We start from the raw sequence: 288,358 nt of genomic DNA on the forward strand, positions 1-288,358 counted from the left end.
ACATGCTTTAATAAAAGTTAATAGTAGTTGATAGGAGTTAATAGTATAGGAGTTGATAGAAGTTAATAGTATAGGAGTTAATAGTATAGGAGTTGATAGAAGTTAATAGTATAGGAGTTGGTAGGACTTAATAGTATAGGAGTTAATAGTATAGGAGTTGATAGTATAGGAGTTGATAGTATAGGAGTTGATAGTATAGGAGGTAATAGTATAGGAGTTAATAGTATAGGAGTTAATAGTATAGGAGTTGATAGTATAGGAGTTAATAGTATAGGAGTTAATAGTATAGGAGTTCATAGGAGTTAATAGTATAGGAGTTGATAGTATAGGAGTTATGAGTTAATAGTATAGGAGGTAATAGTATAGTAGTTGATAGGAGTTGATAGTATAGGAGTTATGAGTTAATAGTATAGGAGTTAATAGTATAGGAGTTGATAGGAGTTGATAGTATAGGAGTTGATAGTATAGGAGTTGATAGTATAGGAGTTGATAGGAGTTAGTTGAAAGTAGTTGATAGGAGTTAATAGTATAGTAATTCATTATAGAGTAGTTGATAGGATTTAATAGTATAGTAGTTGATAGGAGTTAATAGTATAGGAGTTGATAGGAATGAATAGTATAGGAGTTAATAGTATAGTAGTTGATAGGAGTTGATAGTATAGGAGTTGATAGTATAGGAGTTAATAGGAGTTAATAGTATTGTAGTTAATTATATAGTAGTTGATAGGAGTTAGTGGTATAGGAGTTAATAGGAGTTAGAGTTGAAAGTAGTTGATAGGAGTTGATAGTATAGTAGTTAAAAGGAGTTAATAATATTGTAGTTAATTATATAGGAGTTGATAGGAGTTAGTGGTATAGGAGTTAATAGTATAGGAGTTGATAGCTGTTTTATTCAGATATCCTGCAGATGAAAGCAAGAGGGTTTAATCTTTCCTCTTCCTTTACGACCCCTTCTTTATTTCATTCAGGTCACAGTAATTATGTGTGTATACCTGACACTGTAAATGTCCATCGTTTGTTTACATAGTAAACAGAAAGACTAACAAGCTAAATTAACACATCTCCAGGCCCGGGGTTCATTGGCAACATATCTACTTCCTCACCCCACCCTCATGTGCTTATACAACCTGTCCTCTCCCTCTCGCTGTGAGCACCACCTGTCATACACACACACACACACACACACACACACCCTCCTTCCAGTATCCCTCTCTTTCTCTCCAAGCCGGTAGTCTGCGCTTCAGTCTTTCACTAGCCGGCTGATGTGTATACTGATGGGCTTCTGCCTGTGTTGTCATCCATCCTGTGTTTTCGGCCTGTGCTGATGAAGGAGAGGAGACCTGGGACAGTATGTGTCAAGCCCCGTGGGTCCTGGTCCAAAGTAGTGCACTATATATGGAATAGGGTGCGATTTGGGACACAAATGAAATGACAGTGCCACCAAGAAGGCAGAGAAAACAATGGGAGCCAACTCTTCTCAGCGTGGGAAAGGGCACTGTTAGTAGGTAGACTGCTCTTCCCATTGGAGCCTAATGTTGAGCTGGTTTGCTGTGAAACAACATGATCTGTACACGGTTTGTACCGTGACCTCAGTCATTGTGTTGAATGGGTTCAAACCAGTAAAGGGATCTGAGAGAAAGAACGAGAGAATATAGAGAGAGAGAACGAGAGAGATGGGTAGAGTGAAACATGCTGTTGAGGTGATAGACATGACTCTCAGATGGAGGGAGAGACACGGAGGGAACGTGGGAGGGTGAGACAGATGGGGGATGGATTTGAGGGTGAGAAAGATGGGGGATGGATTTGAGGGTGAGACATTAAAGGAGGAGTGATTTCATGAGCAGGGAGATAGTTGGAGGGCTGAGAGAGAGAGAGAACTAGAACGAGGGTGCACTCTTAGAAAAAAGGGTTATTCGGCTGTACCCATAGGAGAACCCTTTTTGGTTCCAGGTAGAATCCTTTTTGGTTCCATGTAGAACCCTCTGTGGAAAGGGTTCTACAGCCCAAAAGGGTTCTATCTGGAGCCAAAAGTGGTCTACACAGTAACAAAAATGGTTCTACAACAAGTTCTGCTATGGGGACAGCCGAAGAACCCTTTTAGGTTCTAAACAGCACCTTTTTTTTACTAAGAGTTTAGTGGAGGAGGTCAGGGACCAGAAGGTGGGACTGGTTGAGGATGAGTGATACTGTTAATAAAGGGATGGAACAGAGGGAGAGAGAGAGATGGGTGGAGGTAACGGAGGGATAGAGAGAGAGGGGTGGAGGTAACAGAGGGATAGAGAGAGAGGGGTGGAGGTAACAGAGGGATAGAGAGAGAGGGGTGGAGGTAACGGAGGGATAGAGAGAGGGGTGGAGGTAACGGAGGGATAGAGAGAGAGGGGTGGAGGTAACGGAGGGACAGAGAGAGAGGGGTGGAGGTAACGGAGGGACAGAGAGAGATGGGTGGAGGTAACAGAGGGATAGAGAGGGGTGGAGGTAACAGAGGGATGGAGAGAGAGGGGTGGAGGTAACGGAGGGATAGAGAGAGAGGGGTGGAGGTAACAGAGGGATAGAGAGAGAGGGGTGGAGGTAACAGAGGCATAGAGAGAGAGGGGTGGAGGTAACGGAGGGACAGAGAGAGATGGGTGGAGGTAACAGAGGGATAGAGAGAGAGGGGTGGAGGTAACAGAGGGATAGAGAGAGAGGGGTGGAGGTAACGGAGGGACAGAGAGAGATGGGTGGAGGTAACAGAGGGATAGAGAGAGATGGGTGGAGGTAACGGAGGGATAGAGAGAGAGGGGTGGAGGTAACAGAGGGATAGAGAGAGATGGGGGGAGGTAAGAGGGATAGAGAGAGATGGGGGGAGGTAACGGAGGGATAGAGAGAGATGGGTGGAGGTAACAGAGGGATAGAGAGAGAGGGGTGGAGGTAACGGAGGGAGAGAGATAGAGGGGTGGAGGTAACAGAAGGATAGAGAGAGAGGGGTGGAGGTAACGGAGGGACAGAGAGAGTTGGGTGGAGGTAACAGAGGGATGGAGAGAGGGGTGGAGGTAACGGAGGGACAGAGAGAGGGGTGGAGGTAACAGAGGGATAGAGAGAGAGGGGTGGAGGTAACGGAGGGATAGAGAGAGATGGGGGGAGGTAACAGAGGGATAGAGTTAGAGGGAGGGATTGAACAGAGGGATAGAGAGAGATGGGGGGAGGTAACAGAGGGATAGAGAGAGATGGGGGGAGGTAACAGAGGGATAGAGAGAGATGGGGGGAGGTAACAGAGGGATAGAGTTAGAGGGAGGGATTGAACAGAGGGATAGAGAGAGATGGGGGGAGGTAACAGAGGGATAGAGAGAGATGGGATGGAGGTAACAGAGGGATAGAGAGAGATGGGGGGAGGTAACAGAGGGATGGAGTTAGAGGGAGGGATTGAACAGAGGGATAGAGAGAGATGGGGGGAGGTAACAGAGGGATAGAGAGAGATGGGTGGAGGTAACGGAGATAAGAGGAGAGTGAGTCAGGGATAATGGTGAGGGTAAAGGGGAGGGGACAGGGGCCGGCTCCGTTACTTAAATCAATAGTATGTAGAAGGGACGGGCCGGCCGGCTCCGTTACTTAAATCAATAGTATGTAGCAGGGACGGACTGGGACCAGAAATTGGCTTGGGCATTTCTACCACACTGGCCCATTGTTTTCCCCAAGGCCCGTACATCGGCCAAAGTTTTTCCTCGAGGCCCGTTATATTAGCCAAATCAATTGCGCTAAACCATCAATTTGGACAGGCACACTTGGCTAAAGATAGACTAGCCTATCTGAGTTTTGCCCAAACTGCCCCTTTGGACAGTCCGTTTCTGACTATGAGTACTGAACACATCCCCTCTGGACCTGTAGGAGATGATGCTCTTTGTCTGTCTACCCTGAGGGACTATCAGCTCTCTGCTGACTGGACAGACAGGATAGTCCCTCAGGGTAGAGATATCCTCTCCTCCTGTCTGTCCAGTCAGCAGAGAGCTGATTGTTCCTCAGGGTAGAGATATCAGCTCTCTGCTGACTGGACAGATGGGAGGAGAGGATACTTACCATTCAGTAGGCCTACACAGACACATACACTTCAATATATGATGATCTTACCAAGATTCAAATAAAATCAAATGTTTTTTGTCATATGCGCCGAATATGTAGAAATACCTTACTGTGAAATTCTTACTTACAAGCCCTTAACCAACAATGCAGTTTTAATAAAATATAGTTAAGAAAATATTTATTAAATAAACTAAAGTAAAAAATAAATAAAATAAATAAATGAGGCTATATACAGGGGGTACCGGTACCGAGTCAGTGTGCAGGGGTACAGGTTAGTCGAGGTAATTTGTACATGTTGGTAGGGGTAAAGTGACTATGTATAGATGATAAACAGCGAGTAGCAGCAGTGTAAAAACAAAGGGGAGGGGGTCAATGCAAATAGTCCGGGAGGCCATTTGATTAATTGTTAAGCAGTCTTATGGCTTGGGGTTGGAAGCTGTTAAGGAGCCTTTTGGCAGTGGTGTAAATTACTTAGGTAAAATACTTTAAAGTACTACATACGTCGTTTATTGGGGTATCTGTACTTTACTATTTATATTTTTGACAACTATTATTTGACTACATTCCTATTTTTTCTTTTTACTCCATACATTTTCCATGACAATGTAAGGGCTGTCGTCATGGAGAGAAGAAGACCAAGGTGCAGCGGAGTTAGTGTTCATGATTTAATTCAAAAAGAACACTGGAACACTACAAAACAAGAAAACACCGACAGCTCAACAGTACTGACAGCATAACACACTGAACAGAAACAATAACCCACAACCACAAGGAAAAACACACACTACTATATAGGACTCCCAATCAAAGGCAACTCAACACACCTGCCTTCAATTGGGATCCAACAACCAACTCACACGTAGCAAAACTCTGCCACGTCCTGACCAAAACTAATACAATTGCTCCCTCTGCTGGTCAGGACGTGACAGTACCCCCCCTAAAGGTGCAGACCCCGGAATGCACCTTAAAAAATAAAACACAAAAAATCCCCAATACCCCAACAAAACCAATAAACAATACCCCCTAAACAATAAGGGAGGGAAAGGAGGGAAGGAAGGGAGGGTGGCTGCCGTCGACGACGGCACTATGCTACACCCTCCCTCCCCAACCCACCTATCCTGGAGGTGGCTCAGGTGCGGGACGTGAACCTCGCTCCACCTTCGGCGTCGCCCACTTCGGTGGCGCCAATAGCTGCGCCAGCCAGACGGGCCACTCGGGTTGGGCCGGAGGGCAGGCGGGCCACTCGGGCTGGGCCGGAGGGCAGGCGGGCCGCCCTGGCAGATCCGGGCGGCTCTGGCGACTCCTGACTGGCGGGCGGCTCTGGCGACTCCTGACTGGCGGGCGGCTCTGGCGATTCCTGACTGGCGGGCGGCTCTGGCGACTCTTGACTGGCGAGGCTGGGCTGACGCACTAGACGCCTGATGCGTGGGGCTGGTACAGGACGTGCCAGCCTGGAGACACGCACCTTAGGGCTAGTGCAGGGAGCGGGAACAGGCCGAGTCAGACTGGGCTGACGCACCTCAGGGCTAGTGTGGGGAGCTGGCCTGGGGCTCCATCCTCGCCCCGCCAAACAGCCCCTGTGCCCCCCCCCAAAAAAAATAATCTTGGGGCTGCCTCTCGGGCTTCCTTCCCAGCCGTATTCCCTCATACCGTCGCCGTTGGTCCTTCTCTCCTGCTGCCTCCACTCTTTTGAGTGCCACTACCTGTTCCCATGGGAGGCGATCCCTTCCGACCTGGATCTCCTCCCAAGTGTAGGATCCCTTGCCGTCCAGGATGTCCTCCCATGTCCAGTCCATCACGCTGTTCTCCTGTGGCTCCTTCCTCCTTCGCTGCTTGGTCCTTTTGTGGTGGGTAATTCTGTAAGGGCTGTCGTCATGGAGAGAAGAAGACCAAGGTGCAGCAGAGTTAGTGTTCATGATTTAATTCAAAAAGAACACTGGAACACTACAAAACAATAAAACACCGACAGCTCAACAGTACTGACAGCATAACACACTGAACAGAAACAATTACCCACAACCACAAGGAAAAACACACACTACTATATAGGACTCCCAATCAAAGGCAACTCAATACACCTGCCTTCAATTGGGAGTCCAACAACCAACTCACACGTAACAAAAATCTCTGCCACGTCCTGACCAAAACTAATACAATTGCTCCCTCTGCTGGTCAGGACGTGACAGACAACCAAAAGTACTCGTTTAGAATGCTTAGCAGGACAGGAAAATGGTCCACACACACTTATCAAGAGAACATCCCTGGTCTCCCTACTGCCTCTGATCTGAACTCACTAAACACAAATGCTTTATTTTTAAATTATGTCTGAGTGTTGGAGTGTGCCCCTGGCTATCCGTAAATTTAAAAAACAAGAAAATTGTGCAGTCTGGTTTGCTTAATATAAGCAATGTGAAATTATTTATAATTTTACTTTTGATACTTAAGTATATTTTAGCAATTACATTTACTTTGATACGTATATAAAACCATTTTTATTTTTTTACTTTTGCTCAAGTAGGATTTTACTGGGTGACTTTCACTTGAGTTATTTTCTATTAAGGCATCTTTACTTTTACTCAAGTATGACAACTGGGTATTTTTCCATCACTGCCTTTTGACCTAGACTTGGCGGTCCGGTACCCCTTGCAATGCGGTAGCAGAGAGAAAAGTCTATGACTTGGGTGACTGGAGTCTTTGACCATTTTTTGGGCCTTCCTCTGACACCGCCTAGTGTCAGTCGTGGATAGCAGGAAGCTTTGCCCCAGTGATGTACTCAGCTGTACCAAATTGCCAAATTGAGTCAAAAGCTTTTTTGAAGTCAACAAAGCATGAGAAGACTTTGTTTTGATTTGTTTGTTTGTGAATTAGGGTGTGCAGGGTGAATATGTGGTCTGTTGTACGGTAATTTGGTACAAAGCCAATTTTGAAATTTGCTCAGTACATTGTTTTTACTGAGTAAATGTACAAGTCTGCTATTAATGATAACTCCGAGGATTTTCCCAAGGTTGCTATTGACGCATATCCCATGGTAGTTATTGGGTTCAATTGTCACGTCCTGGCCAGTATAGGGTTAATTAGTATTGTAGTTTGGTCAGGACGTGACAGAGGGTATTTGTTTTATGTGGTTCGGGGTGGTGTGTTTTTGTTAAAGGGCATTTGGTTTAAGTATTCCGGGGTTTTTGGGTACTGTTTGGTGTTCTGGTATTCTATGTCTCGTCTAGTATGTCTGTTTCTATGTCTGGTTAATTGGGGTTGGGACTCTCAGTTGAAGGCAGGTGTTGTCTATCTGCCTTTGATTGAGAGTCCCATATATGAGGGTGTGTTTGTGTTTGATGTTGTGGGTGATTGTTCTGTGTTGAGCTTTGCTTGGCCAGACTGTTTTTGTTGATCGTTCGTTGCTTTGTTATTGTTGTATGTTCATTTTTGGAAGTAATTAAAAATCAAGATGAGCATACACGTACCTGCTGCGTATTGGTCCTCCTTCACCGACGACAACCGTGACAGAATCACCCACCACCAAAGGACCAAGCAGCAGAGGAAGGAGCAGACGGCGTTCGAGCTGGACTGGCGGGAGAAGTGGACTTGGGAAGAAATTCTGGACGGGGCCGGACCTTGGCATCAGGCTGGGGATTATCAGCGCCCGCAGTGGGAAATTGAGGCAGCCAAGGCGGAGAGGCGATGGTACGAGGCCAGAGACGCGCTGAGGGAGAAGCACGAGAGGCACCCCCAATAATTTTTTTGGGGGGGGCACACGGGTAGTTTGGCTAGGCGAAGGAAGAGCCGGAAGCCAGCTACCCGTGGTTATATGGAGGAGCGTATGAGGTGGGGAGCGCCATGTTTTGCTGAGAAGCGCGCTATCTCACCCATACGCACGCACAGTCCGGTGCGAGTTATTACAGCCCCTCGCAGGTGCCGTGCTAGAGCGGGCATCCAGCCTGGTAGGAGGATGCCTGCGCAGCGCATCTGGTCGCCGGTACGCCTCCGAGGACCAGGCTACCCAACTCCCGCTCTACGCACGGCTACCATCAGGCCCCTGCACAGCCCAGTCTGCCCTGTACGAGCACCCCGCTCGTACAGGGCTACTAGTTCCATCCAGCCAAGGCGGGTTGTGCAGGAGGTAAGATCTAGACCGGCTGTGCGCCTCCATAGCCCTGGGTTTCCAGCTCCTGTCTCTCGTGCGGACCCGGAAGTGCGTTCACCCAGTCCGACTTGTCCTGTTCCCGCTCCCCGCACTAAACTGCAAGTGCGTAAACCCAGCCTCGCCAGTCAACAGTCGTCGGAGCTGCCCGCCAGTCAACAGTCGTCGGAGCTGCCCGCCAGTCAACAGTCGTCGGAGCTGCCCGCCAGTCAACAGTCGTCGGAGCTGCCCGCCAGTCAACAGTCGTCGGAGCTGCCCGCCAGTCAACAGTCGTCGGAGCTGCCCGCCAGTCAACAGTCGTCGGAGCTGCCCGCCAGTCAACAGTCGTCGGAGCTGCCCGCCAGTCAACAGTCGTCGGAGCTGCCCGCCAGTCAACAGTCGTCGGAGCTGCCCGCCAGTCAACAGTCGCCGGAGTGGTCAGACTGCGCTGAACTGCCGGAGTGGTCAGACTGCGCTGAACTGCCGGAGTGGCCAGACTGCGCTGAACTGCCGGAGTGGCCAGACTGCGCTGAACTGCCGGAGTGGCCAGACTGCGCTGAACTGCCGGAGTGGCCAGACTGCGCTGAACTGCCGGAGTGGCCAGACTGCCCTGAACGTCCCGAGTGGCCAGACTGCCCTGAACGTCCCGAGTGGCCAGACTGCCCAGACTGTCCCGAGTGGCCAGACTGCCCAGACTGTCCCGAGTGGCCAGACTGCCCAGACTGTCCCGAGTGGCCAGACTGCCCAGACTGTCCCGAGTTGCCAGACTGCCCAGACTGTCCCGAGTTGCCAGACTGTCCCGAGTTGCCAGACTGCCCAGACTGTCCCGAGCTGCCAGACTGCCCAGACTGTCCCGAGCTGCCAGACTGCCCAGACTGTCCCGAGCTGCCAGACTGCCCAGACTGTCCCGAGCTGCCAGACTGCCCAGACAGCCTGGAACGGCCTGAGCCGGAGCCACCTCCAGAAATAGGTGGGTTGGGGAGGGGGGGTGTAGCACAGTGCCGTCGTTGACGGCAGCCACCCTCCCTTCCCTCCCTTTAGAAAAGGGGAATTTTTCTTTTGGTGTTGCTTGGGGTTATTTTTTGTTAAGGTGCTTCTGGGGTAGCACCTTTAAGGGGGGGGTACTGTCACGTCCTGGCCAGTATAGGGTTAATTAGTATTGTAGTTTGGTCAGGACGTGACAGAGGGTATTTGTTTTATGTGGTTCGGGGTGGTGTGTTTTTGTTAAAGGGCATTTGGTTTAAGTATTCCGGGGTTTTTGGGTACTGTTTGGTGTTCTGGTATTCTATGTCTAGTCTAGTATGTCTGTTTCTATGTCTGGTTAATTGGGGTTGGGACTCTCAGTTGAAGGCAGGTGTTGTCTATCTGCCTTTAATTGAGAGTCCCATATATGAGCGTGTGTTTGTGTTTGATGTTGTGGGTGATTGTTCTGTGTTGAGCTTTGCTTGGCCAGACTGTTTTTGTTGATCGTTCGTTTCTTTGTTATTGTTGTATGTTCATTTTTGGAAGTAATTAAAAATCAAGATGAGCATACACGTACCTGCTGCGTATTGGTCCTCCTTCACCGACGACAACCGTGACATCAATTTTCTCTCCACTTTTGTGGACTGGGGTTATCAGTTCTTGGTTACAAATTTGGGGGAAGATGCCAGAGCTGAGGATGATGTTAAAGTATAGCCAATTGTAGTCTGTATATTTGTGGTCTGTATATTTTATCATTTCATGTAGGATACCATCAACGCTACAGGCCTTTTTGGGTTGGAGGGTTTGTATTTTGTCCTGTAGTTCATTCAATGTAATTGGAGAATACAGTGTATTCTGGTAGTCTTTAATAGCTGATTCTAAGATTTGTTATAGAGACAAAAAGATTGGAGAAGTGGTTTATCCAGACATCTCCGTTTTGGATAGATAACTCTTCGTGTTGTTGTTTGTTTAGTGTTTTCCAATTTTCCCAGAAGTGGTTAGATTCTATCGAGTTTTCAATTACATAGAGCTGATTTCTGACGTGCTGTTCCTTCTTTTTCCGTAGCGTATTTCTATATTGTTTTAGTGATTCACCATAGTGAAGGCGTAGACTCAGGTTTTCTATGTTTTGTTTTTGGTTGGATAGGTTTCTCAATTTCTTTCTTAGGTTTTTGCATTCTTCATCAAACCATTTGTCATTGTTGTTCATTTTCTTAGGTTGTCTGCTTGAAATGTTTAGATTTGATTGGGAAGCTGAAAGGTCAAATATACTGTTTAGGTTTTCTACTGACAAGTTTACACCTTTACTATTATGTGACATGTATTGTCCAGGAAATTGTCTAAAAGGGATTGAATTTGTTGTCATCTAATTGTTTTTTGGTAGGTTTCTACACTACTTTCCTTCCATCTATAGCATTTCTTAATACTTTGCAGTTCCTTTGGTTTTGATTCTTCATGATTGTGTATTGCTCTGTTCAGGTAGACTGTGATTTTGCTGTGATCTGATAGAGGTGTTAGTGGGCTGATTGAACGCTCTGAGAGACTCAGGATGGAGGTCAGTGATAAAGTAGTCTACAGTACTACTGCCAAGAGATGAGCTATAGGTGTACCTACCATAGGAGTCTCCTCAAAGCCTACCATTGACTATCTGCAGACCCAGCGTGTGACCGAGCTGCAGGAGTTGTGACCTGTTTTAGTTGATTGTTTTGTCATAGTTGTGTCTAGGAGGGCGTATTTTGGAGGGAATACTGTCATCATTCAAGTATGGGGATTTTACTTGGGGGATATAGGTAGCACACATGAAGACATTTCTCTGTTGAGATAATTTCCTCGCTTTCTCGTCTCTCCATCCCCCATCTTTCTCTTTCTCTCTCCACCCACTCTCTTCACACTGAAACCCCCCTTGGGATGTGATGTATTTATCTGTCCCTGCTCATGTTGCCAGTGTGTTGGTGTTCTTAATGTATGGACATGTCGCTATGTAATAACTGCATGAATTAGTATGCTACTGTCTTATACAATAACGATTATGTATTACCTAACCTACATACTGTAAATCAGACACAGAACTATGGATGTGGATAAGGTTGGCCCTATCAATAATCTGACTGGAGAGCTGCACTATAGAATGACAATCTGACTGAATTCTACATTAGAATCAGAGTGAATTCTACATTCTACATTCGAATCTGAGTGGATTCTACATTATAATCTGAGTGAATTCCACGTTCTACGTTAGAATCTGAGTGGATTCTACATTAGAATCTGAGTGCATTCTACATTCTACATTAGAATGTGAGTGAATTCTACATTAGAATCTGAGTGGATTCTACAATCTACATTAGAATTTGAGTGAATTCTACATTAGAATCTGAGGGAATTCTAACTAGATTTCTAAGTTCTATATTCCCCACAGTCTGGCAGAGCAGCATGTGGACAATCATTCCCAACGTCCCTGTTCTCCTGTATGTATGGATCTGACATGATCCTCAATGTGTACCGAGGCAGCCGGTGTGTGTGTGTGTGTGCATGTGTGTGTGCTTTCCAAGTGTCCCTGTGGTCATTCCCACTGGGATTGGATGCCCCTAACGCTTGAGGAGAGCAATCTTAGTGTAACAGATTCACACCTAAATAAAGGGGTAATTAGTTCAGCTGCTAGCAGGATATTGTTGACATGGTGATTACCTGCTGTGCAGTAGTAGTACCTCTCTGTTACTGTGTATCACCCCAGGGTATAGATGTGCCGGGATTTCACAAGCAATATACTGTATATTTGACCATTGGCCGCATGGACAATCGTATAGCTGTATAGATTGCATTTAGGTTAAGTGTATTATCTGATTGACACATTTGTTTGAAATGTAAATTATATTATGCTAGCGTCAGTAGCCATTACTGACAACAACCTATAATCATGATTGTAACACAAGTGCTAATTAATATTCCACCATTTTTCAGTTGCAGACAGCTCTTTTGTTTCTAGGTTAGGATTGGTTCACCCGCCACATGACGCTGCAGTCTAACTGGGTGGAGGTTTATACACTACAGCCCTCCAGTCTAACAGGATGGAGGTTTATACACTACGGCCCTCCAGTCTAACAGGGTGGAGGTTTATACACTACGGACCTCCAGTCTAACAGGATGGAGGTTTATACACTACGGCCCTCCAGTCTAACTGGATGGAGGTTTATACACTACAGCCCTCCAGTCTAACAGGATGGAGGTTTATACATTACAGCCCTCCAGTCTAACAGGGTGGAGGTTTATACACTACAGCCCTCCAGTCTAGTGAATTAAGAATAAAGAAACTGCTCTATAGCATGCAGAGCCTCTCTGAATACACAGCGACACTCAATACTTCAGGAAGCAATTAGACTGCGTTTAGACAGCCAGACCAATTCTGATCTTATTTTTCTCCATCAATTGGTCTTTTGGCCAATCAGATCAGCTCAGAAAAAGGATCTAATGTGAAAAGATCTGATGGGATTGGTCAAAAGACCAATTAGTTGGGAAAAGATCAGAATTGGGTTGGCTGTCTGAATGTAGCCTTAGTCTCATACCAAACCAATGGCAGCAGCAGACTCTCTTCCTGTAATCAATGGGCCTCTGCTTTCTCCATTACCCTCCTAATGAACCAGATCCTGCATGTACTGGGTCATGTGTTGTATAGTATATCACTTAGCATAGCCCTATGGGATGCTATGGTCTCATTAAGACAAAAGTAACTCTCACATGTACTGATCTGTTTGCAGTCTCTCAGCCAAGGTTTAAATAATCCATTCTAATGCATACATGACATGCTCTGTCATGGTCAGATAGTATTGTTGTAAAAGAGAATGTGTTCTCAATGACTTAGCTTATTTAAATAAAGGAAACTTAAAGGTTAATTGGCCCCAGCTAGCGGATATTACTGTAAATTCCGGACTATAAGCCGCAACTTTTTTCCCAGGCTGTGAACCTCGCGGCTTAAACAATGACGCGGCTAATATATGGATTTTTCCCGCTTTCAATTAAAAATAAATAAAAATAAAAACACATTCTGTGACGTGCTCAGTTTTTTGGCGGCATGAATCTTTCATTAGACCAATGAAATTGCCGAACGGGTTAAGGTGAAACAACTTTTTTGTTTACTGTTTAAATTAAATCGAGCGCTCTCAAACTTCCCATCATTCTGATTACGGTAGTCATTTTGTCACCCTCATCGTGGCAAAGACACGGAGAAATGCATATGATGCAGCTTTCAAGTTGAAGGCGATTGATCTGGCTGTTGGAAAAGGAAATAGAGCTGCTGCACGGGAGCTTGGTCTTAATGAGTCGATGATAAGATGTTGGAAACAGCAGCGTGAGGAATTGACTCAGTGCAAAAAGACAACTAAAGCTTACTGCTAATTTTTTATTTTTTGTTACAAGCCGTGTTTCGTTAAAGCCCATTTATTTTTGTTACAAGCCGTGTTTCGTTAAAGCCTGTGTAAAGTTCATTTGTTTCAATGTACCGGTAGGCACCTGCGGCTTATAGACATGTGCGGCTTATTTATGTTCAAAATAATATATTTTTTTTAATTCAGTGGGTGCGGCTCATATTCAGGTGCGCTTAATAGTCCGGAAATTACGGTAAGTAGGTTTCTATTGGCTCGTCACATGTCTATTATAAGGCATGTTACATGTCTATTAGAGACAACATAAATGTGACATAGCAGCTTAATATTTATTGTACATTCACTGCTTGGTTAAACCCTTAGAACAATAGGGCTCGTGGACAAAAGTAGTGCACTATGTAGGGAATAGGGTGGCACTTGGTACAGAGCCCTGGACTGTGTCAGTGATCTATGCTTTAGTATGTGTTCAACAATACACTGTGGAATCATCAGGGAGAAACGCCTTGCCTCCAGTACCTAATACTGCTTGTAAATCATGACAATCCACCATTGACTTAGGTGTCCGTGATCAATAAATAACTGTTTTGTTGGAACATCAGAGTCATCAATGGAACATATACAGCAATCAATAGAATATGCTTTTCCCGATCCGGACAGAGTAATGAGAACCAGGCTTGAGTAGATATGAGGCATTTCATTTTGGATAAGGTATTCGGTTCAGGCCGTCTAAATCTTTCATCTAGCTCTACTACATGCATGGATTAGTCCACTGTAATACATGTATCTCTGACTCAACCATGCAGAATCAGTATTCTGAACACTGGCCTGGTTCTAAACAACTATGATATCCAATGAGGTTTATATGGCAGATAGAGGAGAATAGTGTAATTAGAATTTACGTTTGACACTTTTCTCAAAGCTCTCTTGTAATTGGTGGAACTCATCCCCCAACCAATAGCATCCACCTCCACCGCACATACAGATGAGACAATGACTGAGTCCATCAGGATATATGAGCTAAATTGAAAACTTAATTCAGATCAGATGGCTAACCTGTGTGTACCTCTGAGTGAAGGTCGTTCAGATCAGATGGCTAACCTGTGTGTACCTCTGAGTGAAAGTCGTTCAGATCAGATGGCTAACCTGTGTGTACCTCTGAGTGAAGGTCAGAGAACATAGCTACTGTATTAGTAATCAGTGGGTCACCCAGGATCACTAGGTAAACAGACAGATGTGTTTGTTTATGTAGATAGGACAGCAGCAAACACTGAAACAGACTATTTATCACTGCCATGTCACGTTGTTTCTCTCTGTTGTAGAAACACCCTGACACACTCCCTACGACTCTCACTCGGCTAAAATCACACTCTTACCCACTCAGACCGCCACTGAAATGCATACAGTACTTGTGTGTACACACACACACACACACACACACACACACACACACCTGCTCGTCACACTCCGGTACCCTCGTCCCTTGTCCTCCTTCCCAAGCTACCGTTTCCTCGCTCCCTTTCTCTCCTAGATAAACCTGCTCTATCCAGTGGTGACTGACTCATATCTTTCTCTCCTAGATAACCCTGAGTCCGCTCTATCCAGTGGTGACTGACTCACAGCACAGATACGGAGCCTAAATCAACACATCTCACAACACACTGGTTGCCACATATAAAGGTCATGGCTAGATAGAACACAGCTTATGTCAAATTCACATCAAAAGTAGATTTTTTTTTTTCTTCGTATTTGAGCTATTCCTAACCTCAACCCTTTTCCTAATATTAACCTAATACTCCTAACCTGTTACGTTAATACTCCTAACCTGTTACGTTAATACTCCTAACCTGTTACGTTAATTATCCAAACCTGCTATGAAAAGTCCATTCTGACACAAGCTGAAAACTATCTAGTCAAAACCCTGAGAACCATCTGATCTAAATGACTCAAAAACTGGACGGTCAGAAAAAGAACATGAACAGATAGATAAAGTAAGATCATAAAAGATTGAGAGAAAAAGAGAGAGAGAGAGAGAGAGATCCACAGATAGAGAGGGAGAGAGAGGGGGGGAGAGAGAGAGAGATCCACAGATAGAGAGGGGGAGAGAGAGGGGGGAGAGAGAGAGATCCACAGATAGAGAGGGAGAGAGGGGGGGGAGAGAGAGAGATCCACAGATAGAGAGAGAGAGAGAGAGATCCACAGATAGAGAGGGAGAGAGAGGGGGGGAGAGAGAGAGATCCACAGATAGAGAGGGGGAGAGAGAGGGGGGAGAGAGAGAGATCCACAGATAGAGAGGGGGGAGAGAGAGAGGGGAGAGAGAGAGAGCACAGTGGAGGTCATGATCAGATGAGCTCCTGCATTTTTCAGCATTTTCTTAAAAAAAGATAGATTTAGAGTTAGATAAACTTGTATTTTTTTGTCAGGAACATATACGGGATGCTACCCTCTACAACAGAACCTTCACTCCAAATCAAAACTCAAAACCTACAACCTGATTTTGGATGGAATTACAGAATCACCTGGAAGGTTAACAACTACCAAAGATTATTATTCCAACGCTATACAGCAAATTCTCTGGAAAACAACAGAAACCTGAAAACACCGTCCAACCTGGAACTGAGTGAGTAATGTTTAGTCTGAAGCTATATTTTATTTCCAAAAGCCAAGAAGGAAAAATGAATTACTTTATAAGGACTGAATGCTAAATTAAGGCTGCCAAGCTTGATACAACTTCAATTAGCACTGACGTGTCAAGTGAGAGGTGTCAAAGCCCTTGAGCCCAACAATGGCAGGAGAGTTGAACAGTCTACTCCAACCAAATGGAGAGGCCTTAGAAGCTGCCTCCTGCTGTTCAGAGGTCATTAAAATACACTACCCTGTGTATGTAAAGAATGACAAGGCAAGAAAAGATCACAAAATGAAGCTCCTTATGGAAAATCAAGATACACTTTTTGCTGACTATTATTAAAATGGGAACATCAGCAACCTCATCTTCCACACAAACCATCCCCTGGCACAGTGCTATATTAACCAGACCATCCCCTGGCACAGTGCTATATTAACCAGACCATCCCCTGGCATGGCACAGTGCTATATTAACCAGACCATCCCCTGGCATGGCACAGTGCTATATTAACCAGACCATCCCCTGGCATGGCACAGTGCTATATTAACCAGACCATCCCCTGGCATGGCACAGTGCTATATTAACCAGACCATCCCCTGGCACAGTGCTATATTAACCACACCATCCCCTGGCATGGCACAGTGCTATATTAACCAGACCATCCCCTGGCATGGCACAGTGCTATATTAACCAGACCATCCCCTGGTACAGTGCTATATTAACCAGACCATCCCCTGGCACAGTGCTGTATTAACCAGACCATCCCCTGGTATGGCACAGTGCTATATTAACCAGACCATCCCCTGGCACAGTGCTATATTAACCAGACCATCCCCTGGCACAGTGCTATATTAACCAGACCATCCCCTGGCACAGTGCTATATTAACCAGACCATCCCCTGGCATGGCACAGTGCTATATTAACCAGACCATCCCCTGGCATGGCACAGTGCTATATTAACCAGACCATCCCCTGGCACAGTGCTATATTAACCACACCATCCCCTGGCATGGCACAGTGCTATATTAACCAGACCATCCCCTGGCATGGCACAGTGCTATATTAACCAGACCATCCCCTGGTACAGTGCTATATTAACCAGACCATCCCCTGGCACAGTGCTGTATTAACCAGACCATCCCCTGGTATGGCACAGTGCTATATTAACCAGACCATCCCCTGGCACAGTGCTATATTAACCAGACCATCCCCTGGCACAGTGCTATATTAACCAGACCATCCCCTGGTACAGTGCTATATTAACCAGACCATCCCCTGGCACAGTGCTGTATTAACCAGACCATCCCCTGGTATGGCACAGTGCTATATTAACCAGACCATCCCCTGGCACAGTGCTATATTAACCAGACCATCCCCTGGCACAGTGCTATATTAACCAGACCATCCCCTGGCATGGTACAGTGCTATATTAACCAGACCATCCCCTGGCACAGTGCTATATTAACCAGACCATCCCCTGGCATGACACAGTGCTATATTAACCAGACCATCCCCTGGCATGACACAGTGCTATATTAACCAGACCATCCCCTGGCATGACACAGTGCTATATTAACCAGACCATCCCCTGGCATGGCACAGTGCTATATTAACCAGACCATCCCCTGGCATGGCACAGTGCTATATTAACCAGACCATCCCCTGGCATGGCACAGTGCTATATTAACCACACCATCCCCTGGCACAGTGCTATATTAACCAGACCATCCCCTGGCACAGTGCTATATTAACCAGACCCTCCCCTGGCACAGTGCTATATTAACCAGACCATCCCCTGGCATGGCACAGTGCTATATTAACCAGACCATCCCCTGGCATGGTACAGTGCTATATTAACCAGACCATCCCCTGGCACAGTGCTATATTAACCAGACCATCCCCTGGCACAGTCCTATATTAACCAGACCATCCCCTGGCACAGTGCTATATTAACCACACCATCCCCTGGCATGGCACAGTGCTATATTAACCAGACCATCCCCTGGCATGGCACAGTGCTATATTAACCAGACCATCCCCTGGCACAGTGCTATATTAACCAGACCATCCCCTGGCATGGCACAGTGCTATATTAACCAGACCATCCCCTGGCATGGCACAGTGCTATATTAACCAGACCATCCCCTGGCATGGCACAGTGCTATATTAACCAGACCATCCCCTGGCACAGTGCTATATTAACCAGACCATCCCCTGGCATGGCACAGTGCTATATTAACCAGACCATCCCCTGGCATGGCACAGTGCTATATTAACCAGACCATCCCCTGGCATGGCACAGTGCTATATTAACCAGACCATCCCCTGGCATGGCACAGTGCTATATTAACCAGACCATCCCCTGGCATGGCACAGTGCTATATTAACCAGACCATCCCCTGGCATGGGACAGTGCTATATTAACCAGACCATCCCCTGGCACAGTGCTATATTAACCAGACCATCCCCTGGCACAGTGCTATATTAACCAGACCATCTCCTGGCACAGTGCTATATTAACCAGACCATCTCCTGGCACAGTGCTATATTAACCAGACCATCCCCTGGCATGGCACAGTGCTATATTAACCAGACCATCCCCTGGCATGTCACAGTGCTATATTAACCAGACCATCCCCTGGCATGGCACAGTGCTATATTAACCAGACCATCCCCTGGCATGGCACAGTGCTATATTAACCAGACCATCCCCTGGCACAGTGCTATATTAACCAGACCATCCCCTGGCACAGTGCTATATTAACCAGACCATCCCCTGGCATGGCACAGTGCTATATTAACCAGACCATCCCCTGGCATGACACAGTGCTATATTAACCAGACCATCCCCTGGCATGGCACAGTGCTATATTAACCAGACCATCCCCTGGCATGGCACAGTGCTATATTAACCAGACCATCCCCTGGCATGGCACAGTGCTATATTAACCAGACCATCCCCTGGCATGGGACAGTGCTATATTAACCAGACCATCCCCTGGCACAGTGCTATATTAACCAGACCATCCCCTGGCATGGCACAGTGCTATATTAACCAGACCATCCCCTGGCATGGCACAGTGCTATATTAACCAGACCATCCCCTGGCATGGCACAGTGCTATATTAACCAGACCATCCCCTGGCATGGCACAGTGCTATATTAACCAGACCATCCCCTGGCATGGCACAGTGCTATATTAACCAGACCATCCCCTGGCATGGCACAGTGCTATATTAACCAGACCATCCCCTGGCATGGCACAGTGCTATATTAACCAGACCATCCCCTGGCATGGCACAGTGCTATATTAACCAGACCATCTCCTGGCATGGCACAGTGCTATATTAACCAGACCATCCCCTGGCATGGCACAGTGCTATATTAACCAGACCGTCCCCTGGCATGGCACAGTGCTATATTAACCAGACCATCCCCTGGCATGGCACAGTGCTATATTAACCAGACCATCCCCTGGCATGGCACAGTGCTATATTAACCAGACCATCCCCTGGCATGGCACAGTGCTATATTAACCAGACCATCCCCTGGCATGGCACAGTGCTATATTAACCAGACCATCCCCTGGCATGGCACAGTGCTATATTAACCAGACCATCCCCTGGCACAGTGCTATATTAACCAGACCATCCCCTGGCATGGCACAGTGCTATATTAACCAGACCATCCCCTGGCATGGCACAGTGCTATATTAACCAGACCATCCCCTGGCATGGCACAGTGCTATATTAACCAGACCATCCCCTGGCATGGCACAGTGCTATATTAACCAGACCATCCCCTGGCATGGCACAGTGCTATATTAACCAGACCATCCCCTGGCATGGCACAGTGCTATATTAACCAGACCATCCCTGGCATGGCACAGTGCTATATTAACCAGACCATCCCCTGGCATGGCACAGTGCTATATTAACCAGACCATCCCCTGGCATGGCACAGTGCTATATTAACCAGACCATCCCTGGCATGGCACAGTGCTATATTAACCAGACCATCCCCTGGCATGGCACAGTGCTATATTAACACACTACCCCTTTGTTAAGAGAGGGGGTGTTAACGAGGGGTGGAAACTCAGGATACTTGACAATGAGGACTCTGAGTCAGCTAATATAAATCTCTCTAAGTCTGGAACAGTAATGGTACAGGGCAACCCCAAACAGTTTCAGATGGACTTTCACCTAATCAAAGATTTAGCCCAGCAGGAGAGGCTCTCGCTTGAGAAAGATACCCAGTTGGAGGTAAGGCAGGTGGAGCTGGAACAGCAGGTGATTACACTCCAGTCAGAACAGACCCAGACAACAGTCGAGCACAACAACACCCCCTTAACCAGACCCGGAGAGCTACATATCTGCACTCTGGACTGTGGGGAGACAACTTCAACAATATAAAAAGCAGGAGCAAAACAGAGCACTAGAGGAGAGGATCAGACTGCTGGAGGAGAGGGTGAGGGGGATGGAGGAGAGGATCAGACTGCTGGAGGAGAGGGTGAGGGGGATGGAGGAGAGGATCAGACTGCTGGAGGAGAGGGTGATGGGGATGGAGGAGAGGATCAGACTGCTGGAGGAGAGGGTGAGGGGGATGGAGGAGAGGATCAGACTGCTGGAGGAGAGGTTACTCTGAGACATGGATAGAAGGATTCCACCGGGTTCAGGTTGAAAAGGGGCGCTCAGTATAGACCCAGTTGGGCTGGTGGAGGCGCTAGAAGAACTCCCCGTCTCTCCCAGCGGTCCATATTCTGGACAACGCGATCCATGGCGGCGCACAGATGATGAAGCTTCTTCGTATGCTCCTGGACGCGCTCCTCCGCCTACATGTCCGGGGTATCTTCTCCTGCTGACTTCATCATTTTGGTCGGAGATTCTGTCATTGCCGTGTGTGTAGGTGGCAGGGAAGTCAGGCGCAGGAGAAACCAACATGTTGTAACTGGAGTAGTTTAATAAAGATAAAGCAAACTCCAAAAACCAACGTACATTAAAAGAAAATAACATGGGTAACATAACCCCGTCGCGCAGCAATACAAACACACGAGCACATAACCACAAACAATCTCTGACAAGGACATGAGGGGGAACAAAGGGTTAAATACACAACATGTAATGAATGGGATTGGAACCAGGTGTGAAGGAAGACAAGACAAGACCAATGGAAAATGGATCAATGATGGCTAGAAGACCAGTGACGTCGACCGCCGAGCACCACCCGAACAAGGAGGGGCAATAGTATTCATTTATTCATTTATTGAGTTAATGATTGAATAATAGAAGGGAACATTTAACATTTGTAAGTGTGTTTCAAAGTAGGTTAGAGAAATATTGACGGTTAGGATGGAACATGTCTGTGTGGGTTTGTAGGAAACAAGGTGATCTATTTCTCTGAAGAAATAGGCGAGACGAGCTCCGAGAACAGAAGTAAGCCAGGCGCTGTGAAATCACATAGGTTTCCTGTTGTGAGCTAGACTTGTCAGCTGCAGACATGAAGATAGAGGTACCTGGTTAGACAGAAGGAGCTATCAAAGTAGAACATTGTGACAGAGTTAGAGGAGAGGAGGGGCATTCATAAAGTGTATGGTATAACCAAATGTGAGGTATAAAAGGATATGTGCATTGTATGATTTTCAGAGCTCTCTGAATAAAGAACTGATCCATTGCAGGCTGAGACTTTGTCTGTTTCTTTGAACTGGAGATTTACAACCTTCAGGATACAGACAGAGTTTGAGTAGTAGTTGAGTTCAACCATTGAGATATCAAATTCTCGTGACAATGTGTCAACAGCAACCTTGGGAAAACCTCTGTATTATCATTAACAGCAGACAAATACATTTCCTCAGTGAAAACAATGTACTGAGCAAATGTCAAATTGGCTTTTTACCAAATAACAGACCATATATTCACCCTGCACACCCTAATTGACAAACAAACAAACCAAAACAAAGGCAAAGTCTTCTCATGCTTTGTTGATTTCAAAAAAGCCTTCGACTCAATTTGGCATGAGGGTCTGCTATACAAATTGATGGAAAGTGGTGTTGAGGGAAAAAACATACGACATTATAAAATCCATGTACACAAATCCATGTACACAAACAACAAGTGTGCAGTTAAAATAGGCAAAAAACACACATTTCTTGGGGTGGGGTGAGACAGGGATGCAGCTTATGCTGCAGACCTGGGCCCTGATAGTAAATCTCAGTAAGCCTAAAATAATGGTGTTCCAAAAAAAGGTCCAGTCGCCAGGACCACAAGTACAAATTCCAGCTAGACATTGTTGCCCTGGAGCACACAAAAACTATACATACCTTGGCTTAAACATCAGCGCCACAGGTAACTTCCACAAAGCTGTGAATGATCTGAGAGACAAGGCAAGAAGGGCATTCTATGCCATCAAAAGGAACATAAAATTCAACATACCAATTAGGATCTGGCTAAAAATACTTGAATCCGTTATAGAACCCATTGCCCTTTATGTTTGTGAGGTCTAGGGTCCGCTCACCAACCAAGAATTCACAAAATGGGACAAACACCAAATTGAGACTCTGCATGCAGAATTCTGCAAAAATATTCTCTGTGTACAACGTAGAACACCTAATAATGCATGCCGAGCAGGATTAGGTAGATACCCGCTAATGATCAACATCCAGAAAAGAGACGTTAAATTCTACAACAACGTAAAAGGAAGCGATTCCTAAACATTCCATAACAAAGCCATCACCTACAGAGAGATAAACCTGGAGAAGAGTCCCCTAAGCAAGCTGGTCCTGGGGCTCTGTTCACAAACACACCCCACAGAGCCCTAGGACATCAACACAATTAGACCCAACAAAATCATAAGAAAACAAAAAGATAATTACTTGATACATTGGAAAGAATTATCTACCTCACTTGCTTTGGCAATGTTAACATATTTCTCATGCCAATAAAGCCCCTTGAATTGAATGAGAGCGAGAGAGCGAGAGAGAGCGAGCGAGAGAGAGACATCCACAGATAGCGAGAGAGCGAGAGAGAGAGAGAGAGATCCACAGATAGCGAGAGAGCGAGAGAGAGAGAGAGAGAGAGATCCACAGATAGAGAAAGAGAGAGAGAGAGAGATCCACAGATAGAGAAAAAGAGAGAGAGAGAGAGAGAGAGAGAGATCCACAGATAGAGAAAAAGAGAAAAAGAGAGCAAGAGAGAGCGAGAGAGAGCGAGAGAGATTAATTAATTGCTGGGTGTAGGGTACATTTATGTTCCCGCTGTGAGTGTGATGCAGTGAGCCTCTCTGAAATGGATGAGTAGACTCATCAGACAGACACAGGGGTTCACCATATTAGGGCACAGTAGAACAGGTGGTATGTAAGTTGTTTATTCATATTGGTTATTGGCATGGACGCTCACTCTCGCTATATAAAGGTCTGTCTCAACCTAGATAGATATAGGGCTGCCTCAACCTAGCTAGATAAAGGGTTGTGTCTCATTATTGTTTATAGCGTTTCCTTTCCTGGTCTCCTGTTAGTGTCCTCCCTTTTAGCGTTTCCTTTCCTCTAAGCTCTTAGTGTCTCCCATGCCCCATCCCCAGACTAGAATAAAGAAATAAAATAAACTAGCTCTCTACAATTAAAGCCTGATTGATCCGATGGAAACACAGCACAACATCAACATTACAAGTCCGTTACACACACTAACGCACAACATAGTCAAGAGAGAGAGAGAGAGAGAGAGAGAGAGAGAGAGAGAGAGAGAGAGAGAGAGAGAGAGAAGAAAGAGAGAGGAGAAAGAGAAAGAGAGAAAGAAAGAAAGAAAAAAGAGAACGAGAGGGAGGGTGGGAGAGTAGCCTATCCATCTCTCCATCACTTCACTCTTTAACTAACTCTCCAGCATTATGCCACAGAGACCTAGTTCTCTTCATGGAGACCTATAACACCTTGCTAGAGGACGACAGTATCACAGAGCCAGTCCCCAGTGGGTGGTCAACATGATGTGACGCAATATGAGCAAGGACAGTTTTGAAAACCAGGTTCAGTTAACATTTCCACACAGATGTAGTAGTATTGTCATTGCTGACACTCCAGCCTACAGGTCACAGGTACTCACAGGAACTCAAGTAGCTTCAAATCCTATTTTATTGTGAGCTGTGTGTATTATTTAGTAACTGTTACAACTTGTAAACAACACTACTAGTCGGACCATCGAAGCTGTCATCTCCCATTCCTCTTTTCGCCTGGTTATCGGTAACCACTAACAACGGACTAAAACTCACTCTATTGCCGCGTTTAGAAAAACTCGGAAATCTCTGACTTCCAACATCAGTGCGTTCACGACAACTGGGAACTCTGGAAAAAAAACGAGCTCCTACTGGGAAAAATAATTTTTGAACAGTCATCCAACTTGGAATTCCAAGTCGGGAACTCTGGCCTCTTTCTAGAGCTCAGACTTTCCAACCCGAAGATCACTGATGTCATGATTTGACCTCGTTTTGTCCAGAGTTCCCAGGTGTCCTATACTGCGTTCAAGTGCTAGTCAGAACTAGGAAACTCTGACATTTCTGACTTGCTAACTGGTTGTACACGTGCTGCGTTCAACCAGTTAGCAACCAGTTAGCAAGTCGAACATTTCTGAGTTTCCTAGTTCCGACTAGAACGTGAATGCGGCAATAAAAGCACCACATGAGCCTCTCCTTCAATAAAGGTCTTGTGATGTCATAGGACGTGTCACGTCCTGCCCAGCAGAGGGAGCAATTGTATTAGTTTTGGTCAGGACGTGGCAGAGATTTTTGTGTTACGTGTGAGTTGGTTGTTGGACTCCCAATTGAAGGCAGGTGTGTTGAGTTGCCTTTGATTGGGAGTCCTATATAGTAGTGTGTGTTTTTCCTTGTGGTTGTGGGTAATTGTTTCTGTTCAGTGTGTTATGCTGTCAGTACTGTTTAGGTGTCGGTTATTTATTGTTTTGTAAGTGTATAGTGTTCCGTTTGCATTAAAAATGACGAACACAAACTCCGCTGCATGTTGGTCCACTTCTCTCCATGACGACAGCCCTTACAGAATTACCCACCACAAAAGGACCAAGCAGCGGAGAAGAGGACAGAGGGAATTCAAGGAGGACTATTGGAAGCAGCGCGCTCGGGAGGTATTGGAGGTATTGGAGGAAAGGATTGACTGGACATGGGAGCAATTGCGGGTCCACTGTGACAACCTGCCGGGGAGGCAGGTAGAGCCCGAAAGGCAGCCCCAATAATTTTTTTGGGGGGGGCACAAGGGCTGTTTGGCGGGGCGAGAGTGGAGCCCCAGGCCAGCTCCCCGTACCCTTGTAGGGCAAAGACAGACTGGACAGGTCCCGTGCTTTGGGGTTGGGGCTGTGGTGAGGCCTGGGATTTTCAGGCCGGTAGGCACAGTACCAGTGCCCCGCATGTGCCAGGGCGAAGTGAGCATCGAGCCTGAAGGGGTGATGCCAACCCCGCACTCAAGACCGCCAGTGCGCCTCTACGGTCCGGTGTTTCCCGCTATACGCACTAGCATGGAGGTGCGTGTTTCCAGGCTGGCACGTCCAGTACCAGCTCCACGCATCAGGCGTATAGTGCGTCAGCCCAGCCTCGCCAGTCAGGAGCTGCCAGAGCTGCCCGCCAGTCAAGAGCCGCCACAGCTGCCCGCCAGTCAAGAGCCGCCAGAGCTGCCCGCCAGTCAAGAGTCGCCAGAGCTGCCCGCCGCCAGTCAAGAGTCGCCAGAGCCCGCCGCCAGTCAAGAGTCGCCAGAGCCGTCCGCCAGTCAAGAGTCGCCAGAGCCGCCCGCCAGTCAAGAGTCGCCAGAGCCGCCCGCCAGTCAGGAGTCGCCAGAGCCGCCCGCTAGTCAGGAGCTGCCAGAGCGGTCCGTCTGCCCGGAGATGCCAGAGCGGCCCGTCTTCCCGGAGATGCCAGAGCGGCCCGACTGCCCGGAGCTGCCAGAGCGGCCCGACTGCCCGGAGCTGCCAGAGCGGCCCGACTGCCCGGAGCTGCCAGAGCGGCCCGTCTGCCCGGAGCTGCCAGAGCGGCCCGCCTGCCCTGAGCTGCCAGAGTGGCCCGCCTGTCCTCCGGCCCAGCCCGAGTGGCCCGCCTGTCCTCCGGCCCAGCCCGAGTGGCCCGCCTGTCCTCCGGCCCAGCCCGAGTGGCCCGCCTGTCCTCCGGCCCAGCCAGAGTGGTCCGTCTGCCAGGGTCAGCCAGAGTGGCCCGCCTGCCCGGCACAGCTATCGGCGCCACCGAAGTGGGCGACGAAGGTGGAGCGAGGTTCACGTCCCGCACCTAAGCCACCTCCAGGATAGGTGGGTTGAGGAGGGAGGGTGTAGCACAGTGCCGTCGTTGACGGCAGCCACCCTCCCTTATTGTTTAGGGGGTATTGTTTATTGGTTTTGTTGGGGTATTGGGGATTTTTTGTGTTTTCTTTTTTAAGGTGCATTCCGGGGTCTGCACCTTTAAGGGGGGGGGGGGGGGGGGGGGGTACTGTCATGTCCTGACCAGCAGAGGGAGCAATTGTATTAGTTTTGGTCAGGACGTGGCAGAGATTTTTGTGTTACGTGTGAGTTGGTTGTTGGACTCCCAATTGAAGGCAAGTGTGTTGAGTTGCCTTTGATTGGGAGTCCTATATAGTAGTGTGTGTTTTTCCTTGTGGTTGTGGGTAATTGTTTCTGTTCAGTGTGTTATGCTGTCAGTACTGTTTAGGTGTCGGTTATTTATTGTTTTGTAAGTGTATAGTGTTCCGTTTGCATTAAAAATGACAAACACAAACTCCGCTGCATGTTGGTCCACTTCTCTCCATGACGACAGCCCTTACAGGACGTGGCCATCTTGGATGAGGGTGGAAGGGTTATAGAATCCAGCTTTTGCCAAATTAATGTCAGATTTGACTTTTCGTAGCAGGTTAGGAGAATTTAAGCAGCAGGTTAGGAGAATTAATGTAGTAAGTTAGGAGAATTATGTTAAGGTTATTTGGGTGCAGGAATGTCACATTCGTATTTACATTTTATGTTAATTATCATTGAAGTTGGTGGTTACTAAGCCTTATGAATTTACTGTGTTAAATGAGGCCCCACCTCCTGGTTACACTAGTGACCATATCCCACGCGCATCCCGCAAAGGCGGAGGTGTTGCTAACATTCACAATAGCAAATTTCAATTTCCCCAGCCCCAAAACAATCGACTGCGTTTTCGTATTTTGAGCTTCTAGTCATGAAATCTATGCAGCCTACTCAATCACTTTTTATAGCTACTGTTTACAGGCATCCTGGGCCATATGCAGCATTCCTCGCTGAGTTCCCTGAAATCCTATCAGACTTTGTAGTGATGGCAGATAATATTCGAATTTTTGGTGACTTTAATGTTCACATGGAAAAGTCCACAGACCTACACCAAAAGGCTTTCAAAGCCATCATCGACTCAGTGGGTTTTGTCCAACATGTCTACGGACCTACTCACTGCCCCAGTCATACTCAGGACCTAGTTTTGTCCCGTGGAATAAATGTTGTGGATCTTAATGTTTTTCCTCATAATCCTGGAATATCAGACCACCATTTTATTACATTTGCAATCACAACAAATAATTTGCTCAGATCCCAACCAAGGATCATCAAAAGTCGTGCTATAAATTCTCGGACAACCCAAAGATTCCTAGATGCCCTTCCAGACTCCCTCCACATACCCAAGGATGTCAGAGTACAAAAATCAGTTAACCACCTAACTGAGGAACTAAATTTAACCTTGCGTAATACCCTAGATGCAGTCGCACGCCTAAAAACAAAAATCATTTGTCATAAGAAACTCGCTCCCTGGTATACAGAAAATACCTGAGCTCTGAAGCAAGCTTCCAGAAAATTGGAACAGAAATGACGCTACACCAAACTGGAAGTCTTCCGACTAGCTTGGAAAGACAGTACCGTGCAGTATCGAAGAGCCCTCACTGCTGCTCAATCATCCTATTTTTCCAACTTAATTGAGGAAAATAAGAACAATCCAAATGTATTTTTGATACTGTCACAAAGTTAACTAAAAAGCAGCATTCCCCAAGAGAGGATGGCTTTCACTTCAGCAGTGATGAATTCATGAATTTCTTTGACGAAAAGATCATGATCATTAGAAAGCAAATTACGGAATCCTCTTTGAATCTGCGTATTCCTCCAAAGCTCAGTTGTCCTGAGTCTGCACAACACTGCCAGGACCTAGGATCAAGGGAGACACTCAAGTTTTTTAATACTATATCTCTTGACACATTGATGAAAATAATCATGACCTCTAAACCGTCAAGCTGCATACTGGACCCTATTCCAACCAAACTACTGAAAGAGCTGCTTCCTGTGCTTGGCCTCCTATGTTGAACATAAATGGCTCTCTATCCACCGGATGTGTACCAAACTCACTTAGTGGCAGTAATAAAGCCTCTTGAAAAAGCCAAACCTTGACCCAGAAAATATATTTTTTTAAACTATCGGCCTACATCGAATCTCTCATTCCTCTCAAAATGTTTTGAAAAAGCTGTTGCTCAGCAATTCACTGCCTTCCTAAAGACAATAAATGTATACGAAATGCTTCAGTCTGGTTTTAGACCCCATCATAGCACTGAGACGGCACTTGTGGAGGTGGTAAATTACCTTTTAATGGCGTCAGACCAAGGCTCTGCATCTGTCCTCGTGCTCCTAGACCTTAGTGCTACTTTTGGTACCATCGATCACCACATTCTTTTGGAGAGATTGGAATGCCAAATTGGTCTACACGGACAAGTTCTGGTCTGGTTTAGATCTTATCTGTCGGAAAGATATCAGTTTGTTTCTGTTGATGGTTTGTCCTCTGATAAATCAACTGTAACTTTCGGTGTTCCTTAAGGCTCTGTTTTAGGACCACTATTTTCCCTATATATTTTACCTCTTGGTGATGTCATATGGAAACTTAATGTTAACTTTCACTGCTATGCGGATGACACACAGGTGTACATTTCGATGAAACATGGTGAAGCCCCAAAATTGCCCTCCCTGGAAGCCTGTGTTTCAGGCATAAGGAAGTGGATGGCGGCAAATGTTCTACTTTTAAACTTGGACAAAATAGAGATGCAAGTTCTAGGTCCCAAGAAACAAAGAGATCTTCTGTTGAATCTGACAATTAATCTTGATGGTTGTGCAGTCGTCTCAAATAAAACTGTGAAGGACCTCGGCGTTACTCTGGACCCTGATCTCTCTTTTGATGAACATTTCAAGACTGTTTCAAGGACAACTTTTTTCCATCTACATAACATTGCAAAAATAATCAACGTTCTGTCCAAAAATGATGCAGAAAAATGTATAAATTTTTGGTCACTTCTAGGTTAGACTATTGCAATGCTCTACTTTCCAGCTACCCGGACAAAGCACTAAATAAACTTCAGTTAGTGCTAAACACGGCTGCTAGAATCTTGACTAGAACCAAAAAATGTGATCATATTACTCCAGTGCTAGCCTCTCTACACTGGCTTCCTGTTAAGGCTAGGGCTGATATCAAGGTTTTACTGAATTCGGAAGTTTACATACCCGTTAGCCAAATACATTTAAACTCAGTTTTTCACAATTCCTGATATTCAATCCTAGTAAACATTCCCCGTCTTGGGTCAGTTAGGATCACCACTTTATTTTAAGAATGTGAAATGTCAGAATAATAGTAGAGAGAATGATTTATTTCAGCTTTTATTTCTTTCATCACATTCCCAGTGGGTCAGAAGTTTACATACACTCAATTAGTATTTGGTAGCATTGCCTTTAAATTGTTTAACTTGGGTCAAACAACAGCAGCCCTCCACAAGCTTCCCAAAATAAGTAGGGTAAATTTTGTCCCATTCCTCCTGACAGAGCTGGTGTAACTGAGTCATGATTGTAGGCCTCCTTGCTCGCACACACTTTTTCAGTGCTGCCCACAAATTTTCTATAGGATCGAGGTCAGGGCTTTGTGATGGCCACTCCAATACCTTGACTTTGTTGTCTTTAAGCCATTTTGCCACAACTTCGGAAGTACGCTTGGGGTCATTGTCCATTTGGAAGACCCATTTGCGACCAAGCTTTAAACTTCCTGACTGATGTCTTCAGATGTTGCTTCAATATATTCACATAATTATCCTTCTCATGATGCTATCTATTTTGTGATGTGCACCAGTCCCTCCTACAGCAAGGCACCCCCACAACATGATGCTGCCACCCCCGTGCTTCACGGTTGGGATGGTGTTCTTCGGCTTGCAAGCCTCCCCCTTTTTCCACCAAACATTAAGATGGTCATTATGGCCAAACAGTACTATTTTTGTTTCATCAGACCAGAGGATATTTCTCCACAAAGTACAATCTTTGTCCCCATGTGCAGTTGCAAACCGTAGTCTGGCTTATTTATGGTGGTTTTGGAGCAGTGGCTTCTTCCTTGCTGAGCGGCCTTTCAGGTTATGTTGATATAGGACTCGTTTTACTGTTGATATAGCTACTTTTGTACCTGTTTCCTCCAGCATCTTCACAAGGTCCTTTGCCATTGTTCTGGGATTGATTTGCACTTTTCGCACCAAAGTACGTTCATCTCTATGAGACAGAACATGTCTCCTTCCTGAGTGGTATGATGGCTGCGTGGTCCCATGGTGTTTACACTTGCGTGCTATTGTTTGTACAGATGAACGTGGTACCTTCAGGCGTTTGGAAATTGATCCAAAGGATGAACCAGACTTGTGGAGGTCTACAATTGTTTTGTGAGGTCTTGGCTGATTTCTTTTGATTTTCCCAGGATGTCAAGCAAAGAGGCACTGAGTTAGAAGGTAGGCCTGAAATACATCCACAGGTACACCTCCAATTGACTCAAATTATGTCAATTAGCCTATCAGAAGCGTCTAAAGCCATGACATCATTTTCTGGAATTTTCCAAGCTGTTTAAAGGCACAGTCAACTTAGTGTATGTAAACTTCTGACCCATTGGAATTGTGATACAGTGAATTATAAAAGTGAAATAATGTGTCTGTAAACAATTGTTGGAAAAATTACTTGTGTCATGCAGAAAGTAGATGTCCTTACTGACTTGCCGCAACTATAGTTTGTTAACAAGAAATTTGTGGAGTGGTTGAAAAACGAGTTTTAATGACTCCAACCTAAGTGTATGTAAACTTCTGACTCCAACTGTATCTTTCTGATTTGATCCTGCCGTACATACCTACACGTATGCCATGGTCACAAGACACAGGACTCCTTACTGTCCATACAATTTCTAAGCAAACAGCTGGAGGCAGGGCTTTCTCCTATAGAGCTCCATTTTTATGGAATGGTCTGCCTACGCGTGAGAGACGCAGACTCGGTCTCGACCTTTAATTCTTTATTGAAGACTCATCTCTTCAGTAGGTCCTATGATTGAGTGTAGTCTGGCCCAGGAGTGTGAAGGTGAACAGAAAGGCTCTGGAGCAACGAACCGCCCTTGCTATCCCTGCCTGGCCGGTTCCCCTCTCTCCACTGGGATTCTCTGCCTCTAACCCTATTACAGGGGCCGAGTCACTGGCTTACTGGTGTTCTTCCATTCCGTCCCTAGGAGGGGTGCATCACTTGAGTGGGTTGAGTCACTGACGTGATCTTCCTGTCCTGGTTGGTGCCCACCCTTGGGGTCGTGCCGTGGGGGAGATCTTCGTGGGCTATACTCGGCCTTGTCTCAGTATAGTAAGTTTGTGGTTGAAGCTATCCCTCTAGTGGTGTGGGGGCTGTGCTTGGCAAAGTGGGTGGGGTTATATCCTGCCTGTTTGGCCCTGTCCGAGGGTATCGTCGGATGGGGCCACAGTGTCTCCTGACCCCTCCTGTCTCAGCCTCCAGTATTTATGCTGCAGTAGTTTGTGTGTCGGGGGGCTAGGGTCAGTCTGTTATATCTGGAGTATTTCTCCTGTCTTATCCAGTGTCCTGTGTGAATGTAAGTATGCTCTCTCTCTACCTGGCCTGATGACTCCTTGCTGTCCCCAGTCCACCTGGTCGTGCTGCTGCTCCAGTTTCAACTGTTCTGCCTGCGGCTATGGAACCCTAACCTGTTCACCGGACGTGCTACCTTGTCCCAGACCTGCTGTTTTTAACTCTCTAGAGACAGCAGGAGCGGTAGAGATACTCTCAATGATCGGCTATGAAAAGCCAAATTACATTTACTCCTGAGGTGCTGACCTGTTGCACCCTCTACAACCACTGTGATTATTATTAATTATTATTATTATTATTATTATTATTATTATTATTATTATTATTATTATTATTAGACCCTGCTGGTCATCTAACATTTGAACATCTTGGCTATGTTCTGTTATAATCTCCACCCGGCACAGCCAGAAGAGGACTGGCCACCCCTTGTAGCCTGGTTCCTCAATAGGTTTCTTCCTATGTTCTAGACAGTTTTTCACGTCACGCACCCAACATCCCTCAGCCAATCACCCAATGGAAATTAATGACATATGGTGCGTTCAAGATAACTTGGAATTCTGAAAAATATAGGGTCAAGTCATGACTTCAGGGATATTCAGGTCAGAAAGACGGAGCTCTAGAAAGAGACCCAAAATCGTTAGTTGGAATTCCGAGTTGTATGACCATTCAAAACGAGTTCTCAGTCAGGTATAGTCCCCCTCCCCCGAGTTCCCAGTTGTCTTGAACGTGCAGAAGTCAGAATTCTGAGATTTCCGAGTTCCCAGTTGTTCTGAACGTGGCATTTGCCTCCGGGTATTCGACGGAAATACATTGCGTCTAAAATTGGATCCTTGGGACGTCCCAACTCTAACGCCACCCCATTGAAGGTGACATTTAAAATGGAACAGGTAAGGGTTAAGGTTATGTAAGGGTTGTGGTTAGGCTTATGTAGGGGTTAAGGTTAGAGTTAGGATTTAGGGTAGTGACGTCCCAAGGATCCCATATAGCATTAACAGGTGGGGCGTGGCTGTGAGATTCCTCAGAGGGCAGTCCGTTTGAAGCGAGGCAACAGTAGGAACTGAAAGCTGATATTTTCCAGTCCTGAACCGACGACGGTCCTCTAAAAACAACTTCAGGTAGGTTGCTGCACGATTTAATTCAGTTTAGATAAATACTATGAAATTCAATTAATTAAAATAAGTGTTTATGTCTGACGACCGAGCCGAGTTTCGGATGAAAATATTAAACAATGTAGTTGTAAATATAGGTGTGTAAAGTCTAAATCACTTTCAATGCAGTATTCTGTAGTTTGGTCAACATTAACATCACTTTTACGTCGGTATCAATTCACGTTATATTGTTTTTAAGACAAGAGTAAATATTTAGCTTCGGGAAACGTCCCGTTTTAACTCAGTGGTAAAGCCGCTTACCGACCTTGTTACCTGTTCTAATGAGCGCGCGTTACGTGGAGTCGATTTCAGAACCCTGGACAGCGCTCCACCGCTCATTCCACAAACATCCTCACAAAACAACACACACACGTTGAGAGATTTTAAAGTTTGTTTGTAGAAACGCTGTAAAAGAGTTCAACCGTGTAATTTGTTTTTGTAAAAAAAAAACTCCGTGGTTTGTATTAAGAGGTCAGCATTGAAAGAGTAAGAGAGATGTTCTCCAATTGTGACATTCGCAAGCTAGACTTCATCGTTTGTCACAGAAATGGGTCATTCAGTAGCCTAGACAAGGGAAGATGGTGCGATATTGCCATTGACCTATTTTTGGTAATCATTTAGTTTCAAATGTTAGGTTATATGGAGCGAAAGGTTAAGACAGTTTTGTTTGAGACACGTGGCTGTGTTATGTCAAGTATTTCTCAAGCCAAAGCGACTATGGCGATGTAACATGCTATTCGTGCCCACCTACGGCCACTGCCAAAAGCTCATTCGCGTCGCTGGATGTGAACATGTGTCTCTTTCTTCTGTTCAAAGAGGTGTAGCTTAAACCACACATTAAAGTAGTCACAGTTCCGTCAGCCAACACAGGGATACGACGTGATTATGATATAGCCTAGCTAATACACTATGTGTAGGCAGAGTTCCCGGTGGGAGAGGAGCTGTGGGGGGGTTGCCAGATTCGCTGCCAAGGGGATATCCCTCCTTCACACTTCTTAATAGCTTACATTGAGCCCCAAGGCCCAGTGCATTAACCCTGGGAGTTCTGGGTATTTAGATCTGTATAAATGTGTCAGGGGAGACAACCTGCTCAATCTGAGGTAGAGGTATCCACATTGAGGTAGAATACAATATAATATTTCCTTTATTGGTCAATTTGCATGGATATGCTTTATTTATTGCTGTCATAGTACCCAACCTGACACACTGCCGAGCAACGCCCCTGGAGCAAAGTGCCGTGCTCAAGGGTACAATGGCGGTAGGCAGTATATGGGATAAATAGGTAGGCAGATCAAAATGTATTTGTTTCTGTATCAGTGACTGTGTGGTCTACAATTGGCCTGTATAGTGCTGCTTTAATACGCAGGATTCTGTGTTATTCTCCAGGGTTTTGACCCATGAAGAGGAATCCTGCACTCTTTGACCCAGTCAGACACACAATTGGGGAAGGAAAGCTGCTCAAAGAGAGCTTCAGAGACTCACCCAGGTCACTTATATTCAATGGGCTAAATTAGGATAATGATATTGAAGCACTTGACTATCTTTGCTCTATAGATCTAGTTTATTTGGGAAGCAGGGTCTGGCAGACTAACTGACGTTTAGACTGGTCCCTCATGTCTTCCTGGGGTACCGTGTGTAGGCAGAACTTCAGTAGCCTGACATCCAAATTGATTTCCCAGTTGATTCGCTTCAATGATGAGTGTCTAGAACTTCACAAACTCATCCTGATCTCTCCCGTTCACTGTTCTAACTCGGGATAATGAGACAGGACCACTAGATTATCTCTGCTCTAGTTTTAATGGAAGCAGGGAACATCTGACAGACATATTCCTGAGATGCTGTGTAGTCTACATGGCAGTATGTAGAAGTTGTTCTGTTGAATGGTGTTTGCAACGCCAGCATGGTGTGTGCAACGCCAGGGTTGTGGGTTCGATTCCCACGGGGGGCCAGTACAAAAATGCATGAAATGAAATGTATGCATTCACTACTGTAAGTCACTCTGGATAAGAGCGACTGCTAAATGACTAAAATGTAAATGTAAAATGTTCACATGAGTGTGTATTTACACGTGGAGTGTTGGTTATGTTCCTTGTTGTCCCTGGCTTTGATAAGGGTTAGGGAGCCTGGGTTTGGCCAAGCAGGGTGACAACAGAACAGAACATTAGGTGGCTGAGTTGGGCTATAAGGATCACTCACTAACACACAGAATGGAGGGGTTTTCCAAAGTGGTAGCCTATAGGCTGGCTCCGTGTAAAATATGACCTTATGAATAGATCTAGGATCAGCTTATTGTCCCCAAATACTAACTTTAACCATTGGTTGTCTTCCAACAACATGTGGGAGGAAACCGCACAGTAGCCGCTCTAACTGCAATGTGAATAATTTATATTCAGTAGCCTATATCCCCGATAGGACTATAACCCCCTCCTCCCCTAACCATGAATAGTCTATATTCAGTAGTCTATATCCCCTTCTCCCCTAACCATGAATAGTCTATAACCCTTCTCCCCTAACCATGAATAGTCTATATTCAGTAGTCTATAACCCTCCTCCCCTAACCATGAATAGTCTATAACCCTTCTCCCCTAACCATGAATAGTCTATATTCAGTAGTCTATAACCCCTTCTCCCCTAACCATGAATAGTCTATATTCAGTAGTCTATAACCCTCCTCCCCTAACCATGAATAGTCTATAACCCTTCTCCCCTAACCATGAATAGTCTATATTCAGTAGTCTATAACCCCTTCTCCCCTAACCATGAATAGTCTATATTCAGTAGTCTATAACCCTTCTCCCCTAAACATGAATAGTCTATAACCCCTTCTCCCCTAACCATGAATAGTCTATATTCAGTAGTCTATATCCCTGATAGGACTATACACCCGTCTTCCCCAATCTGCATTGAATGCGCTCATAAATGCACAGCTACTCAGACTGTTTCAGAGATCTCAAGTTATGATGCTGTATGCATTTCAACACATACCTCGTGCATTTCAACACATACCTCGTGCATTTCATCACATACCTCGTGCATTTCATCACATACCTCGTGCATTTCATCACATACCTCGTGCATTTCACTACATACCTCGTGCATTTCACCACATACCTCGTGCATTTCATCACATACCTCGTGCATTTCAACACATACCTCGTGCATTTCAACACATACCTCGTGCATTTCATCACATACCTCGTGCATTTCACCACATACCTCGTGCATTTCACCACATACCTCGTGCATTTCACCACATACCTCGTGAATTTCATTACATACCTCGTGAATTTCACCACATACCTCGTGCATTTCACCACATACCTCGTGATTTACATACCTCGTGAATTCCCTCACATTCCTCCGTGCATTTCATCACATACCTCGTGCATTTCATTACATACCTCGTGCATTTCATCACATACCTCGTGCTTTTCAACACATACCTCGTGCATTTCAACACATACCTCGTGCATTTCATCACATACCTCGTGCATTTCATCACATACCTCGTGAATTTCACCACATACCTCGTGCATTTCACCACATACCTCGTGCATTTCACCACATACCTCGTGCATTTCATCACATACCTCGTGCATTTCATCACATACCTCGTGCATTTCACCACATACCTCGTGGATTTCACCACATACCTCGTGAATTACATACCTTGTGAATTCCCTCACATTCCTCCGTGCATTTCATCACATACCTCGTGCATTTCATCACATACCTCGTGGATTTCACCACATACCTCGTGCATTTCACCACATACCTCGTGATTTACATACCTCGTGAATTCCCTCACATTCCTCCCTGCATTTCATCACATACCTCGTGCATTTCATCACATACCTCGTGCATTTCATCACATACCTCGTGCATTTCATCACATACCTCGTGCATTTCATCACATACCTCGTGAATTTCATCACATACCTCGTGGATTTCATCACATACCTCGTGCATTTCATCACATACCTCGTGCATTTCATCACATACCTCGCAGTCAAACAACCAATAATATTGCGCGCCTCTGGTTCTTTTCCTGGGTTTGGTCCGGACCTCGTTCTCACCTGCAGCGAACTGCACCATGGGACAAATTGAAACCGCTGTGCGTTGTTTAGTGTGCGCATCTGATTATGAATAATGTTCACACCAGTCTAGACGAACCGAACTACGGGGAGAAATGCACCAGAGTTCGGGGGGGGGGGGACAAACCCTCTAAACCAATTTGGTGTGAAAGCCCCCTTAATCAGGCCTGTGGGGGGTGTAGTTCAGGGGGAAGAGTCATCCATGAATTACTGTTCACGGCAGAAGAGAGATGTTGTTGACTTCCACCTGCATGACAACTGATGACTAACAGTATATCAGAGTCAGGAGAATTATATCTGTTCTACTGTACTGATCATGTCTTCATAACTCTCAAACTCAACTCTGGACCTGGAAGCCAGTTTCTCTGCTTTTTTAAATTGTTCCCCTCTAATCAGGGACTGACTTAGACCAGGGACACCAGATGGATGCCATAAATTATCAATTAGAACAGAAAAGCAGCAGTAGTCCCGACTTCGTAGGGTAAGATTTGAAAACCCCTGCATAGGCTATTGGGCTGTGGGCAGGTAGCTTAGCGGGTTAGAGCATTGGCCCAGTAACCAAAAGGTCAGTGGTTCAAATACCTGAGCCGACAAGGATAAAAATCTGTCAACGTACCCTTGAGTAAGGCACTTAACCCTAATTTGCTCCATGGGTGCCGTACTACTATAGCTCACCCTGTAAAACAACACATTTCACTGAACCTATCCAATGTATGTGGCAATAAAACATGTTAATTTTTTTAATTCAGTAAGAAATAAGTCAAAATAAATTCACATCCAAATTGCTTTGTGCAGACCAGTATGAAAAACACAGTATGTTCATCATCAGAATCTATATTTTTTTACATATGATTTTTCCATTTAGAAAATACAGGAACAGGAAGAACTTTCAGAATCTTGGGTCCTGCCAGTCATCATATTAAGAGTCATCATTCCCAATACTGGTCTATAAGGTATCATCTAACTATGTTGATGCGAAGTTAGTTCACTTCAATACAGTGTTTGCATTATGATGAATGTCCTGAAGCAGTTATTACACTTCTATGCCACTGTATACGTAGTGGTTATTTTCCTCCGGCTTCTGTTCCCCGCCACAGATCGTTTCTCAAACCTCTTGGAATCTGATCTGGGACTGCCTAATTGATCTGAATGAGAGTGCATATTTGCAGTAACCTGAACCCCCCCCCCCCCCCCCATCTCAAAGCAAGGGCAAGCTGGGCGTGGTGATACTGTCATCCATCAGAACTGTGGAGCCTGTCAGACTAACATAGACACAACTGCCCCAGACCAGACAGTGTTGTTAATGAATCCAACATCTGTGTGGGTGGGAGTTAGAGTTAAGGCGTCAGCATGCTAGCGAAACTCAGCTAAGTGTACTCGCATACACCCTTAAGATCTTCACTTGAAAAATGAGAAAAAAGCGGCGAATAGTACTGTTTGTCCATTTTGAGACGCCGTAGCCAGTATACACTTCCTCAAAATAATCAGAATGAATCTAACATAACTCAATAAATCTGTCATTAATTTTGATGTTTTTGCTAAGGAGATCTTAGTCCCGCAATTTTACATCTAACATGTTTTTTTTAATGAAAAACGAGTTGTCTCTCGTTGAATGACAACAAAGACTTTATTGAAGAAACCCTACTGTTGACCAATTATCGCCGAAGGTAGCGTAGACGTCGGCTCCGAACTTCGGCTTGCCTCCAGAAAAAATTTTGTGTGCCTGAACAGCTGAAAAAACCAAAACATCACAAAATGCCATCATCATAGATGCACAAACTCTTCCGAATTGTTTCGGCTGGGACGCTTTCAGACGCCTTTACAGTAGAGCAGAGGCACATCTGGGCACAGGAGTGCAGCCCTGTCACTTTGAAGTCACCACAGAGCAAGGTATGTTTACAGCTCTGTGGAGGATGTGTATGTGTCACATGGAATGACGCTGGAGAGACGAAGCAGGTACGGGGAGTCAAACATTTAATAAGGAACGGACATGACACGAGACAGGAACAGCGTCAGCAAATGAGTAACACACAAAAAACAATGAATGCAGCAGCAGGGAACAGAGCTGGGGAACAGACAAATATAGGTGAGGAAATAAACAGGTGATGAATGAGTCCAGGTGAGTACAATATCGCAGATGTGTGTGACGAGGGAAGGAAGGTGTGCATAATAGATGGCAGGAGTGCGTGATGCAGGGCAGCCTGGCGCCCTCAAGCACCAGGGGGGGAGCGGGATCAGACGTGACAGTACCCACCCTCTAGGGGCGACACCCGCCGTCCCACCTGGGCGAACCGGCCGAAGACATGGGCGCTGGGCAAGCCGGTTGGGGCATGAAAGCCCAACGAACCGGCAGGAGCATGGGAGTCTGGCGAGCTGGCTGAGGCATGGAAGCCTGACAATCCGGCTGAGGCAAGACGCCTGTCGATCCTGCTGCAGAGAGGGAGCCCGAAGATCCGGTGGAGTGTGACGTGAATTGGAAACCCGCCGAACCAGCCAGGGCATGGAAACCCGAAAGGCTGGCTTAGGCACCCCCAGTTCCATCGGCGGGCAGAATCCACCCCGACGTTACTAACAAAACTCCTGGACCGGCTGGGCGAACAACAACTGACGATCCGGCTGAGGCCCGACGTGGGATTGGCGCCATCCGAGCCAACCCGGGAAAGGAAACCTCTCGAGCCAGCCAGGGCGTGGAAGCCCGACGGGCTGGCTAGGCACCCCCGGTTCCATCGGTGGCGACCCAGAGCCGATGTCACCACTAACCGGAACGCCAGTACTCCCCGATGCTTCGTATGTTGGCTGCTGCATTCTGTCACATGGAATGACGCTGGAGAGACGAAGCAGGTACGAGGAGTCAAACATATAATAAGGAATGGACATGGAACGAGACAGGAACAGCATCAGCAAATGAGTAACACAAACAAAAAACAATTAATGCGGCAGCAGGGAACAGAGCAAGGGAACTGACAAATATAGGGGAGGAAATAAACAGGTGATGACTGAGTCCAGGTGAGTCCAATATCGCTGATGCGCGTGATGAGGGAAGGCAGGTGTGTGTAATAGATAGCAGGAGTGCGTGATGCAGGGCAGCCTGGCGATCCCTAAAGCACCCGGGGGGGGGGGGGGCAGACGTGACAGTATGTTTACAGCTCTGTGGAGGATGTGTATGTTTACAGCTCTGTGGAAGATGTGTACAGTGGCAAGAAAAAGTATGTGAACCCTTTGGAATTACCTGGATTTCTGCATAAATCAAATTTGATCTGATCTTCATCTAAGTCACAACAATAGACAAACACAGTGTTCTTAAACTAATAACACAAATTATTGTATTTTTCTTGTCTATATTGAATACATATTTAAACATTCACAGTGTAGGTTGGAAAAAGTATGTGAACCCGTAGGCTAATGACTTCTCCAAAAGCTAATTGGAGTCAGGAGCCAGCTAACCTGGAGTCCAATCAATGAGACAAGATTGGAGATGTTGGTTAGAGCTGAGCTGCCCTATAAAAAATAAAAATAAAAACTCACAAAATTTGAGTTTGCTAATCTCAAGAAGCATTGCCTGATGTGAACCATGCCTCAAACAAAAGAGATCTCAGAAGACCTAAGATTAAGAATTGTTGACTTGCATAAAGCTGGAAAGGGTTACAAAAGTATCTCTAAAAGTCTTGATGCTCAGTCTACAGTAAGACAAATTGTCTATAAATGGAGAAAGTTCAGCACTGTTGCTATTCTCCCTAGGAGTGGCTGAGTGGTCATCTCCCAAGATGACTGCAAGAGCACAGCGCAGAATGCTCAATGAGGTTAAGACGAATACTAGAGTGTCAGCTAAAGACTCAGAAATCTCTGGAACATGGTAACATCTCTGTTGACGAGTCTACAATACGTAAAACACTAAACAAGAATGGTGTTCATGGGAGGACACCACGGAAGAAGCCACTGCTGTCCAAAAAAAAACAACATTGCTGCACATCTGAAGTTTGCAAAAGAGCATCTGGATGTTCCACGGCGCTACTGGCAAAATATTCTGTGGACAAATGAAACTACAGTTGAGTTGTTTGGAAAGATCACACAGCACTATGTGTGGAGAAAACCTCATCCCAACTGTAAAGTATGGTGGAGGGAGCATCATGGTTTGCTGCCTCAGGGCCTGGACAGCTCCCTATCATCAACGGAAAATGAATTCCAAAGTTTATCAAGACATTTTGCAGGAGAATGTTAGGCTATCTGTCCGCTAATTGAAGCTCAACAGAAGTTGGTTGATGCAACAGGACAACAACCCAAAACAGAGGTAAATCCACAGAATGGCTTCAACAGAAGAAAATACACCTTCTGGAGTGGCCCAGTCAGAGTCTTGACCTCAACTCAATTGAGATGCTGTGGCATAACCTCAAGAGAGCAGTTCACACCAGACATCCCAAAAACAGTTTTGTAAAGAGGAATGGTCCAAACTTCCTCCTGACCGTTGCGTAGGTCTGATCTGCAACTACAGAAAACGTTTGGTTGAGGTTTTTGCTGCCAAAGGAGGGTCAACCAGTTATTAAATCCAAGGGTTCACATACTTTTCCCACCCTGCACTGTGACTGTTTACACGGTGTGTTCAATAAAGACATGAAAACGTATAATTGTTTGTGTTTTATTAGTTTAAGCAGACTGTTTGTCTATTGTTGTGACCTAGAAGATAAGATCACATTTTATGACCCATTTATGCAGAATTCCAGGTATTTCCAAATGGTTCACATACTTTTTCTTGCCACTGTATGTTTACAGCTCTGTGGAGGATGGCTATGAACAGCATAGAGCTCTGTGGAGGATGGGTATGAACAGCATAGAGCTCTGTGGAGGATGGGTATGAACAGCATAGAGCTCTGTGGAGGATGGGTATGAACAGCATAGAGCTCTGTGGAGGATAGGTATGAACAGCATAGAGCTCTGTGGAGGATGGGTATTTATTTATTTCACCTTTATATAACCAGGTAGGCTAGTTGAGAACAAGTTCTCATTTACAACAAGATCATTTTAGAAAGAGAGGGTCCAGATTGTCTAGCCCGGCTGATTTGTAGGGGTCCAGATTTTGCAGCTCTTTCAGAACATCAGCTATCTGGATTTGGGTGAAGGAGAAATGGGGAGGCTTGGGCGAGTTGCTGTGGGGGGTGCAGGGCTGTTGACCGGGGTAGGGGTAGCCAGGTGGAAAGCATGGCCAGCCATAGAAGAATGCTTATTTAAATTCTCAATTATAGTGGATTTATCGGTGGTGACAGTGTTGCCTAGCCTCAGTGCAGTGGGCAGCTGGGAGGAGGTGCTCTTATTCTCCATGGACTTTACAGTGTCCCAGAACTTTTTGGAGTTTGTGCTTCAGGATGCACATTTCTGTTTGTTTGAAAAAGCTAGCCATAGCTTTCCTAACTGCCTGTGTATATTGGTTCCTAACTTCCCTGAAAAGTTGCATATCACGGGGGCTGTTCGATGCTAATGCAGTACGCCACATGATGTTTTTGTGCTGGTCAAAGGCAGTCAGGTCTGGAGAGAACCAAGGGATATATCGGTATGAACAGTATGAGCAGAATAATGGCTAATGGCTTGTGTCAGGTTGTATAGATACATCTGGGAGGGAGATGAAAGAGCGTGCGTCTCTGAGGGCAGACGTGCATGTGCGCACGCATGTGTTTGCGTGTCTACGGACTATGTGAGTGTATGCATGAGCACTTTTCTGCGTGTGTGTGTGTGTGTGTGTGTGTACGTACAGTACTTCGAGAGGGGGAAGAAAAGGAAAGTAAGGGAGGAGGGAGTTAAGAGAGAGACAAAGAGAGAGAGAGAGAAAGTGAAAGAGGGACTGTGTGTTATGCAAGTGTATGAGATGGGTGCTCTGCCTGGTAATGGTGAGGAGGAGTGGGTGTTGGTGGAGGGAGGGTGGGGGTGGGTAGGTGCTCTGCTTGGTAACGGTGAGGAGGAGTGGGTGTTGGTGGAGGGAGGGTGGGGGTGGGTGGGTGCTCTGCCTGGTAATGGTGAGGAGGAGTGGGTGTTGGTGGAGGGAGGGTGGGGGTGGGTGCTCTGCTTGGTAACGGTGAGGAGGAGTGGGAGTGGAGGGAGGGAGAGGAAGGGGGAGGGGCTGTGAACAGGCCTACTCCACTAGATTAATACTGTAGGTTTTATCCTCTCCGAATGGGACGCTCTGGCTTTAGTCCCATAATCCCCTCTGGGAAAGATGATTGCTTCGAATCTCCTGAATACTGCATTGCCATCACAGGCCTTACCACTACCCACATGCATGTACACACACAAAATCGCATGCGCACACACTAACAGTTGTATAAAGAGGAAAGTGGCGTCATCGTGGTTAACATGTTTGAAGGCTGATTATATTCAGAAATTGCCTCTGTGTCAGTTACTAATACAGACCCTAGCTGAAAGACAGTTTTCTGTAGCACTAGCAGTGGGTTACAGTACGTTAGCGCTAGCAGTGGGTTACAGTACGTTAGCGCTAGCAGTGGGTTACAGTGTGTTAGCGCTAGCAGTGGGTTACAGTGTGCTAGCGCTAGCAGTGGGTTGCAGTGTGCTAGCACTAGCAGTGGGTTACAGTGTGCTAGCAGTGGGTTACAGTGCGTTAGCACTAGCAGTGGGTTACAGTACGTTAGCGCTAGCAGTGGGTTACAGTGCGTTAGCACTAGCAGTGGGTTACAGTGCGTTAGCACTAGCAGTGGGTTACAGTGCGTTAGCACTAGCAGTGGGTTACAGTGTGTTAGCACTAGCAGTGGGTTACAGTGTGTTAGCACTAGCAGTGGGTTACAGTGTGTTAGCGCTAGCAGTGGGTTACAGTGTGCTAGCACTAGCAGTGGGTTACAGTACGTTAGCACTAGCAGTGGGTTACAGTACGTTAGCACTAGCAGTGGGTTACAGTACGTTAGCGCTAGCAGTGGGTTACAGTGTGCTAGCACTAGCAGTGGGTTACAGTACGTTAGCACTAGCAGTGGGTTACAGTACGTTAGCACTAGCAGTGGGTTACAGTACGTTAGCACTAGCAGTGGGTTACAGTACGTTAGCACTAGCAGTGGGTTACAGTACGTTAGCACTAGCAGTGGGTTACAGTGTGCTAGCACTAGCAGTGGGTTACAGTACGTTAGCGCTAGCAGTGGGTTACAGTGTGCTAGCACTAGCAGTGGGTTACAGTGTGCTAGCGCTAGCAGTGGGTTACAGTGTGTTAGCACTAGCAGTGGGTTACAGTACGTTAGCGCTAGCAGTGGGTTACAGTACGTTAGCGCTCGCAGTGGGTTACAGTGCGTTAGCGCTAGCAGTGGGTTACAGTACATTAGCATTAGCAGTGGGTTACAGTACGTTAGCACTAGCAGTCGGTTACAGTACGTTAGCATTAGCAGTGGGTTACAGTACGTTAGCACTAGCAGTGGGTTACAGTACGTTAGCACTAGCAGTGGGTTGCAGTGTGCTAGCATTAGCAGTGGGTTGCAGTGTGCTGGCGCTAGCAGTGGGTTGCAGTGTGCTGCAGTGTGCTGGCGCTAGCAGTGGGTTGCAGTGTGCTGGCGCTAGCAGTGGGTTGCAGTGTGCTGCAGTGTGCTGGCGCTAGCAGTGGGTTGCAGTGTGCTGGCGCTAGCAGTGGGTTGCAGTGTGCTGGCGCTAGCAGTGGGTTGCAGTGGGTTGCAGTGTGCTGGCGCTAGCAGTGGGTTGCAGTAGGTTGCTGTGTGCTGGCGCTAGCAGTGGGTTGCAGTGTGTTGGCGCTAGCAGTGGGTTGCAGTGTGCTGGCGCTAGCAGTGGGTTGCAGTGTGCTGGCGCTAGCAGTGGGTTGCTGTGTGCTGGCGCTAGCAGTGGGTTGCTGTGTGCTGGCGCTAGCAGTGGGTTGCAGTGTGCTGGCGCTAGCAGTGGGTTGCTGTGTGCTGGCGCTAGCAGTGGGTTGCAGTGTGCTGGCGCTAGCAGTGGGTTACAGTGTGTTGGCGCTAGCAGTGGGTTGCTGTGTGCTGGCGCTAGCAGTGGGTTGCAGTGTGCTGGCGCTAGCAGTGGGTTACAGTGTGTTGGCGCTAGCAGTGGGTTATAGTGTGTTGTGAGTTGTGTTGTATTTTGTTTCACGTGTCTACAGATGCTCTAACTGTCAGGGTTACAGGTAAAATGGAGATGCACAAACAGACTGTGTAACATGACAAAGTCATTATCATGCACATTCTCAGCTATACATGGTAATGAACACACACACTGTTATGAAGAGGGTTAAACTAAGGCCTTATACCTTTGAAAAGGGTTAATCAATTGTGTTATGATAAACTGTAAGGTCTCTTCTTCAGGAGACCTCTGTATGTGTTAAAAACTGTTTTGACCTTCAGACACTATCAGAAGGCGTCTACGTTCAGACTCCTCCTGTCTGGATCCCACCGTTATCTGGTTTTCTGAGAACACAAGGCTGCCACAGACCTGATGAAACCAGCCAGCTGTCAGAAGATGCTTAGACTCGTTCACCTTGTTATGACCCTATACTTGTGATGAAAAGTCAAGTTTCGGTCAAACCCACTTCTGAGCTTTTAATTGCTGTTAAGATGGTTAATGCTGTCAGTGGGGAGGTTAGATTGATTAAAATGTTGTTGCTAGGGAAAGTTACGTAAGGAGGATTGGGAGAGGCTATATGAGTTACAGGATGTCTTAGACATTTTGTAGCACTTGGGGAGAACTATCATATACTGTTATACAGTACTCTGTACCAACTTCTGCCTATAATTGTATTACTAAAAGGAGTATTTTAATACTTAAACAAAGAGTCTGTGTTTCCTTTCCATTACTAATGTATGTTTGATAATTATATAGACCTGATCATTTGTTAAAGAAATTGACCGACAGTTGCATGGTAATGATCCAAATCTACTGACTGTTGCCAGGAATCAATTACTCACCATTAAAGAGATTCTCCAGTATTTTTGTGTACTTTTTAGCCAGTAGTTCTGAAAGTAGCGCTCACGAGCCAAAAGAGGTCCCCCAAAAATAGCATACTACGCATTGGCTAGAACTCAAATGTGCCTTTTGTTTAGTAAATCAGGTGTTAACTGAGGTGAAAAGGAGACTGGAGTGCCACTTTAAGTAGTCCAGGCTTCAGCCTTTTCACCAGCAACGGATCAATCCACAGCCAAAATCACAGCCAATCCACCCTATTCAATATGCATCGCGGAAGTTCAGCTTTACTGCATGATTGAAATTTAAAGGTAGTGTTCCATCGTTAGCAGAGACAGCATTCACGGTAAATGCTGCACATGTCGGCTCAATCAGAAATTACCTTTAAATTGATATCACTTTACAGACTGAATAGATTCCCTAATGAGTTTACCATCACACCTCACCACGTCAGCCTTCTTAGATTTATAAACATGTTTAATCAATCAATCACTAAAAGTCTCTAACCTCTCCACGTGAGAGAGAGAGAGAGAGAGAGAGAGAGAGAGAGAGAGAGAGAGAGAGAGAGAGAGAGAGGTATATTATCTGGAAGCTGTCAGCACCTATTTTACGCTCTTAGAGCCTGGAATGGATTTCTGTGCTCCATCTTTGTCAGATTGCTTCAAATATTTAGCAGTGGGGCCGGCTGGTTCAGAGAGGGGTACGGCTGGAGCGGGTAGGGGTAGGGGTAGGGGTACGGCTGGAGCGGGTAGGGGTAGGGGTACGGCTGGAGCGGGTAGGGGTAGGGGTAGGGGTACGGCTGGAGCGGGTAGGGGTAGGGGTAGGGGTAGGGGTAGGGGTACGGCTGGAGCGGGTAGGGGTAGGGGTAGGGGTACGGCTGGAGCGGGTAGGGCTGGGAAGCAATGTGTTCGTGTTCTCGCTCTCATCTTAAGTGTCTGGAGGCCCAGAAACAGAGTAACAAGGCTTGGTGTGTTGGAACATGTGTGTGTGTTGGAACATGTTTTGTGTGTGTGTATGCTGGAACGTGTTTTGTGTGTGTGTGTGTTGGGAATTGTTTTGTGTGTGTTGGAATGTGTTTTGTGTGTGTGTGTTGGAAATTGTTTTGTGTGTGTTGGAACGTGTTTTGTGTGTGTTGGAACGTGTTTTGTGTGTGTTGGAACGTGTTTTGTGTGTGTGTATTGGAATGTGTTTTGTGTTGGAACGTGTCTTTTGTGTGTGTGTGTTTGTTGGAACATGTTTTGTGTGTGTGTATGCTGGAACGTGTTTGTATGTGTTGGAATGTGTTTTGTGTGTGTGTGTTGGAACGTGTTTTGTGTGTGTGTGTGTTGGAAATTGTTTTGTGTGTGTTTGAATGTGTTTTGTGTGTGTTGGAACGTGTTTTTTTTGTGTGTGTGTGTTGGAGTGTGTGTGTGTGTGTGTGTGTGTTGGAATGTGTTTTGTGTGTGTGTTGGAGTGTGTGTGTGTGTTGGAATGTGTTTTGTGTGTGTGTGTGTTGGAACGTGTTTTGTGTTGGAACATGTTTTGTGTGTGTGTGTGTTTGTTGGAACGTGTTTTGTGTGTATGTTGGAACGTGTTTTGTGTGTGTGTGTGTGTATGTTGGAACGTGTTTTGTGTGTGTGTGTGTGTATGTTGGAACATGTTTGGTGTGTGTGTGTGTATGTTGGAACGTGTTTTGTGTGTGTGTGTGTGTTTCTTGGAACGTGTTTTGTGTGTGTGTGTGTTTCTTGGAACGTGTTTTGTGTGTGTTGGAGTGTGTGTGTGTATGCTGGAACGTGTTTTGTGTGTGTTGGAGTGTGTGTGTGTGTGTGTGTTGGAACGTGTTTTGTGTGTGTGTGTGTGTGTGTGTGTTGGAACGTGTATGTGTGTGTGTGTTGGAATGTGTTTTGTGTGTGTGTGTATTGGAACGTGCTTTTGTGTGTGTGTGTGTTGGAACGTGTTTTGTGTGTGTGTGTGTTGGAACGTGTTTTGTGTGTGTTGGAACGTGTTTTGTGTGTGTGTGTGTGTGTGTTGGAACATGTTTTAGGTGTGTTGGAATGTGTTTTGTGTGTGTGTGTGTTGGAACGTGTGTGTGCGTTGGAATGTGTTTTGCGTGTGTGTGTGTATTGGAACGTGTTTTGTGTGTGTGTGTGTGTGTGTGTTGGAACGTGTTGTGTGTGTGTGTGTGTTGGAATGTGTTTTGTGTGTGTGTGTGTATTGGAACGTCTTTTGTTTGTGTATTGGAATGTGTTGGAACGTGTGTGTGTGTGTGTGTGTTGGAAAGTGTTTTGTTTGTGTATTGGAATGCGTTTTGTGTGTGTGTGTGTGTGTGTGTTGGAACGTGTTGTGTGTGTGTGTGTGTGTGTGTTGGAACATGTTTTGTGTGTGTGTATGTGTGTGTTGGAACGTGTTGTGTGTGTGTTGGAATGTGTTTTGTGTGTGTGTGTGTGTTGGAACGTGTTTTGTGTGTGTGTATGCTGGAACGTGTTTTGTGTGTGTGTGTGTGTTCGAACGTGTTTTGTGTGTGTGTGTGTTGGAACATGTATGTGTGTGTGTGTTGGAATGTGTGTGTGTGTATTGGAACGTGATTTTGTGTGTGTGTGCGCGTTGGAATGTGTTTTGCGTGTTTGTGTGTTGGAACGTGTGTGTGTGTGTGTGTGTGTGTGTGTGTGTGTGTGTATGTGTTGGAACATGTTTTGTGTGTGTTGGAACGTGTTTTGTGTGTGTGTGTTGGAATGTGTTGGAACGTGTGTGTGTGTGTGTGTGTGTGTGTGTGTGTGTGTGTGTGTGTGTGTGTGTGTGTGTGTGTGTGTGTTGGAACATGTTTTGTGTGTGTTGGAACGTGTTTTGTGTGCGTTGGAATGTGTTTTGCGTGTGTGTGTGTTGGAATGTGTTGGAACGTGTGTGTGTGTGTTGGAACGTGTGTGTGTGTGTGTACCATCAACAGCACTAGGGCTGCTGAATCAAGTGCACCTACCATCAACAGCACTAGGGCTGCTGAGTCAAGTGCACCTACCATCAACAGCACTAGGGCTGCTGAGTCAAGTGCCCCGACCATCAACAGCACTAGGGCTGCTGAATCAAGTGCCCCGACCACCAAAAGCACTAGGGCTGCTGAATCAAGTGCCCCGATGTTATGAGAATTTTGTTCCCAATGTTCATAAACTGAACTTCAATTAAACTACTCAGTCTGCACCCCAGAGTTTGTAAGGTTCTGGTTAAATGACACAGACGGAGGCCCAGCCTACAATAGTCAACCAAGTTTATTCACGAGAGCTCTGAATATCATACAATGTACACAGCCTTTTATACCTAACATTTGGTCATATCATATGTCATACCCCTTACAGATGCCCCCTCCTCTTCTTTAACACTGTCAATGCTTATTTACAAGTCTTCTCCATCACATACATTGCTTATCATATCCTGCCCCATGTTACATAATCTACTGTAAGCCTAAAGGTTTCTCCCCTCCCTGGGTGGGGAGACCTTCTTCCTGTTATTAGTTTCACAGTGGTCACAAGTTGTCTGTTAACAGTTCCCCTTTTTCCTTGAATGTCTTGCTTACATTGCTAAATCCTTAAGCTTAAACTTTTCCTACACACACACATTAGTACCTTCATCTTATAATCACTCGGTTATACATTTTCAGGGTGAAATCATTTAGTCAAACCTTTAATCATAAAATGTTCATTACACCCGACCACCAACAGCACTAGGGCTGCTGAATCAAGTGCTCCTACCATCAACAGCACTAGGGCTGCTGAATCAAGTGCACCTACCACCAACAGCACTAGGGCTGCTGAATCAAGTGCACCTACCATCAACAGCACTAGGGCTGCTGAATCAAGTGCACCTACCATCAACAGCACTAGGGCTGCTGAATCAAGTGCACCTACCATCAACAGCACTAGGGCTGCTGAATCAAGTGCACCTACCATCAACAGCACTAGGGCTGCTGAATCAAGTGCTCCTACCATCAACAGCACTAGGGCTGCTGAATCAAGTGCACCTACCATCAACAGCACTAGGGCTGCTGAATCAAGTGCTCCTACCATCAAATGCACTAGGGCTGCTGAATCAAGTGCACCTACCACCCACAGTGTATATATAGGCAACCAAGGCTTTATCATAATTTTTTAAACAGAAATGTTTGGAGATCGACCAGTCAATCGCAATCGACCGGTTTGTGACCACTGCTATAGGCTGTCTCATTGTCGTCAGTGATCAGGCATACCACTGTCGTGTCGTCAGCAAACTAGATGATGGTGTCTGAGTCGTGCGTTGCTAAGCACACACCCTTGAGGGTCCCCCCGTGTGGCGGAGGTGATGTTGCCTATCCTCACCACCTGGGGTCGGCCCGTCAAAGTCCAGGATCCAGTTGCAAGGGGAAGTATTCAGTCCCAGGGTCCTGAGTTAGTGATGAGTTATGACTATGAGCTACAGTACGTGTGTGTTTGTGTGTGTACAGTGTGTGGTCCTTGTCTCCGTTGCTCCGGTGCAGACCATATGGGAGTCTCCCTGACTTCATAGGATCAGGGCTTTGGTGGAGTTAAGCCGGAAGGCATGCTATGTGCTGGAGGAAGATCCTCTGGGTGTGTGTGTGTGTGGATAGAGAGCAGATGGCCCTGACCCTGGAGCAGCATATCTATAGACTGTAACGCTGTAGGAAACAGGAAAATCCCTTCAGTTCCACCCATAGACAATCACCAGGCCTAAACCATTCCTCTGCGACTACCAGATTATAGAGCGCCATAGCTACAGATCCACTGGGTCTAAATACAAAGTGCTTAATGCATAACCAAAAGGGAATTTATTTTCTCCATTATCGTCTTTCACCAGGTCACATTAACAGTAAAAATAACATTCTCATATAATGTTATCTCTGGAGTTTTGTTATTGGTTTCGTATTCATAAAGGGACAATCTGTGATTGCTACATCAATTTTAAAAAGTTGAAATTAATAATATACACTGAGCGTACAAAACATTTAACAGGTGACTTCAATAAGGGATCATAGCTTTCACCTGGATTCACCTGGTCAGTCTATGTCATGGAAAGAGCAGGTGTTCTTAATGTTTTATCCACTCAGTTTATTTCTATTGATTGTTAAAGAATATAAGTTACAGATGCCTCATGAGCTTAGTTCAGCTGTCACACCCCCTCAGTACCCAAAATATAAGCTTTAAAGCCTCATAACATGGTTAGAACTTCAATGTTGATATCATGGATTGTCAGTCCTTGTATCCATAGCTCTGTCTATGAATTGAGAATGGTTACATTTCTCCAGCTCTATCCCTCCGCTGTTTACCAGAACAGTGGTGGGGTGTCCACTTTGTTATTGTTGGAATTGCAGAATGCCCCTTTAAACACATTGTCAGGTATGTTGGACCAGCAACCATGGGAAGAGTTGTAGTGGAGAGGAGAGCGGCTGATTGATGAGAATTATATATAGTTGATGTCAGAAGTTTACATCCAGTTAGGATCACCACTTTATTTGAAGTGAGAGAGAATTATTTATTTTAGCTTTTATTTCTTTCATCATATTCCCAGCGAGTCAGAAGTTTACATACAGTTAGGATCACCACTTTATTTTAAGAATGTGAAATGTCAGAATAATAGTAGAGAATGCTTTATTTCTTTCATCACATTCTCAGCGGGTCAGAAGTTTACATACATCGGGTAGCCTTCCACAAGCTTCCCACAATAAGTTGGATGAATTTTGGCCCATTCCTCCTGACAGAGCTGGTGTAACTGAGTTAGGTTTGTAGACCTTGCTTGCACACGCCTTTTCAGTTCTGCCCACACATTTTCTATAGGATTGAGGTCAGGGCTTTGTGATGGCCACTCCAATGCATTGACTTTGTTGTCCTTAAGCCATTTTGCCACAACTTTGGAAGTATGCTTGGGGTCATTGTCCATTTGGAAGACCCGTTTGCGACCAAGCTTTAACTTCCTGACTGATGTCTTGAGATGTTGCTTCAATATATCCATGTAATTTTCCTACCTCATGATGCCATCTATTTTGTGAAGTGCACCAGTCCCTCCTGCAGCAAAGCACCCTCACAACATGATGCTGCCACCCCTGTGCTTCACGGTTGGGATGGTGTTCTTCGGCTTGCAAGCCTCCCTCTTTTTCCTCCAAACATAACGATGGTCATTATGACCATTATGGCCATTTTTGTTTCATCAGACCAGAGGACATTTCTCCAAAAAGTACGATCTTTGTTCCCATGTTTGGTGCGAAAAGTGCAAATCAATCCCAGAACAACAGCAAAGGACCTCGACATAACCTGAAAGGCCGCTCAGCAAGGAAGAAGCCACTGCTCCAAAACCGCCATAAAATAGCCGGACTACGGTTGCAAACCGGTTGCAAACATTCATCTCTAGGAGACAGAACGCGTCTCCTTCCTGAGCGGTATGATGGCTGCATGGTCCCATGGTGTTTATACTTGCGTACTATTGTTTGTACAGATGAACATGGTACCTTCAGGCATTTGGAAATTGCTCCCAAGGATGACCCAGACTTGTGGAGGTCTACAATTTTTTTGTCTGAGGTCTTGGCTGATTTCTTTTGATTTTCCCTTGATGTCAAGCAAAGAGGCACTGAGTTTGAAGTTAGGCCTTGAAATACATCCACATGTACACCTCCAATTGACTCAAATTATGTCAATTAGCCTATCAGAAGCTTCTAAAGCCATGACATAATTTTCTGGAATTTTCCAAGCTGTTTAAAAGCACAGTCAACTTAGTGTATATAAACTTCTGACCCACTGGTATTGTGATACAGTGAATTATAAGTGAAATAATCTGTCTGTAAACAATTGTTGGAAAGATTACTTGTGTCATGCACAAAGTAGATGTCCTAACCGAGTGGTTGAAAAACGAGTTTTAATGAGTGCAACCTAAGTGTATGTAAACTTCCGACTTTAACTGTATACATATATTTTACAGAGGTCATTTATAGATAGCTAGTCTTTAGTAACCTTGTTATGTAAACATCCTAGGTTTATCTGTGTATGCAGCCTCACACACACACACACACACACACACACACACACACACACACACACACACACACAGATAGAGATGGAAGCTCCTGCATTAATAATGTTGCCCTGGTAACAACCTGTGAATAATGGAGCATGTCTTTGATGTGAAGGAGACAGATGTGACATGGTAAAATGGCAGCAGCGCCCTCCCCCAGCCCCCCCCCCCCCCCCCACACACACACACACACTCCTTCCCCCCCCCCTCTCCGTGTCCTTGACACAGTTATTTAATGTGGTCGTGTTTAATTATCAAATATGGAGCCTGTGCAACCTTGATCTCCTGAAAGCTGGGGTAGAGGGCAACGTCTGGGCACTGGGCTGCTCCGTGGCTCATAATGAAATATGAGCCACGTAAACGCTCAAGGCTGTTACTTTATTTTAGGCTACTGGCAGTCAGCTGCATGAGAAACAGGTTAGCGTACCATTGTGCGGTTGCATGTACTGTAGGTTATATAGGCTTTGAATGATTAACACAATGGAACTTTCTAGCTTCAAAATGAAACGCCTGTGTTGGAGATACATGAATAAGATGAAGAAGAAAGCGGACAGACACACACACAAGATCTTCATATCTACTGCACATCTCTATGAGATGTGGTTTAGCCCCAGCACTCCATTGTTACCTGAGCTACAGCAGTCTAGTGACCTGGTTTCCCTCAGAACCACACGGACTGTGGTGTGACGGGCTCAGCTCGGAAACGTCTCCTATTTCCTGGGGAAATGTTGTTTATCTGAGCTGAACATGGAGTCTGATTGATTGCAGTGAACAGAGACGGTTCATCACTGGCAGCTGACAGTGTGTTTCCAGCCTGCTGTTTGACACTAGGACAGCATCTCATTGTTACCAGCCTGCTGTTTGACACTAGGACAGCATCTCATTGTTTCCAGCCTGCTGTTTGACTCTAGGACAGCATCTCATTGTTACCAGCCTGCTGTTTGACACTAGGACAGCATCTCATTGTTACCAGCCTGCTGTTTGACAATAGGACAGCATCTCATTGTTACCAGCCTGCTGTTTGTCAGAAGGACAGCATCTCATCGTTACCAGCCTGCTGTTTGACACTTGGACAGCATCTCATTGTTACCAGCCTGCTGTTTGTCAGAAGGACAGCATCTCATTGTTACCAGCCTGCTGTTTGACACTAGGACAGCATCTCATTGTTACCAGCCTACTGTTTGACTCTAGGACAGCATCTCATTGTTTCCAGCCTGCTGTTGACACTAGGACAGCATCTCATTGTTACCAGCCTGCTGTTTGACACTTGGACAGCATCTCATTGTTACCAGCCTGCTGTTTGACACTTGGACAGCATCTCATTGTTACCAGCCTGCTGTTTGTCAGAAGGACAGCATCTCATTGTTACCAGCCTGCTGTTTGACACTAGGACAGCATGTCATTGTTACCAGCCTGCTGTTTGTCAGAAGGACAGCATCTCATTGTTACCAGCCTGCTGTTTGACACTAGGACAGCATCTCATTGTTACCAGCCTGCTGTTTGACTCTATGACAGCATCTCATTGTTACCAGCCTGCTGTTTGACTCTAAGACAGCATCTCATTGTTACCAGCCTGCTGTTTGTCAGAAGGACAGCATCTCATTGTTACCAGCCTGCTGTTTGACAATAGGACAGCATCTCATTGTTACCAGTCTGCTGTTTGACAATAGGACAGCATCTCATTGTTACCAGCCTGCTGTTTGACTCTAGGACAGCATCTCATTGTTACCAGCCTGCTGTTTGACACTAGGACAGCATCTCATTGTTACCAGCCTGCTGTTTGTCAGAAGGACAGCATCTCATTGTTACCAGCCTGCTGTTTGTCAGAAGGACAGCATCTCATTGTTACCAGCCTGCTGTTTGACACTAGGACAGCATCTCATTGTTACCAGCCTGCTGTTTGACACTATGACAGCATCTCATTGTTACCAGCCTGCTGTTTGACACTAGGACAGCATCTCATTGTTACCAGCCTGCTGTTTGACAATAGGACAGCATCTCATTGTTACCAGCCTGCTGTTTGACACTAGGACAGCATCTCATTGTTACCAGCCTGCTGTTTGACAATAGGACAGCATCTCATTGTTACCAGCCTGCTGTTTGACTCTAGGACAGCATATCATTGTTACCAGCCTGCTGTTTGTCAGAAGGACAGCATCTCATTGTTACCAGCCTGCTGTTTGACACCAGGACAGCATCTCATTATTACCAGCCTGCTGTTTGACACTAGGACAGCATCTCATTGTTACCAGCCTGCTGTTTGTCAGAAGGACAGCATCTCATCGTTACCAGCCTGCTGTTTGACACTTGGACAGCATCTCATTGTTACCAGCCTGCTGTTTGTCAGAAGGACAGCATCTCATTGTTACCAGCCTGCTGTTTGACACTAGGACAGCATCTCATTGTTACCAGCCTACTGTTTGACTCTAGGACAGCATCTCATTGTTTCCAGCCTGCTGTTGACACTAGGACAGCATCTCATTGTTACCAGCCTGCTGTTTGACACTTGGACAGCATCTCATTGTTACCAGCCTGCTGTTTGACACTTGGACAGCATCTCATTGTTACCAGCCTGCTGTTTGTCAGAAGGACAGCATCTCATTGTTACCAGCCTGCTGTTTGACAATAGGACAGCATCTCATTGTTACCAGCCTGCTGTTTGACTCTAGGACAGCATATCATTGTTACCAGCCTGCTGTTTGTCAGAAGGACAGCATCTCATTGTTACCAGCCTGCTGTTTGACACTTGGACAGCATCTCATTGTTACCAACCTGCTGTTTGACAGTAGGACAGCATCTCATTGTTACCAGCCTGCTGTTTGACAATAGGACAGCATCTCATTGTTACCAGCCTGCTGTTTGACAATAGGACAGCATCTCATTGTTACCAGCCTGCTGGATGACAGTAGGACAGCATCTCATTGTTATATACTGCTATATACCTGATGGTTCATTAGTGTAGGATTCCAATGAGTCCATCCTCCTATAGCTCCGCCCTCTGCTATATATACCTGATGGTTCATTACCATATGCAATAGTAAGTCACTGTGCAGATGATATGATCTATAAAACATCTCATCTTCCACACAACAGGGCATGAATAGATCCATTTGATTTAGAAATCAGTGCTAAAGGTCTGTGCTATGTTAAATCAATCAATCAAATTTATTTTATGAAGCCCTTTTTACATCAGCAGTTGTCACAAAGTGCTTTACAGACAGCCAGCCTAAAACCCCGAACAGCAAGCAAAACAGAGGTAGCTCAGCGTTGAGCTGTTTCTAATAGAGCTCAGTGTTGAGCTGTTTCTAACTGAGCTCAGTGTTGATCTGTTTCTAATAGAGCTCAGTGTGGAACTGTTTCTAATAGAGCTCAGTGTTGAGCTGTTTCTAACTGAGCTCAGTGTTGATCTGTTTCTAATAGAGCTCAGTGTTGATCTGTTTCTAACTGAGCTCAGTGTTGATCTGTTTCTAATAGAGCTCAGTGTTGATCTGTTTCTAATAGAGCTCAGTGTTGAGCTGTTTCTAATAGAGCTCAGTGTTGAGCTGTTTCTAACTGAGCTCAGTGTTGATCTGTTTCTAATAGAGCTCAGTGTTGATCTGTTTCTAATAGAGCTCAGTGTTGATCTGTTTCTAATAGAGCTCAGTGTTAAGCTGTTTATAATAGAGCTCAGTGTTGAGCTGTTTCTAATAGAGCTCAGCGTTGAGCTGTTTCTAATAGAGCTCAGTGTTGAGCTGTTTCTAATAGAGCTCAGTGTTGAGCTGTTTCTAATAGAGCTCAACATTGATCTGTTTCTAATAGAGCTCAGTGTTGAGCTGTTTCTAATAGAGCTCAGTGTTGAGCTGTTTCTAATAGAGCTCAGTGTTGAGCTGTTTCTAATAGAGTTCAGTGTTGAGCTGTTTCTAACTGAGCTGTGTTGATCTGTTTCTAATAGAGCTCAGTGTTGAGCTGTTTCTAATAGAGCTCAGTGTTGAGCTGTTTCTAATAGAGCTCAGTGTTGAGCGCTATAAGTTGATTAAAAGCATTATTATCGTATCTCCTAGCCTCTCTTCATCACATGATTACATATGCCCTCTCTTATGACCGAAAATAACTTCTGGACATCAGATCTGTGATTACTCACCACAGACTGTCAGAATCCTTTTTGTCCTTTAATGAGTCCAATGTGAATGACATACTGCTTTCCCAGGAACAGGCCCAGATCCCCATCGTTTGCGTGAAGAGGAGGCGGAGAAAAAGGGGCCAGAGGGCTGCCTTCTGAGAATTCGTAGGCAATCTAATAAACTTACACTGCCTTCCATTCTGCTAGCATACATGCAATCTTTGGAAAATAATAATCGATGACCTACGCAGAAGATTACACTACCAATGGGACATTCAAAACTGTAATATCTTATGCTTCACGGAGACGTGGCTGAACGACTCATACAGCTGGCTGGTTATACACTGTATCGGCAAGATAGAACAGCGGCGTCTGGTAAGACAAGGGGCGGCGGACTATGTATTTTTGTGAACAGCAGCTGGTGCACGATATCTAAGGAAGTCTTGAGGTTTTGCTCGCCTGAGGTAGAGTATCTCATAAGATGTAGACCGCACTATCTACCTAGAGAGTTTTTCATCTGTATTTTTTGTAGCTGTCTACATACCACCACAGACTGATGCTGGCACTAAGACCGCACTCAATGAGCTGTATTCCGCCGTTAACAAACAGGAAAAAGCTCACCCAGAGGCGGCGCTCCTAGTGGCCGTGGACTTTAATGCAGGGAAACTTAAATCCGTCTTTCCAAATTTCTATCAACATGTTAAATGTGCAACCAGAGGGGAAAAAAAACTCTGGACCACCTTTACTCCACACACAGAGACGCATACAAAACTCTCCCTTGCCCTCCATTTGGCAAATCTGACCATAATTCTATCCTCCTGATTCCTGCTTACAAGCAAAAATTAAAGCAGGAAGCACCAGTAACTCGATCAATAAAAAAAGTGGTCAGATGAAGCAGATGCTAAGCTACAGGACTGTTTTGCTAGCACAAACTGGAATATGTTCCAGGATTCCTCTGATGGCATTGAGGAGTACACCACATCTGTCATTGGCTTCATCAATAAGTGCATCAACGACGTCGTCCCCACAGTGACTGTACGTACATACCCCAACCAGAAGCCATGGATTACAGGCAACATCCGCACTGAGCTAAAGGCTAGAGCTGCCGCTTTCAAAGAGCGGGACTCTAACCTGGAAGCTTATAGGAAATCCCGCTATGCCCTCTGACGAACCATCAAAGATGCAAAATGTCAATACAGGACTAAGATCGAATCATACTACACCGGCTTTGACGCTCGTCAGATGTGGCATGGCTTACAAACCATTACAGACTACAAAGGGAAGCACAGCCGCGAGCTGCCCATTGACATGAGCCTACCAGACAAGCTCAAGAAAACGTACATTGCAGAAATCGTAACTCATCACTGCTGTAAATGGTTTATGGAATTGAGAATGGAATTTTCCATTCCTGGGTTTAAACAGGATTTTTGTCAATGTTGTTGTTGCTTAAAATAGCTACCAGTTGGATCCCTGGTTTATGGGGAGAATGGTACTGTGTTAATCATGTCAGAAGATGACAAGGCTAATCCCCTCCCTCGATGGGCCGCCACTGCCCCGCCCTCCCTTATTCTGCCTCGGTGGGCCAACACTGCCCGTCCCTCCCTCATCCTGCCTCGATGGGTTGCCACTGGCCCTGCCTCCCTCCCTCATCCTGCCTCGGTGGGCCAACACTGCCCCTCCCTCCCTCATCCTGCCTCGATGGGCTGCCACTGGCCCTGCCTCCCTCCCTCATCCTGCCTCGATGGGCCGCCACTGCCCCTCCCTCCCTCATCCTGCCGCCACTTTTATTCGCTACAGTCTGTCATCTAAATGTGCTTTATTGGAATGGCTCTTGCAGATAGGGTTTGTGACTAGCGTGAAATAACAGAGATAGCGAGAGAGATGCAGTAAATAACATGGAGGAGGAGAAAGAAAACAGTGGTGCGTAAATCCTCTTTACCCTGGTGTTTTTAATCTCTCCCTCGGCTCAGTTCTGGCTGAGGCCTTACGAATGTCGTCAATCAAACAGAGTGACAGCAGCGTGTCTAGTGGAGGGGGATGGGGAGGCGGGACTTAGCAACAGATAGAGCCCTAGTAGCCTAGAGCCACTCAATCTCAATTAATCTTTCCACAATCTTCTTCTCAACAGTATTGGAGGAGAAGGTCCAAGGTCCCTCCTCTCTTACCTCTCCTGTTGAGAGGAAGGACGAGGAGAGAGGATCGAGGAAAGATTAATTGAGACTGAGCTCTATCGATTCTGAATTGAGAAAGACCTTGTACTAAAACACATGACTGCTGCCCCGAGAAGTTCTGTTTTTGAAGTTTTCCCTGCATGGAGCAGGTTTAGACCTTACCAGGTTTGTGTTGGGTAAAAGACAGGAAGTGTGTGTGAGAGAGTAGGATTGATCGTCTGTCTGTCTGTCTGTCTGTCTGTCTGTCTGTCTGTCTGTCTGTCTGTCTGTCTGTCTGTCTGTCTGTCTGTCTGGGTACTGTACCCCATGCTAAAGGTCAACGCTAAATGCCACAAAAGGCAGAGCATTTTAGTTGATAACAGAAAACGGCCATGGTCTGTTCGCCAACAGCCTGGGATCACTGGAGACCAACTGATAGACTGTTCACCAACAGCCTGGGATCACTGGAGGCAAACTGACAGACTGTTCACCAACAGCCTGGGATCACTGGAGACAAACTGATAGACTGTTCACCAACAGCCTGGGATCACTGGAGACAAACTGATAGACTGTTCACCAACAGCCTGGGATCACTGGAGACAAACTGATAGACTGTTCACCAACAGCCTGGGATCACTGGAGACAAACTGATAGACTGTTCACCAACAGCCTGGGATCTGTTGTGTGTTGCTACAGTATGCAGTCTCCTTTGGTAGTGAATCCAGTCCATTTCAGACTATTGATTGAAAAAGTCAATTATGATGTTGTTATATAGTAATGCTGGACACTATTCAACACCTAGAGGCCTGTCAGCTGTCTCTATCCAGCTGTGATAACAACCTTTCGCCTGGGAAGGGGGTGAATGTGAGAGTCGTGGACATGAAAGAAGTGAGGAGGAGGAGGAGGTGATAGAATGGATAAATGTAATAGAGGGAGGGGTAATCAACTGGAGAGAAATTACTGATGACAGGAGGAAAAAGCAGGAGGGAAAATCAGACTACTGAAAACAAACAATGAGGAGAAGACAATATTCCTCACAGTGAAATGAAAATAAATACAAAAAGAGAAAGAGAGAGAGAAAGGGAGAGCAAGAGGGAGAGAGAGAGAGGGGAATACAACAACAAAAGAGAGAAAGGAGGGAGGCTTTTAAGAGTCTGACTATCCTGTACTGTGGGCCGCTGTTCCTTTCAGAGCCGATACTCAATTATTAAAGACCTACTGACGACTGGGGAGAGAGAGGGAAGGAAAGAGCGAGTGAATGGGAGAGAAAGAGAGAGGGAGTTGGGAAAACCTTATCTGACATTAAAACATAGGATCACACCAATGTGCACACACTGGTTCAATCAACCTTGTTTCCACATCCTTTCAAGGAAATTACGTTGAACCAACGTGGAATAGACGTTGAATTGACGTCTGTGCGCATTGGGATCTGAGCCTGCCTCACCCTCACCTGAAAATAACTGTAATTTGTTGATTTGGACATAAAGAACATGAGTTTCCATGTCTATGAAACATTGAGTCTCTTGCCGACTGACTCGCAGTGTACAGAAATAGAAACGTTATCGTTGACATCAAGCTCAAGCTGGTTCTTACTGTATTCCGCCATTGTGTATTTGACAGCAATCACACGATATGGTTTCCCATCTGTCCCGACAACAAAGCATCTCAGAACATAAAATGGCCGAGGCTTTTGTCGAGTTTAGATGAAAACCTTTGAGAGAGGCTTTCTAAATGCATGACATTATGACAACTGACTTAGAATGATTGAGAGTGCAGTATTGTTTTAATGTACATGTTATGTTGATGGAATAAATAACAGATTGAAGTGAACTTAAAGAAATGTGTGAGTAACGCCCTGACCTTAGAGCCTTTTTTATTGTCTATTTTGTTAGGTCAGGATGTGACTTGGGTGGGCATATCTAGGTTTCTATTTCTTTGTTGCCCTAGTATGGTTCCCAATCAGAGGCAGCTGTTTATCGTTGTCTCTGATTGGGGATCATACTTAGGCAGCCCTTTTTCCTCACCTGTGATTGTGGGATCTTGTTTGTGTGTAGTGGCTTTCTGCACTGCATGTAGCTTCACGCTCGTTTTTGCATTTTGATGTTTTTTCCGGTGTCATTTTTATTAAAAGTAAAATGTACGCCTACCACGCTGCACCTTGGTCCAGTTCTTCAGACGATCGTAACAGTGTGTTACATAACAAATCTGCCAACTCCTTTCAGTTTAGTCTCTCTCTCTCCTTCTCCCTCCCTACCCCTCTCCCTCACTACCTCTCTCTTGCTCTACCCCTCTCCCTCCCTACCCCTCTCCATTATTTAACTTATAATTCACTGTATCACAATTCCAGTGGGTCAGAAGTTTACATACACTAAGCTGACTGTGTCTTTAAGCAGCTTGGAAAATTCCAGAAAATTATGTCATGGCTTTAGAAGCTTCTGATAGGCTAATTGACATAATTTGAGTCAATTGGAGGTGTACCTGTGGATGTATTTCAAGGCCTACCTTCAAACGCAGTGCCTCTTTGCTTGACATCATGGGAAAATCGAAAGAAATCAGCCAAGACCTCAGACAAAACATTGTAGACCTCCACATGTCTGGTTCATCCTTGGGAGCAATTTCCAAACGCCATCTGTGCAAACAATAGTATGCAAGTATAAACACCATGGGACCACGCAGCCGTCATACCGCTCAGGAAGGAGACGCGTTCTGTCTCCTAAAGATGAACATCATTTGGTGCAAAAAGTGCAAATCAATCCCAGAACAACAGCAAAGGACCTTGTGAAGATGCTGGAGGAAACAGGTACAAAAGCATCTATATTAACAGTAAAACGAGTCCGATATCGACATAACCTCAAAGGCCGCTCAGCAAGGAAGAAGCCACTGCTCCAAAACCGCCATAAAAAAGCCAAACTCCTGTTTGCAACTGCACATGGGGACAAAGATCATACTTTTTGGAGAAATGTCCTCTGGTCTGATGAAACAAAAATAGAACTGGCCATAATGACCATCGTTATGCTTGGAGTAAAAAGAGGGAGGCTTGCAAGCCGAAGAACACCATCCCAACCATGAAGCACGGGGGTGGCAGCATCATGTTGTGGGGTTGCTTTGCTGTAGCAGGGATTGGTGCACTTCCCAAAATAGATGGCATTGTGAGGAAGGAAAATTATGTGGATATATTGAAGCAACATCTCAAGACATCAGTCAGGAAGTTAAAGCTTGGTCGCAAATTGGTCTTCCAAATGGACAATGACCCCAAACGTACTTCTAAAGTTGTAGCAAAATGGCTTAAAGACAACAAAGTCAAGGTATTGGAGAGGCCATCACAAAGCCCTGACCTCAATCCTATAAAAAAATGTGTGGGCAGAACTGAAAAGCATGTGTGAGCAAGGAGGCCTGCAAACCTGACTCAGTTACAGCAGCTCTGTCAGGAGGAATGGGCCAAAATTCACCCAACTTATTGTGGGAAGCTTGTGGAAGGCTACCTGAAACTTTTGACCCAAGTTAAACAATTTAAAGGCAATGCTACCAAATACTAATTGTGTATGTAAACTTTTGACCCACTGGGAATGTGATGAAAGAAATGAAAGCTGAAATAATTCATTCTCTCTACTATTATTCTGACATTTCACATTCTTAAAATAAAGTCGTGATCCTAACTGACCTAAGACAGGGCATTTTTACTAGTATTAAATGTCAGGAATTGTGAAAATCTGAGTTTAAATGTATTTGGCTAAGGTGTATGTAAACTTCCGACTTCAACTGTATTTATAAAGCCCTTTAACATCCACAGATGTCATGAAGTGCTGTACAGGAACCCAGCCTAAAACCCCAAACAGCAAGTAATGCAGATGTAGAAGCACAGTGGCAAGGAAAAACTCCCTAGAAAGGCAGAAACCTCGGAAGAAACCTAGAGAGGAACCAGGCTCGAAGGGGTGGCCAGTTCTATGAGAGTACATGGCCATGAAGGCCAGATTGTTCTTCAAGATGTTCAGAAGGAGATAAGACAGGGGGAAGGACTCTAACCTTGAGGGATTTTGTCTGCTGTGTCTGTATGTCTGTCTAATCATGACAATGCTTCAGTGAAGGTGGTTGCCAGCTCGTTTGACTCAAAACTAGGAGAATTCTGAGAACTCTGAGAACTATGAGAACTCTGAGCCATCCACAATGCTATGTAGACTAGATTCATTATCAAAGAATTGTCCTGTTCTAACATATCTGAAATGCATACCGTATACAGCTTGACTTGTTGTGGATCGCTCGTATCCCTACTAAGCAGCGACTCCAAAGGGATAACAAATATTCGGTTCATCGCCATAACGTACTAATGTGATACTTTATGATACTAAGGGTTCTCTCTCTCTCTCTCTCTCTCTCCTCAGTCTTTGCAGTAGCAGCCAGTCTTCTCGTGGTTTGGAGGCCGACGCCCATCTCACTACCCAGAAGCCATGGCAGATGAAGCGGACATGCGCAATGAGCTGGAAAACCTGCAAGCGAAGGCAGATCAGATAGCAGATGAGGTAAACACACACACAACCCTCACACAAACCTCTGTCACACATCTCACATACCCCTCACACAAACCACACACACCTCACACACACCTCACACACACCTCACACACCCCTCACACACATCTCTCACACAACCCTCACACACCTCACACACAAACCTCACACGTGAGTGACAGCTCACAGTAGACGTCATCATTTCATTCACACAAATGAGATCTACATCAGGGCTCATATCTGAAACGCGTCTTAGAGTAAGAGTGCTGATCTAGGAACAGTATTGTATTTTAGATCAAAATGAATACGATTATATGGACAGGGGGGCACCTGATCCTAGATCAGAATTTCTACTCTGATATGCTTTTTGGAACACCTGAGACAGAAGCAGGCCACTAGACATCTGTTCTGTATCAGAGCTCTATCAACTAGACATCTGTTCCGTATCAGAGCTCTATCAACTAGACATCTGTTCTGATTCAGAGCTCTATCAACTAGACATCTGTTCCACATCAGAGCTCTATCAACTAGACATCTGTTCCATATCAGAGCTCTATCAACTAGACATCTGTTCCACATCAGAGCTCTATCAACTAGACATCTGTTCTGTATCAGAGCTCTATCAACTAGACATCTGTTCCACATCAGAGCTCTATCAACTAGACATCTGTTCCACATCAGAGCTCTATCAACTAGACATCTGTTCTGTATCAGAGCTCTATCAACTAGACATCTGTTCCACATCAGAGCTCTATCAACTAGACATCTGTTCCATATCAGAGCTCTATCAACTAGACATCTGTTCTGTATCAGAGCTCTATCAACTAGACATCTGTTCTGTATCAGAGCTCTATCAACTAGACATCTGTTCTGTATCAGAGCTCTATCAACTAGACATCTGTTCTGTATCAGAGCTCTATCAACTAGACATCTGTTCTGTATCAGAGCTCTATCAACTAGACATCTGTTCCACATCAGAGCTCTATCAACTAGACATCTGTTCCACATCAGAGCTCTATCAACTAGACATCTGTTCTGTATCAGAGCTCTATCAACTAGACATCTGTTCTGTATCAGAGCTCTATCAACTAGACATCTGTTCTGTATTAGAGCTCTATCAACTAGACATCTGTTCCACATCAGAGCTCTATCAACTAGACATCTGTTCTGTATCAGAGCTCTATCAACTAGACATCTGTTCCACATCAGAGCTCTATCAACTAGACATCTGTTCTGTATCAGAGCTCTATCAACTAGACATCTGTTCTGTATCAGAGCTCTATCAACTAGACATCTGTTCCGTATCAGAGCTCTATCAATTAGACATCTGTTCCGTATCAGAGCTCTATCAACTAGACATCTGTTCTGTATCAGAGCTCTATCAACTAGACATCTGTTCCACATCAGAGCTCTATCAACTAGACATCTGTTCTGTATGAGAGCTCTATCAACTAGACATCTGTTCCGTATCAGAGCTCTATCAACTAGACATCTGTTCTGTATCAGAGCTCTATCAACTAGACATCTGTTCTGTATCAGAGCTCTATCAACTAGACATCTGTTCTGTATCAGAGCTCTATCAACTAGACATCTGTTCCACATCAGAGTTCTATCAACTAGACATCTGTTCCGTATCAGAGCTCTATCAACTAGACATCTGCTCCATATCAGAGCTCTATCAACTAGACATCTGTTCTGTATCAGAGCTCTATCAACTAGACATCTGTTCCACATCAGAGCTCTATCAACTAGACATCTGTTCCACATCAGAGCTCTATCAACTAGACATCTGTTCTGTATCAGAGCTCTATCAACTAGACATCTGTTCTGTATCAGAGCTCTATCAACTAGACATCTGTTCTGTATCAGAGCTCTATCAACTAGACATCTGTTCCGTATCAGAGCTCTATCAACTAGACATCTGTTCCACATCAGAGCTCTATCAACTAGACATCTGTTCCACATCAGAGCTCTATCAACTAGACATCTGTTCTGTATCAGAGCTCTATCAACTAGACATCTGTTCTGTATCAGAGCTCTATCAACTAGACATCTGTTCTGTATCAGAGCTCTATCAACTAGGCATCTGTTCCACATCAGAGCTCTATCAACTAGACATCTGTTCTGTATCAGAGCTCTATCAACTAGACATCTGTTCTGTATCAGAGCTCTATCAACTAGACATCTGTTCCGTATCAGAGCTCTATCAACTAGACATCTGTTCCACATCAGAGCTCTATCAACTAGACATCTGTTCTGTATCAGAGCTCTATCAACTAGACATCTGTTTTGTATCAGAGCTCTATCAACTAGACATCTGTTCTGTATTAGAGCTCTATCAACTAGACATCTGTTCCACATCAGAGCTCTATCAACTAGACATCTGTTTTGTATCAGAGCTCTATCAACTAGACATCTGTTCTGTATTAGAGCTCTATCAACTAGACATCTGTTCCACATCAGAGCTCTATCAACTAGACATCTGTTCTGTATCAGAGCTCTATCAACTAGACATCTGTTCCACATCAGAGCTCTATCAACTAGACATCTGTTCTGTATCAGAGCTCTATCAACTAGACATCTGTTCTGTATCAGAGCTCTATCAACTAGACATCTGTTCCACATCAGAGCTCTATCAACTAGACATCTGTTCTGTATCAGAGCTCTATCAACTAGACATCTGTTCCGTATCAGAGCTCTATCAATTAGACATCTGTTCCACATCAGAGCTCTATCAACTAGACATCTGTTCTGTATCAGAGCTCTATCAACTAGACATCTGTTCCACATCAGAGCTCTATCAACTAGACATCTGTTCCACATCAGAGCTCTATCAACTAGACATCTGTTCTGTATGAGAGCTCTATCAACTAGACATCTGTTCCGTATCAGAGCTCTATCAACTAGACATCTGTTCTGTATCAGAGCTCTATCAACTAGACATCTGTTCTGTATCAGAGCTCTATCAACTAGACATCTGTTCTGTATCAGAGCTCTATCAACTAGACATCTGTTCCACATCAGAGCTCTATCAACTAGACATTTGTTCCACATCAGAGCTCTATCAACTAGACATCTGTTCTGTATCAGAGCTCTATCAACTAGACATCTGTTCTGTATCAGAGCTCTATCAACTAGACATCTGTTCTGTATTAGAGCTCTATCAACTAGACATCTGTTCTGTATCAGAGCTCTATCAACTAGACATCTGTTCCGTATCAGAGCTCTATCAACTAGACATCTGTTCCGTATCAGAGCTCTATCAACTGTTTTGTCCCATTTTAGCTACACTGTAATTCGTACCTAACGGGAGACAGCCTATCTGGGGCTTTGCAAGTCATGAATTAGATTAATATTTGAGTGCTGTTTGACTATAAATAGGCTGTATTGCTCTAAACTAAGCTGAGTCAACCAGACCCTGCTGTGTTTACACAGCTTGGTCACTCAATATGTCAATCAGCTTTGGACTTATATTGAGCACTGTGTTTTGGTTTCCAAGGATAGAAAGAGATCAAATCTGTGTATGTAAATCACAATAGGACAATTTTTTTTATAAAGCTCATTGATGCTGATCCATATTTATTTAACTGTATCTATTGAACACTGTCTAACAGTATACCCATTTGGCTTCCATGGAGAGAAAGAGATCTCATCTTTATATAGATTATGATAGGACCTTTGTTGATTCTTTGAGGTAGAGCCAGTACTAGGACTGCCTGCCAGGGGTCAATAATAACAGACAACCAGCCATGGACTGATTTGTCAGCCAAATCCCACTTTGTGTCAAGAGCACTTGAGTATTTGGGCCTGCTAGTGGGGGGGGGGGGGGGGGGGGAGGGGGGGATGGGGGGGAGTCTTTCCAAAATGGCTGTCGGTCTGCTCTGGGTTGGTAGTCAAAAAGATGACAACATTTGATATAATCACAGATCAACAAAGATGCATCTCCTGTCTCGTGACCTATCATGTGTCTTTGAGAAAAGTGTAATATGATGCATTATTATAATTACCCCGTCTGTCGCCCCGCAGGGTGAACGTGTGGCATCTGAGGTCGGTAACAGAAGGCATTGTCTAATATCTCACCCTTACTTCACAACGGTCGCATGTAGCCCACTGTCCTTGGGTTCATTTGATCACAGATTGACAATGCGTTAGAAATCTCACATTAACAATCCCCCATTAATAATCTCACATTAATAATCCCTGGCTCAGTTGTCTTGCTATCCACGTCACTGTTATTCTCTCACTATTCTCCTCTGTCATCGAGCCCTGCTTTTCAACTAGCGTTAGTCAGCCATAAACTATATTTGCCATAAACTAAATATCATGGTTATGTGTCCTACTGTGTCTATGTCCCTGTGGTTTTGCTGTGGGTGTTTTGTGTGGGTGAGGTTTTAGACAGTGTTAACTGTACATCTCTCTGGCCTGTCCTTTTCTAAGGAGTGGGGCGCAGCCTTAATTCAGATCGGCAGAATAATAGACTAGCTCAAATGGACCTATTAAACATTCATGAAGAGATAATGTAATCCAGCCAGGCTCTGGAGAGAGAGGGAGACAGGAGAAGGGGAGAGATTAGAGATGTGGAGGGAGGGAGAGTGGAGGGAGAGTGGAGGGAGAGTGGAGGGAGGGAGGGAGGGAGAGTGGAGGGAGGGAGGGAGAGAGGGAGGGAGGGAGAGTGGAGGGAGGGAGGGAGGGTGGGAGGGAGACATTTAGAAGGAAATATAGGTATGTAAAAGCAGATTGTTGGAAAAGGAGGGAGGGAAGAGTGAGGAGAACAGGTGATACATTCAGTGGGAATGTGAAAACTTGGTAGCTCACTGTATCCATGTTAATGGCACACCCTCCTATAGACCGGGAGCTCCAAATATTGGCACAGTGACTCAATTGTTGTTGTTTTGGCTCTGTACACCAGCGTTGTAATTTCTAAACAGTTCACCCGATATGGATGAAAATACCCTCAAATTAAAGCTGACAGTCTGACCTTTAACCTCGTAGTCATTGTATCATTTCAAATCCAAAGTGCTGGAATACAGAGCTGAAATACTAACCCAGTCAATACAGGAGGGTATCCGATTATTATTTACTTTTTGTATTATGTAATGATTATTTCGTTTATGAAATGGATTCAATAGAGTTGATACCAGCACTGGTTACAGGTGTATTCATTACCAGGTGTGTTTATTACCAGGTGTGTTCAATTCCAGGTGTGTTCATCACCAGGTGTGTGGTACAGTACAGTAGTAGAGAAGAGATTCATCTGACAACTCTCTAATATGGGTGTTTTCTTTCCACAGTCACTGGAGAGCACTCGGCGCATGCTGGCCATGGTGGAGGAGGTAAGGTCAACTTAACATTACACACACCACACACCACACATACACACCACACACCACACATACACACCACACACTACACACCACACACCACACATACACACCACACACCACACATACACACCACACACTACACACCACACACCACACATACACACCACACACCACACATACACACCACACACCACACATACACACCACACACCACACATACACACCACACACTACACACCACACACCACACATACACACCACACACCACACATACACACCACACACTACACACCACACACCACACACTACACACCACACACCACACATACACACCACACACCACACATACACACCGCACCCCACACATACACACAGCACACATACACCCACCACACACCACACATACACCCACCACACACCACACATACACACAGCACACATACACACACCACACACCACACTACACACCACACATACACACAGCACAGATACACACACCACACACCACATACACACACCACACACCACACACCACATACACACACCACACACCACACCACACACCACATACACACACCACACACCACAGCACACCACACCACACAGCACACACCACACCACACCACACAGCACACACCACACCACACACCACACCACACATACACACCACACATACACACCACACTACACACCACACACAGCACACCGCACACCACACATACACACCACACTACACACCACACACCACACAGCACACAGCACACAGCACACCACACATACACACACCACACACCACACAGCACACAGCACACATACACACACCACACACCACACAGCACACAGCACACCACACATACACACACCACACACCACACACCACACACCACAGCACACACAACACCACACACCACAGCACACACCACACATACACACACACACCACAGCACACCACACCACACACCATACACCACACAGCACACCATACACCACACAGCACACCATACACCACACACCATACAGCACACAGCACACACCACACATACACACACCACACAGCATACCACAGCACACACCACACACCACACCACACACCACACACCACACAGTTTTCTTATTCAAATTGAGAGACAGATCTAATTTCCTGATAGGATGTAAGCGGCTGTACTTCCTTTAAGGTGAATGGAGAGTTTGGTCCGGGTTTGATTACATTAATGTTTCTGTAAAATAGCACATCTCCTTACATCATAGAGCGTGAATCTGCCCAGTCGAGGGACTAGCATCACTCCAACTTGCCGGAAGACAAATGGCTGAGTAGTGATTTTTAAATGTACTGTCAATCTGTGGCTATATCTGTTTCCTGAGTGCTTTAAACGGTATAGACAGACAGAGGATGAAGGGCCAATATCCCAGCATGTATTATGCATGAGTAGCTCTCAATGTGACTCCCCAGATGGTCTCATCCAGGGGATATAGGCACATACATCACCCTGGCTGTCTGTAAAGTAGAGCTGGACACAGTCTCTCCATGGTCCATATAATCCTAGGCCTGGGGCGGCGTAGCCTAGTGGTTAGAGCGTTGGACTAGTAATCGAAATGGTAGCAAGTTCGAATCCCAGAGCTGAAAAGGTACAAATCTGTCGTTCTGAACAAGGCAGTTAACCCACTGTTCCTAGGCCGTCATTGAAATTAAGAATTTGTTCTTAACTGACTTGCCTAGTTAAAGAAATATGGTAATGCTCCACCAGCTAAAGCCCTGAAGGGGTTTATCGAAGGACTATGGTAATGCTCCACCAGCTAAAGCCCTGAAGGGGTTTATCGAAGGACTATGGTAATGCTCCACCAGCTAAAGCCCTGAAGGGGTTTATCGAAGGACTATGGTAATGCTCCACCAGCTAAAGCCCTGAAGGGGTTTATCGAAGGACTATGGTAATGCTCCACCAGCTAAAGCCCTGAAGGGGTTTATCGAAGGACTATGGTAATGCTCCACCAGCTAAAGCCCTGAAGGGGTTTATCGAAGGACTATGGTAATGCTCCACCAGCTAAAGCCCTGAAGGGGTTTATCGAAGGACTATGGTAATGCTCCACCAGCTAAAGCCCTGAAGGGGTTTATCGAAGGACTATGGTAATGCTCCACCAGCTAAAGCCCTGAAGGGGTTTATCGAAGGACTATGGTAACGCTCCACCAGCTAAAGCCCTGAAGGGGTTTATCGAAGGACTATGGTAATGCTCCACCAGCTAAAGCCCTGAAGGGGTTTATCGAAGGACTATGGTAATGCTCCACCAGCTAAAGCCCTGAAGGGGTTTATCGAAGGACTATGGTAACGCTCCACCAGCTAAAGCCCTGAAGGGGTTTATCGAAGGACTATGGTAATGCTCCACCAGCTAAAGCCCTGAAGGGGTTTATCGAAGGACTATGGTAATGCTCCACCAGCTAAAGCCCTGAAGGGGTAGGGTTTATCAAAGGACTATGTGCATAAGTAGTATGTCATGTATGCATAGTCACTTTAACCATATGTACATACTACCTCAATCAGCCTGACTAACCGGTGTCTGTATATAGCCTCTCTACTGTATATAGCCTCTCTACTGTATATAACCTCTCTACTGTATATAGCCTCTCTACTGTATATAACCTCTCTACTGTATATAGCCTCTCTACTGTATATAGCCTCTCTACTGTATACAGCCTCTCTACTGTATACAGCCTCTCTACTGTATATAACCTCTCTACTGTATACAGCCTCTCTACTGTATATAGCCTCTCTACTGTATACAGCCTGTCTTTTTACTGTTGTTTTATTTCTTTACTTCTTTACTTTACTTACCTTTATTGCAATATTGGTTAGAGCCTGTAAGTTAGCATTTCACTGTAAGGTTGTATTCGGCGCACATGATAAATAAACAAGTGATTTGATTACAAATCCTAGAATAGTGTGTTCTTTGTTCCAATATTGTTGTTCATTCACACATTGAAGATTGACATCAAAACATCACTTTTATAATTGTAACTCTTTGACGGCTATGAGGCTGGGTTGTGGAGATAAATAACATATTACTTTAGCTACCGAGGCAATGAGAAACCCATCCCACCCACCCAGGTTAATACTCTATCAACCATCCTCTGTAGCACAGGAACACTAACAGGGTGAGAGTTGAACAAGTGCTCTCCCACTGACAGGGTGAGAGTTGAACAAGTGCTCTCCCACTGACAGGGTGAGAGTTGAACAAGTGCTCTCCCACTAACAGGGTGAGAGTTGAACAAGTGCTCTCCCACTAACAGGGTGAGAGTATAACAAGTGCTCTCTCACTAACAGGGTGAGAGTTGAACAAGTGCTCTCTCACTAACAGGGTGAGAGTTGAACAAGTGCTCTCCCACTAACAGGGTGAGAGTATAACAAGTGCTCTCCCACTAACAGGGTGAGAGTATAACAAGTGCTCTCCCACTAACAGGGTGAGAGTTGAACAAGTGCTCTCCCACTAACAGGGTGAGAGTTGAACAAGTGCTCTCCCTGTGTTGTGTGGGCTTTGAAATCTTCAACACTAGGCTAATATAATCAGGCAAGAGTATCGGTGCAGGGAGAGTATCTGTTCAGCGCTGCTCAAATCAAATCAAACTGTATTTGTCACATAGACCTTACCGTATGTAGACCTTACCGTGAAATTGTTACTTACAAGCCCTTAACCAATAGTGCAGTTCAAGAAGAGTTAAGAATTTACCAAATAGACTAAAGTAAAACAAAAAATAAAGAATAAAAAGTAACACAATAAGAATAACAATAATGAGGCTATATACAGGGGTCACCGGTACCGAGTCAGTGTGCAGGGGTACAGGTTAGTCGAGGTAATTTGTACATGTAGGTAGGGGTGAAGTGACTATGCATAGATAATAAACAGTGAGTAGCAGCAGTGTACAAAAAGGGAGGGAGATCCATGTAAATTGACCGGTGGCCATTTTATTAATTGTTCAGCAGTTTTATGACTTGGGGGGTAGAAGCTTTTGAGGAGCCTTTTGGTCCTAGACTTAAGCGCTCTCTTTGACTGATGGAGTGATGTTACGCTTTATAGAGGTTGTGAATGTGGTTAGTGTTGGGTTATCTATCTGTCTGATGTAATGTTGTCAGCTCTGCCTCTGGCCTATAGTCTAGCTTTACACAGCCCCAATAAACTGAGTTACCCTCTGAGCCGCCCTGTTATGCAGCATTATAACACTCTAGTCTAGCTTTACTCAGCCCCAATAAACTGAGTTACCCTCTGAGCCGCCCTGTTATGCAGCATTATAACACTCTAGTCTAGCTTTACTCAGCCCCAATAAACTGAGTTACCCTCTGAGCCGCCCTGTTATGCAGCATTATAACACTCTAGTCTAGCTTTACTCAGCCCCAATAAACTGAGTTACCCTCTGAGCCGCCCTGTTATGCAGCATTATAACACTCTAGTCTAGCTTTACTCAGCCCCAATAAACTGAGTTACCCTCTGAGCCGCCCTGTTATGCAGCATTATAACACTCTAGTCTAGCTTTACACAGCCCCAATAAACTGAGTTACCCTCTGAGCCGCCCTGTTATGCAGCATTATAACACTCTAGTCTAGCTTTACTCAGCCCCAATAAACTGAGTTACCCTCTGAGCCGCCCTGTTATGCAGCATTATAACACTCTAGTCTAGCTTTACTCAGCCCCAATAAACTGAGTTACCCTCTGAGCCGCCCTGTTATGCAGCATTATAACACTCTAGTCTAGCTTTACTCAGCCCCAATAAACTGAGTTACCCTCTGAGCCGCCCTGCTATGCAGCATTATAACACTCTAGTCTAGCTTTACTCAGCCCCAATAAACTGAGTTACCCTCTGAGCCGCCCTGTTATGCAGCATTATAACACTCTAGTCTAGCTTTACTCAGCCCCAATAAACTGAGTTACCCTCTGAGCCGCCCTGTTATGCAGCATTATAACACTCTAGTCTAGCTTTACTCAGCCCCAATAAACTGAGTTACCCTCTGAGCCGCCCTGTTATGCAGCATTATAACACTCTAGTCTAGCTTTACTCAGCCCCAATAAACTGAGTTACCCTCAGTTATAAATAACTCTAATAATGTTGTCATTGACTGAGATGACATAGATTTGCGTTTTATTCATTTATCAAAGAGCTTTATCTGTAGCTACAGTATATACATCACTTGACACGTGATGATCCTGGTGGGACCACCTGTTTAACATTCAGTGAAGCATCAGGCATAAATTCCAGATTAATATTTCAATCCAAAGATTTGAACATGTCATGCCTGCTCCTGCTCCCCCTCTCTGGCACTCCAGGGCGCCAGGCGGCCCGTCATTACACACACCTGTCACCATCGTTACGTGCATCAGCGCTTCATGGAACTCACCTGGACTCTATTACCTTATTGATTGCCTCCCCTATATCTGCCACTTCCTCAGTTTTTTTCCCCGTGTCTGCATTAATGTCGTTTTGTTTGTCCCCAGTCCAGACGCTGTCCTTGTTTCGTTTCATGTCCGTTATTAATAAGCAAGTACTCCCTGTACTTGCTTCTCGTCTCCCAGTGTCTGTCCTCACAGAACAAACCAGTGACGGAGGGGTTAAATCTATCAGTCTATCCCCCATATAAGCTTTGAGCCATTCAAGATAAGGAGAGACAGACAGTATTATAAAGTCTGTTATTTCAGGACTCTGTGGAAGTGGTGGAGGGAGACAGACAGTATTATAAAGTCTGTTATTTCAGGACTCTGTGGAAGTGGTGGAGGGAGACAGACAGTATTATAAAGTCTGTTATTTCAGGACTCTGTGGAAGTGGTGGAGGGAGACAGACAGTATTATAAAGTCTGTTATATCAGGACTCTGTGGAAGTGGTGGAGGGAGACAGACAGTATAATAAAGTCTGTTATATCAGGACTCTGTGGAAGTGGTGGAGGGAGAGAGCATGAGGAAAAGAATCAATGCTGCTGGTTGGTGGCTGTCTCCAGAGAGACGGGATCTGATGGACATCTGTAAACCCCTAATTTCTCACAGACAGACAGACAGACAGACAGACAGACAGACAGACAGACAGACAGACAGACAGACAGACAGACAGACAGACAGACAGACAGACAGACAGACAGACATTGAAGAAGATAGTCCAGATTGTAGAATTTTGAAAAACTTGGCCCAGATTTGAGTGTGTAAACAAGGTGACACTGACAAAAGCTGAAAACTTTGCACCCGGTGCAAACCATAGACAACATATCTATGGTGAAAACACTTCTGAAATCTGGCCTGCCCTTACTGAATGGTTGGTGGGACAGTAGCAGCTTCAATGCCTGTCTAACACACAGTAATACTGTCTCCATGTAATTGGGTCGTTGTGTAAAATTGATCCATAAATAATACATGTTGGAAAGAAGCATCTGGTGCTATCAAGTCTATTTCCATGTCTCATAGGCCTACTTCCTCCTCATTTCTCATATTATCCCTCTTATTATCCAAGATGGCATAGCAGTCAGACGTCTTTTGTCCTCGTCTTGACGTGTCCCGAGTATATATATATTTACATCTTTTCTTCGCATATCTTTTTATATATTTTCTTCTAAAAACACAACTTCAAAACACTCTCCTGCAACCAGCCTCACCAAGTAAAAAATAAAATATCATTTACCTCAAATCTGAAATCCACGCTAGCCAGAAGTTAGCCAGTTCACTAGCTAACGTTGGAGTTCAGCTAACCACGGTTGGCGGTCATCAGCTATCCCTTAGCTCAAAAAGCTATCGCCAGTTTTGTACAACGCGACTCAGACCAGAACATACCGGACCTATTTTGATCACTTGGCTAAGCATGCCTCTCCTTAATGTCAATATGCCTTGTCCATTGCTGTTCTGGTTAGTGTTTATTGGCTTATTTCACTGTAGAGCCTCTAGCCCTGCTCATCATACCTTATCCAACCTCTCAGTTCCACCACCCACACATGCGATGACATCACCTGGTTTCAATGATGTTTCTAGAGACAATACCTGCTCCTTTTACTCTCTGTTCCGGACGTCCTAGACGACCAATTCTCATAGCTTTTAGCCGTACGCTTATCCTACTCCTCCTCTGTTCCTCTGGCAATGTAGAGGTGAATCCAGGCCCTGCAGTGCCTAGCTCCACTCCTATTCCCCAGGTGCTCTCTTTTGATGACTTCTGTAACCGTAATAGCCTTGGTTTCATGCATGTTAGCGTTAGAAGCCTCCTCCCTAAGTTTGTTTTATTCACTGCTTTAGCACACTCTGCCAACCCGGATGTCCTAGCCGTGTCTGAATCCTGGCTTAGGAAGACCACCAAAAACTCTGAAATCTCCATCCCTAACTACAACATTTTCAGACAAGATAGAACGGCCAAAGGGGGCGGTGTTGAAATCTACTGTAGAGATAGCCTGCAGAGTTCTGTCCTACTATCCAGGTCTGTACCCAAACAATTTGAACTTCTACTTTTAAAAATCCACCTCTCTAAAAACAAGTCTCTCACAGTTGCTGCCTGCTATAGACCACCCTCTGCCCCCAGCTGTGCTCTGGACACCATATGTGAACTGATTGCCCCCCATCTATCTTCAGAGCTCGTGCTGCTAGGTGACCTAAACTGGGACATGGTTAACACCCCAGCCATCCTACAATCTAAGCTTGATGCCCTCAATCTCACACAAATTATCAATGAACCTACCAGGTACCACCCCAAAGCCGTAAACACGGGCACCCTCATAGATATCATCCTAACCAACTTGCCCTCTAAATACACCTCTGCTGTTTTCAACCAAGATCTCAGCGATCATTGCCTCTTTGCCTGCATCCGTAATGGGTCAGCGGTCACACAACCTCCACTCATCACTGTCAAACACTCCCTGAAACACTTCAGCGAGCAGGCCTTTCTAATCGACCTGGCCCGGGTATCCTGGAAGGATATTGACCTCATTACTTCAGTAGAGGATGCCTGGTTATTTTTTTTAAATGCCTTCCTCACCATCTTAAATAAGCATGCCCCATTCAAGAAATGTAGAACCAGGAACAGATATAGCCCTTGGTTCTCTCCAGACCTGACTGCCCTTAACCAACACAAAAACATCCTGTGGCGTTCTGCATTAGCATCGAACAGCCCCCGTGATATGCAACTTTTCAGGAAGTTAGAAACCAATATACACAGGCAGTTAGAAAAGCCAAGGCTAGCTTTTTCAAGCAGAAATTTGCTTCCTGCAACACAAACTCAAAAAAGTTCTGGGACACTGTAAAGTCCATGGAGAATAAGAGCACCTCCTCCCAGCTGCCCACTGCACTGAGGATAGGAAACTCTGTCACCACCGATAAATCCACTATAATTGAGAATTTCAATAAGCATTTCTCTACGGCTGGCCATGCTTTTCACCTGGCTACCCCTACCCCGGTCAACAGCACTGCACCCCCCACAGCAACTCGCCCAAGCCTTCCCCATTTCTCCTTCTCCCAAATCCAGTCAGTTGATGTTCTGAAAGAGCTGCAAAATCTGAACCCCTACAAATCAGCTGGGCTAGACAATCTGGACCCTTTCTTTCTAAAATGATCTGCCGAAATTGTTGCAACCCCTATTACTAGCCTGTTCAACCTCTCTTTCGTGTCGTCTGAGATTCCCAAAGATTGGAAAGCAGCTTCGGTCATCCCCCTCTTCAAAGGGGGGGACACTCTTGACCCAAACTGCTACAGACCTATATCTATCCTACCCTGCCTTTCTAAAGTCAACGAAAGCAAAGTCAACAAACAGATTACGGACCATTTCGAATCCCACCGCACCTTCTCCGCTATGCAATCTGGTTTCAGAGCTGGTCATGGGTGCACCTCAGCCATTATTGACTGTATGTTTGTTTTACTCCATGTGTAACTCTGTGTTGTTGTATGTTGTCGAACTGCTTTGCTTTATCTTGGCCAGGTCGCAATTGTAAATGAGAACTTGTTCTCAACTTGCCTACCTGGTTAAATAAAGGACTTGTTCTCAACTAGTCTACCTGGTTAAATAAAGGACTTGTTCTCAACTAGCCTACCTGGTTAAATAAAGGTGAAATAAATAAATATCTATGTGTGTGTTTGCTAGCTGTATTGGAATGACATGTACTAAATCATTCACGCCATGAAATATCATACGGTGTGCAATTGACTCTGGCTGACAAATGGCTGAGCAGCGAGGGCATACAGGGGAGGGGGGCTGGGCGAGGTCGTTGTCATAGCGACTGAAGGTCAGTACAGGAGACGGCGATAAAATCGATGACAATTGCTCCCCAAGTCACTAAGATTTATTTTTCTCTCTCGATGAGTCCATCCTCCTATACCCTCTGCTATATACCTGATGGTTCATTACTGTAGGCAATAGTAAGTCACTGTGCAGATGATGTGATCTATAAAACATCTCATCTTCCACACAACAGGGCATGAATAGATCCATCTGATTTAGAAATCAGTGCTATTTTCCATGTATCTAGTAGGAGGGTCAAACTAGCCTCGTCCATAGGGGACAGGGCATCTGAGCCTCAGCCTCGTATTTCATAAACAGCTGACCTTGCAAGTTATATGACAGCGGTGCGGCCCATCTCCAGCTGTGTGATGTCATTACGGTGGTCTTCATTCAACCTTTGCCCTCTTATCTAATAATGCCCCTGGAGTGGCTGGGCTGCGTACAACATGGCAACCAGTATACTAGGCTACTATATAAGGGATGATAGAGCCTCTCTGGCCAAATGCAGTGCACTATATAGGGTGCCATTTTGGAGCGCTCTCCTCTCAGGTCACTCCCTCTCTCCTCTCAGGGCTCTCTCTCTCTCTCTCCTCTCAGGTCACTCCCTCTCTCCTCTCAGGGCTCTCTCTCTCTCTCTCTCTCCCCTCTCAGGGCTCTCTGTCTCTCTCTCCTCTCAGGTCTCTCCCTCTCTCCTCTCAGGGCTCCCTCTCCCAGCAGGGCTCTCTCTCTCCCTGCAGGGCTCTCTCCCTGCAGGGCTCTTTCCCCGCAGGGCTCTCTCTCTCTCCTCTCAGGGCTCTCCCTCTCTCCTCTCAGGGCACTCCCTCCCTTCTTTCAGGGCTCTCCCTCTCTTGTCTCAGGGCTTTCTCTCCCCGCAGGGCTCTCTCTCTCCCCGCAGGGCTCTCTCTCTCCCCGCAGGGCTTTCTTTCTCTCGTCTTAGGGCTCTCTGTCTCTCCTCTCAGGGCTATCTCTCTCTCCTCTCAGGGCACTCCCTCTCTTCTCTCAGGGCTCTCCCTTTCTTGTTTCAGGGCTCTCTCTCCCCGCAGGGCTCTCTCTCTCCCCACAGGGCTCTCTCTTTCCCCACAGGGCTCTCCCTCTCTTCTCTCTAGGCACTCCCTCTCTTCCCGCAGGGCTCTCCCTCTCTTCTCTCAGGGCTCTCTCTCTCCCCACAGGGCTCTCTCTCTCCCCGCAGAGCTCTCTCTCTCTTCCCTCAGGGCTCTCTCTCCCCGCAGGGCTCTCTCTCTCCCCGCAGGGCTCTCTCTCTCCTCTCAGGGCTCTCTCGCTCTCTCTCTCTCCCGTAGGGCTCTCTCTCTCCCCGCTGGGCTCTCCCTCTCTTCTTTCAGGGCAGTCCCTCTCTTCCCACAGGGCTCTCTCTCCCCCCGCAGAGCTCTCTCTCCCCCCGCAGGGCTCTCTCTCCCCCCGCAGGGCTCTCTCTCCCCGCAGGGCTCTCTCTCTCCCCGCAGGGCTCTCTCTCTCTTCCCTCTGGGCTCTCTCTCTCCCCGCAGGGCTCTCTCTCTCCCCGCAGGGCTCTCTCTCTCTTCCCTCAGGGCTCTCTCTCTCCCCGCAGGGCTCTCTCTCCCGCAGGGCTCTCTCTCTCCCCGCAGGGCTCTCTCGCTCCCCGCAGGGCTCTCTCTCCCCCGCAGGGCTCTCTCTCTCCCCGCAGGGCTCTCTCTCTCCCCGCGGTGCTCTCTCTCTCTTCCCTCTGGGCTCTCTCTCTCCCCGCAGGGCTCTCTCTCCCCGCAGGGCTCTCTCTCTCCCCGCAGGGCTCTCTCTCTCTTCCCTCAGGGCTCTCTCTCTCCCTGCAGGGCTCTCTCTCTCCCCGCAGGGCTCTCTCTCTCCCCGCAGGGCTCTCTCTCTTCCCTCAGGGCTCTCTCTCTCCCCGCAGGGCTCTCTCTCTCCCCGCAGGGCTTTCTTTCTCTCCTCTTAGGGCTCTCTCTCTCTCCTCTCTGGGCTCTCCCTCTCTTCTCTCAGTGCTCTCTCTCTCTCCTCTCAGGTCTCTCTCTCCCCACAGGGCTTTCTCTCTCCCGCAGGGCTCTCTCTCTCTCCTCTCAGTGCTCTCCCTCTCTCCCCGCAGGGCTCTCCCTCTCTCCTCTCAGGGCACTCCCTCTCTTCCCTCAGGGCTCTCTCTCTCTCCTCTCAGGACCCTCTCTCTCTCTCCCCGCAGGGCTCTCTCTCTCTCTCTCCTCTCAGGGCACTCCCTCTCTTCCCTCAGGGCTCTCTCTCTCTCTCCCCGCAGGGCTCTCTCTCTCTCCTCTCAGGGCTCTCTCTCTCCTCTCAGGGCTCTCTCTCTCCTCTCAGGGCTCTCTCTATCTCCTCTCTGGGCTCTCTCTATCTCCTCTCTGGGCTCTCTCTCTCCCCGCAGGGCTCTCTCTCTCTCCTATCAGGGCCCCCTCTCTCTCCATTTAGGGCTCTCTCTCCCCGCAGGGCTCTCTCTCTCCTCTCAGGACCCTCTCTCTCTCTCTGGGCTCTCTCTCTCCCCGCAGGGCTCTCTCTCTCTCTCTCCTCTCTGGGCTCTCTCTCTCCCCGCAGGGCTCTCTCTCTCCTATCAGGGCTATTGTTTATATGTGTATTTAACAATATGTTGAGGTATTTTTGGGAGTATAATGCTTGTATGGATGTCAACCCCAACACATGTTCATGTCATCATTACCAATCAACTGTATTCCAGTTAAAAGTGACATTAACAACCACCACTGATTTCTGTTTGCTAGCTATGCTAACCAGCTTACAGTATACAGACAGGAGTTGGCATTTAGAAGTTACTTCTTCTAAACCTGAAAAGGAACAACTTCTACATGTTATGCAGCGAAAACAGCCAAACGTATCCAAATCGGACTTCAGTAACCACATTTTGTGTCTGTTACAATACATAAATCATGACGGATTTGACAAATATCCACTTTATTAGATCAGTTAAATAAAGGTTAAATAAAAATAATTACAAAAAAATAAAAGATTTGTTGAATGTGTGCCAATCTGGTCAATGGAACGTCTGACCCCGGACCCCCTTTTACTGCATCTATTAGAACAATATTCAACATTCTAAACATTGTCCCAACTCTCTAGATACATGGCTCTGACTCTATCTATAACCCACGTCCACTCTGTCATTGCTCATCCATGTATTTATATGTACATATTCTTATTCCATTCCTTTACTTAGATTTCTGTGTATTAGGTAGTTGTTGTGGAATTGTTAGATACTACTTGTTAGATATTGCTGCACTGTCGGAACTAGAAGCACAAGCATTTCGCTACACTCGCAATAAACATCTGCTAACCATGTGTATGTGACCAGTGAAATTTGATTTGATTTGATGTCCCATATATATATATATATATATGATCTCATGTCTGGATCAATACCTGTTGAGAAACTGATCGCATTAACTCAATGTCCCTCCATTTAATAATAATAATGATGATAATATATATATATATATATATATTATATTTCTCTTCTGTTCACACTGAACTGTTTTATCTCACCTCTTCTTCTCCTCCTCTCTTCCTTCCCCTCTCTCTTCCCTGTCTTTCTGACCCGGGGTGTGTAGAGTAAAGATGCTGGTATCAGGACTTTGGTTATGCTGGATGAGCAGGGAGGTAAGTCCCTATAGAGACACAATATTACACTCTAAAATTCTGTCCACTTTCCCAAATATCCCCGGTTTTCCAGAAATCCTGGTTGAAGGATTACGGAATTCCTGCTTAATATTCTCTCCTTATTCTGTGAATCTTCTAAATCGGGATTTTAGGAAAAACAGTGCAGTTCGGAAAGTATTCAGACCCCTTGACTTTTTCCACATTTTGTTATGTTACAGCCTTATTCTAAAATGGATTAAAAAACAAAAAATTCTCATCATTCTACACACAATACCCCTTAATGAGAAAGCCAAAACAAGTTTAAAAAAAACAGATACCTTATTTATTTAAGTATTCAGACCCTTTGCTATGAGACTCGAAATTGCGCTAAGGTGCATCCTGTTTCCATTGATCATCCTTGAGATGTTTCTACAACTTGTTTGGAGACCACCTGTGGAAAATTGAATTGATTAGACATGATTTGAAAAGGCACACAATTGTCTATATAAGGTCCCACAGTTGACAGTGCATGTCAGAGCAAAAACCAAGCCATGATGTCGAAGGACTCTGAGACCGGATTGAAGGTCCCCAAGAACACAGTGTCCTCCATCATTCTTAAATGGAAGATATTTGGAACCAAGACTCTTCCTAGTGCTGGCCGCCCAGCCAAACTGAGCAATCGGGGGAGAAGGGCCTTGGTCAGGGAGGTGACACAAAACCCGATGATTACTCTAACAGAGCTTCAGAGTTCCTCTGTGGAGATGGGAGAACCTTCCAGAAGGAAAACCATCTCTGCAGCACTCCACCAATCAGGCCTTTATGATAGTGGCCACTCCACAGTAAAAGGCATGACACCCCGCTTGGAGTTTGCCAAAAGGCACCTAAAGGACCCTCAGAACATGAGAAACAAGAATATCTGGTCTGATGAAACCAAGATTGAACTCTTTGGCCTGAATGCCAAGCGTCACGTCTGGAGGAAACCTTGCACTATCCCTACGATGAAGCATAGTGGTGGCAGCATCATGCTGTGGGGATGTTTTTCAGCTTCAGGGAGCGGGAGACTGGTTGGGATCGAGGGAAAGATGAACGGGGCGAAGTACAGAGAGATCCTTGATGAACACCTGCTCCAGAGTGTTCAGGACCTCAGACTCAGGACCTCAGACTGGTCGATGGTTCACCTACCCAAGAAGACTCAAGGCTGTAATTGCTGCCAAAGGATCTTCAACAAAGTACTGAATAAAGGGTCTTAATACTTATATAAATGTGATATTTCAGTGTATTTAATTTGTATACATTTGCAAAAATGTCTAAAATCCTGTTTTTGCTTTGTCATTATGTTGTATTGTGTGTAGATTGTGCATCGATTATAGAATAAGGCTGTACCCTAACAAAATGTAGAAAAAGTCAAGGGGTCTGAATACTTTCCCAAAGTATAGTCAGAAATGTAAAAGCACCATGGTTTTGTAGCTCTGTTATTTCTATAATAGTGTATGAACTGTTTGCTGTCTTGTATCTTTATAAGAGGTACAGTACATTTTCTCACTAGACAATGACCTGTGATATTGAGGTTCAGAAAGTAGTTAGTTGATAACACATCCTCTTTACTGAGAGGACAAAACATCTCAATTCACTTCCACTCAAACAGGACACATTTGTAGAATCCCTGAGTTTAGGCTTTGGTTAAAGAAATGGATCCTTGTGGAAGCTTGATAGTACTGGTTGGTTAGCCAGGAGAAGCAGCTTGATGGTACTGGTTGGTTAGGCAGGAGAAGCAGCTTGATAGTACTGGTTGGTTAGGCAGGAGAAGCAGCTTGATGGTACTGGTTGGTTAGCCAGGAGAAGCAGCTTGATGGTACTGGTTGGTTAGGCAGGAGAAGCAGCTTGATGGTACTGGTTGGTTAGCCAGGAGAAGCAGCTTGATAGTACTGGTTGGTTAGCCGGGAGAAGCAGCTTGATAGTACTGGTTGGTTAGCCAGGAGAAGCAGCCTAACCAGAAACAGACCTCAGTAGCTGCCATTCAGAATATGCAACAAACTTAGAAGTTCAACTTAATAGACCTCCTCAGTTGAATGGACATCAGATCTTCATTAGACCTCCTCAGTTGAATGGACATCACATGGTGCCATGGCAGTGAGAAAGACAGTCCCGGAGAAGCATCAGACCACTGAATGTCAGTGAGGTATAGAATAATGTCAGTGAGGTATAGAATAATGTCAGTAGACTCCTGAATAATGTCAGTGAGGTATAGAAATAGACCCCTGAATAATGTCAGTGAGGTGTAGAATAATGTCAGTGAGGTATAGAATAATGTCAGTGAGCTATAGAATAATGTCAGTGAGCTATAGAATAATGTCAGTGAGGTATAGAATAATGTCAGTGAGGTATAGAATAATGTCAGTGAGGTATAGAATAATGTCAGTGAGGTATAGAATAATGTCAGTGAGGTATAGAATAATGTCAGTGAGCTATAGAATAATGTCAGTGATCTATAGAATAATGTCAGTGAGGTATAGAATAATGTCAGTGAGCTATAGAATAATGTCAGTGAGCTATATAATGTCAGTAAGCTATATAATAATGTCAATGAGGTATATAATAATCTCAGTGAGGTATAGAATAATGTAATTGAGGTATAGAATAATGTCAGTGAGGTGTAGAATAATGTCAGTGAGGTATATAATAATGTAATTGAGGTATAGAATAATGTCAGTGAGGTGTAGAATAATGTCAGTGAGGTATAGAATAATGTCAGTGAGGTGTAGAAATAGAGTCCTGAATAATGTCAGTGAGCTATAGAATAATGTCAGTGAGGTATAGAATAATGTAATTGAGGTATAGAATAATGTCAGTGAGGTGTAGAATAATGTCAGTGAGGTATAGAATAATGTAATTGAGGTATAGAATAATGTCAGTGAGGTGTAGAATAATGTAATTGAGGTATAGAATAACGTCAGTGAGGTATAGAATAATGTCAGTGAGGTATAGAATAATGTAATTGAGGTATAGAATAATGTAATTGAGGTATAGAATCATGTCAGTGAGGTATAGAATAATGTAATTGAGGTATAGAATAATGTCAGTGAGGTATAGAATAATGTCAGTGACCTATCGAATAATGTCAGTGAGCTATAGAATAATGTAATTGAGGTGTAGAATAATGTAATTGAGGTATAGAATAATGTCAGTGAGGTATAGAATAATGTAATTGAGGTATAGAATAATGTCAGTGAGGTATAGAATAATGTCAGTGAGGTATAGAATAATGTAATTGAAGTATAGAATAATGTAATTGACGTATAGAATAATGTCAGTGAGCTATAGAATAATGTAATTGAGGTATAGAATAATGTCAGTGAGCTATAGAATAATGTAATTGAGGTGTAGAATAATGTAATTGAGGTATAGAATAATGTCAGTGAGGTATAGAATAATGTAATTGAGGTATAGAATAATGTCAGTGAGGTGTAGAATAATATCAGTGAGGTATAGAATAATGTAATTGAGGTATAGAAGAATGTCAGTGAGGTATAGAATAATGTAATTGAGGTATAGAATAATGTCAGTGATGTATAGAATAATGTCAGTGACCTATCGAATAATGTCAGTGAGCTATAGAATAATGTAATTGAGGTATAGAATAATGTCAGTGAGGTATAGAATAATGTCAGTGAGCTATAGAATAATGTCAGTGAGCAATAGAATAATGTAATTGAGGTATAGAATAATGTCAGTGAGGTGTAGAATAATGTCAGTGAAGTATAGAATAATGTCAGTGAGCTATAGAATAATGTAATTGAGGTATAGAATAATGTAAGTTTGGTATAGAATAATGTCAGTGAGGTGTAGAATAATGTCAGTGAGGTATAGAATAATGTCAGTGAAGTATAGAATAATGTCAGTGAGGTGTAGAATAATGTCAGTGAGGTGTAGAAATAGAGTCCTGAATAATGTCAGTGAGCTATAGAATAATGTCAGTGAGCTATAGAATAATGTCAGTGATCTATAGAGTAATGTCAGTGATCTATAGAATAATGTCAGTGAGGTGTAGAATAATGTCAGTGAGGTATAGAATAATGTCAGTGAGCTATATAATAATGTCAGGGAGCTATAGAATAATGTCAGTGATCTATAGAATAATGTCAGTGATCTATAGAATAATGTCAGTGAGTTATAGAATAATGTCAGTGATCTATAGAATAATGTCAGTGAGGTATAGAATAATGTCAGTGATCTATAGAATAATGTCAGTGAGTTATAGAATAATGTCAGTGAGGTATCGAATAATGTCAGTGAGGTATAGAATAATGTCAGTGAGGTATAGAATAATGTCAGTGAGGTGTAGAATAATGTCAGTTGAGGTATAGAATAATGTAATTGAGGTATAGAATAATGTCAGTGATCTATAGAATAATGTCAGTGAGTTATAGAATAATGTCAGTGATCTATAGAATAATGTCAGTGAGGTATATAATAATGTCAGTGATCTATAGAATAATGTCAGTGAGTTATAGAATAATGTCAGTGAGGTATCGAATAATGTCAGTGAGGTATAGAATAATGTCAGTGAGGTATAGAATAATGTCAGTGAGGTGTAGAATAATGTCAGTTGAGGTATAGAATAATGTAACTGAGGTATAGAATAATGTCAGTGAGGTATAGAATAATGTAATTGAGGTATAGAATAATGTCAGTGAGGTGTAGAATAATATCAGTGAGGTATAGAATAATGTAATTGAGGTATAGAATAATGTCAGTGAGGTATAGAATAATGTAATTGAGGTATAGAATAATCAAAATATTTATATAGCCCTTCGTATATCAGCTGAAATCTCAAAGTGCTGTACAGAAACCCAGCCTAAAACCCCCAAACAGCAAGCAATGCATGTGAAAGAGGCACGGTGGCTAGGAAAAACTCCCTAGGAAAAACTCCCTAGAAAGGCCAAAAACCTAGGAAGAAACCTAGAGAGGAACCAGGCTATGAGGGGTGGCCAGTCCTCTTCTGGCTGTGCCGGGTGGATATTATAACAGAACATGGTCAAGATGTTAAAATGTTCATAAATGACCAGCATGGTCAAATAAAAATAATCATTGTAGTTGTCGAGGGTGCAACAAGCACGTCCGGTGAACAGGTCAGGGTTCCGTAGCCGCAGGCAGAACAGTTGAAACTGGAGCAGCAGCATGGCCAGGTGGACTGGGGACAGCAAGGAGTCATCATGCCAGGTAGTCCCGAGGCATGGTCCTAGGGCTCAGGTCCTCCGAGAGAAAGAAAGAAAGAGAGAAAGAGAGAATTAGAGAGAGCATATTTAAATTCACACAGGACACCGGATAAGACAAGAGAATACTCCAGATGAAACAGACTGACCCTAGCCCCCCGGCACATAAACTACTGCAGCATAAATACTGGAGGCTGAGACAGGAGGGATCAGAAGACACTGTGGCCCCATCCGATGATACCCCCGGACAGGGCCAAACAGGCAGGATATAACCCCACCCACTTTGCCAAAGCACAGCCCCCACACCACTAGAGGGATGTCTACAACCACCAACTTACCGTCCGAAGACAAGGCCGAGTATAGCCCACAAAAATCTCCGCCATGGCACAACCCAAGGGGGGGCGCCAACCCAGACAGGAAGACCACGTCAGTGACTCAACACACTCAAGTTACGCACCCCTCCCATGGACGGCATGGAAGAACACCAGTAAGTCAGTGACTCAGCCCCTGTAATAGGGTTAGAGGCAGAGAATCCCAGTGGAAAGAGGGGAACCGGCAAGGCAGAGACAGCAAGGGCGGTTCGTTGCCCCAGCCTTTCCGTTCACCTTCACACTCCTGGGCCAGACTACACTTAATCATAGGACCTACTGAAGAGATAAGTCTTCAGTAAAGACTTAAAGGTTGAGACTGAGTCTGCGTCTCTCACATGGGTAGGCAGACTATTCCATAAAAATGGAGCTCTATAGGAGAAAGCCCTACCTCCAGCCGTTTGCTTAGAAATTCTAGGGACAATTAGGAGGCCTGCGTCTTGTGACCGTAGCGTACGTGTAGGTATGTACGGCAGGACCAAATCGGAAAGATAAGGTAGGAGCAAGCCCATGTAATGCTTTGTAGGTTAGCAGTAAAACCTTGAAATCAGCCCTTGCCTTAACAGGAAGCCAGTGTAGGGAGGCTAGCACTGGAGTAATATGATCAAATTTTTAGGTTCTAGTCAGGATTCTAGCAGCCATATTTAGCACTAACTGAAGTTTGTTTAGTGCTTTATCCGGGTAGCCGGAGAGTAGAGCATTGCAGTAGTCCAGCCTAGAAGTAACAAAAGCATGGATTAATTTTTCTGCGTAATTTTTGGACAGAAAGTTTCTGATTTTTGCAATGTTACGTAGATGGAAAAAAGCTGTCCTTGAAACAGTCTTGATATGTTCTTCAAAAGAGAGATCAGGGTCCAGAGTAACACCGAGGTCCTTCACAGTTTTATTTGAGACGACTGTACAACCATCCAGATTAATTGTCAGATTGAACAGAAGATCTCTTTGTTTCTTGGGACCTAGAACAAGCATCTCTGTTTTGTCCGAGTTTAAAAGTAGAAAGTTTGCAGCCATCCACTTCCTTATGTCTGAAACACAGGCTTCTAGCGAGGGCAATTTTGGAGCTTCACCATGTTTCATTGAAATGTACAGCTGTGTGTCATCCGCATAGCAGTGAAATTTAACATTATGTTTTCGAATGACATCCCCAAGAGGTAAAATATATAGTGAAAACAATAGTGGTCCTAAAACGGAACCTTGAGGAACACCGAAATTTACAATTGATTTGTCAGAGGACAAACCATTCACAGAGACAAACTGATATCTTTCCGACAGATAAGATCTAAACCAGGCCAGAACTTGTCCATGTAGACCAATTTGGGTTTCCAATCTCTCCAAAAGAATGTGGTGATCAATGGTATCAAAAGCGGCACTAAGATTTAGGAGCACGAGGACAGATGCAGAGCCTCGGTCTGAAGTCATTAAAAGGTAATTTACCACCTTCACAAGTGCAGTCTCAGTGCTATGATGGGGTCTAAAACCAGACTGAAGCGTTTCGTATACATTGTTTGTCTTCAGGAAGGCAGTGAGTTGCTGTGCAACAGCTTTTTCTAAAATTTTTGAGAGGAATGGAAGATTCGATATAGGCCGATAGTTTTTTATAATTTCTGGGTCAAGATTCGGCTTTTTCAAGAGAGGCTTTATTACTGCCACTTTTAGTGAGCTTGGTACACATCCGGTGGATAGAGAGCCGTTTATTATGTTCAACATAGGAGGGCCAAGCACAGGAAGCAGCTCTTTCAGTAGTTTAGTTGGAATAGGGTCCAGTATGCAGCTTGAGGGTTTGGAGGCCATGATTATTTTCATCATTGTGTCAAGAGATATAGTACTAAAACACTTTAGTATCTCTCTTGAGCCAAGGTCCTGGCAGAGTTGTGCAGACTCAGGACAATGGAGCTTTGGAGGAATACCCAGATTTAAAGAGGAAATTTCGGATTGTTCTTATTTTCCTCAATTAAGTTGGAAAAATAGGATGATAATGTCAGTGAGGTATAGAATAATGTAATTGAGGTATAGAATAATGTCAGTGAGGTATAGAATAATGTCAGTGAGCTATAGAATAATGTCAGTGAGGTATAGAATAATGTCAGTGAGCAATAGAATAATGTCAGTGAGCTATAGAATAATGTCAGTGATCTATAGAGTAATGTCAGTGAGGTATAGAATAATGTCAGTGAGGTATAGAATAATGTCAGTGAGCTATAGAATAATGTCAGTGAGCTATAGAATAATGTAATTGAGGTATAGAATAATGTCAGTGAGGTGTAGAATAATGTCAGTGAAGTATAGAATAATGTCAGTGAGGTGTAGAATAATGTCAGTGAAGTATAGAATAATGTCAGTGAGGTGTAGAATAATGTCAGTGAGGTGTAGAAATAGAGTCCTGAATAATGTCAGTGAGCTATAGAATAATGTCAGTGATCTATAGAGTAATGTCAGTGATCTATAGAATAATGTCAGTGAGGTATAGAATAATGTCAGTGATCTATAGAGTAATGTCAGTGATCTATAGAATAATGTCAGTGATCTATAGAGTAATGTCAGTGAGCTATAGAATAATGTCAGTGAGGTATAGAATAATGTCAGTGAGGTGTAGAATAATGTCAGTGAGGTATAGAATAATGTCAGTGAGCTATAGAATAATGTCAGTGAGGTATAGAATAATGTCAGTGATCTATAGAATAATGTCCGTGAGGTGTAGAAATAAGCAGATATAAAGCATTCACATCCACTCCTGCATTCAATTGGACTCAATGGAATGTTTCAACAGAAGTGTGTTATGCCTCTGTCATGTAGATCAAGCGATCATATCCGCTCTATCGGTGGCATTTCTATCCGCAAGATTCAGTGCTTTGCTTCCTCCCAAGTTCCATCACGGCAGAGGTTTCATTTGTGGTTCCGCTCTATAGGATGGTCTTCCTGTCCCCCCCCTCCCCCCCGGCTCTGTTCCACACGTGACGAAGGGACCTATTAGGCCTGTCACAGGAACATCGAGCCTTTCCCTCTGGCTTCCTGAGTAATGATGCTGACTTCCTGCTCGCTGCAACCGCCACCACCGCCACAGAGCAATCAATTCCCAGATTCAAATGACCCCTGCCCCTCCCTCCACCACAATGCACCACAGCCCCATCCACCAGGACCTCGAAGGAAGGACCAGAGGAACGTCCATTTGCACGGGTCGGCTGAGATTACAGTGAATGTGGCTAACGCTTGGTGTGGTCACGGGTCGGCTGATATTACAGTTAATGTGGCTAACGCTTGGTGTGGTCACTGGTCGGCTGAGATTACAGTGAATGTGGCCAACGCTTGGTGTGGTCACGAGTCGGCTGATATTACAGTTAATGTGGCTAACGCTTGGTGTGGTCACGAGTCGGCTGATATTACAGTTAATGTGGCCAACGCTTGGTGTGGTCACGGGTCGGCTGATATTACAGTGAATTTAACTAACACCATGGTGTGGTCTCCAATCTCGCCAACATGACAAGGAGCTTCACTGTGGCTTCGTCAGAACACTGGCGAGACATGAGAATGTTATCTTTCTCGGCTTCTAGGTTCAGCCAATCAAATAATACTGAGATTATTGACCATCTAAAAAAAACGCTCTACAAGTTTTGTCTACTTGAACATCAGTCCACCAAAACCCTCCCCCACCACAACAGGCACATACCCACTAACACACACATGCACACGCACACACCCCAACACACACACCAACACACACACAGCTACTGGGGGGTGATCAGTCATGTATGTGTCTTGTGGTAATGCATGAGAGCGTTAGTCTCTGTGTAATTAAATGCCTGATTAGCTGAAGCAGGGAGACAAAATGGCTGCTCACTAACTCACATACTGATGTCTCCTCTTGGATTCCCTGGCTTTACATTGTCATTTAACAAGAATATATGCACATACAGTAGTTACATGATATCTGATCTTATACACGCACATTCATTCAGTCTCCTCTTTTTGTAAAATGTTGGAGAGTCTAGAACCAGAGAGTCTAGAACCAGGTATCAGTGTTGGAGATATTCCACCTCCAGAGAGTCTAGAACTAGGAATCAGTCTTGGAGATATTCCACCTCCAGAGAGTCTAGAACCAGGTATCAGTGTTGAAGATATTCCACCTCCAGAGAGTCTAGAACCAGGAATCAGTGTTGGAGATATTCCACCTCCAGAGAGTCTAGAACCAGGTGTCAGTGTTGAAGATATTCCACCTCCAGAGAGTCTAGAACCAGGTGTCAGTGTTGAAGATATTCCACCTCCAGAGAGTCTAGAACCAGGTGTCAGTGTTGGAGATATTCCACCTCCAGAGAGTCTAGAACCAGGTATCAGTGTTGAAGATATTTCACCTCCAGAGAGTCTAGAACCAGGTGTCAGTGTTGAAGATATTCCACTTCCAGAGAGTCTAGAACCAGGTGTCAGTGTTGGAGAGATTCCACCTCCAGAGAGTCTAGAACCAGGTGTCAGTGTTGGAGATATTCCACCTCCAGAGAGTCTCGAACCAGGTGTCAGTATTGAAGATATTTCACCTCCAGAGAGTCTAGAACCAGGTGTCAGAGCTCCTTGGAAACAGCAGTTGTGGAGTGACTTCAGAGGTGATCTGATTGGCTACATTAGTGTTAATCCAAGTGTTCCCATTGGTCAGTCAAGGGCAGTCTTCCACGCTCTGATTGTGTAGAGAAGTGTGTAATTGCAGACCGCAATTAGGGGTGCTTTCTGATGTCACGTTACACCCATTGGTGCTCTCTATTGGTCCATGACAGTTTCTTTCACGTCGGGGACAACAGTTGCTGACAAATGTAGCATTGTAGCTAAGCCTAACCCTAACCCTTTTCCTAACCTTAACCTCAGTCTCCTAACCTGCCACGTTCATTATCCTAACCTGCTATGTGAACAAATCCTCTGTGTCGAGCAACCCTCAGTCTCATAACACTGGAACTGACCAATGGCAGGTATCAATGGGCGTTTCCTGATATCTGGGAACACCCACATAAAGAAACGCCCTGAATTGTAGTCTGCAATTACACCATATTCAGTGTGTAAAAGGCATGCTGTAAGCAGAGACAGAGTCACCCAACCGAGCTATGATGATAAGATTTCTCTCTTGCTCTCTCTCTCTGTCACGTTCCACCTCTTCTCCAATCCCTCGTGTTCCCTGGGATTACCTGGGGAGGCTAATTATCTGTGGGGGTAGTGTTGTCAGGGGCTACAGAGAGGTCAGTGAGGATAACAACACTGTACAGTGGCTAGCCGTGACCAGAGACGAGTGTATCTGTCTACAAACATAGTGAGTTGTTTCGCCACAACCCAGGGATTTTACAAATGTTTACACATCAATAAGCAAGCCACCACGGCCATGAATTCCCTTACCCTTACCCATGCTCCAGACCACTCCCTTCTCCCTGGACCCACTCCAGGTAGAGAATGACCGTAACTACAGGTCTAGGATCAGAGTATTCGCAATATTAACCCAACTCACCATTTAGGGAATGAACCAATATCTGACCCTGTTTCAGTGGTTTAGGGCAACCTCTTGGGATGAATGGACTGTCATCACTGTTTCTACCCAACTTACATTTAAACGTTCCGCTTGCATGTTACTAAATGTCCCATAATGCTTTTCACCTTATCCACTGCTTCACAACACTTGTTTACTTCATCTACAGTCCTCCTTCACTCTCATCGTGTTTCTCTCTGTCTATCACCTCTCTCTCTCTCTCTCTCTCGCTCTATCACCACTGGCTGGTTTCCAATACAAAAGTAGGTTTAAATAAGAACAGGTATTTTCAACATAGTGTGCTCCCTTCCCTAGGCCCTAGCAGAAGGTGTGCCCAATACGGGAGGTTATTTTGTATTGGAATCCAGCCTTTATGTGTTCTTCATTGTATATCTGTCACAATTTTTCTCTCTCACTGCACTGGCTGTGAGTGTGTCAGTGTGGCTCCATAAGGCATTGCATTATGGTTGTGTTTGATAGGCTGTAACTTAGACCTCAATCATCACAAGAGCCAATCCGATTCATTTCACTGCTCTCATTTCCTTTGTCGTTACCAGAACAACTGGATTTGTTTGAAGATGGCATGAACAAGGTTCATCAAGACTTGAAGGAGGCCGAGAAATATATAGATATTTTTAAATTGAACCTTTATTTAACTAGGCAAGTCAGTTAAGAACAAATTCTTATTTACAATGACAGCCTAGGAACAGTGTCAGAATGACAGATTTTTACCTTGTCAACTCAGGGATTCAATCCAGCAACCTTTCGGTTACTGGCCCAACGCTCTAACCACTAGGCTACCTGACTAGGCAATGCTTTGGCCAATTATGTCCATGTGTTGCCAAGTAGGTACCGTGGTGACAAGTCCTGGAATCTATCCTGTGTTGGGTTGGTAGTTCTGTCCAATGTCTCTGTCTCTTTTGTCACAGTCTCTTTTTGTCTCTTCTCCTTTGTTCTCCCTCTCTCTCCTACTCCCCCGTTCTCTGTCACGTGCCCTCGTTCTCTGTGGGGATAAATGACTTGTGTTGACAATCAGAGCAACTGGAGCGGATCGAGGAGGGGATGGACCAGATCAATAAGGACATGAAGGATGCAGAAAAGAATTTGAACAATCTAGGGTCTCTCTGTGGTCTTTGTTCGTGTCCCTGTAACAAGTAGGTGCAGCCTGCCTGCCTACCTGCCTGCCTGCCGCCTGTCTGCTTGTCTACCTGTCTGTTTGTCTGCCTGCCTGTCCACTTGCCTGCTTTAATGCCTAAAGTAGAGTGCATGGTGACCAGTACAACACTATGGCCTGTCAACTTCACACCTTACCCAAGGCCTTCTATGCTGCTTCCTCCTGCACTTAGAGAGAGAGAGATGCATGCTGGGCTAATCCACTGTACCTTCTCCTTCAAATGATCACAGTCATACATGGCATACTTGCATCAGCATGTTACATAATGCTACAACATGACAACATGAGGCAGTAGGCCTACAGTACGATTTAGCGTGACCTGATTACTGCTGTTGTTTGTACATATGCACAAACATACTGCTTATGCATGGCAGACACACACACACACACACACACACACACACACACATGATGAAAAAAATGTGTTGATATTCGGTGAACAAAACACTTAAGTTAAATCTGTATTAACTGATTACATTTTTATTTAAAGTTTAGCAAAAGGTGGTCTAAGATATGCAAGTCAGGTACAAAGGCAAAAAGAAATTCAGAAGTTGTGTAGATGTATTTGAGCATTTTATCATTTCTGTTCTGCTGTAGATACAGAAAGAAAACAGGGTTTATATAGGTTTTATATAGGTTTTATATAGGGTTTTATATAGGGTTTTATATAGGGTTTATATAGGGTTTATATAGGGTTTTATATAGGGTTTATATAGGGTTTTATATAGGGTTTATATAGGGTTTTATATAGGGTTTATATAGGGTTTTATATAGGGTTTATATAGGGTTTTATATAGGGTTTATATAGGGTTTTATATAGGGTTTATATAGGGTTTATATAGGGTTTATATAGGGTTTATATAGGGTTTATATAGGGTTTATATAGGGTTTATATAGGGTTTATATAGGGTTTATATAGGGTTTTATATAGGGTTTATATAGGGTTTTATATAGGGTTTATATAGGGTTTTATATAGGGTTTATATAGGGTTTTATATAGGGTTTATATAGGGTTTTATATAGGGTTTATATAGGGTTTTATATAGGGTTTATATAGGGTTTTATATAGGGTTTATATAGGGTTTTATATAGGGTTTATATAGGGTTTTATATAGGGTTTATATAGGGTTTTATATAGGGTTTATATAGGGTTTTATATAGAGATTATATAGGGTTTATAAAGATTTTATATAGGGTTTATATAGGTTTTTTATAGGGTTTTATGAAGGGGTTATATAGATTTTATATAGGTTTTATGTAGGGTTTTATATAGGTTTTATATAGGTTTTAAATAGGGTTTCGAAGGACACAAGCAGGTGTTTGTAATCATGGCTGGCTGCTTCATGATTTCGTTAGTCGGTTTACAAACATCAATAGAACATATAAAAAAATCATGAATGGAAAACATACGACCATAGATTCAATTAGGCTACAACATACAGGCCTACAAACACAATATCAGTTACAATGGATAACATACGATCATAGATTCAATTAGGCTACAACATACAGGCCTACAAACACAATATCAGTTACAATGGATAACATACGATCATAGATTCAATTAGGCTACAACATACAGGCCTACAAACACAATATCAGTTACAATGGATAACATACGATCATAGATTCAATTAGGCTACAACATACAGGCCTACAAACACAATATCAGTTACAATGGATAGCATACGATCATAGATTCAATTAGGCTACAACATACAGGCCTACAAACACAATATCAGTTACAATGGATAACATACGATCATAGATTAAATTAGGCTACAACATACATGCCTACAAACACAATATCAGTTACAATGGATAGCATACGATCATAGATTCAATTAGGCTACAACATACAGGCCTACAAACACAATATCAGTTACAATGGATAACAAAAACACAATAATCACAGGAAATGGCTTCAGATCTAATTCCACAATGAGTCCGAAGGGAGCGAGAGTCTTTAAACTAGATATGTTTCAACACAGATCCCAAAATTGCTTGTACGTGATTTGAGGAAAAACTGTAATCAAACTAACAGTCAAAATGTCATGTTTTGAGATTTGTGCACCTAACTTTGAACTTTACATTTAAAGATTTCCTCTCAAGCAAAGTGTTCAAATAATGAATCCAGAATTCGTCCCTGAGATGATAGGTCTAGGTCTAGCCTTCCCTGTAGCTCAATTGGTAGAGCATGGTGTTTGCAACGCCAGGGGTTGTGGGTTCGATTCCCACGGGGGGCCAGCACAGGAAAATAATTCTATGAAATGTATGCATTCACTACTGTAAGTCGCTCTGGATAAGAGCGTCTGCTGAATGACTAAAATGTAGGACCGATGTTGTTGTGTGTGTTGAAATAGGAGGAACTGAATGTGTTTCAGGAAGCTAAGTTAATGTTATTTTGTGTGAAATTTGATTGTGTAGCTCACTAGTATCTAGAAGCCCACAAAAGTTGTATTTCAAAGCTATTATTCCATGCTGTAGTTAAAGATGTCTCTAAGGTTCAACCTAACTGGACTTTCTAGAATGGTGCTCTTCTTCTGTTCTTTACCATATCACCTTTTTCCTCCAGTAACCCAGAGGGTGTCTGTCCTCCTGTCTCACTGTCTGTCTGTTTGTCTGTCTACGCTGAGTATACCAAACATTAAGAACACCTTTCTAATATTGAGTTGCACCCCCTTTTGTCCTCAGAACAGCCTCAATACGTCGGGGGTATGGACTCTACAAGGTGTCGAAAGCGTTCCACAGGGATGCTGGCCCATGTTGACTCCAATGCTTCTCACAGTTGTGTCAAGTTGGCTGGATGTCCTTTGGGTGGTGGACCATTCTTGAAACACACAGGAAACTGTTGAGCATGGAAAAACCCAGCAGCGTTGCAGTTCTTGACACACTCAAACCGATGCAACAGGCACCTACTACCATACCCCGTTCAAAAGCACTTCAATCCTTTGTCTTGCCCATTCACCCTCTGAATGGCACACATACACAATCCACGTATCAATTGTCTCAAGGCTTAAAAATCCTTGTTTAATCTGTCTCCTCCCCTTCATCTACACTGATTGAAGTGTCTTTAACAAGTGACATCAATAAGGGATCATAGCTTTCACCTGGATTCACCTGGTCAGTCTATGTCATGGAAAGAGCAGGTGTTCTTAATGTTTTTTTTGCACTCAGTATAATTGTCCTTACTCATTACTGCGTGTCTGTCCTCCTGTCTCCCTGTCTCCCTGTCTCCCTGTCTGTCTGTCTGTCTGTCTGTCTGTCTGTCTGTCTGTCTGTCTGTCTGTCTGTCTGTCTGTCTGTCTGTCTGTCCATTGGCATCTCTGTCTGTCTGTCTGTCTGTCCTCCTGTCTCCCTGTCTGTCCATTGGCGTCTGTCTGTCTGTCTGTCTGTCTGTCTGTCTGTCTGTCTGTCTGTCTGTCTGTCTGTCTGTCTGTCTGTCTGTCTGTCTGTCTGTCTGTCTGTGTTGTCTCCTTTATGTCCTGTTAGTGTGTGTTTGTGTCTGTCTCTTCTATCTACACGTCTATAAAGGACCCCTTTCTATCATCCACATAGACAAGACAGTAAATACAACTGAAATGATCACTACTTGGATCAATTATTGATTGATAGATCTAACATATACTGTATAACATAACATATATACACTGCTCAAAAAAATAAAGGGAACACTTAAACAACACAATGTAACTCCAAGTCAATCACACTTCTGTGAAATCAAACTGTCCACTTAGGAAGCAACACTGATTGACAATAAATGTCACATGCTGTTGTGCAAATGGAATAGACAACAGGTGGAAATGATAGGCAATAAGCAAGACACCCCCAATAAAGGAGTGGTTCAAGCAGGTGGTGACCACAGACCACTTCTCAGTTCCTATGCTTCCTGGTTGATGTTTTGGTCACTTTTGAATGCTGGCGGTGCTTTCACTCTAGTGGTAGCATGAGACAGAGTCTACAACCCACACATGTGGCTCAGGTAGTGCAGCTCATCCAGGATGGCACATCAATGCGAGCTGTGGCAAGAAGGTTTGCTGTGTCTGTCAGCGTAGTGTCCAGAGCATGGAGGCGCTACCAGGAGACAGGCCAGTACATCAGGAGACGTGGAGGAGGCCGTAGGAGGGCAACAACCCAGCAGCAGGACCGCTACCTCCGCCTTTGTGCAAGGAGGAGCAGGAGGAGCACTGCCAGAGCCCTGCAAAATGACCTCCAGCAGGCCACAAATGTGCATGTGTCTGCTCAAACAGTCAGAAACAGACTCCATGAGGGTGGTATGAGGGCCCGACATCCACAGGTGGGGGTTGTGCTTACAGCCCAACACCATGCAGGACGTTTGGCATTTGCCAGAGAACACCAAGATTGGCAAATTCGCCACTGGTGCCCTGTGCTCTTCACAGATGAAAGCAGGTTCACACTGAGCACATGTGACAGACGTGACAGAGTCTGGAGACGCCGTGGAGAACGTTCTGCTGCCTGCAACATCCTCCAGCATGACCGGTTTGGCGGTGGGTCAGTCATGGTGTGGGGTGGCATTTCTTTGTGGGGCCGCACAGCCCTCCATGTGCTCGCCAGAGGTAGCCTGACTGCCATTAGGTACCGAGATGAGATCCTCAGACCCCTTGTGAGACCATATGCTGGTGCGGTTGGCCCTGGGTTCCTCCTAATGCAAGACAATGCTAGACCTCATGTGGCTGGAGTGTGTCAGCAGTTCCTGCAAGAGGAAGGCATTGATGCTATGGACTGGCCCGCCCGTTCCCCAGACCTGAATCCAATTGAGCACATCTGGGACATCATGTCTCGCTCCATCCACCAACGCCACGTTGCACCACAGACTGTCCAGGAGTTGGCGGATGCTTTAGTCCAGGTCTGGGAGGAGATCCCTCAGGAGACCATCCGCCACCTCATCAGGAGCATGCCCAGGCGTTGTAGGGAGGTCATACAGGCACGTGTAGGCCACACACACAACTGAGCCTCATTTTGCCTTGTTTTAAGGACATTACATCAAAGTTGGATCAGCCTGTAGTGTTTTTCTACTTTAATTTTGAGTGTGACTCCAAATCCAGACCTCCATGGGTTGATAAATTGGATTTCCATTTATTATTTTTGTTTGATTTTGTTGTCAGCACATTCAACTATGTAAAGAAAAAAGTATTTAATAAGATTATTTATTTCATTCAGATCTAGGATGTGTTGTTTAAGTGTTCCCTTTATTTTTTTGAGCAGTGTATATGAACCTTAGATAGATGGATAGGTATCTACCATTGGCATGCTGTGTTGGTGTGCTGCCTTGCTGTCACTGCACATTACTTGTGTCGTATAATGGATCTAACACACACACACACACACACACACGCACGCACGCACGCACGCACGCACGCACGCACACACACACACTGACTGTTATGTGTCCCTGCAGGATAAAGGGGGGAGGCCAGGCGTGGGGGACCAACCAGGATGGAGTGGTGAACAGTCAGCCAGGGGCCCGTGTGGTGGACGAACGTGAACAGATGGCCATCAGTGGGGGGTTCATCCGCAGGTGAGGAGTTGGTGTGTTTGTGGGTGCACGTGTGCATATGGACTCCCTCTCTCTGCCACGCCGAAATCTACCGACAGTTTTATGGACTATCTAATGTGCGTTTTCAGGGTAACGGACGACGCCCGGGAGAATGAGATGGATGAGAACCTGGAGCAGGTGGGCGGGATCATCGGTAACCTGCGTCACATGGCCCTGGACATGGGCAACGAGATCGACACCCAGAACCGGCAGATCGACAGGATCATGGACAAGGTGCTGTCCCCGATTATAACGATAACAATCAATACATTTTCAGTGTCAAAGATGGTCAGCCATGTGCTGAGTTGACAGTCTACTTGCACTTAGTCTTGATCTTGATTGATATTGCTTATATAATTTCACATCATCCCAACTCTCTCTCTGTCTCTCTCTCTCCTCAGGCTGATTCCAACAAGACCAGGATTGACGAAGCCAACCAGCGTGCCACAAAGATGTTGGGCTAAGCTGCAGCGACAACATGCTTTCAACAACCCCCCCCAAAACATGCTTTTATCATGGTACTTTCTCAGACCCCCCCTCCTTCTCTTCTTCCTGTTGTAAAATGTTGTTCTGTCGTCGTCTATCTTTGTCTTTTATTAAAATGATAGTCCTGGTTAATCATCTCATCTTCTACCCCCCATTCTGTCTCTATTCCTAAAGTTGTTCCTCTACTCCCCATTCTGTCTGTTCCTAAAGTTGTTCCTCTACTCCCCATTCTGTCTGTTCCTAAAGTTGTTCCTCTACCCCCCATTGTCTCTCTTCCTAGTTGTTCCTCTACCCCCCATTGTCTCTCTTCCTAGTTGTTCCTCTACCCCCCATTCTGTCTGTTCCTAAAGTTGTTCCTCTACTCCCCATTCTGTCTCTCTTCCTAGTTGTTCCTCTACTCCCCATTCTGTCTCTCTTCCTAGTTGTTCCTCTCCTCCCCATTATGTCTCTCTTCCTAAAGTATATAGTGCTTCTTTGATGGCTTTAACTCACCTGTGCAGTTCTGTTTCCGTCTTGCTCATCTTCTTTTATATAAACTGTATTTACATCATTACTCAGATACCACGACTACTATTGCTTTACATGAGCAGGACAATGCTCCACTACATTCTGTTTCTTCCATGTGTCAGTGGTGTGACAGTGTTGTCCATGTGAGACACTGGTGCTCTGTAGTTAATGTTGTTGTTTTGATGCTAAACGAAAGTAAAACAAACATACAAGTCAGAACTCCCTTATCCTAAAACATTGTCATCTTCCTCCAAGACACTCCCATTTGGACAATGTGCAACTGCGCTGGTAACATAACCAGTGAGGCACCTCATTTTTCAGCCAGGCTCACGCCTTCAATGCAACGTTACTTTGCATTATCATTGACCAAGATGAGCAGCAGTACACCAATGGTAATATCTAAAGTCAATACACACAGTCAGTGTACGTGAGCCCACATGTTCCATGTGGGGAATTGAACCCACAAACCTAGGGTTTAGCAGCACCATGCTCAAACCAACTATACCATATCAACTCATTGTCAGGGGCAGGGTATCTAAACCCCCCCGCCTCTCAGACAGACCTGGAGATGTGCGGAGATAGGAGAACAACAACGAGCAGAATGCTTTGATTACTTAACACAGGTGGGTTCCAATAGAGTAGCAGCCATTCGTGGTTGGCTCATCAACCTCTGGTTATGTCCGGCTCAACGGCACGGCGGTCTTACTCCCTTTGATGTACTGTAGCCCTGTGCGTGTCCCACAGCAGATAGAACAACGTCCTCTTCTAGAGAAAGTAACATGGCCCACCACAGCATGCCCAGCAGTGTGTAGGACACTCCCAGCCGAGAGGAGACCCTGCTTCCTGACACTCTGCAATAGTGCCACTCTTTTGTTCACACATTTCCAGACTTTGATCATCATTGTAAAATAATGTGAAAAAAAATGCCAATAAAAAAAACATGACTGTGGAACAAAAAAAAACCACATTATTTATTGAAAATGTAGATGGACTGTGTGGGAGTTGTATACATACTGCAAAACTAGACTGGAGAAACTAAAAGGACTGACATTCCACTCCACAGAATGGAAGGAGAGGACTGACATTACACTCCACAGAATGGAAGGAGAGGACTGACATTACACTCCACAGAATGGAAGGAGAGGACTGACATTACACTCCACAGAAAGGAAGGAGAGGACTGACATTACACTGCTGGATAACCTCTTTGGGCCCTGGGTTTAAGGTGGATTAGAGCTCATCACGTCACTAACACACACAGAGGTAATCCCTGAACCCTGCATCAATGAGACAGACCAATATAAACAAATTACAACACACTCATTTTAATTATGCAAATTGACTTAATGACCTTGTTTATAACCCCCAACATGTTTGAAACAGGGTTAGCTGACCTGTTTATAACCCCCAACATGTTTGAAACAGTTAGCTGACCAGTTTATAACCCCCAACATGTTTGAAACAGGGTTAGCTGACCTGTTTATAACCCCCAACATGTTTGAAACAGGGTTAGCTGACCTGTTTATAACCCCCAACATGTTTGAAACAGTGTTAGCTGACCAGTTTATAACCCCCAACATGTTTGAAACAGGGTTAGCTGACCTGTTTATAACCCCCAACATGTTTGAAACAGTGTTAGCTGACCAGTTTATAACCCCCAACATGTTTGAAACAGTTAGCTGACCAGTTTATGACCCCCAACATGTTTGAAACCGGGTTAGCTGACCAGTTTATAACCCCCAACATGTTTGAAACAGGGTTAGCTGACCAGTTTATAACCCCCAACATGTTTGAAACAGCTGACCAGTTTATAACCCCCAACATGTTTGAAACAGGGTTAGCTGACCTGTTTATAACCCCCAACATGTTTGAAACAGTTAGCTGACCTGTTTATAACCCCCAACATGTTTGATACAGGGTTAGCTGACCAGTTTATAACCCCCAACATGTTTGAAACAGGGTTAGCTGACCAGTTTATAACCCCCAACATGTTTGAAACAGGGTTAGCTGACCAGTTTATAACCCCCAACATGTTTGAAACAGGGTTAGCTGACCAGTTTATAACCCCCAACATGTTAACAGGGTTAGCTGACCAGTTTATAACCCCCAACATGTTTGAAACAGGGTTAGCTGACCAGTGCCTCAGCCTAACCTTAAGGGCAACCTTCACCCTGGAGCACATTCTACAGACCAAGGAAGGCAGAATCTTCAGAGATAAATGTGTTATTTGGATGGGTCAACAGTGCCATCTAGCTGCAAGAAGAAATAAAATGTGTCACATACACTGGATAGGTAAAGTGAAATGTGTTGTTTTACAGGGTCAGTTATAATTGTACAGCACCCATAGAGCAAATGAGTGTGAAGTGCCTTGCTCCAGGGCACATTTTTCACCTTGTCGGCTCAGGAATTTGAACCAGCGAATTTTAGCTACTGGCCCAACGCTCTAACCGCTAGGCTACCTGCTACTCTTACAGAGACTACTAGTTCTGGTATGAGATGTGTGGTTCTTCATCCTGCAACAAGGGAAGCTTGTCAGATGAGATGACAGCTTGGTTAGATATGTGGTTCTTTATCCTGCAACAAGGGACAAGGTTGTGGGATGAGATGACAGCTTGCACCAACTATATAGGGGAATGACAACAAAAAAGTTGAGTATCTGGAGCATCAGCATTTGTGGGTTCGATTACAGGCTCAAAATGACCAGAAATACTGGTCTAAAGAAGGCCAGTTTTTATTGCTTCTTTAAATCAGAACAGTTTTCAGCTGTGCTAACAATTGCAAAAGGGTTTTCTAATGATCAATTAGCCTTTTAAAATGATAAAACTGGTATTAGCTAACACAACGTGCCCTTGGAACACAGGACTGCTGATAATGGGCCAGTGTACACATACCATTAATAAAATCAGCCCTTTCCAGCTACAATAGTCATTTACAACAATGTCTACACTGTATTTCTGATCAATTTGATGTTATTTGAAATGGACAATTTCTTAAAAAAAAAAAAAAAAAAAAAAGGACATTTCTATGACCCATACACTGGATAGGTAAAGTGGAATGACAGCAGACTGGTAGCCAGGCTACAGAACATGTACAATTTAATCAAGTTCAAAATAGGTCAAAACAGATTTCAGTCCTTCAAAATGATAATAAATCTATTTAAAAAAATTGTGAAAATAGAACAAAGAGGCAAATAATTATACTAAAACAACCTTGCTACATTTAATCTCTACATTTTATTGGCATTCTTTAGTGTTGCAGTAGGTCAGGTGGAAAATAAATTTAGCTTGGCCTTGGCTTAGTCAAATCAGCTTAGTCAAATCATCGTTATCAGTTGAAGAAGAAAGAAAAAAGACTGCATTCTGAAGGAGTTAGCCTGAATATATTCGAGCTGTAGATATGAGTCCTGTAACTAATCCTTACGTCATGGAGTTAATCGGCGTTACATCACGCAGTTAATCTTTACATATTCTCCTTTTTACGCAGACTAGTGTCTTCCCTGTGATGACTAACTCACCTTACCTTCACATGCTAACTACACATTTTGTTTTTAATCAGGTAGTCATACTGAGACCAAGGTGTCGTCTACAGATGAGCCCTGAATTACAAAAAATACAAAACAGAATGCAGAAAGAAAAACATGGTCATAAAAGAAACACATTCATCAGTAATAAAAAAGGTCCTCATTTTTTTTTTATAAATAAAAAAACAGCTTTATGAATTACATTTTTTATTTTAAATCACATTTTCTAACATCGTGAAGATTGTTCTACAAATAGTGCAAAAAAAATTAAAATTTATAGAAATCAGAAAGCTGTAGAGACCAAAGGAATGCCCAGAGTTAACCATCCCTGAGACTGGGTTTAGTAACTCTGTAGGTTTTAAGGTTAGTAATTGTGTTTGGTACAGTGGGACTTGTAAAAATGGGACTTTACAAATGAAAACATAGCAATGCATCAACCTACGTGACAGCAAAGAGGACCAACCATCTTTCTGGTAGAGAACGCAGTGATGAGTACTAAACCTGTCGCCCGTAATAAAGCAACTATGATAAACTGCATCTAACGGCTTTAATGAAGTGGCAGCTGCGTTCATATAGAAGATGTTGCCATAGTCTAGGACCGGTAGGAACGTCGACTGAACGATCAGCTTTCTACTATTTAGTGAGAGGCATGACCTACTTATAAAATATACAATTCTCAGCTTCTTAACTCGTCAATACGCTTTATATTGAAAGAGATTTTTATCTATCCAGATGCCCCAATATTTGTAAGCAGAGACACAATCAATATGGGCACCATCCAAAGTACATATGATTTAAATCATGAAGTATTTGAAGGCACTCTATAGAAGATACAGTATACTTTGTTTTAGCTACATCCGATACTAATTTCAGGTCAATAAAGTTTCCTGTAGTTCAGATATAGCCTCGTCAACCATGGGAGCAATAGCCTACAAAACAACATCATTGGTGTGCAGGTTAGGTAGTACCAAAAGGTACTGTAAACAAGGTAAAAAAGTAGAAGTCCATATTGAGTACCTTCAGAAAGTATTCATATACCCATGACTTATTCCACATTTTGTTAAAGCCTACATTTTTAAAATGGATTTAATATATTTTCCACACCCAATGCCTGGATGTATTGATACTTCACCATGCTCAAAGGAATCATCAAACATGTTTTTTTTTTTACCCATCGATCAACCTCCCTGGTTTTCGTAGTTGAATCTGTGTTTGAAATTCACTGCTCGACAAAGGGACCTTAGAGATAATTGTATGTGTGGGGTAGAGAGATGAGGCAGTCATACCAAAAACATGTTAAACACTATTATTATTGCATACAAAGTGAGTCCATGCAACTTAAGCACATGTTTCCTCCTGAACTTATTTAGACTTGCCATTAAAAAAGGAGAGGAGGTTGAATATGATTGACTCAAGACATTTCAGCTTTTCATGTTTTATGAAAGTAAAAATGTCCCTAAACATAATTCCACTGACATGGAGCCAGTGTCAAAAAGTCTCAATTTAATCCATTTAAAAAAATTCAGGCTGTAATACAAAATGTGGAAAAAGGTCAAGGAGTGGGAATACTTTCTGAAGGATGGTAGCAGTACAGTGATATTTTTCTTGGCCATGTTCAGTTCCCCCCCCCCCTTTTCTCCCCAATTTCATAGTATCCAATTGGTAGTTACAGTCTTGTCTCATCCGTACAGACTCAGGAGAGGCGAAGGTCGAGAGCCATGCATCCTCCGAAACACTGCTTCTTGACACAATGCCCACATAAGCCAGAAGTCAGCCGCACCAATGTGTCGTACACCGTACATCAGGCGATCGTGTCAGCGTGCACTGTGCCCGGCCCGCCACAGGAGTCGATAGTGCGCGATGGGACAAGGATATCCCTGCCGGTGAAACCCTCCCCGAACGACGCTGGGCCAATTGTGCGCCGCCCCATGGGTCTCCCGGTCGCGGCCGGCTGCGACAGAGCCTGGACTCAAACGCAGAATCTCTAGTGGCACAGCTAGCACTGGAGTGCCTTAGACCACCGCGCCACTCGGGAGGCAGACGGCTTTCTTCTATGTCCTTTTGTGTTGTTTGACCTTGTGCCTATTTAAGCTTGTCAATTGAGTGAAGTTCTTCCCACAGTCAGAGCAGTGGTATGGTTTCTCACCAGTATGTACTCTCTTGTGTACCTTTAGTCTTTGTACATTTACGAAACTCTTTTCGCATTCAGTACAGGCATGAGGTTTCTCTCTCACGGTGTGAGTTTTCTGGTGTTTTCGACATGTTCCCGCGAGCGTGAAACGCTTCTCACAGACGGGGCATTGATAAGGCTTATCGCCACTATGACTGCGCATGTGGCCTTTTAGCTCACAGCTAGACGAAAAACCTTTTCCACAAATAATGCAGTTGAAAGGCCACTTCCCTGTATGCGTCAATGATTGATGGTGTTTAAGGGAATCTACCCTGATGAAACATTGATCACAGTCAGGACATTGGTACGGTTTCTCTCCAGTATGTGTTCGCTGATGTATTTTCAAGCCACATGTATTGGAATACTGTTTTCCACACTCAGAGCAGACAAAAGGCTTTTCCCCAGTGTGCATTCGCTGGTGGACTATGAGTTGGTGTCGGTAACCAAAACACTTTCCACAGTCAGAGCAAAGGTAAGGTTTTTCTCCCCTGTGTGTTATACTCTGATGTTTTTGTAAGAGGTTGGAAAGACAATAGCTTTTATCACATTCAGAACATTGATATGGTTTCTCTCCAGTATGTCTTGACATATGAACTTTCAACTGAACTGATCTTGAGAACTTCTTATCACATTGCTCACATTGGAAAGATTTATGTCCCAGATGTAAGAGCTTGTGTTGATTTAAGCATCCTGCTGAGGAGAAATTTCGCCCACAGTCAGAGCAGTGATGAGGCTTCTCTCCTCTGTGAATCCTTTCATGTGCTTTTAAGTCCTCTTCGATATGAAAGGTTAGACCACAGTCAGAGCAGAGGTGAGGCTTCTCTCCAGTGTGCTCTTGCATGTGTCTCTTAAATTGTAATGCATAAAGGAAAAATGAATTACAATCGGTACAATGGTAAGTTTGCTCCCCAGTGTGCGAGTACATATGTATCTTAAGTTGTAATTGTCTTGAGAAATTCTTCTCACAATGAGAGCACTGGTAAGGTTTCTTGCCAGCATGTACTGCCAAGTGTTGTTGCAGATTAGATTTTCTGTAGAAACTCTTCTCACAGATGGGGCACTGGTGATGCTTTTCCCCAGTGTGTATTTGCTGGTGCCTAGTAAGGCTGCGTAGTTGAGCAAAGCTCTTTCCACAGTCAGAACAAATACAAGGCCTTTCTATATGCGAGTTTGCCTGACGATCTTTTAATTTTCTGGAAGTCGGATAACTTTTCTTACACTGGTAAGGTATCTCACAAGCGTGTAAAAGCAAGTGTTCTTTAAGATACGACTGTTTTGAGAAACCCTTCTCACAGTGAGGACACTGATGAGGGTGAGGGTTCTCTACAGAATGTTCATGCAGGTGTTGATTAATATTGGAACTTTTTTCAACAGCATGTATTTCCTGACATTGTTCTTCTACATTTCTGGTACTTGGTGACCCAACAGAATCAGTATGAGTCATCATATGTTCTTTCAATCCATCTGAAGTACTGTACCTCTTCTCACATTGCAGACAGTGGAAAGGTTTCTCTCTCATGTGTAACTGCATGTGTTCCTTTAAAGTTTCCTCAGCAGAGAACCTTTGATCACAGTCAGGGCAGTGGTGAAACATCCCTACCTCATGAATTAACAGGTGGTATTTAAGATGCGGCTTGGTTTTAAAACTCTTCTTACATTGACCACATTGGTAAGGCCGCTCCCCAGTATGCGTCATCATATGAACTTTTAACTGATCTGAATTGGTGTACCCTTTGTCACATTGGGTGCAGCAGAAAGGCTTAATCCCTAAATGTATCCGCTTGTGTTTAGTTAAATACCGCGCTGTAGAAAATGTTTGCCCACAGTCAGAACAGGGGTGAAGCTTCTCTGTGTGAATCATTTCATGTGCTTTTAAGTCCTCTACTATAAAGAAACAAAGATCGCATTTGGAGCAGACGTGAGGCTTCTCTCCAGTGTGCTCTTGCTTATGTCTCTTAAATTGTAATGCATTAATGAAATATGAATTACAATCTGAACAACAGTAAGGTGTCTCTCCAGTGTGTGTATACAGCTGTTGAGTATGGTCTGATGCTGTGAAAGTCTTCTCACAGTAAGGGTATTTATACAATTTCTCTCCAGAATGTACTAACACATGATTAGGATCAGAACTTTTTACTACAGCATGTGATACTTCTTGACATTGTTTTTCACAGTCAGAGCATTGGTAAGGTCTCACACCAGAGCATATAACCATATGATCTTTCAACTGATCTGATCTAGTGTACTTCTTACTACACTCTAGGCAGTGGAAGGGTTTCTCTCCTGAATGGAACAACGGCATGCGTTTCCTGATACATCCTGCTGAAGAGAAACTTCTCCCGCAGTCAGAGCAGTTCTGACACTTCTCTTTAGGATGGACTGTCTTGGGTCTCTTTGACAATGTCACAGTAGAGACACTTTCTTTGCTACCTGAACAGTGGGACGGCGTCTCTCCAGAGTGCAGGTGCCGTTTAAGACGTGATTGTTTTGTGGAGCTCTTCTCACATTGAGAACTGTGAGGAGATCTATTGTCTTGGGGTCTTGAGGACTCAGAGCTCTTTCCTGTGCGAATGACAACAGATTAAAAAACATGTCAGCTGCTGAAACAAGTTACACCATATCAATTGTTGAACACTGTTGGCATTATAGCAGTAGATATAAAAAGAAAAAGTTATTAAACAGAATAAAACAGCATGAGGACTACTTCTATTAAGTATTTTTGGGAACCCACCCTGCATTCCACAGACAGTTCTACTATATCTAGGAATCAATAACTTTGGGATAGGATATGTTGTAGAACATGTTTCCCCAACTCCTCTGTAGTTGCCTTCCAGCGATTGGACAAGACACCCAAGGATTCAGGGTCAAATATATAATAATAAAAAAAGGAAAACATGCCCTAAACACAGTCAATGCACTCGGTTCTGTTCATACCATCATCAGCGAGGACAGAAGTCATCTCCTCCTCTTCTACTTTGATGTTGACTCTCTGGCCCGGCATAAACCTGCAGTCCTCCAGCAGCACTGTTAACCTCTTTAGAGTCTGCCAAGACGCCATCTCTGGAGCCTGCTGCCCACCGTCACAACCAGGACCCAGTGACTCTGTACATTTGGTCTCAGACTTGAAAGAAAGAGGCGAGTTGGGTTAATCTTCACTGTTCTAAAAAGCAACCACCACACACATACACACACACCAAAGGGGAACTCAATTTTAAGCAGGTTAGCAGCAAAGTAGGAGTCGGTTGTTAAAACTTCTTATGGCTCAAATCCCGTTAACGGGATTGATTTGACAACATCCGGTGAAATGGCAGAGCGCCAAATTCAAAAATAATTATGAACAATATTTAACTTTCATACATTCACAAGTGCAATATACCAAATTAAAGCTGAACTTCTTGTTAATCTAGCCAGTGTCAGATTTCAAAAAGGCTTTACGGCGAAAGCGAACAATGCTATTATGTGAGGACAGCACCCCATCAAACAGACAATCATATTTCATCCCGCCAGGCGCGACACAAAACTCAGAAATAACGATATAATTCATGCCTTACGTTTGACGAGCTTCTTCTGTTAGCACTCCAAAATGTCCGATAAACATCACAAATGGTCCTTTTGTTCGATTAATTCTGTCGTTATATATCCAAAATTTCCATTTATTTGGCGCGTTTAATCCAGAAAAACACAGATTCCAACTCGCGCAACATGACTACAAAATATCTCAAGTTACCTTTAATCTTTGTGCAAACATTTCAAACAACTTTCCTAATACAACTTTAGGTATTTCTTTACATAAACGATAAAATTTAAGACGGGATAAACTGCGTTCAATACCGGAGGAAAACAAAGTGGAGCGTGCTTTTCAGGTCACGCACCTCTATCAAACAGTACACTTCCCTCGAGCCTCATTCTGAACAGGGCTACTTCATTACACAAAGGAAAAACATCAACCAATTTCTAAAGACTGTTGACATCCAGTGGAAGCGATATGAACTGCAAGCAACTGCCTTAGAATTATGGATTCTCAATGAAATCCCATTGAAAAGAGTGACCTAAAAAAATAAAAAAAATTCTGGATGGTTTGTCCTCTGGGTTTCGCCTGCCAAATAAGTTCCTTAGAGTGTTTTCTATCCAAATCTACCAATTATATGCACATCCTAGCTTCTGGGCCTGAGTAGCAGGCAGTATACTTTGGGCACACTTATCATCCGGACGTGAAAATAGCGCCCTCAAGCCATAAGTTAAGCAGGTTAGCAGCAAGGTAGGAGTCGGTTGTTAAGCAGGTTAGCAGCAAGGTAGGAGTCGGTTGTTAAGCAGGTTAGCAGCAAGGTAGGGGTCAGTTGTCACCGTTTTCCTCACCCTGTTTGTTAGTGTGTGAAATTGTGACTGAACAAGTTCACTTACTGCAATTACATGGTAAAAACAGAGACACTGGTTCTATGTTCCAGTTCCTTTTAACAGTCCATTTTTCAACCTGATGTGCTAGGACCTACGCTGCTGAGGCCCAGTTAACCTTCCTGATTCAGATCTAACCGTTAATGTATGTTCAAGTCTTTATAAATGGAATACTCAGCCCCCTCACTCTCGCCCTCTGCTCTGGTTTAATGAGCCAATGTGGAACTGGCTCTGCCTCCAGCTTCCTGCTGGGAAACCAATCCCCTCCCTCTTCATTCTGTTCTCCATGGCAGCATGCTTGTGAGGAGGCCGCTGTCGCTGATTGGCTGGGACTCGTGGGGACAATGCTAGCCTCTTCCTCTATTTCGGTGATGTCTTCTTTCAGTTGTCGTAACCGAGACATTCCTTGTTCCTCTGATTCTGTTAAATCAGCATTCTCACAATATTCCTCCAGTATTTTACGACGCAGTGAGCGTCTACTCTCTCCTTTGACTTCAGACCCATCTCTGCCACATATTCCACACCGCTCACATAGATAACGTAAATTATCCTCAGTTAAAGTCCATAAACTCAGTGCTATGTCATCCAACAACGTTTCCCTCTCTGGACTCATTTTTTCCTACTCACGTGGTAAACAAGGCAATAGTCAGTTTGGTAAATGATGACTTGCCAGCTGGTTACTGTTCACATTTCTCACAATCCCCAATTAGCAACGAGTACTCAGCAGGCAGGCGGCCCGCCAAAGCGATTCTGGCGCTTTTAGATGCAAATCAACTCGCCAGAGATACAAAAACTTGTCTTCTCTAGCTTTTCTTCTGTGCCTGTGCTCACATGAAGATCAGTCCAAGTGTTACTTCCAGCATCAAAGGAGAGGAGCAGGATGAGTATGTCCCGCTGTCCTTACAATTAGAACACACAATGTAAGCCAACTGAGTTTATAAAAAAGGTAGTTAGTACACTCAAACATTAACTATTATTATACTGATTAGCAACATGTTAGCACGAGGTAATCGTCTCCTACAGAAAATGTTATTCTGCTTTCCCTCGACCCTTCAACCAATTTTGGGTTGAAAAGGTACATTCTAATGTGCATTCCATCTAATGTGGGCCACCAACCAGACTTCACAATGGGGAAATGAAATGCATCTCATTTTCACCATACCCAGACCTCTCAGCAGGCAGGCGCCCCTCCAAAGTGATTCTGGCGGTGCGACAGCAGACTTGCTCATACTGGCGGGGCGCCCACTTTCAAATGCAAATCAACCTGCCAGAGATAGAAATCACTTCATAAATTCATCTCATTTCTCACCATAGTCTAGGTTGATAGTAGGGATGCACGATATATCGGTGAACATAGAAAACGGACAATATCATCTACAAATGCCAACACCGGTATCGGCCCGATGTCTAGTTGAACACCGATGTGCAAAACCGATGTCAAAGCTGACATGCATACCTCTATAACGTAGGTACATGACGTAAAATTTTGCGCTACACGTGCAACACAGCATTTAACCTAGCTCACAATGTCTGCTGTGTGGATCGAGTAGTCATTTGAAAGAGTAAGAACATTTCAGCGAGACAACTCAAAGGCGAAATCCATTAAAAACGCCAAGATAGAACTCATTGCCCTTGACAATCAACCGTTCTCTGTCGTGGGTGATGTTGGCTTTCGCCGACTGGTCGAGCACCGGTACACACAAAAGAATTCCGGAAATTTTCCATGGGAAGTTAAGCCATGGAATTTGGGGAATTTTGCTTAACTTCTTTGGGCTTGGGGGCAGTATTTTGACATCTGGATGACAAGCGTGCCCAAAGTAAACTGCCTGTTACTCAGGCCCAGAAGCTAGGATATGCATATAAATTGGTAGATTTCAACACTGATAAAATAATGTCTGAGTATAACAGAACTGATATGGCAGTTAAACCTGAGGAAAATCCATCCAGGAAGTGGGATTTTTTTGATGTGGGTGGTTTTCATTTGAATGCCTATTAAGTATCTAATGGGTTAGGACACAGATTGCAGTTCCTATGGCTTCCACTAGACGAAACAGTCTAGACTGTTTCAGGCTTGTTTTCTGAAAAATGAAGAAGAATGAGACCTTTGTCAGTGGACTGAGGAAGAATGCAGAGCTGGTTTGACTGTGTGCGCGCCCTTCGTTCTTTTTCCTTTCTATTGAACACACCATTGTCCGGTTGAAATATGATCGATTATTTAGACAATTGACAAACTGAGGATTAATTATAAACATCGTTTGACATGTTGACGAACTTTACCGGTACTATTAGGATGTATTCGTCTGCATGTTTTGACCGCCTTTGAGCCAGTGGATCACTGAACAAAATGCGCCAACAAAACAGGGTTTTTGGGATATAAAGAGGGACTATCGAACAAAACGAACATTTATTGTGTAGCTGGGACTCTTGTGACTGAAGATCATCTGATTGCAAAAGGTAAGTGATTAATTTCATCGCTATTTCTGACTTTCATGACTCCTCTACTTGGTTGGAAAATGTTTGTATACTTTTGGCTCTGTCCTCAGATTATCGCATGGTATGCTTTTGGAAGCGGGGGCGCTGTCCTCAGATAATCGCATGGTATGCTTTTGCCGTAAAGCCTTTCTGAAATCTAACAAAGCGGCTGGATTAACAAGAAGTTAATCTTTAAACTGATGTATAACACTTGTATTTTTATGAATGTTTATTATGACCATTTCTGTATTATGAATTTGGCGCTGTGCAATTTCACCGGATGTTGTCGAGCGCCAGAAAGGTTAAATTCATAAAAAAGTTAGCTTATAACAGTGAACCTTTTGTGGGATAGACAAGGCAATTCTAGGTCTTGTGGCATATTTTGGTTAAACTATCCCCAATTCAATGGAATTGCACTCTTCCATCACGTACAGTGCATTCTTCCATCACATGTACAGCTGATTCTCAAGATCTTGCACACTAATGAGATGCTATAGAGCCCACACTACATGCTTTCTGGTAAGTTTTGATTACAATATTGGGTGGGATTAAATATATTTTATATGACACCATTTTTTGTTAACTAGTAAATAGCCTACAGCAGTGTGTTTAAATCATGTCTAACTTGTTAACAATTTCTGCTAGTTAGTTTTTGCTACCATGTGGCTTTTAGCTTGCTTGAGCCTGCTAACTGAGGAGTGTTAATTCACCTGTTTCCATACATGTTTCATTTTAAAACATTTATCTTACAAAGGAGTTGTTTAATCTAACTGCTTAACTATTTCTGTACATGAAATTGTATAATTTTTTTCTAATCTAAACAGGATAATGCCACGGGTACTATCTGATGTGTGGAGACATTTCACTGCAGCTAATGTAAAAGCTGTGTACATTTGCAAATACTGTGCCAAATCATGTGTGAAGAATGCATCAAATATGCAGAATAATCTGGCAAAGTGCATAAAGTTCCGCTCACGACAAGCAACCTCTGTCCCTCTACTTCTATTTGAGGTGAAAATGATGAATCTGACACCTTATCGATAGCAACAGCTCATGGTCCTTCTGGAATCAGAAGTTGACTAAATGGAGGAAAGTAGTCAGATAAATGCTGATGAATGTCTTGCTCGAGCTGTGTATGCAACTGGTTCACCTCTCATGCTCACACGCAATGTGTATTGGAAGATATTTCTGAATGTTTTTCACCCAGCATACACCCCTCCAACCAGACATGCATCATCTATTCATTTGCTGGATGCAGAGTTCAGAGTTCAAGTGAAATTCAAGCAAATCATAAGAGAAAGCAGACTGTATTGCAATCATCTCTGATGGGTGGTCGAATGTTCGTGGGCAAGGAATAATTAACATCTCCACCCCTCAACGAGTATTCTACAAGAGCACAGACACAAGGGACTACAGACGCACCGGTCTTGATATTACAGATGAGCTGAAGGCAGTCAATGACCTTAGACCACAGAAGGTATTTGCACTGGTGACAGACAACGCTGCAAACATGAAGGCTGCTTGGTTTAAAGTGGAGTAGTTCTACCCTCACATCACACCCATTGGCTGTGCTGCTCATGCATTTAATCGGCTCCTCAAGGACATCATGGCACTGAAAACAATGGATACACACTACAAGAGAGCCAAGGAAATTGTTAGGCATGTGAAGGGTCATCAAGTTATATCAGCAATCTACCTCACCAAGCAAAGTGAGAAGAATAAGAGCTCCACATTGAAGCTGCCCAGCAACACCTGTTGGGGTGGTGTTGTCATCGTGTTTGACAGTCTCCTGGAGTGGAAGGAGTCTCTCGAAGAAATGGCCATATCACAGTCCGACGATATGGACAGCCCCATCAAGAGGATCCTCCTGGATGATGTATTTTGGGAGAGTGCTAAGCAGCCTGAAACCTATAGCAGTAGTCATTGCACAGATTGAGGGAGACAAAGACATCCTGTCTGATGTTCAGACTCTGCTTGCAGATGTAAGAGAAGAAATCCGCACTGCCCTGCCCACTTCACTGTTGCTCCAGGCAGAAGAAACTGCAGTTCTGAAATACATCAAAAAGCATGAAGACTTCTGCCTGAAGCCCATACACGCCACAGCGTACATGTTGGACCCCAAGTATGCTGGCAAGAGCATCCCGTCTGGTGCAGAGATCACCAAGGCCTATGGTGTCATCACTACCGTGTCTCGCCACCTTGGCCTGGATGAGGGCAAGGTTCTTGGCAGGCTGGCGAAGTACATCCAAGCAAGGGCTTTGGGATGGAGATGCAATATGGCAGTCGTGCTAACATATCTCAACAGCCACCTGGTGGAAGGGACTTTGTGGATCTGAGGCTCTTTCCCATGTTATCTTCATCATCCTCCAAATCCCACCAACATCAACAGCCTCAGAGCGCAAACTGGTCCTTGTTTGGGAACACACACACACACACAAGCATTCAGGCTGACCAATACAAGGGTTGAAAAATTGATGGCCATTCGGGCAAATTTGAGGCTTTTTGAGCCTGACAACGAGCCATCCTCAACAAGGTTGGAAAGTGACAGTGAGGATGAGGCCTCAGAGTGATGTTCAAGAGGTGGACATTGAGGTCTAAGGAGAAGACATGGAAGCCTGAAAGGAAGACAACGAAAGCTTTAGTTTCTTGACCATCATTTTACAGATATGTTGAAAATGTTTATGGGAGATGCGATAGATCATAGGGGATCATTCAATATTCCCTTTTGTTCAGTGAAATAGTGTAGAGTCAACTCGTTTAATTAAAGTTCAATGCGTAACTAAATCGTTTTTTTTTTTATTTCTATTTAATAATTTGCTTATTATGTCTACTTATGATAAGGTAAAAGGTTTATGTTGGTCTCCATGTGATATGGTAAATATATCCAAAGCAAAAAACATTACATTTAACCTCTCTAGAGGTGGTGGGATGCTACCGTCCCACCTGGCCAACATCCAGTGAAATTGCAGAGCGCCAAATTCAAAAACAGAAATACTCATAAAAATTCATGAAACATGCAAGTGTTAGTCATCGGTTTAAAGATGAACTTCTTGTTAATACAACCACAGTGTCAGATTTCAAAAAGACTTTACGCAAAAGCAAACCATGCGATTATCTGAGAACAGCGCCCAGCAGACAAATCATTACAAACAGTAGCCAGCCAAGTAGACGAGTAACATAAGTCAGAAATAGAGATAAAATGTATCACTTACCTTTGATGATCTTCATATGGTTACACTCACAAAACTCCCAGTTACCCAATAAATGTTCGTTTTGTTTGATCAAGTCCCTCTTTATATCCAAAAACCTCAATTTTGTTAGCGCGTTTTGTTCAGTAATCCACTGTCTCAAACATCTGGTGAAATTGCAGAGCGTGAAACAAAAAAAAAACCCACCTGTAGCACACGCTCCAGCAGGTATATCTCTCTGGTCACCCCTAAAGCCAACTCCTCCTTTGGTCGTCTCTCCTTCCAGTTCTCAGCTGCCAATGACTGGAACGAACTACAAAAATCTCTAAAACTGGAAACACTTATCTCCCTCACTAGCTTTAAGCACCAGCTGTCAGAGCAGCTCACAGATCTCTGCACCTGTACATAGCCCATCTTTAATTGAGCCCAAACTACTACCTTTTCCCCTACTGTATTTATTTATTTTATTTATTTTGCTCCTTTGCACCATATTATTTATATTTTAACTTTTAACTTTCTTCAAACTACAAATCTACCATTCCAGTGTTTTTTCTTGCCATACTTTATTTAATTTGCCACCATGGCATTTTTTTGCCTTTACCTCCATTATCTCACATCATTTGCTCACATTGTATATAGTCTTATTTTTTTCTACTGCATCATTGATTGTATGTTGTTTTACTCCATGTGTAACTCTGTGTTTTTGTATGTTGTCGAACTGCTTTGCTTTATCTTGGCCAGGTCGCAATTGTAAATGAGAACTTGTTCTCAACTTGCCTACCTGGTTAAATAAAGGTGAAATAAATAAATAAATAAATAAAAAAAACAGAAATTCTCATAATAAACATACATAAAAGATACACCAACTTAAAGATAAACTTCTTGTTAATCCAACCGCTGTGTCAGATTTCAAAAAGGCTTTACGGCGAAAGCAAACCATGCGATTATCTGAGAACAGCGCCCAGCAAACAAATCATTACAAACAGTTAGCAGCCAAGAAGAGGAGTAACAAAAGTCAGAAATAGTGATAAAATGTATCACTTACCCTTGATGATCTTCATATGGTTGCACTTTGAAGACACCATGTTACACAATAAATGTTTGATAATGTCCCTCTATGTCCAAAAACCTCAGTTTATTTGGTGCGTTTTGTTCAGTAATCCATTGGAACAAAGAGCAGTCACGACAGACCAAAAAAATCTAAAAAGTACCATAAAATTTCATAGAAACATGTCAAACGATGTTTATAATCAATCCTCAGGTTGTTTTTGTCATAAATAATCGATCATATTTCAACCGGACAATAGCTTCGTCAATAGAAAAGGAGAAACAAGAAAGGTGCGCTCCAGGTCACGCACTGGACTCATGTCTGGAAATTTCCACTGTCCTCTCATTGAAAGTGGTATTTCTCCCTAATTTTTCAGAGTAAAAGCCTGAAACAATGCCTAAAGACTGGCCACATGCAGTGGAAGCCATAGGGATCGTGAACTGGGTCATAAGTCTTTGTATGGTGGATAGGCTTTCAATGGAAAAACAGGCATTTCAAAATAAAGGCACTTCTTGGATGGATTTTCCTCAGGTTTTCGCCTGCCATATCAGTTATGTTATACACAGACATTATTTTAACAGTTTTGTAAACTTTAGTGTTCTCTATCCAAATCTACCAATTATATGCATATCCTGAGTAGCAGGCAGTTTACTTTGAGCACGCTTTTCATCCAAAATTCTGAATGCTGCCCCCTACGCTAGTGAGGTTAAATGGTATTAATATGCATACATTCCCTTTAAATCGCACGGAAATTTTCCACCTCTGAATATTCCCCAAAGTGTGGAACGCTAATACCAAGTGCACTATTTTTCAGACGTTGCCCTACCAGAGTTACACAGTAATAGTGTCACGACTGACATTTGGACGAGCGATATCAGCCCCATGACCATGCTGAGTCTGACAGCACAGTGGGTCGTCGAGGATTTCGTACTGAGGACAGTCGTATTGCATGCTCACGAATATGCTGGTTGTCATACCGCTGCTGCCATTTCAATGGCATTTGAGAACATGTCCGAAACATGAACACACCAGCTAGCTCCATTCAAACAACTGACTGGAGAAATAAGCTCATCAACTGTGTCTGCAGCAGACGTGATACCCTCTGTCATGGCATTGAAACACCTGCTCAACAAAACTGCCCACACAGGCTGTGAACAAGCGAGTCGGTGACATTCTCTCTTTTTACTGTGTCACCACCATGCTCGATGCTATGTACAAGTACCTCTACTTCGATGCAGACGAGAAACCGGGATTATGTGAAATGTTACATACACAGCTGGACAAGATGGAAACGGACACAGTGACAGTGCGCACCGAGGAAGAGAGGCCAAGGACAGACAGAGCTGAAACGTCACTGCTTGACATGATGAAATCCTGGTTGAGAATGAAACGACTGAACAACAAAACAGCACAGCAAATAAGTGAAAGAAATTGGTTTTGATTATGTTCCTACTGGTAATGGGGAAAATTACCTTTTGGTCAGTGTGGTTGTAACCTTTATTTAACTAGGAAAGTCAGTTAAGAACAAATTCTTATTTACAATGACGGCCTACCCCGGCCAAGCTCAAACGACGCTGGGCCAATTGTACGCCACCCTATGGGACTCAACTCAACCACAGCCGGATGTGATACAGCCTGGATTCGAACCAGGGACTGTAGTGACGCCTCTTGCACTGACATGCAGTGCCTTAGACCGCTGTGTCCATGTGTGTGTTAACTATTTAACTGTACTAGAATGCTTAAAAGGCCGCTAAAATTGTAAATATCGGTATCTTTTTTGGGGGGGCAAGGAAAATATTGGATATTGGCCAAAAATGTCACATCAGTGCATCACTAGTTGAGAGACCCGTCTAGGTTGACAGACCTAGATCTAGGTTGATAGGATCTCTGTCTAGCTGTATATCTAACATTAGCCCACCTACTATAGACATAGTTCGAGACCCGTGTCCGTCTACCTGTTCGGAAATGCTTTACCCACTTTGTCGTCTGTGGCAACGCCTACCGGTAGGCCAGGGAAAAATTTAATCAATAGTTAGATGCTAAATCAAAACATGGATTTCAAATGCTGGCTTGCACACACTCCGTTCCACTGCTTGTCTGCTTCCTGTCTGCGGCAGTATGGTACATGAGCTGTGTTCAGTACGAAACAAAGTACGGCAGCGTTCAATTGAACAGAAATGGAGGTGTTCTCAACGGCCAGTTCAAAACGAGGGGGTTGGGTCGTGGGACGCTGTCAGCATGGCCGCTGTCCTTTAAATACATCACTGCCCGCTTCAAGCCACATCCCACCAAATGTACCTCAGTCTGTTCAAGAATGTTTTGGGGGAAATGTGTCGTTCTGTACAAACCGTTGTGATATGTAGCTAGGACAAACGGGCGCGGAACACGGGCGCGTGTGCAAAGTGAGAAGACAACATAGAACCCATGTTTGTTTTTTTTTGGAGGGGGGGTGATATAATCTAATAAATTGGATTTAATTATTTCTTGGGCACTGCTCGGCGACGCAAATGACCTCTTCATCAAAACCGTCTACTGATTATGGATATAGTCAGACATTTGAAAAGCGTTGCCAAACAGGCAGAGGCATGGGTCAGTAAAGAGCTGGCACGGTGGGTGTAGGCTACAAAACTAGACACAGAAACCAGGCAACCTACATTTTTAGTAATTTAGCAGACGCTCTTATCCAGAGCGACTTACAGTAGTGAATTCATACATTTCATACATTTTTTATTACTTTTTTTTTTTGTACTGGCCCCCCGTGGGAATCGAACCCACAACCCTGGCGTTGCACACACCATGCTGGCGTTGCAAACACCATTCTCTACCAACTGAGCCACAGACCTAGACCACAGCTATAGTGCAAGCTACTCCACGATACTCGATGGAGTTTAGTGACGAGGCAATGAGTTTTGGTAGAGTGTAGCTTACCTCCAACCACAGACAATTTCACCCTTAAAGAGAGACTAGACTAACCAATTCTGCATATGCTTTTCTTTTGCCCATTACATTTTTTTTTTTACTTCAGTCTTAAGGGTGTGGTCTACAGCAAGAGTGGAAAAGCGGCCGTGCGTTCTGACAATTAATAGACGCTGTGGTAAATAAAACACATTGTAGTCTTGTCCAGAACCGGACTCTACACAGACTTCAGATCATTAGAAAGCATTCGCCAAAAATTACACCCGAATGGCTTCCAGCAAACATGTAAATCTCAGGGGAGTCCTCTTACATTTATGAACTTTACAGTCCTGTTGATCAAATCACCATGAAAAGGTAAGCCCTCTCCCCTCAGTTATGCACAACAAGATCAACAATTAACTTAACCAGAGAGAGATGAGCTAAAATATAACAAGGGAACAGTAGATAAACCCTCAAAACCTTTTGTTCTTGTAGTTGGCTGACAAAATTGCACTGATAAACGATTGGGGGAATAGTAGCCGCATTGCCTTTCTGCTGCTTGTCTGCCAATGCATGCTTTTCCCAACTGAAACAGTCCATCCCGAATGGCTGGAGGAAGCAAACAATGTACCAGGCCAGCTGTGATTTACAACCTAACAGCCATATTTGTTGGATTACCAAGAAATGTATTGGTGAATTATATTAATCATGTATTGAATCTATTCTGCCAACAAGGCCAGTTAATACTTGGTCTAACTACATGTCTGTTCTCTGTAGACCAGGGTTCCCCAACTGGCAGACTGCAGGACAAATGTGGCCCCCCATGAATAGATTATTATTTTAAATTGTTTTATATTTATTGTTGAACAAACTACTAAAAACACCAACATATTAGCTCCATGTGACTAATTTTGGAAATCTGTTCCAAAGTACTCCCACGCATAATAGATATTTGATCAATCATATACAAATGTAAGCAAGGTTTGAAATGATTGTTTTAGTGAAATATCTGTTTTGCCTTATTGTGATCAATTTGCAGTACTAATTATATTCCGGCCCCCTGACAAGCCACTCAAAAACAAATTGAATCTAGTTGATGATCCCCTGCTGTAGACAATTAGAATGTACAAGTGTTTCTCAAAACAACATTTAACTTATACTCCGGTGGAAAGTCAGATTGTCGCTGCAACGGAGTTCCCTTGTCGCAGAGACATGAAAAAAAAGTTTACGTCTCTGGACTTCCGCAACGTCCGTTGTGGTTATCGGACTGCCACAACCAGACCAAATCTTCCTGTGACAAGATGCAGGAGTTCTACAATTCTCAGAAAGAGAATTTCTTAACTCATTTTCTGTAAGCTCACCATTACCTTGTAAATACATTTTGTTGTGGGTTTATTTCCCCTAATAATAAATAGAAAGTAGCTAAAGATGTTGTCAGCTATATTATTTGTATTTTATTCTGTTATATTATTAGACTACTATAAAATAAGTGTTTGATTGATCAGGTAAGTGAGTCTTCTATTTAATGAATAAAATAGCTGTTGATTTTATGTTCATGGCAAAGCCAGACCAGAGACTGAATTATATCATGGATTTCTTTATGGATGGTGTATATTCAATGGATTTATTAAATAGAGGTCCACCCGGGATTGGCCCATGTCTGCTCTCACTTCTAAACTTGCCAGCATGTGCACGGGAGGTAATAAAAGCTTAGTCCCGTTGTTGCCGGGATAGGCCCTATGAATTGTGTTCTTAAAAACGGCCTGATTTTTATTTATTTTTTACAGGCAACATTTCATAAAGTCTGTTCGTAAAGGGTATATGATAACTCAAGAAATCTGTAATTAATTGACTTTTTTTCAAGGATGTTTTAGTCACAATTTTACATCTAGCTAAAAGGTGTTTGGTGCAGTATTTCTCAAGTTCATAAATGTACAATGTGTTGTCCAGGGGTGTACAGCATGACCATTTTAATTGCATATACGCCAAAATATTTTGTGCGACCTGGAATTTCTATTTACAAAATGAAGGATTCTAGCTTTATTATCAGAAATATTTTCTGTTGTGCTCCTAAAATTTCTTTGTGTGCCCCTACATTTTTCAACTTAGGTGTAAAAAAAGTGAGTAGAGCCCTGTTGTCTTATGAAAACAAAGTCTGATCACTGCACTGCTGGGCAGTCTGGGTAACTGTCTTTGTTCTGCGATAGGATTGGATATCACGCAATCCGCAGCTGTGTATCCTGTATTAGGGGGCATTGTTGAAATCAAAACCCAACTAAGTCCTGATGACCTCTTGTACTCAAATATCAGTTATGGAAGATACTGACTTTATGACCAAAATGAACCTACTTGCACTTTCAAGTGAATTTTGGCACTGGAATAAATGTTTCTTACTAATATCAATGTCACATATGCTGTTTTCAACAAGAGATGTAGGTTCCCGAGTTCAGTTCTGCTGATCCATTTTCTTCCAGTGGGTGAGGCCGTTTAGGGAGTGGTCTCTCTTCAACAAAGCAACACCCTGTATTGCCCCTGTACCCTGTAAGGGACAGTTGGTATTGCCTCAAATATAGCCTCGTATATAAAAATCAATGACAAAAATGTAAGCTATTAGAGGGCATAATGAATAAATCACTACATAAATGTTCTGAAAACTAAATTATTTGGTGTATCACTGTGTCGTCTTCAAATGATTTTAAATTCACTGTGTCCACATGTGGTTGTGTGTTTTGAATTGGGTAAATAAATCAAAATCACAACAAAAAAATGATTGCAGCAGTTAGCTGAAAGGTGGCAGGCAGAATCTGATATGGAGAGAAATACCTTACTATTGTGTTTCAAATTAACCTAGCTTTGGGAAACAACGGGAGTCTGTATTGGTTGGAGCCCCGAGTTGTGCATCGTTCTGATGGCTGGCGATGGAAAATAAACTACCACAATATAGCCGGCTTCACCAAAATAACATTTCCTTTCAACAAAGGCTTATGTATAATCTCTAGGAACTCTATTTACCAGATGTAAAGTGAAATGTCTCCCTATCAAATAAACCTCAATCCAACTTTTGTCCGAACCGCACCATATACCCAAAGTTCCAGAGGACTGCCATGAACTTTACCACTGTCGACAGCAGGAATATGGTACAGTTTGAACAAAAGTTAGATTCAGAATATTTGATAGTGAGGGTCACATTTCACTTTAGGTCCGCTAGAGCTGGAGATTATACATATGCCTTTGTGGACTGGAACGTTTTGGTTGTTGGGTGAGTTTCGGTTCAGGGTGTTTGGTTCAGGGAGTCAAACCAATACACAGACGCTCGATGTTGTGTCACAAAGTTAAACTTAACCCATGGCTAGATGGTTTACTTAGGGCTTATTGTAGTTCTCTGGGTGGTGGTTCCCCGTCAGACGCAAATCACTTCTTAAAGGGAAAGGAATGTATAGCCTTGGGCGTAGGGAAGGCGACAACAAATAGCAAGTGGGAGGCCTTTTTTTTTTTTTTTTTTGCATACTGGGATCGAGTCGGTAACTCGATACTATGTACCTTTGTTTGTCCTGCGATAAGGCGTCATTTTTTTTGGGTGCTGCAATCCGTCGTTTAAGAATGGAGTTATTTTTTATGTGACGACTGATATTCGGAAGTAAAGTATACGCCACTGAACTACATATCACGGAGTTGAGAATTATGTTAGGGTGTATACCTTTTACAGCATCATTTTAACAATAGGCCCATGTCATAATTTGAAGCTACATCATTTTGTTATGACAACATCTTCACATTTATACAAAAATAAAACAATGTATAGTAAGTAGCACGTCCCCCATTTTGTTCACAAGACATGCTAACGTTAGCTAACAACTCGCTAGCGTGCATCATATTCTTACCGAATATACACATATCTAGTAAAGTTTTGCACAAAACTGTTATATAGCTAGTTGAATAACTCACCATATTAACGTTTTTAAGCATGTATGAATCTTAAATCAGTCGAACTCGTGGAAATGCCCTCATTGCCATGCTCAAATTTGAACTGATCGCAAGGAAATACTCATTTCCGGTAGCTGCTGCTTCTTCTTCTTCTTTAGGAAGAAATTAAAGAGTACCGCTTCTTCTATGCCTGATCACACAATGTAATGTGCATCCCGCCACATACTATGCGGGTCGGAAACAGGATTCCCCCCAAAAACTACAATAAATAAATAAATAAATCTTACAGCTTTTCTGTTAAAAATATATCAATAAAAACGGATCTGATCCCTACACATGCTCAAGGGGAACATGGGGGGGTCTTCCAGCGCCAGTACCCCTTGCAAGTCTTTCGATGTAAAATCCTTGAGTCGCAAAAACTTTTCTGCTGCAGCCACAATACTGTTTAGTTTCTTCGAGTTCTTTGAGACTTATGCGTACAGTTTATAACCGTGGCAATGAACGCAACAAAATCCATCTTTTTAATATCAGTATGTGTACAGTAGATGGCGCTATATCCCCACGGGTGGTGTGGGCCTCAATCAGAAGAGTAAGGAACATTCATTACTTTGGAGCGTTCTAAAACGTTAACGAAAAATTATTGATTAAATAATTGATAAACCTGAACCTTGTGTGATGGACGTGCGTCATTAGCAAGCAATGTGTCTGAAGGAGATTGTACTGCGAGATGTGTTATAATAATATAATTGCTGCTTTTCCAGATTGCAATGCAGTGTAGTGGCACAGTGGTCTATGGCATTGCATCTCAGTGCAAGAGGTGTCACTACAGTCCCCGGGTCGAATCCAGGGTGTATCACATCCGGCCGTGATTGGGAGTCCCATAGGGCGGCGCACAATTGGCCCAGCGTCATCCGGGGTATGCCGTCATTGTAAATAAGAATCTAAATTAGATCGCTTGTTGTTTCCACTGGGAGCAAATTAGTCATAGTGGGCAGAACCAGGGTTGCCACGCCTAGCTAAAATTTCTAACCCAATTACCTTTGAAAACCCACCCACAAAGAAAACTATCCAATTTTTTTTCGCAGCAAGTGAGGAGTTGTCACATTTATCCAATTAACCCCTTTTCCAGGATGTTATGGAGTGGACTAAGCAGGAATATCAAAGTCGTTTTTAACGATGTAGGCAAAGAAGCAAAATGTGATTTTCCATCAATTATAATTCTTGCAAGAGAAAAGATAAAATCACCGTATTAAACTCTCCAGATAATTTCCCATCAATGGATGTCGATATAACTTGTTTTGAATGCTATGATTAAGCAGTAAGGCCCTAGGTGTGGTAAATTGCATTTGGAAAGTATTCAGACCGCTTGACTTTTTCCAAATTTTGTTGCGTTCCAGCCTTATTTAAAATTAAATCTACACACTATACCCCATAATGACCAAGCAATAACAGGGTTTTAGAAAATGTTGGCACATATATTTACAAAATAAAGTGAAATATCATATTTACATAAGTATTCAGACCCTTTACTCAGTACTTTGTTTAAGCACCTTTGGCAGTGATTACAGCCTTGAGTCTTCTTCGGTATGACGCTACAAGCTTGGGACACCTGTATTTTGGGAGTTTCTGCCAATCTTCTCTGCAGAATCTCTCAAGCTCTGTCAGGTTGGATGGGAGCATTGCTGCACAGCTATTTTCAGGTCTCTCCAGAGATGCTTGATCGAGTTCAAGTCCAGACTCTGGCTGGGCCACTCCAGGGAGTTCAGAGACTTGTCCCGAAGCCACTCCTGTGTTGTCTTGGCTGTGTACTTAGGGTTGTTGTCCTTTTGGAAGGTGAATCTTCATCCCAGTCTGAGGTCCTGAGCGCTCTGGAGCAGGTTTTTCATCAAGGATCTCTCTGTACTTTGCTCCGTTCATCTTTCCCTCGATTCTGACTAGTCTCCCAGTCCCTGCCGCTGAAAAACATCCCCACAGCATGCTGCCACCACCATACTTCACTGTAGAGATGGTGCCAGGTTTCCTCCAGACGTGACACTTGGCGTTCAGGCCAAAGAGTTCAATCTTAGTTTCATCAGACCAGAAAATCTTGTTTGTCATGGTCTGAGAGTCTTTAGTTGCCTTTCGGCAAACTCCAAGTGGGCCGTCATGTGCCTTTTACTGAGGAGTAGCTTCCGTCTGGCCACTCTACCATAAAGGCCTGATTTGTGGAGTGCTGCAGAGATGGTTGTCCTTCTGGTAGGTTCTCCACAGAGGAACTCTAGAACTCTGTCAGAATAACAATCGGGTTCCTGGTCACCTCCCTGACCAAGGCCCTTCTCCCCCGATTGCTCAGTTTGGCCGGATGGCCAGCTCTAGGAAAGGTCTTTGTAACCACCAACTTCTTCCATTTAAGAATGATGAAGGAAACTGTGTTTTTGGGGACCTTAAATGCTGCAGAAATGTTTCGGTACCCTTCCCCAGATCTGTGCCTCGACCTCATGGCTTGGTTTTTTTCTCTGACGTGCACTGTCAAGAGTGGGACCTTATATACACAGGTGTGTGTCTTTCCAAATCACGTCCAATTGAATTGGACTCCAATCAAGTTGTATAAATATCACAAGGATAATCAATTGAAACAGGTTGCACCTGAGCTCAATTTCAAGTCTCATAGCAAAGGGTCTGAATACTTATGTAAATAAGTTATTTCTGTTTTTTATGTTGTATAAATTTGCTAAACACTCTAAAAACCTGTTTTTTACTTCGTCATTATGGAGCATTGTTTGTAGATTGATGAAAACATTTTTTTAAATCAATTTTAGAATAAGGCTGCAATGTAACAAAATGTGGAAAAAGGGAACGGGGTCTGAAAACATTCCGAATACACTGTACAGTGAAGAGGCGACTCCGGGATGCCTCCTTCTAGGCTGAGTTCCTCTGTCCATTGTCTGTGTTCTTTTTCCCATCTTAATCTTTTATTTTTATTGGCCAGTCTGAGATATGGCTTTTTCTTTGCAACTCTGCCTAGAAGGCCAGCATCCCGGAGTCGCCTCTTCACTGTTGACATTGAGACTGGTGTTTTACGGGTACTATTTAATGAAGCTGCCAGTTGGGGACTTGTGAGGTGTCTATTGCTCAAACTAGACACTCTAATGTACTTGTCCTCTTGCTCAGTTGTGCACCAGGCCCTCCCACTCTTTATATTCTGGTTAGAGCCAGTTTGCACTGTTCCGTGAAGGGAGTAGTACACAGCATGGTATGAGATCTTCAGTTTCTTGGCAATTTCTCACATGGAATAGTCTTCATTTCTAAGAACAAGAATAGACTGACAAGTTTCACAAGAAAGTTCTTTGTTTCTGGTCATTTTGAGCCTGTAATCGAACCCACAAATGCTGACGCTCCAGATTCTCACGTAGTCTAAAGGACAGTTTTATAGCTTTAAAAAAAAAAAAAAATCTGAACAGTTTTTAGCTGTGCTAACATAATTGCAAAAGGGTTTTCTAATGACCAATTAGCCTTTTAAAATTCTAAACATAGATTAGTTAACACAACATGCCATTGGAACACAGGAGTGACAGTTGCTGATAATGGGCCTCTGTACACTTATGTAGATATTCCATATATTTTTTTTTTAATCTGCCGTTTCCAGCTACATTAGTCATTTACAACATTAATGTCTATACTGTATTTCTGATCAATTTGATGTTATTTTAAATGGACAAAAACATTTCTAAGTGACCCCAAACTTTTGAACAGTATTGTACCAGTCATAAGTTTGGACACATCTACTCATTGAAGGGTTTTTCTTTATTTTTACTATTTTGCACATTGGATAATAATAGTGAAGACATCAAAACTATGAAATAACACATATGGAATCATGTAGTAACCAAAGAAGTGTTAAACATATCAAAATATATTTTAGCTTCTTCAAAGTAGCCCCCCTTTGCCTTGACGACTTTGCACAATCTTGGCATTCTCTCAACCAGCATTTCAATTAACAGGTGTGCCTTGTTAAAAAAAAGGTTTTGGTGGAAATTCTATCCTTCATAATGCGTTTGAACCAATCAGTTGTGTTGTGACACGGAAGGGATGGTAAACAGAAGATAACTCTATTTGGTATATGACCAAGTCCATATTATGGCATGAACAGCTCAAATAATCAAAAGAGACAGTCCATCATTACTTTAAGACATGAAGGTCAGTCAATTTGGTTAATGTCAAGAACATTGCAGTGCAGTCGCAAAAACCATCAAGCACTATGATGAAACTGGCTCATGAGGACCGCCACTGGAAAGGAAGACCCAGAGTTTCCTCTGCTGCAGAGGATAAGTTCATTAGAGTTACCAGCCTCAGAAATTGTAGCCCAAATAAATGCTTCATAGAGCTCAAGTAACAGACACATCTCAACATCAACTGTTCAGAGGAGACTGTGTGAATCAGGCCTTCATGGTCGAATTGCTGCAAAGAAACCACTACTAAAGTATACCAATAAGAAGAAGAGACTTGCTTGGGCCAAGAAAGATGAGCACATTTCTATTTAACCAGGCAAGTCAGTTAAGAACAAATTCTTATTTACAATGACGGCCTAGGAACATTGGGTTAACTGCCTTGTTCAGGAGCAGAACGACAGATTTTTACCTTGCCAGCTCGGGGATTCGATCTAGCAACCTTATGGTTACTGTCCCAACACTGTCCCAACACTCTAACCACTAGGCTACCTGCCTATACATATTTTTTTTGTATGAAATTAGGTGCAATTTAGAAGTAGCCCAAAAACGTGTTTAAATCGCCTCTGTCTAAGATATCCGATGGTCAACAGACCAATTACTGCAAAATTGGGCTACCTGTGTAAACACAGCCTTAGAGAACTTGATGGTTAGGAATACTCTGGCTAAATTCACTCCTTTTTGTGTGTAAACAAAATATTGTTTAGTTTGAGGACTTCACACTTTCGAATGAGAATAATCCAGTATCACATTTTGTTATAAATAAATTGACCACAACCTGAGTAAGAATTATATGTGATTCACACTCCCGCACACAGGTGGCGACCGACTGTCTACGTTTGTGTAGTTTGAAACACGCCTAGTCTGTCGAAAAAGAAAAATGCGCAAATTGCCATCGCTTTTGTGTACGATCCCTTTGGAATAGATATCCATGCGTAAATAACAATTTATTCGTTAAACAATGAACATTTGATTCAAAATAAGCATTTATAATTCCGTTTTAGCGAAGCAAGGCCTCAGGTAAGACCCTTCTCGGGAAGTCTGTTACAGCAGGGCAAATGGCCAGACAAGGCCTTCAGTTAACTAACGTCAGCTAATGTTACTCATAGCTAAAGTTAACAAAACAATACATTAAACTGTCACCACATACGTTTTTATAATAACAAAATAGAGAAATATGTAGCTACCTAACGTTAGCTAAACCAAATGTACTGTAGCTTAGCGGGAAATGGTGGCTAAAACCTGAATTTGTGCAGGTATCTCCCTCCCAGTTTGTTTTGTTTTGCTTCATTACTTGGAATGTATTCATAACGCCGATTGGTAGATTAAAACGTTTCGTCTGTTGTAAAAACGTGTTGCAACAAACAAGTTTACTCAAAAACGGAAAATGTTCTGCAACGAAAAGGAGTTTCCATTGGACACATTTAGGTCCCCTTCCCGTTGCGTTCGTTTGGTAATTAAACAACATCAAATTGTATTTGTCACAAGCGTCGAATACCAACAGGTGTTCAACCTTAACAGTGAAAAGCTTACTTATAAGCCCTTAATTAACCAACAATGCAGTTTAAGTATTTACTAAAATAAACTGAAGTAAAAAAAATTGAAATAGAAAAATAACAATTAAGGAGCAACAAAATAATAAACCATAGTGAGGCTATATACAGGGTACAGTGTCAATGTGCGGGGGCACTGGTTAGTCCAGGTAATTGAGGTAATGTAGATAGCGGTAAAGTGACTATGCATAGATAATAAACAGAGTAAACCCAGGTAACAGTTACCTGTTTCTGTTGTAAGACATAATGAATACACCTCCTGGGCAGAGGAGAAGTACCTAGTTAGCTACCATTCATTTTCCTATTAATTAGACAGATCTGTAAGTGTTATAATGTCAAAATACAATTAGTTACTCAACAAAATATTGGGTTTCGCTGAGCAACTATTGTCATTTACTACCTTCACACCTGGGATGTACTTCTAAAAATGGCCTAAATAAAAATGTACAAGTAACTGAAAAAAATCCCTTGTCTGGAAATAATCTGTATTATTTTAGACCAAGTATGCCATGTACCTAATCTATCAACGTTTATTGGAGGTGCCAAAAAAAATGTGAATTTGGCTCATGCACTCTTTCCAGACAATTATTTTCCGGTTGCTTGTAAATGTTTGTTTAGACATTTTTGGGAAGTACATTCTGGGCATGGTGGCTGTAAATTAATGGTAGCTAACTGAGCTAGAGGTGTGACTCGTCATATATTCATTATCTCCTCCTCTGCCCATATACTGGTTCAGCTAAAAACCAAACCCGAATAATAGCTAGCTACCTTGCAATTTTAGACATGATTTCTTAGCTTAGCCAGCTGAGGCTCCATACAGTAAACTAAATTAGCATAGCAACATTGATCAAATGACTGGCTACCTCAGAAAACAAATGAATGTGTGCACTAACTAGATAGCAAGCCACCAAATGACAACAGTCCTGTATTTCATACAGGCTTTTTTTCCTTTTACAGGTTGTTTATCTGGTCTTTACTTTAGGACAGCGAGGATAAAAAGCCTGCCGCTCTCCTTCCACACTGAGCCCAAGCCTATACTGACTGGGTCCTGAAGTTCCCTGGGCACCGCAGGAGAGATGGCATCAGTGAAAGAAAGCAGTCAAACACTCCGGCTGAACATCATCACAAAAGATATAGAAGAGGAAGTGAAGATTTGGGAATGCGATGATTACGCAGGTAACAGAGCAGGGTTTATCATGGGAATTGGATGATTACCCAGGTAACAGAGCAGGGTTTATCATGGGAATTGGATGATTACCCAGGTAACATAGCAGGGTTTTGTTACGAACCGGCTCAGAGTTCGCAACAAAAGGGAGACAAGGAGTATCAAAATATATATTGATTAAATAAAGTAATTAACAATGGTGTGTGTAATCAGTAGTGTAAGTGAGTGTTTTGCATACCTGAATGTAATAATGCAGGGTGTTGAAGGGTGCCAAAGCAAACAACCAAAAAGCCACAACTAGCACAACCAAAAACAACAAGGTGTCTGCATGGAGAGTCTCCCCAATGAATGTGGAGGTCTATTTATCCTGGGACACACCCGAGCCCAGGTGTTTCCCATGTAGCTGACGACCCTCCCAACTCCGCCCACCAGCATCCTAATAAGGAACAAGAGCAGAGAGAGAAAATACGGCAGACAGAGTGGGAGGGTCGTCACAGTTTATCATGGGAATTGGATGATTACCCAGGTAACAGAGCGGGGGTTTATCATGGGAATTGGATGATTACCCAGGTAACAGCAGGGTTTATCATGGGAATTGGATGATTACCCAGGTGACAGAGCAGGGTTTATCATGGGAATTTGATGATTACCCAGGTAACAGAGCAGGGTTTATCATGGGAATTGGATGATTACCCAGGTAACAGCAGGGTTTATCATGGGAATTGGATGATTACCCAGGTGACAGAGCAGGGTTTATCATGGGAATTGGATGATTACCCAGGTGACAGAGCAGGGTTTAATCAACAGCGGTTACAACCAAGGTAAGACGGCAGGAGTGTATTCCTTAGGCCCAGACTGTAGCAAAACATTTAGTCTGTTGCGAAATGTTTTGTAACAGAAACCGTTTACTTCAGGGATCATCAACTAGATTCTGCTGTGGGCCGATTTTTATTTTCTTGAGCGGATGGCCAGGGAAACATAACTACAAATAATTTGTAGACCGCAAATTGACGCAAGAAGCCCAAACAGATATTTGACTAAAACCTTGCTTACGTTTATATACAATCACATACAGTATATCTCTATAATGCGTGGGAATACTTTGCAAAATCACTTGGAGCTGAATTGTTGGTGCTTTTACAATAATTTTCGGTAAAAAAAATGTTGGGCTCTAAACTTTACGTTTAGAGTCAAATAAAATGACTCTAAACGTAAAACGTTCTGCAATGTAAATTAGTTTCTTCCAAGTCAAATCACATGTTATTTGTTGCATACACGTGTTTAGCAGATGTTATTGCGGGTGTAACCAAATGCTTGTAAGTGCCGTGCACACACTTGAGGTTTTGCGCAAAATAGTTATTTTTTCAAATAAAATGACTAAACGTAAAACGTTCTGCAATGTAAATTAGTTTCTATTGGACACATTTCAGGTAGGTCCCTCCCTGTTTTGTTGCGTTTGCTTTTGTTTACTTCCGTTTGGTTCCTTGAATAAACGGTTTCCATTGCAAAATGTTTTGCATCAGGCCAAACTGTTTGCTATCGTGTGCACTAATGATTACACCCGAAAGTTTATCAACAGCTGTTACACCAGTGTTGTTCTGGTTCTCAAGGGCCAAAGTGTCTGCTGGTTTTCATATTTTCATACTTTTAGTCAGAGATAGATTGGTTACATTACTTTTAAGATGCTATTCTATTTTTCACTTAGGACGCCTGGGGTTAGGACGCCTGGGGTTAGGACGTCTGGGGTTGGGACGCCTGGGGTTGGGACGCCTGGGGTTGGGACGCCTGGGGTTGGGACGGCTGGGGCTGGGGTTGGGACGGCTGGGGTTGGGACGCCTGGGGCTGGGACGCCTGGGGCTGGGACGCCTGGGGTTAGGACGCCTGGGGTTAGAATGCCTGGGGTCAGGACACCTGGGGTTGGGGTTGGGACACCTGGGGTTAGGACGCCTGGGGCTGGGGTTGGGACGCCTGGGGCTGGGGTTGGGACGCCTGGGGCTGGGGTTGGGGTTAGGACGCCTGGGGTTGGGACGCCTGGGGTTGGGACGCCTGGGGTTGGGACGCCTGGGGTTGGGGTTGGGACGCCTGGGGTTGGGACGGCTGGGGTTGGGGTTGGGACGGCTGGGGTTAGAACGCCTGGGGCTGGGGTTGGGACGCCTGGGGCTGGGGTTGGGACGCCTGGGGCTGGGGTTAGAACGCCTGGGGCTGGGGTTAGAACGGCTGGGGTTGGGAGACGCCTGGGGTTGGGACGCCTGGGGTTGGGACGCCTGGGGTTGGGACACCTGGGGCTGGGGTTGGGACGCCTGGGGTTGGGACGCCTGGGGCTGGGACGCCTGGGGCTGGGACGCCTGGGGCTGGGGTTGGGACGCCTGGGGTCGGGACGCCTGGGGCTGGGACGCCTGGGGCTGGGGTTGGGACGCCTGGGGCTGGGGTTGGGACGCCTGGGGCTGGGACGCCTGGGGCTGGGGTTGGGACGCCTGGGGTCGGGACGCCTGGGGCTGGGACGCCTGGGGCTGGGGTTGGGACGCCTGGGGTCGGGACGCCTGGGGCTGGGACGCCTGGGGCTGGGGTTGGGACGCCTGGGGCTGGGACGCCTGGGGTTAGGACGCCTGGGGTTAGAATGCCTGGGGTCAGGACACCTGGGGTCAGGACACCTGGGGCTGGGGTTGGGACGCCTGGGGTTGGGACGCCTGGGGTTGGGACGCCTGGGGTTGGAACGCCTGGGGCTGGGGTTGGGACGCCTGGGGTTGGAACGCCTGGGGCTGGGGTTGGGACGCCTGGGGCTGGGGTTGGGACGCCTGGGGCTGGGGTTGGGACGCCTGGGGCTGGGACGCCTGGGGCTGGGGTTGGGACGCCTGGGGCTGGGGTTGGGACGCCTGGGGCTGGGGTTGGGACGCCTGGGGCTGGGGCGCCTGGGGTTGGGGCTGGGACGCCTGGGGTTGGGGCTGGGACGCCTGGGGTCAGGACGCCTGGGGCTGGGGTTAGGACACTTAGGACACCTGGGGCTGTTGTGGATTGAGCCAGGCATTTTAAAAAGGACATACTTGGGTTATTTAGTTGCTCGCCAACCACTTTGCTACATGGTTTTAGTATTTATTTTATTTCCTCAAGTCACTGCAAGATAACATAGTTTAAACTTTTTCCTTGTTCTCATTTTACACAGAAGAGAGTCCAGAGATGGCGTCAGTGAAGATGGCAGACAGCACTCAAACACTGGGGCTGAATGTCACCTTTAAAGAAGAGGAGAAGGATGACTTTGGGGAATCTGATCATGGTGAGAGCAGGTTTGATCTAGTTTTTTTTAGGCCTGTCCGATGATCCAGGAAAACATTAGTTGACGTCACAGTTTAAAGTCCCACAACAGCGATTAAAAAAAAATTAAAAAACTTTTCCTGTGGGGAAAAAATGACATTCCAAGTCAGATCACATTTTATTTGTTGCATACACATGTTTAGCAGATGTTATTGCGGGTGTAGCGAAATGCTTGTAAGTGCAGTGCAGTGCACACACACTTGAGGTTTTTATTTTATTTTTTACACAATTGCCAAATTCAAGTGTTTGGCAATTCAAGGAGTTGGTCTGATATCATCGGCTTCCCCTCTTGCTTGCGAGAACAATAGAGGAGCAATGTAGGACAATTGCACTTTTTATTTTATTTTTTACTAGGCAAGTCAGTTAAGAAATTCTTACTTACAATGACGGCCTACCGGGGAACAGTTGGTTAACTGCCTTGTTCAGGGGCAGAACGATAGGTTTTTACCAGCTCTGGGATTCGATCCAGCAACCTTTTGGTTACTGGCCCAACGCTCTAATCACTAGGCTACCTGCTGCCCCCACCAACCAGTGGCCACTTGATAACAAATTACCTGAAATGGCAGCCTAATTCAGATATTTTTCTACCAATTATTTTTGTTGTTGTTGTGCTAAGCCAGAGTACACCTGGACCACCTATTGAGGTGCTATTGTTAATGAAATCAGGTGCTACATTAGGCTCTAGGGAGGCTGGAGTGGGTCTTCAACACTATAATCGCTAAAGTGAACGATGCATAATCTGTTGTATTGGCACATGTGACCGACCCAGCTCAAATCGGTCTTATGAAGCAACATTTGTAATTGATTTTTTTTATTTTTTACATTGGATAAAAGTAGAGACTCAGAGCTACAACATTGTATATCATACACTACAGTTGAGGAACAATGGGAAAGTATTTATCCTTTGAACGTCGATGAACTTGTAAACTCATTTTTGAGAAAATGGCCTTTGAATGTTTTGGTACCTACTGGAGAGCTCTTCTTGTCTACACCCATTCAGCATTAATCACACCTTCTTAAGCCTTAGCCCCACCCATCTCTTTAAGGATTCACATGTGAGGTCATGTGCTAAACAGTGAGTAGTGTAGTAAAGATTAAGACTAAAAGTGGTAAAAGTAGTAGCCTACAATAAGGAATAATTCCAGGTAAACAGTGTCCAGATAAAAATATTTTATAAATATTGCATAGTAGAAATATATAGTATCAATATAAGTAATATATAGTACGAACAATATCACTATCAGTGATAGATGAGGTAGTGTTATGCAAACAATCAGACTGTTTTGCTAGCACAGACTGGAATATGTTCTGGGATTCTTCTGATGGCATTGAGGAGTACACCATATCAGTCACTGGATTTATCAATAAGTCCATCGAGGACATCGTCCCCACAGTGACTGTACGTACATACCCCAACCAGAAGCTATGTATTACAGGCAACATCCGCGCTGAGCTAAAGGCTAGAGTTGCCGCTTTCAAGGTGCGGAACTCTAACGAAACATCAAACAGGCAAAGCGTTAATACAGGGCTAAGATTGAATCGTACTACACCGGCTTTGACGCTTGTCGGATGTGACAGGGTCTGCAAACTATTACAGACTACAAAGGGAAGCACAGCCACGAGCTGCCCAGTGACACGAGCCAAATCACTTCTATGCTCGCTTCGAGGCAAGCAACACTGAGGCATGCATGAGAGCATCAGCTATTCCGTAAGACTGTTTGATCATGCTCTCCGAAGCCGACGTGAGTAAGACCTTTAAACAGGTCAACATACACAAGGCTGCGGGGCCAGACGGATTACCAGGACATGTTCTCCGGGCATGTGCTGACCAACTGGCAGGTGTCTTCAATGACATTTTAACCTCTCTGGCGCATGTGGGACAAACTCGTCCCACCTACGTAACAGCCACTGAAATCCAGTGGCGCGATTTTTGAATCGTTAGAAATACTATTACTTCAATTTCTCAAACATATGACTATTTTACAGCTATTTAAAGACAAGAATCTCGTTAATCTAACCCCACTGTCCGATTTCAAAAAGGCTTTACAACGAAAGCAAAACATTAGATTATGTCAGCAGAGTGCCCAGCCAGAAATAATCAGACACCCATTTTTCAAGCTAGCATATCATGTCACATAAAACCAAACCACAGCTAAATGCAGCACTAACCTTTTATGATCTTCATCAGATGACACACCTAGGACATTGTGTTATACAATACATGCATGTCTGTTCAATCAAGTTCATATTTATATCAAAAAACAGCTTTTTACATTAGCATGTGACGTTCAGAAAAAGCATAACCCCCGCAAACTTCCGGGGAATTTACTAACAGTTTGCTAAATTACTCACGATAAACGTTCACAAAAAGCATAACAATTATTTTAAGAATTATAGATACATTACTCCTCTATGCACTCGATATGTCCGATTTTAAAATAGCTTTTCGGATGAAGCACATTTTGCAATAATCCAAGTACATAGCCCGGCATCACAGGGCTAGCTATTTAGATACCCACCCAGGTCAGCCTCCACCAAAATCACATTTCCTATAAGAAAAATGTTCTTACCTTGCTTGTTCTTCGTCAGAATACACTGCCAGGACTTCTACTTCAATAACAAATGTTGGTTTGGTCCCAAATAATCCATCGTTATATCCAAACAGCGACGTTTTGTTCGTGAGTTCTAGACACTATCAGAATGCTTCATCACGGTGTCGCGCATGGCGCATTGGCGTGACAAAAATGTCTAAATATTCCATTACCGTACTTCGAAGCATGTCAACCGCTGTTTAAAACCAATTTTTATGCCATTTATCTCGTAGATAAGTGATAATATTCCGACCGGGAATATGCATTGAGCCTAAACAGCCGAATAAAATTTCTCCTCAGGAGCGAATCGTGCACGCGCCTCATTCAAAGGTCCTCTGAGCAGCCACTTACAAAAGGTGATAATGTGTTTCAGCCTGAGGCTCCCTCGTAAACCTTCAGGTTTTTCGCGGGTTCTTAGAGCCTATTGGAGCCCTGGGAATTGTCACGTTACAGCTAAGATCCTTACTTTTCAATAAAAAGATGCAAGACGCACGACTCCTTGTCAGACAGGGTACTTCCTGCTTGAAACCTTGTCAGGTTTTTGCCTGCCATAGGAGTTCTGTTATACTCACAGACACCATTCAAACAGTTTTAGAAAATTCAGAGTGTTTTCTATCCAAACCTGAACAATAATATGCATATTCTAGCTTCTGAGTTGGTGTAGGAGGCAGTTAAAATTGGGAACATATTTTTTCCAAAATTCTCAATACTGCCCCCTATCCCAAACAGGTTAAACATGTCCCTGATTGAGTCTAATACCAACATGCTTCAAGCAAACCACCATAGTGCTCTTGGGCACAGGGACTAAGGTAACCTGCCTAAATGACTACAGACCTGTAGCACTCACGTCAGTAGCCATGAAGTATTTTAAATGGCTCACATTAACGCCATTATCCCAGAAACCCTAGACCCGCTCCAATTTGCATACTGCTCAAACCGATCCACAGATGCAATCTCTATTGCCCTTCCCCACCTGGACAGAAGGAACACCTACGTGAGAATGCTGTTCATTGACTACAGCTCAGCGTTCAACACCATAGTGCCCTCAACTCATCACTAAGCTAAGGATCCTGGGACTAAACACCTCCCTCTGAAACTGGATCCTGGACTTCCTGACGGGCCACCCCCAGGTGGTAAGGTTAGGTAGCAAAACATCTGCTACGCTGATCCTCAACACTGGAGCCCCTCAGGGGCGTGTGCTCAGTCCCCTCCTGTACTCCCTGTTCACCCACGACTGCATGGCCAGGCACGACTCCAACACCATCATTAAGTTTGCAGACGACACAACAGTAGTAGGCCTGATAAACGACGAGACAGCCTATAGGGAGGAGGTCAGAGACTTGGCGCCGACAGATGGCCGCCTCGCTTCGCGGTCCTAGGAAACTATGCAGTATTTTTGTTTTCTTGTGTTATTTCTTACATTGTTACCCCAGGAAATATTAGGTTTTATTACATAGTCGGGAAAAACTATTGGATATAAGAGCAACGTCAACTCACCAACATTACGACCAGGAATACGACTTTCCCGAAGCAGATCCTCTGTTTGGTCCACCACCCAGGACAATGGATCGTATCCCAGCCGGCGACCCAAAGCAACGGCGCCGCAGAAGGGGCAGACGGCGCGGTCTTCTGGTCAGGCTCCATAGACGGGCACATCGCGCACCGCTCCTGAGCACACTACTCACCAATGTTCAGTCACTTGACAACAAGGTAGACGAAATCCGAGCAAGGGTTGCCTTCCAGAGAGACATCAGAGATTAACGTTCTTTGTTTCACGGAAACATGGCTCACTCGGGATACGTCAGAGTCGGTACAGCCACCTGGCTTCTTCACGCATCGCGCCGACAGAAACAAACATCTCTCTGGTAAGAAGGGCGGGGGTGTATGCCTTATGATTAACGAGACGTGGTGTAATCATAACAACATACAGGAACTAAAGTAATTTTGTTCACCTGACCTAGAATTCCTTACAATCAAATGCCGACCGCATTATCTACCAAGAGAATTCTATTTGATCATAATCACAGTCGTGTATATCCCGCCCCAATCAGACACATTGACGGCCCTGAAAGAACTTAATTTGACTATGTAAACTGGAAACTACATATCCTGAGGCTGCATTTATTGTAGCTGGGGATTTTAACAAGGCTAATCTGAAAACAAGGCTCCCTATATTTTATCAGCATACGGAATGCGCGACCCGGGCTGGCAAAACTCTGGATCATTGTTATTCTAACTTTCCATTTAGTTGCTCCCAACCTATAGACAGAAACTAAAACGGGAAGCGCCCGTGCTCAGGTCTGTTCAACGCTGGTCCGACCAATTGGATTCCACGCTTCAAGATTGCTTCAATCACGTGGACTGGGATATGTTCCGCATAGCGTCAGACAATAACATTGATGAATACGCAGATTCGGTGAGCGAGTTTATTAGCAAGTGCATCGGTGATGTTGTACCCACAGCGTCTAGTAAAACATTCCCCAACCAGAAACCGTGGATTGATTGTAGCATTCGCGCAAAACTGAAAGTGCGAACCACTGCTTTTAAATCAGGGCAAGGTGACCGGAAACATGACCGAATACAAACAGTGTAGCTATTCCCTCCGCAAGGCAATCAAACAAGCTAAGCGTCAGTATAGAGACAAATTAGAGTTGCAATTCAATGGCTCAGACACGAGAGGTATGTGGCAGGGTCTACAGTCAATCACGGACTACAAAAGGAAAACCAGCCCCTTCGCGGACCACGATGTCTTGCTCCCAGACAAACTAAACAACTTCTTTGCTCGCTTTGAGGACAACACAGTGCCACTGATATGGCCCGCTACCAAAATCTGCAGGCTCTCCTTCACTGCAGCCAACGTGAGTAAAACATTTAAACGTGTTAACCCTCGCAAGGCTGCCGGCCCAGACGGCATCCCCAGCCGCGTCCTCAGAGCATGCGCAGACCAGCTGGCTGCTGTGGTTACTGACACATTCAATCAATCCTTATCCCAGTCTGCTGTTCCCACATGCTTCAAGAGGGCCACCATTGTTCCTGTTCCCAAGAAAGCGAAGGTAACTGAGCTAAATGACTATCGCCCCGTAGCACTCACTTCCGTCATCATGAAGTGCTTTGAAAGACTAGTCAAGGACCATATCTCCACCACCCTGCCTGACACCATAGACCCACTCCAATAGGTCCACAGACGACACAATCGCAATCACACTGCCCCAACCCATCTGGACAAGAGGATGTGAGTGCTACGATGAACAGCATTCTATGTAAGAATGCTGTTCATCAACGACAGCTCAGCAAATAACACCATAGTACCCTCAACTCGTCATTAAGCTCGAGACCCTGGGTCTCGACCCCGCCCTGTGCAACTGGGTCCTGGACTTCCTGACAGGCCGCCCCCAGGTGGTGAGGGTAGGTAACAACTGTATCAGGCTGTATCACCGCCTGGTACGGCAACTGCTCCGCCCACAACCGTAAGGCTCTCCAGACGGTAGTGAGGTCTGCACAACGCATCACCGGGGGCAAACTACCTGCCCTTCAGGACACCTACACCCCCTGATGTCACAGGAAGGCCAATAAGATCATCAAGGACAACAACCACCCGAGCCACTGCCTGTTCACCCCGCTATCATCCAGAAGGCGAGGTCAGTACAGGTGCATCAAAGCGGGGACCGAGAGACTGAAAAACAGCTTCTATCAAGGCCATCTGACTGTTAAACAGCCATCACTAACATTGAGTGGCTGCTGCCAACATACTGACTCATTTCTAGCCACTTTAACTTCTCTAGGGCCAGTGGGACGATTTCGTCCCACCTACGTAACAGCCAGTGTAATCCCGTGGCGCGTTATTCAAATACCTTAAATGCTATTACTTCAATTTCTCAAACATATGACTATTTTACACCATTTTAAAGACAAGACTCTCGTTAATCTAACCACACTGTCCGATTTCAAAAAGGCTTTACAACGAAAGCAAAACATTAGATTATGTCAGCAGAGTACCCAGCCAGAAATAATCAGACACCCATTTTTCAAGCTAGCATATAATGTCACAAACCCAAACCACAGCTAAATGCAGCACTAACCTTTGATCGTCAACAGATGACAATCTTAGGACATTATGTTATACAATACATGCATGTTTTGTTCAATCAAGTTCATATTTATATCAAAAACCAGCTTTTTACATTAGCATGTGACTTTCAGAACCAGCATACCCCCCGCAAACTTCCGGTGAATTTACTAAATTACTCACGATAAACGTTCACAAAAAACAATTATTTAAAGAATTATAGATACAGAACTCCTTTATGCAATCGCGGTGTCAGATTTTAAAATAGCTTTTCGGTGAAAGCACATTTTGCAATATTCAGAGTACATTGCCCGGCCATCACGGCTAGCTAATTTGACACCCACCAAGTTTGGCCTTCACCAAAGTCAGATTTACTATAAGAAAAATTGGATTACCTTTGCTGTTCTTCGTCAGAATGCACTCCCAGGACTTCTACTTCAATAACAAATGTTGGTTTGGTTCAAAATAATCCATAGTTATATCCAAATAGCGGCGTTTTGTTTGTGCGTTCAAGTCACTATCCGAAGGGTGACGCGCCGGCGCATTTCGTGACAATTTTTTTTCTAAATATTCCATTACCGTACTTCGAAGCATGTCAAACGCTGTTTAACCTGTTGGGGGTAGGGGGCAGTATTTACACGGCTGGATAAAAAACGTACCCGATTTAATCTGGTTACTACTCCTGCCCAGTAACTAGAATATGCATATAATTATTGGCTTTGGATAGAAAACACCCTAAAGTTTCTAAAACTGTTTGAATGGTGTCTGTGAGTATAACAGAACTCATATGGCAGGCAAAAACCTGAGAAGATTTCATGCAGGAAGTGGCCTGTCTGACAAGGAGTCGTTCTTCTTGTCTCTGTTTATTGAAGAGTGGGGATCTTAGCTGTAACGTGACACTTCCTACGGCTTCCATAGGCTCTCAGAGCCCGGGAAAAAGTTGAACGATGACGAGGCAGCCCCAGGCTGAAACACAATCGCCTTTGCCAAGTGGCCGATAAGAGGACAAAGGAATTAGGCGCGTGCCCAATTCGACCCCATGCTGTATTTTCTTTCGGCTGTTTACCTAATTGCAGATTCCCGGTCGGAATATTATCGCTTTTTTACGAGAAAAATGGCATAAAAATTGATTTTAAACAGTGGTTGACATGCTTCGAAGTACGGTAATGAAATATTTAGAAATCTTTTGTCACGAAGTGCACCGTGCGCGTGACCGTTATTTACCATTGGGATAGTTTCTTGAACGCACGAACAAAACGCTGCTGATGGAACATAACTATGGATTATTTTGGACCAAACCTACATTTGTTATTGAAGTAGAAGTCCTGGGAGTGCATTCTGACGAAGAACAGGAAAGGTAATCAAACTTTTCTAATAGTAAATCTGACTTTGGTGAAGGCTAAACTTGGTGGGTGTCTAAATAGCTAGCCCTGTGATGCCGGGCTATCTACTTAGAATATTGCAAAATGTGCTTTCACCGAAAAGCTATTTTAAAATCGGACATATCGAGTGCATAGAGGAGTTCTGTATCTATAATTCTTAAAATAATTGTTATGCTTTTTGTAAACGTTTATCGTGAGTAATTTAGTAAATTGTTAGTAAATTCATCGGAAGTTTGCGGGGGGTATGCTAGTTCTGAACGTCACATGCTAATGTAAAAAGCTGGTTTTTGATATAAATATGAACTTGATTGAACAAAACATGCATGTATTGTATAACATAATGTCCTAGGTGTGTCATCTGATGAAGATCATCAAAGGTTAGTGCTGCATTTAGCTGTCTTCTGGGTTTTTGTGACATTATATGCTAGCTTGAAAAATGGGTGTCAGATTATTTCTGGCTGGGTACTCTGCTGACATAATCTAATGTTTTGCTTTCGTTGTAAAGCCTTTTTGAAATCGAACAGTGTGGTTAGATTAACGAGAGTCTTATCTTTAAATAGCTGTAAAATAGTCATATGTTTGAGAAATTGAAGTAATAGCATTTAAGGTATTTGAAAATCGCGCCACAGGATTCAACTGGCTGTTACGTAGGTGGGACGATTTCGTCCCGCCTGCCCTAGAGAGGTTAAAATAAATGTATGCTATTTTTCAAGGTAAAATAGCGATAATATTCCAACCGGGCGACGTTATGGTCATTAAAATACTGAAAGAAAAAAATTGAGTCTTCTCGTGCACTCGCGCATCAGTGTCATTGTATAGAATCTTCTCAGGTTTTGGCCTGCCATATGAGTTCTGTTATACTCACAGACACCATTCAAACAGTTTTAGAAACTTTAGAGTGTTTTCTATCCAGATTAAATCGAGTACGTGTTTTTTATCCGGCCGTGAAAATACTGCCCCCTATCCCAAACAGGTTAAAGGGATCGGGGGCAGTATTTTCACGGCCGGATGAAAAACGTACCCAAATTAAACTGCCTGCTACTCGGGCCCAGGAGGTAGGATATGCATATTATTGGTAGATTTGGATAGAAAACACTCTGAAGTCTCTAAAACGGTTTGAATGATGTCTGTGAGTATAACAGAACTCATATGGCAGGCAAAAACCTGAGACAAATCCAACCAGGAAGTGGGAAATCTGAGGTTGTAGTTTAAGTGATTGCCTTTACAGTATACAGTGACTTAGGGTTCATTTTGCACTTCCTAAAGCTTCCACTAGATGTCAACAGTCTTTAGAACCTTGTTTGAGGATTCTATGGTGAATTTGAAGGGAATAACAGCCCAAGGAAGTAGGTGTCCCATTATAAGGCATGGGCTCAGTCACGCGCAAGGACTTGGGAGCGAGCTGAGTTCATATTCATTCCTAAAGAGAACGGATAGGTCCGGTTGGAATTTTATTGAAGATATATGTTAAAAACAACCTAAAGATTGATTTTATACATCGTTTGACATGTTTCTACAAACTGTAGTATAACTTTTGACTTTGTCTGGACTAAGTAAGCACGCGCGTTGTGGATTTGGATAGTGAACCTAACGCGCAAACAAAATAGATGTATTTGGACATAAAGATAAACTATCGAACATTTATTGTGGAGCTGGGATTCCTGGGAGTGCATTCTGATGAAGATAATCAAAGGTAAGTGAATATTTATAATGTAATTTCTTAGTTTTATTGACTCCAAGATGGCGGGTTTCTGTTTGCTTGTTGTTGGTGTCTTCTGGGCTGTACTCAGAATATTGCAAATTGTGCTTTCGCCGTGAACCTTTTTTGAAATCTGACAAAGCGGTTGCATTTAGGAGAAGTGTATCTATAATTCTGTGCATAACACTTGTATATTGATCAAAGTTTATGATGAGTATTTCTGTAATATGTGTGCTCATTTACCAGATGTTTTGGAGGGAAAACGTTTCTGAACATTATCTATCCCCTCCAGCGTTATTCTGCGCTCTGGTACTCAGACGAGAGTGCTCTGAAATAGTTGCTGCGGTGACGTTCTATTGAAATGGATACTTGCATAGTCTTAAGTTTTAATACACAATAAAAACATTTTTATTTTAAAGCCACGATAGACAGGATTACCGTACACATACTGACCAGCTCAAAAATGGACAGAAGCAATCCAAACTCATCTCTCGGCATGTCCAGCCCACTTATTACCTCAGCCAATCATGGCTAGCGGGAAGGTTGCTGTCCTTTTCTGTGGCTTAACCAACTAGGCTCGTAATTTAACAATTTTATTCGTATTTACAGATAGCATACAAGTTTAAGGCACATGAAAGTTCACGTTCAAGATGGCAAAGTTTACGTTCAAACAGCTCTCCTGTGAAGTAGTGACCCGCAACATGTGACCTATTTCAGGAAACTAGGCGGATCTTCTAATTATAACCTCTAAATGGTATGTAACCTAATATCAGTCCACCAAATCCAAGCAGTTTTATCAGTCTACTCTGGCCTGCTTAAAGTACACTGTGAGCAGGAAATTGTTTATCATTTGACTGCGCATCTTGGGCATTTTTTTTGTTGTCGTTATAAAAATAAGCTTTTACCGTGTTCCAACACACACACACACACTTTCTGTTTCATAGTCATAACGAAAGGCACTCCACAAATTAAATTGATTGAACATATGTTTTTAGTGGTTTTGTATCCTACAGTAACAAACAAATATGCTATTGTGCTTGAAATAAAGTAAACATATTTGAATGTTACCTTAGGTCTTCATAAACACAACCAAGTTGTTATTTTTGTGAAAGCATATATGAAATGTATTAATTACACTGTTAGAATGTTAGTCAAAATGATTGCTCATTCGTTCCAAGAAGAGAGACCTACTGTAAGTAACCCATTTCAGGACTGCTTTATTGGGCACATTGCTTCCTTTTAATTTGATGCAAAAAATATGCATTTGTGTTTCACCAGCTCACTTATTGTTCTGTTGTCATTTACACAGGAGAGACCCCTAAATCCTCTGACCAAGTTGAGACATTTCCTGCTTCAGTCAAGCAACATCGGAAGGTGAGCAAAGCTAAGAGGTCTCACCACTGTCCTCACTGTGAGAAGAGTTTCCCGTTCCTTTCATATCTTGAAAGACACGTGCGTAAACATTCTGGAGAGAAGCCTTATTCCTGCTCTGACTGTGGGATGAGTTTCTCTCAACTGAGTGGCTTGAATGTGCACCAGCGAACACACACTGGAGAGAAGCCTCACCACTGTCCTCACTGTGAGGAGAGTTTCCCATTCCCATCATATCTTGAAAGACACCTGCGAAAACATTCTGGAGAGAAGCCTTATTCCTGCTCTGTCTGTGGGATGAGTTTCTCTCAACGCAGTGGCTTGAATGTGCACCAGCGATCACACACTGGAGAGAAACCTCACCACTGTCCTCACTGTGAGGAGAGTTTCCCATTCCCATCATATCTTGAAAGACACCTACGTAAACATTCTGGAGAGAAGCCTTATTCCTGCTCTGACTGTGGGATGAGTTTCTCTCAACTGAGTGGCTTGAATGTGCACCAGCGAACACACACTGGAGAGAAGCCTCACCACTGTCCTCAATGCAAGGAGAGTTTCCCATTCCCATCATATCTTGAAAGACACCTGCGAAAACATTCTGGAGAGAAGCCTTATTCCTGCTCGGTCTGTGGGATGAGTTTCTCGCAACTGAGTGGCTTGAATGTGCACCAGCGAACACACACTGGAGAGAAGCCTCACCGCTGTCCTCACTGTGAGAAGAGTTTCCCATTTCCATCGTATCTTGAAATACACCTGCGGAAACATTCTGGAGAGAAACCGTACTCCTGCTCTGACTGTGGGAAATGCTTCACAACATCAAGTCATCTAACCTCTCATCGGATAACTCACACAGGTGAGAAGCCTTACTCCTGCTCTGACTGTGGGAAGAGTTTCCCATTCCCATCATATCTTGAAAGACACCTGCGGAAACATTCTGGAGAGAAGCCTTACTGCTGCTCTGACTGTGGGAAATGCTTCACCACATCACGCAATCTAACACTTCATCAGAGTGCACACAGGGGAGAAGCCTTACTAATGATCTGACTGTGTGGAAGAATCTCATCTGGACAGCCTGAACCTTCACAAGTAAACACACAGGAGAAAAACCTTACTCCTGCTCTAACTGTGGGGAAGGATTTCACCTCACCAAGTCATCTAACCGTTCATAAGAGTACGCACGCAGGAGAAAAGCCTTATCAATGTTCTGAATGTGGGTAGCTTCAAACACCACCAGCGAATAAGTACAGGAGAGAAGTCGTACTCTTGTCCTGACTGAAGTGCTTCACCTCATTGAATCAGTTAAGTGTTCATAGCACTATATCTGCTGCGTCTTTGCTGATCAATTACATTGTAAATGACATTGTGCTGCCCTTTTTATAGACCCGTGGAAGTCTTTCGATTGTGTTGACCAATTTTGGCGGCAGGTAGCCTAGTGGTTAGAGCGTTGGACTAGTAACCGAAAGGTTGCAAGATCGAATCCCTGAGCTGACAAGGTAAAAATCTGTCGTTTTGCCCCTGAACAAGGCAGTTAACCCACTGTTCCTAGGCCGTCATTGAAAACATGAATTTGTTCTTAACTGACTTGCCTACTTAAATAAAAATTGGCCTGGGTCAGGCATCCTGCATTTGGTTTGAAAACAACCTGACAGAGAAGACACTTCTGATGGTGTTAAGTTTCCTTTAGTACTAAAGGTGACCCCCATGAGGTCGATTTTGGGCCCTGTACTTTTTACTATCTATATAAACACTATTGGTTTGTAAGAAATCGTTACCTCCACTTGTATGTGGACGATACTGTAGTGTATTCTGTTGCTCCTTCTGTTTACAAGGCTCTTCCAGAACTAAAATCTGCCTTATGCTTTGCAGAAAGCCTTTGTTGAACTGAAGTTGGTACTTAATGCAGGTATGTTATTTTCAAAAACACTTAAATGTATTTGATGTTTTATCCATATATTCATTGGATGGTGACAACATTTATAGTGTCCCTGTTTATAATAATAATACATGGGACTTATTTTCAATGACCCAAAGTCGCTTTTACCATTGTGGAAACTATACAGAAAACAAGACGACGCCAAGACAACAGCAGGAAGAAACAAAACCATGAAATCAAGGGGGAGGTGCTTAAAGGGAAACGAGTGGGATGTCAGTGTGGGGGAGGAGTTTGGCTGCAGAGTTCTGAACCATTTGGAGCTTATGGAGGGAGCTTGCGTTGATGCCTGGAAATCAGTGAGTTGCAGTAGTCGAGACGGGAGATGAATGCTTGGATCAGGGTTTCAGCCGCAGATGTAGTGGTGGAAAGAGGGTGCCGTCCAGGACAACACCAAGGTTGAGGCGGAGACAATGGTATCTGGATGTTGAAGTGATGGAGCATCTGACCAAGGGGAGGATGTAGATGAAGAGTAAGGGGCCCAGCACAGAGCCCTGGGGGACACCCTGTGTAACTGCAGCTGTGTGAGGTATGGCCATTGAGGGAGATGTAGTGGGTCTGGTTGGTGAGGTATGATTGTAGCCAGGAGAGTGCCCTCAACACCCAGACCCTCAAGCCTGGTGACCAGGACTTGTCGGGTCACCGTGTCAAAGACAAATCAGGATGTTGAGGGCACCGGCATCAGCAGAGGTTAGGTCATTGATGACTTTGAGGGGGTGGAAACCAGACTGGATGGGCTCAAATAGGTTATTGTTCAGGAGGTGGGTTTGTAGTGGAGAGGCAACTAGCCTTTTCAAGTGATTTAGCGAGGAAGAGGAGGTTGGAGATGGTACGATAGTCATTGAGGATGGAGGTATCTAGTCCCGGCTTCTTTAGGATGGGGGGGACTGCAGCTGTTTTGTACATGGATGGGACAGCTCCATGGGTGAGGTTGATGATGTGGGTAAGATATGGACAGAGAGCAGGCAGGCTTTGATGACAACAGTGGGGAGAGGATCCTGGGAGCAGGTTGTAGTCCTGGGTGACATGTCAAGTTGAGTATATTGGGGGCCGAATGTGGAGAGTCGGGTTTCAGGGGTAACAGTTGAGGAGGTTGACGGGGAGGGGCGGTTGAGGCAGATTTATCAGTCAGTGATTAGTTTAATCTTGTCCTTGAAAAAAAACTGAAGGAAGGAGTTGCAGAGTTCAGTCAAGGGAGTAGAGAAGGTGTGGTCACAGGGCTGAAGTAGTTTCTTGACAGTGGGGAACAGAGTCTGGTTCTTATTTGAGCTGTTGAAGTAGGTTGACCTGGCAGCACTGAGGCCATCTCTGTAGGTGGAGAGGTGGAGTTTGTAGGCCTCAGCGTGGACGGTGAGCCCAGACTTCCTGCTCAGGCTCCAGCCAGCTTGTTTCAGAGCACGAAGTTCATGGGCAAACCAGGGATGAGGAGGATGAGACGGGTTCAGTTTTGGGAGGCCAGAGAGTTGAGGGGGACATATATAGAGCAGTGTTTAATTGGGCTGCAGATGTCACCAGGAGAGAAGCCTTACATATGACTGACGCACATTCAACTCATTCTTTACAGAGCCTTATCAGTAATGGTAGATCTGCGGAGAATAAAGTTACCCAAAATTCCATTCACAGAAGATGTGTGGGACATTCTAAAATGCTTGTGGTGATCTCCCAACGATGGCTTAATGTGACTTAAGGACGTAAAATCAACATGAGGGGGGTGGAATCCAGGGGTAACTGAGTAATGTTGCTAACATTTGTGTAAAAGGAGAAAAATGTCATACAAGTATTGATACATATTTGAATTCAATCTATTAAAGATGATATATGGAACTGTGTTTGGTCAATTCTGTAACAATTTGATGTTCCTATATTTACTTTATGAAGGCCAAACTATTGGCTACGAGTTAGAATGTGTTTACGCTGAATCCAATTATCCCTCTTTGATTTAGGATAAAGCTCAACAATAAAAACACTCACTGGAGGTCAATAGTAAATCAATGAATTATTTATGCAAATAGATCTTTCAGAGTCATTGACATAGATGCTCAATATGAAAGAGCTGTGAACTCGCTCCCATCTACCAAAACCTTCCCTTTTGTGTTCTAAGCACAGCAGCCGTTGTTTTAAAATGTGCTAATACATACAGTGCAATGGAAGGGGTGTGGCATGTCGGCGGAGGACCAGGATGTTGAACTCAGACCACTATTGAGGACGGGAAGCGCTGCTAAGGTCCACAATAGTAGGTTTTGGTAGACGGAATGTGCTAAGGTCCACAATAGTAGGTTTTGGTGGACAGAAGGTGCTCTTTGGTAAAAGGAGTAAATTGATCATCAAAAAGAAAGGAGGACAAAGGCACTATTCATATAATGAATTAAAATGCCTTTATTTGTATGGCATGTTCAATGGAAACAAAGTAAAAAAAATGTGATGCGTTTCGGCTGCATGGCCTTCGTCAGGGAGTACTCAAAAGCATTCTGATGGCTCAAAACGGCCAGAAACAAAGTACTATCTTCAGAAACTCGTCAGTCTATTCTTGTTCTGAGAAATGAAGGATATTCCATGCGAGAAATTGCCAAGAAACTGAAGATCTGGTACAACGCTGTGTACGACTCCCTTCACAGAACAGCGCAAACTGGCTCTAACCGGAATAGAAAGAGGAGTGGGAGGCCCTGGTGCACAACTGAGCAAGAGGACAAGTACATTAGAGTTTCTAGTTTGAGCAACAAGACGCCTCACAAGTCCTCAACTGGTAGCTTCATTAAATAGTACCCGCAAAACACCAGTCTCAACGTCAACAGTGAAGAGGCGACTCCGGGATGCTGGCCTTCAGAATAGGTTTTTGTGGTGAGAAAAAAAAAAAGTTGATTATGGTTTTCATACACATACCTTGTCCATAATGTAGAGGCCTATGGGATTGTCATTGAAGAGGTAAGGGAGTAGGATGGTAAATGTGATCTGCATAACATACCTTTGTATGCCTCCTTGTCTGTATACCTGCAGACAGACACAAAATTGAGCAGTTCAGTTATTTGCGCCTTCAACATACAGTATTCTTATATTCTTACCTCTTTGTTGATTGATATTCATTGAATTGTGTCTATTTTCTGTTTTAGACAGATTTGCGCAAATATGAAAAGATAGATGTTATCATCTTAAAACATCTATCAATTCCTTACCTTAAATTGGAGATATTTTAGATTTTTCAGTTAAGTGGTTGCAACTGCTGTCCTTTCAAATCCAAATGTTTCAGTTGGGCAGTTGGGTTCCTGCAGGAACCCCCACCAACAAAGGTGGTTCCTAACCCTTACCCCATCTCCTATGGGGTTCTTGGAATAACCTTTCGGGTGCCATTTTCAGTGACAAGAACCCTAATGTTCTTCAAAGAACTTTGAGGATCTTAAAAAAAAGACCTTGTTGAACCCCTAATTGTTTGAGTGTACCAACTGTCACTCAGGGATTACAAAAATATTATGGACATGTTGGAATTGACGGATATGTGGAGGCTTAAAATCGTAAGATATACAGTACATGGAGGCTTAATCAAGCTAATTGGGTTTATTATTTTCTGGTACCCTTTTCGGTGGTGCTAAATGTGAAAAAGGTATTGATTGGAGGATCGAATGCGATCAGATCATCAATTTATATTCCTCCATATAACTATGACAGGCTTTCCATGAGGACAGGGATATTTTAAAATGTAAGCAGGGTTTTATTCACTGACACCACTTTCATGACACAAATTAAGGAATTCATAAGACTTTATGATAGAGAACAGCAAAAGTTTTTCTTAAACCTTCAATATAGAAATGCAACCATAAAGAACCTACAAAAAAAAAAGTTACAAATGGAGAAATCCTTATTTCACCAACAGAGATTTTGAATGAGGAAATAAAATATTTTTTACAAAATGTTCTCATGTCAAATTCCGTCAAAATCATTTGACGATGATATCCTTCTCCCCCAAAAAATCTTGCTAATTACACGACAAACTGTTTGGCAATTGAGTCCTGTCAGGCGGGGAAAATCCCTGGTCTTGATGGTATTCCCAGGGGGGGCAATACAAAGACCCAGTCTCTCCCCCCCAGGGGGGCAATACAAAGACCCAGTCTCTCCCCCCAAAAAATTAAGCCCCTCACCCTTCATTTTTACGACTCAAATATTGGAAAAATGTATTGCTCATAGACTAAAAAGGTCCTACATTATTCATCACGATTAGACAGGATACTTAAAAAGGAAGATACACTATATAGTCACACAAAAGTATGTGGACAACACTTTTTAGTGAATTCGGCTATTTCAGCCACACCCGTTGCTGACAGGTGTATAAAATCGAGCACACCGCCATGCAATCTCCATAGACAAACATTGGCAGTAGAATGGCCCGTACTGAAGAGCTCAGTGACTTTCAACGTGGCACTGTCATAGGATGCCACCTATCCAACAAGTCAATTTGTCAAATTTCTGCCCAGCTAGAGCTGCCCGGTCAACTGTAAGTGCTGTTATTGTGAAGTGGAAACGTCTAGGAGCAACAACGGCTCAGCAGCAAAGTGGTCGGCCACACAAGCTCACAGAACAGGACCGCTGAAATGCATTGTGTGTAAAAATCATCTGTCCTCGGTTGCAACACTATCGAGTTCCAAACTGCCTCTGGAATTAACATCAGCACAATAACTGTTAGTCGAGAGCTTCATGAAATGGGTTTCCATGGCTGAGATCACCATGCGCAATGCCAAGTGTCGGCTGGAGTGGTGTAAAACTCGCCGCCATTGGACTCGAGCTGGAGTGATGAATCATGCTTGACCATCTGGAGACCACATGGCAATTTTAAAGTTTGGATATTTTAGAGTCCCAATCTGTAATATAGCAGTGTATGGAGGTGTATGCTCAATACCAAATTATAACCAACTCATCGCAGCCACAAAATTGCGAGACAAGAAATTAAATAATTAGTCCATTAAAAATCATAAATGGCTGAAAATGATTAGTATAAATAAATACATGTATTAGTTTTACTTAAAGTCAAAAGGTTTGAAAACAATGCCATATAAAATTAAAGTTAGTTGGGAACAGGTCTTTGATGTCCAAATGCCTTGGCATCGGGTCTATGAACAGACGTATGAAACAACAATTGACACATCATTCCATTAGTTTCAATTTAAGCTATTATATAAAATACTTGTTACAAAAATAAAATGTACAAAACATTTACGAACTTCTGTTCTTTCCATGACAGACTGACAAGGTGAACATTAGGATCCCTTATTGATGTCACCTGTTAAATCCATTTCAAATCAGGGTAGAAGTAGAGGAGGAGACAGGAAGGATGTTTAAGCCTTGAGACGACTGAGAAATGGCTTGTGTGCCATTCAGAGGGTGAATGGGCAAGACAAAAGATTTAAGTGCCTTTGAATGGGGCATGGAAAGTAGGTGCCAGTCATACCGGTTTGAGTGTATCAAGAACTGCAACACTGCTGGGTTTTTCCACGCTCAACAGTTTCCCATGTGTATCAAGGATAGTCTACCACCCAAAGGACATTCAGCCAACTTGACATAACTGTGCGAATCATTGGAGTCAACATGGGCCAGCATCTACGTGGAATGCTTTCGACACCTTGTAGTCCATGCCCTGACAAATTGAGGCTATTCTGAGGGCAAAAGGGGGTGCAACGCAATATTAGACAGGTGTTCCTAATGTTTTGTACACTCAGTGTATGGGGGGCATTGAACAGTCAGCCTTGTGCAGACTGCCACAAGGAAACAAAGTCAATAAAGCAAGCATATTTTCTGGTACTGTCCATCGGTGGCTCGCTTTTGAATTCAGGTCCAGGAATGGTTATGTCATGTCATAATAACATGGTTCAGATGGACCTGCAAACTGTATTGTTAGGGGATCTGAAGAACTACGATATGTCAATGGGAAATATCATTATACTCTTGGGTAAAGTATTTATTTTTAGGGCAATATCAGTAGGAATGTTACAAATAGGGAGGTTCAGGAACCTCGTAAGACATCATGGTAAAAATGGAGGGATGTAATGTGCATTTGGGAAGTATTCAGACCCCTTGACTTTTCCCACAATTTGTTACAGCCTTATTCTAAAATTGATCAAATTGTCACCCCCCCTCAACCTACACACAATACCCCATAATGACAAAGCAGAAAAAGGTTTTTAGAAATGTTTGCAAATAAATAAAATAAATAATGAAATTACACTTACATAAGTATTCAGACCCTTCACTCAGTACCTTATTGAAGCACATGAAATGATTTTCATTTAATAGAAAATTATTCAATTAAAAGTGAACATCACCCAGTAAAATACTACTTGAGTAAAAGTCTAAGTATTTGGTTTTAAATGTACTTAAGTATAAAAAAGTAAATGTGATTGCTAAAATATGCATAAGTATTAAAAGGATAAATAATTTAACATTTCTTATATTAATAAACCAGATGACACCATTCTTGTTTTGTTTTTATTTTAATTACGGATAACCAGGGGAATACTCCAACACTCAGACATAATTTACAAATAATGCATGTCTGTTTAGTGAGTCCACCATATCAGAGGCAGTAGGGATAACCTGGGATGTGTGAATTGGACCATTTTCCTGTCCTGCTAAGCATTCAAAATATAAAAAGTACTTTCGGATGTCGGGGAAAATGTATATTTTCTATAGGAATGGAGTGGAGTATAAGTAAAGTACAGATACCCCAAAATTACTTAAGTAGTACTTTAAAGTATTTTTACTTGAGTACTTTACCATTGCCCGCAAAATGGACAACCCCTTACCTGATGGACTGAGGTGCATATCTGTTCGTAGCGATGGCCCCATGAAGAACCTTTTTCACTTTTACCAGTTGAGGCCGGTTGGACGTACTGCCAAATTCTCTAAAACCACATTGGATGAGACTTATGGTAGAGAAATTAACATTCAATTATCTGGAAACAGCTCTGGTGGACATCCCTGTAATCAGCATGCCAATTGGACTCTCCCTCAAAACTTGAGACATCTGTGGCATTGTGTGTGACAAAAATGCACATTTTAGAGTGGCGTTTTGTCCCCAGCACCAGGTGCACCTGTGTAATGATCATGCTGTTTAATCAGCTTCTTGATATGCCACACCTGTCAGGTGGATGGATTATCTTGGCAAAGGAGAAATTCTCATTAACAGGGATGTAAACACATTAGAGCACCAAATTTGAGATAAATAAGCTTTTTGAGCATATGGTACATTTCTGGTATCTTTTATTTCAGCTCATGAAACATGGGACCAACACTTTACATGTTGCGTTTACATATTTTAGTTTTGTTAACAAAAAATGTCCTTATATTTATACAAAACTAAATAATTAAGCATGTCCCCCATAGTTTTGCTCACAATAAATACTAACGTTTACTAGCAAGCGTGCCTCATATCAAATCAATAAATAGCTATCTAGCGAAATTTCGCAAAAGAGTGTAGATAGCTAACCAAACAACTCACCATTTTGAGCATGTAGCTACGACGCTTTATCAGTCAAAAGACTGACGACAGCTGTCGTGTCAGCCTGGGAAAGAATGATACCCAGTCAGTTGTCCAACTGAATGCCTTCAACATAAATGTGTCTTCCGCATTTAACCCATCCACGGGAACAGCCTTACTCAAGGGCAGAACGACACATTTTTACCTCGTCAACCCGGGGATTCGAACCAGCCCAACGCTCTGACCACTGGGCTACATTGTCGACGAATGTTCCCCTAGGAGGCTCTGTCGAGTCTGTCCAAAGATATTGATTTCAACAGTGGCGGAGGGAGATTGCGTCAGTGCGTGTGAAATGGCTGGATCTACACGCTCCAGTCAATTGGATACTTTTGCTTTTACCCCCGTTTTCTTCTGTCAAGGTATTCTTGTTTGATTGGACATACTGCACATTTAACAACGTTGAACATTGTCCTCTGCTTTGTGTTTCAACGGCTTACTGAGAAACAAATCACTATTTTAATTAAATTACACTTTATTTTGCGTCAATAACATTGTGTCACTGGCATTATTAGTGAATAGCTTGATTAAAAATGATGTGTCTTCTTATTGATCAACCATCCTATCGTTTTTCTTGATTCATATTGATAAACTGTTAACATATTTATTAAGATAAATGATTTCCATCAATACAGTATAAAGTGTTTCATGACGTTATTATGCCTTTATGATCACCCAGTTCCAAATATATAATGACCTGGGAGACGTACATATTCTATAAGGTTTTCATTCCCCAATGAGTTTTTTTATGTTCTAATTTCAAATGACTAAACAAGACAACTTCGAATGAAACAGTTCCAATGTCTACCACTAGAGGTTCTCATACACAAGTGAACAGCAGGGTTGTAATAGACCAAATGAGAGCAAAAACCAATGCAGAAGCCACATCCAATGGGCCAAAGACAATTTGGGTTGATTTTCCTCTTTATCTACAATGTGAAACCCATACTGATGGTTGAGCCTATCAGATAGTGTTTCAGTTTGGCTTACAGAGGTGTCAATACACTGTAAAATGGTGAAATATCATTAAACAGCTCACTATACTGTTAGAATTGTTAATGGGTCAAAGAAAATATTAGTGGATTTTCATTTTTAGCTCCAATGTAACACCTATACTGATAAACACACATCAGAGAGTGTGTATATTCCAATAAGAGTTTTTTCTTTTTTACTAATACCAGATGGTATATCAACAGATCTTAATTTTTAGGATTATTCAATGTGTTCAAGGCTATTTTGGGGGAATTAGATATTTATCTCCGAATTAAAACAGGGGCTGCTAGAAGAAGAAGAAGTTTGGAGAAAGCTGAATTCATATCTCCTCTGTGGGCACTGCTGAAATCAATATCATTGGACAGACTCTTGGGGAACATTCCTCCTAGGGGAGCATTCCTCCTACTCCTAGGGGAGCATTCCTCCTTGGGGAGCATTCCTCCTAGGGGAGCATTCCTCCTAGGGGAGCATTCCTCCTTGGGGAGCATTCCTCCTAGGGGAGCATTCCTCCTTGGGGAACATTCCTCCTTGGGGAGCATTCCTCCTAGGGGAGCATTCCTCCTTGGGGAGCATTCCTCCTAGGGGAACATTCCTCCTTGGGGAGCATTCCTCCTTGGGGAACATTCCTCCTAGGGGAGCATTCCTCCTTGGGGAGCATTCCTCCTTGGGGAGCATTCCTCGGGAAGGTAACACAGGTCTAACATGACATCGGGTTCATGCTTGATTTGTAGAGACCCTACCAAGTATTTTCCACCCCACTTTAGCTGAGACAGGTAGTAAGGTTTTTCTCTATCGCCCAACATTCTCAACATTGTATTTTTATTATTGGTCTTATATGTTTTTAAAAAACTACATATATATATATATATATATATATATATATATATATATTAATCAATTACTAATTGCATTGTTTATTTAGCACAATAAAAGTGGGTTCTGACTAAAATGCAATATATTTTGATTCAGTTATTTAAATTACAATGTGTTGAAATGCGGGATTTTATTTTGAAGGTTTCATCATTACCATACAAAAGTTAAATCATAATTGGTGCTGCTGAATCAACTAGCTAATTAAAAATTGGAGTGTAGCACATAGTACCTAAAGCTATAGGAAACAAATCAGTTTTCTACATGTTTACGTTGAAGTTGCAAAGTAAAGACCTCAGTTAGGAAGAGGTAGTTACTCACTACACCTCATTACTCATTCAGGAGCCAGCTAATATCTAGCTAACGTTAGTCAGCTAGCTAGGAGGATTTACAGTTGAAGTCAGAAGTTTACATACACCTTAGCCAAATACATTTAAACTCAGTTTTTCACAATTCCTGACATTTATTCCTAGTAAAAATTCCCTGTCTTAGGTCAGTTAAGATCACCACTTTATTTTAAGAATGTGAAATGTCAGAATAATAGTAGAGTGAATTATTTATTTCAGATTTTATTTCTTTCATCACATTCCCAGTGGGTCAGAAGTTAACATACACCCAATTAGTATTTGGTAGCATTGCCTTTAAATTGTTTAACTTGGGTCAAATGTTTCGGGTAGCCTTCCACAAGCTTCCCACAATAAGTTGGGTGAATTTTGACCCATTCGTCCTGACAGAGCTGGTGTAACGGAGTCAGGTTTGTAGGCCTCCTTGCTCGCACACACTTTTTCAGTGCTGCCCACACATGTTCTATAGGATTGAGGTCAGGGCTTTGTGATAGCCACTTCAATACCTTGACTTTGTTGTCCTTAAGCCATTTTGCCACAACTTTGGAAGTATGCTTGGGGTCATTGTCCATTTGGAAGACCCATTTGCGACCAAGCTTTAACTTCCTGACTGATGTCTTGAGATGTTGCTTCAATATATCCACATAATTTTCCTACCTCATTATGCCATCTATTTTGTGAAGTGCACCAGTCCCTCCTGCAGCAAAGCACCCCCACAACATGATGCTGCCACCCCCGTGCTTCACGGTTGGGATGGTGTTCTTCGGCTTGCAAGCATCCCCCGTTTTCCTCCAAACATAATGATGGTCATTATGGCCAAACAGATCTATTTTTGTTTCATCAGACCAGAGGACATTTCTCCAAAAAGTACGATCTTTGTCCCCATGTGCAGTTGCAAACCGTAGTCTGGCTTTTTTAAGGCGGTTTTGGAGCAGGTTATGTCGATACAGGACTCGTTTTACTGTGGATATAGATACTTTTGTACCTGTTTCCTCCAGCATCTTCACAAGGTCCTTTGCTGTTGTTCTGGGATTGATTTGCATTTTACGCACCAAAGTACGTTAATCTCTAGGAGACAGAACCCGTCTCCTTCCTGAGCGGTATGACGGCTGCGTGGTCCCATGGTGTTTATACTAGCGTACTATTGTTTGTACAGATGAACGTGGTGCCTTCAGGAGATTGGAAATTGCTCCCAAGGATGAACCAGACTTGTGGAGGTCTACAATTTTATTTCTGAGGTATTGGTTGATTTCTTTTGATTTTCCCATGATGTCAAGCAAAGAGGCACTGAGTTTGAAGGTAGGCCTTGAAATACATCCACAGGTACACCTCCAATTGACTCAGGCTAATTAACATAATTTATCAGAAGCTTCTAAAGCCATGACATCATTTTCTGGAATTTTACAAGCTGTTTAAAGACACAGTCAACTTACTGTATGTAAACTTCTGACCCACTGGAATTGTGATACATTGAATTATAAGTGAAATAATCTGTCTGTAAACAATTGTTGGAAAAATTGCTTGTGTCATGTACAACATTTACATTACATTTAAGTCATTTAGCAGACGCTCTTATCCAGAGCGACTTACAAATTGGTGCATTCACCTTATGATATCCAGTGGAACAACCACTTTACAATAGTGCATCTAAATCTTTTAGGGGGGGGTTAGGATTACTTTATCCTATCCCAGGTATTCCTTAAAGAGGTGGGGTTTCAGGTGTCTCCGGAAGGTGGTGATTGACTCCGCTGTCCTGGCGTCGTGAGGGAGCTTGTTCCACCGTTGGGGTGCCAGAGCAGCGAACAGTTTTGACTGGGTTGAGCGGGAACTGTGCTTCCTCAGAGGTAGGAAGGCGAGCAGGCCAGAGGTGGATGAACGCAGTGCCCTTGTTTGGGTGTAGGGCCTGATCAGAGCCTGAAGGTACGGAGGTGCCGTTCCCCTCACAGCTCCGTAGGCAAGCACCATGGACAAAGTAGATGTCCTAACCGACTTGCCAAAACTATAGTTTGTTAACAAGACATTTGTGGAGTGGTTGAAAAACGAGTTTTAATGACTCCAACCTAAGGGTATTTAAACTTCCAACTTCAACTGTAAGTTAGCCTACCTACAGTACCAGTCAAAAGTTTTGACACACCTACTCATTCAAGGGTTTTTCTTCATTTTTAAAATTTTCTACATTGTAGAATAATAGTGAAGACATCAAAACTATGAAATAACACATATGGAATCATGTATTACGCAAATAAGAAAAATAGATTTTAGATTTTAGATTCTTCAAAGTAGCCACCCTTATCCTTGATGACAGCTTTGCACACTCTTGGCATTCTCTCAACCAGCTTCACCTGGAATGCTTTTTAAACAGTCTTTAATGAGTTCCCACATATGCTGAGCACTTGTTGGCTGCTTTTCCTTCACTCTGTGGTCCAACTCATCTCAGACCATCTAAATTGGGTTGAGGTTGGGTGATTGTGAAGGCCAGGTCATCTGATGCAGCACTCCATCAAGTTAGGTATGTCCAAACATTTGACTGGTACTGTGTGTTATTTTAAAACCTTACCTTAACTACACTGCTAACCTTATGCCTTACCTTAAATTAAGACCCCAAAACTTTTAAAACATTTTTTTTTCATGCATATTTACGATATAGCCAATATAGCCATTTTGTGGCTGTGGTAACAGTCACACAGTGTGACCGAAACAGAGATCTACACACATGCAAGCGGCATTTCTTACTCAATACAAAATGTGGATTTAATATCTTTCTAAATATTCGTAGTTTTTTGGCTAACGTCCGTGTCCACCTGCAACTGGACACGGACATTTATAACATAGACTTTTCACTGAATAGAGAACGAAGAAAGTATTGCCAAGAACAGGTTAGTTAATTGGCAATGTTATGGAGCATCACATATTCTGTAGCTAAGCAGTCAGGCACACTGCTGTTTTTAGGAAGTCAAATCATCAAAGTAAATGGACATAATTTCATTGTAAACAATGTAGCAGGGGCCGTAGTTAGCATAGGTATGCTAGTAAGTAGCCTTGGCTTGTGGGAGCGGCTCATAGGCTCCTGCCTTATCTCCTGTTTCTGTAGCATGAGGCAGCTTGATGTACAAGTGCACAGCTTAAACAGGATGCTAGCCTATTGCAGAGCCTTTCTCCCAATCTACATTATCTCCTTAATGTTGAGTACCAAGCGGATACTGAGTTGATCTATATATACAGTACCAGTCAAAAGTTTGGACACACCTACTCATTCAAGGTTTTTTTTTTATTTTTACTACTTTCTACATTGTAGAATAATAGTGAAGACATCAGCACGGTTTAAGTGTGCCTTGAATTCAATTCAATGTTTTTATTTAACTTTTGGAGTTATTATTTATTGTCAATTGCAGATTCCAAGTGACTTCACTTCCTCAAATATTGAAGGCAGAACTTATCACGCGTGGCTCACTGCCACTGGCATTGACCTTTGGCACACAAGGCGTTTTTTGTTTATTTGTATTCATATTTTAGCATTAATATAATTCTAATCATTCATTGATATGCCTACTTTATTAAAATGTGTCAGTGTAATATCATATTATAATATTAATATAGAATATTATAAACTGGATGGTTTGAGCCCTGAATGCTGATTGTCTGAAAGCCGTACTATATCAGATAGTATACCAGGGGAATGACAAAACATTTTTATTTTTACTGCTATAATTACATTGGTAACCAGTTTATAATAGCAATAAGGCACCTCGGGTGTTTGTGGTATATGGCCAATATACCACGTTGTGCATAAGTACAGCTCTTAGCCATGGTATATTGGCCATATACCACACCCCCCCCCCCTCCCACGCCTTATTGCTCAAATACAACATTGTATCATATAATTTCAAGTAAATTGAAGACTTGAAGTATTCAAGTAAATTAGGCCTACCAAACATTTCAGATGTAATGAATAACATGCCATCTGTGAACATGAAGCAATTCTTATGACTAGCCTGGTCTCATAGACTAGACGTAACGTCGTAAATGTAAATCTGGGTCAGTCAAATTGGTATGACATGTTATGTTTAGTATAGTTACACAAGACAGAAAGTTACTTAAGGCAACAAAAGAAAAGGGGAGTGGTTGGTCTGGTCGTGGTTGATGGGTGGGTGTATAACGTAAATGTCTAGCAACCCAATGGTTGCTTGTTCAAATCTCATGATGGACAACTCTGGCATTTTTGCTAATTAGCAACTTTTCAACTATTTACAACTTTTTTTTAGCTACATTGCAACTACTAAGTATGTTAGCTAACCCTAACCCTTTAACCTAACCCTCTTGCTAGCGTTAGCCACCTAGCTTTTTTATTTAATTAGGCAAGTCAGTTTTAAGAACAAATTCTTATTTACAATGACAGCCTACCCTGGCCTAACCCAGATCGCGCCCTATGGGACTCCCAATCACGGCCGGATGTGATGCAGACTGGATTCCAACAGCTACTGCAGTGACGCCTCTTGCACTGAGATGTAGTGTTTTAGACCACTGAGCCACTAACTTTAGCCGTTGCAAGTTGGAATTCATAACATATCATACTTTTGCAAATTTGTAAGATATTGTAGGTTTTTGAAATTCATAACATATTGTACGTTTTTCAAATTCATAACATATTGTATGTTTTGCAAATTCGTAACATATCATAGGAATTGTAATTCATATCATAGGAATTGTAATTCATAACATCTCATACAAAATGGATGATTAACATCCACAAATTAATACAGACCATATGAAACATATCATACTAAATGGAGTTTCTCTGATTTATGTACTTACAGAATATTGGGAAATACTCTGAGACCAGGTTGTTATGATGATTACATACGATTGTATTTATGAATAATCATATAAAACATGTGCTTTTTTGAAGCACAGTCAAGGATATCAGACATAATTTTAAAAAAAAGTTATTTTATTAACCCGTTTTATTTATAACTTCGTAGATAATGCAATGTCAGAATTATATTGTTTTTACATTCCCGAGTTGACACTATTTCACGCCGTGCTTTCAAGTGACCCGTCAAATTTTTCTAACTGAGTCTCTATACCAGAAGCCACCCAACAATAACTGTCAGCAGTGGCGATTTTCTTCCTCGCTTCTCTTTTTGAACGACTACATCGAAACATGACAATACCAGAGGTTACTGCAATTAGAAGAAGTAGTGGAACAAGAGAAGCAATCATGCAAATAAACAACCACGAGCTGAAAAAAGAGCCATTCTGCGTAAGCCAACTCGTTCCAGTGGTTTTGCTGGATGGCTCCTCGCGCGTAATGTCGTGCGTAATAGTGTCTTGAGGTGGTCCGTCGGTGAACTGAGGCTCGTTTTGTAATTTAACCTTAGATATGGTTATAGTGTCAATGATCTTGTCGTGTTGGTCGTTGTCTCTATAAACATTTGACGTCTCAGCAGTGGAGACAACAGTCACATCTCGAATGCAGGTGATTCCATTAGGGTGTAACCGGAAGTGCTGATGGCAAGAACACCTGAAACTACCAATGGTATTAGTGCATTTGTCCTCGCATCGATTACTGAGGCATTCGTCTATATCTATACAAGTATGACCGTCCTCGGACACAGTGAACCCTGCGATGCAATGGCAGGAGAAGGATCCTTCAGAGTTAAGACATATTTGTGGACATCTCGTTTCAGTGCACTCGTCTATATCGTGGCATTTGCCCTCAACCATTGTGTAGCCTTTATTGCACTTACATGTGTAACTACCTTGGGTATTGATGCAACGATCACCGTCGCAGACATTCATTTGGCATTCATCAACATCGATACAACCAAATTGGTCTTTATCCAATTGGAAGCCGCTTGGGCATACGCAGGAGAACCCCGTTGTTCCTGTTATGCACTGGTATTGACATGGAGAACTGTGACAATATTCCATTAAGTCACAAGATACTCTGTCCTGTCCTAACACATAACCGTCCTTGCATCCACAACGAATAGCACCGGTTTCGCTATCAAAGCACACATGATCACATCCACCGTTTTTATAGCCACAACTCTGTTTATCCGCGGCGCAAAACGGACCGGGGTCAGTCCAGCCATAGACACCATCCGTTAATTTACAAATAGAAAAGTGGTCATTGCCATTACATCTTATTTCAGCATATGTTCCAAATGGAAACGCAGTCAAGTTGTTATCCCCATTTAATGGATTTTCTGAGAATGGGAGCTTGTAAATCACTTGCTCCCCTCCTGCCAACAACAAAGGTTTACACATTCCTTTGAAGTAGAATTTGCACGCGTAAAAAGCCTTTTCTTTGCAAGATCCATCCGTCCATTTTAATTCATTGCGACCAAATAATGAATAGTATACCAATACGCAACGCTCTTCTGTGCAGGTGCTGCGAGGTTCCTTTTCCCAGTTGGAATATTCGGAATTTTCACTTCCAGATATCCACTTAAAACCTCTGAGACGCAAGCCAGTTATAATGCAGTCCCCCTTATGTAATTGCAGTCCGATCCAACATTTGTAGTCCAAATTGCGATGCCTTAAGTCGATCTGTGTAAAGATTGATTGAAGCTCTGCTTCCTCAGCTTTGTCTTTAGTTGTTACCAAGTAACCCCCGTTATCTACACATTTCATACGAGCGTCTTCGAAGCTGACTCTCTCCATATGAAAAGTGAAACAGGCATTGGATGTGCACACGGTTACTTCTCCGCCAGTGTCTGCTCCAATGGCTCCCCAGACAGAGATTTGCAGTAAAAGTAGCAAAAGCATCATTCCCACATAGTCCAACAACAACCATTGATTGAAATATTTTATATGCTACATTTATGCCTTATTGGCAAACGGATGACAAATGAGGCACTCTATTCCCTGCCAAAGTACAAAGTGTTGCGACTTTGAATTGTACATTCAAGCTCCTACATCCTGTTTTCTATATAAACCTAAGACGGATTTTTTTTTTCCTCAGTTGTTTTTTGTCTCCTGCTGAAGCAAGTTCCGTTGTGGAAAACCAAAACAATAGCAGCACCGTCATTGTTTTGACTTGTAATCCAGATGGCTCCCGTGCTGAGTAAACGTAACGTCATCTTCCAGCTGAAAAAAACAACTATAATCGAACTGCATCAAATAATGCAAAAAAAAATGAAAGCGCAAAAACCTGCGCATTTAATAATTTCCCGATGTATTAATTCATATGAAAATAACGATTTGTTTGTAATAATTTGTCATATTACATTTATTTCATTTTCGATAGTCTATAGTTGTTGATTTGGTTATTAATTTAGTTATGTGAAACGACTAATCTCATTTAAGTTAAGAGAAATAAGCCTTAATTTACATTCTAAATGGACAGACAAAAATGGCTTCCCAAAAAGCAATAATAAAAATGAAAATATAGGTTCCAATTTGTGAAAGAGAACTGAGCCCTTTCCAGACAACCTTTTCTAACTCATTTAAAACCTCTGCTGAAATGAAAGCCCGGAAAAAGCACAATAGTTCATTTCTAAAACAATAGATAGACAGGATGGGGAAGAGATGCTAGGAAGTTCACACCCATGCAGGTTCATGGGTCAGGTTGTGTAAGTACAGCAAGGGGCCATACTGTCAGGCAATTATTGAAGGCTACTGGTGGAAGCTCAGACAGTCTCACCACCATCTTAAACGCTGTTTTTACCCTTCGCAGACAGGATGGCATTTCTGTTTTTGTTATACTTGAATAACAGATTAAAACCAACCACTGACAGATGTGATTTTGTTCTATAATGTTAGTGGTATTAGCTGTCTTGTTATTGTTATGTGTCCATTATTTTATGTGGTTGAGAAAAGTAAATGCTGATATTTGAACCGATTCCCATAGGTGTGTCCTTTATTATAGTCGTTGAGGTAGCTACTATACTCTTAATGAAAAGGGTCCCAAATGGGTTCTTTGGCTGACCCCAATGGAGGACATTTTTGGTTCCAGGTAAAAACCCTTTTTGGTTCCGGGTAGAACCATTTTGGGTTACATGTAGAACTCTCTGTGGAAAGGGTTGTACATGGAACCCAAAACGGTTCTACTTGGAACCTAAAGAGTTCTACCTGGAAACAACCATTTTTTTTCTAAGAGTGTACCATTGGAGTGATCTTGAGCAGGGTCAGTGAATTGTTCTTTAGTTCCTGTGGTATGTAAATAAATGTGGCTGCAGAGCACTTCCTGTGTTTGTTTAAAGAATGGAAGTGGTACAACTTCAATTGCAGGAAATGGCACAAGAGGCCCCTTCACCTACTCGTCAACTCCGGCTCCACAGTGCAGTCCAATGAGTCTCACTGTCCACAATCGTTTTTTCTTTAAAAAATACATTTTAAAAAAACGGGCATGAATGTGACTGTGCTGCCTGTAAACAGTCCACATCAATTCCAAATGTTCTGTAAATAGGCTTCTATTTTTGAAAGACTAACATCAACCCACATTAAAAGATGCGATGAGGACATGTAGTTGCTTTTATGCCAAAGTTTGAGTTGTATGTTGGCTGTATAGTTCATACAATAGATATAATATTAAGCTCTTATCTCTTATTATTAAATGTATCTTATTATCTCATTGATACTGCACTAATCCCCAGTTTTAGGCAAACTGTGAACATGTTCGAGAGCGTCAAAGCCGTGATGTATCTTGAATAAATTGTGACTGACTGATTGATCTAAACAAAAATATTGAGTGGTTATTTATGATGCAAAGTGATTTGTAGATCAGTCAGTCTCGAATTGCCTTTAAAGTCAGCAGCGATGTCGAATGCGTCATGGGTTTGTGATGACGTGATGACACTAGCACCACCTTAACGGCAGCCGAAAATAGAGGCTGTAGGTGTGTATATAGCCCATGTTGACCATCTACTTAAACTAAGGGCCATAGCCACTCATAGATAGTGTCCTCAAAGTGAAACACAATGTTTTGGAAACAAGGTCTTCCTCAACTACGGCAAGAAGTAGTTGCAGAGGTAGTTTAACTTCTCTGGGAAAGGGGGGCAGTATTGAGTAGCTTGGATGAAAAGCATGCCCAAAGTAAAATGCCTGCTACTCAGGCCCAAAAGCTACAATATGCTTGGATAGAAAACACTCTGAAGTTTCTAAAACTGTTCGAATGATGTCTGTGAGTATAACAGAACTGATATGGCCGGCAAAAACCTGAGAAAAATCCAACCAGGAAGTGGGAAATCTGAGGTTTGTAGTTTTTCAAGTGATTGCCTCTCCAATATACGGTGTCTGTGGGGTCATATTGCACTTCCTAAGGCTTCCACTAGACGTCAACAGTCTTTAGAACGTTGTTTCAGGCTTCTACTGTGAATGGGGAGAGAATAAGAGCTGATTGTATCAGGTGTCTGGAAAATTGGCATGAGCTCAGTCATGTGCGCGGCCGTGAGAGCGAGCTGCCTTTCCTTTCAATTCTAAAGACAAAGGAATTGTCCGGTATGGAATATTATTGAATATTTATGATAAAAACATCCTAAGATGGATTCTATACATCGTTTGACATGTTTCTACGAACTGTAATGTAACTATTTAGACTTTTCGTCTGGACTAAACTCGCACGCTTAGTGAATTTGGAATGCTGGCCTAAACGCGCAAACAAAACGGAGGTATTTGGACATAAAGATGAACTTTATCGAACAAAACGAACGTTTATTGTGGAACTGGGATTCCTGCGAGTGCATTCCGATGAAGATCATCAAAGGTAAGTGAATATTTATAATGCTATTTCTGACTTTTGTTGACTCCACAACATGGCGGTTATCTGTATGGCTTGTTTTGGTGACTGAGTCTGTACTCAGATTATTGCAAAGTGTGCTTTCACCATAAAGCTTTTTTTAAATCTGACACAGCGGTTGCATTAAGGAGAAGTTGATCTATAATTCTGTGCATAACACTTGTATCTTTTTAAGTTTATGATGAGTATTTCTGTAAATTGATGTGCTGATTCACCGGAGTTTTGGAGGCGAAACATTTCTGAACATTACACGCCAATGTAAAATGAGGTTTTTGGATATAAATATGAACTTTATCGAGCAAAACATACATGCATTGTGTAACATGAAGTCCTATGAGTGCCATCTAATGAAGATCATCAAAGGTTAGTGATTCATTTTAGCTGTATTTCTGGTTTTTGTGACACCTCTCCTTGCTTGGAAAATGGCTGTGTGGTTTTTCTTGCCTAGGTGCTGTCCTAACATAATCTAATGGTATGCTTTCACTGTAAAGCCTTTTTGAAATCGGACACTGTGGTTGGATTAACGAGAAGTCTATCTTTCAAATGGTGTATAATACTTGTATGTGTGATAAATTTGAATTATGAGATTTTTCTTGTTTTGAATTTGGCGTTCTGCTATTTCACTGGCTGATAGGCGGGGTGGGACGCTAACATCCCACATTTCCCAGAGAGGTTTTAACTTAACAACAGAAGCCCATATAACGTTACGCCGTAGGTGTCTGTGGCAATGCCTGCCCACTTGCCCTTCAGCACAGGAATCATGACTCCCAGCACGGCCTGTACAGTTTAACATCCCTGCCTCTTTTTACCCCCTCTCGTTCTCTTTTCTCCACTTATCCTGCTTTAGGACGCAGAGAAGATGAAGAAGGTAGTACCTGCACGAGGGTGTTGTGGATGACAACAGACAACGGAAAAGATTGGAGACCCAAGCCAGCCGTCCGCCACTAACACACAAGGTGTGCCACAAGATGGCGCTGAAGAGGATGGCTGACATTTTACATGCCCCTGACCAATTGTGCTATTTTGTTAGTTTTTTTTGCATTGTTTGTAACTTATTTTGTACATAATGTTGCTGTTACCATCTCTTATGACGAAAATAACTTCTCACCACGAACTGGAAAAACCTTTTTCCTTTAACGAGTCCGACGAGAAGGATATATGCTCTCCCGGGAACAGGCCCAAATCCATGTCATTTGCGTGAAGAAAAGACGAGGAAAATAGGATGCAGATCGGGCTGCCTTCTGAGAATTCGTAGGCGAGCGAGTAAACTGCCACTGTCTTCCGTTCTACTTGCTAACATGCAACATGCAATATACAATCATTGGAAAATAAACATGCAATCATTGGAAAATAAAATTGATGACCTACGATTACGATTATCCTACCAAAGGGACATTAAGAATTGTAATATCTTATGTTTCACCGAGTCGTGGCTGAACGACGACACAGAAAATATAGAGCTGGTGGGATTTTCCATGCACTAGCAAAACAGAGATGCTACATTTGGTAAGACAAGGGGTAGGGGTGTGTGTCTTTTTGTCAATAACAACTGGTGGCCCTCTCATATACCTTTGAATACCAATCAAAAGATGTTCCTCCAAAAATTATTAAGTAGGAGGCAGAGCCACAAAGTGGGGATACCTGGGGATTAATTATGTTTCATTTGGTTTTGGAGAAATGAAGTATATGCATGACTTTGTATTGTATCAATTGATATCTGGCATTGAAGGAACAAAAGGGAATTCTAGACAGGGCTCTGAGATCTCAATATTTAACTCTTTACCCCAGGTGTTCTTGAGATGACAAGTAGAGGCCTCTGTATCGTTGGAGAAAAAGGAGACAAACTGTGAGATGGGGTGTTTTGAGTTGGGAGGGCGCTGTAGCGAATCATAAAACAAATGTTATACAGGAGGGTATCAACATTTTTAATTAGCCCTTTGATATAGTGTCTGACTTGTAAATAACGGAGAAAAAAATGTAAATGGGAGAGATTGAATTGATTACAGACTTGACTTCCATATTTAGCCACAGTGGGGCAACCATGTCCAACTTATCAGGGAAACCCAGTTGCCCTGACATTTGCAGCCCAGTAGTAATGCTTAAAGACGGGTAGGCCTAAGCCGCCACTTTCCTTGGGCTTTTGCAAGTAGGTTTTACAAATACGATGGTTTTTGTAACCCCAGACAAATGGCAAGTTTGTCGAGTCCAATGTCTTAAAAAATGAAAAGGTAAGAAAAATTGGAAGATTCTGGCAAAGATAAAGGAACCTGGGAAGAGAAACCATTTTTACGGCATTAATGCGCCCCATCATAGAAAGAGGCAATATTCTCCAGCTCTCTATGTTTTGTTTAAGCTTTGCAACCAGCTCACTGTAGTTAAGCTTGAAGATGACCTTTGGATTTCTAGGTATTTTTAGTCCCCGGCAAGTTAAGTGGTCATGCATCACTTTAAATGGTATCCTCTCTAGCTCACATTAAATGGTATCCTCTCTAGCTCACTTTAAATGTTATCTTCTCTAGCTCACTTTAAATGGTATCTTCTCTTGCTCACATTAAATGGTATCCTCTCTAGCTCACTTTAAATGGTATCCCCTCTAGCTCACTAAATGGTATCCTCTCTTGCTCACTTTAAATGGTATCCTCTCTAGCTCACTTTAAATGGTATCCCCTCTAGCTCACTAAATGGTATCCTCTCTAGCTCACTTTAAATGGTATCCTCTCTAGCTGACATTAAATGGTATCCTCTCTAGCTCACTTTAAATGGTATCCTCTCTAGCTCACTTTAAATGGTATCCCCTCTAGCTCACTTTAAATGGTATCCTCTCTAGCTCACTTTAAATGGTATCCTCTCTTGCTCACATTAAATGGTATCCTCTCTAGCTCACTAAATGGTATCCTCTCTAGCTCACTTTAAATGGTATCCTCTCTAGCTCACATTAAATGGTATCCTCTCTAGCTCACTAAATGGTATCCTCTCTTGCTCACTTTAAATGGTATCCTCTCTAGCTCACTTTAAATGGTATCCCCTCTAGCTCACTTTAAATGGTATCCTCTCTAGCTCACTTTAAATGGTATCCTCTCTAGCTGACATTAAATGGTATCCTCTCTAGCTGACATTAAATGGTATCCTCTCTAGCTCACATTAAATGGTATCCCCTCTAGCTCACTTTAAATGGTGTCTTCTCTAGCTCACTTTAAAGGGTATCCTCTATAGCTGACATTAAATGGTATCCCCTCTAGCTCACTAAATTGCATCCTCTCTTGCTCACTTTAAATGGTATCCTCTCTAGCTCACATTAAATGGTATCTTCTCTAGCTCACTTTAAAGGGCATCCTCTATAGCTCACATTAAATGGTATCCCCTCTAGCTCACTTTAAATGGTATCTTCTCTAGCTCACTTTAAATGGTATCTTCTCTAGCTCACTTTAAAGGGTATCCTCTATAGCTCACATTAAATGGTATCCCCTCTAGCTCACTTTAAATGGTATCTTCTCTAGCTCACTTTAAATGGTATCCTCTCTAGCTCACTTTAAATGGTATCCTCTCTAGCTGACATTAAATGGTATCCCCTCTAGCTCACTAAATTGTATCCTCTCTTGCTCACTTTAAATGGTATCCTCTCTTGCTCACTTTAAATGGTATCCTCTCTAGCTGACATTAAATGGTATCCTCTCTAGCTGACATTAAATGGTATCCTCTCTAGCTGACATTAAATGGTATCCTCTCTTGCTCACTTTAAATGGTATCCCCTCTAGCTCACTAAATGGTATCCTCTCTAGCTCACTTTAAATGGTATCCTCTCTAGCTCACTTTAAATGGTATCCTCTCTAGCTCACTTTAAATGGTATCCTCTCTAGCTGACATTAAATGGTATCCTCTCTAGCTCACTTTAAATGGTATCCTCTCCTGCATTCTTTCCCGGTTGGAATTCTTTTTTTGCCTCAATTATTTATTCTGTTGTGAAATTTGATTTCAATTCTCTTTTGGCACTATCATCAGGTTTTGGCAGATTGATAGAATCAAAGGCTGATGCATCAGAATCATTGGCTCTGTAAGACTATAACTCTGAGTAAATTTCTTTGAAGCAGTTTGTTTATCTCTTTAGGATTTGTCAGCGAGATGTCCACCCTAGACCTGATTTGATGGATTGTTCTATTAGCCTGTGCACCCTTTAGTTGTCTAGCCAGCAACCTTTCCGGATTGTCCCCTAGTTCAAATTGTTTTTGTCTCAGCTTTAATGGTAGGTTACTCACCTGAGAACTAAGAATAGCATTGTGTTCATATTGTTGTAGTCAACCTGAGAGAGTGAAGTTCTGTGTGTCTCCTCCGAAGCTGGGAGGTTTTATTCTATCTCATCCAGTCGCATGCGATTCCCTTTTTTTTAAATGGCAGACTGAAATAATATGACCTCTCATAACCACATAAAAGATTCCCATAGTGTAGAATCAGACACCCCTCCTGTTTCATTAGTCTTATGTACCCTTGCGTTTATGGTACCCGGCTTGGCAAGTGGTGAGGGCTTCGACTGTAGAGAGTGGTGTGCACTGTCAATGAAGAGGGGCTTTGGAAAGTTGTCGTCGCCCAGCAGCTTGGGAATAAGCTTGGACACAAACTCTGTGGGTTTCCCTTGTTCTTTGTCCTCCAAAATCCCCACAAGTTTGATGTTCAAGCCTGCAACTCCTGCCTTCTAAATGGAGAACCTTGGCTTAAAATGTGCATAAAATGTGGTGAGTAGTTGACTCGAGAGAGAGAGAAAGACAACAGCTGAACAGTTTTGAACAAATGTACATTTCTTTAAAAATGAAAGAGCAAGAAAAGAGAGAGATTTATATTTAGTTGTATTTTTTTTAAACTTTCACTTACGTAGCTAATGCAGCTAGCTAGTTTAGCCTACTCAAACACCTGGCTCAAACAGAGTAGGATGTTATATTAGCTAGCTGGCTATGGCTATAATCAACAATGTAGGCTGTGTGTAGCGGTTGGCTTAAAAAGTTTTTTTCGCCTGGTCAGACAGCTGATGTGTTGTGCACTGAATTCCACAAGCGAAGGGAAAAGGTGACAGGAGGAGAGAGCGTAGATGCGAGAAGGAATTCTACAACGAGCAAAATGTTCATGCTGTTTGTATGCGGCTGCTATTAAAGAGAACTATGTTTGTGTCTGCTCAGGGGTGTATTCATTCTGCCGATTCTGTTGAAAAACGTTTCATGAACGGAATGAAACGGGAATAAACATATCTGAATTTGTTCAACAGAAACGCTCGTTTGCAACTGTTGGATTAATGACTACACCCTAGATCAGATAGATGCAGGCAACAGTGTGCAAGGTGGTATTGAATGTGTCACTGTCTGTCACCTTAATTAATTAATCTTTATCTCGTCCTGTGCACCTACGTTGTAAACATTAATTCCTAAGCTAGGTTGTAGCAACCTCATGATGGGTATAGGGGAAATTTTAGTTTCATGTAGTAGCCTAAACCTATCAATGTTACGTTGAGCTGGATGAATGGAATATGAATGACAGTCATCCAATATGCTGTATTAGAAAATAGGCCATGCTCATAAAAGATAATCGTCCTCCCTCATCTTAAACAGGTAGCCTAGTGATTAAGAGCGTTGAACCTTTAACCGAAATGTTGCTGGTTCGAATCCCCGAGCCAACTAGGTGAAAAATCTGTAAATGTGCCCATTAGCAGGGCACTTAACCCTAATTGCTCCTGTAAGTCGCCCTAGATAACAACGTCTGCTAAATGACTGAAATGTAAACGTCACCGATCGCCACTGGTATTCACAGTCCTCCATCAATAATATGTTGTTTTTCCAACTCAATCTCCATGGCAACATGTGCTTGAACACTGCACATTGTTCACTCTGATGCCATGAGGGGTGCCTTTAAAATGTTCTTCCCCAGGGCACGGGACTAGTCCAGCCATGCAAGGCAGAAGTCATAGTAAAACTGCTTGTATACTATTTTGATTACACTCTACCATGGAAGGCTGTGGTGATAACAGACATGTCTCACAGCCAAGAGCAATGTGTGGGCGGTGTTTGTGCACACAATATTTTATAGCCTTTTCAGCAATCTCGGGAGTTAGCAGGTGTACAGTACCAGTCAAATGTTTGGACACACCTACTCATTACAGGGTTTTTCTTTATTTTTACAATTTTCTACATTGTAGAATAATAGTGAAGACATCAAAACTATGAAATAACACATGGAATCATGTAGTAACCAAACAAGTATTAAACAAATCAAAATATATTTTATATTTGAGATTCTTCAAAGTAGCCACCCTTTGCCTTGATGACAGCTTTGCACACTCAAAACACATTGACTCTGTACCAATACCGCCTGTATATAGCCTCGCTACTGTTATTTTACTGCTGCTCTTTAATTATTTGTTATTTTTATTTAAATGTTTTACTTATCTATTTTTTACTTAACTTATTTTTCTTAAAACTGCATTGTTGGTTTTTAAGGGCTTGTAAGGAAGCATTTCACTTTAAGGTGAAATACACCTGTTGTATTCGGCAGCATGTGACAAATATAATTTGATTTGATTAGATTATGTTGGAGAGGCTTCCATTGTTGTTAGATAGGTAACTCTCGATCGACTCTGTAGCAGGGGATGTAAATCCATAACACGTATGTTTTTCCAGCAGCAGATTATGGTCAATAATGTAAAAAGCTGCAGTGAAATCTAACAAAACAGCTCCCACAAGCTTCTTATTATCAATGTCTGTCGGCCAATCATCAGTCATTTGTATCAAAGCTTCTATCTCAAGGCCATCAGACTGTTAAACAAACATCACTAACATTGAGTGGCTGCTGCGAACATACAATGCCACTTTATATGATGTTTACATACCCTACATTACTCATCTCATATATATATATATATATATATATATATATATATATATATATATATATATATACTGTACTCTATACCATCTACTGCATCTTGCCTATGCCATTCGGCCATCACTCATCTATATATTTTTGTGTACATATTCTTATTAATTCCTTTACACTTGTGTGTATAAGGTAGTTGTTGTGAAATTGTTAGATTACTTGTTAGATATTACTGCATGGTCGGAACTAGAAGCACAAGCATTTCGCTACACTCGCATTAACATCTGCTAACCATGTGTATGGTCTTCCTGTCTGGGTTGGCGCCCCGCCTTGGGTTGTGCCGTGGCGGAGATCTTTGTGGGCTATACTCGGCCTTGTCTCAGGATGGTATGTTGGTGGTTGAAGATATCCCTCTAGTGGTGTTGGTGCTGTGCTTTGGTAAATTGGGTGGGGTTATATCCTTCCTGTTTGGCCCTGTCCGGGGGTATCATCGGATGGGGCCGCAGTGTCTCCTGACCCCTCCTGTCTCAGCCTCCTGTATTTATGCTGCAGTAGTTTATGTGTCCGGTGTCCTGTGTGAATTTAAGTATGCTCTCTCTAATTCTCTCTTTCTCTCTTTCTTTCTTTCTCTCTCTCGGAGGACCTGAGCCCTAGGACCATGCCTCAGGACTACCTGGCATGATGACTCCTTGCTGTCCCCAGTCCACCTGGCCGTGCTGCTGCTCCAGTTTCAACTGTTCTGCCTGCGGCTATGGAACCCTGACCTGTTACCTGTCCCAGACCTGTCCCAGACCTGCTGCTTTCAACTCTCTAGAGACAGCAGGAGCGGTAGAGATACTCTCAAAGATCAGCTATGAAAAGCCAACTGACATTTACTCCTGAGGTGCTGACTTGTTGCACCCTTGACAACTACTGTGATTATTATTATTTGACCATGCTGGTCATTTATGAACATTTGAACATCTTGGCCATGTTCTGTTATAATCTCCACCCGGCACAGCCAGAAGAGGACTGGCCACCCCTCATAGCCTGGTTCCTCTCTAGGTTTCTTCCTAGGTTTTGGCCTTTCTAGGGAGTTTTTCCTAGCCCCCGTGCTTCTACACATGCATTGCTTGCTGTTTGAGGTTTTAGGCTGGGTTTCTGTACAGCACTTTGAGATATCAGCTGATGTAAGAAGGGCTATATAAATATATTTGATTTGATTTGTATGTGACAAATAAAATTTGATTTGATTTCTCAATACACAGTACGTTTGATGATGAGCTGTGCAGTAACACAGATTTGAAATGTATTTTGCCTCATCCCTCCGTTAGGTTCTTATTTTTCAGAGTAAATAACTCACGGACATTAGAGAAGCTTAACCAAGTTTAATTCTTCCCAAAGGGTCGACATAGCTGTATTCAGACAAAAAAAACATTTCCCACAATCACTGATATTTAACGGTATTTAACCCTTTCTCCTAGGCTGAGTCTCCTCCTCCACAACCGAACAGCTAAAGCATCTGTGTTGCTAGACAGAACCTTAGAGATATCTATTCTTCCTCACTTCATCTGACCTGACCTCGACCCCAAAGTGCTCACTCCTCCCCAACTCAAGGCTATCATGGTTATTGATACCAGACTGTGTCTCTTCTCCTCCCAGAGGATCCCTGATGACTAACAATAACATATCCTGACATAAAGTAAACGTTATACATTACCCTCTCTCCCTCAGTGACATACCCTGACATAATGTAAACGTTATACATTACCCTCTCTCCCTCAGTGACATATACTGACATAATATAAACGTTATACATTACCCTCTCTCCCTCAGTGACATTGTTAGTTTCAAAGATCTCCACCCGTCTCCCCTTATTAATGCCTGCCACATGTAATCACTTCCCTGCACTCAAAACATTCTAAGCTTAGTTGCACCCACTATATACCTTCCTCCTATAACCCTTAACTTCTGGTGTAGACCCTCAACCTTATCACTCCATCAGTGACATGAATAAGTAACATTTCATATTCTCAGAACTTAACACCTCTCAAACATAACATTTTTCAATTCTTCATCAAGCCACAGGGATTTAACAGTTTTTACTTATGGTTATTAGTATCTTCATAAATGCGTCAAGTCACCCAAGTCATAGACTGTTTTCTCTGCTACCCCATGGCAAGCGGTACCGGAGCGCCAAGTCTTGGACCAAAAGGCTCCTTAACAGCTTCTACCCCCAAGCCATAAGACTGCTGAACAATGAATCAAATGGCCACCGGACTATTTACAGTGACCCCCCATTTGTTTTTTACACTGCTGCTACAGTGTTTATTATCTATGCATAGTAACTTCACCCCCACCTACATGCACAAATTACCTCAACTAACCTGTACCCCTGCACACTGACTCGGTACCAGTACCCCCCTGTATATAGCCTCATTATGGTTATTTTATTTTGTTACTTTTTATTATTTTTTACTTGAGTTTATTTGGTCAATGTTTCCTTAACTTTTTCTTGAACTGCACTGTTGGTTAAGGGTTTGTAGATAAGCATTTCACGGTAAGGTTAACACATGTTGTATTCGGCGAATGTTTTTTGGATTTAGATTTAAAAATATATATATATATATTTTTTAAAGTATTCAGAGCCTTTACTCAGTACTTTGTTGAAGCACCTTTGACAGCGAATACAGCCTCTAATCGTCTTGGGTATGATGCTACAGGCATCAAATCAAATCAAATGTATTTATATAGTCCTTCGTATATCAGCTGAAATCTCAAAGTGCTGTACAGAAACCCAGCCTAAAACCCCAAACAGCAAGCAATGCATGTGAAAGAAGCACGGTGGCTAGGAAAAACTCCCTAGGAAAAACTCCCTAGAAAGGCTAGGAAAAACCAGGCTATGAGGGGTGGCCAGTCCTCTTCTAGCTGTGCCGGGTGGATATTATAACAGAACATGGTCAAGATGTTAAAATGTTCATAAATGACCAGCATGGTCAAATATTAATAATCATAGTAGTTGTCGAGGGTGCAACAAGCACGTCCGGTGAACAGGTCAGGGTTCCGTAGCCGCAGGCAGAACAGTTGAAACTGGAGCAGCAGCATGGCCAGGTGGACTGGGGACAGAAAGGAGTCATCATGCCAGGTAGTCCCGAGGCATGGTCCTAGGGCTCAGGTCCTCCGAGAGAAAGAAAGAAAGAGAGAAAGAGAGAATTAGAGAGAGCATATTTAAATTCACACAGGACACCGGATAAGACAAGAGAATACTCCAGATGTAACAGACTGACCCTAGCCCCCCGACACATAAACTACTGCAGCATAAATACTGGAGGCTGAGACAGGAGGGATCAGAAGACACTGTGGCCCCATCCGATGATACCCCCGGACAGGGCCAAACAGGCAGGATATAACGCCACCCACTTTGCCAAAGCACAGCCCCCACACCACTAGAGGGATGTCTACAACCACCAACTTACCGTCCGAAGACAAGGCCGAGTATAGCCCACAAAATCTCCGCCACGGCACATACCAAGGGGGGGGGGGGGGCGCCAACCCAGACAGGAAGACCACGTCAGTGACTCAACCCACTCAAGTGACGCACCCCTCCCATGGACGGCATGGAAGAACACCAGTAAGTCAGTGACTCAGCCCCTGTAATAGGGTTAGAGGCAGAGAATCCCAGTGGAAAGAGGGGAACCGGCAAGGCAGAGACAGCAAGGGCGGTTCGTTGCTCCAGCCTTTCCGTTCACCTTCACACTCCTGGGCCAGACTATACTTAATCATAGGACCTACTGAAGAGATAAGTCTTCAGTAAAGACTTAAAGGTTGAGACTGAGTCTGCGTCTCTCACATGGGTAGGCAGACCATTCCATAAAAATGGAGCTCTATAGGAGAAAGCCCTACCTCCAGCCGTTTGCTTAGAAATTCTAGGGACAATTAGGAGGCCTGCGTCTTGTGACCGTAGCGTACGTGTAGGTATGTACGGCAGGACCAAATCGGAAAGATAGGTAGGAGCAAGCCCATGTAATGCTTTGTAGGTTAGCAGTAAAACCTTGAAATCAGCCCTTGCCTTAACAGGAAGCCAGTGTAGGGAGGCTAGCACTGGAGTAATATGATCAAATTTTTTGGTTCTAGTCAGGATTCTAGCAGCCGTATTTAGCACTAACTGAAGTTTGTTTAGTGCTTTATCCGGGTAGCCGGAAAGTAGAGCATTGCAGTAGTCCAGCCTAGAAGTAACAAAAGCATGGATTAATTTTTCTGCGTCATTTTTGGACAGAAAGTTTCTGATTTTTGCAATGTTACGTAGATGGAAAAAAGCTGTCCTTGAAACAGTCTTGATATGTTCTTCAAAAGAGAGATCAGGGTCCAGAGTAACGCCGAGGTCCTTCACAGTTTTATTTGAGACGACTGTACACCCATCCAGATTAATTGTCAGATTGAACAGAATATCTCTTTGTTTCTTGGGACCTAGAAAAAGCATCTCTGTTTTGGGGAGTTTCTCCCATTCTTCTCCGCAGATCCTCTCAAGCTCTGTCAGGTTGGATGGGGAGCGTAGCTGCACAGAGAGTTTTAAGTCTACCCAGAGATGTTAGATCGGGTTCAAGTCTGGCTCTGACTGGGTCACTCAAGGACATTCAAAGACTTGTCCCGAAGCCACTCCTGTGTTGTCTTGGCTGTGTACTTAGGGTCGTTGTCCTTTTGGAAGGTGAATCTTCATCCCAGTCTATGGTCCTGAGCGCTCTGGAGCAGGTTTTTCATCAAGGATCTCTCTGTACTTTGCTCCGTTCATCTTTCCCTCGATCCTGACTAGTCTCCCAGTCCCTGCCGCTGAAAACATCCCCACAGCATGATGCTGCCACCACCATGCTTCACCGTAGGGATGGTGCCAGGTTTCCTCCAGACGTGACACTTGCCATTCAGGCCAAAGAATTCTATCTTGGTTTCATCTGACCAGAGAATCTTGTTGTTCATGGCCTAAGAGTCCTTTAGGTACATTTTGGCAAGCTCCAAGTGGGCTGTCATGTGCTTTTACTGAGGAGTGGCTTCCGTCTGGCCACTCTACCATAAAGGCATGATTGGTGGAGTGCCTCAGAGATGGTTGTCCTTCTGGAAGGTTCTCTCATCTCCACAGAGGAACTCTGGAGCTCTGTCCAAGTGACCATCGGGTTCTTGGTAAACTCCCTGACCAAGGCCCTTCTCCCACAATTGCTCAGTTGGCTGGGCTGCCAGCTCTTGGAAGAGTCTTGATGGATCCAAACTTCTTCCATTTAAGAATGATGGAAGCCACTGTGTTCTTGGGGACCTTTAATGCTGCAGAAATGTTTTGGTACCCTTCCCCAGATCTGTGCATTGACACAATCCTCTCGGAGCTCTACGGACAATTTCTTTTACCTCATGACTTGATTTTTCACTTCTGACATGCAGTGTCAACTGTGGGACCTTATATAGACAGGTGTGTGCCTTTACAAATCATGTCCAATCAATTGAATTTACCACAGGTGGGCTCCAAACAAGTTGTAGAAACATCTCAACGATGATCAATGGAAACAGGATGCATCTGAGCTCAATTTCCAGTCTCATGGCAAAGGGTCTGAATACTTATGTAAATAAGGTACTTTTATTTTTAATAAATTAGCAACATTATGGGGTATTGTGTGTAGATTGATGAGAATCCATTTTAGAATAAGGCTGTAACGTAACAAAATGTGGAAAAAGTCAAGGGTCTGGATAATTTCCGAAGGCACTGTATACACTATATTAGGCCCAGTCTTTGGAAATGTAGTTTTCCTAGATATGGCTACTATGTTATGATGACTAAATCCAATGGATGTGGATACTCCTTTAGAGCAGATTTCTCCAGGATTAGTAAAGATCGATACATGTTAATAATGTCATTCCTGTGCTGTTTGTAAACACCCTGTGTTAACCTGAACCAGGTTAAGTTGAAGATTTTTCTTGAGTGGACAGCTAAATGAATATATGACTAGTCAATATTTAGGTCAACCAGAAAATATTCCTGTCTGTTGATATCCCATAAATTATCAAGCATTTCACACATCCTATCCAGATATTGACTGTTAACACTTGGTGGTCTATAGCAACTTCTCACAAGAATGGGCTTTAGGTGAGGCAGGTGAACCTGTAACCATATTACTTCAACAGCCTTTTCCATGAGATCCTCTCTAAATTTTCCAGGAATATGACTCTGAATATAAACAGCAACACCACCCCCATTGGCATGTCTGTCTCTTCTGAAGAAGTTGTAACCATTTATTGCTACCACTGTATCATAAAAGGTATTATCTAAGTGTGTTTCAGAGATAGTCAGTATGGGAATGTTATCTGTTACAAGTAAGTTATCGATTTCATGAACCTTGTTACTCAGTTTGGAGTCACTTAGAAATGTTCTTGTTTATGAAAGAAAAGCACATTTTTTTTGTCCATTAAAATAACACAAAATTGATCAGAAATACAGTGTAGACATTGTTACTGTTGTAAATGACTATTGTAGCTAGAAACGGCAGATTTTTTATTGAATATCTATCTTTAATGGAATATCTATACGTACAGAGGCCCATTATCAGCAACCATCACTCCTGTGTTCCAATGGCACGTTGTGTTAGCTTATCAAAGTTTATTATTTTAAAAGGCTAATTGATCATTAGAAAACCCTTTTGCAATTATGTTAGCACAGCGGAAAACTGTTGTTTTGATTAAAGAAGCAATAAAACAGGCCTTCTTTAGACTAGTTGAGTATCTGGAGCATCAGCATTTGTGGGTTTGATTACAGGCTCAAATTGGCCAGAAACAAAGGACTTTCTTCTGAAACTCGTCAGTCAAATCAAATCAAATGAAACTTTATTTTCCACATTATCAGCAACTTGATGGTTGCTGATAATGAGCCTCTGTACTCCTATGTAGATATTCCATTAAAAATGACTCCACAACATGGCGGTTATCTGTATGGCTTGTTTTGGTGACTGAGTCTGTACTCAGATTATTGCAAAGTGTGCTTTCACCATAAAGCTTTTTTTAAATCTGACACAGCGGTTGCATTAAGGAGAAGTTTATCTATAATTCTGTGCATAACACTTGTATCTTTTTAAGTTTATGATGAGTATTTCTGTAAATTGATGTGCTCATTCACCGGAAGTTTTGGAGGCGAAACATTTCTGAACATTACACGCCAATGTAAAATGAGGTTTTTGGATATAAATATGAACTTTATCGAGCAAAACATACATGCATTGTGTAACATGAAGTCCTATGAGTGCCATCTAATGAAGATCATCAAAGGTTAGTGATTCATTTTAGCTGTATTTCTGGTTTTTGTGACACCTCTCCTTGCTTGGAAAATGGCTGTGTGGTTTTTCTTGCCTAGGTGCTGTCCTAACATAATCTAATGGTATGCTTTCACCGTAAAGCCTTTTGAAATCGGACACTGTGGTTGGATTAACGAGAAGTCTATCTTTCAAATGGTGTATAATACTTGTATGTGTGATAAATTTGAATTATGAGATTTTTCTTGTTTTGAATTTGGCGTTCTGCTATTTCACTGGCTGATAGGCGGGGTGGGACGCTAACATCCCACATTTCCCAGAGAGGTTTTAACTTAACAACAGAAGCCCATATAACGTTACGCCGTAGGTGTCTGTGGCAATGCCTGCCCACTTGCCCTTCAGCACAGGAATCATGACTCCCAGCACGGCCTGTACAGTTTAACATCCCTGCCTCTTTTTACCCCCTCTCGTTCTCTTTTCTCCACTTATCCTGCTTTAGGACGCAGAGAAGATGAAGAAGGTAGTACCTGCACGAGGGTGTTGTGGATGACAACAGACAACGGAAAAGATTGGAGACCCAAGCCAGCCGTCCGCCACTAACACACAAGGTGTGCCACAAGATGGCGCTGAAGAGGATGGCTGACATTTACATGCCCCTGACCAATTGTGCTATTTTGTTAGTTTTTTTTGCATTGTTTGTAACTTATTTTGTACATAATGTTGCTGTTACCATCTCTTATGACGAAAATAACTTCTCACCACGAACTGGAAAAACCTTTTTCCTTTAACGAGTCCGACGAGAAGGATATATGCTCTCCCGGGAACAGGCCCAAATCCATGTCATTTGCGTGAAGAAAAGACGAGGAAAATAAGATGCAGATCGGGCTGCCTTCTGAGAATTCGTAGGCGAGCGAGTAAACTGCCACTGTCTTCCGTTCTACTTGCTAACATGCAACATGCAATATACAATCATTGGAAAATAAACATGCAATCATTGGAAAATAAAATTGATGACCTACGATTACGATTATCCTACCAAAGGGACATTAAGAATTGTAATATCTTATGTTTCACCGAGTCGTGGCTGAACGACGACACAGAAAATATAGAGCTGGTGGGATTTTCCATGCACTGGCAAAACAGAGATGCTACATTTGGTAAGACAAGGGGTAGGGGTGTGTGTCTTTTTGTCAATAACAACTGGTGGCCCTCTCATATACCTTTGAATACCAATCAAAGATGTTCCTCCAAAAATTATTAAGTAGGAGGCAGAGCCACAAAGTGGGGATACCTGGGGATTAATTATGTTTCATTTGGTTTTGGAGAAATGAAGTATATGCATGACTTTGTATTGTATCAATTGATATCTGGCATTGAAGGAACAAAAGGGAATTCTAGACAGGGCTCTGAGATCTCAATATTTAACTCTTTACCCCAGGTGTTCTTGAGATGACAAGTAGAGGCCTCTGTATCGTTGGAGAAAAAGGAGACAAACTGTGAGATGGGGTGTTTTGAGTTGGGAGGGCGCTGTAGCGAATCATAAAACAAATGTTATACAGGAGGGTATCAACATTTTTAATTAGCCCTTTGATATAGTGTCTGACTTGTAAATAACGGAGAAAAAAATGTAAATGGGAGAGATTGAATTGATTACAGACTTGACTTCCATATTTAGCCACAGTGGGGCAACCATGTCCAACTTATCAGGGAAACCCAGTTGCCCTGACATTTGCAGCCCAGTAGTAATGCTTAAAGACGGGTAGGCCTAAGCCGCCACTTTCCTTGGGCTTTTGCAAGTAGGTTTTACAAATACGATGGTTTTTGTAACCCCAGACAAATGGCAAGTTTGTCGAGTCCAATGTCTTAAAAAATGAAAAGGTAAGAAAAATTGGAAGATTCTGGCAAAGATAAAGGAACCTGGGAAGAGAAACCATTTTTACGGCATTAATGCGCCCCATCATAGAAAGAGGCAATATTCTCCAGCTCTCTATGTTTTGTTTAAGTTTTGCAACCAGCTCACTGTAGTTAAGCTTGAAGATGAGCTTTAGATTTCTAGGTATTTTTAGTCCCCGGCAAGTTAGGTGATCATGCACCAGTTTACATGGTATCCTCTCTAGCTCACATTAAATGGAATCCTCTCTAGCTCACATTAAATGGTATCCTCTCTAGCTCACTTTAAATTGTATCCTCTCTAGCTCACTTTAAATTGTATCCTCTCTAGCTCACTTTAAATGGTATCCTCTATAGCTCACTTTAAATGGTATCCTCTATAGCTCACTAAATGGTATCCTCTCTAGCTCACTTTAAATGGTATCCTCTCTAGCTCACTTTAAATGGTATCCTCTATAGCTGACATTAAATGGTATCCTCTCTAGCTCACTAAATGGTATCCTCTCTAGCTCACTTTAAATGGTATCCCCTCTAGCTCACTAAATGGTATCCTCTCTAGCTGACATTAAATGGTATCCTCTCTAGCTCACTTTAAATGATATCCTCTCTAGCTCACTTTAAATGGTATCCTCTCTAGCTGACATTAAATGGTATCCTCTCTAGCTCACTTTAAATGGTATATTCTCTAGCTCACTTTAAATGTTATCTTCTCTAGCTCACTTTAAATGTTATCTTCTCTAGCTCACTTTAAATGGTATCCTCTCTAGCTCACTTTAAATGGTATCTTCTCTAGCTCACTTTAAATGGTATCCTCTCTAGCTCACTTTAAATGGTATCTTCTCTTGCTCACTTTAAATGGTATCCTCTCCTGCATTCTTTCCCGGTTGGAATTCTTTTTTTGCCTCAATTATTTATTCTGTTGTGAAATTTGATTTCAATTCTCTTTTGGCACTATCATCAGGTTTTGGCAGATTGATAGAATCAAAGGCTGATGCATCAGAATCATTGGCTCTGTAAGACTATAACTCTGAGTAAATTTCTTTGAAGCAGTTTGTTTATCTCTTTAGGATTTGTCAGCGAGATGTCCACCCTAGACCTGATTTGATGGATTGTTCTATTAGCCTGTGCACCCTTTAGTTGTCTAGCCAGCAACCTTTCCGGATTGTCCCCTAGTTCAAATTGTTTTTGTCTCAGCTTTAATGGTAGGTTACTCACCTGAGAACTAAGAATAGCATTGTGTTCATATTGTTGTAGTCAACCTGAGAGAGTGAAGTTCTGTGTGTCTCCTCCGAAGCTGGGAGGTTTTATTCTATCTCATCCAGTCGCATGCGATTCCCTTTTTTTTTAATGGCAGACTGAAATAATATGACCTCTCATAACCACATAAAAGATTCCCATAGTGTAGAATCAGACACCCCTCCTGTTTCATTAGTCTTATGTACCCTTGCGTTTATGGTACCCGGCTTGGCAAGTGGTGAGGGCTTCGACTGTAGAGAGTGGTGTGCACTGTCAATGAAGAGGGGCTTTGGAAAGTTGTCGTCGCCCAGCAGCTTGGGAATAAGCTTGGACACAAACTCTGTGGGTTTCCCTTGTTCTTTGTCCTCCAAAATCCCCACAAGTTTGATGTTCAAGCCTGCAACTCCTGCCTTCTAAATGGAGAACCTTGGCTTAAAATGTGCATAAAATGTGGTGAGTAGTTGACTCGAGAGAGAGAGAAAGACAACAGCTGAACAGTTTTGAACAAATGTACATTTCTTTAAAAATGAAAGAGCAAGAAAAGAGAGAGATTTATATTTAGTTGTATTTTTTTTAAACTTTCACTTACGTAGCTAATGCAGCTAGCTAGTTTAGCCTACTCAAACACCTGGCTCAAACAGAGAAGGATGTTATATTAGCTAGCTGGCTATGGCTATAATCAACAATGTAGGCTGTGTGTAGCGGTTGGCTTAAAAGTTTTTTTCGCCTGGTCAGACAGCTGATGTGTTGTGCACTGAATTCCACAAGCGAAGGGAAAAGGTGACAGGAGGAGAGAGCGTAGATGCGAGAAGGAATTCTACAACGAGCAAAATGTTCATGCTGTTTGTATGCGGCTGCTATTAAAGAGAACTATGTTTGTGTCTGCTCAGGGGTGTATTCATTCTGCCGATTCTGTTGAAAAACGTTTCATGAACGGAATGAAACGGGAATAAACATATCTGAATTTGTTCAACAGAAACGCTCGTTTGCAACTGTTGGATTAATGACTACACCCTAGATCAGATAGATGCAGGCAACAGTGTGCAAGGTGGTATTGAATGTGTCACTGTCTGTCACCTTAATTAATTAATCTTTATCTCGTCCTGTGCACCTACGTTGTAAACATTAATTCCTAAGCTAGGTTGTAGCAACCTCATGATGGGTATAGGGGAAATTTTAGTTTCATGTAGTAGCCTAAACCTATCAATGTTACGTTGAGCTGGATGAATGGAATATGAATGACAGTCATCCAATATGCTGTATTAGAAAATAGGCCATGCTCATAAAAGATAATCGTCCTCCCTCATCTTAAACAGGTAGCCTAGTGATTAAGAGCGTTGAACCTTTAACCGAAATGTTGCTGGTTCGAATCCCCGAGCCAACTAGGTGAAAAATCTGTAAATGTGCCCATTAGCAGGGCACTTAACCCTAATTGCTCCTGTAAGTCGCCCTAGATAACAACGTCTGCTAAATGACTGAAATGTAAACGTCACCGATCGCCACTGGTATTCACAGTCCTCCATCAATAATATGTTGTTTTTCCAACTCAATCTCCATGGCAACATGTGCTTGAACACTGCACATTGTTCACTCTGATGCCATGAGGGGTGCCTTTAAAATGTTCTTCCCCAGGGCACGGGACTAGTCCAGCCATGCAAGGCAGAAGTCATAGTAAAACTGCTTGTATACTATTTGATTACACTCTACCATGGAAGGCTGTGGTGATAACAGACATGTCTCACAGCCAAGAGCAATGTGTGGGCGGTGTTTGTGCACACAATATTTTATAGCCTTTTCAGCAATCTCGGGAGTTAGCAGGTGTACAGTACCAGTCAAATGTTTGGACACACCTACTCATTACAGGGTTTTCTTTATTTTTACAATTTTCTACATTGTAGAATAATAGTGAAGACATCAAAACTATGAAATAACACATGGAATCATGTAGTAACCAAACAAGTATTAAACAAATCAAAATATATTTTATATTTGAGATTCTTCAAAGTAGCCACCCTTTGCCTTGATGACAGCTTGCACACTCAAAACACATTGACTCTGTACCAATACCGCCTGTATATAGCCTCGCTACTGTTATTTTACTGCTGCTCTTTAATTATTTGTTATTTTTATTTAAATGTTTTACTTATCTATTTTTTACTTAACTTATTTTTCTTAAAACTGCATTGTTGGTTTTTAAGGGCTTGTAAGGAAGCATTTCACTTTAAGGTGAAATACACCTGTTGTATTCGGCAGCATGTGACAAATATAATTTGATTTGATTAGATTATGTTGGAGAGGCTTCCATTGTTGTTAGATAGGTAACTCTCGATCGACTCTGTAGCAGGGGATGTAAATCCATAACACGTATGTTTTTCCAGCAGCAGATTATGGTCAATAATGTAAAAAGCTGCAGTGAAATCTAACAAAACAGCTCCCACAAGCTTCTTATTATCAATGTCTGTCGGCCAATCATCAGTCATTTGTATCAAAGCTTCTATCTCAAGGCCATCAGACTGTTAAACAAACATCACTAACATTGAGTGGCTGCTGCGAACATACAATGCCACTTTATATGATGTTTACATACCCTACATTACTCATCTCATATATATATATATATATATATATATACTGTACTCTATACCATCTACTGCATCTTGCCTATGCCATTCGGCCATCACTCATCTATATATTTTTGTGTACATATTCTTATTAATTCCTTTACACTTGTGTGTATAAGGTAGTTGTTGTGAAATTGTTAGATTACTTGTTAGATATTACTGCATGGTCGGAACTAGAAGCACAAGCATTTCGCTACACTCGCATTAACATCTGCTAACCATGTGTATGGTCTTCCTGTCTGGGTTGGCGCCCCGCCTTGGGTTGTGCCGTGGCGGAGATCTTTGTGGGCTATACTCGGCCTTGTCTCAGGATGGTATGTTGGTGGTTGAAGATATCCCTCTAGTGGTGTGGGTGCTGTGCTTTGGTAAATTGGGTGGGGTTATATCCTTCCTGTTTGGCCCTGTCCGGGGGTATCATCGGATGGGGCCGCAGTGTCTCCTGACCCCTCCTGTCTCAGCCTCCTGTATTTATGCTGCAGTAGTTTATGTGTCCGGTGTCCTGTGTGAATTTAAGTATGCTCTCTCTAATTCTCTCTTTCTCTCTTTCTTTCTTTCTCTCTCTCGGAGGACCTGAGCCCTAGGACCATGCCTCAGGACTACCTGGCATGATGACTCCTTGCTGTCCCCAGTCCACCTGGCCGTGCTGCTGCTCCAGTTTCAACTGTTCTGCCTGCGGCTATGGAACCCTGACCTGTTACCTGTCCCAGACCTGTCCCAGACCTGCTGCTTTCAACTCTCTAGAGACAGCAGGAGCGGTAGAGATACTCTCAAAGATCAGCTATGAAAAGCCAACTGACATTTACTCCTGAGGTGCTGACTTGTTGCACCCTTGACAACTACTGTGATTATTATTATTTGACCATGCTGGTCATTTATGAACATTTGAACATCTTGGCCATGTTCTGTTATAATCTCCACCCGGCACAGCCAGAAGAGGACTGGCCACCCCTCATAGCCTGGTTCCTCTCTAGGTTTCTTCCTAGGTTTGGCCTTTCTAGGGAGTTTTTCCTAGCCCCCGTGCTTCTACACATGCATTGCTTGCTGTTTGAGGTTTTAGGCTGGGTTTCTGTACAGCACTTTGAGATATCAGCTGATGTAAGAAGGGCTATATAAATATATTTGATTTGATTTGTATGTGACAAATAAAATTTGATTTGATTTCTCAATACACAGTACGTTTGATGATGAGCTGTGCAGTAACACAGATTTGAAATGTATTTTGCCTCATCCCTCCGTTAGGTTCTTATTTTTCAGAGTAAATAACTCACGGACATTAGAGAAGCTTAACCAAGTTTAATTCTTCCCAAAGGGTCGACATAGCTGTATTCAGACAAAAAAAACATTTCCCACAATCACTGATATTTAACGGTATTTAACCCTTTCTCCTAGGCTGAGTCTCCTCCTCCACAACCGAACAGCTAAAGCATCTGTGTTGCTAGACAGAACCTTAGAGATATCTATTCTTCCTCACTTCATCTGACCTGACCTCGACCCCAAAGTGCTCACTCCTCCCCAACTCAAGGCTATCATGGTTATTGATACCAGACTGTGTCTCTTCTCCTCCCAGAGGATCCCTGATGACTAACAATAACATATCCTGACATAAAGTAAACGTTATACATTACCCTCTCTCCCTCAGTGACATACCCTGACATAATGTAAACGTTATACATTACCCTCTCTCCCTCAGTGACATATACTGACATAATATAAACGTTATACATTACCCTCTCTCCCTCAGTGACATTGTTAGTTTCAAAGATCTCCACCCGTCTCCCCTTATTAATGCCTGCCACATGTAATCACTTCCCTGCACTCAAAACATTCTAAGCTTAGTTGCACCCACTATATACCTTCCTCCTATAACCCTTAACTTCTGGTGTAGACCCTCAACCTTATCACTCCATCAGTGACATGAATAAGTAACATTTCATATTCTCAGAACTTAACACCTCTCAAACATAACATTTTTCAATTCTTCATCAAGCCACAGGGATTTAACAGTTTTTACTTATGGTTATTATTATCTTCATAAATGCGTCAAGTCACCCAAGTCATAGACTGTTTTCTCTGCTACCCCATGGCAAGCGGTACCGGAGCGCCAAGTCTTGGACCAAAAGGCTCCTTAACAGCTTCTACCCCCAAGCCATAGACTGCTGAACAATGAATCAAATGGCCACCGGACTATTTACAGTGACCCCCCATTTGTTTTTTACACTGCTGCTACAGTGTTTATTATCTATGCATAGTAACTTCACCCCCACCTACATGCACAAATTACCTCAACTAACCTGTACCCCTGCACACTGACTCGGTACCAGTACCCCCCTGTATATAGCCTCATTATGGTTATTTTATTTTGTTACTTTTTATTATTTTTTACTTGAGTTTATTTGGTCAATGTTTCCTTAACTTTTTCTTGAACTGCACTGTTGGTTAAGGGTTTGTAGATAAGCATTTCACGGTAAGGTTAACACATGTTGTATTCGGCGAATGTTTTTTGGATTTAGATTTAAAAATATATATATATATATTTTTTAAAGTATTCAGAGCCTTTACTCAGTACTTTGTTGAAGCACCTTTGACAGCGAATACAGCCTCTAATCGTCTTGGGTATGATGCTACAGGCATCAAATCAAATCAAATGTATTTATATAGTCCTTCGTATATCAGCTGAAATCTCAAAGTGCTGTACAGAAACCCAGCCTAAAACCCCAAACAGCAAGCAATGCATGTGAAAGAAGCACGGTGGCTAGGAAAAACTCCCTAGGAAAAACTCCCTAGAAAGGCTAGGAAAAACCAGGCTATGAGGGGTGGCCAGTCCTCTTCTAGCTGTGCCGGGTGGATATTATAACAGAACATGGTCAAGATGTTAAAATGTTCATAAATGACCAGCATGGTCAAATATTAATAATCATAGTAGTTGTCGAGGGTGCAACAAGCACGTCCGGTGAACAGGTCAGGGTTCCGTAGCCGCAGGCAGAACAGTTGAAACTGGAGCAGCAGCATGGCCAGGTGGACTGGGGACAGAAAGGAGTCATCATGCCAGGTAGTCCCGAGGCATGGTCCTAGGGCTCAGGTCCTCCGAGAGAAAGAAAGAAAGAGAGAAAGAGAGAATTAGAGAGAGCATATTTAAATTCACACAGGACACCGGATAAGACAAGAGAATACTCCAGATGTAACAGACTGACCCTAGCCCCCCGACACATAAACTACTGCAGCATAAATACTGGAGGCTGAGACAGGAGGGATCAGAAGACACTGTGGCCCCATCCGATGATACCCCCGGACAGGGCCAAACAGGCAGGATATAACGCCACCCACTTTGCCAAAGCACAGCCCCCACACCACTAGAGGGATGTCTACAACCACCAACTTACCGTCCGAAGACAAGGCCGAGTATAGCCCACAAAATCTCCGCCACGGCACATACCAAGGGGGGGGGGGGGGCGCCAACCCAGACAGGAAGACCACGTCAGTGACTCAACCCACTCAAGTGACGCACCCCTCCCATGGACGGCATGGAAGAACACCAGTAAGTCAGTGACTCAGCCCCTGTAATAGGGTTAGAGGCAGAGAATCCCAGTGGAAAGAGGGGAACCGGCAAGGCAGAGACAGCAAGGGCGGTTCGTTGCTCCAGCCTTTCCGTTCACCTTCACACTCCTGGGCCAGACTATACTTAATCATAGGACCTACTGAAGAGATAAGTCTTCAGTAAAGACTTAAAGGTTGAGACTGAGTCTGCGTCTCTCACATGGGTAGGCAGACCATTCCATAAAAATGGAGCTCTATAGGAGAAAGCCCTACCTCCAGCCGTTTGCTTAGAAATTCTAGGGACAATTAGGAGGCCTGCGTCTTGTGACCGTAGCGTACGTGTAGGTATGTACGGCAGGACCAAATCGGAAAGATAGGTAGGAGCAAGCCCATGTAATGCTTTGTAGGTTAGCAGTAAAACCTTGAAATCAGCCCTTGCCTTAACAGGAAGCCAGTGTAGGGAGGCTAGCACTGGAGTAATATGATCAAATTTTTTGGTTCTAGTCAGGATTCTAGCAGCCGTATTTAGCACTAACTGAAGTTTGTTTAGTGCTTTATCCGGGTAGCCGGAAAGTAGAGCATTGCAGTAGTCCAGCCTAGAAGTAACAAAAGCATGGATTAATTTTTCTGCGTCATTTTTGGACAGAAAGTTTCTGATTTTGCAATGTTACGTAGATGGAAAAAAGCTGTCCTTGAAACAGTCTTGATATGTTCTTCAAAAGAGAGATCAGGGTCCAGAGTAACGCCGAGGTCCTTCACAGTTTTATTTGAGACGACTGTACACCCATCCAGATTAATTGTCAGATTGAACAGAATATCTCTTTGTTTCTTGGGACCTAGAAAAAGCATCTCTGTTTTGGGGAGTTTCTCCCATTCTTCTCCGCAGATCCTCTCAAGCTCTGTCAGGTTGGATGGGGAGCGTAGCTGCACAGAGAGTTTTAAGTCTACCCAGAGATGTTAGATCGGGTTCAAGTCTGGCTCTGACTGGGTCACTCAAGGACATTCAAAGACTTGTCCCGAAGCCACTCCTGTGTTGTCTTGGCTGTGTACTTAGGGTCGTTGTCCTTTTGGAAGGTGAATCTTCATCCCAGTCTATGGTCCTGAGCGCTCTGGAGCAGGTTTTTCATCAAGGATCTCTCTGTACTTTGCTCCGTTCATCTTTCCCTCGATCCTGACTAGTCTCCCAGTCCCTGCCGCTGAAAACATCCCCACAGCATGATGCTGCCACCACCATGCTTCACCGTAGGGATGGTGCCAGGTTTCCTCCAGACGTGACACTTGCCATTCAGGCCAAAGAATTCTATCTTGGTTTCATCTGACCAGAGAATCTTGTTGTTCATGGCCTAAGAGTCCTTTAGGTACATTTTGGCAAGCTCCAAGTGGGCTGTCATGTGCTTTTACTGAGGAGTGGCTTCCGTCTGGCCACTCTACCATAAAGGCATGATTGGTGGAGTGCCTCAGAGATGGTTGTCCTTCTGGAAGGTTCTCTCATCTCCACAGAGGAACTCTGGAGCTCTGTCCAAGTGACCATCGGGTTCTTGGTAAACTCCCTGACCAAGGCCCTTCTCCCACAATTGCTCAGTTGGCTGGGCTGCCAGCTCTTGGAAGAGTCTTGATGGATCCAAACTTCTTCCATTTAAGAATGATGGAAGCCACTGTGTTCTTGGGGACCTTTAATGCTGCAGAAATGTTTTGGTACCCTTCCCCAGATCTGTGCATTGACACAATCCTCTCGGAGCTCTACGGACAATTTCTTTTACCTCATGACTTGATTTTTCACTTCTGACATGCAGTGTCAACTGTGGGACCTTATATAGACAGGTGTGTGCCTTTACAAATCATGTCCAATCAATTGAATTTACCACAGGTGGGCTCCAAACAAGTTGTAGAAACATCTCAACGATGATCAATGGAAACAGGATGCATCTGAGCTCAATTTCCAGTCTCATGGCAAAGGGTCTGAATACTTATGTAAATAAGGTACTTTTATTTTTAATAAATTAGCAACATTATGGGGTATTGTGTGTAGATTGATGAGAATCCATTTTAGAATAAGGCTGTAACGTAACAAAATGTGGAAAAAGTCAAGGGTCTGGATAATTTCCGAAGGCACTGTATACACTATATTAGGCCCAGTCTTTGGAAATGTAGTTTTCCTAGATATGGCTACTATGTTATGATGACTAAATCCAATGGATGTGGATACTCCTTTAGAGCAGATTTCTCCAGGATTAGTAAAGATCGATACATGTTAATAATGTCATTCCTGTGCTGTTTGTAAACACCCTGTGTTAACCTGAACCAGGTTAAGTTGAAGATTTTTCTTGAGTGGACAGCTAAATGAATATATGACTAGTCAATATTTAGGTCAACCAGAAAATATTCCTGTCTGTTGATATCCCATAAATTATCAAGCATTTCACACATCCTATCCAGATATTGACTGTTAACACTTGGTGGTCTATAGCAACTTCTCACAAGAATGGGCTTTAGGTGAGGCAGGTGAACCTGTAACCATATTACTTCAACAGCCTTTTCCATGAGATCCTCTCTAAATTTTCCAGGAATATGACTCTGAATATAAACAGCAACACCACCCCCATTGGCATGTCTGTCTCTTCTGAAGAAGTTGTAACCATTTATTGCTACCACTGTATCATAAAAGGTATTATCTAAGTGTGTTTCAGAGATAGTCAGTATGGGAATGTTATCTGTTACAAGTAAGTTATCGATTTCATGAACCTTGTTACTCAGTTTGGAGTCACTTAGAAATGTTCTTGTTTATGAAAGAAAAGCACATTTTTTTTGTCCATTAAAATAACACAAAATTGATCAGAAATACAGTGTAGACATTGTTACTGTTGTAAATGACTATTGTAGCTAGAAACGGCAGATTTTTTATTGAATATCTATCTTTAATGGAATATCTATACGTACAGAGGCCCATTATCAGCAACCATCACTCCTGTGTTCCAATGGCACGTTGTGTTAGCTTATCAAAGTTTATTATTTTAAAAGGCTAATTGATCATTAGAAAACCCTTTTGCAATTATGTTAGCACAGCGGAAAACTGTTGTTTTGATTAAAGAAGCAATAAAACAGGCCTTCTTTAGACTAGTTGAGTATCTGGAGCATCAGCATTTGTGGGTTTGATTACAGGCTCAAATTGGCCAGAAACAAAGGACTTTCTTCTGAAACTCGTCAGTCAAATCAAATCAAATGAAACTTTATTTTCCACATTATCAGCAACTTGATGGTTGCTGATAATGAGCCTCTGTACTCCTATGTAGATATTCCATTAAAAATGACTCCACAACATGGCGGTTATCTGTATGGCTTGTTTTGGTGACTGAGTCTGTACTCAGATTATTGCAAAGTGTGCTTTCACCATAAAGCTTTTTTTAAATCTGACACAGCGGTTGCATTAAGGAGAAGTTTATCTATAATTCTGTGCATAACACTTGTATCTTTTTAAGTTTATGATGAGTATTTCTGTAAATTGATGTGCTCATTCACCGGAAGTTTTGGAGGCGAAACATTTCTGAACATTACACGCCAATGTAAAATGAGGTTTTTGGATATAAATATGAACTTTATCGAGCAAAACATACATGCATTGTGTAACATGAAGTCCTATGAGTGCCATCTAATGAAGATCATCAAAGGTTAGTGATTCATTTTAGCTGTATTTCTGGTTTTTGTGACACCTCTCCTTGCTTGGAAAATGGCTGTGTGGTTTTTCTTGCCTAGGTGCTGTCCTAACATAATCTAATGGTATGCTTTCACCGTAAAGCCTTTTTGAAATCGGACACTGTGGTTGGATTAACGAGAAGTCTATCTTTCAAATGGTGTATAATACTTGTATGTGTGATAAATTTGAATTATGAGATTTTTCTTGTTTTGAATTTGGCGTTCTGCTATTTCACTGGCTGATAGGCGGGGTGGGACGCTAACATCCCACATTTCCCAGAGAGGTTTTAACTTAACAACAGAAGCCCATATAACGTTACGCCGTAGGTGTCTGTGGCAATGCCTGCCCACTTGCCCTTCAGCACAGGAATCATGACTCCCAGCACGGCCTGTACAGTTTAACATCCCTGCCTCTTTTTACCCCCTCTCGTTCTCTTTTCTCCACTTATCCTGCTTTAGGACGCAGAGAAGATGAAGAAGGTAGTACCTGCACGAGGGTGTTGTGGATGACAACAGACAACGGAAAAGATTGGAGACCCAAGCCAGCCGTCCGCCACTAACACACAAGGTGTGCCACAAGATGGCGCTGAAGAGGATGGCTGACATTTTACATGCCCCTGACCAATTGTGCTATTTTGTTAGTTTTTTTTGCATTGTTTGTAACTTATTTTGTACATAATGTTGCTGTTACCATCTCTTATGACGAAAATAACTTCTCACCACGAACTGGAAAAACCTTTTTCCTTTAACGAGTCCGACGAGAAGGATATATGCTCTCCCGGGAACAGGCCCAAATCCATGTCATTTGCGTGAAGAAAAGACGAGGAAAATAAGATGCAGATCGGGCTGCCTTCTGAGAATTCGTAGGCGAGCGAGTAAACTGCCACTGTCTTCCGTTCTACTTGCTAACATGCAACATGCAATATACAATCATTGGAAAATAAACATGCAATCATTGGAAAATAAAATTGATGACCTACGATTACGATTATCCTACCAAAGGGACATTAAGAATTGTAATATCTTATGTTTCACCGAGTCGTGGCTGAACGACGACACAGAAAATATAGAGCTGGTGGGATTTTCCATGCACTGGCAAAACAGAGATGCTACATTTGGTAAGACAAGGGGTAGGGGTGTGTGTCTTTTTGTCAATAACAACTGGTGGCCCTCTCATATACCTTTGAATACCAATCAAAAGATGTTCCTCCAAAAATTATTAAGTAGGAGGCAGAGCCACAAAGTGGGGATACCTGGGGATTAATTATGTTTCATTTGGTTTTGGAGAAATGAAGTATATGCATGACTTTGTATTGTATCAATTGATATCTGGCATTGAAGGAACAAAAGGGAATTCTAGACAGGGCTCTGAGATCTCAATATTTAACTCTTTACCCCAGGTGTTCTTGAGATGACAAGTAGAGGCCTCTGTATCGTTGGAGAAAAAGGAGACAAACTGTGAGATGGGGTGTTTTGAGTTGGGAGGGCGCTGTAGCGAATCATAAAACAAATGTTATACAGGAGGGTATCAACATTTTTAATTAGCCCTTTGATATAGTGTCTGACTTGTAAATAACGGAGAAAAAAATGTAAATGGGAGAGATTGAATTGATTACAGACTTGACTTCCATATTTAGCCACAGTGGGGCAACCATGTCCAACTTATCAGGGAAACCCAGTTGCCCTGACATTTGCAGCCCAGTAGTAATGCTTAAAGACGGGTAGGCCTAAGCCGCCACTTTCCTTGGGCTTTTGCAAGTAGGTTTTACAAATACGATGGTTTTTGTAACCCCAGACAAATGGCAAGTTTGTCGAGTCCAATGTCTTAAAAAATGAAAAGGTAAGAAAAATTGGAAGATTCTGGCAAAGATAAAGGAACCTGGGAAGAGAAACCATTTTTACGGCATTAATGCGCCCCATCATAGAAAGAGGCAATATTCTCCAGCTCTCTATGTTTTGTTTAAGTTTTGCAACCAGCTCACTGTAGTTAAGCTTGAAGATGAGCTTTAGATTTCTAGGTATTTTTAGTCCCCGGCAAGTTAGGTGATCATGCACCAGTTTACATGGTATCCTCTCTAGCTCACATTAAATGGAATCCTCTCTAGCTCACATTAAATGGTATCCTCTCTAGCTCACTTTAAATTGTATCCTCTCTAGCTCACTTTAAATTGTATCCTCTCTAGCTCACTTTAAATGGTATCCTCTATAGCTCACTTTAAATGGTATCCTCTATAGCTCACTAAATGGTATCCTCTCTAGCTCACTTTAAATGGTATCCTCTCTAGCTCACTTTAAATGGTATCCTCTATAGCTGACATTAAATGGTATCCTCTCTAGCTCACTAAATGGTATCCTCTCTAGCTCACTTTAAATGGTATCCCCTCTAGCTCACTAAATGGTATCCTCTCTAGCTGACATTAAATGGTATCCTCTCTAGCTCACTTTAAATGATATCCTCTCTAGCTCACTTTAAATGGTATCCTCTCTAGCTGACATTAAATGGTATCCTCTCTAGCTCACTTTAAATGGTATATTCTCTAGCTCACTTTAAATGTTATCTTCTCTAGCTCACTTTAAATGTTATCTTCTCTAGCTCACTTTAAATGGTATCCTCTCTAGCTCACTTTAAATGGTATCTTCTCTAGCTCACTTTAAATGGTATCCTCTCTAGCTCACTTTAAATGGTATCTTCTCTTGCTCACTTTAAATGGTATCCTCTCCTGCATTCTTTCCCGGTTGGAATTCTTTTTTTGCCTCAATTATTTATTCTGTTGTGAAATTTGATTTCAATTCTCTTTTGGCACTATCATCAGGTTTTGGCAGATTGATAGAATCAAAGGCTGATGCATCAGAATCATTGGCTCTGTAAGACTATAACTCTGAGTAAATTTCTTTGAAGCAGTTTGTTTATCTCTTTAGGATTTGTCAGCGAGATGTCCACCCTAGACCTGATTTGATGGATTGTTCTATTAGCCTGTGCACCCTTTAGTTGTCTAGCCAGCAACCTTTCCGGATTGTCCCCTAGTTCAAATTGTTTTTGTCTCAGCTTTAATGGTAGGTTACTCACCTGAGAACTAAGAATAGCATTGTGTTCATATTGTTGTAGTCAACCTGAGAGAGTGAAGTTCTGTGTGTCTCCTCCGAAGCTGGGAGGTTTTATTCTATCTCATCCAGTCGCATGCGATTCCCTTTTTTTTTAATGGCAGACTGAAATAATATGACCTCTCATAACCACATAAAAGATTCCCATAGTGTAGAATCAGACACCCCTCCTGTTTCATTAGTCTTATGTACCCTTGCGTTTATGGTACCCGGCTTGGCAAGTGGTGAGGGCTTCGACTGTAGAGAGTGGTGTGCACTGTCAATGAAGAGGGGCTTTGGAAAGTTGTCGTCGCCCAGCAGCTTGGGAATAAGCTTGGACACAAACTCTGTGGGTTTCCCTTGTTCTTTGTCCTCCAAAATCCCCACAAGTTTGATGTTCAAGCCTGCAACTCCTGCCTTCTAAATGGAGAACCTTGGCTTAAAATGTGCATAAAATGTGGTGAGTAGTTGACTCGAGAGAGAGAGAAAGACAACAGCTGAACAGTTTTGAACAAATGTACATTTCTTTAAAAATGAAAGAGCAAGAAAAGAGAGAGATTTATATTTAGTTGTATTTTTTTTAAACTTTCACTTACGTAGCTAATGCAGCTAGCTAGTTTAGCCTACTCAAACACCTGGCTCAAACAGAGAAGGATGTTATATTAGCTAGCTGGCTATGGCTATAATCAACAATGTAGGCTGTGTGTAGCGGTTGGCTTAAAAAGTTTTTTTCGCCTGGTCAGACAGCTGATGTGTTGTGCACTGAATTCCACAAGCGAAGGGAAAAGGTGACAGGAGGAGAGAGCGTAGATGCGAGAAGGAATTCTACAACGAGCAAAATGTTCATGCTGTTTGTATGCGGCTGCTATTAAAGAGAACTATGTTTGTGTCTGCTCAGGGGTGTATTCATTCTGCCGATTCTGTTGAAAAACGTTTCATGAACGGAATGAAACGGGAATAAACATATCTGAATTTGTTCAACAGAAACGCTCGTTTGCAACTGTTGGATTAATGACTACACCCTAGATCAGATAGATGCAGGCAACAGTGTGCAAGGTGGTATTGAATGTGTCACTGTCTGTCACCTTAATTAATTAATCTTTATCTCGTCCTGTGCACCTACGTTGTAAACATTAATTCCTAAGCTAGGTTGTAGCAACCTCATGATGGGTATAGGGGAAATTTTAGTTTCATGTAGTAGCCTAAACCTATCAATGTTACGTTGAGCTGGATGAATGGAATATGAATGACAGTCATCCAATATGCTGTATTAGAAAATAGGCCATGCTCATAAAAGATAATCGTCCTCCCTCATCTTAAACAGGTAGCCTAGTGATTAAGAGCGTTGAACCTTTAACCGAAATGTTGCTGGTTCGAATCCCCGAGCCAACTAGGTGAAAAATCTGTAAATGTGCCCATTAGCAGGGCACTTAACCCTAATTGCTCCTGTAAGTCGCCCTAGATAACAACGTCTGCTAAATGACTGAAATGTAAACGTCACCGATCGCCACTGGTATTCACAGTCCTCCATCAATAATATGTTGTTTTTCCAACTCAATCTCCATGGCAACATGTGCTTGAACACTGCACATTGTTCACTCTGATGCCATGAGGGGTGCCTTTAAAATGTTCTTCCCCAGGGCACGGGACTAGTCCAGCCATGCAAGGCAGAAGTCATAGTAAAACTGCTTGTATACTATTTTGATTACACTCTACCATGGAAGGCTGTGGTGATAACAGACATGTCTCACAGCCAAGAGCAATGTGTGGGCGGTGTTTGTGCACACAATATTTTATAGCCTTTTCAGCAATCTCGGGAGTTAGCAGGTGTACAGTACCAGTCAAATGTTTGGACACACCTACTCATTACAGGGTTTTTCTTTATTTTTACAATTTTCTACATTGTAGAATAATAGTGAAGACATCAAAACTATGAAATAACACATGGAATCATGTAGTAACCAAACAAGTATTAAACAAATCAAAATATATTTTATATTTGAGATTCTTCAAAGTAGCCACCCTTTGCCTTGATGACAGCTTTGCACACTCAAAACACATTGACTCTGTACCAATACCGCCTGTATATAGCCTCGCTACTGTTATTTTACTGCTGCTCTTTAATTATTTGTTATTTTTATTTAAATGTTTTACTTATCTATTTTTTACTTAACTTATTTTTCTTAAAACTGCATTGTTGGTTTTTAAGGGCTTGTAAGGAAGCATTTCACTTTAAGGTGAAATACACCTGTTGTATTCGGCAGCATGTGACAAATATAATTTGATTTGATTAGATTATGTTGGAGAGGCTTCCATTGTTGTTAGATAGGTAACTCTCGATCGACTCTGTAGCAGGGGATGTAAATCCATAACACGTATGTTTTTCCAGCAGCAGATTATGGTCAATAATGTAAAAAGCTGCAGTGAAATCTAACAAAACAGCTCCCACAAGCTTCTTATTATCAATGTCTGTCGGCCAATCATCAGTCATTTGTATCAAAGCTTCTATCTCAAGGCCATCAGACTGTTAAACAAACATCACTAACATTGAGTGGCTGCTGCGAACATACAATGCCACTTTATATGATGTTTACATACCCTACATTACTCATCTCATATATATATATATATATATATATATATACTGTACTCTATACCATCTACTGCATCTTGCCTATGCCATTCGGCCATCACTCATCTATATATTTTTGTGTACATATTCTTATTAATTCCTTTACACTTGTGTGTATAAGGTAGTTGTTGTGAAATTGTTAGATTACTTGTTAGATATTACTGCATGGTCGGAACTAGAAGCACAAGCATTTCGCTACACTCGCATTAACATCTGCTAACCATGTGTATGGTCTTCCTGTCTGGGTTGGCGCCCCGCCTTGGGTTGTGCCGTGGCGGAGATCTTTGTGGGCTATACTCGGCCTTGTCTCAGGATGGTATGTTGGTGGTTGAAGATATCCCTCTAGTGGTGTGGGTGCTGTGCTTTGGTAAATTGGGTGGGGTTATATCCTTCCTGTTTGGCCCTGTCCGGGGGTATCATCGGATGGGGCCGCAGTGTCTCCTGACCCCTCCTGTCTCAGCCTCCTGTATTTATGCTGCAGTAGTTTATGTGTCCGGTGTCCTGTGTGAATTTAAGTATGCTCTCTCTAATTCTCTCTTTCTCTCTTTCTTTCTTTCTCTCTCTCGGAGGACCTGAGCCCTAGGACCATGCCTCAGGACTACCTGGCATGATGACTCCTTGCTGTCCCCAGTCCACCTGGCCGTGCTGCTGCTCCAGTTTCAACTGTTCTGCCTGCGGCTATGGAACCCTGACCTGTTACCTGTCCCAGACCTGTCCCAGACCTGCTGCTTTCAACTCTCTAGAGACAGCAGGAGCGGTAGAGATACTCTCAAAGATCAGCTATGAAAAGCCAACTGACATTTACTCCTGAGGTGCTGACTTGTTGCACCCTTGACAACTACTGTGATTATTATTATTTGACCATGCTGGTCATTTATGAACATTTGAACATCTTGGCCATGTTCTGTTATAATCTCCACCCGGCACAGCCAGAAGAGGACTGGCCACCCCTCATAGCCTGGTTCCTCTCTAGGTTTCTTCCTAGGTTTTGGCCTTTCTAGGGAGTTTTTCCTAGCCCCCGTGCTTCTACACATGCATTGCTTGCTGTTTGAGGTTTTAGGCTGGGTTTCTGTACAGCACTTTGAGATATCAGCTGATGTAAGAAGGGCTATATAAATATATTTGATTTGATTTGTATGTGACAAATAAAATTTGATTTGATTTCTCAATACACAGTACGTTTGATGATGAGCTGTGCAGTAACACAGATTTGAAATGTATTTTGCCTCATCCCTCCGTTAGGTTCTTATTTTTCAGAGTAAATAACTCACGGACATTAGAGAAGCTTAACCAAGTTTAATTCTTCCCAAAGGGTCGACATAGCTGTATTCAGACAAAAAAAACATTTCCCACAATCACTGATATTTAACGGTATTTAACCCTTTCTCCTAGGCTGAGTCTCCTCCTCCACAACCGAACAGCTAAAGCATCTGTGTTGCTAGACAGAACCTTAGAGATATCTATTCTTCCTCACTTCATCTGACCTGACCTCGACCCCAAAGTGCTCACTCCTCCCCAACTCAAGGCTATCATGGTTATTGATACCAGACTGTGTCTCTTCTCCTCCCAGAGGATCCCTGATGACTAACAATAACATATCCTGACATAAAGTAAACGTTATACATTACCCTCTCTCCCTCAGTGACATACCCTGACATAATGTAAACGTTATACATTACCCTCTCTCCCTCAGTGACATATACTGACATAATATAAACGTTATACATTACCCTCTCTCCCTCAGTGACATTGTTAGTTTCAAAGATCTCCACCCGTCTCCCCTTATTAATGCCTGCCACATGTAATCACTTCCCTGCACTCAAAACATTCTAAGCTTAGTTGCACCCACTATATACCTTCCTCCTATAACCCTTAACTTCTGGTGTAGACCCTCAACCTTATCACTCCATCAGTGACATGAATAAGTAACATTTCATATTCTCAGAACTTAACACCTCTCAAACATAACATTTTTCAATTCTTCATCAAGCCACAGGGATTTAACAGTTTTTACTTATGGTTATTATTATCTTCATAAATGCGTCAAGTCACCCAAGTCATAGACTGTTTTCTCTGCTACCCCATGGCAAGCGGTACCGGAGCGCCAAGTCTTGGACCAAAAGGCTCCTTAACAGCTTCTACCCCCAAGCCATAAGACTGCTGAACAATGAATCAAATGGCCACCGGACTATTTACAGTGACCCCCCATTTGTTTTTTACACTGCTGCTACAGTGTTTATTATCTATGCATAGTAACTTCACCCCCACCTACATGCACAAATTACCTCAACTAACCTGTACCCCTGCACACTGACTCGGTACCAGTACCCCCCTGTATATAGCCTCATTATGGTTATTTTATTTTGTTACTTTTTATTATTTTTTACTTGAGTTTATTTGGTCAATGTTTCCTTAACTTTTTCTTGAACTGCACTGTTGGTTAAGGGTTTGTAGATAAGCATTTCACGGTAAGGTTAACACATGTTGTATTCGGCGAATGTTTTTTGGATTTAGATTTAAAAATATATATATATATATTTTTTAAAGTATTCAGAGCCTTTACTCAGTACTTTGTTGAAGCACCTTTGACAGCGAATACAGCCTCTAATCGTCTTGGGTATGATGCTACAGGCATCAAATCAAATCAAATGTATTTATATAGTCCTTCGTATATCAGCTGAAATCTCAAAGTGCTGTACAGAAACCCAGCCTAAAACCCCAAACAGCAAGCAATGCATGTGAAAGAAGCACGGTGGCTAGGAAAAACTCCCTAGGAAAAACTCCCTAGAAAGGCTAGGAAAAACCAGGCTATGAGGGGTGGCCAGTCCTCTTCTAGCTGTGCCGGGTGGATATTATAACAGAACATGGTCAAGATGTTAAAATGTTCATAAATGACCAGCATGGTCAAATATTAATAATCATAGTAGTTGTCGAGGGTGCAACAAGCACGTCCGGTGAACAGGTCAGGGTTCCGTAGCCGCAGGCAGAACAGTTGAAACTGGAGCAGCAGCATGGCCAGGTGGACTGGGGACAGAAAGGAGTCATCATGCCAGGTAGTCCCGAGGCATGGTCCTAGGGCTCAGGTCCTCCGAGAGAAAGAAAGAAAGAGAGAAAGAGAGAATTAGAGAGAGCATATTTAAATTCACACAGGACACCGGATAAGACAAGAGAATACTCCAGATGTAACAGACTGACCCTAGCCCCCCGACACATAAACTACTGCAGCATAAATACTGGAGGCTGAGACAGGAGGGATCAGAAGACACTGTGGCCCCATCCGATGATACCCCCGGACAGGGCCAAACAGGCAGGATATAACGCCACCCACTTTGCCAAAGCACAGCCCCCACACCACTAGAGGGATGTCTACAACCACCAACTTACCGTCCGAAGACAAGGCCGAGTATAGCCCACAAAATCTCCGCCACGGCACATCCCAAGGGGGGGGGGGGGGCGCCAACCCAGACAGGAAGACCACGTCAGTGACTCAACCCACTCAAGTGACGCACCCCTCCCATGGACGGCATGGAAGAACACCAGTAAGTCAGTGACTCAGCCCCTGTAATAGGGTTAGAGGCAGAGAATCCCAGTGGAAAGAGGGGAACCGGCAAGGCAGAGACAGCAAGGGCGGTTCGTTGCTCCAGCCTTTCCGTTCACCTTCACACTCCTGGGCCAGACTATACTTAATCATAGGACCTACTGAAGAGATAAGTCTTCAGTAAAGACTTAAAGGTTGAGACTGAGTCTGCGTCTCTCACATGGGTAGGCAGACCATTCCATAAAAATGGAGCTCTATAGGAGAAAGCCCTACCTCCAGCCGTTTGCTTAGAAATTCTAGGGACAATTAGGAGGCCTGCGTCTTGTGACCGTAGCGTACGTGTAGGTATGTACGGCAGGACCAAATCGGAAAGATAGGTAGGAGCAAGCCCATGTAATGCTTTGTAGGTTAGCAGTAAAACCTTGAAATCAGCCCTTGCCTTAACAGGAAGCCAGTGTAGGGAGGCTAGCACTGGAGTAATATGATCAAATTTTTTGGTTCTAGTCAGGATTCTAGCAGCCGTATTTAGCACTAACTGAAGTTTGTTTAGTGCTTTATCCGGGTAGCCGGAAAGTAGAGCATTGCAGTAGTCCAGCCTAGAAGTAACAAAAGCATGGATTAATTTTTCTGCGTCATTTTTGGACAGAAAGTTTCTGATTTTTGCAATGTTACGTAGATGGAAAAAAGCTGTCCTTGAAACAGTCTTGATATGTTCTTCAAAAGAGAGATCAGGGTCCAGAGTAACGCCGAGGTCCTTCACAGTTTTATTTGAGACGACTGTACACCCATCCAGATTAATTGTCAGATTGAACAGAATATCTCTTTGTTTCTTGGGACCTAGAAAAAGCATCTCTGTTTTGGGGAGTTTCTCCCATTCTTCTCCGCAGATCCTCTCAAGCTCTGTCAGGTTGGATGGGGAGCGTAGCTGCACAGAGAGTTTTAAGTCTACCCAGAGATGTTAGATCGGGTTCAAGTCTGGCTCTGACTGGGTCACTCAAGGACATTCAAAGACTTGTCCCGAAGCCACTCCTGTGTTGTCTTGGCTGTGTACTTAGGGTCGTTGTCCTTTTGGAAGGTGAATCTTCATCCCAGTCTATGGTCCTGAGCGCTCTGGAGCAGGTTTTTCATCAAGGATCTCTCTGTACTTTGCTCCGTTCATCTTTCCCTCGATCCTGACTAGTCTCCCAGTCCCTGCCGCTGAAAACATCCCCACAGCATGATGCTGCCACCACCATGCTTCACCGTAGGGATGGTGCCAGGTTTCCTCCAGACGTGACACTTGCCATTCAGGCCAAAGAATTCTATCTTGGTTTCATCTGACCAGAGAATCTTGTTGTTCATGGCCTAAGAGTCCTTTAGGTACATTTTGGCAAGCTCCAAGTGGGCTGTCATGTGCTTTTACTGAGGAGTGGCTTCCGTCTGGCCACTCTACCATAAAGGCATGATTGGTGGAGTGCCTCAGAGATGGTTGTCCTTCTGGAAGGTTCTCTCATCTCCACAGAGGAACTCTGGAGCTCTGTCCAAGTGACCATCGGGTTCTTGGTAAACTCCCTGACCAAGGCCCTTCTCCCACAATTGCTCAGTTGGCTGGGCTGCCAGCTCTTGGAAGAGTCTTGATGGATCCAAACTTCTTCCATTTAAGAATGATGGAAGCCACTGTGTTCTTGGGGACCTTTAATGCTGCAGAAATGTTTTGGTACCCTTCCCCAGATCTGTGCATTGACACAATCCTCTCGGAGCTCTACGGACAATTTCTTTTACCTCATGACTTGATTTTTCACTTCTGACATGCAGTGTCAACTGTGGGACCTTATATAGACAGGTGTGTGCCTTTACAAATCATGTCCAATCAATTGAATTTACCACAGGTGGGCTCCAAACAAGTTGTAGAAACATCTCAACGATGATCAATGGAAACAGGATGCATCTGAGCTCAATTTCCAGTCTCATGGCAAAGGGTCTGAATACTTATGTAAATAAGGTACTTTTATTTTTAATAAATTAGCAACATTATGGGGTATTGTGTGTAGATTGATGAGAATCCATTTTAGAATAAGGCTGTAACGTAACAAAATGTGGAAAAAGTCAAGGGTCTGGATAATTTCCGAAGGCACTGTATACACTATATTAGGCCCAGTCTTTGGAAATGTAGTTTTCCTAGATATGGCTACTATGTTATGATGACTAAATCCAATGGATGTGGATACTCCTTTAGAGCAGATTTCTCCAGGATTAGTAAAGATCGATACATGTTAATAATGTCATTCCTGTGCTGTTTGTAAACACCCTGTGTTAACCTGAACCAGGTTAAGTTGAAGATTTTTCTTGAGTGGACAGCTAAATGAATATATGACTAGTCAATATTTAGGTCAACCAGAAAATATTCCTGTCTGTTGATATCCCATAAATTATCAAGCATTTCACACATCCTATCCAGATATTGACTGTTAACACTTGGTGGTCTATAGCAACTTCTCACAAGAATGGGCTTTAGGTGAGGCAGGTGAACCTGTAACCATATTACTTCAACAGCCTTTTCCATGAGATCCTCTCTAAATTTTCCAGGAATATGACTCTGAATATAAACAGCAACACCACCCCCATTGGCATGTCTGTCTCTTCTGAAGAAGTTGTAACCATTTATTGCTACCACTGTATCATAAAAGGTATTATCTAAGTGTGTTTCAGAGATAGTCAGTATGGGAATGTTATCTGTTACAAGTAAGTTATCGATTTCATGAACCTTGTTACTCAGTTTGGAGTCACTTAGAAATGTTCTTGTTTATGAAAGAAAAGCACATTTTTTTTGTCCATTAAAATAACACAAAATTGATCAGAAATACAGTGTAGACATTGTTACTGTTGTAAATGACTATTGTAGCTAGAAACGGCAGATTTTTTATTGAATATCTATCTTTAATGGAATATCTATACGTACAGAGGCCCATTATCAGCAACCATCACTCCTGTGTTCCAATGGCACGTTGTGTTAGCTTATCAAAGTTTATTATTTTAAAAGGCTAATTGATCATTAGAAAACCCTTTTGCAATTATGTTAGCACAGCGGAAAACTGTTGTTTTGATTAAAGAAGCAATAAAACAGGCCTTCTTTAGACTAGTTGAGTATCTGGAGCATCAGCATTTGTGGGTTTGATTACAGGCTCAAATTGGCCAGAAACAAAGGACTTTCTTCTGAAACTCGTCAGTCAAATCAAATCAAATGAAACTTTATTTTCCACATTATCAGCAACTTGATGGTTGCTGATAATGAGCCTCTGTACTCCTATGTAGATATTCCATTAAAAATGACTCCACAACATGGCGGTTATCTGTATGGCTTGTTTTGGTGACTGAGTCTGTACTCAGATTATTGCAAAGTGTGCTTTCACCATAAAGCTTTTTTTAAATCTGACACAGCGGTTGCATTAAGGAGAAGTTTATCTATAATTCTGTGCATAACACTTGTATCTTTTTAAGTTTATGATGAGTATTTCTGTAAATTGATGTGCTCATTCACCGGAAGTTTTGGAGGCGAAACATTTCTGAACATTACACGCCAATGTAAAATGAGGTTTTTGGATATAAATATGAACTTTATCGAGCAAAACATACATGCATTGTGTAACATGAAGTCCTATGAGTGCCATCTAATGAAGATCATCAAAGGTTAGTGATTCATTTTAGCTGTATTTCTGGTTTTTGTGACACCTCTCCTTGCTTGGAAAATGGCTGTGTGGTTTTTCTTGCCTAGGTGCTGTCCTAACATAATCTAATGGTATGCTTTCACCGTAAAGCCTTTTTGAAATCGGACACTGTGGTTGGATTAACGAGAAGTCTATCTTTCAAATGGTGTATAATACTTGTATGTGTGATAAATTTGAATTATGAGATTTTTCTTGTTTTGAATTTGGCGTTCTGCTATTTCACTGGCTGATAGGCGGGGTGGGACGCTAACATCCCACATTTCCCAGAGAGGTTTTAACTTAACAACAGAAGCCCATATAACGTTACGCCGTAGGTGTCTGTGGCAATGCCTGCCCACTTGCCCTTCAGCACAGGAATCATGACTCCCAGCACGGCCTGTACAGTTTAACATCCCTGCCTCTTTTTACCCCCTCTCGTTCTCTTTTCTCCACTTATCCTGCTTTAGGACGCAGAGAAGATGAAGAAGGTAGTACCTGCACGAGGGTGTTGTGGATGACAACAGACAACGGAAAAGATTGGAGACCCAAGCCAGCCGTCCGCCACTAACACACAAGGTGTGCCACAAGATGGCGCTGAAGAGGATGGCTGACATTTTACATGCCCCTGACCAATTGTGCTATTTTGTTAGTTTTTTTTGCATTGTTTGTAACTTATTTTGTACATAATGTTGCTGTTACCATCTCTTATGACGAAAATAACTTCTCACCACGAACTGGAAAAACCTTTTTCCTTTAACGAGTCCGACGAGAAGGATATATGCTCTCCCGGGAACAGGCCCAAATCCATGTCATTTGCGTGAAGAAAAGACGAGGAAAATAAGATGCAGATCGGGCTGCCTTCTGAGAATTCGTAGGCGAGCGAGTAAACTGCCACTGTCTTCCGTTCTACTTGCTAACATGCAACATGCAATATACAATCATTGGAAAATAAACATGCAATCATTGGAAAATAAAATTGATGACCTACGATTACGATTATCCTACCAAAGGGACATTAAGAATTGTAATATCTTATGTTTCACCGAGTCGTGGCTGAACGACGACACAGAAAATATAGAGCTGGTGGGATTTTCCATGCACTGGCAAAACAGAGATGCTACATTTGGTAAGACAAGGGGTAGGGGTGTGTGTCTTTTTGTCAATAACAACTGGTGGCCCTCTCATATACCTTTGAATACCAATCAAAAGATGTTCCTCCAAAAATTATTAAGTAGGAGGCAGAGCCACAAAGTGGGGATACCTGGGGATTAATTATGTTTCATTTGGTTTTGGAGAAATGAAGTATATGCATGACTTTGTATTGTATCAATTGATATCTGGCATTGAAGGAACAAAAGGGAATTCTAGACAGGGCTCTGAGATCTCAATATTTAACTCTTTACCCCAGGTGTTCTTGAGATGACAAGTAGAGGCCTCTGTATCGTTGGAGAAAAAGGAGACAAACTGTGAGATGGGGTGTTTTGAGTTGGGAGGGCGCTGTAGCGAATCATAAAACAAATGTTATACAGGAGGGTATCAACATTTTTAATTAGCCCTTTGATATAGTGTCTGACTTGTAAATAACGGAGAAAAAAATGTAAATGGGAGAGATTGAATTGATTACAGACTTGACTTCCATATTTAGCCACAGTGGGGCAACCATGTCCAACTTATCAGGGAAACCCAGTTGCCCTGACATTTGCAGCCCAGTAGTAATGCTTAAAGACGGGTAGGCCTAAGCCGCCACTTTCCTTGGGCTTTTGCAAGTAGGTTTTACAAATACGATGGTTTTTGTAACCCCAGACAAATGGCAAGTTTGTCGAGTCCAATGTCTTAAAAAATGAAAAGGTAAGAAAAATTGGAAGATTCTGGCAAAGATAAAGGAACCTGGGAAGAGAAACCATTTTTACGGCATTAATGCGCCCCATCATAGAAAGAGGCAATATTCTCCAGCTCTCTATGTTTTGTTTAAGTTTTGCAACCAGCTCACTGTAGTTAAGCTTGAAGATGAGCTTTAGATTTCTAGGTATTTTTAGTCCCCGGCAAGTTAGGTGATCATGCACCAGTTTACATGGTATCCTCTCTAGCTCACATTAAATGGAATCCTCTCTAGCTCACATTAAATGGTATCCTCTCTAGCTCACTTTAAATTGTATCCTCTCTAGCTCACTTTAAATTGTATCCTCTCTAGCTCACTTTAAATGGTATCCTCTATAGCTCACTTTAAATGGTATCCTCTATAGCTCACTAAATGGTATCCTCTCTAGCTCACTTTAAATGGTATCCTCTCTAGCTCACTTTAAATGGTATCCTCTATAGCTGACATTAAATGGTATCCTCTCTAGCTCACTAAATGGTATCCTCTCTAGCTCACTTTAAATGGTATCCCCTCTAGCTCACTAAATGGTATCCTCTCTAGCTGACATTAAATGGTATCCTCTCTAGCTCACTTTAAATGATATCCTCTCTAGCTCACTTTAAATGGTATCCTCTCTAGCTGACATTAAATGGTATCCTCTCTAGCTCACTTTAAATGGTATATTCTCTAGCTCACTTTAAATGTTATCTTCTCTAGCTCACTTTAAATGTTATCTTCTCTAGCTCACTTTAAATGGTATCCTCTCTAGCTCACTTTAAATGGTATCTTCTCTAGCTCACTTTAAATGGTATCCTCTCTAGCTCACTTTAAATGGTATCTTCTCTTGCTCACTTTAAATGGTATCCTCTCCTGCATTCTTTCCCGGTTGGAATTCTTTTTTTGCCTCAATTATTTATTCTGTTGTGAAATTTGATTTCAATTCTCTTTTGGCACTATCATCAGGTTTTGGCAGATTGATAGAATCAAAGGCTGATGCATCAGAATCATTGGCTCTGTAAGACTATAACTCTGAGTAAATTTCTTTGAAGCAGTTTGTTTATCTCTTTAGGATTTGTCAGCGAGATGTCCACCCTAGACCTGATTTGATGGATTGTTCTATTAGCCTGTGCACCCTTTAGTTGTCTAGCCAGCAACCTTTCCGGATTGTCCCCTAGTTCAAATTGTTTTTGTCTCAGCTTTAATGGTAGGTTACTCACCTGAGAACTAAGAATAGCATTGTGTTCATATTGTTGTAGTCAACCTGAGAGAGTGAAGTTCTGTGTGTCTCCTCCGAAGCTGGGAGGTTTTATTCTATCTCATCCAGTCGCATGCGATTCCCTTTTTTTTTAATGGCAGACTGAAATAATATGACCTCTCATAACCACATAAAAGATTCCCATAGTGTAGAATCAGACACCCCTCCTGTTTCATTAGTCTTATGTACCCTTGCGTTTATGGTACCCAGCTTGGCAAGTGGTGAGGGCTTCGACTGTAGAGAGTGGTGTGCACTGTCAATGAAGAGGGGCTTTGGAAAGTTGTCGTCGCCCAGCAGCTTGGGAATAAGCTTGGACACAAACTCTGTGGGTTTCCCTTGTTCTTTGTCCTCCAAAATCCCCACAAGTTTGATGTTCAAGCCTGCAACTCCTGCCTTCTAAATGGAGAACCTTGGCTTAAAATGTGCATAAAATGTGGTGAGTAGTTGACTCGAGAGAGAGAGAAAGACAACAGCTGAACAGTTTTGAACAAATGTACATTTCTTTAAAAATGAAAGAGCAAGAAAAGAGAGAGATTTATATTTAGTTGTATTTTTTTTAAACTTTCACTTACGTAGCTAATGCAGCTAGCTAGTTTAGCCTACTCAAACACCTGGCTCAAACAGAGAAGGATGTTATATTAGCTAGCTGGCTATGGCTATAATCAACAATGTAGGCTGTGTGTAGCGGTTGGCTTAAAAAGTTTTTTTCGCCTGGTCAGACAGCTGATGTGTTGTGCACTGAATTCCACAAGCGAAGGGAAAAGGTGACAGGAGGAGAGAGCGTAGATGCGAGAAGGAATTCTACAACGAGCAAAATGTTCATGCTGTTTGTATGCGGCTGCTATTAAAGAGAACTATGTTTGTGTCTGCTCAGGGGTGTATTCATTCTGCCGATTCTGTTGAAAAACGTTTCATGAACGGAATGAAACGGGAATAAACATATCTGAATTTGTTCAACAGAAACGCTCGTTTGCAACTGTTGGATTAATGACTACACCCTAGATCAGATAGATGCAGGCAACAGTGTGCAAGGTGGTATTGAATGTGTCACTGTCTGTCACCTTAATTAATTAATCTTTATCTCGTCCTGTGCACCTGCGTTGTAAACATTAATTCATAAGCTAGGTTGTAGCAACCTCATGATGGATATAGGGGAAATTTTAGTTTCATGTAGTAGCCTAAACCTATCAATGTTACGTTGAGCTGGATGAATGGAATATGAATGACAGTCATCCAATATGCTGTATTAGAAAATAGGCCATGCTCATAAAAGATAATCGTCCTCCCTCATCTTAAACAGGTAGCCTAGTGATTAAGAGCGTTGAACCTTTAACCGAAATGTTGCTGGTTCGAATCCCCGAGCCAACTAGGTGAAAAATCTGTAAATGTGCCCATTAGCAGGGCACTTAACCCTAATTGCTCCTGTAAGTCGCCCTAGATAACAACGTCTGCTAAATGACTGAAATGTAAACGTCACCGATTGCCACTGGTATTCACAGTCCTCCATCAATAATATGTTGTTTTTCCAACTCAATCTCCATGGCAACATGTGCTTGAACACTGCACATTGTTCACTCTGATGCCATGAGGGGTGCCTTTAAAATGTTCTTCCCCAGGGCACGGGACTAGTCCAGCCATGCAAGGCAGAAGTCATAGTAAAACTGCTTGTATACTATTTTGATTACACTCTACCATGGAAGGCTGTGGTGATAACAGACATGTCTCACAGCCAAGAGCAATGTGTGGGCGGTGTTTGTGCACACAATATTTTATAGCCTTTTCAGCAATCTCGGGAGTTAGCAGGTGTACAGTACCAGTCAAATGTTTGGACACACCTACTCATTACAGGGTTTTTCTTTATTTTTACTATTTTCTACATTGTAGAATAATAGTGAAGACATCAAAACTATGAAATAACACATATGGAATCATGTAGTAACCAAACAAGTATTAAACAAATCAAAATATATTTTATATTTGAGATTCTTCAAAGTAGCCACCCTTTGCCTTGATGACAGCTTTGCACACTCAAAACACATTGACTCTGTACCAATACCGCCTGTATATAGCCTCGCTACTGTTATTTTACTGCTGCTCTTTAATTATTTGTTATTTTTATTTAAATGTTTTACTTATCTATTTTTTACTTAACTTATTTTTCTTAAAACTGCATTGTTGGTTTTTAAGGGCTTGTAAGGAAGCATTTCACTTTAAGGTGAAATACACCTGTTGTATTCGGCAGCATGTGACAAATATAATTTGATTTGATTAGATTATGTTGGAGAGGCTTCCATTGTTGTTAGATAGGTAACTCTCGATCGACTCTGTAGCAGGGGATGTAAATCCATAACACGTATGTTTTTCCAGCAGCAGATTATGGTCAATAATGTAAAAAGCTGCAGTGAAATCTAACAAAACAGCTCCCACAAGCTTCTTATTATCAATGTCTGTCGGCCAATCATCAGTCATTTGCATCAAAGCTTCTATCTCAAGGCCATCAGACTGTTAAACAAACATCACTAACATTGAGTGGCTGCTGCGAACATACTGACTCATCTCTAGCCACTTTAATAATCGAGAATTGGATGTAATAAATGTATCACTAGCCACTTTAAACAATGCCACTTTATATGATGTTTACATACCTTACATTACTCATCTCATATATATATATATATATATATATATATACTGTACTCTATACCATCTACTGCATCTTGCCTATGCCATTCGGCCATCGCTCATCTATATATTTTTGTGTACATATTCTTATTAATTCCTTTACACTTGTGTGTATAAGGTAGTTGTTGTGAAATTGTTAGATTACTTGTTAGATATTACTGCATGGTCGGAACTAGAAGCACAAGCATTTCGCTACACTCACATTAACATCTGCTAACCATGTGTATGGTCTTCCTGTCTGGGTTGGCGCCCCGCCTTGGGTTGTGCCGTGGCGGAGATCTTTGTGGGCTATACTTGGCCTTGTCTCAGGATGGTATGTTGGTGGTTGAAGATATCCCTCTAGTGGTGTGGGTGCTGTGCTTTGGTAAATTGGGTGGGGTTATATCCTTCCTGTTTGGCCCTGTCCGGGGGTATCATCGGATGGGGCCACAGTGTCTCCTGACGCCTCCTGTCTCAGCCTCCTGTATTTATGCTGCAGTAGTTTATGTGTCCGGTGTCCTGTGTGAATTTAAGTATGCTCTCTCTAATTCTCTCTTTCTCTCTTTCTTTCTTTCTCTCTCTCGGAGGACCTGAGCCCTAGGACCATGCCTCAGGACTACCTGGCATGATGACTCCTTGCTGTCCCCAGTCCACCTGGCCGTGCTGCTGCTCCAGTTTCAACTGTTCTGCCTGCGGCTATGGAACCCTGACCTGTTCACCGGACGTGCTACCTGTCCCAGACCTGCTGCTTTCAACTCTCTAGAGACAGCAGGAGCGGTAGAGATACTCTCAAAGATCAGCTATGAAAAGCCAACTGACATTTACTCTTGAGGTGCTGACTTGTTGCACCCTCGACAACTACTGTGATTATTATTATTTGACCATGCTGGTCATTTATGAACATTTGAACATCTTGGCCATGTTCTGTTATAATCTCCACCCGGCACAGCCAGAAGAGGACTGGCCACCCCTCATAGCCTGGTTCCTCTCTAGGTTTCTTCCTAGGTTTTGGCCTTTCTAGGGAGTTTTTCCTAGCCACCGTGCTTCTACACATGCATTGCTTGCTGTTTGAGGTTTTAGGCTGGGTTTCTGTACAGCACTTTGAGATATCAAAGTCGACATAGCTGTATTCAGACAAAAAAACATTTCCCACAATCACTGATATTTAACGGTATTTAACCCTTTCTCCTAGGCTGAGTCTCCTCCTCCACAACCGAACAGCTAAAGCATCTGTGTTGCTAGACAGAACCTTAGTGATATCTGTTCTTCCTCACTTCATCTGACCTGACCTCGACCCCAAAGTGCTCACTCCTCCCCAACTCAAGGCTATCACGGTTACTGAAACCAGACTGTGTCTCTTCTCCTCCCAGAGGATCCCTGATGGCTAACAATACACATATCCTGACATAAAGTAAACGTTATACATTACCCTCTCTCCCTCAGTGACATACCCTGACATAATGTAAACGTTATACATTACCCTCTCTCCCTCAGTGACATATACTGACATAATATAAACGTTATACATTACCCTCTCTCCCTCAGTGACATACCCTGACATAATGTAAACGTTATACAGGACCCTCTCTCCCTCAGTGACATACCCTGACATAATGTAAACGTTATACATTACCCTCTCTCCCTCAGTGACATTGTTAGTTTCAAAGATCTCCACCCGTCTCCCCTTATTAATGCCTGCCACATGTAATCGCTTCCCTGCACTCAAAACATTCTAAGCTTAGTTGCACCCACTATATACCTTCCTCCTATAACCCTTAACTTCTGGTGTAGACCCTCAACCTTAGCACTCCATCAGTGACATGAATAAGTAACATTTCATATTCTCAGAACTTAACACCTCTCAAACATAACATTTTTCAATTCTTCATCAAGCCACAGGGATTTAACAGTTTTTACTTATGGTTATTAGTATCTTCATAAATGCGTCAAGTCACCCAAGTCATAGACTGTTTTCTCTGCTACCCCACGGCAAGCGGTACCGGAGCGCCAAGTCTTGGACCAAAAGGCTCCTTAACAGCTTCTACCCCCAAGCCATAAGACTGCTGAACAATGACTCAAATGGCCACCGGACTATTTACAGTGACCCCCCATTTGTTTTTTACACTGCTGCTACAGTGTTTATTATCTATGCATAGTAACTTCACCCCCACCTACATGCACAAATTACCTCAACTAACCTGCACCCCTGCACACTGACTCGGTACCGGTGACCCCTGTATATAGACTCATTATTGTTATTTTATTTTGTTACTTTTTATTATTTTTTACTTGAGTTTATTTGGTCAATGTTTCCTTAACTTTTTCTTGAACTGCACTGTTGGTTAAGGGCTTGTAGATAAGCATTTCACGGTAAGGTTAACACATGTTGTATTCGGCGAATGTTTTTTGGATTTAGATTTAAAAATATATATATATTTTTTTTTTTAAGTATTCAGAGCCTTTACTCAGTACTTTGTTGAAGCACCTTTGACAGCGAATACAGCCTCCAATCGTCTTGGGTATGATGCTACAGGCATGGCAAAACTGTTTTGGGGAGTTTCTCCCATTCTTCTCCGCAGATCCTCTCAAGCTCTGTCAGGTTGGATGGGGAGCGTAGCTGCACAGAGAGTTTTAAGTCTACCCAGAGATGTTAGATCGGGTTCAAGTCTGGCTCTGACTGGGTCACTCAAGGACATTCAAAGACTTGTCCCGAAGCTACTCCTGTGTTGTCTTGGCTGTGTACTTAGGGTCGTTGTCCTTTTGGAAGGTGAATCTTCCTCCCAGTCTATGGTCCTGAGCGCTCTGGAGCAGGTTTTTCATCAAGGATCTCTCTGTACTTTGCTCCGTTCATCTTTCCCTCGATCCTGACTAGTCTCCCAGTCCCTGCCGCTGAAAACATCCCCACAGCATGATGCTGCCACCACCATGCTTCACCGTAGGGATGGTGCCAGGTTTCCTCCAGATGTGACACTTGCCATTCAGGCCAAAGAATTCTATCTTGGTTTCATCTGACCAGAGAATCTTGTTGTTCATGGCCTAAGAGTCCTTTAGGTACATTTTGGCAAGCTCCAAGTGGGCTGTCATGTGCTTTTACTGAGGAGTGGCTTCCGTCTGGCCACTCTACCATATAGGCCTGATTGGTGGAGTGCCTCAGAGATGGTTGTCCTTCTGGAAGGTTCTCTCATCTCCACAGAGGAACTCTGGAGCTCTGTCCAAGTGACCATCAGGTTCTTGGTAAACTCCCTGACCAAGGCCCTTCTCCCACAATTGCTCAGTTGGCTATGCTGCCAGCTCTTGGAAGAGTCTTGATGGATCCAAACTTCTTCCATTTAAGAATGATGGAAGCCACTGTGTTCTTGGGGACCTTTTAATGCTGCAGAAATGTTTTGGTACCCTTCCCCAGATCTGTGTATTGACACAATCCTCTCGGAGCTCCACGGACAATTCCATTTACCTCATGACTTGATTTTTCACTTCTGACATGCAACTGTCAACTGTGGGACCTTATATAGACAGGTGTGTGCCTTTACAAATCATGTCCAATCAATTGAATTTACCACAGGTGGGCTCCAAACAAGTTGTAGAAACATCTCAACGATGATCAATGGAAACAGGATGCATCTGAGCTCAATTTCCAGTCTCATGGCAAAGGGTCTGAATACTTATGTAAATAAGGCATTTTTATTTTTAATAAATTAGCAACATTATGGGGTATTGTGTGTAGATTGATGAGAATCCATTTTAGAATAAGGCTGTAACGTAACAAAATGTGGAAAAAGTCAAGGGTCTGGATAATTTCCGAAGTCACTGTATACACTATATTAGGACCAGTCTTTGGAAATGTAGTTTTCCTAGATATGGCTACTATGTTATGATGACTAAATCCAATGGATGTGGATACTCCTTTAGAGCAGATTTCTCCAGGATTAGTAAAGATCGATACATGTTAATAATGTCATTCCTGTGCTGTTTGTAAACACCCTGTGTTAACCTGAACCAGGTTAAGTTGAAGATTTTTCTTGAGTGGACAGCTAAATGAATATATGACTAGTCAATATTTAGGTCAACCAGAAAATATTCCTGTCTGTTGATATCCCATAAATTATCAAGCATTTCACACATCCTATCCAGATATTGACTGTTAACACTTGGTGGTCTATAGCAACTTCTCACAAGAATGGGCTTTAGGTGAGGCAGGTGAACCTGTAACCATATTACTTCAACAGCCTTTTCCATGAGATCCTCTCTAAGTTTTCCAGGAATATGACTCTGAATATAAACAGCAACACCACCCCCATTGGCATGTCTGTCTCTTCTGAAGAAGTTGTAACCATTTATTGCTACCACTGTATCATAAAAGGTATTATCTAAGTGTGTTTCAGAGATAGTCAGTATGGGAATGTTATCTGTTACAAGTAAGTTATCGATTTCATGAACCTTGTTACTCAGTTTGGAGTCACTTAGAAATGTTCTTGTTTATGAAAGAAAAGCACATTTTTTTGTCCATTAAAATAACACAAAATTGATCAGAAATACAGTGTAGATATTGTTACTGTTGTAAATGACTATTGTAGCTGGAAACGGCAGATTTTTTATTGAATATCTATCTTTAATGGAATATCTATACGTACAGAGGCCCATTATCAGCAACCATCACTCCTGTGTTCCAATGGCACGTTGTGTTAGCTTATCAAAGTTTATTATTTTAAAAGGCTAATTGATCATTAGAAAACCCTTTTGCAATTATGTTAGCACAGCGGAAAACTGTTGTTTTGATTAAAGAAGCAATAAAACAGGCCTTCTTTAGACTAGTTGAGTATCTGGAGCATCAGCATTTGTGGGTTTGATTACAGGCTCAAATTGGCCAGAAACAAAGGACTTTCTTCTGAAACTCGTCAGTCAAATCAAATCAAATCAAACTTTATTTTCCACATTATCAGCAACTTGATGGTTGCTGATAATGAGCCTCTGTACTCCTATGTAGATATTCCATTAAAAATCCGCCGTTTCCAGCTACAATAGTCATTTACAACATTAACAATGTCTACACTATATTTCTGATCAATTTGATGTTATTTTAATGGACAAAATAAATTGCTTTTCTTTAAAAAAAACAAGGACATTTCTAAGTGAACTCAAACTTTTGAACGGTAGTGTATGTTATTGTGGGCTGTTTTTAGCGCTTTGCTGGAATCCTTTATTGTTTTTAATGCTTTACTTGGAGTCTTATCAGAGGTATTGTTGCGGTAATAGTAATAGTGCAGGGTGAACTGCCTCACTGCTAACAGTATAACTCTGGTTCATAGGTACATGATTACTACAGACAATAGCTGTAAGATTAACAGAGGCATTCATGATTACTACAGACAATAGCTGTAGGATTAACAGAGGCATTCGGGGGAGTTCGAGGGAAATACATTAGGTTACTTACATTATGGCTTTCAACACCACTAGGACAGTGTACAGTGCCTTCAGAAAGTATTCTCACCCCTTGATTTTTTCCCACATTTTGTTGTGTTACAACTTGGGATTAAAATATATTTAATCGTCCGTTTTTGTCAACGATCTACACAAAATAATCTGTAATGTCAAAGTGGAAGAAACATTCTAGCATGTGTAAAATAAATATGGAAACAAACTACTAATATACGGTATCTTGATTACATAAGTATTCATCCCCCTGAGTCAATATATGTTAGAACCACCTTTGTTAGCGATTACAGCCGTGGGTCTTTCTGGGTATGTTTCTAAGAGCTTTGCACCCCTGGATTGTACAGCATTTGCACATTATTATTTAAACATTTCTTCATGCTCTGTGAAGTTGGTTGTTGATCATTGCTGGACAGCCACGTTCAGGTCTTGCCATAGATTTTCAAGCCGATTTAAGTCAAAACCTTAACTAGGCCACACAAGAACATTCAATGTCATAAAAAAACTCCCTTGTCCTTGCCAATGACAAGCAAACCCATAACAGGATGCAGCCACCACCATGCTTGAAAATATGAAGAGTGGTACTCAGTGATGTGTTGTGTTGGATTTGACCTAAACATAAAACGTTGTATTCAGGACACAAAGTAAATTTCTTAGCCAATTTTTTGGACGTTTTACTTTAGTGCTTTATTACAAACAGGATGCATGTTTGTACAGGATCGGTGTCGTCGTCGTCGTCCCCCCCCCCCCCACCCACCCACGGGACGGTTGAGCTAACATAGGCTAATGTGATTAGCATGAGGTTGTAAGTAACAAGAATATTTCCCAGGACATAGACATATCTGATATGGGCAGAAAGCTTAAATTCTTGTTAATCTAACTGCACTATCCTATTTACAGTAGCTATTACAGTGAAAGAATACCAAGTTACTGTTTGAGGAGAGTGCACAGTTAAGAACTTGAAAATGTTTTAATAAACCAATTAGGTACATTTGGGCAGTCTTGATACAACATTTTGAATCTACATGCAATGGTTCATTGGATCAGTCTAAAACTTTGCACATATATGTTAAAGAGTCTCAAAATGATTTCCCCTCACAGATAGTGTGACCACAGTGTGACCAGATGAGATGTGACCAGAAGAGATGTGACCAGATGATGTGACCAGATGAGATGTGACCAGATGATGTGACCACAGTGTGACCAGATGAGATGTGACCAGATGATGTGACCACAGTGTGACCAGATGAGATGTGACCAGATGATGTGACCACAGTGTGACCAGATGAGATGTGACCAGATGAGATGTGACCAGATGAGATGTGACCAGATGAGATGTGACCAGATGATGTGACCAGATGATGTGACCACAGTGTGACCAGATGAGATGTGACCAGATGAGATGTGACCAGATGATGTGACCAGATGAGATGTGACCAGATGATGTGACCAGATGATGTGACCACAGTGTGACCAGATGAGATGTGACCAGATGATGTGACCACAGTGTGACCAGATGAGATGTGACCAGATGAGATGTGACCAGATGAGATGTGACCAGATGATGTGACCAGATGATGTGACCAGATGATGTGACCAGATGAGATGTGACCAGATGAGATGTGACCAGATGATGTGACCAGATGATGTGACCAGATGATGTGACCAGATGAGATGTGACCAGATGAGATGTGACCAGATGAGATGTGACCAGATGATGTGACCAGATGATGTGACCAGATGATGTGACCAGATGATGTGACCAGATGATGTGACCAGATGAGATGTGACCAGATGAGATGTGACCAGATGATGTGACCAGATGATGTGACCAGATGATGTGACCAGATGATGTGACCAGATGAGATGTGACCAGATGAGATGTGACCAGATGAGATGTGACCAGATGATATGACCAGATGATGTGACCAGATGAGATGTGACCAGATGAGATGTGACCAGATGATGTGACCAGATGATGTGACCACAGTGTGACCAGATGAGATGTGACCAGATGAGATGTGACCAGATGAGATGTGACCAGATGATGTGACCAGATGATTTGACCAGATGATGTGACCAGATGAGATGTGACCAGATGAGATGTGACCAGATGAGATGTGACCAGATGAGATGTGACCAGATGATGTGACCATAGTGGGGACCTAACGTTATCATCTTCTGACACTAATAATGTCTTTCTTTTAGAATTGTTAAAACATGTACTACTTATTTTTTTACATATATTTTATTTAGCCAATCAAGTGTTAATCATGTATTTAATCAATCTTGTTTAGCATCAAACATTGTATCACTCTTGTATGTAATTATCACAAGTATGTCTATATATGTGTTATTGGAACATTGCATAAGATTGTGTTTACCGTGGAGGCAGTCTCTACTAATGCAGAAACATTGCCTTTAAATTGTAATCATGCTGTAACTTCTGAGACATGTATTGAATAGATCATTTATTCATATTTTTCTTCAAATTAATCAAATGCAGGTATATCATTGGTGCTCAATTAATTGAAGGTACATTTGTTTTATGTAATAAAATCAATTTCGAGATTTTAAGGTTGTCATGCGATTTGGGGTGAGGTCGGTTTGTGAGAAAATGTAAAAAAAAAAAAATTGGGGTCCTCAGAAATTCTAGAGGAAAAAAATGGGGTCCCCGCTGAAAACAATTTAATACCACTGGACTAGAACATGTGCTGTGTATGCTGGATGGAAGACTGATGTCAACGTCTGACCCTCATAGAAAAACACTAGGTTCAATCTGATTCTTCATGGATAGAAGTTTTCTCTACTACGTGAGATGTATCATACTGCATTCTGTTATGTGAACAAACGACAGCACCTGATTTGTTCTGCACTTAAACCAGGAATCAAGAAAATAACCAAAAACATGAATAAATCCCCACATGGATACGGTATATAGAAAAGTAAATGTAAAGTACCAGGATGTAACCTGTAATGTTTTATAGCCTATAAACCAGTCCATTTACAGAGTAGTGTCATTTACTCACAACCCATCTTGATCACTGTCTTTAAACTGCAGCAGCTTTAAATCATTTACATTTTAATCATATAGCAGACGCTCTCATCCAGATCGACTTTATAGTTGATGCATCCATGTTAAGATGGCTCGGTAACACAATACACATCACAGTCATAGTAAGACCATTTTCCCTCAATTAAGTAACTATCAGCAAAGTCAGAAGTAGTAAGACAAGTGTTAGTGCAAAGAAGGGGCTGTGGGATTAATCAAGATACTCTTTATCAAGTTGAAGTGCAATGAAATACCCAGGAAAATGTAGGGTTTGTCCAGCAAAGCACCACCGTAGCACTTTTTCTAATCTTACGATTCTAATTGAAGTCTTCTGACAATCCCCTTTGGTCTGTAGTTTATGCATACATAGTGATGTACATCCACTGAAAAATGAATAAATAACTGTGTTGAGATTTGAGTAATAACACAATTCATTAGTCATATAAAATTGAAACAGTGAAATGACATCTTAACATATTGAAGTTGCTCTGGATAACTGCATATCAGACAGTTTAATCCAGCAGACAGTGTAATCACGTACTTGTTGGGTGCCCGTTTAGATAAGAAAATACTGCCTAAACACAAGTGACCTTTGGTTAACATAGAGTTTTATGATGTCTGACATCAAAAGAAGCAAGGCTTTAGGGCATTAGGCTTTTATTCCAGCCGAGCGCAGCCCAGCACTAACACACCTGATTCAAATGTTCAACCAATCATAGTCTTTAGTCTGGGTAATGATTCACTGAATCAGGTGTGTTACTGCAGGGTTGGAGAGAAAGACTTCACAACTAGTACTGCAGGGCTGGAGCTAAAGCCTGCACAACTAGTACTGCAGGGCTGGAGATAAAGCCTGCACTACTAGTACTGCAGGGCTGGAGATAAAGCCTGCACAACTAGTACTGCAGGGCTGGAGCTAAAGCCTGCACTACTAGTACTGCAGGGCTGGAGATAAAGCCTGCACTACTAGTACTGCAGGGCTGGAGCTAAAGCCTGCACAACTAATACTGCAGGGCTGGAGCTAAAGCCTGCACAACTAGTACTGCAGGGCTGGAGATAAAGCCTGCACAACTAGTACTGCAGGGCTGGAGATAAAGCCTTCACACCTAGTACTGCAGGGCTGGAGATAAAGCCTTCACACCTAGTACTGCAGGGCTGGAGATAAAGCCTGCACACCTAGTACTGCAGGGCCAGAGTTGAAAACTCCTGATATTTTATGAACTGGTCTTTACCTCATTGTCTCGAAGAGATATGGCCCCTCCATTATTGAGTTCTCTGAATATTTCTGTTGAGAGGAGCATGAATGACATTGTTTGCTATTTAGATTAAACAGACAAACAAAGTCATTTTTAAAAAAGAGTATCCTTTAAGTTCCGCTAATAAACATTGAAAAAGTAGAATTATATATTGTCTTCTGAGCTATTCCTCTAACTATAAACACGACAAATCCAGAAATGGAAAATAAAAAAGCCTCTGAAATGAAAGTGGTCCAGTTGTGGACTTACTGGCCATGCGGTCCATGCGCAAGACGAGGCTGATGAAACTCTCCAGGCTGATGTTTCCAGAAGATCCACCGTAGCGCAGAGCAATCAGGTTCAACAGGTTATCACTCAGCCTGATCCCTGTGGAGGAGAGACAGGCCTCACCACTATTTTACAGGTATTTCACAGGTATTATGCATCAAATGGACTGCTGTTTAGTCGTAACGGAAGAGGTAACTTTAATCCATCTGGTCCTGCTAATTGACTCTTCAATCATGTACTGATGTCAATGAGCTGATTTTACATTAGGCACTGTAAGCAGGTACTGTGATATCGGGTCAGTAGCAGGCCCTGTTTGTTGGTCTAGCCAAAAGGTACCTGAAGCCATGATTGCGTTCCTCAGTTGACTCGATGACAACATTCCAGAACGGTCCACATCTGAACAGAAGAAGATATCCTGGACGATGTAACAAAATATTTTCAGGTCATTTGTACATGAATTAGTAATTATATAGTTGTTTTCCCTTTTTTTCAACAGACATGCTAATTAATTTACCTTGTACATGGTAACTTTTCTCCATAGACGTAGAAATTCATCACTGTTCAGTCTTCCAGTGATTGATGTCTGGAGATGGAAAGGTTAAGGGAATCTCCAAAGGCAGAAAATGATATGTCTTTACATTTTGCCCTGTAATGAGCTAAAGCAATATGTTTAGCTATGTGGTTCTCAATCCTCTCCTCTGGACACCCAGACATTTCACAACAGTATTGTATCCCTCAACTAGCTCACCTGGTTAACCTAGGCAAGGGCTTGATGATTTGTTGAATTAGGTGTGCTAGCTCTGGAATAGATCAAATACATGGAACGACAGTGGGGAGGTTTGAGAAGCACTGTAGTATAATGAGATAAAGCCATATGTTTAGCACTGTAGTATAATGAGATAAAGCCATATGTTTAACACTGTAGTGTAATGAGATAAAGCCATATGTTTAACACTGTAGTGTAATGAGATAAAGCCATATGTTTAACACTGTAGTGTAATGAGATAAAGCCATATGTTTAACACTGTAGTGTAATGAGATAAAGCCATATGTTTAACACTGTAGTGTAATGAGATAAAGCCATATGTTTAGTACTGTAGTATAATGAGATAAAGCCATATGTTTAACACTGTAGTATAATGAGATAAAGCCATATGTTCAACACTGTAGTATAATGAGATAAAGCCATATGTTTAACACTGTAGTATAATGAGATAAAGCCATATGTTCAACACTGTAGTATAATGAGATAAAGCCATATGTTTAACACTGTAGTGTAATGAGATAAAGCCATATGTTTAGCTATGTGGTCTGTTTTATGTTGGTGGAACTATATTTGCTGTCTTTTCCCTCTCCAATTCAGTTTGTTGCTAGGATTGTAAACTAGTGTTCAGATTATATGAACATTTAACATAAAGTATTTTTTGGGGGCCAGCAGCATACCACCCTACATCGCACTGCTGGCTTGCTTCTGGAACTAAACAGGGTTTGTTCTGGTTGGTCCCTGGTTGGGAGATGCTGCTGGAAGTGATGTTGAAGGGCCAGTAGGAGGCCCCCTTTCTTCTGGTCCAAAATATATATATATGCCCCAATACTCCAGGGCAGTGATTGGGGACATTGCCCTGTGTAGGGTGCTGTCTTTTGGATGGGACATTAAATGGGTGTCCTGACTATCTGTGGTCACTAAAGATCCCATGTTATTTATAGTAAGAGTAGAGGTGTTAACCCTGGTGTCCTGGCTAAATTCCCAATCTGGCCCTCATACCATCATGGCCACCTAATCATCCCCAGCTTACAATTGTCTCATTCACCCCCCTCCTCTCCCCTGTAACTATTCCCTAGGTCATTTCTGTAAATGAGAACGTGTTCTCAGTCAACTTACCTAGTAAAATAAGGGTGACATTTTTTATATATATATTTTTATACCGGGTGCTAACATGCAAATCTTGGTCTTGATGTTGTCCACATTCTGATTGTGCCCACATTTTTAGATATGCGTCTACACATGGTATTAAAATGTGTCTCTAATCCATCCACTGTGTTCACATTGTGACCAGATTTCCTGGTCCCTCCTTGTATGCAAATTATTTTATGGAAATTCCTTCAAAATTATATGCATTTACTTATTTTAAGACACATTGATGGTGCCACCTGTCAACAATTTTAGAATGCGAGATAATAATGATACAAATGGTTTTACTGTCCAGATCCATCTACATTTAAAATATCCAGACAAAGTTTGCCTGTCTCCGGAGAAGGTCAGGAAGATCTGATCAATATCAGATCACAATGATTATTTTCATCTTCTACACCTGTCTGCTAATGTGGTCACAATCGGGATGTAGACACAATCAGAACAAAGGATAGATGTCAGCACTAGGTATAAACAGGTCTTATTAAGAGTCATTGCAAAAACTTCTACATTCACAGATTATACTGTCGGATTGGAGTGTTCAACAGTGTGCTCTTGTAAAGTACTGTTCAGGGTGTTTCACAAGAGAAGACATGTGTTCATCATGGGATGGGAGACTTATTCTGAGCTTATTCTGGATACATCCATTAGGGCCACCATGCTTCGACAGGACTCCAAGCTGAAGCCTTGTGTTTTCTTTGCATATCCTGTATAAAAAAAGTGGCACGTAAAAACATCATACAGACACCTCATTGCTCACCATCCAACCAGTGGTGTAGTGGAGGGTAAACGCAAGTAAACACAGTTTACCCAACTATTGTTTTTACCACTACATCACTGACACCGTCCCTATCCTTGTGATCTCTCATCAGCATTCATGTCTCTCTGTTCAATCTCCTACATTTGGTCATCATGCACTTGGAATCTCCAGATGATAATTGATTTCTTCTCTACATACCTTGGAGGAGATTTTCATCCAGACTTCTCTGAAGCTGTTCAGCATCCACCTCCTCAAACTTTTCAGTGAAAACAGAATTTGTGTTATTGATTTTTTTTTAAAAATAGTTTAAAGATTGTTAGAAACTAGTAATATTCTCAAATGGTAAACACACATGGTTGTGTGTTTTAATTTTGCGGTGTGGTTCATTAGCTAGAGCATAGCTCTTGCAATGAGAGATTTGTGGGTTCGATTCCCACGGGGGACCAGCACAAAAAAAACATGGAAATACTGTAAATTGCTGTGCATAAGAGCATCTGCTATATTGTAATTCTTCGTTTTGTGTTGAAATCAAATAAACTCTGAACTTGCCTGATCAGAATATTCCCGAAATAGAGTTCGTTTGTTGCCCATATCTTCTCTATTGTCGGTAGGTGTGAGCTAAAAAATTAAATATATTCTTATAAGATATCAAGAAAGGAAGATAAAAAAGCAACACCAGAGAGATAGAAAAACATCAACTCAAATATGACGGATGAAATACTCTTTGCCTTAAAATACCTTTGGGGTTTCCTCCATATCTTGGTCATTGGAATTTTCACTAAGAAAAAAAATGAAGACTGTTTAGATTCTGTTAGAAATATATACATTATAGTGAGACTAAATACACGATTCAAGCTCGTCTCGGGTTCCCCACAATGCAGCTTTTAAAGGTACTGTTATCACGTTCCCGGAGATTGCATTCAGGGTAAAACGCTGCAGATGTCAGCTCAATTGGAAATTACTTTCACATGGTGCATTATCGACATACTCGATTGAATCCCGGCTTTAATATCGTCTACGATCACTGACTAGGGATCGTAGTCAGGGATCGTCAGAAGAATAGAATTGAACTTAACTGAATAAAATAGAATAAAATAGAAAGGATATTTTTCCCATTTCTGGGCGAGTGAGAATAAGAAGTGCCTATGTTCAGCACAAAAGTGATCATTTGAAATAAAGTAGGTCCATATGCTACATTTTGAGTTATTTAGCAACTTTAGTTGTGAATGATACAAACCTCAGAATGTCTTAGAAATCCAAACATATATGGGCTGCATGATGCAACTATAGACTATTGATGACTTTAGAGCAAAAACAACTTCAGCTTTGTTCCATACTGTTTTGATTTTTTTTTTTACCGTTTGTTGATCGGTTAATCTGTCGGTTAGTCGGCAGCAAAATTAACAATAAAAATCATATAATATAAAATAATGGCAAACCGACAGCCTATGGCAATGCGCATAGCCAAATAACATGCAGTAGGCCAACTCATATTCTGTTCTTCTGAAATACATTTTGTTCATATCATAATGTTTCTTTAGACCTACTTAAAATAAATAAAATATGTATTGTGATGGTGTGTATTGAATTGATTTATTCGATTTTTCAAAATGTAGTTGCTCCAAAATCAAGCATCAGCGGCTTGTATGCGTGGAGGCCTGGAGATGTTCAACGTGTTTGTTAATTAACAGTCAATTACTATGAGACCTGCAGACTTTTACATGACAATAACCGTCTGACAGAATGTCGTAGTTTCAGGCTGATGTACTGCCCCAAGCTCACATCGCAAAGTTGTGGGTGACGCGCTGACAGCCTGCCTACCTTTGACTATAGCATTATATGCACTCGAATGGTGAATGGGAGGCACATGTTAATTACGAGTTGAGATTGAGAAATAAAAAAATAGCTATTTTTAATAGTGGCCGTCAAAATAGTTTTTAACACGCATTTATAATTGTTATTTGTTGCACAAAAAGAATCCCACTGGGCACAGACATCAATTCAAAGTCTATTCCACGTTGGTTCAACTTAATTATCATTGAAATTACGTGAAAACAACGTTGATTCAACCAGTGTGTGTCTACTGGGACGTTTCACTACAATAGCAGCTTTTTTTTTAACAGGTGATGAGCCATTCCGCTCCGCAAACTAGGCTCTGTATGTTGTGTGCTGTGATAAATAAGATACATGACGACTAATGAAAAATACACACCGGCCAATTTAATTCTACAAAATTATGAAAATTAACCTATAGACCAATAAACATGACCGGTCAAATGCATTTTCAGTGACTAACAGATTAACCGTTAACATCCCTATCACTGATTGTAAAAATATATATAAATATAATTCCTTACCTGTGAAATTACTTAAAGGTATTAGTTCACCCAAGTTACAAAATTACATATTGGTTTCCTTACCATGTAAGAAGTCTATGGACAAGGTAAAATAGCAATCCATGCTTTGGTTTATTACAAGTCAATATCCCTGATATTAGTATTTTATAACTTGGATGAACAATTCCTTTAAGTAATGTCACAGGTAAGAAATTATATATATATATTTTTTTTAATCAGTGATATGGATGTTAATGGTTAATATTAATTAGGAAACGGGGGACTGTGCTTACTGGATGTGCGTCTCCGCCTTGGAGAGGATGGACAGGATGAAGGAAGCGGTTTCATTGGGTTTGAAGGATGATGGCACAATCAGATATTCGCCAGGTTTCAGCCTGCATAAGAGCATCACTGTCCGAGCATTCAGGAAGTTCTTGGTTTGGGCGACAGGTGCATTGGTTTTGAAGAAGGAGGCAGGAAACTTCCCCCTCTGTCCTTTGAACTGAGATCACAATAAAATGAAGGAGGCAGGAAACTTCCCCTTCTGTCCTTTGAACTGAGATCACAAAAAAATTAAGGAGGAGGCAGGAACTTCCCCTTCTGCCCTTTGCACTGCTTATTTGGGCGTGTCTGCATAATTTGGCGTGTGCATCCCTTGAACTGAGTTAAAGAGGCTAGCTAGCTAACAAGCAAAAACAACCTGACAAAATGGACATTATACAGCACCTCAAACAATTTTCTAAGTTGGATTTCCAAGCGAAAACTTGGTGTAGGCTAATTCAGAAAGGGAGACCAACACCTGCACATCCTGAACTTCATCAGAGGTAGGGACAGAAAATCTTAATTAACAGGAGTGGTATGACGGAAAAGACTGTCTGTGTGGCTGCACTACATACCAGTAGGCACCTGCAGTGTTTCCCCTGCCTGTTCTTCTCATCCGGGGCCAACAGAGTTTCTAAAACTACTACTCAACAACCTGACCAATGCCCTCAAATACCAAAAAAATGGGCATTGCACATCCATGGTCGGATGTGATACAGGCTGGATTCAATCCAGGGACTGTAAATACAATGTTGATCCATTTGGAGTTTTCTCCTATCACAGCCATTAAACTATGTAACTGTTTTAAAGTCACCATTAGCCATGGCAACTGAGTTAGGAAGGACACCTGTATCTTTGTAGTGACTGGGTGTATTGATACATTATCCAAAGTGTAATTAATAACTTCACCATGTTCAAAGGGATATCCAATGTCTGCCTTTTTTTGCGAGGCATAGGCAGAAACTCAAACAGGATGTACCAGTGACGAGAAACATTCAACGTTGGTCTGGCCAATCGGAAGACACGCTTCAAGACTGTTTTGATCACGCAGACTGGAATATGTTCCGGTCAGCCTCAGACTACAACATCGACCAACACGCTGACTCGGTGAGTGAGTTTATAAAGAAGTGTATTGGAGATGTTGTACCCACTGTGACTAGTAAAACCTACCCTAACCAGAAACCGTGGACGGATGGCTGCATTCGCGCAAAACTGAAAGCGCTAACCATCGCATTTAACCATGGAAAGAGGTCTGGAAATATGGCCGAATATAAACAGTGTAGTTATTCCCTCCGCGAGGCAATCAAATAAGCGAAATGTCGGTACAGGGACAAGGTGAAGTCGCAATTCAACGGCTCAGACACGAGACGTATGTGGCAGGGTCTACAGGAAACAGCGGACTACAAAAAGAAAACCAGCCACGTCACGTCACGGACACCACGCTTTAAGACAAACGAAATACCTTCTTTGCCCGCTTTGAGGATAATACAGTGCCACCATCGCGGCTCGCTAACAAGGACTTTAACCTTTATTTAACTTGGCAAGTCAGTTAAGAACAAATTCTTATTTACAATGACGGCCTACTCCGGCCAAACCCAAACAACACTTGGCCAATTGTGCACTGCCTATGGGACTCTCAATCACAGGTGGATGTGATAAGCCCTGGATTCAAACCAGGTACTATAGTGACAGCTCTTGCACTGAGATGCAGTGCCTTAGACCACTGCACCACTCAGGAGTCCTAGCTAGAGCAACACATTATTTTCTTAATTCTGTATTTGTGAAAATTATGTGTTAAAGTTACTTACTTGGGCAGGTACCTGTTAGAAAGGTAAAACAAAAGACAATTAAAAAGCAGCCACAATAGCATATTTGTTGAATTTCTTCTTCTGGAATATAATACATGTAGGTTTGCAAATGGGCATATTTGCATTGAAAACTGAGCACTGGCAATCCCATCACAGCATTAACATAGGAGGAACTTACAAAGAGATCTCCACTGCTGATATGACAGTTTATGCCACCATAACAGTACTATCTGTAACACAATCCTCTGAGGAAGCACGTATGTTTGCTTCAATCTGTGAGATGTGTCTGGATCATATCTTTGAATGTTTATCTATGGATAACAGTTGAGTTAAACTATACAGCAATAATATAAGGTGTGGACTGACCTCGAAGATGATGATGCCCATGTGGACACTTTTGACCAGGCGTCGGTTTCTCTTGTCTGGCTTCTGCATCAGAGACACAAGCATGTTGTTGTCCCCCTGTGTCTCAGAGAAGTCCATGTCAAATCCCTCAATCTTCACTCGATACTGGGGATTGGTCCAGAAACTGTCTGGGAGACGAGACAATATGGATATTTTGACTTGTAGTTTCAGTAAATGTCATCATGAACTGCGTAGAATTCCGTGTCAATCAAAAAAAGATTTACCTCGGAATTGAAGGCAACCACCAGCAGTGGTCCCTGCGACCCATCTGCCATCATGGAAAGAAGGCGTCCAATGACCTTCAGAGTTGCCGTCAAGAAAATCAGGGCACAGACAGCAGATAGTCACATCTGAGAAGTGCTGACAAAAGTTTTCCATTGTCATCCTGAGAAGACAAAACGAAAATTGTGAATTGGTGTGAATGCAAATATGGGTATAGATGCATTCTGACCACTGTACTGTATGTGTTAGTCACTTGCAACAAAATATTGACATGGTCTGCAAACACAATTCTACATTATATTGTTTACCAGAATTCCCCATCCTCCTCCACTGACAGATACATCTTCCGATCGGCAGGACTCACTGTTTTCCACATGGAAGACCTGATAGAAATACAAACATCATGTCAATGGTTCGGATTGGGGTGAGGATCCTAGTTACTTAGTGGTAGTTACTACAGAGTCTCGGTCGCCAAGAGATAACAATGTAAAAGCTTTAACACCTTTGGCTGCTGGTGGGTAACTCCTGAATACTAGCAATGTAAAAGGTAAGGGAGATCAAGCGAAATGTCATAAAGACCTGTTGAAGCCAATGGATGTGAATACATGTCACAGTCAATTAGAGCTAAAGCCATTCCACTTTCAAATTTGGCGTCAGGATCATTATCATGTAAAGATATTCATGAAAATGTAACAGTGATGTTGACAGTGTTATAGCTAATGTTGTGACGACAAAAAATAACAAAATATATACATTAAAAAGTATTATTATTAATATTGTAATAGGGTAAATACCTTTACCTGTAGCAGGAATTTCACCTGGTGAAATGGTACAGGCTACAATATACCGTATATAGACAAAGTATGTAGACCATAGCAAAACAGAACAATTACACATAATGAGAAACAATCCAATAAGCAAATGGACAGTTATTGATTGTGAATATTTATTTCTTACTTATCGCTCCAGTCTCCCTTCCACTCTCCATAACCCCAGGGGTTGAAGAGGCGGATGAGATTCACTGGCCTGCCTTGGCTCATGATCTGTGGGAGAAACCAACATGAACAGCAGCTGTAATCTCAGAGCAGGAAAACAAATGTAATGGGCTGGATATGAACATGCGTCCCCAATGGGAGAAACCAGCATCTTAAACCATTAGACCAAGAGGAATTCCATTGTGGGCTGAAGGCTGACACTGATTCTGAAGTCGCGGCGACCTCATCACTAGACAATAAGACAACTCATTTCCACTACACAAGGATAGGATACATTTTCGGTCACGGTAGAAATTATACCACAAATCCTCTCCCAATTCCCTTCAGGTAGAGCTACAGTAAATATACTGAACAAGCTTGTAATTTACACTGAACAAATATATAAACGCAACATGTATAGTGTTGGTCCCATGCTTCGTGGGCTAAAATAAAAGATCCTAGAAATATTCCACACACAAAAAGCTTATTTCCCTCAGATGTTTGTGCACAAATGTGTTTACATCCCTGTTAGTGAGCATTTCTCTTTTGCCAAGATGATCCATCCACCTGACAGGTGTGGCATATCAAGAAGCTGATAAAACAGCATGATCATTACACAGGTACACCTTGTGCTGGGGGACAATTAAAGGCCACTCTAAAATGTGCAGTTTTGTCACACAACACAATGCCACAGAAGTCCCAAGTTTTGAGGGAGCGTGTAATTGGCACTTATGTTCATTTCTCTACCATAAACTGCCTCCATCGTTGTTTTAGAGAATTTGACAGTATGTCCAACCGGCCTCACAACCGCAGACCACGTGTAACCACGCCAGCCTAGGACTTCCACATCCAGCTTCTTCACCTTCGGGGTCATCTGAGACCAGCCAATGGGTGAGCATGGCTCCCAAGTGGGTGGGCTTATGCCCTCCCAGGCCCACCCATGGCTGCACCCCTGCCCAGTCATGTAAAATCCATTGAATAGGGGGTAATTTAATTTATTTAAATTGACTGATTTCCTTATATGAATTGTAACTCAGTAAAAAAATTGAAATTATTGCATGTTGCATTTATGGACACACCTACTCATTCAAGAGTTTTTCTTTATTTTTACTATTTTCTACATTGTAGAATAATAGTGAAGACATCAAAACTATGATATATCACATATGGAATCATGTAGTAACCAAAAAAGTGTTAAACAAATCAAAATATATTTTATATTTGAGATTCTTCAAATTAACCACCCTTTGCCTTGATGACAGCTTTGCACACACAATATATTTTGATTTGTTTAACCCTTTTTTGGTTACTACATGATTCCATATGTGTTATTTCCTAGTTTTGATGTCTTCCCTATTATTCTACAATGTAGAAAATAGTAAAAATAAAGAAAAACCCTTGAATGAGTAGGTGTATCAAAACTTTTGACTGGCACTGTATATATTTATTTAACCAGGTAAGTTGACTGAGAACACATTCTCATTTACAGCAACGACCTGGGGAATAGTTACAGGGGAGAGGAGGCGGGATGAACAAGCCAAATGGAAGCTGGGAATAATGATTAGGGAACTTAGCCAGGACCCCGGGGTTAACACCCCTTCTCTTACAATAACTGCCATGGGCTTTTCAGTGACCAAAGACGTCCGTTTTACAGCACCCTACACAGGGAAACATGCGCAATTACTACCTTGGGATATACATGTTTTAACAAGAGGAAAGGAGTTCCTCCTACTGGCCCTCCAACACCACTTCTAGCAGCATCTGGTCTCCCATCCAGGGACTGGCCAGGACCAACCCTGCTTAGCTTCAGAAGTAAGCCAGCAGTGAGATGTAGGGTGGTGTGCTGCTAGCGAAATACATTTGGCTCTATTCTGACAAACCAAGCAATGGTTATTCTTGGCATTAAAGGATAGAGTGCGTATAGCCAAGGGATATCAGCTACAAAGCTTTTCTCACAGATTGTTATTGGTTTGTTCCGTACAGTACCTGTAGAACTCCTGTGATGGTGTAAGCATGACCCCTCACTAATCCGTTGGGTGCCACCGTATTCGCTGATGTTTCCTACAAGAGACAGGAGATCATTTGGTATTATAGGTAAAGTAATTGGATCATAAACAGAACAGAGGTTTCGGTTACAAAATAATGACACGGCCGAATATGAACACAGCCATTCAGACTCTTCTCTATTTACAAATTAAATGACACATCTTAACTTGAACTATGCCTAACAACTCATATTACCACAGATCTTAACATCATTGCATGATTTATATGAACTTTGAGATACACATGCATTTCTCAAATCAAATCAAATTTTTATTTGTCACATACACATGGTTAGCAGATGTTAATGCGAGTGTAGCGAAATGCTTGTGCATCTAGTTCCGACCATGCAGTCATATCTAACTAGTAATCTAACCAAACAATTTCTGACACTACTATTCTGCTCTACTAACTGATTTGTCTAAAGGGTCAACATGGTGTTTCCGAGGATGGTAGTGCTGCTCACCCCTTGTGGGGTGTTACACCCCATCAGAGACTTGAACTTGGCAGCTCTGAACAGGAGGTCCCACAGATTTGGTGGCGTTTCAGCGAGCTTGAATGTGATGTGAACCCCTCCAGTGAAGTCCATCATAGCCTCTGAAGGGGTCCCTGCATTCATGTCTGCGTAGGAGCCACACACTCTGCCAGAAGAAGAAGACAGGCCATTAAGGTCGACAATGAAGAGGTGTTAAACTGTCCTATAACCAACTGATTTGGCTCACGTACTTGGCGTAGGCTTTCTCCATCAAGGCGGGCCAAAACTCATTGGGAGTTTTCGAATGGACGAAAATGAGCCTGCCGTCAACTGTTGGTAGCATGTCATCGATCACAACGTCCACCCACCTCCCAAACCTCCAGAACTGAAAGACAGGACGAGAGGACAATGATTCGGTCATGCTTTATTTGGATAGTCCATCTGTCCATCACAACGATAATGTACTGAGCGTGAGGTTATTTACCCTGAAGTGGAATATTCCGCAGTAATCATCTTTAAAACTCTGCTTTAGTGGTACTACTTGCTCCAGGATGTGCATCTGGAATGTCAAAGCCCCAACGGAAGCAAGAAACCAGCAATTTGCTAAAAAAAAAGACATTACACATTTGAGTACATCATGACATTTGCAAGGGGCATGGTGTGAAATATACTGAACAAAAATATAAACGCAACATGCAATCATTTAATTATTTTTTACTGAGTTACAGTTCACATAAAGAAATCAGTCAATTGAAATAAATTCATTAGGCCCTAATAAATGGATTTTACATGATTTGGCAGGGGCGCAGCCATGGGTAGGCCTGGGACCGCATATGCCCACCAACTGAGGAGCCAGGCGCAGCCAATCAAAATGAGTTTTTCCCGACAAAAGAGCTTTATTACAGACTGAAATACTCCTCAGTTTCATCAGCTGTCCGAGTGGCTTGTCTCAGACGATCCCGCAGGTAAACAAGTTAGATGTGGAGGTCCTGGACTGGCGTGGTTAAACGTGGTCTGCGGTTGTGTGGTCGGTTGGACATACTGCCAAATTCTCTAAAATGACTTTGGAGTTGGCTTTGTTAGAGAAATTAACATTAATTTCTCTGGCAACAGCTCTGGTGGACATTCCTGCAGTCAGCATGACAATTGCACACTCCCTCTTGAGACATCTGTGGAATTATGTTGTGTGACAAAACTGCACATTTTAGAGTGGCCTTTTATTGTCCCCAGCATAAGGTGCACCTGTGTAATGATTATGCTGTTTAATCAGCTTCTTGATATGCCATATCTGTCAGGTGGATGGATTATCTTGGCAAAGGAAAAATGCTCAGTAACAGGTATGTAAACACATTTGTGCACAAAATTTGAGAGAAATAAGGTTTTTGTGCGTATGGAACATTTCTGGGATATTTTATTTCAGCCCCCTAAGCATGGGACCTACACTATACATGTTGCGTTTATATTTTTGTTCAGTATATGTTGAAGCTTGCTTATAACCAAATCCACTTACCAATACTTCCTTGCCCAAAGTCAAACCTTGAAAATCCACTAATGATGAAATCTGGATTTTGGGCAATTTTCTAGAAGAGCGAATACACACGTTACAACTATTAATAATATTTATACATGTATTATAATGTGTGTAGATTTGAATAAAGACTTGAACATACCGCTGGTCTCAGCCACACCACTCTACCCATGTCGTCAGGGGAAAGTAGCCCTTCACCAATGGAGTTGTGGTCTGGTGGGAACATCTCATCGATGTACCTCACCCTCCTGTCCAAACAGTATTGCTTCAGCTGCTTGAAGTCTTGGTTCCTGTGTTTCCCAGCGTTGGCAAGGCTCCCAACACCATCTTCTTTGTAGCGCTCTTGCATTATACTCATACACACACCGGGAGGAGGCATGGTGAAGTGTATTCAGGATCTGTTAGCAGGGCGAAATACAACTCTGAATGAACAGGTGAAGCTGACATATAAATAACATCATGAAGTGTTGATGACACGTAACAAACAGATATGGTGAATTACTAAATTCAATAGTATTATTAAAAAGGCTATCCTTCAGCATTTTGTAGGCTGCTTTCAATAGTTTTGCAAAGTGTGTTATTCACGCAATACATATTTACATACAAATCAAAACTGTATTAAAAAATAGTGAAACATGGTAACGTGTAGAAAAACATATATGTACAGGAGGGAGCTTCACCAGTTAAACCTGTAATACTCCTGGACACCTTGAAAAGATAATACAAAACTAGAAATGGTTTCACAGGCCCTTCATTGATAGTGAAGGGAATGTTGGCAATTGACGATCTGAGGAATTGAAATGATGGCTATTTCCTTTGGCTTTGACTTATGATTCCAAAAGCTAACTAGGTGATGCTACCCACATGATCTTCTATCATAATAACTAGGTAATGCTACCCACATGATCTTCTATCATAATAACTAGGTAATGCTACCCACATGATCTTCTATCATACTAACTAGGTAATGTTACCCACATGATCTTCTATCATAATAACTAGGTAATGCTGCTGTCATGATCCTCTTTCATACTAACTAGGTAATGTTACCCACATGATCTTCTATCATACTAACTAGGTAATGTTACCCACATGATCTTCTTCTATCATACTAACCAGGTAATGTTACCCACATGATCCTCTTTCATACTAACTAGGTAATGCTACCCATATGACCTTCTATCATACTAACCAGGTAATGCTACCCACATGATCCTCTATCATACTAACTAGGTAATGTTACCCACATGATCCTCTATCATACTAACTAGGTAATGCTACCCACATGATCGTCTATCATAATAACTAGGTAATGCTACCCACATGATTTTCTATCATAATAACTAGGTAATTCTACCCACATGATCTTCTATCATAATAACTAGGTAATGCTACCCACATGATCCTTTATCATACTAACTAGGTAATGTTACTGTCATGATCCTCTTTCATACTAACTAGGTAATGCTACCCACATTATCTTCTATCATAATAACTAGGTAATGCGACCCACATGATCTTCTATCATAATAACTAGGTAATGCTACCCACATGATCTTCTATCATAATAACTAGGTAATGCTACCCACATGATTTTCTATCATAATAACTAGGTAATGTTACTGTCATGATCCTCTTTCATACTAACTAGGTAATGCTACCCACATGATCTTCTATCATAATAACTAGGTAATGCTACCCACATGATTTTCTATCATAATAACTAGGTAATGTTACTGTCATGATCCTCTTTCATACTAACTAGGTAATGCTACCCACATGATCTTCTATCATACTAACTAGGTAATGTTACCCATATGACCTTCTATCATACTAACTAGGTTAAATAAAACAGCATTTTTTTCAATTTTAATTGATTCAATAATTGCAAAACAAAAATGTTCATGTCTGATGCACCTGTGCACTGTAAAAACATAACAAAGCATTAATAACATACCTATTAGCGTCTGGTTCTGTAGCTGGTGTAGGGTCTGGTCCTGTAGCTGGTGTAGTGTCTGGTCCTGCAGCTGGTGTAGTGTCTGGTCCTGCAGCTGGTGTAGTGTCTGGTCCTGCAGCTGGTGTAGTGTCTGGTTCTGCAGCTGGTGTAGTGTCTGGTCCTGCAGCTGGTGTAGTGTCTGGTCCTGCAGCTGGTGTAGCGTCTGTTATTGCAGCTGGTGTAGTGTCTGGTCCTGCAGCTAGTGTAGGGTCTGGTCCTGCAGCTGGTGTAGCGTCTGGTCCTGCAGCTGGTGTAGCGTCTGGTCTTGCAGCGATACGGTTGTTTGTGCTCGTATGTCTCTGCGTTTAAATGTATTATATACTTTTTAATTTTTAAAAACATGACCAAATTGATTTCCCCCTGGTGAGATAATTATGTTGATGTAATCTAATCTAAAGTTTCTTACCTTAGAATATCTCTTTTGTACTCTGGGTTTTCAGCCTTCTGTAAACCAATTCAGTTCAAGATATGATCTTATATACCTGCTAGCTTCCGAAATTGCTGACGTATTGCACTGTACGGTTGGCTATAAAATATTGTGTGTACAAGCACCGCCCACACATTGCTCTTGGCTGTGAGACATGTCTCTTATCACCATTCCATTCACTCAGCTCAACGTAACATTGATAAGTTAAGGCGTGATACTCAACTTTCCCCTATACCCATCATGGGGTTATTACAACCCAGCCTATGAATTAATGTTTACAACGTAAGTGCACAGGTCTAGAGACAAATGTATTATTAATCAAGGTGACAGACAGTGACACATTCAATACCACCTTGCACACTGTTGCCTGCATCTATCTGATCTAGGGTGTAGACATTAATCCAACAGTTGCAAACTAGAGTTTCTATTGGACAAATTCAGTTATGTTAATCCCCATTTAACTTTGTTCGCATCCGCTTAAAAAATGTCAACAGAATCAGTGGAATGAATACACCCATGATCACCCGCACACACAGTTAAATTTAATAAGCCACATACAAACAGCATGAACATTTTGCTTGTTGTATAATTCCTTCTCGCATCTACTCGCTCTCCTCCTCTCACCTTTTCCCTTCGCATGTGGACTTCAGTGCACAACACAACAGCTGTCTGTGACCAGGCGAAAAACCATTTCCAAGCCAAACCTTCATATCATAACCGCTAACCGCTACACACAGCCTACATTGTTGACCATAGCCAGCTAGCTAACATAGCATCCTTCTCTGTTTGAGCCGGGTGTTAGAGTAGGCTTAACTATCTAGCTGCATTCACTAGCTAAGTGAAAGTGAAACATATAAATAAAGCTAGCTCTCTCTCTTTCTTGCTTCTTAATTTTTAAATAAATAAATTTGTTAAAAACTGTTGAACTATTGTCTTTCTATTGTCAACTGCTCACCACATTTTATGCACTGCAGTGCTAGCTAGCTGTAGCTTATGCTTTGAGTACTAGATTCATTCTCTGATCCTTTGATTGGGTGGACAACATGTCAGTTCATATCGCAAAACAATGTGTTTTAATCAATAATTCGGTGACATGAATATATTATAGTTTAGTTTTATCTAAAAATTATAACTTTTTGAATGTTTCACTATTTTTATTTTTTATAAAATTCACTGAGGAGGATGGTCCTCACCTTCCTCCTCTGAAGAGCCTCCACTGTTGGTGTTAGATTCTCCCTCATTCTACATTTTGTATTGGAGAAATGGAACCGCATTAGGTGCGCTGTTTAGAAAGGTGTTTTCTTGCATTTTGTTAAATGTTGGAAAATTACATTTTATTAGCTGCTTCATTACAGGAGTTGCATGTTCAATAACAGGCTATAGCCTTTTGACTGTAACATGCTGACTAGACCGGGCACGCGCGTGCGTCTGTGCTCCAATGCCTCATCCGGCTCGTCAGGCTCCCATGCCTCATTCGGCTCTACAGGTTCAGGTGCCTCATCAGAAGCGGCCGGCCCACTCCTGGTCCTGCGTCAGGGAGGGGGGTACTGTCTCGTCTACTCCTGCTCCCCCTCTCTGGGGCTCGACGTTGCCAGTTTACTCATGTAATACCCTTGTTTGAACCAGGTATTGAGTTTATTTGTTATAATTAATTGGTTATATATTTAAAAGATAATTGAATTGCTCCTAAACTGTAATGTTGTTAATGCATTATGCTTTTGAAGAAATATTTATTTAATGTATAAGTGAATAGTTTGTTTTACTTTGAATTGTAAGTTTTGACCAATAAGGTCGCTCGTTAAGTTGTGGCCAATGGGAGTTGACCTGGTTAACGGGAGGCCTGGGGAAAAAAAAGAGGGAAAAAAGACGTTGATGAAAAGGATGGACGTTTTTACCTTAGGACGGTTGGTAAATTAATGATAAAAGAAGACGACAGAACTAGAACAAAACCCATACCTACTAGGATATGAAGGGAAATACATGTTTTATTTTATAAAAGAGTTGTTATAATTTTGTTAAAACTCAGTAAAGACTGAAGCTACCGTCTCGTCGTGGTGGTATTTGTCAGCATTGAGGTTAGCCTAGCATCGGGTGACACTGGGAGATAATTGCTTGGGAAGCTTAACGAGTTCGTGTTGCCATGGGGATATCGGTTACGGCTAAGGAGTACTGTCTGCATGGGTAGCTGTGCTTGCCTTGGACTTTGTGAGGAAACCTGCATGGAACTGCCATACTTCGCTGAGGGAATATCTACCAAGCAGTGAGTAACCACCACGTGAGGTGCTTCAGGATATTTTTGGGTGTCATCATGTTTTGAGCTCCAACGCGCGCCAACGGTTTATTTAAGCGAACTTGAAATAATTTGGACTCATTGGGGTTTATTATTTTCTATTTCTTTTGTTGTGTCTGAAAATGTATTTGTGTTTGAAAATGTTTTAATACACATATGGAACGTTATGTATATTGAGTTGGTGGAGTCATTGATTGTCTCAACTTAATTTAATGCATGGGATGGTCTATCCTGATTCAATAACAAAAACCTATAATCATTTATTCTGAAGTTAATACCCTATTGTCATAACCCTAGATAGTTTACAATAGGAATTCTTATTGGAGATGTCCTTCTCACCTAACATCCCATGCTGCTGAGATACTCTGCATAAGTTAATATTGTGAGAGTCATATTCGAGCCTGGTGAGAGGGTTACACTCATTATTACACACACCTATCACCATCGTTACACGCACCTGCGCCTCATGAGACTCACCTGGACTCCATCACCTTCCTGATTACCTTCCCCTGTATCTGTCACTCCCTTTGGTTCATTCCCCAGACGTTATTGATTATTTTTCTGTGTTTTATGTCTGTACGCTACTCGTGTATCTTATGTTTCATTTATTATTAAATTCACTCCCTGTACTTGCTTCCCGACTCCTAGCGTACTCGTTACATACTTGATGACCAGGAGGAGGTTGAACAGAGAGACATGAATGCTGATGAGAACACAAGGATAGGGATGGTGTCAGTGATGTAGTGGTAAAAACAATATTAAATCAAATTGTATTTGTCACATGCGGCGAATACAACAGGTGTAAACCTTACAGTGAAATGCTTACTTACAAGCCCTGAACCAACAATGCAGTTAAAAAAAAAAAACTAAAAAAATAAGAATGTGAAATGTCCAGAAGTTATTTTCGGTCATAAGAGACGGTAGCAGCAACATTGTGCACAGAATAAATAAATAAAAAAATAAGTTACAAACAATGCAAAAATAAATAAATAAATAACACAGTTGGTGGGTAAACTGTGTTTACTTGCATTTACCCTCCACTACACCACTGGTTGGATGGTGAGCAATGAGGTGTCTGTATGATGTTATTATGTGCCACTTTTTTAATACAGGATATGCAAAGAAAACACAAGGCTTCAGCTTGGAGTCCTGTCGAAGCATGGTGGCCCTAATTGATGTATCCAGAATTAGCTCAGTGACAGTCTCCCATCCCATGATGAACACATGTCTTCTCTTCACAAGAGCACACCGTTGAACAGTCCAATCCGACAGTAAACTCTGTGAATGAATGTGAGTTTTTGCAATGACTCTTACGCTCTGTTTATACCTGGTGCTAACATGCATCCTTTGTCCTGATTGTGTCTAAATCCCGATTGTGACCACATTAGCAGACAGGTGTAGAAGATCAAAATAATCATTGTGATCTGACATTGATCAGCTCTTCCTGACCATCTCTGGAGACAGGAAAACATTGTCTGGATATTTTAAATGTAGATGGATCTGGACAGTAAAACCATTTGTCTTAAAATAAATGCATATTATTCTGGCACCCCAATGGTGGAACAAGCTTCCTCACGACGCCAGGACAGCGGAGTCAATCACCACCTTCCGGAGACACCTGAAACCCCACCTCTTTAAGGAATACCTGGGATAGGATTAAGTAATCCTTCTAACCCCCCCCCCCCCCCCAAAAAAAGATATAGATGTACTATTGTAAAGTGGTTGTTCCGCTGGTTATCATAAGGTGAATGCACCAATTTGTAAGTCGCTCTGGATAAGAGCGTCTGCTAAATGACGTAAATGTAAATGTTATGTCATTACACTACAGTGTTGAACATATGCCTTTATCTCATTATACTACAGTGTTAAACATATGGCTTTATCTCATTACACTACAGTGTTAAACATATGGCTTTATCTCATTACACTAGTGTTAAACATATGGCTTTATCTCATTACACTACAGTGTTAAACATATGGCTTTATCTCATTACACTACAGTGTTAAACATATGGCTTTATCTCATTATACTACAGTGTTGAACATATGGCTTTATCTCATTACACTACAGTGTTAAACATATGGCTTTATCTCATTACACTACAGTGTTAAACATACGGCTTTATCTCATTACACTACAGTGTTAAACATATGGCTTTATCTCATTACACTACAGTGTTAAACATATGGCTTTATCTCATTACACTACAGTGTTAAACATATGGCTTTATCTCATTACACTACAGTGTTAAACATATGGCTTTATCTCATTATACTACAGTGTTAAACATATGGCTTTATCTCATTACACTACAGTGCTTCTCAAACCTCCCCACAGTCTTTCCATGTATTTGATCTATTCCAGAGCTAGCACACCTGATTCAACAAATCATCAAGCCCTTGCCTAGGTTAACCAGGTGAGCTAGTTGAGGGCTACAATACAGTTGTGAAATGTCTGGGGGTCCAGAGGAGAGGATTGAGAACCACATAGCTAAACATATTGCTTTAGCTCATTACAGGGCAAAATGTAAAGACATATCATTTTCTGCCTTTGGAGATTCCCTTAACCTTTCCATCTCCAGACATCAATCACTGGAAGACTGAACAGTGATGAATTTCTACGTCTATGGAGAAAAGTTACCATGTACAAGGTAAGTTAATTAGCAAGTCTGTGGCAAAGAGGTAAAACAACTATATAATTGCTCATTGTAATTTTTCATGTACAAATTACCTGCAAATATTAATAATTTATTACATCGTCCAGGATATCTTCTTCTGTTCAGATGTGGACCGTTCTGGAATGTTGTCATCGAGTCAACTGAGGAACACAATCATGGCTTCAGGTACCTTTTGGCTAGACCAACAAACAGGGCCTGCTACTGACCCGATATCACAGTACCTGCTTACAGTGCCTAATGTAAAATCAGCTCATTGACATCAGTACATGATTGAAGAGTCAATTAGCAGGACCAGATGGATTAAAGTTACCTCTTCCGTTACGACTAAACAGCAGTCCATTTGATGCATAATACCTGTGAAATACCTGTAAAATAGAGGTGAGGTCTGTCTCTCCTCCACAGGATTCAGGCTGAGTGATAGCCTGCTTGTCACGACTTTCGCCGAAGTCGGCTCCTCTCCTTGTTCGGGCGGTGTTCGGTGGTCGACGTCACCGGTCTTCTAGCCATCGCCGCTTCATTGTTCCATGTGTTTTGTCTTGTTTCCCCGCACACCTGGTTTACATTCCCTAATCACACTACATATATATTCCCTTTGTTCCCCCCATGTCTTTGTGTGACGTGCCAGGCTGGTTTTTCCCCGGGTACAGTGTTTAACCCGAAGTATTTTTAATTGTTAAACATTTGCATTCATTGTGACTGTTGTCGCGCTTTTCACTTTTGTAATTGGCTGGAGGTTTTTTGACGCAGTTGCGTCCGTCTGTTGTTGCTTCTGCCAAATAAAGTGTGCTCCTGATCACAACTCTCTGCTCTCCTGCACCTGACTTCTATACCAGTAGCGCACAACCTGACAGAATTCCACACCATCCATGGAGTCAGCAGGAGCAGGTACCCCGGTCCTAGGGGTCGAGGAGCGCGTCCGAGAACATTTGGCGAGGCTGCAACATCTCGGCGCCACGATGGATTGCGCTGTCCAGACCATGGACCGCTGGGAGAGACAGGGAGTCTCTCCAGCGTCTCGACCAGCACAACCGGGATTACCGCTACCCGTCCCTCCTGTATCCGGTCCCATTGGGATACGTCTCACCCTTCCCAGGGAGTATGATGGGACGGCAGCACGGTGCCAGGGGTTCCTATTACAGCTGAACCTATACCTGGCCACCGTTCACCCGGCTCCCTCGGGAAGGGAAAGGGTGTCCGCCCTCGTCTCGAGCCTCTCGGGGAGAGCTCTGGAGAGGGCAAACGCCGTGTGGGGAGAAGGAGATTGGACCACTTTGAGGAGTTCACCCGCCGCTTCCGGGCAGTCTTTGACCATCTGCCCGAGGGTAGTGCGGCGGATGAACGTCTCTTCCACCTGAGGCAGGGGACGAGGAGCGCCCAGGAGTTCGCCCTGGAATTTCGGACCTTGGCCGCTGGAGCAGGATGGAACGACAGGGCCCTCATTGACCACTACCAATGCAGCCTGCGCGAGGATGTCCGTCGGGAGTTGGCCTGCAGGGATGCCACCATCACCTTTGACCAGCTGGTGGATCTGTCCATTTGGATCTGTCCAGAGAGGGCTCTGTCGGTTCCCTCTTCCAGCACCCCCGCTTTGGTGCCTATGGAGCTGGGAGGGGCTGCGCTCAGGGAGGCCGGAGGAGGGGGGGCCTTCACGTGCACCATCTGTGGCCACAGAGGACACACTGCCGGTCGGTGCCGGGTTGGTGCCTCTGGGAGTCGAGGCAGTAGGCAGGGCTCTCTGGCGTCACCCCAGGTGAGTCTGCACCACTCTCATCCAGAGCCCTCTGTTGTTCACCTGTTTGTGCATGTTTTTTTCCCCTGAGTTTTCCCCGCATTCCCAGCAGAAGGCGCTCGTCGATTCAGGCGCGGCTGGGAATTTTATCGACAGAGCATTCGCCCTTAGTTTAGGGATCCCCATTGTTCCTGTGGTTAGACCCTTCCCGGTACATGCTCTGGATAGTCGACCATTAGGGTCCGGGTTAATTAGAGAAGCCACCATCTCCCTGGGCATGGTGACGCAGAGGGGTCACGAGGAGAGAATCAGTCTCTTCCTCATTGACTCTCCTGTTGTTTCCCATGGTACTAGGCCTTCCCTGGTTAGCTCGTCATGACCCCACTATTTCATGGCAACAGAGGTTTCTCACGGGGTGGTCGCGAGAGTGCTCGGGGAGGTGTGTAGGGGTTTCCGTTGGTGCTACCACGGTGGAAAGTCCAGACCAGGTGCGCATCCCCCCTGAATATGCCGAATTGGCATATTCAGGTGCGAATCCCCCCTGAATATGCCGAATTGGCTCTCGCCTTCTCCAATTACCACCCCATCGACGGGGGGATTGTGCGATAAATCTCCTGGTAGACGCCGCACTTCCCAGGAGTCATGTGTATCCCCTGTCACAAGCGGAGATGGCGGCTATGGAGACATATGTCTCTGAATCCCTGCGTCAGGGATACATTCGGTCCTCCACTTCACCCGCCTTCTCGAGTTTCTTTTTTGTGAAGAAGAAGGAGGGAGGTCTAAATCCGTGTATTGACTATCAAGGTCTAAATCAAATCACGGTGAGGTACAGTTGCCCGCTACCTCTCATCGCCACGGCGATTGAGTCAATGCACGGGGCGCTCGTCTTCACTAAACTGGATCTCAGGAGTGCTTACAACCTGGTGCGTATCCGGGAGGGAGACGAGTGGAAGACGGCGTTCAGTACCACCTCAGGGCATTATGAGTACCTCGTCATGCCGTACGGGTGACGAATGCTCCATCAGTCTTCCAATCCTTTGTAAACAAGATTTTCAGGGACCTGCACAGGCAGGGTGTAGTGGTGTATATCGATGACATTCTGATATACTCCGCTACACGCGCCGAGCATGTGTCCCTGGTGCGCAGGGTGCTTGGACGAATGTTGGAGCAAGACCTGTACGTCAAGGCTGAGAAACGCCTGTTCTTCCAGCAGTCCGTCTCCTTCCTAGGGTATCGCATTTCCTACTCAGGGGTGGAGATGGAGAGTGACCGCATTTCAGCCGTGCGTAATTGGCCGACTCCCACCACGGTAAAGGAGGTGCAGCGGTTTTTAGGGTTTGCCAATTACTACCGGAGATTTATCCGGGGTTTTGGCCAGGTGGCGGCTCCCATTACCTCACAGCTGAAGGGGTGTCCTGTACGTTTGCAGTGGTCGGCTGAGGCAGACAGGGCTTTTGGACACCTAAGGGCTCTGTTTACCTCGGCTCCCGTGCTGGCCCATCTGGATCCCTCTTTGGCGTTCATAGTGGAGGTGGATAGGAGCCGTGCTCTCTCAGCACTCGGGCACGCCACCGAAGCTCCGCCCCGAAGCTCATCCTGGCGGAGCAGAACTATGATGTGGGGCCCGGGAGCTGTTGACTGTGGTTAAGGCTTTGAAGGCATGGAGACATTGGCTAGAGGGGGCTAAACACCCTTTTCTCATCTGGACTGACCACCGCAACGGGAGTACATCTGGGCAGCGAGGAGACTGAATCCTCGTCAGGCAAGGTGGGCCATGTTTTTTACTCGTTTTGTGTTCACCCTGTCCTACAAACCAGGTTCCCAAAATGTGAAGGCAGATGCACTGTCCCGGCTGTATGACACAGAGGAGCAGCCCATGGATCAGATTCCCATACTCCCGGCCTCCTGCCTGGTAGCGCCGGTCGTGTGGGAGCAGGCGTTACGTACAGAGCCCGCTTCCCTCCAGTGTCCCGTCGGGCATCTGTACATTCTGTCTGCTGTCCGTGACCAGTTGATCTATTGGGCCCACACATCACCCTCCTCTGGTCATCCGGGGATCGGTCGGACAGTGCGCTGTCTGAGTGGAAAGTACTGGTGGCCTGCCTTGGCAAAGGACGTGAGGGTTTATCTTTCCTCCTGCTCGGTTTGTGCCCAGTGTAAGGCTCCTAGACACCTGCCCAGAGGGAAGCTACATCCCTTACCAGTTCCACAACGGATTTGGTCACACCTGTCGGTGGATTTTCTGACCGATCTTCCTCCCTCACAGGGAAACACCACGATCCTGGTAGTTGTGGATCGTTTCTCTAAGTCCTGTCTTCTCCTCCCTCTGCCCAGTCTCCCTACGGTCCTACAGACTGCGGAGGCCTTGTTTACACACGTCTTCCGGCACTGCGGTGTGCCTGAGGATATAGTGTCTGATTGAGGTCCCCAGTTCACTTCGAGAGTCTGGAGGGCATTCATAGAATGTCTGGGGGTCTCGATCAGCCTTACCTCAGGTTTTCACCCCAAGAGTAACGGGCAGGTGGAGAGAGTGAACCAGGATGTGGGCAGGTTTCTGCGGTCTTATTGCCAGGACCGGCCGGGGGAGTGGGCGGCGTTCGTGCACTGAGCAGAGATTGCGCAGAACTCGCTCCGCCACTCCTCCACCAACCTCTCCCCCTTCCAGTGCGTATTGGGGTACCAGCCGGATCTGGCGCCGTGGCATCAGAGTCAGACCGAGGCTCCTGTGGTGGACGACTGGTTCAGGCGCGCGGAGGAGACATGGGAAGCTGCCCATGTTCACCTCCAGTGGGCCGTGCTGCGCCAAAAAAACAGCGAGGACCATCACCGCAGGGAGGCCCCGGTGTTTGCACCGGACTGGGTCTGGCTCTCGACCCGAAACCTGCCCCTCCATCTGCCCTGCCGGAAGCTGGGTCCGTGGTTTGTAGGGTCGTTTAAAGTTCTGAGGAGCGTGAACGAGGTGTGTTACAGGTTACAGCTTCCCCCCCGACTACCAAATAAACCCTTCCTTCCATGTGTCTCTCCTCAGGCCGGTGGTGGTTGGTCCGCTCCAGGAGTCTGAGGTACGGGAGGTTCCTCCGCCCCCTCTGGACATCGAGGGGGCCCCGGCATACTCCGTGCGGTCCATCCTGGATTCGAGACGTGGGTCGAGGGGCCTTCAATACCTCGTGGAATGGGAGGGGTACGGTCCGGAGGAGAGGTGCTGGGTTCCGGTGGAGGATGTGTCGGACCCTTCAATGCAGCGGGAGTTCCACCGTCTCCGGCCGGATCGCTCTGCGCCTCGCCCTACGGGTTGTCCACAACTGAAATGAAGTTGGACCACTTTTGTTAAATGACTTAGTTTGTCTGTTTAATCTAAATAGCAAAAAATGACATTCATGCTCCTCTCAACAGAAATATTCAGAGAACTCAATAATGGAGGGGCCATATCTCTTCGAGACAATGAGGTAAAGACCAGTTCATAATATATCAGGAGTTTTCAACTCTGGCCCGGCAGTACTAGTAGTGCAGGCTTTATCTCCAGCCCTGCAGTACTAGTTGTGCAGGCTTTATCTCTAGCCCTGCAGTACTTGTTGTGCAGGCTTTATCTCCAGCCCTGCAGTACTAGTTGTGCAGGCTTTATCTCCAGCCCTGCAGTACTAGTTGTGCAGGCTTTATCTCCAGCCCTGCAGTACTAGTTGTGCAGGCTTTATCTCCAGCCCTGCAGTACTAGTTGTGCAGGCTTTATCTCCAGCCCTGTAGTACTAGTAGTGCAGGCTTTATCTCCAGCCCTGCAGTACTAGTTGTGCAGGCTTTATCTCCAGCCCTGCAGTACTTGTTGTGCAGGCTTTATCTCCAGCCCTGCAGTACTAGTTGTGCAGGCTTTATCTCCAGCCCTGCAGTACTAGTTGTGCAGGCTTTATCTCCAGCCCTGCAATACTAGTTGTGCAGGCTTTATCTCCAGCCCTGCAGTACTAGTTGTGCAGGCTTTATCTCCAGCCCTGCAGTACTAGTTGTGGAGGCTTTATCTCCAGCCCTGTAGTACTAGTAGTGGAGGCTTTATCTCCAGCCCTGCAGTATTAGTTGTGCAGGCTTTATCTCCAGCCCTGCAGTACTAGTTGTGAAGTCTTTCTCTCCAACCCTGCAGTATTAGTTGTGTAGGCTTTAGCTCCAGCCCTGCAGTACTAGTTGTGAAGGCTTTATCTCCAGCCCTGCAGTACTAGTTGTGAAGTCTTTCTCTCCAACCCTGCAGTAACACACCTGATTCAGTGAATCATTACCCAGACTAAAGACTATGATTGGTTGAACATTTGAATCAGGTGTGTTAGTGCTGGGCTGCGCTCGGCTGGAATAAAAGCCTAATGCCCTAAAGCCTTGCTTCTTTTGATGTCAGACATCATAAAACTCTATGTTAACCAAAGGTCACTTGTGTTTAGGCAGTATTTTCTTATCTAAACGGGCACCCAACAAGTACGTGATTACACTGTCTGCTGGATTAAACTGTCTGATATGCAGTTATCCAGAGCAACTTCAATATGTTAAGATGTCATTTCACTGTTTCAATTTTATATGACTAATGAATTTTGTTATTACTCAAATCTCAACACAGTTTTGTATTCCTTTTTCAGTGGATGTACATCACTATGTATGCATAAACTACAGACCAAAGGGGATTGTCAGAAGACTTCAATTAGAATCGTAAGATTAGAAAAAGTGCTACGGTGGTGCTTTGCTGGACAAACCCTACATTTTCCTGGGTATTTCATTGCACTTCAACTTGATAAAGAGTATCTTGATTAATCCCACAGCCCCTTCTTTGCACTAACGCTTGTCTTACTACTTCTGACTTTGCTGATAGTTACTTAATTGAGGGAAAATGGTCTTACTATGACTGTGATGTGTGTTGTGTTACCGAGCCATCTTAACATGGATGCACCAACTATAAAGTCGATCTGGATGAGAGCGTCTGCTATATGATTAAAATGTAAATGATTTAAAGCTGCTGCAGTTTAAAGACAGTGATCAAGATGGGTTGTGAGTAAATGACACTGCTCTGTAAATGGACTGGTTTATAGGCTATAAAACATTACAGGTTACATCCTGGTACTTTACATTTACTTTTCTATATACCGTATCCATGTGGGGATTTATTCATGTTTTTGTTTATTTTCTTAATTCTTGGTTTAAGTGCAGAACAAATCAGGTGCCGTCGTTTGTTCACATAACAGAGTACAATATGATACATCTCACGTAGTAGAGAAAACTTCTATGCATCAGGAATCAGATTGAACCTAGTGTTTTTCTATGAGGGTCAGACGTTGACATCAGTCTTCCATCCAGCATACACAGCACATGTTCTATTCCAGTGGTGGAAAAAGTACCTAATTGTCATACTTGAGTAAAATTAAGATACGTTAAGGGAAAGTTACATAAATAGAATTGAAAGTCAGCCAGTAAAATACTACTTGAGTAAAAGTGTTTGATTTTAAATATACTTCATCAAAAGTAAATGTAATCACTGAAATATACATAAGTATTGAAAGGAAAAGTTAAAATAATTTTAAATTCCTTATATTAAGCAAAGCAGACGGCACCATTTTTTTTGTTTTAACATGTTTCAGATAGCCAGGGTCACACTCCAACACTCATACACTATGTTTAGTGAGTCCGCCAGAACAGAGGACCACGTAATCTCTTGATAAGTGTGTGAATTTGGCTATTTTCCTGTCCTGCTAAGCATTCAAAATGTATCGAGTACTCTTGGTTGTCAGGGAAAATATATGGAGTAAAAAGTACAATATTTCCTTTCGGAATGTAGTAAAGTAAAAGCAAAACTTGTCAAAAATATAAAATAGTAAAGTAAAGATACCCCAAAAATCTACTTAAGTAGTAGTTTAAAGTATTTTTACTTAAAATACTTTACACCACTGGTGCTATTCCTTCATTCATCTTCTCCTTATTCAATACTACTTCTGTTCACTGTTCAGAACTATTCAGAATATACTACACTGTCACCATGTGGCTTACCTGAAGTACTGCAAGCAGAACAGACTGCGTAACAGTGAAGTGTGCTATACAGAAATGTATTATTGTATTATGTTTCAACACTTTACTATCCAATAATGTGAGCTGAGCACCGATGGTATATTTGCATTTTATTAATTTGAAGAAAAATATAAATAAAGGGCTCTATTTAATCCATATCGTGGAAGTTCGGTATTACAGCGTGATTCAAATTTAAAGGCAATGCTCTCGCGTTAGCAGAGACTGCATTCGCGGTAAACACTGCATATTTTAGCTCAATCAGAATGTACCTTTATATTTCTATTGGGCAGCGATAGTGACTGAATAGAGCCCTAACTTTACATAGGTTATATTTGTGGCCTAAGTACAAGGACAGGTGTACATACTTCATTAATTTTACATTCCTTGACAACAGATCATTTAAATATGTAAACATGTAAATGTGCAATCTTATGCAATGTTCCAATAAGAACACATATATAGACAGATACTTGTGATAATTACGTACAAGAGTGATGCTAAACAAGAATGATAAACAATAAATGATTAAAACGTGATTGGCTAAATAACATATTTGTAAACTTGGTTATATAAGTAGTACAAGACGATTCAACAATTGTAAAAGAAAAACAGGTTGTCGCTGTTAGTTTTAGAAGATGCTTGGCCCAACACTATGGTCTCATCATCTCGTCTCACATCATCTGCAGCATGACGGTGACCAGTGCCAGACAGAGAGAGATGGCTCCCAGGTCCTTCACAGGATGTGCTCCTCCAACACCACCTGAGAGGTAAAATCATTTTGAGACACTTTAATAGAGTTCCCAGCAATGGAATTATCCTGTGTAATTTATCCTATGTAATTACCCTGTAACACTTTAATACATTATTCAGTTAATGTTAATGTCCACTCTCACCTTTTTATATGTTCTAACAGAAAATTATTAGCAGTGACAAGAACTTATAGTGGACTTGTTAGAAGATAATTATATCAGTAGTCTTTAAAGGGGAATTCCTTAGTTGAAACAATAACAACGAGACGACACCTCGCCTCTGTTCTGGGATGGGCCATGAAGAAATGTAACCACTCTCAAATTCATAGACAGAGCTATGGATGCAAGGACTGACCATCCATGATATCAAACTTATTGTTTTAACCATGTTATGAGGCTATAACAGTGTTTGTTTACATTTACAATATTTACAAATATTGGAGCAAAACAAGCTTATATTTTAGGTCCTCATGGAGTGTGACAGTTGAACTGAGCTCACGAGGCATTTCTAATTGATATTCTTCAAGAATCAATGGATAAATATAATTAATTTCGGAGTATAAAAATACTCCTAAATAGGAACTGCAGATTGCCCCTTAAGGATTCATCACGAATAATGCCTTTATGTAATGTAAAGAGTTGGTGTGTGGGTGGTCCATTTTTCCTTACTCTGAGTTGAGGTGATTGGTGTTGGCTTGGCTGTGACAGCGGTTTGTGCTGGCGTGGTGGTGGTGGTGGTTGTGTTGAGGGGGACCACCGCTGTTGGCACCGCCACAGTGGAAGCTGCTTTACCTCCAGTCAGACCCAGCCGCAGCATGTCCAGATCAGATTGAGGCTGCGCGACTAACCACGCATGAACAACCGTGTCATTCTCAAATGTCTTCAGATCATCCACGTTAGCACCCAGAAGTCCTTTCACCTCGCTCACGGTTAGACTCTGAGTTAAATGAATAAATAAAGAACAGATGAAACAGGTTTCCTGTATTTACATTGTAGCAGCAGGTAGAACAGGTCCAGAGCTATCTCATACTTACAGGAATTACAGTGCTCTCAAGACCTTTGAAGACGGCGATGTCCATGTTCACATTCTGAGCTGCGAGGTTCCTTATGTCTTCAATGGGTGCACCACCTGGCACAAAGGGGAATGCACACTTTCAGCAAGAACTGAATAGAGTACCTCAGATTGTCATACTCCATTAGCTTTACCCATTTAGTTTTCCTGTGCAATGGAACCATTGGGATAGTCCCAACAGAACAAACCCTGCCCACCCGGCCCCCCAGGCAAGCTAAATCAAGCGCACCAAAAGTAAGTGGAAAAAAAGCAAATACTCAGATCTGGTGTGTGTGTGTGTGTGTGTGTGTGTTTACCTAGGTAGGGGCTGATGAGTTGGTAATATGTTGGATTAGAGATACGCTGTGAGCTAAAAGAACTCTTGCTGATGTCGTATACAGCCCTCTTCTGTTCAGTGGAGCAAGAGGTCACATCCAGGGAATTGGCATTTCTTAGAAGATAAATGAGAAATGCAAAAAACTGTTATTGTTACCCAGGACTACAGTTTCACTGAGATATTGTTTTCATGACTACAGTTTAGCTGACATATTGTCTTATTGTTTCCCAGGACTACAGTTTAGCTGAGATATTGTTTTCATGACTACAGTTTAGCTGACATATTGTCTTATTGTTTCCCAGGACTACAGTTTAGCTGACATATTGTCTCATTGTTACCCAGGACTACAGTTTAGCTGACATATTGTCTCTGTTACCCAGGACTACAGTTTAGCTGACATATTGTCTCTGTTACCCAGGACTACAGTTTAGCTGACATATTGTCTCTGTTACCCAGGACTACAGTTTAGCTGACATATTGTCTCATTGTTACCCAGGACTACAGTTTAGCTGACATATTGTCTCATTGTTATCCAGTACTACAGTTTAGCTGACATATTGTCTCATTGTTATCCATGAGTTGGTAAATGGAACTGTGAAATAATTCATTAGCAGTTTTTTGCTGAGCAGGTCAGATATACTCACTTCAGACTGCTTGACGTGATGGTCTTCAGTACGCTCACGTCCAGAGAACACAGATTAGCACCAATGGCATTTAACTCAGAGCTCCCCAAAGAGTTACCTGACGTGTTCAAGTAGGTTGTGATGATTGCCTTACTCTGAATGCATCAACAGAAAGAGACCTGTATTAGAGAAAAGCTACATACAAAAAAAGTACAAAGTACAAACGTCTCTTTCCATAATATACCTTCGCTGTTTCCCATGGACCATCACCAAAGGCCATCAGTGCTGACAGTGTGTCGATTTTGGTGATGCTCCACTTTGTGATGTCATCAAGAGTGGCCACACGCGACACAGAGCCCAGCACCCTAAGCTGCTCGTCAACAATTCCAGATGGATAAGCCTGTGGAACACAATTTTTGCATTTATTATGATTATGGTCCTCCACTCATTTGATCTAACGATTCAATAATTCGGACTGGTCTTCCGAGAGTAATGACATTCTCGTACCTATCCCTTCTCATATCTATGCACAGCCACTACCCTGTTATGAATACAATAATTTTCCATTCCATTCTGGGAGTCAAAGAAACAAATGTCAGACGGCCATTTTGATGTCATCATTACCTGGTTTAGTTTGACTAAAATGATCTTCTGGAAGTTGTTATCGTCGACTTGTTTAGTGACAGCGGCCAGATTGTCTTTCAGAACGCTGGTGTCCAGACAGAGGTCAAACTGGGTCATGTCATAGCCAAAGGGGAACGAGGTGTCTGCGATGACCGACTGGGTAATGTTGCCAGTGATGCATCCTTTTGAAAAGCAACCAATGGTGAGAAAGAGAAGTTACACATACGTACACCCACATAGACACCAGACCAGTATGCAAGTATGCTACTCATGAAAATCTCATAGCAAATGTATCATTGTCTAAGATGTTTCTCCAAGATGATTTAGCGCATAGTGGGTTTACCTGCTCCTCGCTTGGATCTGCTGAGTGAGTTGATCTGCATGAACAGTGTCTTCAGCTTCCTCTTCACTGTTTCCTGCTTCCTCAGCTGGGGCATAAAGGACTTGAGGAACTTCCCTTTCACCTCCTGTGAATACCAAACCAAACATTTTAGATCAATAATTTGCACCCTTTTACGAAGATAATTTAAAGGCGTAAATAGAAAAAAATTGTAAAACATAAACGTACTGTTGTGAACATGCTCCAGAAGTTTTGGGTCAGATACAGTGGCAGGGTTCCAAGGTCTTCCAACGTTTGTTGATTCCATGTAGTCGTTTTTCTGAAAACCAAGTTCATGTTGTAAATTGTATTGTTATTGCATGTACAACTTCTGTGATTTAATCAAAATCAAAACGAACTTTGTTCACAAAAGTTCTCATTCACATACCCATACTGTGTCGTCCCTGAAATTAGGAGCGTTTCCATGGCAGTGACCTGAGCTTCGGTGAAGTCCTTGCAGTTCTTCAGTTTCTCCAGAATGAAAGGGTCAGAGTTTTGGATGTAGGAGCCTTCCATAGTGCACACCATGTTTCCCAGCACCTCCACATTGTTTTTGCTAAGACTCACTTCACTAATTCCCTAGAAATTACACAACAAAGTGATGTGTTAATGAAATGAATTAGAGGTGATTCATTTGAATCATATGTTTCTATAAAACGTTGTTGACCTCCCAACTTTTCCAACATTCTGTAATTGTAATTGGCTATAGCTTTGCCTAGGGAAACCACAACTTTTCCAACATTCTGTAATTGTAATTGACCTATAGCTTTGCCTAGGGAAACCACACCTTTTCCAACATTCTGTAATTGTAATTGACCTATAGCTTTGCCTAGGGAAACCACAACTTTTCCAACATTCTGTAATTGTAATTGACCTATAGCTTTGCCTAGGGAAACCACACCTTTTCCAACATTCTGTAATTGTAATTGGCTATAGCTTTGGCTAGGGAAACTAAAATTCCATAGCAAAAAATTGAACTGAAGGAGTGATAGTTCTGGTCTTGGTATGATAGTGTTGTTGCTGGTTTAAGAGAACCAGACTTTTCTGACTCATGCTACTATGGTAACGTAGAAACGCTAAGACGCTAATAATGAAACATGTTTACCGGTTACTGCATTCCAACATTCCATCAATGTTTTATTAAAGCTTTGGACTGTTATCTAACTTAGCTGAGGGGTCTGGGTATGTACTGTTAGGAGTCACTTCCTGCGCCACTGCACTTCTTAAAAAAGTCACAGGAGATACACTACAAAAGTATGTGGACACCCGCTCGTCAAACATCTCATTCCAAAATCATGGGCATTAATATGGAGTTGGTCCCCCCTGTGCTGCTATAACAGCCTCCACTCTTCTGGGAAGGCTTTCCACTAGATGTTGGAACATTGCTGCGGGCACAAGAGCATTAGTGAGGTCGGGCTCTGATGTTGGGCGATTGGGCCTGGCTCGCAGTCGGCGTGGTTGAGGTCAGGGCTCTGTGAAGGCCAGTCAAGTTCTTCCACATTGATCTTGACAAACCATTTCTGTATGGATCTCTGTTTGTGCACGGGGGCATTGTCATGCTGAAACAGGAAAAGGCCTTCCCCAAACTGATGCCACAAAGTTGGAAGCACAGAATAATCTAGAATGTCATTGTATGTTGTGGCATTAAGATTTCCCTTCACTGGAACTAAGAGGCCACGAAAAACAGCCCCAGACCATTATACCTCCACCAAACTTTACAGTTGGCACTATGCATTGGGACAGGTAGCGTTCTCCTGGAATACACCAAACCCAGATTTGTCGTCGGACTGCCAGATGGTGAAGCGTGATTCATCACTTCAGAGAACATGTTTCCACTGCTCCAGTCCAATGACGGCAAGCTTTACACCACTGCAGCCAACGCTTGGCATTGTGCATGGTGATCTTAGGCTTGTGTGTGGCTGCTTGGCCATGGAAACCCATTTCATGAAGCTCCTGTTCTTGTGCTGACGTCGGTTCCAGAGGCAGTTTGGAACTCGGTAGTGACTGTTGCAACTAAGGACAGCACTCTGCGGTCCTGTTCTGTGAGCTTGTGTGGCCTACCACTTCGCAGCTGAGCCGTTGTTGCTCCTAGATGTTTCAACTTCATAATAACAGCACTTACAGTTGACCGGGGCAGCTCTAGCAAGGCAGAAATTTGACAAACTGACTTGTTGAAAAGGTGGCATCCTATTACAGTGCCTCGTTGAAAGGCATTGAGCTCTTTAGTACGAGCCATTCTACTGCCAGTGTTTTTTCTATGGAGATTGCATGGCTGTGTGCTCGATTGTATACGCCAGTTAGCAACGGTTGTGGCTGAAATAGCTGAATCCACTAATTTGAAGGGGTGTCCACATACTTTTGTATATATAGTGTATCTATAGATGAAGGACACAACTCTGCAGCCACTCACCAAGCAGCTTTTTGCATTGTCCAGTAGCATTTCATCCTTGTTCAGCACGCTGGAGAGGACAGAGAAGTCTGCAGAACCTGCCGCGTTGAAGTAGGACCTGCAATTCCTTTTTTCAACCTTTGCATAGCTGGAATGAAATTAACAATTATTACAGATTAATACAAATTAGCTAAGGAAATATTCCCTAAACCCATTGATCTACACATCACTCATATGAAGCATCAACAGGATTATAAAATCCGATTATATTTCCTGGTAGTTTTTTTCTGAACTAAAATGCTTTCTGAAATACCAGGAAGTACTTTCTTTATATTATTGTCTGGATTATTGTATAGTATTTGAATGTTAAAATCATGAAAAGGATTAGATCATGAACAGGATTAGATCATGAACAGGATTAGATAATTAAAGATGCACTACTCAGAAATCGCTCCGCCATATCCTGCTTGCTAAAATTAGAATAGTTTTCCTAATTTCAGTTTATGTGACAACACAAGCATGTATTGTCCAGTGTGTATCACTTGATAGAGCACGGCACTTGCAAAGCCAGGGTTGTGGGTTCAATTCCCACAGGGGACCAGTATGAAAAAACAGTATGAAAATGTATGCACTCACTACTGTAAATCGCTCTGGATAAGAGCATCTGCTAAACAACTAAAATGTAAATATAGTGTAGAGAATTATTGTATCATCTAAACTGCTGTGAAATATCTTTTCAATAACCCAAAATATTGTATTTCAACTGGTGTACAAAACCTTAAGTAAAAGAAGCAAAAAACGACGTTTAAGAACGGGAGCATAGAAATAGCACACATAGAACATATCGACAGCATCTTAGACTTGCGTTCAACGAGAATGACAGATCTATAACAGACAATTCTATATGTGAATTTGTTTGGTTTTCCCAAAAGGTTACATATTGCAGCTTTAACAGGATAGACAATTAACAGGTTTAAATAAAAACATGATTACATAATTAACACGATAACATAATTATCACGATTAGACTTACTTGTAATATAGTAGCATGTCTGAGGGATAGTCTGTAAAATTCTGGGAGAGGTTGTCTTTCTGTAAATTGTACATGCAGGTCAACTGTGGAAAAAAGAAAAGAGGTAATCATGTGTGAGATGTATTAGCTATCATCATCATCATCATCATAACTCTGACATCTTCATGTCTCACAGACCTGTGTTTCTTTCAGCACCACTTTCTCCCTAGAGATCCTCGGTCTGCAGGCATGAACCAGGCTGTGCACCGTTTCGGTTGTCATGGGCTGTGCTGATGTACATGTAAACCCTTGCAACACGGATGGAGAGAGCCTGTTTGTAAGAGGAGAGAGACTGTAAGAGGAGAGAGACTGTTTGTAAGAGGAGAGAGACTGTTTGTAAGAGGAGAGAGACTGTTTGTTAGAGGAGAGAGACTGTAAGAGGAGAGAGACTGTAAGCGGAGAGAGACTGTAAGAGGAGAGAGACTGTTTGTAAGAGGAGAGAGACTGTAAGAGGACAAAGCCTGTTTGTAAGAAGAGAGAGACTGTAAGAGGAGAGAGACTGTTTGTAAGAGGAGAGAGACTAAAAGGAGAAGAGACTATAAGAGGAGAGAGACTAAGAGGACAGAGACTAAGAGGACAGAGACTAAGAGGAGAGAGAGATAACATAACAGGAAGTAGAAGGACAGAAAGACACAATAGGACAGTTGATCTGGGTTTGTTTATGTCATGTTAACTAATTCATAACTTACTCCTCCGAGTCGATGCTTGCATTGCTCGCTACGTTCCCGAAGAATAAAACAGCCTACAAGACAAAGACAAGGTAAGAGTCTTGGTAATGACAGTTATATACGCCAAATGCATAAATTGTTAATGTGAAACCTGCTAGGAATGAATAAACCCAGTGAGAAGAAAACAATGAAAATATGTTGTTTCCTACGGCTTTTTTTCAACGTCTTTTCAACGTCTTGTGCTTATAGGGAAGGCCTGTTCATAAATGATGACAAGACACTAACCTGCTCTTGCTTCCATGTCTTTCTGTTAATAGCCTGTACGTCCACAGGCTCCTGAGAGAAGGTCAGGAGAGCCCTGGGGATCAGTGTGGCCATGGCATCAGGTACGTTCGCAACCAACGCGTTGGGGCTTTGGTTGATGGTGATTATCTAATAAGGAATGACAATGGAAAGACAACCATTTTGTTAGAACAAACAACATGGCTCTTCATCATGCTGTAGAATTTAGGGGCAAATATAGTATTTTGACAATGTGCATACTTTTTCATATTTCAGTGTGACCCACAAACTGTAACAAATAAATAAAAAAATAAAAAATAACTGTAGCCAATACAACATTGTCAGATACACCTGGTACCTTGTTGACGTAGGTTTCCTGTACAATCTGTGGGGCAGCCAGCATGTTGGTGACAAACACAGAGCTCTGGGATGCTGTCAACAGCTCAGTGGCTGGGATGCTCGCTATCGCCGCTGACGGAATGCCCGCAATGAGTGTGCCCAACGAAATCAGCGACGAGGCAGTGTCGATCTGTCAATCAAATAGTATTACTCTGATCAGGCTCATTCAAGTATGATTATCCAAGTTCATTTAAAAAATATATATATTTTATCTTAATCAAACAGACTTTGATCCTAACTATACAGCAGAACATGGAATTATAAAATAGCTGGCTTGTTACGCCAGAAATGAAAGTACTCAAAAGGATTATTGAAGCAGCTATGATTCTCTGATTCAAGAGAAGATGGCGCCCTCACCGGGAAGCCTCCGGTAATGATGCTCTGGATGACTGCACTAGCCTGGCCCAGGTTCCAGCCGCTCACAGAGCCGAGTGTTTCCAGGGACGACACAAGTACCGAGGAAGAGATGGAGGATATCTGGGTGGTCGTCAGGCCAGTGCTGCTGTTCCCAATGGTTACTAGGGTGCTGGCCGTGATAGTTTGGATATTAGCCACCAGTGCAGCAGATACCTGCGGGGGGAAAAAAAGTAGTTTAGTCTTTAAACAAAACAGAATGCAAACACAAAAGCTTACGATTTGGTTAAGCCATAATTACCCATGTCATCCCCCATTTGAATCAACATCCACTGTGACCCGGTTGTCACACTGAGTCAACCACTAAATAGGGTTGATGAATTTATGATTACGACAGGCTAGCCTGTTTTGCTTGTTATTTTAGCATTAATACGTGTCACACATCAGTTTGCAAACAATGAAAAAAAAAATCATATAATAATTGAGTTATTAAATCCGCATACAAACATGGTCTATTTTTTTGCATTCTGGAATAAGGCAGGTCCAAAATACTGGTTTATCAGCCTAGTTCAGTGCCAGGTAGTCTAGTTCAGTGCCAGGTAGTCTAGTTCAGTGCCAGGTCGCCTAGTTCAGTGCCAGGTAGTCTAGTTCAGTGCCAGGTAGTCTAGTTCAGTGCCAGGTAGCCTAGTTCAGTGCCAGGTAGCCTAGTTCAGTGCCAGGTAGCCTAGTTCAGTGCCAGGTCGCCTAGTTCAGTGCCAGGTCGCCTAGTTCAGTGCCAGGTCGCCTAGTTCAGTGCCAGGTCGCCTAGTTCAGTGCCAGGTCGCCTAGTTCAGTGCCAGGTAGTCTAGTGGTTAGAGCGTTGGGACTGTAGCTGAAAGGTTGCTAGTTTGAATCCCCGAGCTGACAAAGTGAAAATCTGTCTTTAACTTACTTTTCCCCGGTTGGCTGTCATTGTGAACAAGAGTTTCTTAATAACTGATTTGCTTAGTTAAATAAATATTAAAAGTGCCAGTCCAAGAAGGCTCAAGGTCATTGGCCACAGATAGAATGACAACAAATCACGTTATATCTACAGTAGCTTTGATTGACATTTTAATTTCATAGTCTTAGCTAGCAGTCATTATCGTAAATCAAGTCAACAGTCTAATAGCAAATCATTTTTAATCCTTAGCATATTAAGATAAATAATGAAGAGAAAATATAGATATCGGTGCTCATCGGCCATTGCACATAAAGAATACACAACAAGTTGGAAATCGCTAATTCAACAATGAGTCGTTTGGAAGGAATCAGTGGCTAACTGCAAGCAGTGCAAAGCAATCAGTAACAGTAGTCTGCTATTCAATCGAGTGGTTGTGTTTTTCTTCAGAATTCCCACCATAACTCCAGATAATGGCAGACTTCGATGACAAAGTTTGATTACAAAACCACCGCGCTACCTTCATGTTTAAGTGAGCACATCACAAGTCAAGGTGGGCCCAAAAATGTATTGTATGCTGCTGCATAAATGATGTAATATGCCAGGGAGATATGTATATTGTAGCTGAGAAATTAATAATAAGTGTATGTTGTCTAGTAGCCCATGTGCCTCACCCTAATAATTTGGACTATTTTCACCAACGCGGTATTGTAAACACTTTGTTCGTGGCCGGTGTGTACTTGTTTGCCTATAACCAGTTTTAGAGAAATGTAATCATCGAATATTGTAAAAGCTTTCATTGTCTGTTTATTTGTAAAAACGGCCCATGTTCTGAATCCTGTCGCTGTACATTTCAAAATTGCAGAACAAATAGTAAAAATAAAAAACGTGGTGGCAGGTAGCCGAGTGGTTAGAGCGTCGGGTCAGTAATTGACAGGTTGCTGGTTCGAATCCCTGAGCTGACAACGTAAATATATGTCGTTTTGCCCCTGAGAAAGGCACCTAACCCACGTTACTCTCGGTGCCGAAAACGTGGATGTCGATTAAAGCGGCACCCCGCACCTCTCTTATTCAGATTTCAGTTGAATGCATTCAGTTGTACAAGTGACTAGGTATCCCCCTTTCGTTTACATCCGTCATCTGTCGCTCATTAAGGTCTTAATCGAAATTACGGATTGCCTCTTATCCGCTTGTTGTCCACTTTGCCATAGTTTGTACATCTCAATTGTCAGAAGAAACCACATTTGTTTAAGCAAATCAGCCATATCAACTGTGTTTTTTTTTAAAGGCAGTAAATGAGGCTGAATGAACTGTAAGGTAAGGTGTTGGGACTGCTATTGGGACTCTGCAGTTGGGACAGCTTTATGTAGGCCCGAACAGTTTGTAGGCACCGTTTGTCACCGTTATAGTGCAATTAATGTATTGTTTAGTGTTGTGTTGTGGCTTTTCTGGCATGCATTCCACATTTGTTTTGTTTGCCCCAACAAGATTTACATGCTAAAATCGTCCCTGGACATAAGCATATCATGTGAAACTCAGAACTATGTCTGTTTTCCTTGTTCTATTATTAATCCTGTACCTGAGGTTCCTCTGTTCTATTCCTAATCATGTACCTGAGGTTCCTTTGTTCTATTTGTAATCCTGTACCTGAGGGTCTTCAGTTCCATTGCAGAATAGCTTCAGACGGTCCAGGATTTCCATACTGGCTGTCTGGCCCAGGGAATTATAGGCCGTACTTGGGACCTCACACAGGAAGAAGCCAGGCAGTCTGAAAGAAAACAAAATATCCAGACAAACCATTGTTACAGTGTCATTTCAGTTGGGTTCTAACCATTATCGTCATAATGTTATTACTAGAGAAATGCTGCAACAATAGCTGCTGTTATTGCTGCCACTACAGTACATATATTACTAGAATCCCTACTTCCTTATACAGTTCTACTAACATCCTTACCATGATCATCGTAGCACTACTACTAATACTACTACTACCACTACTATCACTACCATCACTACCACTACTACTACTACCACTACTATCACTACCATCACTACCACTACTACTACTACCACCACCACTACCACCATTACTATCACTACCACCATTACTACCACTACTACTACTACCACTACTACCACTACTACCACTACCACTACTACCACCACTACTACCACTATCACCATTACTATCACTACCATCACTACCACTACTACCACTACTACTACTACCACTACCACCACTACTACCACTACCACCACTACCACTACTACTACTACTACCACTACTATCACTACTACTACTACCACTACTATCACTACCATCACTACCACTACCATCACTACCACCACCACTACCACCATTACTATCACTACCACCATTACTACCACTACTACTACTACCACTACTACCACTACTACCACTACCACTACTACCACTACCACTACTACCACCACTACTACCACTATCACCATTACTATCACTACCATCACTACCACTACTACCACTACTACTACCACCACTACCACTACCACTACTACCACTACTACTACCACTACTATCACTACCATCACTACCACCACCACTACCACCATTACTATCACTACCACCATTACTACCACTACTACCACTACTACTACCACTACTACTACCACTACTATCACTACCATCACTACCACCACCACTACCACCATTACTATCACTACCACCATTACTACCACTACTACCACTACCACTACCACTACTACTACCACTACCACCATTACTATCACTACCACCATTACTACCACTACTACTACTACCACTACCACCACTACTACCACTACTACCACTACTACCACTACCACTACTACCACTACCACTACCACTACCACTACTACCACTACCACCACTACTACCACTACCACCATTACTACCACTACTACTACTACCACTACTACCACTACCACTACTACCACTACCACCACTACTACCACTACCACCATTACTACCACTACTACTACTACCACTACTACCACTACTACTACTACTACCACTACTACCACTACCACCACTACTATCACTACCACCACTACTACTAGTACTACTACTACCACCACTACTTATACTACCACTACTACTAGTACTACTACTACCACCACCATTACTACCACTACCACCACTACTACCACTACTACCACCACTACTTATACTACCACTACTACTACTACTACTACCACTACTACCACTACTACTACCACCACTACTACCACTACCACCATTACCACCACTACCAATACTACTACTACTACAACTGTCACTATAAATGGATACTCACTGCAGAGGGTTGAACGTGGGGTTCAGTGTGTATAGCTGTGTGATGTAGTAGGAAGTGACGTTAGCAGCTATAGCCGTGTTGTTGAAGAGCTTGATATTGTCCTGGTTCTCCAAGAATACATTGATCTTCAAACACAAGATAACATTGTTATTCAGGAAATGTCTTATCACGCTTCTAATGGATGTGTCGTTAAAATGTGTATTGTTGTATTTCCCCTTAGATTACATCTAGCCTAGGGCTGGGCGATATGATGATTTATATCGTGTGACGACAGAAAAATGTCTATCGTTTCATATTATGCTCTATCGTTTATTTCGTTGTGTCGCAAATCACACTCTTTTACGGCAATATTTTTAGAGTCAATTGGACGACGCTTTGCACACGTGTGGAAGGAAATTTGCAACACAAACAAACATGGAGGAGAGTGAACGTGACACAGAGCACGGAGACACAGAGCTCGTACCTAAAAGAGGGGCTACTTCGGTCGCATGGACGTGGTTTGGGTATGAAAAGTCTGACACGGACCAGAAAACCATCCTCTGCAAAATATGCCACAGGCCGGTCCTGACAACAGGCTCAAACACCACTAACCTCTTTTACCACCTACGCAAGAATCATGTGAAACAGTACGGAGAGAGTCTACGGATGAGACCCCAAAAAAGTACAGTTGAGTGCTCAAAACAAACCCCCGACTCAGACGTTGCAAGAGGCTTTTGCCTGCGGCACACCATATGGCAAAGAATCACGAAGATGGAAGGAGATAACAGCTGACTTTACAACTTACATCTGCAAAGACGCGGCCCCGTTTTACACGGTCGAGAAACGGGGGTTTTGTGACTTGGTGTTAACACTCGACCCAAGGTACCAAATGCAAATTTATATGTGCCACGTATTAATGCCAAAACAACATGCAAAACAGGCAAGCCCCCCCAAAAATATATATATTTTAGGCCTATATTTATTTTGTTTGTAACTATAGTTGAAGTGTTTTCTATTTATCTTTGTACATTTTATACATTAATATTTTGTTACATGCTTAATTGAAAATTTGCACAAAGGTTCTAAATAAAAGGAGAAATAATCAAATATGAGTAAGTACCTTTTATTTAATGAGTTTAATTCAAAATGTAATAAGATATAGGCCTTTACATGTGGTCATTTTAAATAAACTACTTATTCATTGAATTTACAGAAAATGTGCTATATCGTGATATGTATCGTTATTGGGATATGAAATGACCTACATCGGGATATGAGATTTTGGCCAAATCGCCCAGCCCTAAATCACATCAAATCAAATCCTCATGACAGCCAGCCTAAATCAGGGACATACCTGACTCGCGGTAACAAAGGTGTTGAGGTCCTCCAGAGAGAGGTAGGTCACAAAAACACCGATGTTTTTCACAAACCAGGCGGTAGAGTTCAGCTCTGGGTCGTTTGCGCTGTAGCACCTAGGTCCACCTAGGTTACAGAGACAGAAGAAGAACAAGCCTATGTCAATGCACTTGTATACTATCATGCTACATGATACCATCACATGCTGTCATCATCCCAAATAAAGGTTAGTCATTAACCTGAAATGGATAAACAAATTCTATGACAGAATAATAATCTCAGATGAGTAGGATTTTACAGGAGATAATCATATCCACACTGGAATATGGTTGTGTGCTTAGTAGTAGTTTTTATCCAGTGTCAAACCTTCCAGTGACACAAAGTCTTACCTGTGCCAAGGTAAGTCTTAATGGTGATGTACACATCCCTCTGTGCAAAGTCAGAGCTGTTGTAGCTGAAATTGCTTCCAAGGACTGAGACTCTGAAGCAAAACAACAATGTGATCAGAAGAAAGGCTATGCATGCTGTCAGTGTTTGACATATTATATCATCTAACGTGCAAAGAAAGGATTCATGATACTTTTCAGTCAATTAAAAATGACATTAAAAAAGCCCTTACAGTTTCTGGAATGCGAGACAGCTGGCATTTTGCACTTTAGATGAGCTGACGAGGCTCCTGGTAAGGAACCTCAAGTAGTTCTTCAGTCTGAGGTCAAACCAGGCATTCACCTCTGACCTGTTGTCGCTGTTCAGAGCTAAAGACCAGACGCAGGGAAGGGTCAGCTGCTTCACAGCATCAGGGACATCCTCCTGAGGTGAGAAACAAGATCGGTTGAGGTGAAAATGCCCAATATACACGTTTCTTTTCAATTCAAATTGGGCTGACCACAACACAAAAGACAAAATGTGTCAAATCCTCATCAAGACCAAGTACGTTCAAAAATAGGAATACAATTCAGGAAGTAGAAGTGCTGCATACTGTTTCCAGGAAGACAGGCGTCTTGGCGTAGTTGTTGAAGACAGCACATATGTTGGAACCGTTGCCGACCACGTCAGGTTGACTGAGGAACTGACTCAGCTCAGAGGAGGTTATGGAATTCAGGAGCTGCAACACCAGGAGAATGACGGATTACTGATCAATCGTTCATTAAAGCAAGGGGACAGCCACTTGAAGTAGGCCCAAGTTGTTCTAATTGCAATGTTATACTATTGAAGAAGAAGATGAAGAAGATGATTAAAAAGAAGAGGTCCTCTGCCATTACCTCAGGTTGGCGTGTGTCTGGCATGAGCGTGAAAAGCATTGACAGGTCGGGGAATCCAAAGCCAAGGAACGTGCTTCTCAAAAATGAGTAGAAGCTTCCGTTTACATAGCATCGCAGTGGCGTTGGCTCTGTCAGACAAGAAAAATGCCAGTTTAGATAAATGTATTTAATTAATATGGCCCAGCATTAAACAAACACCTGAATTACTATACTATAGGTCCCTAGAACCAGGATCGAAGAACACAGTTTTAGACCCAAATGTGTACCTTTCAGGAGGAGTAAGGAATTGCTGTAGATTTCCCTCTGTGTGTCTTTAGTCAGTGTAGACCGCAGAGTGTCTAATAATGAGATTCTGAGTTTCCAGAAGAAAAACAACGAGATATGTGTAAATTTCACACTAAAAAGCCATTTTAAATGTTCTATTACATTTGTTAATTTAGATTAGCTTGAACTTGTTTTATCTTCACATGTGAGAATATAGCACATCAGAACACATCTAGACAGCTGTAGCACATCAGAACACATATAAACTGCTAAAGCATATCAGAACACATATAAACTGCTATAGCACATCAGAACACATATAAACTGCTATAGCACATCAGAACACATATAAACTGCTATAGCACATCAGAACACATATAAACTGCTATAGCACATCAGAACACATATAAACTGCTATAGCACATCAGAACACATATAAACTGCTATAGCATATCAGAACACATATAAACTGCTATAGCACATCAGAACACATATAAACTGCTATAGCACATCAGAACACATATAAACTGCTATAGCACATCAGAACACATATAAACTGCTAAAGCATATCAGAACACATATAAACTGCTATAGCATATCAGAACACATATAAACTGCTATAGCACATCAGAACACAAACTGCTATAGCACATCAGAACACATATAAACTGCTATAGAACATCAGAACACATATAAACTGCTATAGCACATCAGAACACATATAAACTGCTATAGCACATCAGAACACATATAAACTGCTATAGCACATCAGAACACATATAAACTGCTATAGCACATCAGAACACATATAAACTGCTATAGCACATCAGAACACATATAAACTGCTATAGCACATCAGAACACATAAACTGCTATAGCACATCAGAACACATAAACTGCTATAGCACATCAGAACACATATAAACTGCTAAAGCACATCAGAACACATATAAACTGCTATTTGACTTAGTTATCTCTCCTTACGCTTCTTGGCTGCTGTTGCAGCCCCTATCCTTCATGATGCGGAAGAGTGGTGTCACTTGATTGGATGAGAGGTTCAGCAAGAGGGGGTTCAGCCGAACCCTGAGCCAAACGAGGAATTGTGTGTCGTTGATGGCAGTGGAGGACAGGTTCCCGCTGTCCAACACCACCTGGAGGAAAGCTGATTTCACCTCTTCTGTGTAGTTCTTCATGTGTTTCTGGAAGAATTTTCAAACATGTCAATAAGGCATTCAATATTCAATATTTTCAATGTTATAACACAACTGAAAATACATATGCAAAAAATAATGAGCTAAGTGTCCCAATTTCAAAGGCAAAGGCTTGCTTTAGACAGTTTTCAAACATAGCATTGTACAATTGACAGCAACATGCTGAATTGTGGATATTACATAAACTCAATAAACAGACGTTAGTAATGTCTCTCAAAACTATTTTAGTATTGTAGAACAACCTCAATTCTAATCAGAAACATCAATGTTGTGTACCTAAAAGGTTAGTAGACAGATGCTGTACGTACCTGAATGGCAGGTGAGAGTATGTCAAAGAACAATCCAAAGTTAGCCGGACTGATGGCTGCCATGATCTTGTTGACACCCTGTACCCCTTCAAGTTGGGAGGGAATCGTTGCGAGCTGAGCCAGCTGGATAGGAGTGAGGAGATCTGCTGCTTTCACCTGGAGATCAAAAATAATTTAAACAAGTGTCTGACATTGCACATCAGGACCTCACAGCCAATTTTTAGGTTATTACCACTTCAATTAAGTAACAGCTAATACTTAGCTCATTTAATTCAGAATTTAACATCCTATTTCAGTTCCTAAATTGAAATGATCTGACCCCAGAGAAATGACTTCAAGAGGAAAATAGCTTCAGACTCTGTAGTACTGTAATACAAAAATATGTTTCACTGACATAATGCCTTGTAACTTACTCCATTGAAATCACTCTTCAGGGTCACAAAGTCCACATATGAAGCATAGACCCGGAATTGTCCAAAGTTGCTTTCAAGCCAATCCCTGTCATCTCTCACAGTCTTCACACAGGAGAATCCTTGGGGGAGGGACCAAAATAATTGAACACTAATTCAGTTTCCAAACTTTATTATTTTAATCTGTTGACAATTGATCTATTCGTCATTTATAGCTTTAGTTATTCTTTCAATCCAATAGATGTGACGTTACTTTGTTATGTGGTGAAGCAACAAATCATGTCCCGTGGAGACGTGCAAAATCTGGACCACGTTCTGTAGTCAAACGTTGTTTAACGTTGCAGATATAATGCCATGAATAGAGCCGATGTGATGTCAGAGATGCATGTTTGTTCTACACATAATGTTCCAAAACGCTGTGTGCTGCTGAACGCACCGCTGCTATGTGCATGCAAAGTGAATATGGAAGCCACTTCAGAATTGCTAAATGTAAACAGAACTTGTCGTTATCAGAGACAGGTGATGTGGCAACAATACGATTAGCTGGTAAAGTATAAGGCAGCAGTTGCTAAATTACTGTAAACAACTTTGGCTAACTGTGGAGCGAAACAATTGACTTATTTGCTGCTAATTAGCCGGCTCAAATGTCTTAGCTAGAAACGCGACGCTGTCTCCAAAACGGCTAGCTAGCTACAGTGCCTAAAGAAAGTATTCGTATCCCTTGTCTTATTACGCATTTGTTTTTACAGCCTGACTTGAAAATTGTTAGTTTTTTTTATTCACCAATCTACATAATGTCAAGGTGAAAACATGCTTTTAGAAAATGTTGCAAGTGTATGGAAAATGAAATGCAGAAATATCTAATTTACATAAGTATTCACAGCCCTGAGTCAACACATGTTAGAATCACCTTTGGCAGCGATTACAGCTGTGAGTATTTCTGGTTAAGTCCTTGCCGATGAAAAGCACACCCATACCGTGATGCAGACACCACCATGCATGAAAATATGAAGAGTGGTACTCAGTGATGTATTGAGTTGGATTTGCCCCAAACGTAACACTTTTTATTCAGGACATGGAGATAATTTCTTATTTTTTTGCAGTTTTACTTTAGTGCCTTGTTGCAAACAGGATGCATGTTTTGGAATATTTGCTCTAACTGTTTTAAAGTCACCATTGGCCTCATGGGGAAATCCCTGAGCTCAAAGGGATATTCATTGTCTGCTTTGTTTTTTTACCAATAGGTGCCCTTCTTTGAGGCATTGGAAAACCTCCCTGGTCTTTGTGGTTGAATCTGTGTTTGAAATTCACTGCTCGACTGAGGGACCTTACAGATAATTGTATGTGTGGGGTACAGAGATGAGGTAGTCATTTAAACAAATCATGCTAAACTCTATTATTGCACACAGAGTGAGACCATGCTACTTATTATGTGACTTGTTAAGCACATTTTATTGAACTTGTTTAAGCTTGCCATAACAAAGAGGTTGAATACTTATTGACTGAAGAAATTTCAGCTTTTCATTTTTTTAATTAATTTGTAATTCATCCAAAAAACACAATTCCACTTTGACATGATGGGGTATTATGTGTAGGCCAGAGATACAACATCTCAATTGAATCAATTTTGAATTCAGGCTGTAACACAGCAAGGCGTGTGAATACCTTCTAAAGGCACTGTATGTCTACATTTGGTGAGCATTGTTTATCTGTGTCACTCTGGTTGTTAGAATGATCTGTTGTATGGTGAACTTGAGCTTCATCATGGTTTATTTGACAGTTCAACTTTAAATTTTTGATTAATTTGTAAACATTTCTAAAAACATAATTCCACTTTGACATTATGGAGTATTGTGCCAGTGACACAACTTTTCAAACTGTGGAAACAGTCAAGAGGTGTGAATCCTTTTTTATTTACGTTTTTTACTTACAGATATGAACAACAATTTACAGACGCACACAAACAATGACTACATCTGATCTGTCCAGACCCACATGCTCACACCCTATCCCTAGTGCCTTAAATTGTATCAATTCGCTTTTCTTGGTCGCCAATGCTATTTCAATATTTAATTATAAATCATTTGATTTTTCCATTGTGTTAATGATGGCAGATTGATTGACTTCCATGTCTTGATTGACTTGCCATGTCTTGAAATATGCAGACAGATGGATTAAAAATACGTTTATATATAATACTTCTGACAGCCAATGTTTTAACTCCCCATACAACCTTCGGACCTTGTAGGATCCCCAGAAAGCATGGATTATTCAGTCATTATTAGTTTTACACTTAAGACATGACTAGAATTTGTGAATTTTGTCTCTTGTATAATACATTAAATACATTATTTTATACTAGATTAAGCGTACATTTTAGTTAACTGTAATTTCGTTAGTTATGCTCCAACTTTCCCTCTATCTGCCAATATCAGTTCATTTTAAGTCTTGGTTCCAATAGTTTATTTATTTCTGAAGATATTGTAAGTTGGATAGGTTCTCTGTGAGCTTTTGTATATCTTCCCGATCATATGAACATCCTTTTCTGACTCAAAGAAGATTCCCTCAAGATTGCTCTGATGTCTAAAATATTTCAAATCTAAATTTTGTGATATGTAACTTTTAAGTTGCATGTCCTTAAACAATCTACATTGATATGTCTAAAATGACTTTTTAATTATTTAATTCTGTTACCAAGTCATTTATGGTTTCTATGCCTTTAGTTTTCCATATAGACTCATTTATCAGTGAATTCTGAAAATCTGTCCAAGGATTGTTCCAGAAGGTTGTGTTTTTAAGGAGTGATTGGTTCTTGCAGAACACATTTCATTTTCTTCCATATTGTTTTTGTGTTATTAACTATGAAGTTGTTCATGTTCTTAGCTTTATCCATTGAAAACAGATGCATGAAAATATTCTGGGATGAGCATGTGCATCTTCAATATGTACTCATTGTTCCTCTTTAGTGCATTTATCTGTGTCGCAAGTAAAAGCCCTGGGTGGTGAGTTGATACAACTCCAAGTCTGGAAGGTTAACACCACCCTCAGACTTTAGAAGATGTAAAACTTTCCTTTTTATTCTATAATTTTTATTTGCCCATATGAAGTCTGTTAGCATCGAGTATACTTTTTAAAAGAATGTCTTCGGTGGGGCAATTGGTACCCGAAAATAAATACAAAAACTTTGGCAGCCATGCCATTCTAAAGAGGTTTATTACACCTGTAAGATTTATGGGAAGATTATTCAATTTAATTAGATCGGCTTTCATGTTGTTCAGTAATAGGATAAAGTTATCTTTGTTGTTTGTTGTCACTTATTAAGCATCCTAATTATTTAATGTATTGTGGTCCACTTAAACGATTGCTGTAGATTGTGAGTTATTCTTTTTATTTTTCCTATTGCCATTATTTATTTATTTTTTCTTTCGCGTAAATGTTATATCCTGAGATTTTTTTGTATTCTGAAAATATTTTTACCATAGGGGGCATTGAGTTTTCAATATTGGTCAGGGATATCAGGAGATCATCTGTAATAAGTTTAGTTTCTATTCATGTTTACCAATACGGATACCTGTTAAATTTGGGTCCTGTGTAATTATTTTTGCAAGCGGTTCAATTGCCAATGCAAACAGGAGGGGGAGAGGGGACTTCCCTGTCTTGTGCCCCTTTCTAAAGCAATTTCATCAGATAATGTATTATTATTTATTCTTTTAGCTGGAAAATTGAAAGCTTCCAAAGTTTTGAATAGAAAAGCCTTTTTTGGGCATCAACAGCCATTTTTAATCTATTTCTAGATTTTCTTGCGTATTGTATTAAACTGAAACATGTTCTTCTATTTGTTTGATATGTATCAAGTCTGGTAAGTGTGAATACTTTCTGAAGGCACCGTAGGTACATGTCAGAATGTTTATTTGTTGATGGTTGTGACGTCTCTCAACTTTTTAGGTTGCTTGTTTAGATCTGGTCCCAGATGTTTCCACAAATCTTTCCATACTGAAGTTGGGCCTCTTTTATGGCATCAGCTCTATGACATCAGCCTTTATTGTTTTAGCTCTGTTCTGACCAAAGTCAAGAATGTAGCTACCATAATTGTGTAGCTAGCTAGCTGATAAACTCAGATTTGATCTGATCTATTGTACACTATATATAGGTATGTTAACTCTAACACAAGTATGTCAACTTTTCAAAATAATATGAAATGTCGTCTCGTGTACAGTAGCAATCAGCTAGGTTTTAATACTGTGTAGCGTTTATTTATTTTTTTGTCCGATGTAAAATTAGGAAAATGTGTTCAAAAATACAAGCTAGCTATTCTACCTAGCTTCTGTAAAAATTATAACTTTTAGACTACATTTGTATTTATTCGATAATGTTTTATGTAAAGTATGGAGTTATTTTGTATTTCTATGTCAGTTAAATCTTAGCTCTCAAGAACACAAGTGGGGCATAATCCAGTTTACAGCCGGCCCCCCATTGGGTTTTCAGCTGATTGTACTGATCACAGCTGACTAAGTCATGAACTTCAATCCCAGCGCTCTGTTTAATTGCGATACTGTCTAAATGCAAATATGCCTCGATATGGTTTTTGGAAACCTTTGGAGCTTAACTTTCATATAAGTGAGAAAGAGCTTTCAAATACAAAAGATACACTTACTGTACGCAGTTTAGCAAAGTTGCACCCAGCTGTTTTCACAAGCCAACTCGGCTACGACACATTCTCTCACCTTGCGCTCACCTTTCCATCGGACCATTTCGTTCCACATTTCTTGTTTCTCAAAATACAGCTGGGTGCAACTTTCCTAAACTTCATACAGTAAGTGTATCTTTAATAACTGAAAAATGTCTTGCTTATATTGCATTTAGACATAACGTTTGGGCAGCGTAGGAGTGTCTGGGAAATCCCCTCAGGTGGCAGACAGCTTTGTGAATAGACGGCATAATGTTTATTAACATTTACTGCCTATTTGAATGGGGGCTAGGTAAACTTGCTACTGCCACCATGTCTGATTCAAATAGACTTTAGTACAGCCAACATAGTAACATGATATTTTGAGTTAGAGGACTCATTATGTTACCTTCAATGGATTGGCCTGTCAAATAATCCTTGGTGAACATGAAGACTTGCTGGGACTGGATCAGCGACAACCTAGTGATCACATTATCACACCCCTTGATGCTGTGTGAATAAAAAAAATATGTTTTATTAAAAGACAACATATTAAATGTACTAATGTGCATTATGTAGAATAGATATTTAGAATATACAGTATCTGGCAATCACGTGCCAAATCACATCCTCAATAATTATTGCAAACACTGAGAGCTGAAACTCACATTGCACTATAGGAGTCACAGCTGATATTCCTTGGGATGACGGAAAAGGTCCCGGGATGAATGCTTGGGAGGAATAACGGGAGATAGACCTGGAACCAAAGCTTGAATCCCAGAGTATCTAGTGTCTGCAATTTGGGGGCGAATGCTGTCAGTGTCAGGTTTAAGAGGGTGTCTCGCAGTCCTGGCTCAATAGCTGTCAGGTTTCTCTGCAAAAATAAATAAAAATAAACATTCTGTAAGGAGGTGCTTGGTAGATTAGCAGGATCAGAGAAAATGCATTGCTAGAAAAACAACAACAGTAGGTAAATCGAGTGGCTGGAGTCTTGCCTTAGCTATTTTGAGTAGTTCACAATCTATTGCATATATGGCAATAGCTTAGGACCACTCCTGGTTAACCATTTTTTAAATGTATTTTTTATTTCACCTTTATTTAACCAGGTAAGCTAGTTGAGAACAAGTTCTCATTTACAACTGCGACCTGGCCAAGATAAAGCAAAGCAGTGCGACAGAAACAACAACACAGAGTTACACATGGGATAAACAAGCGTACAGTCAATAACATAATAGAAAAAAAAGAAGTCTATATTGTGTGCAAATGGCGTGAGGAGGTAAGGCAATAAATAGGCCATAGTAGCAAAGTAATTACAATTTAGCAGATTAACACTGGAGTGTTAATCTGATGGTAGATGATGGTATGTAAGTAGTGATACTGGTGTGCAAAAGAGCAGCAAAGTAAATAAAAACAATATGGGGATGAGGTAGGTAGATTGGGTGGGCTGTTTACAGATGGACTATGTACAGCTACAGCGATCGGTTATCTGCTCAGATAGCTGATGTTTAAAATTAGTGAGAGAAATGTAAGTCTCCAGCTTCAGCGATTTTTGCAATTCGTTCCAGTCACTGGCAGCAGAGAACTGGAAGAAAGGTGGCCAAAGGAGGTGTTGGCTTTGGGGATGACCAGTGAGATATACCTGCTGGAGCGCGTGCTACGGGTGGGTGTTGTTATCGTGACCAGTGAGCTGAGATAAGGCGCAGCTTTACTTAGCATAGACTTATAGATGACCTGGAGCCAGTGGGTCTGGCGACGAATATGTAGCGAGGGCCAGCCGACTAGAGCATACAGGTCGCAGTGGTGGGTGGTATAAGGCGCTTTGGTAACAAAACGGATGGCACTGTGATAGACTACATCCAATTTGCTGAGTAGGGTATTGGAAGATGTTTTGTAGATGACATTGCCGAAGTCGAGGATCGGTAGGATGGTCAGTTTTACTAGGGTGAATTTGGCGGCGTGAGTGAAGGAGGCTTTGTTGCGAAATAGAAAGCCGATTCTAGATTTGATTTTGGATTGGAGATGTTTGATATGAGTCTGGAAGGAGATTTTACAGTCTAGCCAGACACCTAGGTATTTGTAGTTGTCCACGTATTCTAGGTCAGAACCGTCCAGAGTAGTGATGCTAGTCGGGCGGGCATGTGCGGGCAGCGAACGGTTGAAAAGCATGCATTTGGTTTTACTAGCGTTTAAGAGCAGTTGGAGGCCACGGAAGGAGTGTTGTATGGCATTGAAGCTCGTTTGGAGGTTAGTTAACACCGTGTCCAAAGAAGGGCCAGATGTATACAGAATGGTGTCGTCTGCGTAGAGGTGTATCAGGGAATCACCCGCAGCAAGAGCGACATCGTTGATATATACATAGAAAAGAGTCAGCCCGAGAATTGAACCCTGTGGTACCCCCATAGAGACTGCCAGAGGTCCGGACAACAGGCCCTCCGATTTGACACATTGAACTCTGTCTACGAAGTAGTTGGTGAACCAGGTGAGGCAGTCATTTGAGAAACCAAGGCTATTGAGTCTGCCGATAAGAATACGGTGTTTGACAGAGTCGAAAGCCTTGGCCAGGTCGATGAAGACGGCTGCACAGTACTATCTTTTATCGATGGCCGTTATGATATTGTTTAGTACCTTGAGCGTGGCTGAGGTGCACCGATGATCAGCTCGGAAACCGGATTGCACAGCGGAGAAGATACGGTGGGATTCGAAATGGTCAGTGATCTGTTTATTAACTTGGCTTTCGAAGACTTTAGAAAGGCAGGGCAGGATGGATATAGGTCTATAACAGTTTGGGTCTAGAGTGTCACCCCCTTTGAAAAGGGGGATGACCGCGACAGCTTTCCAATCTTTAGGGATCTCGGACAATACGAAAGAGAGGTTGAACAGACTGGTAATAGGGGTTGCAACAATGGCGGCGGATAATTTTAGAAAGAGAGGCTCCAGATTGTCTAGCCCAGCTGATTTGTATGGGTCCAGGTTTTGTAGCTCTTTCAGAACATCTGCTATCTAGATTTGGGTGAAGGAGAAGCTGGGGAGGCTCGGGCAAGTAGCTGCGGGGGGTGCAGAGCTGTTGGGTTGGTGTAGCCAGGAGGAAAGCATGGCCAGCCGTAGAGAAATGCTTATTGAAATTTTCGATTATCATGGATTTATCGGTGGTGACCGTGTTGCCTAGCCTCAGTGCAGTGGGCAGCTGGGAGGAAGTGCTGTTGTTCTCCATGGACTTTGCAGTGTCCCAAAACGTTTTTGAGTTAGAGCTACAGGATGCAAATTTCTGTTTGAAAAAGCTAGCCTTTGCTTTCCTGACTGACTGTGTGTATTGGTTCCTGACTTCCCTGAACAGTTGCATATCGCGGGGAGTATTCGATGCTATTGCAGTCCGCCACAGGATGTTTTTGTGCTGGTCAAGGGCAGTCAGGTCTGGAGTGAAACAAGGGCTATATCTGTTCTTAGTTCTACATTTTTTTAAAGGGGCATGCTTATTTAAGATGGTGAGGAAATTACTTAAAGAACGACCAGGCATCCTCGACTGACGGGATGAGGTCAATATCCTTCCAGGATACCTGGGCCAGGTCGATTAGAAAGGCCTGCTCACAGAAGTGTTTTAGGGAGCGTTTGACAGTGATGAGGGGTGGTCGTTTGACCGCGGACACATAGCGGATGCAGACAATGAGGCAGTGATCGCTGAGATCCTGATTGAAAACAGCAGAGGTGTATTTGGAGGGCAAGTTGGTCAGGATAATATCTATGAGGGTGCCCATGTTTACGGATTTAGGGTTGTACCTGGTGGTTTCCTTGATGAGATTGTATGAGATTGAGGGCATCTAGTTTAGATTGTAGGACTGCTGGGGTGTTAAGCATATCCCAGTTTAGGTCACCTAACAGAATGAACTCTGAAGATAGATGTCAATGTTGTTTAGAAGTGTTCAAATAAACCAACCATCTCAATACCAACAATCAAAATACAAACCTTTGAAGCAAACTCCACAAATGATTGGAAAAATTGACCAATCTCCGCCACATCTGAAGATCCCAGAACCCCTTGGAAAACCTCTTGTACAAGAGATTCATTTGCCAGGTTCGTGGGGTCCAGTATCAGCTCGGCTTTCTGGTTTGGTGAGAGGGAGTCTAGAACTGCCACCTGGGGAGAAGAAGACAACAAAATACAAATGCATTCCACCATATCTCCACATGAGCACCGTCAAATTATAAGATTCCAATGGTGCACTTAAATTTTTTTGGTAGAAAACAATTGTTTTACCCCTGAGATGTTGAAGTCTTTGAGATCCGAATAGGTTGTGTACTCGGAGTATGAACCCAGGTTGATTGCAAGCCAGTCATTGTCATTGTGGATGTCCTGCCTGCAAGCTAAAAGACAGGTATGGCCGTTTTGATTGTTGAAAAGTGGAGTACATTGATGTTATATTCAATAGACAAGGAAGCAACATGCCAAATGTTCACTCCTTTCAAACAAAGCACACTTCATCCAGCAGAGGCGACGAACAACCAAACAGAAAGCCAATGAGCACAACAACCTGCTTGGTGAGCCCTACCTGGTTCGTTGATGAGGTGTACAGATTTCCTCAGGTATTTCAGCAGGACTCTTGCGATTCCTTCTCTTCTATCCTGAGTCATTTCAGGGAAAGCGCTGTCCATTCCATTTACACTGTAAATGGGAAAAGATACACTCATGACGCTTCCATCCCACATTTGCAATAGATTTTAGTCATCGAATCCATGGCTAATTTTAGCAGGAAGATAGCCCCTACTCACATGACTTGGTAGTTGGTGCAGTTGACATTTGAGGTAGCAATGGTGAGCATGACTTCATTAAAACTGGGGAGGATGGGAATCAGCTTTACTTCAAACCATGCAATCCAGTCCATCGTTTCGAACTCTGGGAATTGAAGGCTGATGATGTTGAATGTCTGATTCATCATCACATCTCTCACGGCTGGATGGATGTCAGGAATCTGTTGAAACACATGACCAGAGTTCCTCAACACTGCACAACTCATCACGGCATTCCATCGAGCTTTGCCGGTAATAAATGAAAGTACAAGATTGATAGGTTTCTCGTTGCTCAATTGTTGTCTTTCACTATCCACCAAGGGAGACACAGGAAGACATGGGGATTGCTATTTGTCAAGATGAAATCATGCAGTTTGTTTATCTGAAACGTGCATTACCTCTTCCTTTGCGGTCAGTTGCGTCAGAAACTCGTCAACATTTTTGAAAGCGTCTCCTTCCTCCAGCCGCTTAAACACACGTTTAATGTCATCTGTGTCATTCAATGGCCCAGAGGTCAATGTCAACTGTGCCAATTGGGTTGGGGTAAGCAGCGACAGTGATTCCTTCTACAAATAGAAAAAGAAAAAAGAAAAGTGGCGCATGTCAGTGATTGGCACGGTAATGTTATTGAGGGGATAACCATCCAGACAAACACCTAGGCCACTTACGCTGGAGAAGTCAGGATTGAGGAGTTGTAACTCCTGCAGTTCTGCAAAAACAGAAAAGATGCCAAAGTTCCTCTGGAGCCAGTCCATGCTTCCACTGGTGTTTGAGACACAGCCGGGATCTGAAACAAAAGCAGAGTTAAACAAATGGACTTTAAGTTCCCCTAAGCAGATGAGTTCAATGGATTGGCCCAGAGAAGTGTGGATGTTTTTGTGCTTTCCAGAACCATGTATTACCTGATGAGTCATTTCTTGAAAGGAATGGATAGATGTAATGAGTGAAGATCAATTGTTGTTGCTCTCTGTCCATGAAGGCTGATTGGTTGCTTAGAGCATCAATGCTGAAAGAGAACAGAGCCTATGTTACCTATGTTATCTTGACTTCTTATTCAATTGTAGGCATATCACCAATTGTATTGACGATGGCATTGGGTATCATGGCTTTACATACACAATTTGGTAGGTCTGACAACTGAAGTTCTTTGAGCTGAGACAGGAGAGGAAATTCCTAGATGTAGATGCCAAGAATGGACGGAGCATCTTCTGGAACAACTTGGCCACGAAACTGGCGTCGTTCAGCTGTGCATTAATGAAGTTGTTGATTTTGACATCTCCAATGGCATCAAGGACATGTGGCATAGCTGGACTGCTGATGTTGGGGTTCTGGAAAGGTATAAACAGATGTATATTGACAAAATCCACACATATTGCCAACATTTTGTTGTAATTCTGGGATTCAACATACCATGCTGGAGTAATCCAGAAGAGCCTGGTCCAGAACAGCAGCGTTGTTTTGGAAGAACAGCTTCCACATTTCTGTTGAGTAAGTCTTTTTGCTCGACAATTGGCATTTCAGGATCGTCACCAAGTTGTCCGCTGACAGAAGGGTTGTCTTAAAGAAAAGAATGCAGGGACGTGAACCCAATTAGACAACTGTGACATCAACATGAGTAACATCAATAAAGAAGATGAGGATGAGAGAAATGTATCTGTTGCTACTGACAACATTCAGTGATGAATTGAAAAAGCTTACTGAGGAACAGGCATATTCAGAGATGTTGAAATTGCAAAGGGATTCAGAGGAATTGCCAATCGACATTTGTTGCTTCAGTTGTGTGCTGTAGGAAACGGTAATGAAAAAATACATGATTAGTTTACAAATGATACCTTGTGTGTCTCAATGTCTTACAACCTGCACTGTGCAAGACAGCACTGAACCCACCTGTTAAATCCAGCACAAAGTTGTTTCTCTGCAAAAGAGAACATAAAAACAATAGTTCTTCAGACACAAATCATAAATTGCCAATCTGATTCAAGAAAATGTAAATTGCACAGCTAGCATCAACTTACCATTGACCAATGTTTCTTTGCACTATATGGGGGGGAAATAATATTGTTACCAGTGTGAAATGAAATGAGAAAACAAAAGAGATGCTTTGGCTTTCTGAACAATGCCACAATGCAGTTCCCAGATGCATGGCCTTTCCCGTATCGTAAACAAAAGGTCTATTTGAAATAAGATCCCATTCAGAGAGTACTTACCACAATTAAAGCTGGAGGCCTTGAGCAACCTTTGAGGGAGATAATTTAAATAAGGTCACTTAATCAACGGGAAGATTTCGGAGCATATGAGAAAACAAAATAACAGAATGCCTGTTTGGAGATTTTTAAATCTTCTATAAATGCTGGGCTCAGATGATACAGTGTCTGATGTTGAAAAATAGCAGTTTATCACATACGTTGGAATGTCTTCATCAGTGCATCCAAGCTTGACTGTACACCCTGTGAGAGGTGAGGCGGAAGAGATTCCAAACTTTGGTCGAGACCCGTAAATCTGAGAGAAAAAGGAAAGAGAGACATTAGTGCAGTCTTTTGTCAATCTGTACTTTACGAGGCAGTGCCTTGTACGTTTGTTTGGTGTAAAGTAGTCTCTTACATGGCATTGTAGGATTCACAGGTGATGTTTAGGGGGATATCAACCAATCTGCCAGGATGGAAGCTGGCCAGCAGAACAACCAGATTGACTTGGAACCACAGTTGGAAGTCTTTTGGCTCAAAAACGTCAAATTTGGGAGCAAGAGCCATCAAGGTCAGGTTTAGCATTGTGTCTCTTACAGCTGTGTTTGTGATGATAGTGATGTTTTCCTGTAAAATAAATGGTTCATGGTTTAGGAGGACATCCATTCATCCTGATTGTTTTGTCAGATGAATTTGTCGAGAGCCAGGTATCACTGTACAAGGTCCATTCCAGCCAGAGAGTGATGTACTGACCTGCTTGGTGACTTCAACAAAAGTCACAAAGAACTCATTGAGCTGCTCTTCCCTTGGAGATTCCAGCAAGCTGATGAAAATGTTCTTCACAAGAGTCTCATTCTCCAGAGCGCCAGTGCTTGGGTCCAGTATCAATTCAGCTTTCTGGTTTGGTGAGAGGGAGTCTAGAACTGCCACCTGGAGTGAAGAAGACAACAGAATACAATGCATTAGCCCTCTAAATAGACATAATTCCACACATGATCAATGTCAAACTAGTCAATTCTGATCATGCAAAGAACACTGGCAAACAATTGTTTTACCCCTGAGATGTTGAAGTCTTTGAGATCCGAATAGGTTGTGTACTCGGAGTATGAACCCAGGTTGATTGCAAGCCAGTCATTGTCATTGTGGATGTCCTGCCTGCAAGCTAAAAGACATGTATGGCCGTTTTGATTATTGAAAAGTGGAGTACATTGATGTTTTATTCAACAGACAAGGAAGCAACATGCCAAATGTTCACTCCTTTCAAACAAAGCACACTTCATCCAGCAGAGGCGACGAACAACCAAACAGAAAGCCAATGAGCACAACAACCTGCTTGGTGAGCCCTACCTGGTTCGTTGATGAGGTGTACAGATTTCCTCAGGTATTTCAGCAGGACTCTTGCGATTCCTTCTCTTCTATCCTGAGTCATTTCAGGGAAAGCGCTGTCCATTCCATTTACACTGTAAATGGGAAAAGATACACTCATGACGCTTCCATCCCACATTTGCAATAGATTTTAGTCATCGAATCCATGGCTAATTTTAGCAGGAAGATAGCCCCTACTCACATGACTTGGTAGTTGGTGCAGTTGACATTTGAGGTAGCAATGGTGAGCATGACTTCATTAAAACTGGGGAGGATGGGAATCAGCTTTACTTCAAACCATGCAATCCAGTCCATCGTTTCGAACTCTGGGAATTGAAGGCTGATGATGTTGAATGTCTGATTCATCATCACATCTCTCACGGCTGGATGGATGTCAGGAATCTGTTGAAACACATGACCAGAGTTCCTCAACACTGCACAACTCATCACGGCATTCCATCGAGCTTTGCCGGTAATAAATGAAAGTACAAGATTGATAGGTTTCTCGTTGCTCAATTGTTGTCTTTCACTATCCACCAAGGGAGACACAGGAAGACATGGGGATTGCTATTTGTCAAGATGAAATCATGCAGTTTGTTTATCTGAAATGTGCATTACCTCTTCCTTTGCGGTCAGTTGCGTCAGAAACTCGTCAACATTTTTGAAAGCGTCTCCTTCCTCCAGCCGCTTAAACACAAGTTTAATGTCATCTGTGTCATTCAATGGCCCAGAGGTCAATGTCAACTGTGCCAATTGGGTTGGGGTAAGCAGCGACAGTGATTCCTTCTACAAATAGAAAAAGAAAAAAGAAAAGTGGCGCATGTCAGTGATTGGCACGGTAATGTTATTGAGGGGATAACCATCCAGACAAACACCTAGGCCACTTACGCTGGAGAAGTCAGGATTGAGGAGTTGTAACTCCTGCAGTTCTGCAAAAACAGAAAAGATGCCAAAGTTCCTCTGGAGCCAGTCCATGCTTCCACTGGTGTTTGAGACACAGCCGGGATCTGAAACAAAAGCAGAGTTAAACAAATGGACTTTAAGTTCCTCTAAGCAGATGAGTGCAATGGATTGGCCCAGAGAAGTGTGGATGTTTTTGTGCTTTCCAGAACCATGTATTACCTGATGAGTCATTTCTTGAAAGGAATGGATAGATGTAATGAGTGAAGATCAATTGTTGTTGCTCTCTGTCCATGGAGGCTGATTGGTTGCTTAGAGCATCAATGCTGAAAGAGAACAGAGCCTATGTTACCTATGTTATCTTGACTTCTTATTCAATTGTAGGCATATCACCAATTGTATTGACGATGGCATTGGGTATCATGGCTTTACATACACAATTTGGTAGGTCTGACAACTGAAGTTCTTTGAGCTGAGACAGGAGAGGAAATTCCTAGATGTAGATGCCAAGAATGGACGGAGCATCTTCTGGAACAACTTGGCCACGAAACTGGCGTCGTTCAGCTGTGCATTAATGAAGTTGTTGATTTTGACATCTCCAATGGCATCAAGGACATGTGGCATAGCTGGACTGCTGATGTTGGGGTTCTGGAAAGGTATAAACAGATGTATATTGACAAAATCCACACATATTGCCAACATTTTGTTGTAATTCTGGGATTCAACATACCATGCTGGAGTAATCCAGAAGAGCCTGGTCCAGAACAGCAGCGTTGTTTTGGAAGAACAGCTTCCACATTTCTGTTGAGTAAGTCTTTTTGCTCGACAATTGGCATTTCAGGATCGTCACCAAGTTGTCCGCTGACAGAAGGGTTGTCTTAAAGAAAAGAATGCAGGGACGTGAACCCAATTAGACAACTGTGACATCAACATGAGTAACATCAATAAAGAAGATGAGGATGAGAGAAATGTATCTGTTGCTACTGACAACATTCAGTGATGAATTGAAAAAGCTTACTGAGGAACAGGCATATTCAGAGATGTTGAAATTGCAAAGGGATTCAGAGGAATTGCCAATCGACATTTGTTGCTTCAGTTGTGTGCTGTAGGAAACGGTAATGAAAAAATACATGATTAGTTTACAAATGATACCTTGTGTGTCTCAATGTCTTACAACCTGCACTGTGCAAGACAGCACTGAACCCACCTGTTAAATCCAGCACAAAGTTGTTTCTCTGCAAAAGAGAACATAAAAACAATAGTTCTTCAGACACAAATCATAAATTGCCAATCTGATTCAAGAAAATGTAAATTGCACAGCTAGCATCAACTTACCATTGACCAATGTTTCTTTGCACTATATGGGGGGGAAATAATATTGTTACCAGTGTGAAATGAAATGAGAAAACAAAAGAGATGCTTTGGCTTTCTGAACAATGCCACAATGCAGTTCCCAGATGCATGGCCTTTCCCGTATCGTAAACAAAAGGTCTATTTGAAATAAGATCCCATTCAGAGAGTACTTACCACAATTAAAGCTGGAGGCCTTGAGCAACCTTTGAGGGAGATAATTTAAATAAGGTCACTTAATCAACGGGAAGATTTCGGAGCATATGAGAAAACAAAATAACAGAATGCCTGTTTGGAGATTTTTAAATCTTCTATAAATGCTGGGCTCAGATGATACAGTGTCTGATGTTGAAAAATAGCAGTTTATCACATACGTTGGAATGTCTTCATCAGTGCATCCAAGCTTGACTGTACACCCTGTGAGAGGTGAGGCGGAAGAGATTCCAAACTTTGGTCGAGACCCGTAAATCTGAGAGAAAAAGGAAAGAGAGACATTAGTGCAGTCTTTTGTCAATCTGTACTTTACGAGGCAGTGCCTTGTACGTTTGTTTGGTGTAAAGTAGTCTCTTACATGGCATTGTAGGATTCACAGGTGATGTTTAGGGGGATATCAACCAATCTGCCAGGATGGAAGCTGGCCAGCAGAACAACCAGATTGACTTGGAACCACAGCTGGAAGTCTTTTGGCTCAAAAACGTCAAATTTGGGAGCAAGAGCCATCAAGGTCAGGTTTAGCATTGTGTCTCTTACAGCTGTGTTTGTGATGATAGTGATGTTTTCCTGTAAAATAAATGGTTCATGGTTTAGGAGGACATACATTCATCCTGATTGTTTTGTCAGATGAATTTGTCGAGAGCCAGGTATCACTGTACAAGGTCCATTCCAGCCAGAGAGTGATGTACTGACCTGCTTGGTGACTTCAACAAAAGTCACAAAGAACTCATTGAGCTGCTCTTCCCTTGGAGATTCCAGCAAGCTGATGAAAATGTTCTTCACAAGAGTCTCATTCTCCAGAGCGCCAGTGCTTGGGTCCAGTATCAATTCAGCTTTCTGGTTTGGTGAGAGGGAGTCTAGAACTGCCACCTGGAGTGAAGAAGACAACAGAATACAATGCATTAGCCCTCTAAATAGCCATAATTCCACACATGAGCAATGTCAAACTAGTCAATTCTGATCATGCAAAGAACACTGGCAAACAATTGTTTTACCCCTGAGATGTTGAAGTCTTTGAGATCCGAATAGGTTGTGTACTCGGAGTATGAACCCAGGTTGATTGCAAGCCAGTCATTGTCATTGTGGATGTCCTGCCTGCAAGCTAAAAGACATGTATGGCCGTTTTGATTATTGAAAAGTGGAGTACATTGATGTTTATATTCAACAGACAAGGAAGCAACATGCCAAATGTTCACTCCTTTCAAACAAAGCACACTTCATCCAGCAGAGGCGACGAACAACCAAACAGAAAGACAATGAGCACAACAACCTGCTTGGTGAGCCCTACCTGGTTCGTTGATGAGGTGTACAGATTTCCTCAGGTATTTCAGCAGGACTCTTGCGATTCCTTCTCTTCTATCCTGAGTCATTTCAGGGAAAGCGCTGTCCATTCCATTTACACTGTAAATGGGAAAAGATACACTCATGACGCTTCCATCCCACATTTGCAATAGATTTTAGTCATCGAATCCATGGCTAATTTTAGCAGGAAGATAGCCCCTACTCACATGACTTGGTAGTTGGTGCAGTTGACATTTGAGGTAGCAATGGTGAGCATGACTTCATTAAAACTGGGGAGGATGGGAATCAGCTTTACTTCAAACCATGCAATCCAGTCCATCGTTTCGAACTCTGGGAATTGAAGGCTGATGATGTTGAATGTCTGATTCATCATCACATCTCTCACGGCTGGATGGATGTCAGGAATCTGTTGAAACACATGACCAGAGTTCCTCAACACTGCACAACTCATCACGGCATTCCATCGAGCTTTGCCGGTAATAAATGAAAGTACAAGATTGATAGGTTTCTCGTTGCTCAATTGTTGTCTTTCACTATCCACCAAGGGAGACACAGGAAGACATGGGGATTGCTATTTGTCAAGATGAAATCATGCAGTTTGTTTATCTGAAATGTGCATTACCTCTTCCTTTGCGGTCAGTTGCGTCAGAAACTCGTCAACATTTTTGAAAGCGTCTCCTTCCTCCAGCCGCTTAAACACAAGTTTAATGTCATCTGTGTCATTCAATGGCCCAGAGGTCAATGTCAACTGTGCCAATTGGGTTGGGGTAAGCAGCGACAGTGATTCCTTCTACAAATAGAAAAAGAAAAAAGAAAAGTGGCGCATGTCAGTGATTGGCACGGTAATGTTATTGAGGGGATAACCATCCAGACAAACACCTAGGCCACTTACGCTGGAGAAGTCAGGATTGAGGAGTTGTAACTCCTGCAGTTCTGCAAAAACAGAAAAGATGCCAAAGTTCCTCTGGAGCCAGTCCATGCTTCCACTGGTGTTTGAGACACAGCCGGGATCTGAAACAAAAGCAGAGTTAAACAAATGGACTTTAAGTTCCTCTAAGCAGATGAGTGCAATGGATTGGCCCAGAGAAGTGTGGATGTTTTTGTGCTTTCCAGAACCATGTATTACCTGATGAGTCATTTCTTGAAAGGAATGGATAGATGTAATGAGTGAAGATCAATTGTTGTTGCTCTCTGTCCATGGAGGCTGATTGGTTGCTTAGAGCATCAATGCTGAAAGAGAACAGAGCCTATGTTACCTATGTTATCTTGACTTCTTATTCAATTGTAGGCATATCACCAATTGTATTGACGATGGCATTGGGTATCATGGCTTTACATACACAATTTGGTAGGTCTGACAACTGAAGTTCTTTGAGCTGAGACAGGAGAGGAAATTCCTAGATGTAGATGCCAAGAATGGACGGAGCATCTTCTGGAACAACTTGGCCACGAAACTGGCGTCGTTCAGCTGTGCATTAATGAAGTTGTTGATTTTGACATCTCCAATGGCATCAAGGACATGTGGCATAGCTGGACTGCTGATGTTGGGGTTCTGGAAAGGTATAAACAGATGTATATTGACAAAATCCACACATATTGCCAACATTTTGTTGTAATTCTGGGATTCAACATACCATGCTGGAGTAATCCAGAAGAGCCTGGTCCAGAACAGCAGCGTTGTTTTGGAAGAACAGCTTCCACATTTCTGTTGAGTAAGTCTTTTTGCTCGACAATTGGCATTTCAGGATCGTCACCAAGTTGTCCGCTGACAGAAGGGTTGTCTTAAAGAAAAGAATGCAGGGACGTGAACCAAATTAGACAACTGTGACATCAACATGAGTAACATCAATAAAGAAGATGAGGACTGAGAGAAATGTATCTGTTGCTACTGACAACATTCAGTGATGAATTGAAAAAGCTTACTGAGGAACAGGCATATTCAGAGATGTTGAAATTGCAAAGGGATTCAGAGGAATTGCCAATCGACATTTGTTGCTTCAGTTGTGTGCTGTAGGAAACGGTAATGAAAAAATACATGATTAGTTTACAAATGATACCTTGTGTGTCTCAATGTCTTACAACCTGCACTGTGCAAGACAGCACTGAACCCACCTGTTAAATCCAGCACAAAGTTGTTTCTCTGCAAAAGAGAACATAAAAACAATAGTTCTTCAGACACAAATCATAAATTGCCAATCTGATTCAAGAAAATGTAAATTGCACAGCTAGCATCAACTTACCATTGACCAATGTTTCTTTGCACTATATGGGGGGGAAATAATATTGTTACCAGTGTGAAATGAAATGAGAAAACAAAAGAGATGCTTTGGCTTTCTGAACAATGCCACAATGCAGTTCCCAGATGCATGGCCTTTCCCGTATCGTAAACAAAAGGTCTATTTGAAATAAGATCCCATTCAGAGAGTACTTACCACAATTAAAGCTGGAGGCCTTGAGCAACCTTTGAGGGAGATAATTTAAATAAGGTCACTTAATCAACGGGAAGATTATCGGAGCATATGAGAAAACAAAATAACAGAATGCCTGTTTGGAGATTTTTAAATCTTCTATAAATGCTGGGCTCAGATGATACAGTGTCTGATGTTGAAAAATAGCAGTTTATCACATACGTTGGAATGTCTTCATCAGTGCATCCAAGCTTGACTGTACACCCTGTGAGAGGTGAGGCGGAAGAGATTCCAAACTTTGGTCGAGACCCGTAAATCTGAGAGAAAAAGGAAAGAGA

At 42.7% G+C, this 288,358-nt stretch overlaps 6 protein-coding genes and 1 long non-coding RNA gene across 18 annotated transcripts in view; 2 read left to right on the top strand and 5 right to left on the bottom strand.

The window, feature by feature from the left end:
* Positions 1-33,034: 33,034 nt before the first annotated feature.
* LOC115172942 (synaptosomal-associated protein 25-B) lies at positions 33,035-101,798 on the top strand. The gene is made up of 8 exons (XM_029730833.1): positions 33,035-33,135; positions 63,794-63,931; positions 69,211-69,252; positions 82,010-82,058; positions 94,149-94,266; positions 99,706-99,825; positions 99,933-100,077; positions 100,245-101,798. Exons 2-8 carry the CDS (start codon positions 63,860-63,862, stop codon positions 100,305-100,307), a joined length of 609 nt encoding a protein of 202 aa, XP_029586693.1. The 5' UTR covers positions 33,035-33,135; positions 63,794-63,859; the 3' UTR covers positions 100,308-101,798.
* A 341-nt stretch (positions 101,799-102,139) lies between these two features.
* Positions 102,140-103,527, bottom strand: LOC115172943 (uncharacterized). The gene is made up of 2 exons (XR_003871519.1): positions 102,641-103,527; positions 102,140-102,438 (listed from the first exon to the last, which is right to left on the bottom strand). It is a non-coding gene; the product is annotated as an uncharacterized LOC115172943 (long non-coding RNA).
* A 2,793-nt stretch (positions 103,528-106,320) lies between these two features.
* On the bottom strand, positions 106,321-124,729 carry LOC115172944 (zinc finger protein 11). Of its 3 annotated transcripts, XM_029730837.1 has the most exons (4): positions 124,467-124,729; positions 122,916-123,060; positions 109,461-109,647; positions 106,321-109,088 (listed from the first exon to the last, which is right to left on the bottom strand). In XM_029730837.1, the coding sequence occupies exons 3-4, from the start codon at positions 109,582-109,584 to the stop codon at positions 106,408-106,410; spliced, it is 2,805 nt and encodes a 934-aa protein (XP_029586697.1). In that variant the 5' UTR covers positions 109,585-109,647; positions 122,916-123,060; positions 124,467-124,729; the 3' UTR covers positions 106,321-106,407. The 3 variants fall into 3 exon arrangements, with proteins under 3 accessions (XP_029586697.1, XP_029586695.1, XP_029586696.1); XM_029730835.1 differs by lacking the exon at positions 122,916-123,060; XM_029730836.1 differs by having other exon boundaries at positions 122,916-124,729.
* Positions 124,730-129,473: 4,744 nt separating this feature from the next.
* LOC115172946 (oocyte zinc finger protein XlCOF6.1) lies at positions 129,474-149,540 on the top strand. 8 transcript variants are annotated; one of them, XM_029730843.1, is made up of 6 exons: positions 129,476-129,670; positions 131,161-131,379; positions 134,529-134,639; positions 145,725-145,789; positions 147,653-147,689; positions 147,847-149,540. In XM_029730843.1, exons 2-6 carry the CDS (start codon positions 131,280-131,282, stop codon positions 147,891-147,893), a joined length of 360 nt encoding a protein of 119 aa, XP_029586703.1. In that variant the 5' UTR covers positions 129,476-129,670; positions 131,161-131,279; the 3' UTR covers positions 147,894-149,540. The 8 variants fall into 8 exon arrangements, 6 of the variants coding, with proteins under 6 accessions (XP_029586700.1, XP_029586701.1, XP_029586699.1 ...); XM_029730844.1 differs by having other exon boundaries at positions 129,477-129,670; positions 149,281-149,540; XR_003871520.1 differs by having other exon boundaries at positions 129,475-129,670; positions 145,725-147,689.
* A 12,833-nt stretch (positions 149,541-162,373) lies between these two features.
* LOC115172945 (complement component C1q receptor) lies at positions 162,374-164,896 on the bottom strand. The gene has a single exon (XM_029730838.1). The coding sequence runs from the start codon at positions 164,211-164,213 to the stop codon at positions 162,471-162,473; it is 1,743 nt and encodes a 580-aa protein (XP_029586698.1). The 5' UTR covers positions 164,214-164,896; the 3' UTR covers positions 162,374-162,470.
* Positions 164,897-220,509: 55,613 nt separating this feature from the next.
* Positions 220,510-238,236, bottom strand: LOC115172948 (calpain-1 catalytic subunit). 3 transcript variants are annotated; one of them, XM_029730845.1, is made up of 23 exons: positions 238,160-238,236; positions 237,715-238,052; positions 235,900-236,155; positions 235,740-235,809; positions 234,714-234,832; positions 234,481-234,614; positions 234,221-234,395; positions 233,698-233,772; positions 231,695-231,780; positions 231,046-231,120; positions 230,740-230,900; positions 230,477-230,643; positions 230,111-230,122; positions 228,275-228,483; positions 226,384-226,423; positions 226,195-226,263; positions 225,844-225,901; positions 225,528-225,592; positions 223,488-223,556; positions 223,310-223,388; positions 222,956-223,072; positions 222,683-222,735; positions 220,510-221,836 (listed from the first exon to the last, which is right to left on the bottom strand). In XM_029730845.1, exons 3-23 carry the CDS (start codon positions 236,134-236,136, stop codon positions 221,810-221,812), a joined length of 2,097 nt encoding a protein of 698 aa, XP_029586705.1. In that variant the 5' UTR covers positions 236,137-236,155; positions 237,715-238,052; positions 238,160-238,236; the 3' UTR covers positions 220,510-221,809. The 3 variants fall into 3 exon arrangements, with proteins under 3 accessions (XP_029586705.1, XP_029586707.1, XP_029586708.1); XM_029730847.1 differs by having other exon boundaries at positions 237,715-238,187; XM_029730848.1 differs by lacking the exons at positions 220,510-221,836; positions 222,683-222,735 and having other exon boundaries at positions 222,963-223,072; positions 223,310-223,369.
* A 12,760-nt stretch (positions 238,237-250,996) lies between these two features.
* LOC115172165 (uncharacterized) overlaps positions 250,997-288,358 on the bottom strand; it is a 103,192-nt gene continuing 65,830 nt past the window's right edge. Inside the window, exons 80-153 of the mRNA XM_029729323.1 lie at positions 288,243-288,337; positions 288,045-288,073; positions 287,853-287,874; positions 287,725-287,752; positions 287,536-287,620; positions 287,247-287,393; positions 286,953-287,164; positions 286,739-286,842; positions 286,505-286,623; positions 286,235-286,402; positions 285,819-286,018; positions 285,599-285,711; positions 285,306-285,412; positions 285,004-285,180; positions 284,669-284,877; positions 284,472-284,566; positions 284,275-284,303; positions 284,083-284,104; positions 283,955-283,982; positions 283,766-283,850; positions 283,478-283,624; positions 283,184-283,395; positions 282,970-283,073; positions 282,736-282,854; positions 282,466-282,633; positions 282,050-282,249; positions 281,830-281,942; positions 281,538-281,644; positions 281,236-281,412; positions 280,901-281,109; positions 280,704-280,798; positions 280,507-280,535; positions 280,315-280,336; positions 280,187-280,214; positions 279,998-280,082; positions 279,710-279,856; positions 279,416-279,627; positions 279,202-279,305; positions 278,968-279,086; positions 278,698-278,865; positions 278,282-278,481; positions 278,062-278,174; positions 277,770-277,876; positions 277,479-277,649; positions 274,186-274,391; positions 273,927-274,027; positions 268,855-268,973; positions 268,442-268,597; positions 267,907-268,121; positions 266,925-267,010; positions 266,659-266,786; positions 266,376-266,501; positions 266,016-266,206; positions 265,786-265,877; positions 265,395-265,522; positions 264,062-264,186; positions 262,395-262,515; positions 259,832-260,044; positions 259,434-259,604; positions 259,079-259,225; positions 258,815-258,867; positions 258,264-258,396; positions 258,087-258,169; positions 257,075-257,201; positions 255,053-255,243; positions 254,854-254,944; positions 254,629-254,752; positions 254,286-254,467; positions 253,906-254,061; positions 253,683-253,816; positions 253,019-253,152; positions 252,685-252,779; positions 252,320-252,587; positions 250,997-251,661 (exon numbers count right to left, since the gene is read on the bottom strand). Of these exons, the coding sequence (XP_029585183.1) occupies positions 251,573-251,661; positions 252,320-252,587; positions 252,685-252,779; positions 253,019-253,152; positions 253,683-253,816; positions 253,906-254,061; positions 254,286-254,467; positions 254,629-254,752; positions 254,854-254,944; positions 255,053-255,243; positions 257,075-257,201; positions 258,087-258,169; positions 258,264-258,396; positions 258,815-258,867; positions 259,079-259,225; positions 259,434-259,604; positions 259,832-260,044; positions 262,395-262,515; positions 264,062-264,186; positions 265,395-265,522; positions 265,786-265,877; positions 266,016-266,206; positions 266,376-266,501; positions 266,659-266,786; positions 266,925-267,010; positions 267,907-268,121; positions 268,442-268,597; positions 268,855-268,973; positions 273,927-274,027; positions 274,186-274,391; positions 277,479-277,649; positions 277,770-277,876; positions 278,062-278,174; positions 278,282-278,481; positions 278,698-278,865; positions 278,968-279,086; positions 279,202-279,305; positions 279,416-279,627; positions 279,710-279,856; positions 279,998-280,082; positions 280,187-280,214; positions 280,315-280,336; positions 280,507-280,535; positions 280,704-280,798; positions 280,901-281,109; positions 281,236-281,412; positions 281,538-281,644; positions 281,830-281,942; positions 282,050-282,249; positions 282,466-282,633; positions 282,736-282,854; positions 282,970-283,073; positions 283,184-283,395; positions 283,478-283,624; positions 283,766-283,850; positions 283,955-283,982; positions 284,083-284,104; positions 284,275-284,303; positions 284,472-284,566; positions 284,669-284,877; positions 285,004-285,180; positions 285,306-285,412; positions 285,599-285,711; positions 285,819-286,018; positions 286,235-286,402; positions 286,505-286,623; positions 286,739-286,842; positions 286,953-287,164; positions 287,247-287,393; positions 287,536-287,620; positions 287,725-287,752; positions 287,853-287,874; positions 288,045-288,073; positions 288,243-288,337 (9,415 nt within the window). The 3' untranslated portion in view covers positions 250,997-251,572. The remainder of the gene's footprint in view (positions 251,662-252,319; positions 252,588-252,684; positions 252,780-253,018; positions 253,153-253,682; positions 253,817-253,905; positions 254,062-254,285; positions 254,468-254,628; positions 254,753-254,853; positions 254,945-255,052; positions 255,244-257,074; positions 257,202-258,086; positions 258,170-258,263; positions 258,397-258,814; positions 258,868-259,078; positions 259,226-259,433; positions 259,605-259,831; positions 260,045-262,394; positions 262,516-264,061; positions 264,187-265,394; positions 265,523-265,785; positions 265,878-266,015; positions 266,207-266,375; positions 266,502-266,658; positions 266,787-266,924; positions 267,011-267,906; positions 268,122-268,441; positions 268,598-268,854; positions 268,974-273,926; positions 274,028-274,185; positions 274,392-277,478; positions 277,650-277,769; positions 277,877-278,061; positions 278,175-278,281; positions 278,482-278,697; positions 278,866-278,967; positions 279,087-279,201; positions 279,306-279,415; positions 279,628-279,709; positions 279,857-279,997; positions 280,083-280,186; positions 280,215-280,314; positions 280,337-280,506; positions 280,536-280,703; positions 280,799-280,900; positions 281,110-281,235; positions 281,413-281,537; positions 281,645-281,829; positions 281,943-282,049; positions 282,250-282,465; positions 282,634-282,735; positions 282,855-282,969; positions 283,074-283,183; positions 283,396-283,477; positions 283,625-283,765; positions 283,851-283,954; positions 283,983-284,082; positions 284,105-284,274; positions 284,304-284,471; positions 284,567-284,668; positions 284,878-285,003; positions 285,181-285,305; positions 285,413-285,598; positions 285,712-285,818; positions 286,019-286,234; positions 286,403-286,504; positions 286,624-286,738; positions 286,843-286,952; positions 287,165-287,246; positions 287,394-287,535; positions 287,621-287,724; positions 287,753-287,852; positions 287,875-288,044; positions 288,074-288,242; positions 288,338-288,358) is intronic.

The sequence above is a fragment of the Salmo trutta genome, chromosome 33, assembly GCF_901001165.1.
Source record: "Salmo trutta chromosome 33, fSalTru1.1, whole genome shotgun sequence".
Lineage (NCBI taxonomy): Eukaryota > Metazoa > Chordata > Actinopteri > Salmoniformes > Salmonidae > Salmo > Salmo trutta.

Coding starts and splice junctions, on each gene's coding strand:
- LOC115172942 (XM_029730833.1), top strand. CDS start 63,860: ATGGCAGATGAAGCGGACATGCGCAATGAGCTGGAAAACCTGCAAGCG. Junction 82,059..94,148: donor TATGCTGGATGAGCAGGGAG/GTAAGTCCCTAT, acceptor GTTGACAATCAG/AGCAACTGGAGCGGATCGAG. Junction 100,078..100,244: donor TCGACAGGATCATGGACAAG/GTGCTGTCCCCG, acceptor CTCTCTCCTCAG/GCTGATTCCAACAAGACCAG.
- LOC115172944 (XM_029730835.1), bottom strand. CDS start 124,487: ATGCTTAAAAACGTTAATATG. Junction 109,648..124,466: donor TGCTTAAAAACGTTAATATG/GTGAGTTATTCA, acceptor CTTTCTTTCAAG/TCTGAGACCAAATGTACAGA. Junction 109,089..109,460: donor TTCTGTCCTCGCTGATGATG/GTATGAACAGAA, acceptor TCATTCGCACAG/GAAAGAGCTCTGAGTCCTCA.
- LOC115172946 (XM_029730840.1), top strand. CDS start 131,280: ATGGCATCAGTGAAAGAAAGCAGTCAAACACTCCGGCTGAACATCATC. Junction 131,380..134,528: donor GGAATGCGATGATTACGCAG/GTAACAGAGCAG, acceptor CATTTTACACAG/AAGAGAGTCCAGAGATGGCG. Junction 134,640..145,724: donor CTTTGGGGAATCTGATCATG/GTGAGAGCAGGT, acceptor TCATTTACACAG/GAGAGACCCCTAAATCCTCT.
- LOC115172945 (XM_029730838.1), bottom strand. CDS start 164,213: ATGATGCTTTTGCTACTTTTACTGCAAATCTCTGTCTGGGGAGCCATT.
- LOC115172948 (XM_029730845.1), bottom strand. CDS start 236,136: ATGCCTCCTCCCGGTGTGTGTATGAGTATAATGCAAGAGCGCTACAAA. Junction 234,396..234,480: donor ATGGAGAAAGCCTACGCCAA/GTACGTGAGCCA, acceptor TTCTTCTGGCAG/AGTGTGTGGCTCCTACGCAG. Junction 225,593..225,843: donor GGATGAAAATCTCCTCCAAG/GTATGTAGAGAA, acceptor TTTTTTATACAG/GATATGCAAAGAAAACACAA.